The sequence below is a fragment of the Strix uralensis genome, chromosome 7, assembly GCF_047716275.1.
Source record: "Strix uralensis isolate ZFMK-TIS-50842 chromosome 7, bStrUra1, whole genome shotgun sequence".
Taxonomy (NCBI): Eukaryota; Metazoa; Chordata; class Aves; order Strigiformes; family Strigidae; genus Strix; species Strix uralensis.
In genome coordinates this window covers 14,985,834-15,201,050 of record NC_133978.1, presented here as the reverse complement: position 1 = coordinate 15,201,050, position 215,217 = coordinate 14,985,834, and the positions used below count along the sequence as shown (strand labels likewise).

At 40.3% G+C, this 215,217-nt stretch overlaps 3 protein-coding genes across 4 annotated transcripts; 1 reads left to right on the top strand and 2 right to left on the bottom strand.

The window, feature by feature from the left end:
* Positions 1-630: 630 nt before the first annotated feature.
* On the bottom strand, positions 631-123,072 carry ZCCHC24 (zinc finger CCHC-type containing 24). 2 transcript variants are annotated; one of them, XM_074874520.1, is made up of 5 exons: positions 122,457-123,072; positions 105,151-105,351; positions 54,496-54,576; positions 17,674-17,838; positions 631-7,293 (listed from the first exon to the last, which is right to left on the bottom strand). In XM_074874520.1, exons 1-5 carry the CDS (start codon positions 122,694-122,696, stop codon positions 7,180-7,182), a joined length of 801 nt encoding a protein of 266 aa, XP_074730621.1. In that variant the 5' UTR covers positions 122,697-123,072; the 3' UTR covers positions 631-7,179. The 2 variants fall into 2 exon arrangements, with proteins under 2 accessions (XP_074730621.1, XP_074730623.1); XM_074874522.1 differs by lacking the exon at positions 54,496-54,576 and having other exon boundaries at positions 122,457-123,071.
* A 44,567-nt stretch (positions 123,073-167,639) lies between these two features.
* ANXA11 (annexin A11) lies at positions 167,640-195,477 on the top strand. Its single transcript, XM_074874518.1, has 15 exons — positions 167,640-167,800; positions 181,099-181,159; positions 182,335-182,459; positions 183,825-184,202; positions 184,732-184,819; positions 185,261-185,355; positions 185,803-185,916; positions 187,064-187,154; positions 187,268-187,347; positions 187,475-187,531; positions 188,446-188,539; positions 189,281-189,376; positions 191,948-192,006; positions 192,603-192,725; positions 194,736-195,477. The coding sequence occupies exons 2-15, from the start codon at positions 181,108-181,110 to the stop codon at positions 194,793-194,795; spliced, it is 1,512 nt and encodes a 503-aa protein (XP_074730619.1). The 5' UTR covers positions 167,640-167,800; positions 181,099-181,107; the 3' UTR covers positions 194,796-195,477.
* Positions 195,478-196,430: 953 nt separating this feature from the next.
* PLAC9 (placenta associated 9) lies at positions 196,431-210,342 on the bottom strand. The gene is made up of 4 exons (XM_074874519.1): positions 209,969-210,342; positions 199,100-199,200; positions 198,045-198,165; positions 196,431-196,621 (listed from the first exon to the last, which is right to left on the bottom strand). Exons 1-4 carry the CDS (start codon positions 210,024-210,026, stop codon positions 196,611-196,613), a joined length of 291 nt encoding a protein of 96 aa, XP_074730620.1. The 5' UTR covers positions 210,027-210,342; the 3' UTR covers positions 196,431-196,610.
* Between the last annotated feature and the right edge of the window lie 4,875 nt (positions 210,343-215,217).

Sequence of the window (215,217 nt, the reverse complement as noted above, 5' to 3'; positions counted from 1 at the left end):
GACATCCTTATTTTAATTTCCAATCACAACACCATTGGCAGTCTCAGTAGAAAAATTGCTTGCCATTGAATTTGGATTGAGGATGTGAGAGGAGCATTGCTAATAAACAACAAACATTCAGTAGGCCTGGTTCTTGGCAATTTCTAGTGGTCACTAAGAATGAACTAGATCCAATTCCCTAAATTTTAAGTGGTATACCTTGATGACCTTTAAAAATGATGAAACTTGTTTTTCATTATAGGAACTTTCTGACATCTAAACTTTCCTATCCAGCTATGAAGGATAGAAGTGTACTTTGATTCTAGGAGGTTTTCCCTTCAGAATAATGCTAGACAATACCAGGCTGTTAAAAATGAAAAGCTGGCACTGTTAACCCACTGTTGTTCCATCAGCAGAGGAGACTTTGGGTAAAGCTCTCTCACCCAGGATGCAACTAGGCTTGTTGCAGCTTCAGGACTTGGCTGCAGTGGAGAAACTTTTCCTCATGTGGTCTGGGTCAAGTTATGCTGGGGCAAGTTTGCACTGTGAACACCAGGCTGCAGCTGGCCAGTCCGTAACCAGGAACCCAATGCAGCTGGTAGTAAAACTTCAAAGGAAGGAACGTTCAAGAAAACCATACCACTCTCTTGCTGTTTTTTTGCAGTACTTTAATACAGCATTAAAATGCTAGAATACTAGAGGAAAGCTGTATACTATCCAGCAAATAAGGCACATGTCGGAATGCCATTTTATGGACAATCCACAACAGAGGTTTTACAGTCTCTTTAGCAACATAGTCACCAGATGAGCAAGCTGTCATCTTGATTGCTGAAGCAGAACTGGTACCTCTGAGGCCTTTGTCCATAGGTTTTGTTTGTTTTAGCTGTACAAATTTATTAACAGTTACAGAAAAAGAAATTATACAAATCACCAACTGAATCTGACAAGGTCAGTGGGTACAGCTAAACAAATGTAATAATAATTAGGTTAATTTTTTTTAAAGCTGAAGAAATTCATAAGATACAGTGTTAGTTTTAGCACTAGTACACAACACAGTGGGTGCTGTACTAAACAACCTTTTAAAGGAATCAAGAATCCAGTACAGGGTTGGGTAGACTTCCCATTTTAGCATGGTAAAATATCAAACTAAAAACCCAATCCTTCATAATATAATCAAACTACATGAAATGTAAAGTGTAAAAATGCTTCAAATACGTGCACATGCATATTCTATATTGCTATGAGTTCTAATTAAAATAAACATAAACCCCTACAATAATCTACTTCAATCCTTTTCTCTTACATCCTTTGATTGATATTATTGCTGTAGCCGATACTGCATAGCTGAGCTCACAGTCTGCAGAGTTGTGAAAGTCAAGTTGTCAAACAGCGTCCCAACCAACTCTCTTCCCCTCTGGTTATGGGAAAGGAAAGAACCACCATTTGAAACCCAACGCTTGTGCTTCGGAGTTTCTGAAAGCCGAGTCTCTATGGTGCTTTCAGCATCTTCTGTGTCTCTCACAAGGCCATAAAGTGACAATATACTGTTATTTGCTCCTCACTTGCTATATGTCTAGTGATAGCTTTTTCTAGCAATCCTTCCCCAAATACACATAAATAAACTGTATAAGCAATTTCATATAAGTCTAAGCACTTGAATAATATATTGGTTACTTAATACTGATATTTTCATCCAAGGATAAGAAAAACAATATGGCTTAAAGAATTGCAAGGTTTTTTGTCAGAATTATGTACCAACTTTCATATAATATTTTATGTAGACAATATTTCCTTCTTAATGTAGTTCTGTTGCATACTTTATACAGACAAAAGCATTGTAAAAAAAAAAGTAAATTACTTCCATAAATATTTTCTTGAGGATACATCCTTAGTTCTGTAAAATACTTAAGAAAACTCTTACCTCTGTTAGTATCCTAGTTGAGAGGAAGGCCCTTCTGAAAGCTTCCAAATTGTAAAAACTTTTCCCAAAAAAACAAACTTTTTAAAAAGGCCCTCAAATATATACAAAAAAGTTACTGCAAAGAATTTCCAGATAAGATAACAATTCAGTATTATAAGAAATATTTGTAACCATTCAAAAATTTTAACATCTAAAACGGTTTCCAAAATACACACATAGTATTAAAAAAAAAAACTGAAAGAAACTCTATGTCAAGTATAACTCAAGATAAATACACATCTGCAAGTAAAACTGTAAAATACTTCATACAGGGGTAAACATTTATATCAATCATCTATAGCTAGTAACTGCACACGATTGTCCCTTTGAAATTCATCCTAGAAACACAAACCATCGTCCCTATATCTAAGATCTCAAACAGCTCTCTGAGCACTTCAGCAATATAGCAAACTGAATGGACAGCAGTGGTTTTGCAGATAGGAAAGAGATATGGGTTGAAGCCCAATCGGGAGTGGAGTGATATCTTAAAGAATGATTTTTATATGGGAATAGTTCCATCACATTTTAAAATATGTTGGCAGAGGCAAGTGGAAAATATATGTCAATTCACTTAACTTGAAAAACATGTTGATGATTTATTGCATACTGTTCAGTGGACAACTCTTAGGATCCATACTAGGAAAAAAAAATAATCTATGACTGCAGGACAAAGAGAACTAATATGTGAAGTCTGACACTTCCAAAAGCTCTTAACTTTTAGTGTTTTACATAGTTTTATTTCTGGAATAACTGCTAGAGCATCACAGGTATGCAACCCATGTATAATCTAAATTTCACCTTATACAAAAAGGTAAAATGTAGAGAATACTTCTCGGTATAAGGCTTCTCTCAGACATATGTAACTTCACATTTTTAGTTTACAAACTAAGTCCCATATAATGGGGAACTTCAAAATACACCTATTTTCAGAAATAATATATACTCTTGTGTATTTATCTGAAATTAAAAAGCAACTTTGAGACAAAAAGGCCTCAAACTTTGCTTGTGTGGTATCATTTTATGTCCATGGTAGCAGCAGTAGAAACTGGCTAAAATGGGGCCATCCTTTAAACTACAGGGATTTTTCTTCATCACTGTTAAATGAAGTATTTGTAACTACTTCACTGGAGCCACATCAAGTTAAAGCAGCTAAAAACCTACACCACCCATTTCAAATCACTGATACTTTTCTCCAGAGCAGTGCCAATGCCAAGGACAAATTCCATGTGAAATGTTCTGACCGACTGAGGAAACAAATTGTGTTTGGTTGTTTGGGGTTTTTTTAAAGAAATAAATGAAAGCTTAAAAATCTCCAAAGAGGGGAAAAAGGAGGAAAAAAAAAAGGTGTGTGCTGGATGGATTGGTAAGCAGGCAACAGCAAGCATCTGAGGTTAAAAATCCAGTTTGCCAAATAAATGCACAGAGCCAAATTTCTCTCAGGTACACCCCTAAAGAATACCCAATTTTAGGGCTGTATTTATTTAAAACTCTTCTTACTGATGCTTGCTTTGTAAGACTGTCTAAAAATGCCTTCAAGAATTACTAGCTGATGTTCTAAATGCAGAGCTGGTTATAGAGAACATTAGAAAGCATTCAGAAAAATCTAAGAGCTAAATCAACTCATCTTCTTTCCAGTCAAAAATCTGAATTTTTAAGGTTTTTCCAATCTGGAAAGAGTGAGTTAGGTCTATAGGTGAATTACCTTTTGGGGGGGGGCGGGGGGAGGGGAGAAGTCGTCTACATTTTGTAATCAATGTGTTTTTTTTTTTCTTTTTTTGAAATCAAAATTCAGATGGCTTCTATGCCATCAACTAAAAGCCAGTGGTCATAAGCTATTGTACATTACTCTTGTGGATGTGTTTTGCCAGCAACCACAAACTCCAGACGGATGAGCATGGAGCAAATGCCCAGGGCCAAATGCTATAATGCTATGAGCAAACCTCATTCAGGGAGGGACAGGGCAACACTCCCCTCGTGTGAGCTTGGTGCTGCCACCTTCCCCAGGCACCAGCTCGTCAGGGAGATAAGGTTTCAGCCCTGCTTAGTGAGGACAGAAAACAAGGGGATATCCCCCCAGCTGGGGGAAAGCTGGAGTTCAGCTCCATGGCTGCAGGGGAGGGAGGATTGTGGTCGCTCCCCAGGGAGCCCCCGTCACTCTCCCTCCTCACATCACTTTTGGCAGGGATGGCAAGGAAAGCAGGCTGCTTCCAGCCCTGGGGTGCCCAGGGCCTGATTGCACCCGCATCCTGCACTGGGATGGATTTGCGGTCTCTGAGTTAGGCAGTACAAACTACGGCAGTGTTGCTTCTTTGCCTCGCATTTTGGTCTTTATCTGCTTTTCCCCAGCATAAGTGCAGGGGAAAATCTGTTCTCCTCTTTATTTCAAATATGCAAATATTGCTTAAATACTTTATATGTCTGCTGCCTAGAAAAATATCAATGATATAAATATTGAACTCTCATAAGTATGCTCTTAATTAACACAGTTAATGTCTATAGGTGTAGAATAATAAAGTTGATCATGTGTAGTTTTAGTACAGCCTAAAAATTCATAAGCTAAAGGCATTGCCATGCAGTTTTGAATCTGGATAAACAATTTTTAACAGGACGCTGTCATGAAAATAGCAACAACTGCGTATAATGGTATCTTTTAGTTGGTTTTTGTTCAGAACTGGGTGGTGTGCTGTATATTGATGTAGCTGTATCAAGGGATGTGCTATTTTACTGACCTAGTGGTTATCCAAGAGGGAAATTATTTCAACACAGAAAAAAAATGGTTGATAGCAACATCTCAGTTTCAGGGAGAAAATAACATTTTCCCTTACCTTCATCTAGGGGGGTTTCTCTACATGTAGTTGGATGTGAAGCATCAAGGTGATTGTTTTTGTTCATGTACTATTAAGTGCTCAAGAGGAAAAGTAGATCTTGTTTAGTATGTGGCTCTTTCAAAATTACTCATGCTTGAAACAAACTATTGATATTAATACCAGAGATCAGGCTTTGAAAATCCACTCCTAGATTTGCCTGTGTATTTTCTTATTCTTATTTGTATGGGCAGATTAGTTTCTTTGTTTAGAGAATTTGTCTCTAAGGTAGTTTCTGAGTCTGTGCAAAAGAATGTGTTTCCATTTGAAAATGCTAAAGCTGCGTATCTCACTGAGGCAACTGAACTGTTAATTACTGTTAACTTCCAATAATATTATTTTCAGCTATTTTAGTTGATGGAATTGCCAGCTGGTCAAAACTAGTTTAGAAGTGATTAATTTAGTTAATACTATTTTAACATTACATAGCACTTTTCATCCAGTGATGTCAAAACACAGATACTAAGTAAGCCTCACAACTCTCCTGTGAGGTAGGTATACTAAGGTATTATTATCCCCATTTTGCAGTAGGGGAAACTGAGGTCCAGAAGGATCTTGTGACTTGCCCAAAATCAGGAAGCTAATGGAGAGCTGTGGTCAGAAGCCAGGAGTCCCAATGTTTATCCATTGCTCCGACCAGTAGGCTGGGTCACTTGGGCTACCCATAAATAATGGTTTGTGAGATAGGTACATGACACTACCACCAGAATAAGCGGAAACAATTTTGCCCTGCTTATAGCAAAGCAGGGAAATGGCAAAAGTTTGACCCTAGAGCAAATCTGTAAAGCTTCACATTTCCTATATGAATGTTCACTGTAAGATTTCGATTTGCTTTACAAGAGCTTGACTGTACATACTGGTAACATCCTGCTATCACTTGGCATAAAACCCCTTCTGTCTTAGCATTATGGAATTCTCAAAATAAATTTAATTCACATCAAGTTATTTAGGATTTAAAGTATTTTCACTATGTATCATTCACACAAATCCATTTCTCTAAAGGAAACTTCATATAAGTAGAAATTGTTGATTAAAAAAACCCCAAACAAACATTATCCCTGTAATTTTTTGTGAATGCTGCAAGTGAATTGCTTGTTGTTTCCTTTTGCCAATGTATTTTTCTGTAGAGATACAAACAGGATACTGTCTCGAGGTACTTTGAGTTCATGATATTTCCCAATCCCTGATGAGATACTTCTTTGCAGCAGGATGCCCCTGCACAAAGTTCTACCTGAAATGGGACAATGAAATATAACTCCTACATTTCTTGTCACGTACGTAGGTGCTTCAGGAAGACACAAAGAGGGAAGGTTATACAGAGCGTTCTCCATGCCTCAAAACACCCCTATGGCTAACAACTTTTATATTATAACAAATTTGTACAGTAGAAAACAGGACATAAAAATATTTCCAGAAAGTGGCTTTAAAACTATTATAAATAGTAAGTTTGGCTAATCTTTCAATTAAGGGTTTTGGGGACAGTTTTAAGTATTCTTATCCCCCCTTATTCACAGTAAATTTAGTGTGCTTGTGGCCTAATGAACAACCCATACACATACAGGGACCATTTCAGTGGGATTATATGACAAGAGAAGGATCTGTTAGTCGCACAAGCAAGCCAATTTTGTCTCCTCCAAAAACCTCTTGGAATCCTTCCTGATGCTCTGGGTCCCATTATGGCATTCCCTTTCTACTGAACGCACACCCTCAAACAATTATTCACTTTTTTTTGCCACATCCTGCAAAAATGATTCTGCCTAAGCCCTGCCCAAGCGATCGTAACAAATAGAAAAAGTCCAAGAAATCAGCACAAAACTCTCGGACTTTCCAAAACTGGGAAAACAATAATTTACCTTCTTTTATGCTGTGGCTTGTTTTATCTTCGTCTTGTCATATAATAGGAATAACGTTCATGTTGTGGGCAAGTGCTTGCAATTAGTGGCCCCACAGTTATTTAACCTCTGCAAAAGCCATACATGTAAAATATATTCCTTGTGAATATTATACCTTGCCTATTGAATAGTACTTCATTTCACCGGGCCATGATATAGGGTCTGTGTAAACAATCAGCAGAACCTGTAACCATGGTTCTGTTGTGAACGCTATCAGCAATGCTTTCTGTATGTGTGTGTACATATATATATAAAAATTTACATATATATGTATGTATACAAATCATAGTCCTGTAAATACCCATTGCATGTGTGTGCATGCACAGGAGAAATATTACATTCTATTAATGGTAAGGCATATTATTAGATAGGCAATATTGGCAATTATTTTAGCTTTTATCTTAATTTGCTGTGTTGCTGTTGATCGCATGCTGCCAGAGGATCTTTAAGGATGATGGGGACGGGAAGAGGCCACTTCGAAGGTTTATTGCACACGGCGGCAGTAGTAGCCCAAAACTTTGCACTTCTCACACAGATGCTGGGGATGTTCTTTGCTCTGATCCGAAACATCCAGGCCGTCCGGCTTTTCCAGGGGTCTCTGCGGTGCAGGGAAGGAAATCGGATTAGATCCTAGGTTTTGTCATTGTTACTCTTTATTATGCATGTGAAGCCTACTTTTATGCTTAACTGAGCTTCCTCCTAGTAGTTATAAAGGTACTGTAATTCTTTTCTGAAGGGACGAAATATTTTTTCAGCTCTTCAGCTCTGCACTGGTTCAGTGGCCTAACAACTTAATGTCATTCTTCTTCATAAAGGTGGTGGTAACTTTGTTGTAGACAAATTACCAAAAGACTGAACTGGGGACTGTATTTATAAAAGCAGTAACATAGAAGAGTTTATTCTCTTGGCTCCAGTAACTGAGATGTCCCAAAGTCATTAGCACCTCAAGCATGGGAATCCCATTACCCAGCAGTGCCAGCAGGGTTACCAATGTTAGATTTAGCCGCTATGACAAGAAAACTGTCTTAACCATACACAGATATTACATAGCTAAATGAGGTTTTCCCAATACTCAGCCCCATATTTCTGAGGCTGAAATTTTTGAAGTAGAGCAACTGCAGAAAAAAATCTCAAAACAAACAAAATCCCAAAACCCAAACAAAAACCCCAACCTCACAACACAACCCTTTGCCCTGAACCTGAGTAACAAATTGACTATGTATTTTTAGTAATATTTGTGAAATCAGAGTTGGAGGTATATTAGTCTAAACAAGGGAATGAGACGGCTTTGTTTTTAGTAGATCTTTGTTCTTTTAATTTTCTATGACATGTAAAGGATTTCACAATCATTCTGAAAATAAAATACCTGTGTTAAATATTGCAGTAAGGTTAAGTGTTTGGGAAGTCTAATAGGTAGAGAGGTGATAGAGATATGAGGTAGAGCATAGTAAAGTGCACCATTTGTTTGAAAAAAACAAAATTCCCTAACCCATAATTTCTCTGTTTTTGTGAAATGTACCTCAAAGACTATTTCATTGTACAGTGCCTTCCCATGAAGACAGCAGTTGTTATATGGGACTGTAGTAGAGACATTGTGTGGTGTGAAATCTGAAAATAAGCCATAAGCTTCTCGCTGTTCTCACAGGGATACTAGACTCTTGCTTATCTTTTCAAAATATGATTCTTGGAGCAGGGGGTGGATAAATATAAATTACAAAATTATGGCCATTTATCTTTTTACACCTTTCCTAAATCCTAGACTTTCCTTTATCTGTAAAATCTTAAAGTACACCCGATCATTTAAGATTTCATTTGTAAGTTCTTCATTCCAAAGCCACCCATCTGAAACCCTGTGGACAGGAAGAACAGAGACATTCAAAGCTTTTTTTTTTGACTATATAACACTACAAGAACAGCTCATAATCCACAGAACAGAAGGGTTTCTCAGCTCTCTGAACAGCTAAAATGAGACGAAATATATTCTATTATCCTGAACAAGGGATGTCTGCAAATTCTTGCTTGAATGTATTGGATTATAAGTACAACACTCTCATGATATTGCACAACTAGTCAAAACAATATATAACAGTAATTCAGTGGTGATTGCCAGTGGTTTGTTACTGAGTCAATGTTCTTATCCATGGTATTGCCTGAAGTTTCATCTGTCCTGGGCCACATATTATATGTCTTCGAGTTTAACTTCATTTACAATTTAATTGCAAATTGGATTCCTTGTATCAGGTAGGGAATAAGGAAGGTAGTTGCATCCCTCATCTCCTCTAAATCCTTTAATCTCCCCCTGCAACACCACTGAGCTTTGAATGACTTGTTGGAAGTCAGTATGTTAGGATCTGAGATCAGAACCAGCAGTTCTGTTTCTAGGCTTACAACCCAGCCACTGGTGCAAACAGTGCTTTTTCCACAACACCAACAAGTTGTATAAGTTCATTTGGTCAGAAAAACTGCCCTTCTGCCTTTTCTGCCACTTATTCCATCAACATCTGCCCACAAATTTTCTTCATGAATTTGCATTACATAAAAGTAGTCAAAGATGATGCTCAGATTCAGGAGTCCCAGGAGTTAATTTATGTTCCTCAATGGAGAATCTGAGAGTTTGAAATGCTACACTTAAAACAGGCTAGTCGACTCAGTTCTGATTGCTTCTACATGCTAGCTGTGCTCTGATTAAAGAGAAAAAGTACAGCAGTTACCATGTTTATTGATATAAGCCAGATTTTTTTTTAATACGCAAGGCCTTGGGAATCATTTTTCCTGGAAATAGTGCAAAGGACATTGGGAATGCCTTGAAGTGCCAAGAGTTTTTGGACGGTTTTCAGAAACAATAGCTCTCCACAGTTTGCTTTCCCCCTGCGTTGATTGAGCTCAGCTTTTTGGCCTGCAAAGCATTTTGATTTCAGAAATGTTATTGTTACCAGCATGTTACGACACGGAGGCTGGGGAGAGAGGGGTTACGAATGCAGGAAAGCAGGTTGCCAAGGGCCAGCTGGAAGGAGTGGAGCCGAGCAGAGCCCAGGCTACGTTTCTGGTGAGGCAGTGGAGGGCTGAGGCTTTGAAACTGGTAGTGTGCTTGTGTGGTTTGTGTCCCAAAACCACTTCAATCTAACTTTTGCATAAAATGAAATCCCAGCTTATCTCCATTTGTTGTTTTCTCTTCATGGGTTTCTTGTAAGGCAAAAAACCCCCTTCAAGCACCCTGAGAAGCAACAGTTCTCCTACTGTTATTTGTCTGTTACTAATTATGGAGGACTTTAAAGTAATAACCTTACACCCTTGCGACCTTTCTTACACCATGCTAAAAGGGTAGGACGTTAGACAGCCAAAGGGCTGTGTCCATCAAGATTTGACTTCCTTGGCACCAGCTGACCTTGGACAATTCCCACCAGCTTTGGTGTGGTGGAAGCAGAAGATGCCGGTGCAAGAGGGGTGTGGCAGGATCGGGCTGCTGCACGCTGTGTATTAGTTTTGGGGATTGCCTGAATTATGCAGAAGATCCAAATAGCTGAGGATGCTGCAAAAGTTCTGTGCTGCTGCTGAGAGGACGGTAGCATGAAAACTCAGCCATGCATTTGGAGAGGGTGTGGATAAGGGGACAGGCTATTTGGCTGAAAAAATAATTCTTTTCCTTAGAAAGAGGTGAAATGGAGCTTGTAACACAACAGAAAATCCTGCTATGTTTCTCTGGGAAAGGTATGCTTTTTTCCATTAAATGGAGAGTTTAAATATAATACTTCAATTTTCATTGTTTTTTTAAATGCAAGCATCCAGGATTTGGCAGTCCATATTTTCAGTGAAAACAACAGGGATGGGCACTCTTGCATTCTTCATTTTTGTGTGTCTTCCTTTAATTTTCTCCTGGTAGTTGCTGGGTGAAAATAGTCTTGTGCAGCTCCACCAGGAAAGCATTTGGTGGTAGTGAATAAAGCTGTTGCCTCAAGGGAATGAAGCTGAAATAAATTTAAACTTATATAGCAATTCCTGTCCTGAAAATTAACTTTTGATTGTGAACTATAACTGTCCCAGTCTGCATGTACTGAATGAACTCTGCATTCTCCACAAGTCAGTTAAAAACCCCAAACCCTCAAAACAAAAAGTTCACCCTTATGACATGTTAGGTGTCAGAAAAAATGTTGCTAGGACATCCTTGAGGAAAATTGCTTCCACTGAGAGGCAGAATGGAATCATGTGGCTGCTTATGTTTGAATTTAGATTGAATTTTTTCTTGATGTAGAATGGAACAATTTGCACCACTGATAGATAGAGGATCTCATCAAAATTCAAATGTAAGAAAACACTTATAAATAATTTTCCAGACTCATTACCTCAAGTCTCAATGGAGCAAATGAGATGGTTAAATGACAGATTAGATATGTGAATAGAAACGGATTCTACAACTATAGTTGGCAGGAAAATTGTTAGGCTAACAGTCTTAGGGAGCCATAGGTAGTCATGCTTTCCTCAAGACACACATACTATCGTGAATTTCTAAATTTTTAGTCCAATAAAAAATTACGCACTGGGTAAAAAGCATGAAATGCAATGTGTGTTCTTGAGCAGTAGACCCTCTGCTTTTCTCTCTGCCTGGGGGGAACAGGGACATTAATGAGGCCCTCAGTTGTCACTGTGGATCTGAGAGGCAGTGATAAAGAAGGCTGTGGATCAGAAGCATGATGCTCAGAGAGAGCAGGCAGCCTCTGTCAGCAGCATGCCTCTGGGACCAGGCTAGCTAGAAATGAATGATAACTGCATGAGTTAAATGGTGAAAATCACTTTTTAGAGTTGAGAGAAGCTGCAGTCTGGTATTCCCACTGCTGGAGTACACAAGTATGGGCATGCTGGGGAGGGTTTGTTAAATCTAAAGAGTCAAAAGATCATACTTGTAGGCCTGAAACTGTTGAAAAGGCTTGAGTGATCAGACCCATCCCTCCCCATACTGAGAGAAGAGAGGTGGCTGTGGATGCACCCAGGTACGGGAATTGTGATGGGACCACTGCATTGCCCATGGAAGTAATAGCTTGGATATCATGAAGAATGTATTTACATACCAAATTATTTCCAGTCCAACAGTAAATTCCTGACAGCTGGAAGAAAATTGTGTCCAAGAGGACAAGTCGGTCACCAGATGGCTGGTTCTGCACCAGTGGAACAGCTGTCATCACAAACAGCACTGGAGTTAGCCACAAAGTCAGAGAAGAAGCCTTGATAAGAGGCCAGCCAGGAAGCAACCACAGGTGCAGATGTTGCCGCTATAGCGGACAGGGGAAGAAAATGAGAATTCAAAGCTTGGCATCTGGGCTGTTACAGTGCCAAGAATGCTGGTGAATGGCTATAAGGACTGGCTCTATTGCTGGAGCAGGGTAAGAAGAAGCATAAACAACTGCAGAATCCAAATTCCTTGGAAGAATAAGAGGTAGGTTTAAGTCCCATCTGAGATGTCTGTTTACGTTTAGAATAGCTAAAATAACTACTCAGGAAACTACTTTTGGAATAGCCACAGAGCAGCTTTGTCAGAGTAGTTCCTTGGTCTCCTACTTCTCAATAAAGCTTGAGCTCAACGGGGCTCCAATTTTTGTCCCATGTCCTGTGAATTCTTGTAAGCACTTCCACAGGGAGGTTCACCACTTGAGGGACATGGTGGAAATGCAAAAGGAGGGACACAATTGGCACAATTCAGTCATGACAACAGAAAAGCATGCAGAGCTTCCTTGGGATGAGGAGCAGTTTTGCAGCTCAGGTGCAAGAGCCACCTGATTCCCTGCTCTGTGGATGAATTGGGGAATGAATGGCAGCAGCCTTGCTATCAGACTCTCGTGTTATTTCTTGTAATACATGTTCCACCATCTCTCTTAAACACAAAGATTTAGAGCTGTATTTATAGAGCACTCCGAAGTATATACACAGCTGTAAAATTGCTGAGAAGACTTTTCCTGCCTCACAGATTAAAAGCTCATTCTCACAGATAGGGTATGTGGAGTAAGAGCACAGGGCTGAATTGAGACATTCCTTGTGGGGAATTGGCACGGGATAGTTTCCTGGAGTGAAACGAACCTCCAGGAACAAAGAGCAGGTGGCAGGGAAGTGTGGCTGCTCTCCTCTCCAGGGACCCACTAACAAAAGGTATGCATAGAAATCAAGATTTGAGCATAGCTGTACAAGCCATTCACAGACCCAGCATATGTTCTTGAATGGCTACCCCAGAGCTATCCAGAGTGGAGATTATTATCTTCAGTACTCTGATATTATTGCCTGAGCCAGTTACATGGGAGTACTCAGGCATGAACCATCCCTTGTGAGACAATGTAGACAAGACCTACAGGACTGTAAAGTCCATAGATTGAGGAAAGCAGCTGGGGAAGATGAAATACAGAGGTGGAGATGAGGACTGGAGAAAAGGGAAAGCCTGGCAATTGAGAACAAACTTCTAATTCACTGCAATGAGTATCAAGGAATCCTGAAATAGGGATTTCAATTTTTTTCTCTCCTAAATTGGACAAAAGCATCCTAATCTCCAATATTCAGGGTGATGTAGCAAGGCTTGATGGCCCATGTGGTTATATTTCAGCTGTTGAATAGACTCTATAGGGGCTGATCTATTTGGTTAGAAACTGGGGGAATGCAGAGATACTCACTTGGCCATACCAAAGGATGGGAAAGTATCCTTGGAGGTGGTTGCTGTGTCTTGTACAGGACACTTTCCTGTAAGTGTCCTCTGCTGTCCAGGATCAGATGTGGAACAGAGGAGGTTGATCTGATCTGACCTGGTATGAGTTTTCATGCTGCATATACTATTGTGAATGGAGACTTTTTAGAATGTGCCCTCACCAGGGAAATGTGCTACCTGACTGGTTTTAGACATGGTCTGAGTTGTTTGCAGTTAAGTAATTTTTGTAGTTTTGGAGGCTCTTGTAACTTGATGTAAGGATAGCTAATGTTGAGGAACCAACAGTCATTTTTACCTGCTGATAAAAGGACCATTAATTTTTTTAAAATAATGTTCAAGATACCATTTTATCTGTTAGGTCACAATGATACGTTTACCAAATAGTAGGGCAAGGAGTAAGAAAAGCAGATGATGAATTCCAACATATTGCGGAGGAGAAATATTGACAAGATTGTTTGGAAGTAGAATTGATTTATTTCACTAGAGGTAAATACTGTCTGAGCTTGAATGGAGGTCAAACTTCTTCTGTCTGGCCAGTTCATATGGGTTTTGTTAAATTGGGGGAAAAAAACCCAAACATTAATGGTTTACTTGTACCATGATCACATCAAATAGTGTGGTGACTTTGCAGTGAAACAATAGACACTACAAACCAGCAACATTGATTTCTTTTTCTTGAATGCAGTTAAAATGGCACAAAAGAAAGAAGGCTTCTAGGGAGAGGCAGCATCTTTTCTTAGATGAGTTGTTTAAGTTGGAAAAACTGTCTAATGGAAGATTCAGGTAAGAGTGAAAATACTCTGATCCCATGTAATAAAGGTGATAGGAGTACATAATTAGCTGAGGGCATCCACTAAAGCACTGCTGGGGGGAAGTGACTGCTAAAAAATTCTAGAAAAGTGCATAAGAACTCAGACATGAATGAGGACTCTCCTATGGTAGGTGCCAACAAAGTAATCGAAGTCTCAAGAACAAAGAGGAAATATATACAGAAAATGTTAAGGTGGTGTAGCAGTGCTAATTAAAAAAAAAAAAAAAACAAACCTACTAAAACAATCTTATGTGCACAATAAGATTTTTTTTTTGTGCTTTAACTCTCAAACTAGAAATTAATTAAATATCTTTCACTGTGCTTTTACAAAATATAGTCATTAGTGTAAGAGTACTGGTGACTGGGTAGAGCATATTTTCCAAAATTGTGCAGAATAACACCACACAGATAAATGTTTAGAGAGAGTCTGGCGTGGAGCTGGATGCTTGGACAAAAAACATGTATGGGTTAGCAAACACTAGGCTCTGTCAAGAAGTAGTGCTGACCTCATGCAGCCTGTTAGCTCTTCTTTGCTTCTGGCTCTGTGCATGAACTGATGCTGTTTTCTTTACTGTCTGGCTATTGCTGGTATGTTTAATCAGAAGCAGCACAGGGCACCTCTGGAAGAATGAAAAAGACTAGAAAGAATGAAGATAGTAACACTGAGAAATAGAAGCAGATGGAGGTGAGGCAGCAACAATAGGATGTAAAATCTTTCAACTCAAGGTTGTAAATTCGAATTTTGGGAAAGAGCACTAGTGAGTGGCTGCAAGTTATTTATATCTGGAAGCCTAATTGAAATGCACTCTTGTCTTGAAGAACTCAAATAGCTGCCATACCTACTGGTGAGACATGAACACATGGATAGATAAGAAGAGCAAAGCTCTTCCACATCCTGAGTTATGGTGTCCTTAGGGGATGGCATGGAAACATAGTGATGGGGATCAGCTGTGGAAACCTGCACTGCACATGCTGTGATTATTCCCCAGAAAACAGCATGTATATGGCTCCAAGGCAAGCACATCTTACGGAAGCACTGTAGACTGCAACCCTTCCACAGTCTGTCTCTTGACTTCAGTACTAGTATGCAGATGAGACTCCTCTAGCCTGGCCATGAGAGGCAACTCTGCCCAAGAGGACCACTTGTAAACCTTCTTTACTACAAAATGTACATATTCCCAAGTCTATAATGCCTCTTGAATAGTGTGGATGGGATATCTCTTGAGCGATTTCTTGTGACCTGTTGAACGGTAACATAAATGATGGAAAGAATTTAGAAGAACAAGGTAAATATTTATAAACTTGTGTTATAAATCAATAGTCTTGTAGTTTCTCTCACCCTCAAGACTGTACTTCCGTGCATGTGAAAAATTACTTCGTTGCTCGGCCTGGATTTTGGTGCAGTTGTCTACACAAGCTATCTAAACAGAGACAAGGAACCAGAGACCTTGGAAGCTTTGAGATTTGTCTCATGTAAGTTAGTGAAAGAAAATTGCTCCACCTTCCTTCCATATATATGCTTCCACAGAAAAAGAGGTCCTTGCTTTTTCTCACGTGTAATATAGTTTGTAGTCACAGTTTTCTCAGGGAAATTAGACTGCAGTTTCTAAAGATGAGCTCTTGTTTTCAGGTTTGGAATCAGAGTGCCATTGGCCCAGAAAAAGGGGACTGGATCACATAATCTCAACTGGCCAACAGAGATAAAGATTTTCACTGGCTCAGACAGGGAATTATAAAAGTTTATTGTAAAGTAGAAAAATTCCCATGATAGAAAGAAGGGATGATCATGTAGTGAAGTATGTCAAGTTTAAAACAAGGCTTCTGCCACAAGCGTGGCAGACTTCAAACATTATGTTTTAACTGTAATTCATATTGCTTCGAGGTACTAGCAATTCTAAATCAGTATTTTGGCTGCATATTGGAATGCAATGTTGCCGTAGAGACTGAGCCAAGTCTTGCCTTTACAATTAGATGAATATGCACATATATACAAGAGGAGGAAAGACAGTTGATTTGATATTCCTGTGTGGGATAAAGCTTAATAGACTTATTTGTATCTCCTCTTCCTGCTTGTTGCAATGAATTTCAGTATTCCTCTGTCTTTTCATCATAATAAAGTCACAGTATCCTTCTTCAGGATTTTTCTTCCTGACACTCTCCCCTTCAAGATCTCATGAAATGGTATGAGGTGTTCCTTATGAGCCCATGGAAAGAGCTTTTTACAGGAATTTTGCAAGTGCTTAGGTAACTAATGAGACACCTAAGGCTCCTAGTGGAATTTCCTTTGCACCTACTGCAAGTACATCCAAATGATCTGTCTATGGTTTGAGCAGTCTCTGAGTGGGTAGCAGGTAACCTGACCCATGCAGAGCTCTATTTATTACTGAGATTCAGCTAGGATGAATTACACCTGAGGCAAATCACACCTCCCAAATTCTTTTAAAATAATTCTCACCTTTTCAAGCCACAAAAATTTTCTGCAATGTTGTGAAGTCGCCCTTAAAATTTTTCCATGATGGACAGATTTTTCATGGACTTTCTGCATGAAAATTCAGCTTTGACAGCCAGTCTGCAGCCTTGTTTGTCAGAGAAGCAAGGGGTATGAGCTCACACAGTTGGTCTGTCTGTCTCCCACTAAAGACTGTTGAACTGGTTGACTGCTTGTGACCAGTTCTAGTGTGACACAAGCAGAAACTGACAGTCAGTTTTCCCATTGTGAGCTGGAAATGCAGGAAATTACCTCAAGGGATAAAGGCAACTGCAGTCTGCAGGGAGCAGGAAAGAAGCCTGTGTATACCATGTGAGCTGTGCCTGACAGAATGGCAGATAGAGCTTTCCTAGCAGAGCTACTTCTTAGATTTGACCCTTTCAGCTTAACAAAAGGTTTTCTCTTGAAGTTCTTTGCTTGGGCATCACTTGGTATTATGGAAACCAAGAAACTCCTCTTTAACCAGGCTGTATTGCTTTACTGTCATTAACCAAGGAATTCTGTAGGCAGGAGTCATCTTAATATTGTTCTCTTTTATCACTAATCTTTATAAATAGACATAGCCCCTTAACCAAATCCAATCTTATTTCAACAGGTGAAAAAAGTAGTATACATGGGAAATAACTCCACTGATACCAGTGGATTGAAACATTAAATCGGTGTAAATATGAAGAGAATCAGAAGAACTAGGAGGCCCATTGCTAGTGCTGCATTTGATTTACTCCATCTCAGATTATAATATCTCACAGCCTGTTTCTATAATAAAGTCAGGCAGAGATTTTGCTTTGGAGGTATTTTTACTGAAAGATAAAACATTCAAATTTTGCAAGTCTGATGACACCAGTGCAGGTTTCCAGGACTGAGAACTCATCTGGGAAACAATTTTTTGTGGTGTTTTGTAGTCCATATCAAGTCCCATTTAAGTCTTACCAACACTTCACAAAGTCAAGAGCATTCCTAGTTCCAAGCCCGTATGCCAGTAGGTCTGCACTTCTCCTACCTGTTTGTGAGGATAAACATTAATGTGGCACTTGATACATTCTTGTCCCATGTTGGCCCAGGAGTTTCCACTCATCCATTTTCTCTTGCATTTGGGGCACTTATATTCACCAAAGCAGCGTTTCTTGCCCTGGTATGGAGTCAGGCCTTCTCCTTTTGGACGAGCCTACAAAACAAAGGGAAGTAGCAATGAATGACCAAAAAGAGGTGTGTGGGAGTAGTAGAAAAGTAACGTGTTATATTTAATTTGAAAACTTTGGGCAAAAGATACTGAAGGCTGACATGAAGGTCATATCCCCTTAATGGAGAGTTCACATGTCAAAGCTAGAGTTTAACAGTTCTGAGAGTTACTTCTGTAAGAAGTATTCCAAAGTTAAAGACGACTTGTAACACTTGTAAATGACAGGGAACATAGTATTTAGAAATATGCCCATGTGCTTTTTGCAATTAATAGTTTTAATATCCATTTCATTATGATAACATCATCTCTATTGAGTACATATTGCTAGTATTATATATAGCATCTGGAGAAGTAGCTCACTAGTAAAAGACTACATTTCTTAACTAGATCCTTGTCTGTTCCTCACTAGAGCCTATCATTAAGAAAACTTTTTATAATTCAGCTTTGCACAGCCTCTAAACAATGAAATAATGGCAATTCATTAGTATGTGGATACACATTATTACATGGGAGTGCACAGACTGGGATTGAGTATGAAGAAAAGATGGCTTTGATTAGTGGAAATCATTAATTTAATGATCTTCATTTGGTTTCTTGCTCTTTGTAAACACTTTCAGTTATTACTACATTTTGAAGGAAATAGGAATGTATTCTTAAATGGATCATTGTTATGTCTAAACGTTAGATGTCCCCTAAAGAAAGACTTTTTGTCTAGGGAACCTAGTAGAGTAGACAATGACCTTATGCAAATACTGGTTTTATTTTTTTAAATACACTCACTTAAACTGTGTGTTGTACTTAACAAAAATATAGTAAGGTACATAATATGCTAATATGTTAAGGTGAAGATGAGAGTATTGCATACAGCTGTCCTGAAGACAGCTGTAAAAATGAAGACATTTTCCCAGAGTCTCTAGCAGGTGTTGAAATACTGCCCATGTATTCACTGTATTTTGTTTTATTGTTGCCTAGAGGGAGATACTTCACCTGTATAGTGGCAGAATGATATGATCACCTATCAAAGGCTTCTTTGTCATTTATTTATATGTCACGCCTCTGTGGCTTTTTTTTTTTAATAAGGTTTCCAGATGAAGTTTACAAAAGTTAAATGACCCAACATGCTAGGAAATGGTTTGGTTTTGTTTCAGGAGCTTGTAGGATTTCTTAGCGTGTAGGTCCAAATTGCTTCCTATGTGAAAACATGGGGTGAAATAGCAGGTGGTTGGCAAAAGACTTGAGATTGGCAGCAGCTCTGAGACTTGAGCTCCCGTGGCTGATAGAGATGGTGTACACTGTGTTACCTCCAGGGTTGCATGTGGGAGCAAGAGGGAAAGAAACTCTGATTGCATTCCCCCCCTGCATGCTGGTGGGTGGAAGAGAAGCAGGGGAACCCCAAACCTACTCTGTCTTCTTTTTTTTTTTTCTTCTGTAGTGTCAGTAAAAAACATTCTCTATTTTTCATGTTTATTCCTCAGCACAGCAATATTCTTGGAAAGATCAGATGCAGTAGCAACCTCTGTTACAAATAGGCAAACTTCTATAATAATTTGCTTTATGATGCTCAATCTGACAAACCACTGTAAATATTCTGGCTTATAGCAAAGATGAAGCTGACACTAGGACACGTACATTTATACAAGTATTGCACAGAAGAAAAAAAAAAAGTTCATTGGTATAATGAGAAACACTTGGAGTTCCATGACTAAATGAGTGCTGGCAAGCACCCAGAGCATAATCCTCTGATCCATGGTCCCTTGATAAGGATGAGAGATTGTCAGTGAATGTAGGGCAGGAAGGTGTCAATTTATGGAGACATCCTTATTCTGGACACTTAATTTGGCACTGTCTCTGAGGAATTTATGGCACAACTCAAGTCAGTGTAAGGAGCCACTTGCTCTCTTCATTTAGAATTTTTCATGGAATTGAATAGGAACCCTGTGTACAGAGAGCTCCCATGACTGAGAGATGTTTCCCCTCCTCCTGAGGTGTCAGGGATTGCTTTATTTGTGGTTTCAATTGGGGCTATGTTATTGAACAGAAGACGAGTTATTTCTGATTCTCAGTTTCAGTCACACGCTACTTAAACTCTTCCTGCAGTCAGACCTGGAAATGCAGCTTCATTACCCCTACTAAGAAGCAGTCCTTTCAGAAAATGTGCAGGTCACTGAGTGCATTATTTCCAAAAGTAATAGCACTGACTTAGGAGACACAGCGAGTCTGAGAAGTCTTGTAAATGTTTGCAAACAGTATTTAAACATAACACTCCCACTGCAATATGTTATGCCAGCCATAAAGAGCATTTAAACATCAGACTCCCACAGCAATATGTTGTGCTAGCCACAATTCACAGACGGGAAACTTTCAGAGATGGCCACTTTGAGCAGGCTGGTAACTGTAGGTTTCTCCAGGTCAGGTAGCTGACTTCAGAGATGCCAATGCCCTGAAATGCTCTGCCCTCACAAATGCACAGGAGGGCACTGAAGATGCTAGTTGGTGAAGTCCTCAGTTTGTACAGCTGGGCATCAGAAACGGAGGCTTTCCAAATTACTTTTAAAATTTGGCTTCTCTAACTTGCTCAGTAAATCGGAAGCATAACCAGGAAAAGAACATAGGAGCCCCAACTCCGGTGGTAATTTCCTGTTATAATTGCTAGACTAAACTTCTGATTTATTTTTATTTTAACTTTTCAGCTGTTATAGTTTCCCTCCTCAGTCAGTGACTTTAGTTTGCTGGCAAAGCTACAACATCCTCTGTAGGTGTTTCGCTATTCTGCTTTATGGATGTTTATACTTTGCCTTGACAGATATTATTTTCCTTACCATATCTTCAGTTTCCCAAACTGTGCCCCACAGGGAATTTGGACTCTCAAACAGGCAAGCTCATTTTCTGCAGTGAGAAACATCGTTAGGAAGCACTGACAGCAGTGAAGGCAACTCTCCAACTCCCTCCACCCTTCAGGTCCAAATAAAACATAAATTTTGACAGTATTTGGTGGAAGGCAAAACCTGAGTGAGATAAACTACACTAATGGCCTGAGAGGTCTGAGGCTGACTGTTTCCTTTTTTCTTTTTTTTTTTTTTTTTGGTTGTTGTTTTGTTTTGTTTTTTTGTGTCTGTGGCTTCAGCAGCAGCACAGTTGAATTGCATAAACATTTCCAAGAAACAGCCTGCTCCTTGGCACAGAAGCAGCCAGCCCTGCCTGGCAGGGTGCTCGAGCACCCGGTCGCTCTCTGACAGAGGTGTCTCAGTGCTCATCCAGCTGGAGGGCAAGAACTGTTTTCACCAAAGGTTTTTTTTAACTAAGTGCCAAAAAGAGCAAGAAGACATATTTTGCCTTTTGGTATTAACCTAAAGACTTATTTTACAAAATGTGGGATTCACCTTGCTTAAACCATTAACCTCCTAATTCCTCCCCACCCTGGATTGATTTGAATGGTGTTTAATAATAAACTTTAGTTGGTGTTTAGGTCATGCAATTCCCTCACTGAGCATTATCTTTTCTTACTCTTTCTGCAGATGAGGATTTACTTATGTTCTGAGTTAACCTGGTGTGCTGGTTTTGTCTGGGATAGAGTTAATTTTATTTCTAGTAGCTAGTATGGGGCTATGTTTTGGATTTGTGCTGAAAACAGTGCTGGTAAGACAGAGATGTTTTGGTTACTGCTGAGCAGAGCTTACACAGAGTTGAGACCTTTTCTGCCTCTCACCCCACCAGCGAGGAGGCTGGGGGTGCACAAGAAGCTGGGAGGGGACACAGCCAAGACAGCTGACCCCAACTGAGCACAGGGATATCCCAGACCATATGGCGTCATGCTCAGCAGATAAAGCTGGGGGAAGAAGGAGGGGAACATTCGGAGTGATGGCATTTGTCTTCCCAAGTGACTGTTAGTTGTGATGGAGCCCGGCTTTCCTGGAGATGGCTGAACCCCTGCCTGCAGATGGGAAGTGGTGAATGAATTCCTTGTTTTGCTTTGCTTGTGTGTGTGGCTTTTGCTTTCCCTATTAGACTGTCTTTATTGCAACCCACAAGTTATCTCGCTTTTACCCTTTTGATTCTCTCTTCCCCCATCCCACTGGGAGGGGGGGAGTGAGCAAGCAGCTGGGTAGTGCTTAGTTGCCAGCTGGGGTTAAACCACAACACCTGGCAAAGTTACGCCCCTATTCACAGTGGCAAAATATTTTGTTGTTACCATGTTAACATATATTGTCCTGTTGCCTTTAGGCCCAGGTAGTCTTTGGCCTGGTTTCTACCCTTGGCTGCAAAAGCTTGGTGGAACTTCCATCTTACCATGTTTGAAATAATAGTCAAATTAGGTTACAAACTGTAATGTGAACAAGGTTTTTACATTTTCAGCATTCTTTGTGTCTGGGGAGTTGACAATTATATGCTTTAAATGCTGATTTGACAGACTGACTCTGTAAAACCAAACCTCCCAGCATTTCTCCTGCTATGTGATGGTACTGCTCTCCAACAGCTTCATTCAGACATTTTAAAGATTATTTAATGCAGCCAGGACAGGTAGGCCTTCAGGGGTGATCAAAACCAAAGAGGTTTTGCTAGAAGGGCTAGAAACTAGCCATTACTTGAAGTATGTCTCAATGTCCAGACCTAGGCCTATGCAACAGATTCTTGTGCTGATCTGACTTTGGAAATCAGCAGGGGATTTGCAGAAAGGAGTGCCTTCCTTCCCTGAGGTAACCCTGGGGTGGGAGCTGTGGCAGCCCAGAGTCCCTTCCCTCCTCGTGGCCCTCAGATACAAACTTAAGTCAGTCTTGGACGCATGGTGTTAGTGCTGAGGCTGAAGGGGACTCCTTCTGGCCTTGAATTCGGGAAGCAGCAAGGATTCTGCAAAAGCCCTTCCTGGGCCCTCTGTCTGCTAGCAGTTAGTCAAATGAAATGACCTCGCCCTCTGATTCATGAGACAGAGATACATCACCTTGGTCTTTAAGACAAACACTAAGACAAATAAAATCATCTTTGCAGGATTACCTAGCCAGTGCACTTGTTTGCCTTAGCTAGATCCAATGTATGTACAAAGCCAGTATTTTTTTTGTGTGGCACAGCAATGAAAATGACATGGATATTCCACCCTTCACTGACACCCAGCTGCCTCTATTTTTCATTCTCTTCCTTTCTTCAGCCAAAACCACAAATTGGCCATAGTAAGATTTTAAAAGTGTTTAAGTTGAGCTTTTCTGCTGGTAACTGGCCAGACAAGCTCTCTCTCAACCTATCAGATGGTGCATCTCATGGAGGAATCTGCCAAATCACTTGGCAGTGACAGACATAATAAAGGACTCTTTGCTTTCCCTAGAGAATTCTCTTAAAGTATCAGTTTGCAGAGTCAGCAAAACCAAAACCCCCCCTCCACATGGCCTGCTTAAAACTAGATTCATTATAAACAAGGGGCAGAGAGTTTCCTCAAAGTGAAATGCACAGGAACAAGTTATTTAACACTCTTTCTTACCCTCATCTTCCCCTGAGTTTGTGTTACACAGCTGAAAGGCATACAGCACAGGGAAGATGAAGCCAGAATTATACCAGTAGGTAAATCCCCTTCCTAGAAGTCTGTAAGGGTCTGCTTATAAGGATGCTTCATCAAATAAAGCAGAAAAGCAATAATAGCAAACAACAGCTTGATGCACTGACTGGCTCCCAAGAGGTTTGTGGGAGTGGGAGGGCCAGAGTTGTATTTTGAAATGTGGGTACTCCAACACTCTCAACTATAAGTCAGCACAACTAGGAGATGGCATTAAAAAAACCTAGCATTCTTATTTTGCACTACTGTACATGCAAAGCTTTGAGAAAGGTGAAATGAGGATGATAAAGTATACACAAAATGTTAAATTAGAAAAGGAAAAAGAGTATTAGAAGTGATTTGGTGTACTAGATGTCCTGGCATTCAAGTCCTGACTCTGGAGCAAGTTCTAGAGTGTTGGGAAATACACTGAAGTCCTCTGATCTTTCTCAGCTTTGTGTAGGCTGTGTAGAGAATGACACACTTGTGTGGTTATGCCAAATGGCACATAAAGGGAATCCTTAGGTCAACTTTTTTTTCTCTGTCCTTTATGCCTTTTGTATTAATTTAAATCTGAGTATCAACAGAATACATAGATATAGAGGTTCTATGTTTAAGCAATGACTTCTATCATAGAACCATAGAATGATTTGGGTTGGAAGGGACCTTAAAGATCATCTCGTTCCAACCCCCCTGCCATGGGCAGGGACACCATCCACTAGACCGTGTTGCTCAAAGCCCCGTCCAACCTGGCCTTGAACACTGCCAGGGAGGGGGCAGCCACAACTTCTCTGGGCAACCTGTTCCAGTGTCTCACTACTCTCACAGTAAAGAATTTCTTTCTTATGTCTAATCGAAATCTACCCTGTTTGAATTTAAAACTGTTACCCCTCATCCTATCACTACACTCCCTGATGAAGAGTCCCTCCCCACCTTTCCTGTAGCCCCCTTTAAGTACTGGAAGGCTGCTACAAGGTCTCCCTGCAGCCTTTTCTCCAGGCTGAACAACCCCGACTCTCTCAGCCTGTCCTCATAAGGGAGGTGCTCCAGCCGCCTGATCATCTTTGTGCCCTCCTCTGGACCTGCTTGAGCAGGTCCATGTCCTTCTTGTGTTGGGAGCCCCAGAGCTGGAAGCAGTACTGCAGGTGGGGTCTTATGAGAACAACGTAGAGGGGGAGAATCCCCTCCCTCAACCTGCTGGCCACACTTCTCTTGATGCTGGGAGATGGTTGGCTTTCTGAGCTGCGAGTGCACATTGCTGGCTCATAGTCAATTTTCTATCTGCTACTACCCCCCATTCCTTCTCTGCAGGGCTGCTCTCAATCCACTTCTCACCCATCCTGTATCTGTGCTTGGGATTGCCCTGACCCATGTGCAGGTCCTTGCACTTGGCCTTGTTGAACTTCATGAGGTTTGCAGGGGCCCACCTCTCCAGCCTGTCCAGGTCTCTCTGGAGGGCACATCCCTTCCCTCCAGTGTATTGACCGTGTCACACAGCTTGGTGTCATTGGTGAGCTTGCTGAGAGTGCGCTCAATCCCACTGTCCATGTCTCCAACAGAGATGTTAAACAGTGCTGGTCCCAACACTGACCCCTGAGGAACGCCACTCGTCACTGCTCTCCACTTGGACATTGAGCTATTGACCACAACTCTTTGAGTGCGACCATCCAGCCAATTCCTTACCCACCGAGTGGTCCATCCATCAAATCCATGTCTCTCCGATTTAGAGGCAAGGATGTTGTGTGGGACAGTGTCAAATGCTTTGCACGAGTCCAGGTGGATGGCATCAGTTTCTCTTCCCTTATCCACCAGTGCTGTAATCCTGTCATAGAAGGCCACCAAATTTATCAAGCATGATTTGTCCTTAGTGAAGCCCTGTTGGCTGTCACCAATCACCTCCTTATTTTGTACCTCTACTGAGCATAAATATAGTCCTCTACTTTCTTGGCCATGTAGTCAGTGTCTTTCTAGCACGGTGGTGTTCAGAATGCAATGCAATTCTCCAGGAGCCATTAAAGAAGACATGAAAGTTTGTGTAGCATGCAATCCAAAGTAACACTAGTCTTTTTATTTTGCTTGAACAAATACCCTATTTCTGCTGTTACAAACATTTTCATTCCCAAGTCTTACTCTCTGGGAAACATTTAAAAGTACATTGATGAAGCTGTGTCAGTGAACTTTTATAGGTAAATTTTGAAATGGCAGAAGACCAATTTTATGTTTGTCATTTTAATATATGAATATGTATCTCTTGGTTGCTTTGAAAAATCAGTGTTGTCAACATATTATATGTTAACTGTAATTTTGATCTCCTTTCCACAATGGTAAACCAAGAGTAAGATTTGGCAGTATTTGTTACTAATAACATGCACATGGTTTCTGATGATGATTAAAGCAATAGGCATGGTTGTCATGGACATGTTGATCAAAGTCTAGAAATCCAAGAAGTTGGCTTGGCAAACATTTTAACATTTAAACCAAAATCTGGTTTTGCAGATTTTTCAGAATCCTAGCCACGCTTTTTGGAACAAAGGCTTTTCTTCTGCTACAAAATGTTTAGTTGATCTCATCATTAGAACCACCCTTGGGCCAAAGATATATATAATACTAACTTTTGTGCTAAGTCAGTTTGAAGCATCATATTTGCAAAATTGCCAAATATTAGTTACTATCTGATGTGTCAATTACTTAACACTGAATGCTCTGAGAAGCTGATACTGTAGGTTTCCTTCTTTGCGAATCCTAGTCATCACTCCACAGCTAGTATAGAGATAGAAAACATGTAAAAGCTTAGTATAGTACAGTCTGAGAAAACTACTGTATTAATTAAAAAATAGTATACTGTTTTCATAGGCTTCTATCTTAATAAAAAAAAAAGACTTGGAGGTATTGACACAAGCAAGCAGTGTAACAGAAAAGTATTTGGGAAGAATGGTAATGTGGTGATAGGACTGGTGTTGCACTTTTAACACCTGGATTGAGTATGTAGCCCTAACAGATTTTCTGTCTGATCTCGGTCAGATCATGTAATCAGACTATACCTCAGCTCTTCATCTGTAGTGAGTAGAGGTCCTTTTGCTATTGCCTGCCATTTCTGTGGTTCTTGTGGCATTGTACTATCACTTCAGGCTATATGTATGGTGATGTAGCTTGTGTAGCGTGATGAAACCTTGAACTTGATCTGGGCCAACTAAGCACTATTATAACATACCAAGCATATAACAGAAAATTTTCAGTCAATCCTTCTCATAGAAGACAATTTGGGTGCATAGTGTATTGCACAGAAACATGTTCTCTCTAGATGAAGCTTCTTAGTGGAGTCTTAACAGAAAGTGAAATTCTGCTTGCATTCACAATTCTAACTAACCTCAGACTTAATTTTTTTGCTGATTGTTCATGTGAATTTTCCAGGTTTTAGAATTTCAAACAGTATGTTTATATATTCAGTTATATCACATGTTATATACAGAGCAACAGGCAGTGAACAAGTGTTTAATATGTTTGGTAGAACCACAGAGTTCAACTAACCCTACCCAAATCTTCTGTTAAGGAAAGCTGTAAATAATTGTTCTGGTTAACTGTACTTCAAGGACTTATTTTACCTGTGCATGCTACCCTTTACTCGTTGAATGACTGTGAAAGAACTCCCAAACTGACTATCTATACTTGCGGCCAATCACAGATTTAATACATTTGTTCTTGCGGGACCTTGAAAACAATAGAATTACTTGAGCATATAAATAGCTGCCTAATGAATCTTCTTTTGAAAACATTGCATAACTCAGCCTAACTCAGAACCTAAAATTTCAAGGACAGAGAAAGAATAGGTTTATGGTCGTTATGCATGTGAAGATAACCATCAAAATATGAACCAAATATTAACTCACACAACGAAGCCAGCCTACAGAAAAAATTCTCTTAGGGAATTGTGTAGTGAAAACTGTTTTCAGTGTATTGTTTAATGCAATATGAAGTAAAAAAGGGGATGGGGCTAGAATGTGGGGATGGGTAGTGCCTAAATGAACCTGGGTCTCTGCTGTATAATTTAAGTATTGTATGTCATACAGAAAATAGGGATTTGCATATCAAATTAGGCATGTGGAAGAGTTAAAATTACACTCGCCTGCTGGGATGCAGTAAGGCACTTCTTTTCAGTGTTACAAGATCATATTCTTCCAAACAGCTTGAGATAAAAGGAAGTGGTTGAAATCTTTCTTTCCCCTTCTCTGATACAAAATTGGCCATGCTGAATTAATTATGAAGAAACTAGGAATGCATTCTTTTTAATAGTTTCCTGATGTGTGGACTCTTTTGTCCCTGTTCATCTGTTGCTTGAAAACATACAATGGCAATACCCTTCTCCTCTCTCCCTCCCCCTTCTCTGGTAGCACACTATATTAAACGTGTTGGCATTCTTTTGAGTAGCTGGAATCAGAGTTTGGGAGCAGTGAGGATCAAATCCTTGTTATAATCAGGCATTGTCTCTTCCAAGCTGAGGTCAAGACTCATACTGGTCCACCTCAGATAGCTTCATGTGGGTTTCAGATTTCTTATAGGGCTAATATGGCACAGCTGGGGCACTGCTCTAGTGATGAGCTGACAGGTCTAAAGATGATGATCTTGTCCTTTAAAAAGCAGTGGAGTAGCTCTGGTAGACCCTTTGCCTCCCCGTAGGTCATGGGACCCTTCCAGAGACAAAACAGGAAGGCAGATATCACTGGAGGTCATTTTATTCCAAATCTAAGTGAGTGGCAGGTGCTTTTGAAGACCCATTCAAAATGTGGGATGTTGCCTCTGCTTCATTTCTGTTCTGAGATGTGCTTATGTAAAGTCTCCAACTGAAGAGATTTGGACTGAATTATGGTGTTGAGATGCAGCTGCAGATCTCCAATAGATCCTGTGATGGTATTCCTTTCCTTATTATTTCTTTCCTTATTCCTGCTTGATAAACCTGATCTCCTTCTACAACAGGGTGACCTGCTTATTGGATGAGGGAAAGGCTGTGGATGTTGTTTACCTTGACTTTAGTAAGACCCTTGACACTGTTTCCCACAGCATTCTCCTGGCAAAACTGGCTGCTTGCGGCTTGGATGGGCACACGCTTCGCTGGGTAAAAAACTGGCTGGATGGCTGGGCCCAAAGAGTTGTGGTGAACGGAGTTAAATCCGGTTGGCAGCCGGTCACAAGTGGTGTCCCCCAGGGCTTGGTTTTGGGGCCACTCCTGTTTAACATCTTTATTGATGATCTAGACGAGGGGATCAAGTGCACCCTCAGTAAGTTTGCAGACGACAGCAAGTTGGGTGGGAGTGTTGATCTGCTCGAGGGTAGGGAGGCTCTGCAGAGAGATCTGGCCAGGCTGGAGCGATGGGCTAAGGCCAACTGTAGGAGCTTCAATAAGGCCAAATGCCGGGTGCTGCACTTGGGCCACAACAACCCCCAGCAGCGCCCAAGGCTTGGGGAGGAGTGGCTGGAGAGCTGCCAGTCAGAGAGGGACCTGGGGGTGTTGATTGACAGCCGGCTGAACATGAGCCAGCAGTGTGCCCAGGTGGCCAAGAAGGCCAATGGCATCCTGGCTTGTATCAGAAATAGCATGGCCAGCAGGGACAGGGAAGGGATCTTCCCCCTGTACTCGGCACTGGTGAGGCTGCACCTTGATGACTGTGTTCAGTTCTGGGCCCCTCACTACAAAAAGGACATTGAATTACTCGAGCGTGTCCAGAGAAGGGCAACGAAGCTGGTGAAGGGTCTGGAGCACATGTCGTACGAGGAGCGGCTGAGGGACCTGGGGTTGTTTAGTCTGGAGAAGAGGAGGCTGAGGGGAGACCTCATCGCCCTCTACAACTACCTGAAAGGAGGTTGCGGAGAGCTGGGGATGAGTCTGTTTAACAAAGTAATAAGCGATAGGACAAGAAGTAATGGCCTGAAGTTGCACCAGGGAAGATTTAGACTGGATATTAGGAAGTATTTATTTCCAAAACGGGTTGTTAGGCGTTGGAATGGGCTGCCCAGGGAGGTGGTGGAGTCCCCATCCCTGGAGGTGTTTAAGAGTAGAGTCGACATAGCGCTGAGGGATATGGTGTAGTTGGGAACGCTCAGTGTTAGGTTGATGGTTGGACTGGATGATCTTCAAGGTCTTTTCCAACCTTGATGATTCTGTGAAGTGTCCAGGTAAAGAAACTGTGTGAGAAGACTCTGTCCAGACTAGATTGGATGTGCCACTATTTGGTCAAAGCAAATTTTCAAAAGAGGATTTGGATCAGGGGATTTTCCAATTTATGCAATGACCATAGAGCTTGCATTGCTTTTTGGGTTATGTTTCAGCTGAGAATCTGAGACTTTTTTCACATCAAACTACATGCAGAATAGTGTTGTCCCTACTACTTGAACTGTTTGTGAAAGATGTATAAGAACTTTAATTGCAGACATGGTAATTTGCAAAATATGGCAATTTGCAAAATGAACTATGGTAGTTTAATCTTATACTGGGTGCAGCTTGATATAAGTTTGGTGTGAATTTACACAGAGGAGTAGAGAAAGGGCCTGTATTAAATACAAAGAGGACTGATGGGAGATAGCTTCCTCTGCTGCTCAGGTGGCTTTGTAAAATCCTGCTGTATGACTATATCTTTTGGTGCCTTTACCCTTTTGTAAATCTGGACCTGTTGTGGCTTTCCTCTATGCCATACATCTGCTGGGCTACACTTGCTGAAAGTACTTTGGGAGAGACTTTAATACCTCAGTGATCTTAAGAAGAAACCTCAACTTGCAAATCTGCTACTTCTGTTCATTCATTAGAAACACAGTCTGTTGATGTCCAGGGATGTCAGGAGAGACCACTGCTTTAGTTACTTCTTCCTCTGAGGCAGCGTGGTTTGTAGGACTTAGATTACATTAATGAGGCAATTACAATAAATAATGATTTTATTTCAGTTAGAATCTTTGACATCATTCATATGTCTAAAAATAACATTAATTTCTTTGCCTAGTTTCCAAATGAAACTACATCACCCCAAAGCATTATCTGTTTTTCTTCTATCCTAACAATTTGTAGCCCACAGCAAGGTCAACCTGATACAATGGATATCTTAATATCCTTAATTAAGAAAGAAATTTTTAAGAAACTTATCATGTTCCTATGCAGTTTCCTGAATAGTCTCTGTCCTGGGCTCTGACAGTGGCCAAAGGATGAGTGTTTTGCTCTCTGCAGGCTGGGCAAGGGGGTATGCAGGGGAAGGTATTGCACTGGGACGTTGAGAATATGTGGGGTGGGGAGGAGGAAAAGGTGGCAAAGCAGAGAATATTTTAATTCAATGCAATTGCACAATGCAATATGAAATGCAACTTTAGCAGTGTTGCCACTCAGGAAATGTCTTGTTTTGCTCTGATTTGACTGTACGCTGCTTGTTGCACCCTCTGGACTGACATAGTCTTTTCTTGTTCCCTTCAGATGTGTATGAATCATCATAACGATGGATTTCTTTTAGCCCGAATTAGAAATGCTTTTGCTCTTGTAAAGGTTTTATCTCTTCAGAACAACTCTTGGAAAGCAAAGGAAATATTGTTAAGATGATAAGGACGAGTTTCATGGGGAAGGATGTTTCTAGAAGAACTCAGCCTTCTTCCTTCCTTCTGCTCTGAAAGGGACAGGATCTCTTTTAACTACCTACTAAATACTTAAGGATTCAAGACCTGGTTCTTGGCATATCCTGTGCACTGCTTAAGAATATGTATATGTACACTAAGAAAAATCCAACAGGAGAGTTCACGTCATGAGAAGAATGTGGTCTTGTGGTTAAAGCACTGGACTGGGCCTCCGCAAGCCTGGGCTTCATTTCTGGCTTGCCTAGAGCCTCTTTCTGTGAGTTTGTGGACAAGTTACTTGATCGCTCTGTGCTTCAGTTTTTCATCTGCAGTGCGGGCAGTACTAGTGTCCCTCATGTTATAAGAGTATAATCGATGTTTGTTACTACAAAAGTGAGCGGTAAGCATGAATCTGGAGTTATACAATTCTCAGATAAGGGTTTTGAACAAGGACTGCTATAGGCCTGTCACCAGCGACCCTGACCCGCTTTTGAGCCAATTTTTTTAAAGGCTCTGCTTAACAGATGTTTTCTCTTTCACAGATTTTATGTTTTCCCTACAACCTGGTTGGTTGAAGTAGTCAGAAATGTCATTTGCCATTAACTGCTTGTGACACCTCCACTGATACATCATCAAAAAAAATAAACAAAAACCACACGGCAGAAAGTAAGGCAAGTACATATACAGTTGTTATAAGGATTTCTAGCTAGTAAATACTTTAGACAAAAGATAAAGCATGAGCCCTCTTTAGAAATCTTCCCACTGTAACAAAAGCAATGCAAAGACTGCCCACACCCTCTCTCACCTCCCCACCCCAAAGCAGCATAGTGGTGGAGGCTCCCGGGACACTAGCACACAGAGCAGACTGTAGCCTGTCCTCCTCCAAGATGAAATACCACAGCAACAGTGTCATTGCTTCTAGCTGGAATGGGCCCTTTGCTCGAACTATTAAGAAACAGGGAAAGGAAATAAAGACCAGATGAGCAACCACCCTCCCTTTCTCCACCTCAGCCTCTGTCCCTCCACCTTCTCCCCCTCCCTGCTGTCTCCAAGATGAGATACAAAAACACCGCTTGAGTCAGTCAGCCTGCTTTAAATTACAGCATTCTTTTTGAGCCTGGAAAAAGACATGCTATGCATAGCCCAAAAATGAAACATGACTTCAGCTGCTGATATCTAAAGTGCATAAATGCTTATTATGTTTAATAATGTCAAAGTGACTTTTCTTTTTCTGGTCCCAGTATTCTTTCCTCTAGAAATATTCTGCCAGTTTACACATGAGCATAATGTGTAGAAGAAAGTTTTAGAGACCCACCCCTTCTGTCCAGAGCAGCCTTGTGTAAGTCCATCTACCTCAAGAGCCCTCAAATCCCAGCTAACTGACTTAGTTCATGTTCATGACATCACTTGAGAGCTCCTTGCTAGAGTTATCTATTGTAGGGTCAGTCTTTCTATTATCAAAGACCAAGTTTTTAACATCTTAATTGCAGTGCATCAGAAAAAGTCTCACTGTTTTAAACATTGGTTTGCAGTGAAAACTTATAGGCATACACACCTACATGTTAGCTAACCCAAAGACAACCATCCTTTGGTGTGAAGTTTGTGACAATACATTATGAATCCACACCTCTAATCTCTTCCATCTTTCCTTCCCTCTCAGTCCATCCTGTTCCTGCAGTTACACTTACATTCTCCATTGTGCTCCTTCACTGTTTTTTTTCACTATGTGCAAAGCTAGCTTGAATCATCTAAAGAATCACTTGTGTCATGCTACCAAAACAGCATCAGCAGCTGCCAAACTTTGTTAACCATTCTGTGACATCCATGGTTGATGTTTGTAGCGCTACAAGAATTTTGAGCATTTTACTGAAACTCTTATGAAAAGGAGCTGAAGCAAACTAGTTCCCTCTAATATCTTTCTTGATCACATGCAGAAATATGCAGTGCCTTGAAGGTGAGGAGGGATGGACTGCAATCAATACATACAGAGTGAGAATGCTAATAGGTATGTGAAAGGTGAGAGCACAACATAGTCAAAGTGTTGGGTGAAGAGGACTCCTCACATCAGAGTTCTGGCTAGACTGAGAGAAGTGGCATTTAGGAGATGACTGATGGACAGAAAAGATATAAAATAAAATTTATAGCCTTTTCAGTAATTCAGATTCTGTCAAAAAGTTAGTTAACTGACTATCTCTTCACTACTAATTATTTTGTTCTTCTAATCTGTCACAAAACAAGCCAGAAGAAGGATTGTTATCTGAAACTTTTTGGGAAACAGAAAGGTTATAGGTTGAATCAGGCCATGGATGTTGTATGTCTTGGTTCATAACTGTGGCTTTTGAGAGAAATAAAATCTCTTATGTGTCGAAATAGGAAACTCATGTCTGACTCATCAGGCTGCCTGGCTGTAGTGTAAGAAATTAAGTCTTTTGGACACCTATGTTTTAGGTTTGTTCTGTGCAGCTGTGTAGCAGGAACTTTGAGATTAAGATAATAATTGCTGTTAAAAATTTTGAATGGAAACTTTGTTTTGACCAGAATGTAGTCAGAAAAGTGAAACAAAATGGTAACTGTCTACACAAGTGAGTCGTAATCATCATTTCTTTTAATGCAAGTAGATGACATTTTTTTTCCAGTTTTTTTCATTACCTCTTTGCCTATTCCTTCTTTAAAAAGCAAAACTATTCAACTGTTTGCAACCTTCACAATATGTTTGTACAGTGGCCCCGGACAGCATTTCCTTATATTTAAGCTTTTTATTGTCAAAGACACTCACGCAGCATTTCCTTATCATGGATACCTAAAATCTCACTTCCTGAAAGTCACTACTTTCCTGCCTGTGTACAGTAGCTGCCACCATAGCAGTCTCACGCTGGACTGCTCTGAGCACATGATGTTGGCAGTACCCCAGATCTATTGCTAGCAGCTGACCCAAAATGGGGGAGTAGCCTGGGACCAACTGGTAGTTCCATATTCTTTGACACATACTGACTCTTAAGCAATGTCAAGAGAGGGACTGGGAGACGAACAGGCCTTACAGAGTAAATAACTTTTCTCCTCAAAGGGAGATTTTTTTTTTTCAAGAAAAAAACCAAACCAACACCAAAACCCACCACCAAGTTAGGTATCTCTTTTAGTAGGGAAGAACACGTTGCACCAGAAAGCGCATGTAAAGGGCAGCGGCAGTGTTCAGCTACTGTACGTGTTCTAGGAGCACTTTTTTCCAAAGGTGCTAGTCCTATTTTAGAGATTATGCCCATCACCCTGTTGAAAATATCCGATTCCACTTCTGTCTTAGCAGACGGTTTCAATACCCACAGGCAAGTAAAGTGAAAAGCTCATTATCAAACAATAGAAAGGATGAATACATGTTCTAATAGAAACCTCATGAGACCAGAGGATCCACCAAGGGGCTGTAGGGCACAGAAGGCATGACAAGGCTTTGTGCTATGTTCAGTACTTTTCATGGGAACATGTTTGTAACCAAGGACATCTTCAACTTTTCCAAAGTCTAAGGCAGTCTTCCTGACACAGACAGTGAACAGGCCACTGCAAAATGTCTTTACTAGATCCTGTCTCTCTCTTTGCTCAAGGCTAAGAAACTATTCATTTTGAAAGGGTATTGTGCAAGAAGTGTCTGGTATAAAATGCTTGCCATAGTGTTGGAGAGGTGGAATGAAGATGTGGGGGAGGTGTGGAGTTCTTTATCCCTTTTGCTACTGTTTCCACTTTCCCTGATGCTCTTTCCATCGTGAGATGCTAGTCTAAGGGTAGATTCATGCCTGTTCTGCTTGCAGAGATGCAGTAGGAGTGAACTTGCCTTAATCTTGGAGGGGAAGAAAAAATTCCAAACCATTGAGAAAACCTTATCAGGTTTTGGTTTTTGTATTAAGGTACTCCTCTCTGTTGCATGGGAGTATTTCAGCAGTGTTATTCACTTAAGAAAAAAATGAAAAAAATCAGTATGTAAAGATAAAATAGAAGATGAACAGAAACAAGTATATCCCAACTGACTTGCTATAAGGTCTCCGAGTCTAAGGGTGTTATTTTCCCAAATCAAGGAGTACTATCAAGAGTGTGATGTTCTGGCAAGCCACAGATTCAGACTGCTGTGCAGAGGTTGGCACAGCAGCAAACGTCTTCTAGCCCCTTGATTTATCTTTTTTTCAGTCTTTCCAAGGACCAGTTAACTTTATCTGCTCTGCATTTCAGGGGGATGTGCAGTTCAGTGTGTGCCTGGTGAGAGGCTCATTATCCTCCACAGGCTCAACACAAACCCTTGATTTTTAAAAGGCGACAAAAGAGGTGACCAGTCCCTGTTTCCGGTCTCTGTGGCTGAGCCAGCACGACTGGCTCCTCATCCCGGGTGCAGCTGCCTCTTTGTGCCCTCAGGCATAATGAGAGCTCGGGAGGAAGCTGACACAGGTGTGCCATGGGGCTGGGGACTTGGCTGGGGACGCTGCCTCGAGCGCACGCGCACGTCTCCCCACACACAGGTCTTGTGTTCGGTCTTGGCTGCGGCCTTCAAGGGCCTCCTTGCCGCGGCACAAACAACATCGTTGCACAGCCTCCCTTGTGCGCTGCCTCCCAGCCGGTGCCGACCAGAATAATCCCCTTTCTCAGCCCTAATACCACAGCAGAAATGTCATCCTTATTCTGCAACGCTGGCATTTGTCAACTTGATGGGAACAAAGAGAGCATTCATTGAGCGGGAGACAGGCAGAGGGCCTCAGGAAAAGCCCTTTGAGGGGACATAAAACATTCTTCTGTCAAACTTTGAACTCCACCGGAGCTGCCATTTGTCTTCAGGTCTGACCGGACTGGAGACAGAGGGCTGCCTTGCACTGACCACGTCTTCAGCTGGGGTTGCAGGGCAAATTCAGGTTTATTTTTTAGGACAGCTGACTAGCAACAAATGGCCTTTCTTCTGGGACAGCCTCATCTTTAATAATTGTAGAGCTCTACTGTTCAGCTGGGTTCACTCTTGCTTGGCAAAATTAAGCCTATAAGAAATGGATTTATCTTCATGCTTACTTTATACACAGATGCAGTTATTCTAATATCAGAGACTAGTATCTCCTGTCCAACACTTAGCAATACAAGGCCCTTGCTAGCAGCGATGGACAGCTTGAGCTCTGTCAAAGGTACCAGTGAAAGGAAGCAAGATGAAGCAGGGGAAGCCTGCTCTTCCTAAGACATCCAAGTAAGCCCTGAAGGATGCTGAGGGACAGTAGACATTTCCACTGGAGACAAATATGTCAACAACAACCTATGGAAGAGATCGAGCCCTTTTGATAGTTTGCTCAATGAGTCATCAGACTCCTTCACACAAACATCATTGGCTCCTCATGCCCTTGCTGTTGAATTAAATTAATTTAAATTAATATTATTGAATTAAATTTATTGCATTACCTACTAGCTGAGCACGAGTACTGAGCTCACTTAGAAATCTCCCTACTCAGAGCAATGCACAAAGGTGGTTAAGCCTGGGGTATTTGTGTTATGAAGACTGCTGCAATGGAGATCTGGCAAGGCTTAATAATTTCAGACAATCTTATCTTTCTATTTTAAATTGTCCTCTAATGAGGCTGTGTTAAAGTATTATTATACCTCACTGCAGAGGTTGCTATGTTTTAGTGAAAAGTTAAATGAATTTTGTGGGCCATTAATAACATACCCTGGGCTATTTCCCACTTGCTTCCATTCTAGAGTACTCACCAAATTATACAGAGTATATCTGCTGGTATGGAAATGCAGCTACCTTTGGGGTGGAGAAGAGTACCAGTCTGTGCTTTGCATCTAGGTAACTTTTCACAGTAATAAATCTTTTGTCTAGAAATGTAGTGGGGTATGCTCAGTATGTATGGCCTTCAGGAAGAAAAGCTCTTTCTAATAGCTACCAAATGCAAGGCTGTGTTAATGACAAAATGACAATGGGATGTGAATCAGTTTTGAGAAGCTGAAACAATTTTATCATAATACATAATTAATCTAAATATAAGATTAATAACAGCAGCAATAATGATATAGAAAGATAAGAATGTATTCGTTAGACTTTTAACTTCCATGCATAAATGGAAATAAGAGTATGTGTTATGTACATTTAGTGTGAGCTATACAATTTACTTGGCAAATGTAGTGAACTTTCCTTAATTCCCCAATTTGATATAACGTTATTGCTAGATGGCTCATTAGTGAAACTGTAGTTAAATAGCTCCATAATACATTTTGAGAGCTGATGGAAACTGACAGAGAAGATTCTGGGAAGGTGGGATGGTGCCTCAGGTGACCCCTTCCTAAAGGCTGGCCTAGCCGAAACAGCTTGGGAGGAGGAATTGTGTTCTAAACCATTCCAGTTCCTTCTTGAAGATAAAAGGAATAAATATGTGTCAAGTATGTCACTACTAATCTGTTCTGATGGTTGTGGGGAGTGCTTTGGTTGTAGAACAAGATGCTACAGCTGTCAGACTGGCCTGTAGGCAGCACACTCTGTGTTGCCAGGATGAGTTCAGGGAAACACGTGCAAGAAATCATTTTAGAGACAGCCCATCAACCACTTCTTTTTAAGGACATGGTTCTGCACATGAAATCAGGGTATAAACAGGAAAGGCCTACTTCTTCATCTTGTTATCTGCATATGCAGTAGAAGGGGAATCCAGAGTGTCTTCACTTCTCGAAAGCATCCACAGTTAAGTGTCTTATTCCTAAATCATCGTTTAAGATTTGGGTTTAAACAGAATGAACTGAAGTCACAGCTTCAACATCAGGCAACAAAGTACTTGAAAATCCCTTCCCTTGCCTGTCCTGTATTCCCTACTGGATATCAAACAGTGGAGTAGATATTTTCTTTTTTTTTGCTTAGAAATACATAAAGAATGAGTAAGGAGAACTCTTAAGAGTGCACAGACAGGGAATTTAAGAACTAGAAACATAATCTGTAGTGAAGTCAATAGAAAGAGTGGATTAAAATAGAAACATAACAATGTGTTATGAAGGAGAGAGGTAAGAAAAAAGTGTGGAATCACATATTCACTGTAATTTGCAGCATAGCAAGGAAGTGGAGAGTTAATACCTAACAAAACTGCACAGAGATAGATGTGCCCATCAGTCAGAAGTGCGTATCTGTGCTCTGTCGGCAGCTTCACCAACATTCAGCAGTGTTTCCTGCTCTTTCACTGATTTTTTTTCAGTGGGTTCTATTCTTAAAATATTACATGTTAAAATAGTGCTCTTCTCTAGAACGGGGGGTGGGAAGATGACTGTCCAGTGTTTTAAAGTGAAAACAGTAGTTGTGACGTCTATGTATGTAGTTTTAATTCTTTGCTTTTTCTGTACTTCGGTTTGATTTGTGAAATGGCAAAAAAAATTCACTGTTCTGTATCATATGATATTAGCAGTCTTAAATGCATTAAAACTTCTGAATTTACTTAATTTGCCATCATTGATAATAGAACCATCAGTTCTTCCTTCTTGTAGATGTTTGAAAACATCCCGGGGCCATTAAACAGTGAATCCTTGTTACTCTATTTAGGTTTATGATCTAATAGCTTATTCAGGATATTAGCATAGATGTGTGTGATCTGGGTTGGGATAGAGCCAATTTCTTATTACACCTGTCTTTGTGCTGTTTTTCTCAGGCTTTATCCAGGTTATTTAAAACATTATTCTTTTATATAAAACTTGTAAAGCTTAAAACATATAAATATTTCCTGTAAGTAGAATTAGGTAGGGAAATACAAAAGAACTTAACTGAACCTTTTAATAAAAAGTTGAATCTCTAATTAGGTTGGTATTGTCCCCCAATTAGTTTATATTTATGACACCTTGCAGTTAGTGCCAGTTGAGTGATCTATTATGACTAAACCAGAGGTGTTTTAAAAAAAAAAAGGCTTTTGATGCCAGAAGACTGTAACCACACAAGGACTATCAGTTCTCTTATGAAACAGATGTTTCATTGCTTCATATAGAGGAAATGGAGATCAGCTGATTACCTCACAGGTTGGCCTGAAAGAGTGAGCCTGTTGCTTCCAGTCAATGACTGCGAGAAGTGTTTTAGAAATGCACAATTTGACTTGGGAAAGGGGCAGCGGTGAATAACTAGCTTGGAGTGGTACTTGGCAAGAAGGTTGTGATGACAGCGTATTTTTGAAGGCACCCTGAAACAAAGAAGTGTTCCAAAAAAGGAGATATGCACAACAAATTCCAGGGCAGGAGAACAGCTGCAAAAATCTTTTCTGCCTTTGTTTGATCTCTGATTTTAAACTGAACCGCTTTGTTTCACAGTGCCTGCAAACAACTGGAGCACTTCTAATGCCCCTATTCATACCTGTTTGTAGAAAAGTTGGAGCTATTTGCATCCATTTTGGTGTGTAGATGGATCTGCATTTAACAGGTTTTTGTTAACCAAGGAGGAGTATTTAAAGTTATTAGTTCAAATTTTACAGTTGTGACCTCTGTAGGCTGCACAGCCACTGTCGGTGGGCAGCACTGCTCTGCAGGGAGGGTGCAGAAGGGCTCACCTGGGTTGGGCGTAGTTCTGCTTGGTGTGTAAGGAAGCGTGGAGGGGACAAGATTAGGAGTGCTGCTGTTTGGTGTCCATTCACGTTTGTCAGTGGGATAACTTACAGATATCTGTCTGCGTAGACTGCAGGTCCTGTCACATCACTGTGTGATAAGCACCCATGACACACGGGGAGCAGACAGACACCCCTGCTTTGGTGCTGTTGTTGTGCCACCAGACCAGGCGTGCACACAGCAGGAGTCACGCTGCTTGTGATGCAGCTGTCTGCAGCTTCTGCTCAGGTGACTGGGGTGGGCCATGGCAGCCCTCAAGTGCTCTCATAAAATCTGGGTGGTCTGTCCCAGCTAACATGTACACAACTTTGCAGCTTTTTGCATAGGATGCTTTGGAAAACATTCTCTCTGTCCATACTCACTGGAAACTGTTTTGGGACCTTGTTGAAGGATACATTCAACATTGTATAAGTAGAACTGTGCCGAAAATTTAAGGCAGCCCTGTTACAGTAAAGTCAGTTTTGTAAACTTGCAAAAGAAATTGCTTTCAACCACAATTTAGCAATAATCTGTTGAAGCGTATGGGGCCAATTTAGGATTTGCATTCCCCTTTCAGATAATTAGCTCAGCTAAAAGTGAGTTATATTACAAGTGCTTAACCAAGAGAAAAGAAATAGTGTCTCTTCTGCTAACCAGGATTAACGAAGACCAGAAGTAAAACTGCATATGAAGCTCCTGCCTGGAAGTTAAGAGCTTTTCAAACCAGTTCAAAATTTCTCCCTAGAAAAGCAGTGCTCAAGATTGCCTGGATTTGAGCCTGTGTTGTGCACAGTAACAGCTGCAGCTTCCTGGCTGGGAACAGGACTGGCAGGGGGATGGGGACAGTGTGGGGCTTCCAGCAGCTGGGAGTAGGTCATTTTAGTATTTGCACTGGTGAATAGGAAGGACAAAAGGAAAGAGTTGGACCTTGCCAGTAAAAGGGCATATAAACAAAGAATAGAGAATTTTTATTCTGTCCAGGAAATAGAAACTACTCAAAAACCTGTTTACTACAATAAATAAATAAAAGCCTTAGAGCACAGAGTTTTGCATTCATTTGAATATGGTAATTATCTTTAAGCCATTCAGATAGAGATTAATATACCCACAAGCAAAGGATATATTCATTCCATTAAACGGAGACTTCCGAACAGCACCTTACACTGAAGACAAGATAGAATTTGCAGAAGGAATTAAGCACCCAAGGCACACTGACTTCCTACGGCTGCCCTAAAATTCCTAGACTAATGATGTACTAGCATAGCAAGGGACTAATGATGTACTATCATGGCAAGGTATATAATAGGAGGACAGGGCCTGTGATCATTTTGGCCAGTGTGAAGATGAACTTCCCTTTGCAGCATCGGCACTGTTTGCACATTTGCTTTCCATAAACCAAGTGCTTAGTCATGTAAACATGTTTCCAAAACCAAACAAGCCAGGATGCTAGCTGAACCAGAGTTAAACAAAGGTCGTTCAGGTGGCACTAAACCAAGGCCCTAAATCCCGGTACCTGACTACAGAAGCAGCAAACTGAACACTGTTTTCTCCAATAGTATATGTAATGTGTTATTCCCCCACTGTTTCTTTGGTCCTTTCCTCATAGAAATTGCAGTGTACAATATCGGATTTTGAAGGGAATATTCTGAAACCTTGTGTTGCAGACTAAATGTCACAAAATAGACACAAAATATACACTTGTAGATGGTGGGAAATTTGGTCAGTTAAATGGAAATAAAAAAGTTTGTGCATTACATCTGAGGAAGAAACAGAGCTGTCCAAAATGCTGACTAGTGTTAAAGGCAGGTATGACTTTGGTGCCCCTGTCTGCCCTTGGCAGAAACTGAGCAATACAATTGGTTCTTTCAGCCTTGACTACATGCACATCCTCCTTGATGATCAGCTGCCTGAAATAAGTTCTCTTCCAGAAAACAGAAGAGTAAATGAGGTGAAATGACCATCAGATAGTCTGCACTTAGTAGTAGTTAATTAACAGAGTTCTCTACTCTCTTAGTTTTTTTTTTTTCTTTCTTGCTATGACTTCCATGCTCATCCTTATTCTTTTCTTCTTTCCTTCTCTTTTCAGGATCAGTGTTCTTAATGTTTAGAAACTTCAACAGTGGAGGGAAAAAGAACTATGTGTAAAATCTCCTCTAAGTCATTCTTCTCTGCAGAAAAGCAGGGCTCTGTGTCATCTACAAATGAAGCTTTCTTTCCAGTTACACTTGTCCCCCTTCAGCACTGTCCTCTACCCTGACTACTTGCTCCTTTTAGTCACATTATGATAAACAGACTTTTTTCTGTGAGGCTCAGTAGATAGTAATAACTCAGCCCCATGAGGCAGAAATATAACTTTATAGTGTATGTGATCTGTCAGAAGTGGTGATATGTAGGACTGTACAGTAAGTAGTTGCAGGAAACACAGCTTATGGACCTATTTATTAAAATCTGTTGTAGAAACAGACATACAAACTGTAGCAATTAATGAAAAAAGTCACAAAAATCTGACTGTGTATAACTTGCAAATTATTTTTAAACACAAAGTCACAGTAGTAAACTGTTTTCAATTCATGATTTACTGGTTCCATTCAAAATTGAGCAGGAGATCCCAGCTGAGTGTAGAAACTGTAGCAGATGGGAAAATATTGCACATTGGTTTTGGGTTCTTCTGAATTTCAAACCAAAAATGAGTGTAGATGATGGTTTTGTTTATAATACTAACAACTTGCTGGGAACTTGAAAATTTGCCTTTTTACCTCTTATAACATCAGAATTGCAATCACTTTCCCAGACTTGACTGGAAATGTTCCTGACTGATGGAAGAAGAGGTTCTCTCAAACAGGGATCAATCATAGACAAACATTAACTCATATTAAACATATTACTAATACATGTAAAGAGATCACAGAAGCTGAAGCGTTCTGCATGCCATGCTGATTTAAAACCAGCAAGAAGATATGCATCCTTTAGATGCATAGAAAGATGGAAGAAAATATCCTAGAAAGTTTGTAATCTCACAATAATCAGCATTAAAACCAAAGAAAGCACTTCCACGCAGTATGTTATGTCATAACATCATTCAGCAATCTCTCCCAGCCTTCTTCAGTGCAGTGGAAATCTTGTTCTAAACAGGACTTTTCATTTTCAAATAAATTGTAAACATACCAACTTCAATACTTATTTACTTGAAGACAAGCTCAAAATGTGCACACCTTGTACTCAGGGAGGCTTGTGGTAATCCTTAACTCCTGAGTGCCCTTATTCCTGAAGACTTCCCCTTTAAAAAGGTTGCTCCCCTCAGGGACAAGTGCTAGTGAAACTGATGATGATTCTAGTAAGGGAACTGTAGGTACCCTTAGGTAATATGGCCCAGTTCATGAAACAACTTGAAGATGAGGATTTTATGGACCACCTAGTCAAAGGCATTTAGAATATACCATGAACTCAGTGAAAGTGTCTGTAGGATCTCAGCATGTGATCCAGACTGTACTTCTGTTTTCTGGAAAGCTGTAGAAGACAAGCTGACTCTTGAATTGCTAGGGACACATGTGGCACTGCACTTGAATACCCTTAGCTTCCTAAGAGGTGTTGGCATCATATTCAAGTACACAGTATTGGACTCACACAGAGAAGTGAGGAAGATAGGAGTAAAGCAGGCTAGATCATTTCCTGTAGAGAGGGACTGAACTGCAGTATTTGGAGAGAGGAAGAAAAACGTTGCTTGATAATTATGACAAGTTAGTCTCAGGGAGGAATACTATAATAGCCCTAAAAGAGTGACTAAATTTGACCGGTCTTGAGATTCCACTAGTCCTAAAACATTTCCAAACGCTCTCTCCCTTGGCTGCCAGCATCAGCTCTTGTTCCTGTTCAGCTTCAAGCAGCTGTTTTTCATCCGTGAAGTCAATTCACTCCTGAATGTGGGCTCACTACGTAGAAGTGATTGCAGGCAGTGAAAACTAGCTAGTGCTATGTGTGTGACATACATACGTATTGCTGGCATTTAAATGCAACAATCTTGTCTAGTAAATGCAACCATGCAGATACTGTAAGAGACCAGAGGGAAAACTGATTCTTATGGGATGCCACAAAACTCAGTCAAGGAAGGCGAACAACTATTGGACGTGCTGTTCCTGTTGAAAAAGGCTGAAGCCACGTTAACACATCACTCTGGTTGTCTGCCACCTCTTCTTGGTGCAACAGCTGTATCTCATGGCCAGTAGTATAAAACGCTAAAGAGGTGCAGGATGAAGCGAATGGATGTGTTCTCTCTTCATTGCCAGAACGAGGTTGTCCATCAGTTCCATAACAGCGGTTTCATTTGTGTTCTGGCTTGCATCCAAGCTGTGCTGGGACTGCTTCAGTTAGCTAAGGCAGACTCAACTCTTGTAAGACATATATTTCCTATCACAGGCAGAGCATTCCTTCAAAGAACTGTATTTTTATCTATACTTTTATGAATATCTGTCAGCCAGACAAGAAGCTGTCCAAGATGTTCATATAGGATAGTAGTAGATTGATTTGAATTTATGCAATACTATTAACCAGACCTTTCATAAATATTAAAAGATTAAGTATGCACTGTGCTGTTTAAGCTGCTACTGCATTGTCTTAACCCTCCCCTTCCCCCTACCTGCTTCCGCCCTTTCAGTATCATGCTAATCAATTCTGCAGATATTTGGGATCAAAAAATACTGGCAGAAAAGGGGAAAAAGCTTCCCTGGTATTACTGCTGAGCTATAGGCTGGATCTGGGTTTAAAAAAAAAATATATTTATACTACTGGCCACAAAATGGCTTAATGCCTAGATCCTGCAGTAGGAGTTCCTCCAGCAAACCCATTTAACGATTCATCATTATCTCTCTTAAAAGAAATATAACTATACAATTGTATGCAAAATACACATTGCACTTCACTAAAAGGGGAGGAACAAGATTCCACCAATTCCAGGCATCCGTCTCATTAGTCTTAGACTCAGTGGCATATCTTTAACAAGCCTGCAGGTAACATTTTAAAGCATTCCCTGCTTATTCAGCGTACCCCAAGCAGTCTCCTGGTTTGTTTGCCTTTTAAGTTTAAACTTGTCAACTTTTGTGATTCTGGTTGGTGTCTGCAGCTCACAGCAGATACCAATATATTATTATTTTCTTTCATTTTGTTTGTATTATTTGCGTTGTGTTTTAATGTGAGGTCATTACAGTGAAAAAGTTTTATGTATAAATGCAAAGAGGGTCAAAAAAACCAAATCTCCACTACTCACTGGAAATGCAAATAAATTGGCAGGGTCCTAAATTTCTACGGATTTCTGTAATCTTAATAGAAATTGGGTGGTATAGTTTAATATAGCACCCTGGAAATAAGTAAAGTGTGCTTATAGCTCAGTGCTTAGTCAAGATGTCAGGGCTTGAACAGCTAACCCCCAGAAAGACCCTCATGTAGTCAGAGGCAAGGCCAGCCTTACCAGTCAACCTGTGGACATAGGTTGGGCCAGTCGAGTGTGATAGCCCCTTCACACTGGGACACAGATTTAATCAAAATAGCTAGCACTGTGAATCTAGTTGCCCTGAACAAGTCTCCTGACTATAGTAGTGCCAAATCCCTAACCTTTACAAACTGATATAACTGTCTTTGCTCAGCAGATAAACAATCACGTTTGAGGTCAAAACTGATGAAGTTGAGTGCCAAAAAGCATGTAACACCACATCTCTGGGTGCACTGCTAGCTAGGATTCAAATGCGTGGCATGTCCTTGTTTTTATTCCTGTCTTCTAACTGTAGCATTACATACGTACCTATCTTTCTCCCAGAAATAAAATCTGTGAATCTGGGAGCATGTATGATTACACATGAAATGTCAGTTGCTTTTCTTCAGCGTGTGCTGGGAATGTTCAGCAACTTTAAAGGTGATTTAAAGATGAAGCCCTAAATCTCTCACACAATTCCATTCCATTCAGCATCCAAGTTCTTTGGAGAAAGTTAATGAAAGTAAAACAGAATAAGATGATGCATCTAAATGTAGTACAGAAGTCTCGGCTTGTATGCGGTCACTAACACTGGACTGTTTCACACAATTCAAAGACTGTCTTTTGAAACAGAAGCCTGGAAAGAAAAGGACTTGTCATCCCTCTGACCACCCATTTCTGTCCTGGACCTAGCACGGTTAATCCAGAGCAAAGTTTATTCCACAGCACTGAAAAGGGCAGGCTCCCTCAACAGTCTTTGGTTTTGAGGTGACTTTAGCTCTTTGTAATTGCCAACATAGCACCTGCACTGGGAACAAATTTTTAAAAGTAGGTCACAACTGCACATGCAATTATTGATTGCACAAAACAGGCAGGCTGTAAAAGTGTCCTGGTGTATCTGCTTTAAGTGCTGGCACGCAATGTCAGGAAACCCAGGACCACCTGTGGAGTCGTCACTGCGGTATGATCCTGTTAAGTTAATACTCTCGAGCCTCTCTGCTGACTAATACAGGCAAACATTACAGCCAGCCAGGATTTTAATAAGCAGGACACTTTTACCTAGGGCACATGCCAACCCTAAATGTACTGTGGAAAGCAAGCACAAAAGTAAGCAAGGGGTTAAAAAAGAAAATGTCTGGCTTTTTCAACAGCTGGGTTCCATTGTGAAAGGGTCATGTGGTGCCAAGGAAAACAGAAAATAGGAAGGCACACAGATTTGTTAGTTTGAAGTAATTGACCACATGGTGTCCAATGGTTTGTGTTCTCATGTTCTCCAGAGCAAGGTCCCATGAGAGCTGAGGCAGGGGTTCCAGTTCCTAGCACACTATTGTTTACCCTGATGGTTTCCAGATGCTGGAGACAAGGACAGTGAAATCTTTGGGATGCTGCCAAAGAATGAAAAAGACTAAAGAAAACACAGAGGGTATTCTTTTCATTTTAGTTTTAAAGAGACAGTACTTCTTTTCACTAAGAGCACCTTCCTTTACCGTTCCCCTGCTCCCTCAAATACACATGCACACACTGGTTCTCTCTCTTTCTGCCCTTTCCCCCCCCTCTCTGTTTCTCTATCTTTTTGTATTTAAACAGCTCTGTAATGCAACCAACCAAGGGAAAGCAATGTAAGTGTTTTGGGTTTTTTCCCCTTGGCATCTGTAGCTTATTTAGCTGTAACACAGTGGATGTGCAAAAATGGTCAGAAAACCCCAGCAAAAACTTTGTAGCAGGCAGATCACCAAGACAGTGTCAGCAGTGATGGGAAAGCCTCAGAGGCTGTGAGTTCAAGTTTGCTTTGGCACGGCTGGAAGAAGTTTGCAGAATTCTACAAAGCTTTTCCAAACATTTGAACTCACGAAAATCAGGGAAGGGGAGCAAGAACAGGAGAGCAGTAGGCACTTTCACTGGCAAAGCCAGAAAGCAGAGAAGACCAAGGGAATGTAAAATAATGAAAAAAAAACCTAAACACCTTCTGGTAATTATTTCTCAACTTCCAGAAGGATAAGGTCTAAGAGCAGGGCTTCAGTGTTTGGAGACCTGTATTCTAGTCAAGTTTGGCTGCCAGTGCAACATCAAGCTACATCTATACTTAAAACCTCAGGCAAACCGCTGGACAGATTTCAGACCCTCTGATACTACCATCCTCTGCTTATTCAGTCTTTTCTAAAGAACCTCTTACAAAACTCAGACATGCTGAAACCTGATGTTCTGGGCCTCAGGTATGATAAAAGGGCACAAGTGCCTCTCCTTTTTCTTCTTCCTGTCTCCTGGACAGGCTGAAAGGGCCTTTACATCTCTTCCCTTTGTGATTTGGTAGTCCTTGCGTATAGGGCTGATAAAAATGCATCATTCAGAGAGGGGTATTGGTTTGTTTCTCGCGTACATTTCACAGTTTTTTAATGTTACATGTACTCCTTTCTTTTTCTTACTGTATGTGTTAACATTAACACAGAGGAGCTGGATACTGACAGCACTGAGATCAAAAAGGGTTTAAGAAAGCGACTTCTCGACAGATGCTGTAAACAGGACTTTCAAGTTTCACTGTGAGCCAGTACTTCAGAAACCGAGAGTGGGCTCTGTTTGTACATTGACCTGTACGTGTCCAGTTGTTCTGTGTCAGACAAGTAACGGACCGTGCTGATACACATCTCAGTGCACACACTTGCACACACTTTAGGCACATGATGTGTAAGTTTACATATCTGTTTGATGACATGCCTAAAAACATTGACTGTCTTATTTTGTAACAGAATTGTGCTACTTTTCCAACTCTAAAACCAGATCTGATCTGAATGCTAAAATAATGCAGCCTTTTTATTGCCCCTGATGCAACGAAGTACAGACTCAACCTTCATTTTGATGCAATGAAGTACAGTCTCAACCTTCATTTTTCCCTTTTAAAAAAAAATAATAAAATTGAAACTGTATTTGAAAATAAAAGGTTACCTGTGATTTTCTAATTAACCTCTTTCCTTGTTCCCAAACAGTATGTAATAAATGAGCTACAAGCCTATTTCCGTCTCTACAAAGTGTAAAGAATTTCAAATGTTTTTATTACCTAGTATTTGAATCACATCTTGAACGGTGCCTGTTATCCACAACCAGTCAGGTAGTTCTGTGTCAAGATTTTTGTTTTACAGTATAGGATGCTTAATACCTTAATTTTTCCTTAATGTAGATCATTAAGGTAGCTCTGGTAACTATATCACATTCTCTGGAGTTGGACTTTTTAATTTTTATTGTAACTAAAGGCAGTTATTTCCTTCATTAAATAGCTTCATTTTGTACAGGCACGTACACATCAGAATTGCTGTACTGGGCCAGACAAAGGTGCTAGTCCAGTTCCTGGTAGGGCCAGCAGTGGATGTCAGAGGAGAGTACAAAACCAAGCTAAGCATAAACCAGTATTTACCCCAGGATGCTCTCCACCAATTTGCAATTGAGGGATGTTTGGAGCCAGAGGTGGTATGTTTTTCCAAACTCCATTCTGACCTTGCTTGTTAGAAATATAATCTGAGAGTACTATATCTGATAGAGCACAGCTGACAAAAGAATGAATGAATAACTGTGTCGTGAATGTGCTAACCAAGTGGAGCGTTAGGTCATAACTCACTTCACTGAAAAAATCACAAGTGACTAAACACTCTGTATTTCTTACTTTGGGTGGAGATAATGAACAACATGACTGATAAACTCTATGTGAAAATCCTTATGTTCCCCATGCTTTGCCTTCTAACTTGAAAGATGCAGATAGAATCAAAATAATTTACAGTCAGCATAGGGAAGATAATTTTGTTCTCAGACTTGCACTTTTTGGAGGCTCAAATGGTATCAAGTAGATTAGCAAGAATGTTTTTATAAAAGGTTCCGTTTTCTCTGTTGAGGTATCTTGGTTTAAACATGCTGCCTGTGTTGGTGACTTATCAAGACATGCTTTTCAATCCAGTTCCTGAAAGACAAACTCCTGCAGACAAAAGCCATTACCAGGGCCCGTGCTCTTCCTGTGCACTGATCTTACAAGGGCAGAGAGAGGACTGCAGGCAAGGCTGGGCAGCTTGCACTGGCTCCCCTGGACCTGGGCTCAGCCATGGGGAAGAAATACAGCTGCAGTACTGCCACAGAGATTGTACACTCTCTGCAGACAAGCAGAAGAGCTATTCCTAGGGCTGTCAAATGAAAACTTAAACCTCAGCCAAATTTTGATCTTGATGTAAACAGAATAAAATATAGGGAAAATGCTTTGAAATAGAAAACATAATTCTTGCTAAAATTAATGCGCTAAATCTGTTTTTTTTATTTCATATTCTTACTTTTCTTTTAAGACTCTGTTTACTGTAAAAGCATAGAGACAGACTTACAGTCCTGTAGAGAGACTGCATCAGTTTCTGAGTGTACCATGCCTCCTTAATGTTTTCTGTCTTAGCAGACTTGAAATGAATAGGTGCGTAACTGAAATTAGTTCTTAGTATATGTGGAAGGAATAATGTGTATTGGATGACAGAGGATAAAGTGGACAGAGCTTAAAAGGGCATTTAATATATGATGATTTTTTCATATTTATTTTCATAACACTAGATTTGGTGAAGATGGTTCAGGACTGATCCTAAACTAGTCTAAACAGCTCTATATGGGTAAATGCAGCTTGATGGCTTTATGGTGTCTGTGAATGTAGCTCCTAGAATTTTCCTCTTAAACTCTATTATAGAGATGAACTGTATGGAAGGATATTTACTGCAATCCCCTAAATACAGGTACTGCAATTTTGACTGGCTTTCAAGTACTCCTTGAGGGGTAAGTTACCAATTCCCTTGTACCTTCTGCTTTTTCAGGCACCTGAATGAGAGTTTCAAAAGCTTGACAGAAATTAGTACACTTGGGGCTGCAGGTCTGTGCCAAAGCAGTATGAATATCTAACACACTATGTTAAAGCTTAGCGGCAAGATGGAAACCTTTCAATTCCATTACACTTTCAACCGCTGCCAACCTGGCACTCCAGTGTGCAAGTTTTGAATCAAGCCTGGTGTATTTTTTTCCAGGCAGATTTTTTCCTTACTGTAAAAACTGACTGCTCTATTTTAGAATAACATTTCATTTATGGTATGTAAAAGGTGGCTTGAAGGAGCTCTAGGACAAGCCTTTGATGGCTTAAAAAGAAGAAATGATTTCTTACTAAATATATTCCTCCTCTCATCTGTATACACATTTTTGTAATTGGAGAGATGAGCATGAATCCTGGGTATCTATTTGCCTTTTTCTTATGTGTGCTACTGAAACAACTAAAATGTTTTAAATAATGAATATAAGAAGAGGGACCAAGTGCTTCATAAGCTGTGCTTTGGAGAATCTCTAGATTTGCATCTTCAGTTTCAGATATCAAGGTGGGGTTTTGTTTTCACAAAGTACAGCTCACTTATCTATTTTTCAGGGGTTCAACACATTAAATTAGTATTTTATTTTTTTGTATCTTTACTTGTATGATTTTTCAGAAAATTAGAAGGAATACGGTATGGAGCAAATTCAGTACGTAGTGCCAAAAGTGAGGGTAGTATTTTGTTTTGTAATTTTTTTCTATAATTACTATATCTTAAAATTCAAACATTTAAGAGTTTGGACTCTTAATCTAATGCTGTGCATTGGCATTGGATATAGAGCTCTGATCAAGACAAGAAATTTTAAGTGGGATATATGGATATATGTATTTGTTAGAAAGAGGGAGACACCTTCAACATTTGTCTGTGACTCCAGTGTACTAATAATGTGCTTGCTGCAAGCAGCTGATTCTCTTCAAGTACATCTGACCTAGCAGATGTCTTAAAGTTAGGGAGCTATGACCTCAAGCACTGGCTTATAGAGAGATTGGCTCCCAAAGAGGAGCTCCCAAAGAGACAGGCAGAGAGAGAAAATAAGAAAGAAAAATGGTTTTATTTGTTGCATCTGGTTAACCGGTAACAAAACAAACAGAAAAACATACACAATTATATTCTGGATTTCAAGAGCTTCAATTCCAAACTTTCTTTGACCTGGTTACTCTGGGCTGGCTTTAGAAAATGAAATGCTGTGTCTTTCCTCATAGGCTTGAAAACTGTTTCCTGCCTGGGATTTATGGCTAATGGTGGACCTCAAAGGACTGCATAATATTCAGTATCATAGGAAGTGAAGTAGGTTTAGCTGCGAACACAAACTGAAAAGGGGATTATCAGCAGATTTCTGTAGTGCTTGTGTCTATCGTGTAGCGGACTCCAAGGAATTTTTTCCCCTCTTCTTTTGGCTTGTTTATACTCAGTAAATTGCATGTCTGGGGATTGTATGCTTTGGTCAAAATGTCAGCAGTTAAAATGTGAGCACTTTTAAGCTGGTTACATTGCTCTAAAATATTCTACATTAAGATACTATCTTGTTCCCATACAAAATATGGATGTTGCCTTTTTCTGCTGCAACTCGTTTTTTTTGAGGTTTGGGCCTAAAATAGTGGTTTATGTTATATGTCTTTTGAGCTGTGCATTTTCTTGTCAGAATGCGTGAACGGATTACTGTCCAGGCAAACCATGCTGCTCATAATCCATGAGGAAATCAGATAGCAGAGCACTGAATGACCCGTGTGGTTTCAAATTGGGTTTCACCGATGACAGCAGAAATTGTGCTGTAGAAGTTGGTGGGAATAAGATACAGCTCCCATTGGGATGAACATAAATAGAGGGGCAGTAACATTTTCTCACTTGCAATTGGTATCTGGTTTCAGGACAATTGAATATAAAGTGCTAAGAGATTAGGAATTTTAAAATTCCTTCTAGTGAGAGCCTCAAAACTGGTGCAGAACTTACAACTACCAGTAATATTTTGCATTTGTTGTTGTTGTGCTTTCCTTGGAGTACTGTGCAAATATTACCTTGAATTCCCAGTTCTCCTGTGGGAATAAGCCTGCATGGCAGCACCCTTATCTCCTAGGCACTGTGTTGTCAGCCCCTCCAAAAAGCCTTGGAAGTCACTGAACATCCTCCCCCAGGCCATCTTAAAAATGTATAAATCAGGTTACTTCAGAAAGAAGTGATAATCAGTGGGAAATCTTGGTCCCTGTACATTTTTAAGACAATGGCTGCTGCCAGGAGGAAGAGGACACAGCTGCTTCATTGCATGGATCTACACTGCAGCTGCTTGGGTGGCACCAGTGCAAGGGTGGTTCAAGTCTTGTAGCCTCTCCAGAAAAGTCATGCCTGTGGTCTTGTTACATCTTTAGTACTTTGGCTGCCTCTTTCTTTCTTCCTCTTGTATGTATTCATCTTTTCTAGCTAGCCACTATTGTTTCTCAGGTTTTATCACAAAACAATAGCCAAAACTTCTACTCAGGAAATATGCAAAATACTATTTTCTGCTTGTCACAGTAGGCCTCTGCCTACCTGTATTTTTTGGATATAAAGCACAAAATATGGCTGAAAGAGAACCTGCGTTAAGGGAAACAACCTTTCCAGAGCTAGAACAAGACCTGAAGGGAAAAGGGTTTAATTCCACTATGGCACTTGGGACATGTCATTGCCTTTCCTATTCCTCACACTTCCCCAGGGATTACTAGTTACTTTTGGCTTAATAGGAAAGTAGAAAGGCAAAGTTAATAATTTTAGACTCTTCTTATAGCAATGTGGGTCAAACAGAATTAAAAGAGAGTGTAAGAACACAAATAAGAGGAAAAATTGATTAAGTTCTGTTACTGAACAAGGAAAGCTCTCTTTGAATTTAAGGATTAAGGACTGCAGAATATGGCAAAATATTTGAGAATGTCTTTGGCTCTAGGCATGATAGCTGAGATCTAGGTGTTTGTGGGTATCTTCTGTCACAAGCCTACTCACCCAAGCAAGCAAGTTCTTAAATACGTATTTAACTTTGAAAGCATATGAAAAATTATACTGAAATCAGGTAAGTTTTGCTGGATCATGGTTTTATGACTCCAGTAGTAAACTTAATTTGAAGGAACCTGAACTTAAACTGTTTTTTTCTTAAAGAAAAAAAAAGTGTTCTTATCTCAACCCATTTTCATTCCTCTGAGTTGTGTATGCGGGGAAAAGTTCAGTGCTTATTACTCCTCCTAACACTTAGACTATTTTAGAGCAGACAAAAGAGAAAAGAACCATTGCTGAATGAGACTCTGTTTCCATTGCTTAAGATGGCTCTCATCTTGCTGTAGAAATACGTGTGAAAGCAAAAGAGGCAGCTGCGCCAAAGAGCCCAGTAACTCAGAAATTTCCTGTCCCATTCTTTCCTATGGAGAATGTGGGGATTTGGGAGCTCTCAAGACAAACATGCATCTATATTCCCATATAAGACAACAGTACAGCTGCCAAGATTGCAAGATGCCACAGAATCTGTAATTGTTTCTGAGACAAACTGCTAGGAACGGATAATCCTGCCTTTTATTTATACATCAAAATATATTTAAAAAACTGTCACTGTTAAGGTTATCCATTAAAGTCAAATGGATGCTAGGGTAAACAAACATGAAAATGGCTAATTCCTAGACTCTATATCTGTTTCATTGAGACTAAGATTTTGTGACAGTTTTTGCTGTAGTGCTTTATAATGCTTGCTCACATGCACCAGAAACATCATGAGAAAATACTGATTGGTGAGGGTGGGTGTCATCATCTTCTTGTGATGTGCATATAGTGTTACATAAAACTGTAAGTAAACAGCTGTCCATCACTCAGGACAAAGATGTTTTCCTGCCGAGTTCACTTCAGATGCAATTAAAATCAGAGCTCTAATACTGACTGGGATGAACAGTCGTAGGAGACCTATAATGTTACTGATTTAACACAGACTTTCCCAGCAGCCGTGGAAGTTAAAGACTGAATACCTATGGCTTTGCTCTCATTTGGTTTGAGAACTGGCAGGCACTCCTTTTTTTGCCTGTACAGCACCCTGATGCCAACTGTGGGTTGTCCTTTGCTGCAGCTGCTGCTTCTCCTTGGGAGCACTGCTCCCCAGAAACAGTGCCTGTGCACAACCTGACCAATCTACCTATGAAAAAGCTGTGAAAAAATAACAGCAAGTACAGAAAGCCTGTTCAGAGTGACATTTCCTCTTTTCCTGTGGAGCACTAGGACAGTGCTCTCTGGATCCTGACTAGAGATAAAACATTTTATGCAAGATTGACCAGAAGAACTCTGAATGTTTCTGAATTGGACTAGCCAAGGAAATCTTGTTGCTTGCTTCTTTTTCTTTCTCTCCCTCCTCTCCCTGCACCTTTTTCCATTGTATGATAATGGTGGAAAGAAGGAAAATAAAGGAATAAAAATAAAAGATCAAGGAAGTCGATATGACCAGACTAAGTGACCACTTTTTCCCATTGTATTTAAAATCCATGCATTAAAAAATATTGAAAGTGTAGGTCTGCGAACATGCTTGCTGGCTGCATTGATGTAAACTGAGCTGCTTTGTTGTGACCTGCTGGTGGTATTTCTGCATGAGAATACTCCATCACTAGCAGGGACCAGTTCAGCAACCAGTTCTGATCAAAGTGTTTTAAATATCACCTTATTAATACCTTGTGCTTGTCTTCATAGTTTTGGGGGTTTTTTTCCTTTCCTTTTCTTTCCTTGGCAATAGATCTGCAGTGTTCTGATTTCTGAAAACATACATGTTTTTGTTAAAGAGTACTTAGATTCTGCACTCTCTCTTTCAGAAGTTAAAACCAGTTAGCTAGAGTTATTGTGGGAAAAAACCAATAATCTTAGGTTCCAGTCTTGCAATTGGATTCATGCAGGATGACCTGTAGTACAGTTGGAAATTTCTCTGAAGTTTAGGGAAAAACTTAATAGACACGAAGATCTGACTGTAAATTCATGACCTTGAAAACGTATGTTTTGTCACTTACTGTAAGACCAGAGCTGTAGACACGTCTTGATATTTGAAAGGGAATGTGCTAAAAGCAGTCATTTTCCTTTAATGGAAATAATTGTTTATTTGGAATTAAACATTAGCTTTTCCTCGTGTAAATACCGAGGCAAACACATGCAGTCAGAAAGACCTGATCTTACAGTACAAGGCAAAGGGGATAAAGAAATTTTCTTTATATTGGCCTGGGATCATTTGTATTAGTTGAAGTACAACAAAAAAAATCCCTTCTACCACGTCTCCAAGACCAGGCATGAATCCGAGAGAGACATCTGTGACTGAAAAATGTGCTACATTCTGGCCAAGTTGTCTCTGCAGAGTGAAATAAGGGGTAAGTGAAAGTACTGCCCTGGAAAAGCAAGTAGTAGTAAAGCTATACAGACATGAGGGAGAGGCTTCTCTTCTGCTCAGTGATACCTCCTGCCAATGTAGTCCAGTGGAAGAGAGGAGAGGAGAAGAAATGCTCAGGGATGAAAGGAAAATAAGGAGGAAAGAAGAAAATCAAGCGAGGGACTGCAGAAAACACTATGAAAACAATACCAAAAATAATGCTTCTTCAGCATTCAGGTTTTTTTCTTACATTTCGCACTTAGAATACATTGTTAACTCGCCCTGATATGTCAGCCAGCCAGTTAGCACCCTGTCCTGGAGTAAGCTAGCTGACAAAAAGGAGAAGAACAATGCATTTTAGGAATGGCTGAACTGAGCATGGTATCTCTACACAAAACTATAAGGCCACCTCCAAGAGCTCATTTAGTCTACAAGTTAAACAAATGTGACTAATATTTCTTCAGATTTATGACTGCATGAGTTGCCCAGCACAGTTGTCCTCCAATTTGGCTATATATTTCTGGCCAGTTCCTCCTGAGAGGGCTAAAATCTGCATTGGTTATTCTGCCTGTTGTAGATTAGGTCTGTAGAGACCCTGCTATATCTTTTGATTTGGGCTGTGATGAGGCCAAAAGGATGATCTGGGAAAATAAAGGCTGGTCATCCTCCCTTCGGTCCCTGGCAAAATCATGGGGCACATCCTCTTGGAGGCCACTTCTGTGTACATGAAGGAGGTCACCAGGAAGAGTCAGCATGGATTTACCAAGGATAAATCATACCTGATTGCCTTCTATGATAGAATAACTGGATTTGTAGGTGAAGGGAGAGCAGTGGGTGTCAGTAACTTGACTTGAAGCAATCTGTAGACAGATAGCAATAAAGTGTAAAGATTCAGAAGACTGTTATGAAGGCTAAAGAAACACTGGGATTGTTTAGGCACAGTAAGTGAATGAGTATGTGACAGAAGTGCAGAGTGGGTAAACTGGAAGTTCTCCTAGCTCTGTTGCAGAGGAAGATGTTCAACTGAATTAGAAAATAACACACTGAAAAGGTTTAAAGGAAATAGGCATCATATAATGCATAGTTTCAATCTTTGGCACTCACTGAGACCGAGAACCGGATAGGATTCAAAACCAGAATCAGGGATTTATAAAGAGTGAGAACAATGTGTTAGGCATGGTAAAAACTCTTCTGCAATTAATAAAAACCATTATTCTGCAGGACATGTGGCAACTACAACTCATAAAGTGTATCTTTGTCACATTGTTTTAAGATTTTACACCCACTAGAGGATTTTTAAACTTCCTGAAGTATCTGTTCAGTCATTGTTCTTTACTAAGAGTGATTTCTCTTTGGAGGCTGTTCCTGTCTAATAGTCTGAGAAAAGGTGCTGAGTATCTCCAGGCTTTCGGCAATGTTGGCAGTACTTACACAGCAGTTGTGAATCTGATGGTGGAAGATGATGACTCTAAGGAAAGGGTTGGAAGAATGAATCAAGCAACGCAGGATGCAGGACGCCATGAGAGTATAGTTGCAAGCAAAGATGGGTCTGTAGGAAGAGGACACTGACAAAGATGCTAGTGTTGGGGGAGGGACAGAAGAGGATGTAATCAGAATAATAGAGAGAGATCTGAACTTAACTAAAGTGGCACTGAGCTGCACGCATGCTGCTATTTTAGTCCATCTCCTGGAACTGCAGGGTTATTTACTGGAAATCTAGCCTGAAAATGCATTCTTTGTGCAATGCTCTAAGTAGGAAGCCACCCCAAGGGATGTGAATTACCAAATACTGTGATGGGCTGGTGTAGAATATAAACCCAAACAAATGAGGACTCTCAAAGGCTTATAGCTAAATATTTATTTCAGAGTCAATTTAAAAACAGAGTTTTTGTCCAGCAAGAGCACACAGTAATCCTGCAGGTCTAACTTGGCTCTGCTATTTGCTCATGCTGCATTTCCAGTCTGGAGAGATTTTAATGTTCAAAGATTTGGGGTCTGCAGTGGGGTCAGTCCTGTCTGCATCAGGTAACAGAAAGGGCGCTTTTCACAGTACTTAAGTGCAACACCTATTCAGCACACACTATGGAAATTAACAGTAACTATAACCCAAGTCTTATTAGAATATATACACAGAACAGACAGGATTTATGATTTACACCAGATTTACATAGATGTTTAATAATTAAAATACCATTTAATTCTTCGACCAGCCTCAAATTAAGATTCCCTGGCATTCATCCAGTAGTAATGTGGCAAACTTACCTTTCATGAATTTGAAAGAGACTCTTATCACAAATCAATCTGTTGCTGACAAACAAATTTTTAAACATTTGTATTTCTTTAGGGAAGTTTTGTAAATGTTCATTCCTCTCGCTGAATGCTTTTTCATCATGAATAACCACAAGGACGCAAATGTGATTATTTTTTGAGCATGTGGTCCTCCAGAATGAATAAATGTGTCATCATTTATCTTCATCTGTGGGCACCAGTAAAACTGTGGTTTCTCCATTATTTTTTTTAATACCTCACAGAAACTCTGTGTGTTAGATAAAATGCTATGACAACCTAACAGATGAATTAAAGTCCTTGGGTACCAAAGTAAGGAACAGTAGAGCACACTTCTATTTGTGTAATTTGTATTTACACATGCAGCATTTTTGCTATAAAAGGCTGAAGTTTTTGCGTAGCAGTTCAAGGATTAGCAGATTCAGATTTTATGAATTTAACTGTGGAAGTCTGTTATCAATTTTTTACATTAAAAAAAAAAAAAAGGAATAGAATCACAGTGAGTTCCCTGAGACTGGCTATGAGGTTTTGGTCACATGCTTAATGTGTTTAACTGGTTGCCAAGGAAAGTCAGCTATAGGTGGCACGGTTGGTAGTTTTCAACAATTTTGATTCTAAAGAAAGGCTTAAAAAAGGTGTGGCTGATAGGATAGTGCACGGAAAAGTTTTTTTGATTAGTCTTATTATAATGACCTTACACAGACCCAGAGGCTGCTTTATAGAGGTCAATGTCATGATCCCCATTTTACAGGGGAGAAACTGAGGCATGGATGGATGGAAAAGATGTACAGGGCAGGAGCAGAGCTGGGAGGAGAATCCAGGTGTCCTGGCTCTCAACTCAGATCCTGATTTCAGGCACTGTATGTTTCCTTTTAACAGACATACAAATGTCTGCCCTTACAAATTGCTTCTTATGCATATATTGTCATTACTAAAGCAACCCCAAGGCAGGACAATTTAGTGCAAAACCGATGCTTCTCTAAGTTATCTAGATTTAGGGCCTCATTTATTTGCTATTGAAGCAATCACTTTTGTCTTCCTGTTAGGACTGCTGCCATGTGGCCCCTCACATTCATACACACTGGTAATATTTATTAAATGAAACACTTATGTCAACAATCAATGCTTGGCAGTGAAGAAAACATGACAGGAGATATCTTTAGTATCAAAAGGGTTGTTACACAGCAGGATATATGCACTGCTTGAAAGTAGAAGTTTATGTCTGTTGAGCTGGGTCTTTACTGATATGCATCTAGAGAAAAGACCTAGATTATAGATAAAAGGCCAATTGGTGTATTAACATCCCAATCTACCCTAATTCTTTAAAGCTCTGCAGATTGTTGTAATACTCTCTGGAACTACAAGTTTCAGATATAAAAGCAGCAGCAACTGCAAAAACAAAAGTACCTTTTTGCTTATTAATAAGTATTAGAGCAGTACAAGAAAATGGAGATGTATTGCTTGAACACAAAGTGTAAGACACGGATGTGGCATGCCTATAAATCAAAAGAATTGCAAGCTGAAAGCAAGACAAGAGTTGTGGGAAATACTGGGACTCAAGTGTCCAGTTCTCTAAGGTTCCTTTGGAAATTTTAGCAATGTATGGGAAGTTTATTGCACGTAGAATCATGAGATTCATGAGACCCAGCATCTCTTGGAGGCTTTGTGGGGAATAAGGAGTGCTTAGATGTCTAAAAACTAAGAGCTACAGGATTTGGATCAGGATCTGGTTTTCAGTCTTGTTCTCTAGGGAAGAAAGAAAGGGCTACAAACCACCTCATTACCAACCTTAAAAATGGCTGTAGGTGGATTTTCCTCTGGAAGCTCTGCCCTGTGCCATTAACCAACATGACTTCCTGCTTAAAAATCCTTCTTTCCAAGAAGCCATGAAGCACAGACCAACTGCAGAGAGAAAAGGCTATTTTAGCTACTTTAGGGCTTGGGTTTCCACTAAGGAAGTGGACTTTTCCAGAGAAATGCTTTGTTTGAAGGGGAAAAAAACAACAACAACAAAACCCCCAACTCATTTGGAGTCTCACCCCTTGGATGTGAAACTATTCTGTTCCCATTCTGTCATGCTGAAGTTCAGTTTCTCTTTTGCAGTCCCTGACTCACCAAGTGACCAGACTGCAAGCTCTTCCACACATACTCACATACTCTTCTGCTCTGTTTGCCTCCCACTTTGTTCCACTGGGATAAAGAATTATTATTTTGCTGAGAGGGAAGAATGTCAATGATTATGTGCAAGATGAATTCAGAACCTGCTTACTGGAGGTGCACACCTTAAAGATAAACATCCTGTAATTGTAAATCCCAGAACTGCCTTTTTTTTTCTTGAGCCTGTGCTTGGAATTTGTGGAAGAAATAAATCTCTTGGTGCTCTGATCCAGACTCACTATCCAGGGATTTGCTTAGTAAGCTTTACAAATATCTAATAGCATCCTGACATTGTAAGTGAGTGCACGTGAGGAAAAACCCAAACCAAAAGATTCAGAGATGTCTTGTATGAAAAATTAGGAGGGGGGTCAGGATAAAAAAAATTGAATGCAGAAATATTGAAAGCCCAGGAACTTATAAGCATCCAGGCCCATGGTTTGGATTCTGTCCTTTTTATAACTGCAAATCCAGAGTTGGGCTGGGCTCAGACACTGAACAGTTTGCTCAGGAAGGTTCAAAGATTCTCTGGTCTGGAGCTCAGGATCCAAATTATTTCCAAGAATAACTTAATTTACATTTTTTCCCCTTGTCCTCCAAGGCCCTAACTATATTGCTCTTGGCATATAAAATGTGTGTGGACATCAAAGGGGATCTTCTATAGTAAGACAGTGTGTATCAGAACCTACACAAAAACAGAGAAGAAAAAAGTCCTTTGTATGATTTGAAATATTGATCTAAATTTTAGAGTGAATTCTCTGGATATCACAGGCTGGTGCTGCTTGCTGCTCCACACTGCAGTGAGAAGTGAACGAATATCGGGTTATGTTATCCCTATCCTTATTTACTATATTTCATGGGTTTCAAACACTATTTCTTAAAGCTAGAAATCTAGCATAAAGGATGGGACAAAATCCAGAAACAACAGTGAAGTTATTGGCCATAGGTTTCTCTCAACATACCTACACTACTTTGTTCTTTATTCTAATTTTTAGCTCAGCCAGCTGAGGTGATAGTGGTGAAGTGTAGTGAGACCACAGAATTATTTTTCTTAGCTGCTAAGATATGGTGGATATGTGTTAGGCAGAATATATATTCTTCCAGGCATGTCTCACAGGGCCTGATCATAGAAGTGTTTACGTGGAAACCACAACTCCCTGAGGAAAACAAAATTAGGGAGGAAAATTTCTGTCCACTTGCTAGAATTTGCTATAACCTTTGGCATGAGATTGTGTTCCAAAAAGAGCTGTTTTTTGGGGGGGTTCTGGTGGTGGTTCTTTGTTTTTTTTTTTTTTTTTTTTTTTTAAATGATACATTAGAAGCTGGGGGAAGCCATGCATTGAAAGTACATAGTCCTGCGCTAACCAGGTTTTCAGCTTGGCTGCAGGAGGAGAGTGTCTTCTGTTGAAAGATATATAACATATCTGTACTCATTTGGAGTGTATCAAGCTGAAAGAAGATACATAATGGGGGCATAAAAAAAAAGACTCCTGTGAAGATACATTTTAGCCAAAGATGCTTGCCACCCCACTGACATAAGTCAGAGCTGTGCAGCTGCTAAGGATGGTTTGCTTAGGTATCTTTGCACAACAGAGACCTGACAAGTTATCCATCCCAGTTAGTGTTTTTTTCATGCTGTGGAAACAAAGAAAGAAAGAGAGGAAATCTCTTTTCTTTTTTGCTTCTCTCTCTAGATGATGTGTGTGGGATGAAACAGTTCTCTCTGGAACCAGTAGGAAAGCACAGGCAGGAGCAGATGTTTCTGGGAAGTTTATGGATTTTAGAGAAGCAACAAGTTAGAGAAGTTAGAAAGGCCTGGGGCATCTAATGCCTCCCCATCTCTACCACTGAAATGGCCAACAGAAGAGGAAATAAGAGATCATGGAGTGGATCCTCCTGGAAACTATGCTAGGGCACATGGAAAATAAGGAGGTGATTGGTGACAGCCAACAGGGCTTCACTAAGGACAAATTGTGCCTGACAAATTTGGTGGCCTTCAACGACAGGGTTACAGTGCTGGTGGATAGGGAAGAGAAACTGACGCCATCCACCTGGACTTGTGCAGAGCATTTGACACTGTCCCACACAACATCCTTGCCTCTAAATTGGAGACATGGATTTGATGGATGGACCACTCAGTGGACAAGGAATCGGCTGGATGGTCGCACTCAAAGAGTTGCAGTCAACGGCTCAATGTCCGAGTGGAGAGCAGTGATGAGTGGCGTTCCTCAGGGGCCAGTGTTGGGACCAGCACTGTTTAACATCTCTGTTGGAGACATGGACAGTGGGATCGAGTGCATCCTCAGCAAGTTCACCAATGACACCAAGCTGTGTGGTGCAGTCGACACGCTGGAGGGAAGGGATGTGCCATCCAGAGGGACCTGGACAGGCTGGAGAGGTGGGGCCCTGCAAACCTCATGGAGTTCAACAAGGCCAAGTGCAAGGTCCTGCACATGGGTCAGGGCAATCCCAAGCACAAATACAGGTTCAGCACAGATTGGATTAAGAGCAGCCCTGTGGAGAAGGACTTTGAATGGATCCATTATTAGATGGAAAACTGACAATGAGCCAGCAATATGCATTTGCAGCCCAGAAAGCCTACTGACTCCTGGGCTGCATCAAAAGAAGTGTGGCCCCCTCCTCTATTCTGCTCTTGTGAGACCCCACCTGCAGTACTGCATCCAGCTCTGGGGTCCCCAGTATAAGAAGGACATAGACCTGCTTGAATGGGTCCAGAGGAGGCCCCAAAGATGATCAGGAGCAGGAACACCTTCCTTATGAGCACAGACTGGGAGAGTTGGGGTTGTTCAGCCTGGAGAAAAGGCTGAAGGGAGCCCCTGTAGCAGCCTTCCAGTACTTAAAGGGGGCTACAGGGAAGATGGGGAGGGACTCTTCATCAGGGAGTGTAGGGATAGGATGAGGGGTAGAGGTGAAAGAGGGTAGATTTCAATTAGATATAAGGAAGAAATTCTTTCCTGTGAGGGTGGTGAGACACTGGCACAGGTTGCCCAGAGAAGCTGTGGCTGCCCCCTCCCTGGCAGTGTTCAAGGCCAGGTTGGATGGGGCTTTGAGCAACCTGGGCTAGTGGAAGGTGTCCCTGCCCACAGCAGGGGGGTAGGAACTAGGCCAACCCAAACCATTCTATGATTGAGCAAAGCTGCGTACTGGTAGAACAACACTGGCATTATTGTAGTGATAGTAATTTCAAACAGTGAGCAGCAACTGGCTTGACTGCAGTTACAAGAGGGTTACACACAATGTAACAGCTGGCATTTTGGAACATGGCCTACAAAATACACTAAAATGGTGAGTCACTGCAAATTTCACCCGGACATTTTACGTGTCTATGTGCACTCATGGCTGTTTTTTTGCTGTCTTTCATTTCCCCCTCTGCTATAAAAACAGAGCCCCGTTCAATTTACCTTAGTAATAAATTTACATACTTTCACATCCAAAGTGATGGAAAAAAGCTAAAAGTCTACTACAAAAACAGAACTAAACTGAGATTTCTCTCCTGAGGGCCCAACGAACACGCTGTGAACAGTACAGCTCACCACTGCTTAGCCTGCTAATCTTCCAGGGCTCTGAAACCTGAGACTTGGTAAGCTACAGCGAGATTTAGAGCTTGTGCATTGAACATGCCTTAGCTCCGGTAGAATGACCTGCTCTCCTGAAGCTGATTTCCTCTCCTGGTTTTAATATGTTCTCAGTTCTAATCACAATTAGAGCCCCTTTTTCTTCCTGTCAGGTTCTCCCCCTTGACACACACAGATTAGTTTTACTACTTAAAGCCGGGGAATACACAGGCATATCTCTATACAGATGGGAAAGAAAAGGCCCAAGTAATAAAGCCCAAATCCAGCTTGAAAGCTCAATTTCAACCAAAACAGCCATTTAGCCTTTTATAATGAGACCCTTAAGTTAGAAAATTTAAATCAAGATGAGAGCCATTGTTCTTATTTTGTAAGAACTCATATAAATAACTTGAGTGGAGGTTCCATGCTTGCAGATAGCTTTAAAAAATTTCAAGACAGTATCCTTCCTTCAGGTCATGGCACACAAGATAAATGAGTCTAACCAAAATATTGCTAGGAGAGCAATCTTTAGAGGGAGATGGATAAACTTGCTTTCAGCGTGTAGAGCTGGGTCCTGATTCTTTATCTGGCTGCTAGAATCATTATAATGAAAAAGAGAACCCATAGAAGTTCTCATTATATGAAAGAAACATTGAAGAGTGCTGTTTCCTGGAGCTGGCTTTAAACCAGAATCTCTTGTGTGGGTGAGACTTTAAGAATTCCTTTAAACATGACTTGGATCGTGAGGCATCTGCAGAGCATTACTGCTCAGATCCCTGGATCACCACTTCTGCGTATGGATAGCTTCAATGAATATATTGGCTTTTTGAGGGTTTTCTTTTCCCCTGATTTAAAGTTGTACCATCCTCTCTTCACCAAGGGAGTGGTTTCCTCATTTGTGATGTGGTAGCTTTTGCCAGTTTTGGAAATTCCAGCTTGAAAAAAGCATCAGCGTCTACAACATGTTGTTATAATTACGTCTGAACCAAAAATCGTTTGCATTATCTAGTCAGAGGGAAGTTCCTACTCTGATCTGCAATTGAACTTTGCAACTTGACTGGCCTGCTTTTTGCATTGCTTTTTTATCCTAAGAGCTTCTAGGGGAAAACAAAAGCTATCTGACATGGGATAAATGTTGATGGAGCTAGCTACATATAAATGGTTATTAGCAATTTATTTAAATGCATTTTCAGACCTGACTCAGTCCCAGAAAAAGAAGGCATTAAGCTGCCGACACCACCACGTTCATCTGCATGTTTGCAAGCAGGCTTCCTTTCCCAGGGCAGCCGCATGAGCTATGGAAAGAATTCCCTGGCTGGCAGCAGCCTGGAAGGCGGCAGGAAAACACAGACCAGAGCCGCTCTCTGCCGCGCGGCCCATTCGGCACACAGATAAAGTTCAGTGCCGTGCGGTTTCGCAACTGGGTTCACAGTGGGGACTGCCGTTGTTTACTTTAGGGGAAGATGGAGGCGTGCAAGGGAGAAGGGAGTCACTCCACCATGTGCTGCCAACCGCTCGACACCATGCTGCAGTCCTGTTCGTAATGATTTATGCAGCTGCTGGATGGGGTCTGGTTTCAGGGGATGTGAGCTGCAGGAGCAGGTGGGACTCCTAGGTAAGGACTCCAGACCCAGGACAAAACAGAAAGAGAAATCTGTCCTCTTCCCAGGGTGGTGAGGGGTCTGACAAGGAAGTATTTTGTGAGCTTAACTTTCCCCCATAACACCAGCCCCAAGGATCCCTGCAAAGCCACCTGCCACTTCCAGAGTAATAGGAGCCTGTGTAAAAATGCAGGAGAACTAGTCCAAAGTATAAGAGCAAATGTTGTTGCGTTGCTCAACGTCTAAGGTAATTATTGCAGTCATTTTTCTGTGTGCTAGAAGTTCTTTGTTTGGGTCTGTGTACATGCACATCGTTTCAACTCATCAACTCTGACATGCAGCACTTGCCAAGCTAGGATTTTATATCACCTCCCACATTAACTGTGGCATAAAGAGGGACAGGATGCTCTTTATTTACTGCCATTCTGGGGATTCTCCTCCAAGGTTTGCTATTGATGTTTTTACAATTTAAAGTAATTTGTAACTTAAAGCCACAATACCCAGGCCAATGATAACAACAGTTCTCCTATTGAGCTCTGCGGAAGTTCACATCCTCTGCTTTGTATTCCCCCTCTCCCCTGCCTGCACTTGATGTGTTTTGCCAGTAGGCTGATATCAGATGTAATTTTCAAAGAACAGAAGCTTCGGTGATATTAATTTCAAATGCTTTTTTTACACTGAAGTGTGTGCACAGGGGAGATCATTCTGGGGCAAAAGCTTTGTGGTTGAGGACAGGGCTGGGAGATGCCTTCCAAGGAGATGCCTGGGACTAAACCTGGCTTCTCAGTTCATGCCTTACTCCTCTGAGTGCTACTTAATAGTCTGTGGCAGGGACAATGCACTGCCCCTCTCAGGCAGGGGCTATGATGAAGGTTAACGCAGATGGAAACCCCTTTGCCTCAGTTTGGTTGGAGTTAGTGGGACCCTTGAACGTATTTTGGGCTTTGTGACCCTAGGCTTATAATTAAAGATTTGTTGGTATCAAGTTAATATTATTTTAAAAAAAAGTCATTATTCATTTTCCAATTGGGCTACAGACCTTCACGTATGATATAGTACTTTAAACCTGGAGGTTTTGACTGTTTCTTTTGGAAGGTGAAATGTTATTGGAAGGAAGTCTGGGCTCAGAAGGACAAAGAGGGGAAAAAAGCTTTTAGACCATAATTTCAAAGTGACCTTATTAGCCCCTCTAAGTGAATAGCTCTCCAAGTCATGGCAGTGATAGACCATAGGACACTACTATGTCAGGCCTTCCTGGCCTCCTGCGTGCTGTATGTATTTTTCCCATAGCCTTCTTTGCACTCTGGCCAAGCAAAGATTTGTGTTTGGGAAAAGTTCTCAGGACAATTGGAGTCTCCTTTAGTCCAGCTCTGAGCTCCTCTTTGCTCTGTTAGTTTTGATGACTCAGACTCTGGAGAAAAGCTGGCATGAAGGATACTGAATGAAACTTGTGAAAGGAGCAGGGGACACTGAGCCATCTTCATCTGTGTACAAACACAAGTTGTAGCTCCTTTGTCTGCACTTATGCTGAGGACATAAAGAAAACTGTCAGCTTTATGCATTCATCTTTCTCACCTATATGCACAGGTACGGTTGATTTCACTCTTAACCACTTCAAAGAACTGAAATTCCTTTTTTCTCATGGGTGATGCATACCCGGTGGCTGGTCCCTATCAGTCTTTAAGAATTGTAACAAGAGTTTTGAATAGAATTTACCATGTGTACGTGTTATTCTGTTTGCTCACTCCCTGCTGCACCCTGTCCTCTTAGCTGCTCTCTAGCAAAAGGGATAGGATGTTTGTAGCACAGCCTGCAAAGCTGTACACAGCCTTGAGTTGTCTGCAGGCATCTACATACCCTCATCTACAGGTTTCCCTGTTCAGACGGGGAAATAACTAGCACATGGAGGCCACAAAAAACATCCCTCTGCCTCCAAATATCTCATGTTTGTATCATATCAGTTTTTGAAAAATAAAAATCCACCCTGCACTAGTTATTTTTAGGATTGCAACCTAAAGGATGGGATTTTCGGTTTCTTTTTGTACAAGTGTACTGAACTCCTGGCTCTTCTGGGTGATATCTCAATGAACTTAGTGCCTAAGAAGACTTGGAGGAATGTGTCTGGGCTTTGTTTTCCAAAATAAGAAACTCCTTTTGGAAACTTAGGTCTGTGTTTGCACACATCCAGATCACGAATTCTTGCCCTTCACCATCCTTCCAAAGTCAGGCAATTCCACAATAAACAGAAGCCTGAAATTCTTTGCAGGCATCTTCTGTGTGATAGGTGATTGGGTTGATGGCTTTTAAATCAGTTCTCTGGATACATCTGGATTTCCTAGTAGAACACTGATTTTCAGGTCATGTATTTTGGTAAGGGGATATATATCAACAGTCACTTGATAGTTAGTTCAGTGAGCTAAGCACCTAACTATTGAAAATTTAAGCTACAGGGTGTATAAGTTTTGAGATGCTATTTCTAAACAGGCTCAGCAACACATAGCCTGTCCACTGAAATTGTTCTTGGTCTAGTTTAATGACCCTCAACAGCAGTTTTTCTTATACTGGTCTGTATGGTGATTATGTATTCCTCCATACTTTGTAGTCCTTAGCATTCAGTTTGAAAAGGATAGAAATGTCTGTTTATAGGACAGCCTCATCAAAAACAGAAATGAAAGGAAATAGAGAAGAGTTGCGAGTATCTGAAGGCTTTATGTACTGGGCCTTTTTCATTACTTGTTTGATTCCCATTTCTAAATATGCACTGTAGAAACACCATTTGAAAATTTAAAAATTTTGCCTCATGGGAATTTCAAGCATAATATCCTCACTGAGCACCTTGGAAAATGAGGACTTGCTTTATAGCTTACTGTTCCTAGCAAGAAATGTGCAAATCTGTTTGCCAGGAAGAAAACAAAAGTCTACTTCCTCACCTTTCTAGAAAATTCCTTACTACTCATCTCCTTCCATGTACCACAAGCCATTTGAACCCCCCTCTGATCAGTAATATAAAATATGTGCTAGATTCATCCAGAAGCATCATCCCCTGGATTAATGCATACTTTCCATTTTGTGTCCATCCAATGGCTGACCTGCTGCCTCCCTGCCTGCTCTACACATCAAATGGTGCATACCACCACCAGTCACTGGCTGTGTCAGCTTGGCATGGCACTGACCTGGAAAGGCAGGGAGGAAACTACTACTGGAGAATAAAGCTGGATGTCTTTTTTTAAATTGTTTTTTAGTACATTGAAAGCTAGGATTAATAAGGGTTTAATTCTCCCTTTTGCTATGATCTGCATATAGCAGTGAACTTGAACCTTTCTGGTGATCTTTGCTTTCTGCCTCTTGACATATACTTGATCTCTGCAGTTAGATCACCAGCACATCTTCTCTTGAGACCTCTTCATGCTAACTGTGTATTTCAGGATTTTCTCAAAGGAAAAAGCAAAAAGCAGTGACTATCTCCTGCTTCTGTGTATTTTAGTTCTGCAGCTAAACTTGTTGCCACCATTACTTGCTTAAACCAAGATGAAAAGCACAGCCAATACTTTTTGCTGTAGCTGAAGCCAAAGTATAGGCAGAATGTGACTACTTCCAAGCTTCCTAAGACTGGGATAAACAATATGACCAATCAGGTCATTTTCAAATGGGTTATTTCCCATTTTTATTGCGTTTCAGTATTTTCCTTTCCTAACATGACATGCTCTTGTTTGCGAGGCCAAGCTTCAAACAAATGCAGAGAGATAAAAATGAACCTAAATGTTCTTAACCCAAAATTTCCCTCTTGTTATTGTTAGCAGAAAAGTCCAGCTGTGATGAAGAGACTGTGCCCTGGTGCTAGCAGGGGAACCACAACAGCCGACACTCATCAGCTTTAGTTCTAGCAAGCAACACTGTAGTTCTCCTTTAAATTTCCTTTGAAATGTAGTGATCAGGTCTGTTAGGACACACAAATAGTATGAACATGAATAATACCAATAGCAGTAAACATGAAGCGTTTTAGCTGAGGACCTAACTCAAATCTCACATGACAAACATAGCCTCAGAAGCATAAGCCAAGGTTCAGTAATAATGTCTTACCCCATATAACATCTCTTCAGTCAGCTGAGGCTTGAGATCTATCCCATTCTGAATTGAAAACATTTAGCTCTGATATTTATACATGAGCAATGAGGCTGACACATGTCAACAGAAAGAGCTGGTACAGTTGTTCTTCACTATGCTGGCAAAAGTGTATTTCATTCTGGATCACTGAGACTCACAGCCTTCCGTAAGTGTTTTTAGGAAATGTGGATTGTGGCTCTTTCAGTTCATCAGAAATGCTTGCAAGCAGCTTTGTGTACATTTAGGGGGAGAAACAGGGAGCAAGGCGGGCCTGGAGATTCACTGTTACAAAGGCAGCTGCCACTTTATCATATGCTTTATGCTAATTGATTTTATTTGCATAAAAACTAATGTTAGACTCAGGGATGATATCAAGGTCATGGCATTCAAAGAGAAGGAAAATACTTCTAACCCACATCAAGCTCCTTAATTCCTGTTGACAATGGCAGCATAACCCTATATTCATCTAGCATCATTCAGATAGTATAGTTAAATAATATTATATTACTTAACATTAAGAGGTGAACTCTTTCTAAATTATTAAGTGTTGAAGATGATGCACTTTATTTACATGAAGGTAATTTCTCCCATCTTTTAGTAAGCTTTGTGGTTTGTCTGTGATATCTGATCTGAACATTTAGAACATTCAAGTCTTAAGGATATTGATTCTTTTTTAATGTGGCTAAAACAATAGATTTTCAAGTGCAAACATGATTAATAGAAGAAATTTATTTTATGTACATAGCTTAGAGTATTTGAAAATAATATTTTAATTCTTGCAATGCTGTCCATTAAAGTCTGATTATATTATAATGATAACATATGTAAAAATTGTATCTATTCAGTATATCTGATCTATCCAGGCTCACTTCAAAGCTTGCTGGAAGCCAGTGGAATTTCCATTGCCCTCAGTCAGGCTTTAGATTGTTCCTTACTGGTCATTCAGCAGAGAATATGACTACCTTTGTACAAGCAGTAAGAAGTAACCTCCATGGGTCTTGTTTTTTAATGATGAACCAACACATGTAGGATACAGGGATCTGGATTACATCCTTGCTGGCAAATCAACAATACTGATCCTGATTTATATGTTCCCTTGGAGTGGGTCTTTGGCTAAAAACATAAATAGTCTCAATCCTTCTAGGTGGCACATGGTAATTAAGTGCAATTTTCCTTTCTTCCAAGAAAGCCTGATAGCTAACTCTTTCCTGCCCAACCTTGGTTGTGTACTATTGTATTCCTGAGGCCCAACTGGGGCTACCGTAGGCATATTTGGCAGTCCATGCAATGCTGTCAGTGCTAACCAGAATGGTTTCTGCAGACATGGCCTCTAACAAACCCTGAAGGTCTGTCTTGGAGCAGCCTCCCCCCATATAAACATCTCCTGATGGGTTCTCACATGTGCAGAGCCAGCAAAGCCCAGTGGTCAGCCAACCCCCTTCTGTTTGCAGCAAAAGAAAATGGGGAAGCCTCTACATGTGCTTTCAGGTCACTCTTTTATAACTTGCCAGATCAGTATCAGCAACTGAGGAAATAGGGGTCAGATCCATGATTCAGAGACAGGTCTTGTACACTACTAACACTGTCCCTGAAGTGGAATTACAGCTAAGGTGGAGACAGGGGTGGAAACAAAGATGCTCCTAAGAACCGTACCACTGTCTGATCATCAAAAGTTGAAATTGCAAGTTCCTCACAGACTCTGTTTTTCACTTGTGGTTTGTTCTGTATACAAATGAAAGAAGAAATACTCATACACAATGCTGAGGCTTGCAGTGTCTGCATTAATGATTCAAGGACTTGCTTTGCCTGATCATGCTAGGAGAGGAAGTTCTCTCTCACTCTCCAGCTTTGATGTCACAAGTCACATCACTAGATTTAGAAGATAATTTGTTGAGCTATATGCAAGAAAGGACTACAATGTAAGAACTACAAGTGGCTGCTTTGGACTTCATGGCTTTGGGAGCTCTGTAGATTTGTGGGATAGTGTAAGAAAGCCCATCCAGTTTGCTGGCAACAGCTCTCTCAGCAGAAGTAGCCGCTCCCCAGACCTCTGGCAAATTGAAAGACCAGACTTAGCCATGCTATTCCTTAAAAGTGACATAGCCACAGGAATGGATTTGTGACAAGATGGCAAAAGAACAAATCCCACCATAAAAGAACAACAATGAAAGGCCATAAGGGGAAAAAAAAAAAAAAAATTCCAGAGTGGGCTGATGTGCTTACGCAAGACAATTTACACAATCACAGCATTGTACAAAGAAACAAAGATATGGCCTTGGGGAAGCCACTGCCATTTTGTAAGTAATAGTTAAAAAATGCTTGCACTGACTGTACCAAGAAATGCCTGTAGAGGCAGGGGCCCTAATAAGGAGCAGCAGGCAGCACCCCAGTGGGTAAACAATAAGACATGGCTCCCTGAGCAAAAGCCTGGCCCCTCGTAAACACAAAAGGCTTTATGTGGAGCTGCATGCTCTGGCTGTATCTCTGAGCTGTGCAGCCTCGCACTGGCCTTCGTGTAAATACTTCTAGGCTGGCTATAGTCTTAGAGATGCACGGGGACAAGAGGTTTCACAGCAAGAGCTTCCATCCTCACTTTATATTATTGTTTGCGTCTCCGGTGCGTTGGGAACTCGGCATGCTCAGCTGTGTTTTTAGAGCAAGTTCCTCCAGCATGGCTTCTTTGTTCCTGTTCTGCTCCAATCTGCTTGTATTTAGGCTTCCCCAGCAGGGTGGAAAAGCTCCACAAGTGTCAGTAAAATATTAGGTTTTGTTTTCTTCTTTCAAGCTAAGAATCTAGCAAATGATAAAAAGCACTTTGGCAATCAAGTGTTGTGGGAAAAAGGTGTTTCTGCAGCTAGGAATATAAATTATTGGTGACTGATTTGGGAATTTGGTAGCTGACATTTAAAACAAGCATTTACTCCCCAAGGTCATCCAAGCAGAATACCTGACTGGATGAGATGGCCTTAAAGTGCTGCACTAGGTTTCCAAAAGGCCAGTGATTAGGATTTCAGACCGTGGGAATCCTAGTTTAATGAGGCAACTTATGGCAAGATCTGTTGTTGCTCAGAATTTATTTTCTTTCTGTGTTAGCACAGACTAAGATATAGGCAGAAAGGGATTTTTATAAAGTAACAAATAAAACTCAGGAAAATGATCCATTAGGAAAAACCAGTCATCAGGTTTTCTAAGGGAGCCTTAATGTATAAAGTACTTCATTTCATGGAACTGCAGTTGGATTTGGTGGCAAAATCCCAGTCTAGATGATGTTTTGCTAATAAATAAGTAAATATTCTGTAAATTTCAGAAGTAGAATGATACTTCTGTAGATATACCAAACACAAATTCCAAGGGAGTAAAGAATTACTGTAGGCAGTTGTAAGAGAAGAGTGTCAGGCTACTATAAAGTAAGTGGTGATGGGTATTGTTGTTCTTACTACTATTACATGTGAGACTTCAGTTTAAATGTCTATGAAGAAAATTTATAACAGTAAGGTATAGCTGTCAGGGTAGGAAATGGCAGACATGCCACTCAGCTATTTGAAGTCAGACTGCATAGAGCATTTCAGAATATACTGCCTGAAATGCAGCAGCATCGGTCAAGGAAACAGCAACGCTAACTCAACAGGACTGTTCCATTTCGGGTTGTGACTGTCGTTTCCTTCAAGCCTCCAACAGTATCTTTCCTCTCCATCTTGCTCAGACTTTCACTTGCAGATAGAACTGTGGAAATATCTACTCCAGTTAGTGTGAAATTTCATGTGTCTCTATGTTTTGATTTCCTCACCTTCTAGTCAAAAAGAGACAAAGACTTGCCTAAGATGAGATGACAATCCTTCTCATGCCCTTAGCTGGACAAGATGTACAGTTATGCTTCAGTTTCCAAGTCAGTAGGTTCAGCATCAGAGAGGAGCAAACCATCTTGGCATGGATATATATGTGCAGGTTAGGTGAGATTTAGGTCTATGTGACAACATAAAAGGAACCATTACTTTAATGCTACCAACAGCATTTAAGATACCTATACTCATGTAGTCTTAGATGCCTGTGTAGATCTCCAACAGCTCTCAATTGAGCAAATATCTAACTTTAAGCCGCTGCTTTGTCACCGTGTCATCTTAAGTTGGCACAGCACACCACATAAGGAAGAGCGCTGCTCTCCTGATGCTCCAATCTCCACCATCTTCAGATTCTTCTGCACTAACAGGAAAACACTCTCTTTCAAATACACAATGCAGCCAAAACCTTGGAAATGTTTCTTTGCCTCCACTGTGTTTTTTAAATAATTTGGTGGACAGATATTCCTGTATGTGTCTCTGTGAGGTGACCAGTGATTACACATGGTTGTTTTGTTTCAGTTTTTGTTTTTCACTTGAATGTAAATCTTCTAGGATCAAAGGGCTCTATAATCAGAAAAAGGTTATGAAAGAAATGTTTCCATCTCTTCCTGCCATGTGCCTTAAGGCTACAAAAGCAGTTGTCTTTCAACCCTGAAAAGAAATAATAATAAAAAAAGCAAACCATTAATTAGAATGTGGTATTGACTTCAGTGTGAAGCATGAAAGCTTCATTGCAGAGTCATTTAAAATGGGACAGCAAGAGGGGGAAAATCCTGCATTAGGGGAAGACTGTGTTAGCCTAGATGACTGAGCAGGCATTCTCTGGCACAATTTCTAGGGGTCTGCTGCAGAGCATATCAGCAATAAACCCAGGAGGCTGTTGTACCAGCTGAAACATTAATGAGGACCATGAATATGTTGAAACAGGCTATGTCCTCTGAAAAGAGTCTTTTTTGGGGAGTTGTAATTGTTTATGTTTGTAAGTCTGTAATGGGAATTTCAGGTTTGTGTATAAACAATAGGAAAAGTGAACTAAACAACACCAACTAGTATTTTACTTTGGAGAAATCTTTTGCAGAACTTGATGTTTACATGACAGTTAGCACTGTCCTCCTGACAGAAGATATTGAAAAGAAAGAAAATTAACTGTGCCGTCATTTACACGCCATGAAAAGACATTTGATAGCTTAGAAAGATTTCTTGGTTTCTCTAGCGACTTGTTTCTAACGTAAGCTTGCTGTCTTTATATGCTGGTCACGTCCAGAGCCAAGCAAAAGCAGCACTGAAAAAAAAAAAGATAAACTGTAGGGCCAAATCCATTCCAATGTAGCTTCATTGCAGTCGGTGAAATTAAGCCAGGAGAGAATTTGTCCCGAAGACTTTGGAACAACAACGAGGTATTAAAATGGAGCCTAATAGAGCATTAGAGCTGACAGGAGTAACAGGAATTTATTTGCAATTAACTTCCACTCAGAATATAAAGAAAAATGATAACAGAAAAACTTTCCAAAGCTGTAATAAGCATGCACAACCTCTGTCTTCTCTGAAAAGGAAGCTGGCCTTTCCCATAAGTTTCCATAAACGTATCTCCCTATAAATATACACTGTTATCTCCTGGTTTTGATCAGCTCACTTGTCCAGTTAGGTCCATGCAACTGTTAACTTTTAAAGCTGAGTCCTTGCCAAAGCTGTCTGTGCTCTCAAAGTAAAACAAAACATTGCACATGTAAAGAGAAAAAAAAAAAGTGTGTCGCTGATCAAGACAATGATAGGAATGACCTACTAGGACAGATGCACACCATATCACATAATAAATATATCGTTACTGCATATGGTATGACATCACAGACGTGCCTGAACACACTTGATGATTTAGCACCTTTTGCTGTGAGATAAAGCTGTGCCAGATTAAGGCAGAAAGCAATCCAGGCAGCTGAACTATGAAATGCTTTCACAAAGACCATAAGTAAATAATTTAATAAAGTGTTCCGTTCTTTTCAATATTGCATGTTCAATACTAAAGGACAACAGGTGCTTCATGATCAAAGATCTCCAGTTACAGAGATGTGTAGGATATAGAAGCAACACTCTTGGGGGGTGGGGGGTGGGGTTTTTTTCCCTGTTTTTCTTTTTTCTTATGTATCCTATCAGAAGGCTCTGGGCATTTAGTATAACTCCTTTTCACACAATCCAAGTAACTAGCTCTTCTAGAGTAAGGATTCAAGAAACTTTTGTTTAAGTCCATCTAGGTCTAGTAGTTAACTTGATATTATTTATTTTGATCTGGGCTATGTTATTTCTCTTTTCTGATCCTATTTGATTATGGCAGAATTCACAGAGGTTCAGATAAACATTCCCAGGTTTAGATTCCTACCAAAAACTTTCTAGGCTTGCTAAAGTGAATTGGATATATCTAGATGAAAGACTTTTAATATCACCTGTACCCTAGTTGTATGGAATAAATCAATCATAACTTTTCCTGTACTACTCAGCATGCCTGTTTCCCATCCCTCTGCAATTCAGCTTAGCAAAAGTCTACAAACATGCAACAGGATGAGGCAAAGCCAAATATCCATACTCTTTCAGAGCTCCATAAAAGGTTACCTGGTATCTAGTTCAGTACCGACTTTTGCAAATAGTAATATTTTATCTGGCTCAATTAAATCAACTGTTTCTAATTCTTGATGAGCATTCTCACTCCTGTGACTGAAAACAGTAACCTCTTGTGTTGCTTCCACAGTCAGCGCCTAACAATATATGAAAACAGCACAAGCTGCTGATTAGGTCACTAGTCAAGTCTGAGACATGTAACCGCAAGATTACTTGCGCCTCCCTAGCTGGCCTCATGTTCTTTCCTAAATTCTGATTGCTGCTGTTGTCCTGCATCACTGTAATGAGCTCTAAAGAGAGTAACACCTATATTAGCTATAGATATTTGAGACCAAGTACAGTATTGTCACTGAAACTAAAAGTCACCTGAAATCTTAGTTTCAACATCTTCCTTTGAAGATACTACTGCAGGGTTTCTAAAACAGTACAAGAAGTCTTATAAGGATGATTTCTGTAGAAAGGAAATTCAACAGTACTGGAACTAACAGGGCATTCTGCAGAGAATTTGCCTCTCTCTGCTCTGAGGTTAGATGATGTACACATTCTTCAGACTGAGTTCATCACCTTCTGCCCAGGCTTACCACTCCTGTTACAGTATAAAGTTTGCCAGTACCAAACTATGGAACTTCTCTCTATCCTACTCCTTTCCAGGTCTACCCATTATGAACCTGGCTCTGAATGTGTGGAAGTTCTTTTGCTCTTGCTTGGTAGATAATGTGAGACAAGCACAGACCTTGAAAATACCACCACTTGGAACAGAATAGTGCCATGTAAGTGACTGCTTCACTGAGTCCATCTGAAGCCTGACACAGCAATCACTGTTTTGTGGTAACTGCTGCCCAGGCTGATGCCAGACCTGACTCCAGTCCTTAACTACTCCTTTGGCATATTGACAGTGATGCAGAAGTAAGCAGTGCTATTTTGTGCTTGTCATAGGGTCAAGCAAGGATCAACTGCTGGCTTCCCCTTGGGCTAATAGTCATGGCACGTACCTTTCTTCTATGGATATATACTTAACAAATTGAGGTACTGAGACAACTGTAGTGTAGTGTTGTACCCACTGCAATTTGCAAACTGTAGGAAAGACTCTAAAAAGGCTTGAAGGTTTCAGAATTAACTGTTTCTTGCTTGTTTGTTTTCCCCCCATTTCCCAATAATTTGCTAGAAAGAAAACTTTGTTTCACCCTTCCCTTATTCTAGATCATATGGATCAGAACAGCATCTAGTTGTGCATCTTGTTTTAATCAAAATAGGCAGAGATAGCACCAGCACAGGAGCCTATTTTTATCATCCGAAAAACAGCTGTCATTAAAACAAGAAATAAATTGCAGACTAAATGAAATTTCAGTGGTCCAGAGTATGGTTATCACCTGTCTCCAGAACACAGTCCGAGAACATATGCAATAGGCCCTAATATACATACATGTGTTCTGGGGTGAGAATGATTAGGTGAGGACAACACTCTGAAGAAAGACTGAAAGGCTCAGTCCGTTCAGCTCCTACTCCCTCCTACTTCCCACTCCATAAAAAACCACAAGGTTTCTTACTACAAGTCCTCCAAACTTCAACTTCTGGTTTTGGCAGATGAGTGCACTGAACAAGTGCTTGCAGATAAACAGGGTGAGAGAGAAATCAGGCAGGCATGCTGGCACAATTGTCACTGTATTTAGAGTAATGCTGTAAATAGCCATAACCAAGTTAGATAATAAGTTCATGGGAACAGTGTCATCAGAAAAATTGTGGGGAGGGAAAGTGTGATCTTAACTTTTTTTCTGATTGATAGCTGTTGTCAAGATCACCTCTGTCAAAGGGGAAATGCAGAGATTCTGTTCATCTGGGTAGAAGCAAAGCTTCCTGGTAAGAGAGCCCAAGATCCTTTCCTGTTAAACCTGGTGTGTTTCATGATTCGCCACATTACATGGAGGGTAAAAGCTCCAAAAGAGAAAGACCTGGTATTATTAACATTATTGTTCACCATTTGTGAGAAGCTGCCTGCCACACTAGACCTGGTAGAAACTCATCAATAGAGGCAATCCCTGCCCCAATGAGTTTATCCTCTAGATGATGACATAGACTAAGGATCGAAAAACCATGTAGGATTACTTTTGTTTTGAGGGTCTGTGGAGTACACAGTATCAGCTCTTGCAGTCTTGTTACTGACCACAGTGGCTACATCAAGTCCACACTCAAGTCAGGCACACTGTACTGGCATCAAGTGGGGAAGTTCTGGGGTAGACAGTGGTGTTAAGGTAGTTTCAGGGTTGGCTTTATGGACAGCACATTTTTCTCCTTAATTCAAATTCATCTCTTTTAAGATTGAGACTTCATTTTATGCCTTCAGTTTCTTCCTGTGAAGAAGGATTAAGCTGTATGTGAGGCTGCAAGTTTACAACAGCAAAGGAAGGAGGCATGAGTTGAAAAACATTTAGACCTGCAAATAACAGCTGGGCATAGATAAAGTATGACAAAGAACATTAATCTTTCAGGCTCTAGCTGAAGATCAAACACACTGAGAGAAGTTGCTTTTTCCACTAGTGTTTTCACATGGCTCTGCCTCCAGGCTTCAGGCAAGACCAGAAGCAAAAGTTCCAAAATGTCATGAGAAAAGCTGCTTTTGCAAAATTTCTGGCCTGACCAGAAGTAGGAAAATCTCATGAAAGACCGTTCTCGTCAGCTTTCCAGTCCCACTTGGCACATCCAGGAGGCTAAACCAGGTTTCACTTGAAAGTTTTGAATGATATTTGAATTCTTCTTTGGTTTCTCATGCCTTTTGTAAATAGTACTCTGTAAACCTGTGGTATGTCAGCTGCGCTAACTTGATACACTTATACCCAGATCTGTGCAGACCGTCAGTGATGAACGGTTTTTCAACCCTTCTCTAAAAATGATTTATCATTTACTACTAAGCAGAGATCCAGAGCCTGTATCAGTAGAAACTGTACAAAATGATAGAAAAACACTTTGGCCACAAGAGCTTAGAGTCTAATAGGTAAAATTGGATTTTGCCGCAGTTCCTCATCTATAAAACACGGATAGACAGTATCACTAACCCAAGTGCATACAACTAGTCAGCATTCAACCTAGATTTTCTGAATCCCAGTCCAGAGCTTAAACCACAAGACCATTCTCTCACATCCAAATGAATGTGCTACACATTACAAGGAGTCTAAATGCAAACAAAAATATCTGAAAAGCCTGTTGTGCAGGAAACTGGCTGGGATTCAGTCTGTCTCCTCAGTGAGTTCACAGTCAGCCTAACTCACTCCGACCACATAAGTTTGTATGTTCTATTGTTGTGCCTGTGGTAGACAGTAAGCAGAACTGATTTTAAAGTCAATATGCACAATGTCTGATTATTCAAAGAAAGAAAATATCGAACTCCCAGGTTCTGCAACTAGTAAAACTAATGATGACCTGAAGAAGAAAAAGATGTGTTTTTGAGAGTACATGACTGCAAAGTTGAGTGCTGGAACTACCAAAGAAAGGGAAGACGGTTGGAAGAGCTTGCTGATTCAGTGAGCCTCCATGGAAGTCAAGCTCTCCAGTAACTTCTCCCTGACTTCAGTGTCAGTCACTGAAAGCCATGTTACTTTGTTCACTTTAGAGCTCCTCGCTATTTTAGTTGCTATAATGTAACTGAAGTAGTAACATGATTCCCCTTAAACAACCCCCTTCTTCAATGCAATAAGCAATAATGATTGACTTCAGTGAACTACAGACACATAGTTCAGTCACTCTTTATATTAAAGAAATAACACAAAACCCCCATGCTGTTTCCAACCTATATTTTACAGTTACAACACGTAGCCAGTAGCAACATGCTAGACTGAAGTTCCAGGGACACATGGATTTACCAAGGAAGACCTGGCTATGATTTTGAAAAGCATGAATTCCCAGGGGAGAATGTGTGGGGTACTGCAGTGCCTCGGGGCAAACTGGTAGAGCCAAGGAATATATTTCTGACTGTGCTAGAAAGATGCCCCATGCAAAGTCCATTAGGCAGAACAAACACAGCTCTGTTTTACGTGATGCGAATGGATTCTAAGGGCACATTACCGCCTTCTTGTAAAAAAGGATCTTCTTTGTGACCAAAATTCCTGAGCATACTGCACACTGTAGTTAAACTGGGGAGGTCCACACACAATCTCTCTGTTGTATTTCTGTGGTGAATATGTGGTACTGCAAATGACAATAGCAGATGGGACAGCCCTCACAGAACAGTGAATGGGATCATCTTTCTTTAGGCTTATAATATTTTCCTAACTTACTGAGCAGAATCGAACTGTCTAGGCTCTAATACATGAGGCAGTATCAAAGAGCAGCTTCTGGACCAGAAGTATTTAAAAGTGGTCCACAATTTGGACTAAAGATGCTGTGATGCAGTGCTACACACTGATGCAGTACAGAGGCAAAGCCTGAGTACTGGATCTTGTATGGAGGATGTCATGAGAAAGACCAGAGTCTGTCACAGAAAACCTAAGATATTTTAGGAAGGTTTCTAACCTTTATTTTCCTTATTTCTTTTGTAGAAAGTAGCTGTCTCTTCCACTGCTGACATTTCCCATCCCTGTGGGACTAGGGACCTTTGTGACTATGTAGAAGAACAATGCCTAGCAGAATGAATCTAAGACAAGTGACCACACTATAAATTACTAATAGTTTTGCTCTTGCTCCACTTCTAGATAAAAGAGGACAGTGACTGCAACTTGTTAAAAAAAAAGTGTGATATTAGCTTTTGTTAGCTGACCAATGCATTCCTCAGGGTACCACTATGTTCTTTATTTCATCTGATTCCTGAGAATTACAACTTTCCTCCAAAGTAACAAATTAAGATCTAACTTTGATGGCAAAATAGCAAACCGCTGCCTTCCAGAATCTCTCTTCTCTGTTGGTCAACCATGCCCAAGTGCTTTAAGCACTCTTCTCTGAACTAGCTGGGTTTTGATTGAAGAATATTTTCCATAGACCCACCATAGTTATCTGACAGCTGTGCTGATTTTCTTTCCAGAAATATGCCATTAATTAAAATGACAAGATCAGTACCAAAACAAACTACTATTTGAACACTTACTGCCATCCCAAAGAATGTAATCAATTCCTTAATGGGCAGGACTGCTGCTAGTTTGAATGTCACTGCTGCATTTCAACATAAGATGGGGAGCTTTGGACTGGACCTCTTAGAAGAGTGGGACAGCATTCATCTCACATTTCAGCTTGCAACTATGCCATGTAAAAGCCAAGCATGCTATCAAAGGGACAGGCACACATGGACTTAGTTGGCTGAGACTGATTAAATCACAAAAAGTTGTCAGGCATCTTGCAAAACTCTTCTGTTTGGATACATACAGAAACACTACAGTAGATTGTATCTTGCAGATAGCTTTTGCAATACACAGCTTTTAGGTTTCAAACTCCTGTCTTTAATGACATGAATGGTACTGTTTGTTACAGGCAAGGCTTTCTGCATTGCTCTTACCACAGCACAAGGAAAGGCAACAAGTCTGAAAGCCACATCTTGGTTGAGCTAGAGTTATTTTCAGAGACTATGCCAGTAGATGTATCATCCCCATTTTGTGCACAGGACATCTTTAGAAGAGCTTGTGGGGGACAGTGTTGTTTCCATTCTTGGCCCTTCTACTGAAGGTGTGAGTAATTGTGCCACAGCTATTACAACAGCCTTTATGTAATGGATGCCTGTCCACAAATAAATTAACTGATAGTATCCATATATATATTTCAAAGGCCATCAGAGAAAGTGCTTGAATGCTAGTGACCCTCTTTCAAATCTGAACAATAACTTCATAGCTCTTTCATATTCGCTGAGATTTTCAAAGATGTGTTTTAGTATTTTCTGGTAAGATAGGCATTTATAGGAGTTCATTTTTGGCTGCCAACTGACAGCAAAGGGAAGTTCCCTGTTAGATCAGCAAATGAGAAGGAAGACTGCATCCCTCTGCACAGCTCCATGCAGCTGGCAGGAAGCCCCTCTCTGGCTCTCTACGTTTGATTTCCTTTTTGGGGCAGCTGGGTGAGTGTGCTCTCTCTCCAAGCCTGCCTTCCCTCAGCACTCCCTGTCCCCTCCACGGGGAGAACTTGTGAACAGACCACAACATCATAATTTTCCTGTTTCATCACGGCTTCAAGCTCCTCCTGTTTGTTACCCATGCTGTGTGCATTAGTATACATGCGCTTCAGATGGGCTGATGTTTTGCCCCCTTCCCCCTGAAAAGGTACAACGATCATCACCGTGGCAGTACCTGGGGTGGCTATTACAGAAACATGGTGGGATGTCTCCCATGACTGGAGTGCACACGGACTTTCTCTGGGTATCACCTGTTTTCTTAATTCAGATTTCAACCACTTTGGCCTGTCAATAGAAGCATGAACAGAGCTGGGCTGTAAGGCAGTGCATTTGCAGGTTAAAGTTGGATGTCATGCAGCCACTGAAGTTTGTGTTTACTTGAACCGTGACAGATCCAGATCCTACTGGTCAGAATCATACAAGATTTATGGTGATTTGTGCTAGAGACAATTATATATTCCTGGGGGTTATGTACCTTAAGGGAAAAGCACACTTTTTGCTGTTTCTAAGTAACAAAACATGTAATATGTAATTTGATGTGGGTAATCAGGGTATGATCTTTCTTTTTATTTTGTTTTCTTGTGACAATATAAGCATAATACTCATTAAATAGAAATTATAGTTGGATTTGAGCTCCAGATTTGCCAAATGCTATGAACTGCTACATTACGCAGAGTACTGAAGATTAAAAAAGAAAAATATCATTAATGCAGCTGGTGAAACTAGTACTGAGATTCTTGCCTCCAGAGCTGTAGTTCCTTCTTTCATGTATCAGAGTTATGGGGGAATTTATAAGAACAAAGTCTGAGAACAGGGCATGCAGGGATCTCTTCAAAGATGTAAGAAGACCAGTGGCTATTTTTAAACTCAACCAATTCATTGATAACTCTAAAAGACTTAGCGCTCTACTACTACTAACAGCAAAACAAAATAACAAATGAGGCATATTGTACACAGGGGATTGTTCGCCAGGAGGAACGCAGAGAGAGGGTGCTTTAGAAAGATGGCTGATAAAGCCATGTAGCACCAAAAGTGAAACTTGTCAGTGCAGCTTTTCAAAGCGTCCCTAGCAGAGGAGTACAACAAAACCTGCTTCCACCTCTTCCTCTATAGCAAGCTATTGAGGTATTTCAGACCATGTTTCACTAGAGATATATAGTTATTTTCTCCATGCAGACAAGGTACTTACTTTTGATTTTTCTTCCTGTTGACTTCCCTCCTCCATCTTCTTGTTCATTGAGAAGCATTACTTTGGCTCCTCCTTCCAGGAAGCACAAGATCGGTCAGTCGCTCATGTTTGCATGAGGTCACACTGCAATCAGTGCTCCACACAGACCATGCTTGCCCTGATTAATATGGTGTCAGGAAAAGATCTAAATAAAAAATACTACTTTTATGACATCTCCTTGTGTACGGGAGGAATTGAGTTGGAACAGAAAATTATACAAGAGGAAGATGTCTATTGTACCCAACTTTGCATGACATATCTGGCAAATGCTATTCCAGTGAGGTCGAGGTTTTGATGAGAAACAGAATTTTAAAGCAAATGAGAATACTGCTGCTTTGTAACAATGTCCTATTTGTTCATTCTTCAACCAGCATCCACTGCATGGCATTGCTAAGATTGTCGTGTATAACTAAGATGCAGTACAGAAAAATGGATTATTATTATGTGCTTTGTCAAATGTTAACATACCCTACTCACTTTCCAGAAAGATGGAAGGAACTTGCCCAGTCTCCTGGGCAGAAGCACATTGATACCTGTTCTTTTGTTGACACATCGAAGGATATGATCTTGTAATATGATATCCAAAAGGTGAATGAATGTCTGCCAGAGGTGAATGGGGGAAATGTACTTTGACACTGAATAGCATCTCTAGGCTGGAATTTTTCAGAAGTGGACTTCCATCTTGAGAGTAGTATCTTTAGTGACACTCTAGAGAATAATAATCCGCAAGTGCATGCTGAACTTTTCTTTTGAAGGTGTCCCCTCACAGTTGATGATTATGGTGGTGGAAAGTGTCTTCTAAAGAGGCAAGATTGTGAGAATCAGACTCATGGTAAAATAAGCAAGGTTGTGAGGTTGACTTGAATGAAAAGTAAGTAAAAGATCCAAGATCAAAAGGGCACAAGAAAGCAGCATTTATTCAGACTGTTGTTCAAAGGCACCTGCATCTGTAGCCTGTAATAAGTTTGTTCCAGTCCTGCAGTCCATCAAGTTATTTGCTTTCCCTCAAACTTTGGCAGAACATCAGTGTATTTGCTACATATTTAACTTCTTCTCTTTCTGAGGTAGTATTCTCCAGAGTGAAACAGTGTTAGTTAAAGATGAAGATAAGATAAAGACAAAAATACTCTCATAAACAGCTCTAGAAGGAATCACCACCATACTATAACTCTCTCACCAAAATGATGTGCCAAAAATATGGATGTTCAGTGTAACTGCTTCTTATTCCTCCCTGGTCCTTAGTTCCTGTATGTCTTGATGAGCTTAAGCCACAGCTATTGAAAATACAAAGTTGAAAGGGAAATCATAACTGGGTTGATTTAACAGTGAGAGAGAAATTAGAACAGTGACAACAACTTTTGTTGGCATTTAGAAACCACTAGTTTGAGTGATGATATATACTTATGGGTGTAAAAGGTGTTCAAGATTGATTTGTAGGACTTAAAAATGAGATGTTTGCCTAAGTGTAAGCCCGCAAAGTGTGACTGAAAGTGTAAGAAGCAAATGGGGAGGGAGAAAAAAGATTTCAGAGAAACTTCTGTACCAGAATAGCAAAACGACTAACATAACAATTTCAAACATCATTAGGTGATCATAAAAGCCAGTGAAATAACTTTTTATTCAAATAATTTTGGAGAAAAAACTGTTCAGAAAATGATATTTGGGTTTATTTCGAAGTGTTCCATTAGTCTGATAAAACAGAAACTATGTTGTTTCAACTCTTAACTTAGTTTTTTATTAGTTTTACCATTTTCACCAAAGCATAAAAATTCCGTGATTTTTCATCAAATGCAACTTCGAAGTGCTTTTTATCTAGAACCTTTTTTGCAGAGGTTTTCTAGGAATTTTATTTATTAGTCTTCAGTTTAACCTTTAAGACATTATATTACCTGCTTGTGATTATGTCATTTTCCTATAGGACAAAGGACCATAAGCAGAATTTTAACTACACTAATACAAACGATTATATAGATATGGTTCAAAGCCAAACACTGAACATTAGAAAGGCTTTTATATTTTGGAAAAATACTAGAACAGCTTTGACTCTTACTCATAGTGATGACTAGTAATTCAGTCTCACAAATGCACCATTCCCTGAATCATCCCCATAGTTGAATTAGTTGTAATAAGGTGCTTTTCACACTGTCGAAAGCAGTTTAAGGGTGAGCTGAATCTGAAAATAAAAATTTATCATTTTTAACATGTGGCTGCTGAAGCAACACCTTTCTTTTGTTTCAGTTTGATAATATTACTTTGAGTTATAGCCAAAAAGAGGAACAAAGGTAAAATAAGGACTAATAAAGTCTGCAGAGGACAGAATGTTTTGGGTGTGGTAAATAATGATGAGGTCAACTAACTGATACAGTGATCTCAATCACTGGGTAAGTTGCACATGACCGTGTTTTAGCATGGCCAAATGTAAAATTAGAGGGGTATAACTTGTTACCAAAAGTACAGGTTTCCTCTCGTAAGAGTGATTCTGAAAATGACCTCAGACCACTGCTGTTAATCAGCTAAACTTGAGTTTCCAGTGTGACGCTATGAAAAAAATTAAAGTTTTTCTTCATCGCTGATGATCTTGTGTGCTACAACAGTGTCGTTTGGTTTTTAATCAAGACTAGTGATTAAAAAGAAAAAAAAAGTACTCCAATTCTCTGAGCAATTAGGTTAGCTGTGCAGAAACAAGTAAAAAGTTTACTACGTCTGAGGACCTAAGTGGGCAGTAAAGTGCTGGAAACAGAGTGTGCATCCACCACAGCCCAGCTCTGTAGCACTGCCGGTACATCTGACTCAAGGGCCTCAGTGTCAGCTGCGATGCAGGTTTTCAAAACTTGTATCTTCAGCCTTGAATCAGAAAGAAACAGCTTTATAACAAGGGGCATTGTACAGAATGAGAAATGTCTGGTTTATGTGGAAATGCATAGAAAAGTATGAGGTACAATAAATGGTCAAGGGAGTTGCCTTGCCACTTCTGACTCAAGATTCACATACTCATTGCGCAATTTAAGTTCTTTCTACCACATAAATGCAACAGCTAAATAAAGTCAGAATGCCATGCCAGCTGAAATTCTCAGCTAACAGTATTACCTGGCTTTTCCTGTTTGTTATTGTAGGCCAGATCATCCAATATTACAAACAGATGCATCCCCACAGACTTGAACAGAATCATGCTTATTCGTCTTTGAGCGCTGACCCTGTTAGGCTTGCCTGCCTTCAGCCTTAAGGCCTAACACACAAAACACTGCTGAAAATTTAGGAGAGGTTGTGAGGTAAAATCCAACAAGGACAGAGAAGAGGGAGTAAAGATTTTGAAAATCCTAGTCCTGTAATTCTGTTTAAAATGGAGAACTAATTGCAAACTGTCTAACTGCAACACAAAATCTGCGGTGCAAAGAACGTTCTCTGTCAAGAAGTTGATGAAAATACTAAAGCCAGTGCAGATATTCTAAAACGGAGTTCTGGTTTGAGTTTCTCTTTCTTTTCCCTCTCTCCAATTCGGACAGAGAAAGTGGAATTTGAGGTGGTCAGAATGTTACTTCAGTCACTATTTCACTCTAGATCATTACTTCCACATGTTTTAATCCAATGTATTCAGACCTTCAACACCCCTGGCATTTGAAATGTAGTGCCCGCCTCGAGAAGTTTCCATATCAACTATTTAGATGGTCAAAATTTTATCAATTCATTGACTTGACTGATGTGCTCTTTTCCCAGAGAGTGTACTCAGCATTTGAGAGAAAAAATTGTCTTCCACCTGGTAATCTGTCATGACTATACCTCTTATTTTCTATCTTATGACACTTGTAGGGTATATTTGTAACACGGTAGCTCTGAAGGAGCTACTTCTAGAAGTGGAAATCACATGCTGCAATGAATGCAACCCTAATTCTCTATGTGGCAGTGCACCGTGTCGTGTAAGGTATAACTGTTTAGAGCCCAGCCAGAGTTTGGATCCAAGTGACTCCTAACATTCTATGAATCAGATACTTTAGCATCAACCCTGTTTGACTTTGGATCAGAGGTGGCAAAATGGTACCACATGGTCATCCTGGCTTCCCACACACTGAAAACCTGTTCAGCATGACTCATATTTAATTTAAAAGGCTCCCCAGATTCTGCTTTGTGTAGCTGGTATCTAGCATGTGAGAGATTAAAGAAGAGCTAGATTCTTCAAACTGGTATCCAGTGGCAGAGGAGATGCAATCCAGAAGGAAACAGGCACAAACTGAAATACCAGAAATTCCCTTTAAATATAAGAAAAGCGATTTTACTGTGAGGGTGACTGAGCACTGGCACAGGTTGCCCAGAGAGGTTGTGGTGTCTCCATCCTTGGAGATATTCAACACCCAAGGGGTGCTGAGCAGGTGGTTGGACTAGCTGATCTCCCCAGATCCCTGTCAGCCTCAGCAGTTTTGCTCATTCTGTGATTTCATATTCCAGAGTCACATGGAAGGTTTCCTGTAAAGTACCTGCATTCTGAAGAGTAATGGGTAGAATAAAAGTGGCATTTAGTATAAACAGTGGGGGTTTGCAAACACTAAGGGTTTTTCAACTCTAAAAGTTTCATATGGAGGTGCTGAAGACCCCATTTCTTGATTTATTTATGACTGCAAAAGTACATAAGACTAGATTTTGAAGAGGAGTGAGTGCACAACAAATTATTTTTTAAATATCTGCTGATTTTTAGTGAACTGTCTTCAATCATCTTCACTTTTTACAAAAATTTAAGCAAACACATTTCCTGGTACAATATTTCTGGAAAACCAATGTTGCTATTTTTGTTGAAGGAACAATATCATGTGAGTTTAGTAACCAGTCATAGTTAAGCAACAAACCTGAATGTTAGAATATTGGTAATCTAGTTGCATGTTAAAACTATGTCAGACTGTTCAAATTCAACTAAAACCAAACTCCTTTTGCCCAAATTCATCATATGAAATGAAAATAGACTGATGTCCTACATTGTGTTCTGTAGGATAGTTGTCTAGTTCTACCTGTACAAAATTAGGCCACGCTAGCAGAAAAGGCTCAACTGTATGTGGTGGAACACTAGTTCTGTAATCTGTGGGATGTTTATCTGATTAGTCCATGTAATATACTTCAACAGAAAAGCCAGGGATGGCTTAAAAGAAAAAAACATCTCCAAGAAGATTCGTCTCCTGGAAGTGTACAGTATGGTATTTCTAACAGTGTCCACATTCAGTTATTCATCCCAGATAGAACTGCCTTAAGTGAGAAGGAATCAGGAATTGAGGGTTTTTTTAAGAAGCACAATGGATTACATCAATTCTACAAGGAGACAGTGAATATTTACTGCTGGATATTCAACTGCTGGCTGACAGGCTGACTTATGGAGTCCTACTAAAACTGACTATGGGCTTTTTCAAGAACTTTAAGTTGTTCTTCCACAGATCTAAATCTATAGATTTAACTCTTGAGGCTCACTGCACTTTGGCTATGTTCCTTGTAACATAACCACCCAAAGTATGCTAAAACTATCCAGAGATGAAACCACTGTGTATTAACTTGCAAGATGTGCTAAGCAGATAAACAACATGTTTTCTAGAATGATTAATAAAATGACAGTGATGAATGAAACGACAACCACTGGAGATTAAAAGAGAAAAATATCTGAAAAAAGGTTCAGTTTGGAAAAGCTAGATAAGGCTTGTGTCTCTGGGAACTGTATACAAGGAATTCAAGAGCTGTGCTTTCCATTCCCCATTACATCTGTTTCAGTATGCCAAATATCCATTCTTCAGCCTTAATTCTCCTACATCAATGGAAGGCATCTTGGAAAGGAGACTGAATGGGACAAAATATTGATCTTAGATATGCTGGAAAAGGAATGAGGGATTTACTGTAGCAGCTGGTGGATAAGGAGGGGAATTGGTTGGGAAAGAATCTCAAGAATGGAGGTGAGATAAAGAGAAGGTATGACAGGATGCAGAACATGGGGTCAGCAGGGTCAGACCTTCTGTACGTGCTTCAATAATTCTGCTGGAGCAAGACAACTGCCTGTCTCTGAAGGCTGACCATCCAAAGTTGCTTATGTCTGTCTCCAGCTCCTACTGAAACAAGTAGGTCTTTTCCGCAGATATAGATGGGAGTTAGACTAAGTCCTTATTTAACTAACCTTGGGGTGATGCTGTACAATGCCCTCTCTAGTTATTTTTCAACAGCTGGTAGTCTTCAGGCAACAGCTGTCTTCTCACACTTCCCTGGATCTTATCTCTACTAGCTTCTGCTTTTGGCCCTTATCAGCCATCAGATGTATTAGGGGCTTGCAAGAGAGAAGACTATGTGGTAGAGAGAAAAGACATGATAAGAAATGTTTGTGAAAAGTGATGCTTTCATAAGATACTGCTCTTCCTCCTGAGAAAGATGGGCAACGTCCAAGGGATTACATCCTTCACGGAAAGGATCGCTAGGTCTGCCCTCCCCAAGAGCAGTGACTGATTACAGCTCTGCCACCGGTCCCCGCTGTGGTTTCGGTGCACACTGATCCTGTTGAATCTCTGTGTACAACTACCAGATGAACCAGTTAAAACAACACAGACTCTAATGCAAAGTATGCAGACGGCACCCAGCTCTAACCATCCATCATCACAAGTAATCACCGATGTGAACCAGGGTTCAGATAAAACCAGCTCATGAATAATGAACAGCTTGATAATCTGGGCCAAACACATAGTAGTGAACAAGTACTTTGAAGTGCCTGTAGCTACAAAGCAGTTCCCTTCACAGGAGGCACAAACGTTCAATAGCTCTGTTCAGTCTGACAGCAGAGTGTTCTGGAGTCTCTGCAAATGCTAAACTACCAATAGCAGCATCCATGAGTAATTCTGTCATTTCCTGATGGCTGGAAGATTTATCTCCATCATAATAGGTATAACCACAGTCCTCCACGGAAAACAGTACAACATTCACAGGTGTGAAGCTGTGGCATTTGAAGACACCAAATCTACAGAACACTATTATGTCTCAACAAGTATGGTTACAGGACTTTTGCATCAGAAGTAGCCTGGGCCAGCTGGCCCGCAGCAGAGGCAGAACTTGCCCAGGTGTGCAGGCACCATGGTCAGACACGTCTGGGTGAGGTGCATCGCTGAGAGAAGGCCACTTCTGTCAACCGCTCTGCTTTCTGGCATAATGGAAACTTCTTCCAGCAGAGTGGTGCTCATTAGTAGGCAAAGGGGAGATTTCCTGGGTTACAAGCTGAGCTGAGACAATCTTACATGCTCTCACAGGAACTAAAGCTCACCAGGAACCTTCTCCCATTCCAAGTGCAAGGTACATATATCTGACCTCATTTTTCTGATGTTTAAAGAAAAGAGTTACTAAACAGAAACACTACATTATATGCACAAGACAGACCCTGGGAAGAGACTGGGAGAGCAAACCACAAGTGTACATCTTGAGAATGCTCAGATGCCAAATTACATGAAAGGGGAATGGAGCTGAACAGAACAGACCGGAGTGACTGAGAGGGAGCTTTCCTTCACGGTGAGGCCAGCAGCCCACCATCCACAGATCAGGGAAATGCCTGTGTAGAAGAGAAGTCTGCTGTTGCAACACAGTTGGCAGAGCAACCTGTAAAACTTTTCTCTCTATCTTGCCAATCTAGAGGAGCACGGCTGTGGAAATGTAGATGCAAAAGTAGCACAAAAGCAACTTTGTAGCTTCTTTTAAGTCAAATACAGTTAAAGTGAGGTAAGCTCGCAATGCCTCACAATCTGTGCCTATCGAAACACGCCTCTTGGAGTCAAAGCAAACCCTGATGCATCCTAATGTTATTGGAATTACAGAAGACACCATTTTTATTTCAATTATTCACTTGTCTGAAAATTACTGGGAACATTCATTTGAATTAGTCACATAAAAAGCTTGAGTAAAATTGATTTTTGTTAAGTATTTCCTCTAAAAATGAAGCAAATTTTCTTTTTCCAATTGGCTACTTGGCCCAAGTCTTTTGGTACAGAAATTTCTGACCCCTTCTTCTCAGGCCTAAGGTGTAATAAATTTCAAGGATTATGACACATGCCAGAAAGGAAAAATAGTAGAAAGAAAAATTGCAAAGCTTCAGTTGTAGGAAGGACTGGACTGCTCTGTCTGAAGCTTAGATTTATGGTCAAGGTTGGGGTTGAGAGAAAGAGAAAGCCTAAATCTTTGGATTTGAACTGGAAAGAGGCTGCCAAAGAGGATGAATACTGTGAAAAACTTGTTCCCTGTGGACAAGTCTTGGTCTTGGAAAGGGCTTGGGCACCTTGTGTACAGCTTGACCTAGGACTAAGGTTAGGTTTAATGTGAGGGTTGAAAGAGAGGAAGCGCAGAGTCACAGCTGTGAGTTCCTGCAAATAATTCTCCAAAGTAAACTGGGGGCTGATGTTATAATTTATTCTCCTAGGTTTATTGAATCTCTGGAGGGATTGGAACCCTGAAACAGCAAAGCCAAGGAATAAAATAAATAATTTACATCACATTACTCTTTTTATTTCTGACTCAGAACTGCTATTTGTGATGCCAAATGTAATTTTTCAGTAGCGGCACTGAATTTGGGATATACGAGGTCTGTTTAGGGCTCAGAGTAACTCAGATAACATAACCACTCAATTTTTTCTCATTTTTCCACCAAGAATCTTGATTTGCTATCAATTTTACCCCCAAACCATCCCCCTGCTGCCCTCTGCTTTCTGAAAGCACACTGAAATCTAAAGTTTCAGACGTTCTAGGAATCTTCCCTGATTCTTTTTTTTCCAATCTCTGAGAAACCTGATCCACCAGATGGGTGGGAAAGCTTATTGTTTTTTCGTCTGACATCTGGATTTCATTAGCAGACTCATGCATGCTGAATCAGGAATGGGAGCTCAGAAGAAAGCAGATGAGAGTTAAAATTATGTTAACACTAAAAAAAATTGCCCCGTTCTCCACTCTAACTTTACAAACAAACACAAAATGTGAGTCATGTTGTTGTGAGCTCAGCATAAACAGTACAGCTCATATTAGGTGTACCCAATTACACTAATATTGGATATATTGTGCCTCAAGCAGCTATAGAGGAGAACATTGTATTATTTACTTATTTATGTCAACATTATTTTAAAAAAAGCCTTTCCAACAGTTTCACATTAATACCATCACTGTTCAGATTTATAGTAAGTGTCTCCTGCCTTCTATTTAAATAGATTCAGTACAGTATGCAAGGAAATAATTTATCACAAACCAACCATAAAATTACAGTTAAGACTTGGTGCTCAGGAGACTGCTGTAAATGATACCAGCAAGAAAGACAATTTTTTAAAAAATTTAACAGGAGTGTAAGCAGTGGCCTAAAAGCCAGACTGTTTTTAATTACCATAGCTTTCATTACTGAACAACAGAAATAGTAATACAAGCAGTTACCATCTGTCAGTTCTGTACATGGTGCTATGCTAACCTCTGGATGACTGTTAGATCTCATTTTGTTTGCTAAGAGTGATGACTGCAGGCATACAACATCCATCTTTACAGCCCACCTTATCCTTCCTCTCCTTCCCCAGCGCACAAGGACCTGTGGTTCACGAGTACCATGCTATCTAGTCAGAGTCTCCTGTCTTCTAAGGACACTAAGCAGAGATGAGGACACTCAAAGTATCATTTGTGACTAGGTCACACAGAAGAAAAGGGATCGACAAGAAGCTTTTGGTTATGTTTTAGAAGATCAGATGGGTCTAGCATAAGGAACCAAGCAAAATTACAAAATGGTGAAAAGCTGAGAGGGCATAGTGATTACAGATAGGCTGAATGTGGAAGTCAGGCCTTCATACTCCTCTGCAAGTCAGCTCAAGAAAACTTCATATGTCACTGAAACAGGCCTCTGTCCCCTCTTCACAGCTTCAGCCTATACATTTGATGTCCACATTACATCATGTAGGATACAACTGTGTAACATACATAGGTCAGCAGAAAACTGATGGAAAATTTCAGTCACTAATGCAAAAATGACTAGTACGCTCTAAAATCTAAAATATGGTTAGTTTTATATGTGTAACAGCACTCTACACTATCTCAAGAGATAGGGATATCACCTATCCTGAGAAAGTTATATGCCTGTGACAGGTGAAATGCAGGTGGATATGTATTTCACCTGTCACAGCCATTCAGGATAGGAGTGAACCCCTAAATTTACACAAGTAACCATTTCCAAGGAAACCTGAAAAATCCCGGTCTTGATTCTCCACTTTCTCATGTTTTGTGTAAACACTTTGACAAGTGGCAAGCACAGCACAGAATCCAGTGCAACCATTTTGGTGGTGGTTTGCCTTCATATAAAGTATACAGATAACCTGGCCCAGGGACACCGGACATTACAGGAGGAATTTTTCATATGGTAAAAATGATGAAGACAGCAAGGCAGTTTTGTCATTTAGCTCTGATCTATTAAACCTTCTTAACTAGAGTTCACAGAAATCTCTTTTAAGTAGCAGAGCTCTAACTTGCATTAAGAAATATAAACGTGTATTAAGAAATAATAAAGCAATAAGAAATGACTACTATTAGGTTTTGTTTTTTAAAAGTATTTCAACCAAAGCCACCTTTCTACTTTAATGATGAATCTCCTTTGATCTCATAGCAAAGCCTTTTTGTTTGCCATTTGTTTGAAAGGAGTTTTTCTCTCCCCCACTTTTTTCTCTTCTAATTTCCTCAACTGTGGAATCAGGTGTTGAGGAGTAAGTTTTATATAGCAGTCATGTTACTCTATCTCAGAGGTTATCTCTGCTCTTGTGAAGCCTTCTGAGGGCCTCCTTTCCTTGCCCACGTAAGACCCATGGGGTAGTGTTTGGGAGGGCTGAGTGTGCACTTGGGCGGGTGTTCTTGGCTGCCAGGTGGTGTGGGTAGGCTGGCTCAGGTGGAAGTATTGATCTGTCTGGGCTGTTGCAGAGTTTTATCTATAGTTGCACACCTGCAACTTGGGTTAAAATTAGAAGTGGCCTTGAAACCAGTATTTTGTATATGAAACCCTTGAAACTGGGAAATGTTCAGTGTTACTCTGAACTCATGTCCAAAATTACAGCTTGAGATCATGTCTAAGCCTAGTTGAAATGTGCTCTTTCTTTGCAGAATGAAAAAGCAGTTGTTTACAGGGTTCAGTAACACAAAAGATCTCAAAAGGTGCTGCTGTACTACTGTGCACATTTCTGCACAGTCAGAGAATAAGTTAGAAACAAAGAGTAGCAAGTATCTTGTGGAAAATCAGATGCAAATCTGAGGATGAGCTAGTAACCAAGATTATGTCGTTTTCAAAACATCTGCTGTTCCTGCTAAAATCCTGAAATGTTTCAACTTAAGTGCCTATGGGCTTTATTGCCTTAGCTAATAATTTGGCACTGACCAGGCTCTGAAATGAAAGGTTTATTCTTTGTTTTCTCTAATTACTATACAAACATTTTTAGCTTTTCTGCCCCATAAAGGAAATTTGGAAGAAAAAGCTTGTTTTTTAAGAAAAAAACAAGCTTCTACAAACCTGGGAAATGTCTCCTTAAATAACATGAGAATGTCAGTAACATGACAGATAATTTCTAGTGGAAAATATAAAATGTTAAGGAACAAAGTTTACAGTAAGGTTATCCTGAGCTTGATGTCCATGAGGCTGATATCCATGCATCAGTATAGCACAAAGACCTGTGTCCCTGATCCATGCAGTGCTGCCTTCTCTCCTGCTTCTGATCCAACTTACTCAACCAGTCTAAAGGATGTATAAAATCCCACAAGGCATAGATGGGCATTTGCTACCTGAGAAACTCTGTTCACATCTCATAGTAGACCTTTTTATAGCTTTAAAATGGGCCATATCAAAATATATAAGCCTCCTTTTACATTTATTCACATAAGCCAGATAGAGCAGAATAACACCAATACTTGTGCTATACCAGGGAAATGGAAGAGGGATTAATTTCCATTTAGTATCTTAATTTCTTGAGGGAAGTGACATAACAGGAGGGAAAGACAGGACTGACTGGTACATCTGGACAGCAGGAAAATGAGAGGGGTCCCCTAGGTTGGATTTGTGTCCTCACAACCTACAGACTGTCCTGGGACAATCAGAAAAGCAAGGAGAAGCTGAGCTGCTGCTGCTAGCTGTTGCCAGCAGAAACTGTTACTCTGCCTTTAGTGATTTGTTCTCATTCTTCACTGCTTTTGCTATCTGTTTGCCATCTTCCTCCTCCATATAGTAAGTTAAAAGGAAAAGGGAGGGAGAGACACGGCAGTTCACACCCCTGACAGTCACTTTCTCCTCAACAGCCAGAGCGTGCCCTGTTTATCTGACACCACCCCAGCCTCTGCTCAGACCTTGTAGGCCTTCTTTAATTGGGCATGGGGATTATCAGAACACACATTTTCATTTTTGAGAAACAAGGAAATGAGGTTCTGTTAAAACTGGGAAGGAAAGTTGAAATATCAATACATTTGGCAGATGTGAAAATTTTCAGAATTTCAAACCAGAAGTGCCAAGACATAAATGTTCATTTGGGTAAATGAGGCTTATGAAACACTGCAAAACAAATTCAAACCATTGCAAAGTGGTTTCTTCCACTTCAGATGTCCGTTTCAACCTCTCTTGCTGTTTCAGCTGAACACCTTGTTGAAACAGACATTTTCCTAGAGAAGATTCTTTTTGAAAAACAGTTACTTGATTGACTTTCTAAATATGGATTAAATGAAGGTACATTTTTACAGGAAGTGTTTGTGTATGGACATTTTGACAGGTGTTATTTCCAAGGTTTAGGGTCTTTTGTTTTCTGTATTTGTTGTTGTAATAAATGCCTGTTTGCTTCAACTTTTATGTTTTAGCAGTATTGTATTTTGCAAGACTATTTTATTTAAAAGCACAGTAAGGAAGGATTGTGGTAGACATTAGAGCTGGGAGATACAGAGATCCTGAAGAACAATCAATGATCTCTTATTGCAGAGCATGAAAATTTAGTTAATTATCATAGAATCACAGTATCATTAAATTGGGAAGGGATGTTGAGAGGTGACCAAGTCCAATCTCCTGCTCAAAGCAGGACAAACATCGAGTTCAGGTCACGTTTCCTAGGGCTTTGTCCAGTCAGATCTCGAACACTTCCAAGCACAGATGAAAATTTCACAATCTATATTTCACACTAAACCAAAGCAGTTTTACAAAGTGAGAAAACATGATTCACTTAATCTTCCATTACTCCTTTCTTATCAGTGCAAATGAGGAATTGATAAACCAGTGTGGTTTTGACCTGGTAGTTCTCTCTCTAACTTATCTATCAATCAGCTTATAGAGGGCTGGAGACCAAGCCTTAGTTTCCCTCTCAAGAGGAATGCTTGCAGTATTTATTTCCAAGCTAAGCACTCAATTATGGTTTATCAGGAGTTTTACTGCAAACTAAGCAAATACCAAATTGTTAGTAAACAGAGTTCAGATTTAGACCAATGCAATAGCTATGTTCAGTCTACTTCAAAGGAGTTTATAAGTGTCTCAGTGACTTGTACAGGATTTGGCTCTGGTCTGTTGCTCATGGTTTTTAAATATAAATTATGCATGTTTAAGATAATGAGTTGTATTATTAGTACACAGATATACAACAGTACAAACATAAGGCTGAGAGATGCTTTGGGATGTACTCTCATTTGTCCCTGACAGGATCACCCATGAAATCCTGATGTATGTTTATCCATACTGTTCTGAAAGTCTTCCAATGACCAAGAGCTTTCCCAGGCACTCTTTTTCAATGCCTCACATTTAGAAAGAGCAGCCTAGTTGAAGTCCAGTGCTCTGGACTCACTAGCTGTGGATCTGGAAAACAAACTGTGCCCTTCATGCAAGGTTTTCTATATTTGCAAATTATTAATGTGTCTTTTTGTGGGAGCAAACAAGACCAGTTCTTCAGTCTTTCAACAGAAGTCATGTTTCAGAGACCTCAAATTAATTTTTCTCCTCTCCAGTCTTCCCTGAATTACTGTGCTCAACCTGGACCCTGATGAGGCTTTACCAGTGCTGAGACCTTATTCAATTTGATTGCCAGGTATCCATAAGGGTTTACATTTAAACAGTATTCTTTTCCTGATATCCACCTTGTTGCCAGTGGGCAACCAGCTTGAAATTGTCTAGATAGTGAATATGCAGATGAGATTCAAAAGTAACTAAAAAGAAGTTGGAAAACCTCAATGAAATGAAATAAGATTCTGTAGTGGGTGATCCTCCAACACCTGTCACACAATCACGTAGGACCTGAGACTCCACACCAAGGTCGCTGCAAAGACCAAGCAAGCAAGCCCTCTTACAGTATTTGCCTTTATCACATCTATTTACATTGCATTTCCCACAGGAAGAAAAAAAGTTTCAGTAATAAAGACTGAACCACAGTAATAATAGGCTTAGTGATGGTGCTGAAGGAGGAGTTTGGTTTTGGCTGGTCTTCCAGACTTTGGGGAATGTAATATTGAGTAGTATGCTAGACAGGAAAGGGGCACAGACACAGTTCGCTAGGTATTTCTGTTTGGTTTTTTTTTTTCACTAACTGCTCTTATTCTGGTATGTTAGGGTTCATGTTAGTATCTTCTTTCCAAGTATCCAGTTTACCAAACAACTGGACATAAATGCCACATATTATAGCCACAGTTTTAAAACTAGTACTTTGGGAGCATGCTCTCAAAGCAGGGCTGTTTGGATCCCCTCTACTCATAGAGCTGTCTGAATTACTTGCCTCTGTGATAAATGGTTTAAATCAATTTTATGCACAGCTTATTCAGAATTTCCAAAACAGAGTGCAAGGGGTATTTTCTGATGTTTCAGACTGTTAAACAGCTTACATTTCCAGAAGTAAAATGGATGTAACAAAATTACAGCCCACCATACTTTTGTTACAAAATTTCTGCAAGTCTTCATAACAAAAGTAGAAATTATTTGAGAAAATATATCTAGCTAATCTCAGAAACTCTGAGAAAATTTGGCAGGACTAAGTTCAAGCATATGAGGAAAAAAAACCCTGCAATAAATTCTGTAGTATATTTAGTATCGTGGAGTTGTCAAAGTGGCTGCATGTGGTAAAAAATAATTTAAAAATCTTAGCCAAGTCCAAATCCTCTAAAATAATTTTATGCAGGTTCTGAGTAGAAAAATATGAATAAATGAAAATAGTGTGTTGTGCATAAACAAGACTTTTGAGAGCCTCAAATTGTTCCAGTATGTCGTAATGTGGAAGTTTAGTATGTGCACAGGTATTTACAGAATAAACACCTAAGAATTACAATTTCTTACAGAGATATATTTAGGTGAAGAAATATGCACTATACCAAATGGGTTAATGTATCAAAATGTATTTCAAAGCTAGAGAACCAAGGGGCTGGATATATATAGATTTGTTTCCTGGAGTGCCACATGCAGTTTGAAAACAATTACATATAGCGGAGATTAACAGCTTTTCCCTCCTTGCAATACAGGAATACAGGTTTTCTCTCAGTACTGGTCTTATTCAAATCAGTGCTACTGCACCAGAGATGAGTTTAGCTGTTGTTTTCTTTTATTATGTATCCCATATTTTCATCTTTACCTCTGTAAGAGGAATACTAATTTTGGTGATTCAAATCAGGGATTCCACTGTCAGGCCTGTAATAACTCTCTAAGCCAATAGAATTGAAGCATAAACAGGAGAGACCTGTACAGCACCAGATCAAATGCTAGTAGTATACTCTGATCAAACACTAAGGTGGAACCAGCAAAATTGAGCCATACAGGGTTTTAGATTCCTGAGAGACTGGGGAGATTGACCCCTCATCCTATAACTTAATAACAATACCGATATTTCACTCAGTTCAATGGAGAAAAGATGTGTTTATTTGGAAACCATCACCTGATATCCAAAAGACTGCTGTAAAATGTAGCAACTGTCAAAAATTATTATTTTCAGAGTGGATTTTAAGATTTTTCAAAGTCTATGATCTCCTTTAATTCCAGAGGTCTCTGAAACATCATCTTCCACTTAAAAAGAAAAATAAACTTCAAGACATTTTTGTTTGTTTTGCTTTTTAAAAAAAATTAAGATCTCTAAGCTAAAAACCAGAAAGGTAAAATCTTTCTGTCTTTGTACAGATGGCAGCTTGTTCTTCATTGCCATCTTAGCCAGCCTTTGGTACCTGGAGAAAGCACAACTGTGGACTCCTTGAATATTGTGGACATTTGAGATCTTTGCACAACTATAAGACACAAGGCAAATCAGATTAATGTTTCAGGCCTGAGAGTCACTGCAATCTTGCAGGCAAATAGCTGCCTGCTGAGCCAGCTCCATGCCAAAGATCCACTATATCTGACCACAGGGAGGGACAGCTTCAGGGCAGCATGATCTGGCAGACCAAGCTATGGACTAAGAAGAAAGGACTAAACTCAGCTTGACACTGATTTCTTCCACATCCTGCATGAAACCACAAAAGCAAATCTATGAAAACTCAAGCAGCCACAGTAATTACCTACTACTCCCATTGACTTGAATATGTGTTCTTAAGGTACTTGAGTTTTACAGGATCTGCTTCAATGATCACTGTTGGCAATGGAAAGACTCCCACTGTTGGTCTCATTAATATGGACCATGCTATACATTTCATTCACAGATTTAAAAATGCACTGCAAAATAAGGCTAATATTGTTTCCCATTACATATATGTCTGTGGCAGTATGTCTGTACTTCTTTGAGCACGCACACGTGTTTTCCTCTATAAGTATAATGTAAAATTGGGAAAGACACTGTGTTAACAGGTCTGTGTCTCCCAGGGACTGGACTAAATAGTTGCAATGCACCAAGGATCTGACTGCAGAACAGTGATATTTGCCCATTTTGGTTTGGTTTTTCCCACTAAGTCTGCATGATGTGAGAGTTCCTTGCCTGTGTAGAAATTTACAGGAATTGTCAGGAAGATTTTTTCAAGAGCTTGGCACTGGCACAGGGATCAGAGCAGTCTTCTTGTTCAGCATTCAGAAAAACATGGCTGGAGCCATGTATTTTCTGAGTGACTAGGTCTGCACATATTTTCACAAAAGGATTTGACAGCACTTGAATAAAGTTAAGACAGAGAGACCAGTAGATGGGACTGGTGCTTGGCAGAAACACAAGGTAGAGCAGTTTGGAGACTCTGAATACAGAGATGCTATGCTGGAGCTCTGAGCTGGGACCTCTACAAGTACAAACTTTGTTGCTGTCTTTGCTGTTAATCCATTACTGCCCAAATTAACAAGAGGAAAGACATATGCAATAAGTGAGGTCTAGGATCCGTGTCAACATATTTCCTTCCCAAAGAAGATTTTGAACTATGGCAAAGGTTCAATCACTCAGCAACTTCTTAGAACCTGAAGGAGGTGTTTTATTCATAAATGTCCATATATACTGTATCTAATACCATACCCCATTATCCTGTACTTCCTGCATATTGAACCTATATGATAGGTCTGAGTTTAGGGCCACAACATCATGGAAGGGTAGTAATGTCAATAACATCCCTATACTGTAAAGGAGCAAGATTCATTCCGTATAGGCCATGCACAGTACAAACGAACCCACTGTTTATATTTTGTAGGATTTAAAAATATAGACTACAGTGATAATGGGTGAAAAGAGACAAAAGTAACTTTTTTAAAAAGGTTTTCTATGAGTTTCTATATCTGCTAGATAAATAAATGTCATAAAGAATCATATATCTTAACTAGAGCTCATCATTATTTGTCCTGGCAAGGAAAAGAAAACGTATGGTTATCATGCATATGTAAGATATACACTGGCACAGTACCTTCAAGTACACAAATAAGTAAACAAAGTTTTAACAAATCTATATTCATATATATTTATAAATCATGCAACTAACCACCAGTAAACCAGATAGGAAAAGTACTCTCATCCCTCACCTTCCTCGCTCTTTAAAGAGAAATATTTTGTATATTTGATGACACTGTCAATGATAATTTAAGAATGCCACTCTATTAAGTTTAAGAGCACTGCTTTTAACCTTTATTCTCTAGACATTCTTCATTCAAGTCAGTGAGAGTTCTGTATGTGAAAGAACATCAGAGAGGTATGAGTAAGATGTTACCGTCTAAGCCACTGAGACTCAAAAATTAATTCAGAGAAAACATAGGTATGCTACAAAGATGACACTAAAGATAAAAAGCACTGGTTTCTATAGATGTAATAATTGCAACAAACTTTTTGCAAATGTAGGTAAATTGGAAATGATGAACTGCAATCATAACATTGCTCTCATTTCTGGTAGTTTCTAAACCAGAAAACACACTTTCTATCACTATGGATCACACAAACTATGTGTTAAAATAATAGAAGTTTACTAAATCCCTTTTCAATTTCCAAACAGATAATTTTGGACAGGATATTGGACAAACTGCAGATACCTAAGGTACTCAAATACTAAAGCTGGCCTTTTTTATAATTATTTAACCTCCTAGAATATGATCATCACTTAAGATATAGATCTCAATCAATACATGTATTTTCATCAGTATGGTATACCACCAACTTTTACAGCAAGAGGACGAGAATCACAGAAAAAGAACACACGCCCTTACAGTGTTTGTAACAAGCAGAATTAAGGGAGGATATAAAGTCTCAAAGTTGTTACACAATTTCTTTGTTATGAAGGAAAAACTCCATAAAATACCCCATTTCAAAATCTGTTTCTTATTAGGCAGTTACATAAAAAGAAAATAAAAATACTGTATGATTTACTGATATGCATCTTGTCCAAATCAGATTAGTTTATCTCTTTTCTCTATCCAAATTTAAGTACTTTAAAAATGCATAGCTACAGCCCTTTTTTGGTAGGATTTGCAAAACAACTTTCATTTTTGACAGCACTTGCAAAACTAAGCATCAAAATCTAAGTTATTAAGTAGTGCATATAATGTACAAATTAAGAAAGCAGTTATTGTCAAAAGCAGTGGTAACAAATGGGGTCTTTCTGACAAAGGCCTGATCCTGCCATTGGTGCTCCCTTCTTGTGCACAATGCTTTCAGTGTTTTGAACAGAACTCATGCACACAGGGTCATCCCCTGTAGATCTGTCCTCAGATTTAGATAACATAAGGGAAGTAAGTTTCTGTGAATGCCTGTCTGCTCTTTTTCAAGAAAGCACTTACATGCTGCCTAGACCATATAACACTTGCTTGTGTTAGAAAACTCCAATAAAGAACTAATTTTATATCACCTGTTCCTTAAGTAACATAAACTCTGATCTATACAAACAGATATATGCACACACAGCAAAAGGCACTGATAAGATCTGTTCTGCGGTGCCATACGTACAGGTAGTCGTGCACAGACAAGGAGATGAAAAGCACAAGAGGACAGCCATGAGGACTGGGGAATAGAGAGTCTGTCTACTTTTTGCAAGAAAACTGAGAAAACCTGGCTCAGTTAGTCCTACAGAATGAATGCTGAGGGACGATATGATTCCAGTCTATTAATACATCCTGAGATAAACACCAGGGACGGAGAAGAGCTATTTCAGTGGAGGACAATGTTGGCAGGAGAACGAATGACTATAAAGTGGCCATGGGTTACACTTATCCTGGAAACTGGGCGATTTCTAATTAGGAGAGGATTGAGGTTCTGCTGCAGCTTCCCACATCAGCAGTAGTGAGGGCAAAATGCTGAAATACTTCCCAACTAAAACTTGATCAGTTTACAAAAGAGGCTTTATGATATGGCTGCCTGTAACTGTAGAAGGCCGTGTGCAGTGAGCAAGCAGATGCCTCCTGGTCCGGTGTTCCTTCAATCATTACTCACTAGCTCATAGGCCAGCCACAGTCTTTTCATTTCCTGGTTCACAGAGATAATAAAGACGTTACAAGTGAAATCTTAAAAAGAAAACACATAGGATGTGCAATTTAAGTGAATTAATCTTCCTACAGGACCCTTAATTTGTTTGCATCTCCTGGATTTCTATGGGTATGTCAGTTTTCATTAACTGTTCTTTAATCCCTAGTGCCTCAAACTGTAAAAATACCTATGAAATAAACAACACATTACTGCTCCAACACTGACATGTTCACTTGGGACCATCTGTGCGAGCTGCAGCTTGCACTTATTGATCGTCCAGAGACCTGCTGCATTCATTTGGTTTCACAGAATCACAGAATCATCTAGGTTGAAAAGGACCTTGAAGATCATCCAGTCCAACAGTTAACCTAGCACTGACAGTTCCCAACTACACCATATCCCTCAGCGCTGGGTCAGCCCGACTCTTAAACACCTCCAGGGATGGGGACTCCACCACTGCCCTGGGCAGCCCATTCCAACACCTAACAACCCGTTTTGGAAATAAATACTTCCTAATATCCAGTCTAAACCTTCCCTGGTGCAACTTCAGGCCATTACCTCTTGTCTTATCGCTCATTACTTGGTTAAAGAGACTCATCCCCAGCTCTCCGCAACCTCCTTTCAGGTAGTTGTAGAGGGCGATGAGGTCTCCCCTCAGCCTCCTCTTCTCCAGACTAAACAACCCCAGTTCCCTCAGCTGCTCCTCGTACGACATGTGCTCCAGACCCTTCACCAGCTTCGTTGCCCTTCTCTGGACACGCTCGAGTAATTCAATGTCCTTTTTGTAGTGAGGGGCCCAAAACTGAACACAGTCATCTAGGTGCAGCCTCACCAGTGCCAAGTACGGGGGGAAGATCCCTTCCCTGTCCCTGCTGGCCACGCTATTTCTGATACAAGCCAGGATACCATTGGCCTTCTTGGCCACCTGGGCACACTGCTGGCTCATGTTCAGCCGGCTGTCAATCAACACCCCCAGGTCCCTCTCTGACTGGCAGCTCTCCAGCCACTCCTCCCCAAGCCTGTAGCACTGCTGGGGGTTGTTGTGGCCCAAGTGCAGCACCCGGCATTTGGCCTTATTGAAGCTCCTACAGTTGGCCTTAGCCCATCGCTCCAGCCTGTCCAGGTCTCTCTGCAGAGCCTCCCTACCCTCGAGCAGATCAACACTCCCACCCAACTTGGTGTTGTCTGCAAACTTACTGAGGGTGCACTTGATCCCCTCGTCTAGATCATCAATAAAGATGTTAAACAGGAGTGGCCCCAAAACCGAGCCCTTACATAGCATAGCACAGCCATCTCCCCCTGTTCAGAACACTCTTGCGCTGCCGCATATTTAGTAGTTGTAGTTTTAATCCTCTTGTTAAGTAATGTATGCTATTACATGGTCCTATCTCTGTTTTGCAGTAACATGCTATACGAAGTACATTAAACACAGAACTATACAAACCAGAGTATTTTTGATCTCCTAGCAAAGAAAATGTCATAGTTTTTTTCTTAAAGAAAACTGCCTTACTCAACGTATATTGAAATAATATGAAGTAAAAATGTTTTTGAGTGCCACACCCAAGACTGCAAATGTACTTCGATTCCACATCTTTCATTAGAATTAATGAAAGATATACAGCTAAAGTCCATGAAGAGAACAGTTTAGTCTACACATAATAGCAGGAGGAATATACTTAGTTAAAGCTCATCTGATATTAGAACTGATTTCATGCTGACCTTGCTCAGCTGGCAGATGCTTTTCTGCCTGTGTTTTGGCTTATGTATGTCTGACATCCTCAACTGCAAATTAACTGTAGTTCATTTTACGCAGATCAGTTCTGCTGAAAGTCACATATTAAGAGGGTAGGAAGTTAAGTTGTAGTGAAATGGATGCCTGTAATGTCCACATCTGTATTTCTAGAACATTGGCAGCATTTTAATTTCCTTGGGACTCTACACAGAATATTGTTGGAGTTGTGAAAAGTTTAAGCCAGCAACACGACTGCATCCAGCTGAAACTTGAGAGGATGGAGAAACCTCGCACACTGTGGCTTGGGGCCTCAGGAAAAAAAATTGCCCATTGGTGAGTGGTTTTAGTGCACACTGGTTTATACCTCTTTTCTAAGGAAATAAATATTGCCAGCTTTGCCAGTACAAAAAAGTTCTAGGAGTCCAAAACCACCACATCTTGCCAAGTACAGCAAACCTCTTCTGTGAAACAAAAGACATAAATACTTGGAGCTTGTGTTACTGCAACACTGATTTGAAGTTCTCATCCAGTGTAACGCTTTCTTCTCCTTTAGCATATGTAACTTGTTACATTTTTATTAAGTGCCATTGCCAAACTGACTGTACAGTGCACTGCTTGAAAACGTATTTTACACAATCTCTGTGATGGAAAATGACATAGTAGCCATTTTTAAAGTTTCCAAAATCTACTTATTCGTGTGCTAGATTAATATCTTTTGTAATGCTTATTAGGTAAATGAAATAGCATATTTCTTCCGTCAGTATTGTGATAAAGAATAGATTAAAAGAACACATGGCTAGCTTGTCACTTTCAAGATATTTCTTCAGTGCTACTCACTCTAAAGAAGTATTTCAGTCAAATGCTGTGTTACTAAATCAAGGAATGGTGAAGATTTCCACAAAGATTTTTCCAGAATATTGTATATTCCTTACCTGTGGGCAGTCTTTGATGTAGTGTCCCTTGTTAAAGCAGAGGTGGCACAGGTAGTTAGGAGGTGGCCTCTTGCTGGGTTTTCTGGCTTCTGAAGAAAGGGACAGGTCAGAGAAATGCTCAGTGAGGGAGCTTAACCCATCCACAATGTTATTGAGAGAGCCATAAGGCGATGCACTCTTGTACAGACTGCTGCTCAGAGCCTGCAAAAGCAAAGAAAAAAGTCACATGAAACACAGTACTGTATTAAGGATTGTTCTGAGACTGATTTGAGTAGAGGAAGGATAAAAACAGCAGAAAAAATGTGTTGGGTTTTTTTTTTTCATTAAGAACATGGCTACATATTTGAGGAGAGCCATTAATAAAGAGGTTTCATGAAGGCAGGGCAATGGAGCTGGTCACACCACTGCTGAGGAAACTACTGAGCTTGCCATGGTTCACTTAGTCCAACCTTTCCACTAAGCCTTCTTGTGTTTGATCATACCGCATTCATGGTATGGCTAGAATATGCAGGCAAAAAGCTTAAAGAACAACCCATAAAAGGGAACGTTTTTGTGTCCAAAACTATTTACACAAACAGTACTGAAGTCAGGGAAAGGAAAAGAACACCAAGAAAAATTTAAATTCTTAATTTCCAATCTGGTTAATGAGACAATCAACATAGAGTGCCATATTCAAACAATAATAAGAAACATTCAGATCTACATCTGTCTTGGATTTTCTAAGGGGAAACCTGCTGTGGTTTAAACATTTCCTGATAAACAGTAAACACCTAGTTTTTGTACTTCACCTCAATGGAATCTTCACTCTCTCAATCTGCAAATCAAAATCAGGAGCTCCTAATTTGCCATTCAGTAGTTTTAGAACAGCAGGAAACCCATAATCACCTAAATAGCTAATCTCCCTAATGGAGATAACAAGGATTCATTCACAATGTGTTAAGGCTCAAAAGAAACAGTGTAGTAGGAGTTTAAAAAGCAAATAATAACTTTAAAAAAAAATAACATGGTAATGAATCACTGTAGAAACAGGACCAACTATTGACAGTCCTCTCCACCCTGAAATGATGATACATATTTCACAGGGTGTTGCTATGTTAGGTCTGATACACCTCACAGTAATGCTCTGCTCATGTAATTCTGGCATCAGAGAATAACTGCTGGTTTATGGGACAGTGAGGTAAGAAGAGGTCCAATCTGTGCCTCTGTGGAGACCTTGTTTTTCAGTGCTGTTAAATCTGAATATTTCAACAGTCTTTATATATGTCATATATGTTTATATATGTTAGATACATATAGTAGATATGCACTGAAATTCATTTAGAGTTTGTGAAATAAATCTGAAATGGAATTACATTTATCTCAGAGATCTCAAACATTCAGGATGTCTGTACAGTGAGTGCATTTTCTGGGTGACAGTCACCGATCGAAAGAATCATTCTGAAGCTCTAGGCACAATTACCTGGATGAGTCCCAACTATCACTGAATCCCATCCCACTGCAGATGGTGTATACTGTAAATAAAAATTCAGCCTAAGTGGCAGGCCACCGCCATACAGATAATCTGCTTCACCTACCCCTTGCTATAGTCAAACAGAACATGCTGAGCTCCACTGACCCCTCTTACAAATCTGAAGCTGGTGCATGGCAGCAGGATCAATTCAAAGGGCCACAGAGCAGAGTCTGGTCTCACGATGGACTTCACACATGTCCTGGCACTGAAGCACCCATCATTTTACCTGCAGCACAGCATAGTTCTGTGCTGGTGCAAAATGTTCTGGCTGCTGAGAGGAGAATCAGCCACATTGTTTCAGGTGTTAAACCTGTACTTTTTAAAAGGAAAAGCTATTTCAAAAACTAACAAAAAGGTTTTAGCTGCTTTAGCCATCAAGCAACCAAAGATACCTCCAACGGTCACTGGAGTTTATTTTCTAGGATTTATTGGACACTACTGGAATGAGAAATTCTTGGCATCAAATTGTTAAAAGGAAGGGGAAGTGCTATGGATGCCAAAATAGTATTAATTAAGGGTCTTCAAGAAGTTCTTGTCTCCCTAGGAGCCACTTTCTCTTACATACACTTGGAATAATACAAAATCTTTCTTTGTAAGAGCCCTTCTTGCCAAGAGATTCTTAAGTACTTCACATGCATTACACCCGTCAGTAACTTTGCAAATTCCCTATTATCAGATTTTTATAGAAGCATGGGTGTATAGACACACAATGTGTGAAATCCCAAATTCTCTACCCATTGCTGAAATCTGGTACATCCCCTGGGGATGTAGAATATATAACTCCTGCCCATCAGGAGGCTGCTATTTCTGTCCCCAGGGCCAACCCAGTTACAAAACTAAGCATATCTATCTGCTGCCTTCAGCAGGCTTTGAATTGGACATAAGCTCGCAGTGGTGACTATCTTCTTTTCTACATATCCTTTACATTGAGCTATTATCCCCATTATAAGGGAGCAATTTGACACCATGACTGGATATTAGGTAATTCACTCTTCCACCAACCCTTGGCATGTTTCAGGTCAAAACAGATATGTAACGGTTGCAATGACCACAGTTTTGCCCACTCTGTCAGCAAACATTTACAAACTTTCGATTGTTTCAACCATGGCAGCCAGAAGCCTTGTTGAAGGCCAGGATCCCATCAAACTACAGTCTGTACTGACAGTGTATCATAATCTTAGCAGCCACCAATGGCTCTGTGGCCAAAGCATGATACATGGCTCTGAAAGTGGCCACCTGGTTCAGCTGGCAGGGCATTTGTGTGATCTGTGCCAAAGCTGGGCATGCCAAAACATCCAGTCTACACATGCCACCATGAAATACTGCCCTATATTCATCTTGAGGCCCAGTGTTGAAAAAGGAAAAGACACAAATATAACATCCCAGAAGATGACAGTAAAGGAGAAGATGGACATTGCTGATGTCACTGGTGCTTCAAAGAGACAATTAATTCATTAAAGAAAATTCCTAGACTATCACAAGATGCAGCCCATCCCTCCTGGTATAGAGTCAGGCAAACCACTTCAGCAGTTCCTGCCAATCTGACCTGGAAAATGATCTTAAATCAGTTTAACTCTGACTCAATGTGAAAAACACATCAATCTGGCACTTGAAAGATGCTATAAAGAGCACCAGCACAAACGGTGCTACATCCTGTTGCTAGATGTGGAAATCTCCAGTTCTTCAGAAGATGATGAGGAAAAAAGCCGTTCCAAAAACCAAGTTATATAATAAGGGTGGTGGTGGGAAAGTTCATCCTGGCCCCTGGAATCAAATAGTAGAAGCTCAGGAACATGTGATGAATGTGCAAATGGTGATTTAGTCCATTTTGTCTTTGTAGAATACAAGAGGTGAATTAATATTGCTGAGATACATAAAGCGGGATGGTTTTTTTGTCTGGGACACTTAATTGAGCAAATCGGCAATTCAGCCCTTACTAGGTGTTTGTACTGCTGCAAGGGGGTTTTTAAGAAGGGATTTGAACAAAAACTTTGAATTAGCTTCACACTCAAAGGGGATGTCCAGGGGATGATCAGAGTGACAGGGAGAATATTGATGGTCTCAGACAGATGACAGTAAAAAGGAAAATAGAGAAGAAGAGGGAAATGCATTCTGACTCATTTTGGTCTCAAGTGTATTGGTACCCATCTGGGAGGTGGCAGGGAGATGAGCTCTGATGAATTCTACCAAAAGCAGTGACTGCTTTGTGTTCATAGAGTGCTATTAGCAAAGACAACGTATTTCTTTAAAAAGCATACATCAAATAATACCTCTCAAATGGAGTCTCATTTTAAGCCATAGCAGGAAACGATTTGGCAGTGAAAGGGTTAGTGCTCTCAAGAAGCCAGAAGACCACACTGCATGTCCTAATTACAAGGCTCATCAGGCCAGCTGCAATGAATTCAGGATTCCCTTATCTTGCAGAACTGGGAGGATGGGGGACCTCATGGTAAAACTTAGAAACTGGCTTGGTGGGTAGTTTGAGCTGATAATTTAAGTTTCTTTGTTTGTTTTTTTCTTCCTATGAAACTTGTTGACTTAGTTGAATGTGAACCAAACTGAAAATCTGGTGTTGTACTTTCCAAAGGTAACCTCTCAGTAGATCTTTAAACTGTATCTGTTGGTGGTGTTGGGAAGTAAGGCTTCATTTGTTATTTGTTTGCTAAGTGTTTCCAGTTAAAGGGCAAGTAATCATAAGGTTGTAGTGTAGTCCTCTGTGAAAGAGGCAGCTATTGTCTTCTATAGCTTCCTTACTCTGATTTCCAGTTGGGTAACATATGCGAGTGACTCAAGAGTTCCATCATCTAACTAATTCTAAGAAATTCCTAGCTAAGTGAATGATCTGGCAAATGCTCTTGATTCCCTTGGCTGGTCCCTGCCTTTCAGAGACAGCTTTTGGGACTGATGTGCCAAGATGTGGATGAGGAACCACTGAAACAGAATTTATCTCTTCAGCTTCTTTTTTAGCAATGGTTTAATGTTGAAAATAAAGATGATGGTACTGTTAGGAATATCATAGAATCGTAGAATGGTTTGGGTTGGAAGGGACCTTAAAGTTCCAACCCCCCTGCCATGGGCAGGGACACCTTTCCCTAGACCAGGTTGCTCAAAGCCCCATCCAGCCTGGCCTTGAACACTTCCAAGGAGGGGACAACCACAACTTCTCTGGGCAACCTGTTTCAGTGCCTCACCACCCTCACAGTAAAAACCAAAACATTTCAACAAATAGGTGGCAAGTCTTACTTTTCAAATTTCCCACTGGTATGTCTTCTGCTTTAACTGTGAAGATATTTTTTAATGGGGACCAGAAAGCACAGATGGCATGATAGTATCTCAGTTATGACAACATTTAATTCTGCCCAAAGGCGATAGGATTACCTATCTTTCAGAACAGCTGATGTTAGTAAGTGATGGCAACCTGTTTATGTGGGAATGGCACCTTGTTATTAGGACTTGTAGGAGTTAAGAAGCAAAGCTTTTAGGCATGGGACTGCAAATGTAGAGGCGTATCTGGAAAATTCAGTTTCTGCCCTAAATTCAGTTTGTGGCTGCTGGACCCTTAAGGCAGTGATTAAGGGGTACTAATTCATCAGTTACCTGAAGCTAGAATGACCTGTGCTCGTTGAAGCAGTTGACGGGCTGCATCTGGCCAGTATATTTTTTTGGTGCTCTTGGGGTTGTTTGGGGCTTTTTGAATTTAAAATCTATACTTTGAAAAAAAACACTTCCCCCTTAACCCTCCCTGTGCAAAAAAAACCCCACTACACTGGTACCCCTACACAATATCTCACCAGTTAAAATGGAAGAGAGAAAGCAATATTTAAACTGGCCAAATAAGCATGAAGAAAATGCAACATCTTGCCCCTTTGAAGACACCTGCTGTTTAAGTGCAATAGCTAAAACTGGAAAGGAGAAGCCATATAATGCTCCCAAACAGCTGGATTGTGTGCATAGTATCCCTTGTAGATGCCCTTCTTTGTTTCTGCTAGTTAAGGGATTTAACATGGAAGTTGACAGAGGTAATTCACCTTCGCAGGAAAATTTCCTTTGGATGTGGCATCATTATTTTGACTATTCCACCTGAAATCCAGTGGGTTAACATTAAAAAAAGCAAAACCAAACAAAAACCCCACAGCTGTCTCATACTAAAAAATTCTTCTCTATTTATAGCTGTTTAAAAGTCTCTCTAAAGAACTTGTGAAAGAACCTGCTCAAACTATAACTTAGTATGATTTGTGTTAGTGGTTCTCTCCATGTTTGTTTAATTGTACATTCTGAAGTGAGGTCCTGCAGCATTTCAATATTCCTGTAACATAGTCATCAATTCTTCCACTGCATGAAATAGTCTATAATTGAAAAGCAGCAAGCAAAGAATTTTTGATGACTTATTTTTGTTTTAGTATGTTGCCAACCTAATAAAGCAAACAAAAATAAGGCAGTCTTACTTCCAGAGTTAAGTTTAAGTCAGCAGGCACCATGGCTGTTTGAAGTTTGTTGGAAAAAGCTGTTGTGTTGCCCTATCATCAGTGTGGGAAAAGTAAGGTTTTCATATACTGTAAATTATAAACATTCTCCAGTCTGTGAAGCGTGTATGATAGTAACCAGACTAGCCATGCTAATTATTAGCCCTGCATTGAAATGTCAAAAGGTGCTTAAGTTATCAGCTTGGTTTTTCATGAAGATAGGAACTGAGTACATCCCCGTGCTGTGTCATGGATAAAACAGTAGGCTAGATAAGTCATTGCTCTCACTCAATTGCTATTTTCATGTTGGAGAGGAAAATCTGAACCCACCCAAACAGTAATTCAGTGGCTTGTAACCTAAGGGCCTATATCTGTCTTCTCTGCTAGTGCCCCAAGGCTTGCTTCTGACATGTGATTTATCTGTGGGGCCATGCAATATGTGTGAAAGCCAAGTTGCACCTGAAGACGATCATGTGTGGAGAAGAGCACTTCAAATCTGTGACTCTTCTGTGTTTCACCTCTTTATAAGTAGTCAAAACAGTTCCCTGATTTTGTCCCCAAAGAAAATGTCCAATGCAGAATCAATGTTTATGGCCAGCCTCAAAGCCTTCTGAAAATAGAGGGATTAAATGAAAATACTGTCATAAATTTAGTTGTATTAATTTGAGCCAGAAGAAATACAGAAGTTTAATTACCAAGGCTGAACTGGAAAACCTCAAAAACTGCTCCTGTATGGCTTATGTCTGCTTTAGCTCCTCTGATAAATCATAGTTTTACAGCAAACAGTTTAAGAGTTTACTCAGTAACATTTTATCATCGGACAACGGCAGTCAAAACTCATCACTCAGTAAAGAAAATGTTTGCCTGGAGGAAGGAAAAAAGACTTGGGCTTCTGTTTCCTTCTGAACTCAATGTTTAAGCTAGCTGTCAAAAAATCTGGTCTTTGGGCTGACTTTAGTAAAATGTGAATTACCTAAGCTCCTCATCTAAAAACACAGATAAATGTAGATTACCCAAGTAAACCTTAATTAATACATTCCTGGCTAGTTAGATTACCTTAATTCATCCTTCTGCAGGGGGTTTTAGATAAATACATGCTTATATTAAGCTGCTAACACTAATGCCTACTTCTAAATATTTTCAGATAGATGGCACTAGGACTTTCCTTTTGCAGAAACAGTATCTTAAGGAGACAACTACGAATGCAGCATGACTTGTCAGTTGTCATGAAGTGAGTCAATGGTAGGGCAATGAATCTTTAATCCAGTGGATACATCTTCTAATCTAGTTATTCCAGATCTGACAGCTCAGCTGGTTATGGCTTCTCAGGTTGTAATTGCTCATCACTGCTGGGACTCTGCAGAACAGCAAGTGGGTGCAACACTCCTCTGTGCATGACTGGTGTATCTTCAACTCATGGCAAGGTTGAAGAGCAGTGCATGCCATCATCTCGCCTTGATTTAACATCTTGATCCAAAGCCTCCAATGAGTTTCACACCTCTTTAGATCTTAAAAAAATGCTGGTCCCCATCTACTATACAGTGGTATAGAAGTAACAAAACAGTGACAGTGAAGAAGTCGCTCAGTCACCATCTTCAGGCTTACTGAATCTCAGATAGGCCTTTTAGCTCTCCGCTAGTAGTGTGATCCTCCTTATTTCAGCCTCAGGGAAAGGTTTGCTGTGGATATCTGTGAGGACCCTTGTTTTACACAATGTATGGGGACCTCACAAAAAGCCCTTAATGGCATATGTGGAAAGGTAGGAAAGGAGAGCACAGAGATTTCCTCTGGTCAGAGGTGCACAATCTTGGAGGAACTTTCTAAATCTTGCACCAAGCTCTGTAGGGATCCTTTTCATCTGCTGAACACTAAACAACTGCCCACTTATGTTAGAAGCTCTAACACATGAGCACTATACTAGGGACAACGGAGACCATTCACGTTGCAAATTACTTTAACACATCCCCACAGGAGCTTTCATTTCTTGGCCCGTCCCTTGACCGCCTGCAGCTGAGTCTCCCCCTGGCTGCAGATCGCCAACCTCCCTGACCTTTCTGAGAGAGGGCCACAGGGAGGGCCTCTTCCAGACACCTCAATCCCACTGCCTCCTCACATTGTCAAAAAACAAGCCTATTTTGTTGAGACAGGGTTCTTGGACTAGGAGGAGGTTATGAAGGTTGTATAGCATAAAGTGAGGGGAGAAACGGACGGACATGTTTTGACCCCTGCACTTTCTGTTAACATCTCTGTTTCCTGCAGGAAATCTTGTCTCAATCTGACCTGCAGTTTGAAAAACAAGAGTCGGGTTTCCTCTCATTTGGTGGGTCTTTTGACACTCCAAACATAAGAAAAATAACACCCAGAAATAGATATGTGCCTGTTCAAGACATACTTAGAAAAGCATTTGCCTCCTGTGCAGCTCTTGCGTGATGAAAGGTTTTGCTAAGAAATGTCCATTTTGGGTTAAATAGAACTTTAAGTCTGAGACAGATTTGTTTATATCATTTACATTCAGTAATGCCTTCTTGGCACAGAAACCTCTGTGATGGCTGCCAAAGTTTAAAAGAGGCAAAGCTAAGGTCGCTGTCAGAGGTAGAAACAATACATCATCTGCCCAGAATGGGCCCCTCGCAATGCGCTCAGGGCCTCAGTTCCTGCACTCATGGGAAGACAAAAACTTTTATTAAATTGAATATAGTGAGGAAAATAAATTATTTCCATGTACTAAATGACAGGCTGGAATTTCATTTTGTGGCTCCAGCTTTTAGATAGCTTTATCTACATTTAAAACCACCCTCTTAATCAGTTGTGATACAGCACAGCTTGAAGTGCAATCTGAGTGAATAAACCTAAAACTTCACAATCTGCTTCAAATAAATTATAAAATAACAATTGAGTAATCTGATTTCCAAGTAGACTTAAGGATTTCTTTTTCCAGGTTTGGTCTGTTAGAGGAATGAATTTATTACTCTATTAATTTCAGTTGCAATGTATGTTGGAGAAAGATGGTTGTAAGAACACCTTTGTATTTCAAGGGCCACTGATGTTCAAACCCTCTTAAGAGCTCTTTTTCAGGATGCAATGCTGTACAATATTTCCTTTGCTTTCTGTTCAACCACAGGTATCCACAACCCTAATGATTATACACAAATAGCTGTCTTGCAGGCTGGCTTAGTGTGAAGAAATACAGGCTCTGACTCCCCTGCTACAATCGCAACCAAATTTAGAAACCTGGAACCCCTAGGTTGGCAGGAGAAATCTATGGGAGCAAGATGATCCTTTTAGAATGTTTAGTTGGTTGGCAGTTAGCTGGATGAGATGCAAATATAGATTTCCAGATTCCTGTGATCCTTCTAGGGTATTGCACTTGTGTTCATTCAAAAGAGACACCAAATCCTGCCATGTGCAGGGACTAGGTGTGGGTGGTCGTTTAATACAGCAGGAACATATTTCTGCTTTGGATATGAGAGCAAGAGTCCTGGACCATGAGGGGCATTTGCTTATCTTCAAACTAAATCTGTAGAAAAATAAAATGTATTTCCTAAGATACAGGTTTGGAAGACCATGCAACAGCTCTCCTATCAGCAGCCGTTGAAAGAGCTAAGCAAAGGGGTCTACAAGAGTCTCCTTAAAATTTCTCTTAGTCGAGGTATTGGACTTGTTAGTATTTGCTTACACCAAAACACATTACAGAAAGTAATGGGCTGGGCTTGTGATATGTTAAAATTTAAAAACCACCAAAACTCTCAACAGCTGCACTGGTCTGGCTAGACAATGAGGGACACAGACAAAGCCCAGGCCTCGTAACCCTGCATTTATTCTGCTTTCCTCAAGTGAATCTGTCTATAATTTCAGGTACTACTTTTAGTAGATCACAGATTGTTTGTAACGTTTCTGAGAATAAAAACCTGCAGGAAAAAAGAAGTGATCTAAGTTGTGACTTAGAATACTGTCTGTCTGAATTATGTCAGCATTGCTGTAAGATTTGAACAGCTTTGTAAAACTTAATTGGTTCCTTTGATCCATTATAACTTCTCTGGAACCCAGACAGAATCTAAGTAAACTGCCATGAAGCAAAGACTTATATTCTTCCCATGTAATTTAATCATTTCATTGTGGCTTTCTAGAAGAGGAAGAAGGGCATTTCAGGAGAGTGGCAAAATGAGCATCAGGTTGCTTGAAATTTTCCTGGGGAAAATAAACCAACTGTTACATTTCATGAAACCATTCAGAAGCTTTAAGGTATCACTTCTGAGGCAGCATTTGTATGTATGCATCTAGTTTAGATAACAGAGCACATTTGCTTTTGTTTCTATGCAAACACATATTATCAGTATTGTATGATTTAGCTTTGTAATATCTGTGCTTGAACCTTCCTGCAACTGCACTGTGTCATTCTTTTTCATCCTTCTTGAAGTAGCATGGAAAAGATCCTCTGGTCTTAGGTTTAAATATTGCTTAAATCCCTTTTACGGCACACTTAAACTCTGAACTAGAAAACTTTTCTTTGCGTTAAGCCTCACCTAGTGACTGTCAATAATGTGATCTTTTCTTCTAATTGTTTATAACCAAAGTAACAGGACCATTGATAAAAGTTGTTTGCTATCTATCTTGTGCAACTCCACAAAATCCCTGAAATAAATAACAAAAGGGGTGCGTGTGTGTGTGTGTGATGGGAAAGACGGATTGGCTTTTGAATAAAAGCAGTTTCCTACACCTTTTGGTTATCCATTCATTCCATACAGTTCATCAGTGAATATATTGGTTCAAGTCAGACTTGTTCGTCTGATCATTTGTGCAGTTCATTGGAGAAGGATCTTCCTTTTCTATTCTGACTAACCGAGTGCGTGTCTGCAGAGCAAAAGAAGGGATGAAAAATCATTACCCAACACACAGTTACATCACCCCTTTGTTTGGATGCCTTGGGATGGAAGACACCGTAAACGTATAAAATAACTGTAACTGAAAGCTGTGTCTATAAAATAGAATTGTAACAAGAATTCTACCTGCTTTTGCCTCTAATTATGGGTTGGGATTTTTCTTCTATGTATTGCCTAGCAAGTTTTTTGAGACATGGATGCATCTGTGAGACAGAAAGTGAATGCTAGTGCTCCTCTCACCCAGGAGTTTGCATAAAAACAAAGTCCCACATGATTTAAAAGAGTTAGCAATAGTTTTCAACTAATTAGGAGGAATACAGACAATTGGTCAATCTTCTATTTTACCTATCAGAAAGAAATCAACAGTAAAGCAGAAAGCCCATATCCCTCTTCTAGAAGACTTTGATTTAGGTTCAGCAATTAATATTTTAGCTCTTGCCAGCTTTCCAAACATGGTTCAGCCTTTGATGTGATACTAAGTAGCTGCAGAAGACTATGGTGGATAATACTTTTGTCTCCATGATCTAAGACCCAGCTGTAAATCATGTTTGAACTAGTTAAAGCTAGAGGTAGCACAGGTGCACTGCAGAGCTACAGCAGCATTTGCTTCAGGTGTGGGGAGGGTAAGAAAGCAACAAAGGAGTCTCTGGCTATTGGAGTAACTTCAACACACCTTCACTTCTTAATTCTGGGAGCTTTCTGCTGTTCTTAGGTAAGGAAGCCTGAGTAAAAGCAATATAACTGTATTTAGAGTACTTGCTTAAGAGAACCAAATCTGGCTCTTGTGTATTCCCTTCTGCAATCAAATTCCTATTAGGTAATTCAGCCTCAGTGTGAAGAATAAGATTATCTATCATATGCAGTACAGTGCACTTTTTTTTAATCATAGAGAGAAGTCTAAAGCCATACCTAGGGAATACAAATGGAAGAGTGTAATTTGTATGATAACTTGAGTTTCCCACTTATACAAAATATAGATCTTATTTTCAGAATCCACTTCCTATAGTACATTCACATATGGTTTTTTTGCTCCCTGGCAAAAGAGGGTGTTTTCCAAAGACAGAAGTAGCTAAGCAGGAGGCCATGGCTACAGAAGTAAGAACAGGGAGCAAAAAAGAATGCTTCTAGACTTAAACTGAATTTTAAAGCATATATCTAACTGGAAATGGAAAGAGAGGAGTTGTTAGCTCAAATACCTGTAACAGGATCTGAGACTTTGAGTCCAGAATAGAGTGGGCTGTGAAAGCTGCGCTTCTTGTGCTGAGGCATTATCATCAAAAGGGCTCTAGAGCTGGCTGTGTGGGAGGGCAGAGGAGGCTGATGCCACCAAGATCCCCAAAAGCATACTGTCTCCTGACAACAGAGATTCAGCTCCCTGAAATCTCTTACAAGAACCAATGTGAGAATTGACATTTAACTTCTTGAAAAAAGGTCTGAAAGGAGTTGACTGGCACTTTAAGTAGCCACAAAATATCTGTAATGTACAATCATCCTGAGGTAGAGAACAAGTTCCTCTAGTACAGGAATTGTTGAGCTATTCCCTTTCCAATAAAATTTGCAGCATGATAAGGGCCCTGAAATGTTAGGACTTACATGCAAAATAGTGAGAAAAATGAAGATGAAGAAATCAAACCAAATAATCACTATTTTTGAAGGATACCTTCACGTACTGCAGGCAAGCTGTATACTGTATTACCCTGTCCGTAATTATGCTTAAATAAGAGGAGATAATACTGTGGTTGTTTAGTCTGCAAGTGAGAAGCAAGAAGTCCTGACAGCAGTGCTGAGCACATTAAGCACTCTGTGGATCAGAAATATGCTCTGTGTTAGAATAACCAACAATATTACACAAAGTGAAGGGAATGAGAAATGTTTTGGAGCATGTGGCAATTTCTGCTAATCCACGTCTCTGTTGTATTTGCCCTAAGACTGTACTGGTTGTTAGCAGCCTCTTACAAGGTGTCTTTTTCTTGCTTTTAAATATTTTAATCATGGCTGTTCTCAGAGATATGACACTTAATTTAGTGGGTCAGTGGCCTGATCTTGTATGGCAATCCCTGTATTCTTTTGGTACTATGAGAATGGTGAAACACTTTGGGGTTTTTTTAAATCTTATAATCATCCTCCAAATTAATTCATCTAGGCTAAATAACAGATCTTTCTTTGTCAAGTATCAGGCTAGTGTGTATTCCTCTAATTCCATGAAAGACAGATGAAAAACAAGTTTGATATAAAATGTATTTACTGCAGAAACGCCAACTTCCTTCCATACATTTTTGTTCCTGACAGTGTTTCATGGGATTTTGTTGTTGTTATTAATATATGAATGTCACAGTCATATTAACTTTTCTTCTTTGGGAAGCTGCCTGATAAGCAGTATCTATCCCAGTATTTCAGACCTGCTTCTGTTTTACAGGGGTTTGAATGTTATTTTCCACAGTACACTGTCTAAACTTTTTTTAATTCCACAAATTTTCTTTCCGAGTGATCTGCACCTTACTGTAGCTCATGTTCTCTCATTCCCAATTAGTTCTTGCTTTGCCTATAAGGATTGGATCTGGAAGTCCCTGAGTCAGAAACATGAACTACTTTTTGAAAAGAGTGATTATTTTCTAATCTTGTATATGCAGTTATATTTGTGCTTAAATAAGATCTGGTTTAGGTCTGGAAAGTGGCTACCATAGAGGTTTCTGGAAGGAATTCCCATCTTGGAAAGACACGTACACTATTGTACACGGGCAAAGAATTCATTAGGACACAGGCTCCTTCTTGTGTGTAAATATTGGCTTGCACCAGAATTAGCACTCTACGTCCAAAGAAACAAGTCTGAGGATTATAGTGTGGTAATTTCTAGTTACTGGTTGCTGACTCTTCTTGACCAAAGTCAGCATTGATCTGGTAGGATGCCTATTGTGAGTACAGAAAAATACCATATGACTCTCTTACACTCCTATTCTAGGCTACTCAATTATACCACTCAATGACACGAAGCCACAGTTACCTGGCTGTGTCTCAAACACATTAAATCCCATGTAACCAGCCCCACAACAAAACCTCAAATACTTGGCTCTGACGGATGGTGTTATAATGAGGGTGGAGCTCAATTCAATAGCCAATTTAATGCATCTTAATGTTCTAACATGCCTTCATTTCATATCTAGGACAATAAACGCTGCAGTAAAGTTTTATTTAAAGCAGGTCTGTTTTGCAAAATGAGTCTTGCATATGGAACAAAACACTCATTGTCGCTTTACTGTTTAAACCTTTATTATTGCTTTTTTTCCTGGTACAATGGGCTTTTATGCACCAAACAGCTGTGTTCATCATGTTTATTTAGAAGGCATCCATTGTAGTGGAAAAAGTCTGGAGGACAAAAATCTTGGTGAAGTGCAAGACTACTCTGTGGGTGCTGGCACTTTTTTTTTTTCTGTCCTGTTCCTTTGGTCAGCATGCAAGTCACATACACAGGCACTGCCATGCAGACTTGCAAACCCTGTATAATAGCAACTTTTCACAAGTACTGTCTCTTATTCCAAGCATTCTTCTCCAGAAATTTTCAATTGGAAGGCAACATACAGGACGCGCGACTATTTTGCACCCTATGATCCTATGGTTTCTCAATCTGTTGCTATTTTGGCCCCTCATTAGGTCACTTTCCAAATATTGTGTACAGCTATGTGTCAATCATTGTCACAGCTCGGCTCCAGGCTAAGCCACCCCAGGACAAAACTGGGAGGGAAAAAAAATGCCAACGAAAGCAAGCACTGTGTAGAAAACAGTCAACAGTTTAACTGTGGAAAGCTATGTGTTGTTCCAAAGATAGCATAAGTCCACTTGATGCAAAAGCAGCATACAGTACTAATGCTCCCCAAAATAATTTTACGTAGTGTATACCCAATGGCATCTGCAAATAAACAGATGTTAGAATCTCAAGAATTGAGAGCATGACATTGTAGGAAACTCTCGGGTGACTCCTGCCAAAAAAGCAGTCTAGATTCCAGTTTCTGGGAAGAACAGAGCATCTAACATATTGACAGAACTTTTTTTGAGCAACAATATCTCCAATGCTTTCTAAACCTTTGAATGAAAGCTGCTGTATAAGCAGGCAGCGTTAGCCTGGGGAGCTAAAGGGTTCTCTACTTTCTTCGGGGTACATCCAGGAGGGCAGATGCATTCCCATGCTGTATGAGGTGGCTATAACCCTTCCCTCTCTTTAGGTTACCCTGTATTAACACACAGTTCAGGTAAAAACTGGAAACACAGAAGTGTCTCTATCAGTCACACAGTCAATGCTATTGTCGTCACAGGCTGGAAAACCAACTGGAAGAAACTAACATGCTTGATCTTTTAAAAATATTAAAATATTTGTACAGAATGAAATGGCTCCTTATTTCCCGAACGGTGAATGCTCTAGGCTTTCTAGACAGCTGGCATTCTTGGTTGTTGTCATTCATGTGCCTCAGGAAACCGTAATGAGGTTAAAAAGAGCAGAATAAAGTTCATCCATCCAGCCCATGGATGACAGGAATCCATGCAGAAATGCAGCTAAGGTGATGGCTGGGATCCGAAAGCAGTGTGGCCAGGGGGAAGCAGCAAAGGGGCTGACTGCTCGGAGCTGGGGCTGAAGCAGGAGCTTGGGGAAGGCCTGGTATACTGGGGAAATGCTTTTCCAGAAGAAAGGAGAGAACAGTTTTTTGGGGAAAAAAACTGGGAAGAAATGTGAGCCATGTGGAAAGGGAGAGTGTGTGACAAAAGGATTAGCCCCTACTTGCAAACAGTATAGTAGAAGCAGAAAATTAACTCGGGGGGAAACTAGAAGACTGTTTCTCAGAGACTGTTCAAAGGCTTCCTGGATGCAGCCTCCATTTACTTGCTTTTTTCCTTTTCCTCCAAAGAAGAAAAAGGACCCTTTGTGAGCAGAATGCATCCCGATTTGAACAAATGCAGACCTGAATGCAGTCCCAGTCTGGAGAGAGTCCATGTAGGCCAAACTCCCGGAGTCTTACCGCTACCTGGGCACCACAAAGCTTGTAAGCCAAGCAGAGAAGGGCAAAATCTACAATTTGTAATCAACAGGTAGGTACCTGGAGGTTGCAATTCTACTGCCTCTTTGTCCTTTAGCAAAACCAATGTGCTCGTTAAATCTGCGTATTTTTAAACTGGGTTTGTTTTGTTGTGCTTAATGAGGTTGCGTACATAATTTTGAATGGATTTTGAACTATATACTTTCAAAAATAGTGCCTGTTTTGAGACTGGATGTGCTCTGTGAAATTCTTAAGGAAGAATTTCTAATTAAAGAAAAAAATGTGTATATATAACACTGGCTCTTAACTGTTAACAGCTATAACACCAGAGCAGCTGGGGAATTTGATTTGTTTTTAATTAACTACCCCATACCTTTGCTGACAGAACATAAATATGTATTTTGACTGAGAATGCATTTTAAACCTATGCTTTAACGTAAATGGCACTGGGAGGACTCTGAAATGTCATTCTCTGGGAAGTGCCACAGCGGGTCAGATGCACATCCCGTCTAACCCTCGTCGAATGGAGCCACTGTTGAACGCCTGTGACAAAAGCCCCATGGTAGGGACCAAACCGTTGTTGGATCTTTTCTGGAAAGGCTGCGAGCTGTGGTGTGCGAGGTGCCACCTTGCTGTATCCCCACGCATGTGAAATCCCTCCAATGCAGAAGTGCTTGACCTCAACAACTTCCTGTGACAGGGAGTTCCACGGTGAATTGTCTTTGCATACCCCAGTTTTTTAGCTTCCTTCCCTTTGGATTCATTTAGTCTTGTTCTTGCGTTATGAAACATGCGCAAAACTTTTTTCACTGTTTTTGTCATGTTCCTCTTTATGTCTCTTCCTTTGAAATAACGCCGGCCTCTAATCTCTCTTAAACTACACATATTCTCTATATTAAGGTTCTTAAATACCACTTAAAAAAAAAAAAAAAGTGGGGTGGGATTTTTGCACGTTGTTACGATGTAGCACTGCTTTTGTGCGTCGCCCCCGCCACCCCCCGCACCTCTGGCACCGTCCCGGCCGCGCAAGGGAAATCGGTGTAACCATTGACCCGACTGTCAACACGGGCGCCCCTCGCCGCTGGCGGGAGGCGGCGGCGGCGGCTTCGCCAATGCCGCTCCGGCGGCGGCGCCTCGCCCCGGCCGGCGGCCCGTTAGCGGGGGAGGGCGGGGGGAGCGGCGGGCCCGGCGCTCCCTCCGCTAACGGGCCGGGCTCCGGCGGGGCAGGAGGGGGCCGGAGCCTGCGCGGCCGGCAGGGCCCCCCCCCGCGCCCTGCGGGGCGCGGAGCGGGGCTGCCCCGTCCCGCCGGCGGGCTCGGTCCCGGCTCGAGGCGGGGGGAGGCGGGGAGGCATCATGGCGGTTGCGGCCCGGAGGGGGCCGGGGGCGGCGGGCCGGGGGCTGGGTGGCGGCGACGGCGGCGCGGACTCACCTCGCTCCGCTGGAGCTGGAAGAAGCTGTTGAGATAGCTGGAGCTGAGCGAGGAGCCCAGCTCCGGGGTGCTCTTGGTGTAGCCGAGGTCGGGGTGCTGGGACGAGGAGGGCTCGGGTCTGAAGGCATCGAAGGCGCTGGCCTGGTGCGTGTCTTGCAGCGAGAGATAGACCCAGTTGAGGAGCTGGGCGGGCTGGTAGACGGACGCGGCGCTGGTGTCGATGGCTGACAACAAGCTCATCTTTCCCCCGGGCTCTGCCGGCGGCGGCGGCTGTCCCCGCCGTGCCGCTCCCCCTCCCCGCGCTCCGGCCGCGCCGCTTTCCCGTCCCTGCCCGGGGCGCTTCCTCCTTGCTGCCCGGAGGAGAGAAGAAGGGGAGGGGAGGACGGGCCGGGCCGGGGGCTCGCTGCCGGGCCCCGCGCCGCTCTCGCTCCCCCTAAGGCCGGCGGCGCCCGCCCAGCCCCAGCGCTCCGCGCAGCACGGGCATCGCCGCCGCCGCCCGCGGGCTCCGCAGGAAACTTTCCGCGCTCTCCCTCCCCGCCCGGCCGGTGCCTGCCCCGCTATCTGTCTTTATTCCCAGTCCGGCAGGCAGCGGCGGGGAGGGGCTCCCAGCGCTCCGGCAGCGGCGCCGCGCCCCCATAGGCCTCCCGCCCGCCGCGGGGGTGCGGGGGGCGGGCGGCGGCCGCGCTGCTGGGGGCCCGGCGCCGCTCCGCCCCCCGCCCTGCCCGGCGACTAGTGTGTGTGTGTGTGATGTATGTCTGCGTGTGAGTGTGTGCGAGTGTGAGCGCGTACCGGCGGAGGTCCCCGGGCCGCCGGCCGGGGGGGTCCCCGGGCCGCTGGCGACTTGCCCGCCTGGTTTGCGCCGGCTCGCTCGCTCGCTCCCGGCCTTCCTTTTCCTCCTTCCTGAAGATCTTTACGCCAAACACTCGCAAAGCCCTTCCGAGGGCTCCTCGTCGGGCCGCTTCGGGGTTGTTTTTGACTCTGCAAGCTTCGCTCGGTGCCTCGTCAGCCCGCCCTCCCTTTTCGCTCCCATTCCTGTTTCTCGCCGGCGCTAGGAGCCCATCGTAATCTGCGGTTCCTGCCCATTAAATCTCTGTCAGAGCTCCAGGTTTAGGAGGGCTTGCTCGGTCACTGAGGTTGTGCCAAGCCTCACGGAGTTCGGGTTTCCCAAATAAGGCCGGCGAGCGGCGCGATGCGCCCTGTGAAATCCATCGAGGTAGCCCTGGCGCGGGCTCTTGGGGAGCCCGGCTGCGGTGGGGTACGCTGGAGTTAAAGCCGAGTAGGCCTTTTAAGGAGTCGGTAGCACAAAAGAGGATGATGAATGACTCTCCTTTTAGGAAGGAGCCTGAGTGGGTAAGCTGGTAATTACAGTTCATAAACTCTTCCCCGCTGCCTTCCCTGCAATGAGTGGAGTGGAGCAGGGCAGCTGTTCTCTTGCTTTGCTACCAACGCTGTAGCAATCAAACTAGTTTTCTTTTTAAAACCAAAGGAACTCCCAGGAGATAACTTAAAAACTCGAGCAAAGCTCCTTGTGCTCTTTCCAGAGTGACAGGAGGCTAAAAATTAATGTGTCTTCCCAGTACGGTCTTGGGAAAAAAAGTGCCTTCCTCACTTAGATAACAGAAAAAGTCTGACCTTTGAAACATCAAAGTTGGCATCTAGATTTGCTGTAATGAAGCATATGATGTCTCTCCTAAGACTGAAGAAAAATCGCTGTTCTGAAAATACGTGGTTATAAGCAATAGAAAATGCAGGTCAGCATACACACAGTAGAAAAATTATTAAGTTGTCAGCTGCAAACACCAAAGATAGATGCATTTTACTTTTGAGAGCAGATAGTTAAGGCAGCACAGCTATCTGTTTGCAGGAATTTAAGTGAAGGTGAAGATTCTAACTTTCCAGAACTGCAAGGTGAGGTAAAGTTTGGAACAGCTGAACCAAACCAAACTCCTTTAGCGGTGCTAATACCTTTTTAAAATCACCGAGTCCTTGCAGCATGGATGGATTTTGCTTATTTATAAGCTGTCTTGGTTTACAAGCCCTTTGGAGCAAATCTAAACATGTGCGTATCAGCATGAGAAGGAACAAACTACACCAGCGTGAACGGTCTCTGTAACTCTAACTGCCCGCAGCACAGATCATAACAACAGAAGACTTAAACCAAATTGCATCCCAAACTCAAACGGTTACATAGTGTTGTAAAGAAACAAAAAGGTGAATGAGGCTTAGTGACTTAACGAGTTGTGGAGAAGGATCTTCCAGGATTTGCTGGTAAATGGAAAAAGAACAAGAAATACAGATCACATCTGAGGAACTTGCCTTTCTGGCACATGGTGATAGTAAAGTCAGGATATGGTAGAAAGTCTAGGAAAGGGGAACTAGGCTGAAGCTGCTTGTTTTGTTGTTGTGGAGTTTTTTGTAGGCATGCTAATTCTTTCCTTAAAGATAATTTCTGTTCTTATCGCTTCCCTCTTTTACTTGATAAAACAAAATACATGTATTCTTATTTGACAGCTCCACTGCTCACTCTTTACCAAGACACTGTGAAGCAAATGGGAGTTCTGAACAAGCAGAAAAAATAACAGGGTTCTTGTAGTAATAGAGGTCAAAATATAGAGTGGCTGAGGTGATACAATGTTTTAGATTAAGAGTTTTTGGTATATTTTGATACTTTTTTTTTTTTTTCCAAACTAAATATAGCCCTCATTGTAGTTGGTTGGTTGGTTTGACTGCTTTTAGTTAGGCAACAGAATACAGATTGCAATGGGTCAAGGGAAGGCAGAGTTAGAGTGCATTTAATGCAGCAGCGGCATTCAGAGGTGCAGAACCCCCTATGATGTTAGGGACACCATGCGTTCCACCAGATGCATTTGGATGTTGAAAGTTTTTTGGTGGTAATTTCCCCTTGATAGTCCAAGTGGCTTCTAGTAACCATGTAGCGGAATAAGTGAATTGAACGGATGCTTTAACACATCAAGAAAGTGAAAGGCTGCAAATGCCTCCACTATTAAAAGCTTAACCAAAGAGCACTCAAAGATTCAGCTGCCATCCTGGTCTCCTGCTGCAATTTCTTCTGGAAAACAGTTTCAAGGCAATTCTCTTTTTCTGGACTTAATACTGCTCTTAGCTTAGCAAAATGCTGCTACCACATTTGCTACAGTCCAGTTATGTTCAAGGCAGTGCTTTTTTTCATTGTAAGTCCCCTCTTTCTTCACCTCTGGAAGTCATAGATTAGTGAGGACACTGGTCCAAATGAGACGTTTAGCAGATACAACAGAGAAAAAAAAAAAAAGTTGTCAAGGTCAATTTTGTCTCTTGTCCTCTAAAATATTTGACACAAAACTGTCCAATGAGACAGTCCAATGGCTGCAATATGTCTTCAGGACATGTGCACCATTTCTATTGATTATGTTGGGGTGGAGTATAAGTGACATCAACTATATGGACTATGCATCAACCTTACGCTGGCAAAACATTTATTTATCATCCTGGTTTTGCCCATGAGCAGTGCCAATGAAGTGAAAAACAACTGGAACTGTAACATGAAACTTCAAATGATCTAAATGGCCTGACTGACTTGCAAAAAGGAAGTCTTGAAACAGGGCAAAGGCAAACATAGGGGTAGGATCCAGCTCACATACGTAGTGGGTGACCATGTAATTTATTCAAAATGCCTTATAACTGCTCGCTCAGCCTGTCCCCTTAGTGAGTTGGACTTCTTGCAGCTGCTGTCTTCCCAAGGCATCTTTGCAAGAGCAAGGAACAAAATTTTCTGTTTCTGGCCAGGACTTGTTTCATTAATCTAATGTAGTCATGTTCCTGCTTTCAGTCTTCATCCCTTTAGATGATGTCAGCCTTTAAACTCCACTGTCCTCCATATGTGATTTTTTTTTTAATTTTATTTTTAATGGTACTCCATATTTTAAAAATGAATGTGGCCTAATAGCAAATATCCTGGGCTCTCATGCTTTTAGAGATCTTGGTCTGAATTGCTGTCAGTCTGCTTCTAGATTAGATTGGGCTCCAAAAGGAAAACAGAATGAATACCCCAAACTGCCAATAAGATTAGAGAAACCAGGTAACTTGAATTCACCACTGGATTCTCTGGTTCCTGTAATCGGTATACACGTAATGCAACGGGCCATTCTGCTGCAGTGTAGCTGGAATATTCCAAGCGAATGTTTTTCATGTGTTGCAGCAGATATTATGAAATAATTTAGCTATGCAGTAGAAACAGCATGTAAGCACTCTTCAAATTACGAGAAGGCATTTCAACAGAGTTGTAAACTGTAAAAGTACATCTGCATGTGGCATTTCTGAGTTATGGACATTACAGCCACTTGCGCTTGCTATGTAGGTACAACTGTTCTGCTGCCAGCAATGAAACATAGCATAAACCAAAGCTTATGAAAGCGAGTCTAGGAAACGCATGTGCTTGGGTATGTTACACCACGTATTTTTGCACCTATCTAAAGGCTCAGCTGCAACCTAACGCTCAGGTACAAAAGACAAAATTCCTGTTTTCTTCCTCTAAGCTACTCTTCTTCCTATAGCTTTGACATAGAAGGGTCTGGAAATGCATGAATATGAATTTATAGCTCATTCATATGTAGAATTTTGGTAAATATATACTAAACACAGTAACGATTTGCTGTGGGTAGTGTGTGAAGCACAATTCCTGCAAGACTGCCTCAAACCGCTAAGTGTGTAATTGGTGTAGCAGATCCTCTTGGAGCACACAGGTTTTGCACCTGGCCAGTTTATGGTTTCAAATCTTGGGGCCTTCCCACTTGCTCTACATTAAGATATCAGTGCGTTGCTGAGTAATTGCATGAAAGATGCCCTGGGTAGTAGTAGCTGTGTGAGAAATACTGGTTTGATTTTTGCATTGCTTTGTAAAGCTTCCTGCAGACTGTTCAGATGCAGCACAGGCTTCTGAAGTGTTCTGATATTTCAGTTTTAAGAGGCAATAACTGCTTGTTTCAGGTACTGATCTAAAAGTTCAGTCAGCTTGGGTCTGGAAGCAGTAATTTATTCATGGTATGGGAATCTGCTTGCATCATACTTGTCACAGAGAAAATCGCTACTGCCTGCTTCAACATTGCACTCTCACTGATTCCTTCTTAATACCTTCTTTACATAGCCAGGATTATCTGCGGGTTTGCTTTTTCTGTTCTATCCCCGCTTTCCATTAGGCTGGGTAACAGAATGGGTATTTCATTTGTTCAGGAGTATATGCATCTTATCCATGCTAAGTTGCCACGTTGATTCTGGAGCGGTCATTTCTCTTAATTAGCACTAACCCTGTTGCAGGAAAGTTTGTTTCCTAGTTACTTTGAGTTGACACATTATTTGTATTGGAACTGGAAACTCTCCAAGGAGGTTTTAGGTAGTTCTTTACATGAAAGGAATGAACTGCACATGCCTGAAGACAAGAGACTTTTATTTTATGTCCCAAAACTTGGATCTCTGTTCTTGCCTTGGTCAGCACACCTCACATGCCTATGAAATTCTCCAGGGTCATCTAGAACTTGTCTTGTGTATCGTCTGGTTTTGAGTTGTCTGACGCAGGCAATGTGGTGGGTGACAGTAAGTACTGATCCATTTACAGCTCTGGAGAGAAGTAGCTGTCACCTAGTACCATCCTATAAAGTGCCTAAAGTCATCAGCTTTTATAACAGATACATGGTGTACAGGTTTTGGATCAGATTTACTACATCAGTATATGGTTTTATGAGAGCAATGATGTTGGTGCAGGCATAAATATGGACCAAACTATGGTAGTGAAAAAAAATTTCCATATATGTACATTTATCAATTATAGATAAAAATCACAGGGATATTATATAAGTTAGCACTGTTGATGGAACACCAACATCTCTACTTAAAAACGTTAAAATCTGTCCTCTTCCTTTTTAAGCCAGGCTGTTTTTTCACCCCAGTTAATACAATTGACAAACATCATTCTTTCTCACATGTATGTCTTGTTAGTAACAGCACTATAGTCCAACCTCTATGTCCAATCACTCACCAAGAAAAAGATTCACAAAGAAAAACAGTGCTATTTCAAAGGCTGTATAAAACCAGAGTTCTCAGTATAGAGTTGCTTGTCTCTGACCAAATTCACATTCACTTTAGCCCTGTTTAATTCATCCAAAGGCAAAACATGAACTTCTAGCAAGACACGTTTTCTTTGTTTCTTCAATACAATCTTTAATAAGAAAGATGAAGTTATAGTGGAGGTTACAGTAATTAAATGAGCCAGAATGGTATAGGTACTCGTGCTTTAGGGAAAAATATACCCAAATCTTTGGTGTAAAACTGGAATATTTTGAGCCATAGCATTCTTCTGGAAATTTTTCTTGCCTGCTAACCTGAAACTTTATTTTTACTCTCCATGTTGGTCTAGACACTACTGCAGACCCTTACAATGAATCTCTTAAGATTGGTACCAGCCCACAAGTACTGACCTGACCCTTTCCCATTTAGTGAGGAAAGTAGCTTCTTCTCATATAGAGGGCTGAACAACCCTACTAGTGTCTCTATCTTAAACATAGCTGTTAATTTGAAGGTGTTAACATGTACCACCTGGTCCTGTGAGGATGGGATTAGCCAAGGGTATCATTAACACTAATAACTTGTTGAATGAAAAGTAAAAATGAAAGCTGAGGAAGTCTGCAAGGGTGTAATTGCTCCAGAATTAACTTTCCAGTGTTTCTACCTTATGGAATGTCATATTTGCTAGGAAATGTGAAGAGCCAATGAACAGATTATATATTTTTTTGATGAACTAGTGAAAAAAGTGTGGAGTTTATTTCTCTGCTTTTAATATTGATTGCACTGTGGTTTTTTTCACTTGTCTCAGCCCAAGCTGTAGGCCAGGGCCAGCTACAGAGCATGTATGTGACTGTGTAGCTACAGAAACGCATTCTCCAGCTGACATGTGTCCACCTTGCTGTTTCTGCCACAATATCCCTGTGAAACCTCAGTGAAAAACACTCATAACCATCAACACTGTCAGAGACACTCCTTAGAAGTACATCAAAACTGCATTGCTAGGTAAATAAGGACATCAAGAAATGGGTGGATGTCCCAGTATAATCCTAACACTCACCTTACAAATCACAGCAAAAGGTCTTACACGTTTTTACACTAGGAAAATATAGATGATAAGCATAGAAAATCACAGTTTAGATCTTTTTGTGATGTCTTCCCTCTACACTGGTTGCCTTTTATGCCTCCAGGTGGAACATCTTTCAGGAAAGTAGTTTCAGCTCACCAGCACAAATACCATACCACTGATGTCAAAGGTACCATGTGTTCCTGCTATTGCCAAATTCCAACTTAGCTAATGGCACAGTTATGTATTGTGTTCACCAAAAATATTTTTCCCATCCCTCAGCAAAGATTTTAATAAATGAATGCCACAGTGAAATTTTATTCAGCAAAAACTTATCCAGTTCTAGAGAGAAATACAACAGTACTTGAGCAAACAGAACTATTTTTGTTAAATCCTTTTTGAATTGATGAAAATTCACATGCAAAATACTCTGTCTTCACTGACAGTATTTGCACAGAAAAACCTAAATAAAAATCAAACCTGTTGAGTCTCTGGGTCCCCAAAACCAGCTAGATTTTGCAAAAAGCAAAAAAGTTGGAAGTTTTAGTTAGTATTTATTTATTTTTACATGTGTAGAATATACAATTTCTTTACTACCACTTCTAGTACATATGACATTATTGAACCTCTCTGTATGTGTAGTTTGTTTTCACTTAATCACTAATGTATTTTGAATGAAGGATATGGTGGTGAGTGCACTGCATTCATCTCCCATTTCTTGGGTTCAGAGAAAAGGAGAATTAATTTAAAAACAAAACAAAAGCTTAAAATGTTAGAAATGGGTTATTATCTACTGCTTTAAGAATTAGGACACTGCAAGTACAGATTAATTCTGAAGAAACAGATGCAAATTCTTTTTTTTCTGGTCTGAAAGTAGGGGTGCAGGGTGTTGTTCCTTGTTAGTGAGAACCAGAAGGGTCCAGAGTAACCAGAGGCTCTGCAGAAAAAAGTTCATGTTCTGCTTCATCACTGGTGTAATGTTATACATGCTAGTCATTTTGTCTCTGGTATAAGCATGTGTATTTTGACTATATCAAAATACAGCAAAGTGGGGATGACAAATGGTAACATCCACACTAAGGCACAGCACAAGAATGGATCATGCTTTTCAGTCAGATTCTTTCTAGGTCATGAGTGACTCGAAGGAAGATGTCAGTATCCTGCATCTGTTTTCCTATCTTGCCAGATGTCTTGAGGTGAGATAAGAGGATTCACGCAGCTAGAAAAAAAAACACTTATCTGTGTTGTGTTTTTTGTGTGTCAGCAGGAAAATATCAGGCATCCCTTGGCAAACCGGGTGCTACCAAAAAGTTTCACTTGGCTTAAACTTACCTATATTTAGTAAAGAATATAACAATATATTAGAAATAATATCCTTTGTTTAACTTCTTTTAAACTTTTCCCCTTGGTGAACTGCAAATATGCCTGTGCTGCAAATACTGCCAAAATTACGATTCTCTTAAAAATCTTTTGAGAAGAACTGACAGTGACAACTAATATCCCCAGTAAAATGTTGTGGTTTGGCTTTGATTTGTGGTTAACTGTGGCTGGGGTGTCAGCTGGAGGTGCAATTTGCAGAAGTACTTCCAAAATAATAATTCATTTTCAGTTGTAGTTGGACAGTTTGAACTGGATTCAGATTTCGTTCAGTTCTCTCTTTTAAAATACCTTTATCTTGTACTGTTTCTGTACTTCAAAGATTGTCCTGTTCTCTCCACCATCGTAGTTATGTGATTATAATTCTTTTACAAAGAATGGCTCTAGAAGGCAAATAAATAAATAATTCATGCTATAGCCCCTAAAGACCTGTTTTCTGGATAGCTTGGAGACTGTATGTTAGCAGGAGGCTTGGCTTACATTGGGACATTTTTAAACTGACAGTCACACTTTAAACATGAATAATTGCTTTTGATCATAATAGCAGCCAGTCTGCAAGGACTAATAAATTCCAGTGAGTTACCCAGAGATATAGCTTAGTCTCCCTGGAATCTATAATGCATTTTTAATCAGACTGTTATGGCTCCGTGGTACTTGCATATTCCATTGAAAGCTTGAAAACCATTCAGTTATAACTCAGTAGAAATTGAAAGTCATATACCCTGCCTGGGTTGCTTAAAGTTATATTTTTGGCTTGTAGTAATTCCCAGAGATTGGGGAAAAGGCATCACTCTTTTCAACTTGCTTCTCTAATCATCCACTTTCCTTTACTGAATTCTTCCTTATCAGTAAACTCTTTATTCCCTTGCTTGGCCTGTAACAGTTTGGGTGCTTATTGTTTTGAAAGTCTATTTGGAGAAGTAACAGTCCAACCCAAGTGGTGGATAGCATATAGGGTTATATCTGCATTAGTTAGTACTGTGGCCTGATAGCAGTGACTTTTTATTTTTTTATTTTTAAAGAGGCTCAGTGGACCTGGCATCCACACTCTGCTCATTTCAGGTTTTTTCTCCTTAGGGCAAGATCTAGTCTTGCCATCTAGACCAAATGCCCTTCAGCTGTCAGAGGACGTTTTGTGTTTAGAGCATGTTGTGTGTGATCTGAGATGTGAATAAAAACAGGGAGGGAGAACAACCACAAGATTTATGACAGAAGCATGTTCCTGACCTGGACTAAAACATCGACATAGATGTTCTCTAGGTGAACATATCTGAGAACAGAGCATGAATTAGGCTGTTCCACTGGCTTTCCTCCTTGCCCTGGAGAGAATATGAAGTATGCTTCTGTTTCTCCTGTGCTGGTCCTGGGACTGAAGGCAGATTCCTGCCTTTCCCCTCCCATCCATTTAGGATGGATTGTAGCAGTTCTCCCTCTTTTGTGTTTATTGGGGTTTTTTTTCCCAGTTACATAGCTTTTTATGCTTTCTTCTCTGCGGAGGTATGAAAGAAGGCTCTCAAGTGAGCACTGCTGTTAGCAAGAGTTTCAGAATAGTAAGATGTCTATCCTGTGTTTTTGAAGGGCACAGAATATTATACTAATGCTTGCCATATTGGCATTTCAGTAATCATAAAATGTTTTCATGCTGTGATACCCTGAATAGTTTGTCTTCACTTATACTTCTATGTTTCTTCCATTATGTAGCCTAATTATCCTTTCCGTGAGGCTTCCAGAAGGATCAATTCCATGAATAGCGTCTCAATGTACTTGTGATGATCACTTATTTGCTTGGAATGGGATCAAAGCTATGTATTATTTGACACAGGACACTAAACAGCCATCAGGTCAGGATTTTATCAGTGGCGTGGGCCAAATTTCAACCAGGAAAGGAAGAAGAAAATGTCCCTATGTCTTCAGGCTCTAAAAATAATGTTTTTCTTTAATGACCCTCATCTGAACGCTATTCTAGAATTACTAAGTATTTTATCGATATTAGATAAGGGTGACTGCATCCATTTGATACATGTTCTTAAAACCAGCTCTGTAAGTATATAAACTTAGACCAACTAAACACCTTGACTGTGGATAAACATGAACCCCTGGCGGGCAGAGCCAGTCAAAGCTGTGACCTTGAATTTCTTACTCTTACTAACCCACATAGCAGGGATTTGATGCGTGTGCTTTAACAGTGGGTACTCTGCAAATACATCTCCTCTCTTGAAAAAAATGTTCTGCATTTGGGATGCAAAGTTCTATCCTGCCTTTTCCTCTGAAACAAGAACAATTTTCAATAAAAAAAAAAAAATCCTAGTCACCTAGCCCACTTCTGAAGTTTATTGTCCTCCTGAATTTCGTCCTCTTTAAAGGGCTGACTAAAAGCTGGACACATGAAGAGCATTTCTTCTTTATTTCATCGTCTTGTTTACCTTTGAGCTAGTTTCTGCTTTTTTTTAATGAGCTGACTTGGCTGCTAAAGCTGCTGGCATCCCCCGGGGCCCAGGAGCAAGGCGGTGGTCTGAACCCTTCCCTTTACCCTGCTTTGCAACATGAATTTCAGGGGGATGGTTTCCACTGTTTATTGGAACTGGGATTAAGAGTGGCTGTGTTTTGAGTGACAGACACTACTGGGGAACTGTAAAAGCCTTCATTTCACTTATTCCTTTCTTTTCACACTGCTCAGACAGCTTTGTAAAGTTGCACCACTGTTAAGAGTGAGAAACAACCCCACTGCAAAGCAGCAACTTTACAGAACCCGGCTGCCTTTTGACACCTAGGCATTTGGGCTGGGATAGGATAAAAACCTTAAGCCTACTTGCTGCCTGTGGAATAATTGTGGAAAGCAAAAATAATGCTTTTCCTGTTCTTACCAGGACCAGCTATGTCTGTTACAGTCACCTCACTGCACAATGTCATCCAACACTGATATCCCTTCAACCTAAACTGATCACCAAGTGAAGGCAACAAAAACCCAAACTTTCGGCGGTGGCTTTGGATCTCTGCAGTAATCTGGGTTTGCTTGGCCACATGTGTGTTTGTGGCTTTTAAGTGTCTGCCCAGACCCTGAAATTTCAAGCGTAAGCTAGTAATTTATTACAAGCTTTGCACTTTAAACATTTTTTTCACTTAAAGTTCTACTGTTACTGTCCAACTTTTGCTCATGCAGCAGTGTAGGTACAGGCTAAACTGGGATACTTGGTATTTCTGGAGAATATTGTTTAGAATTAAAACAAAAAACAACCAAAAAAACCGAGCTTGTGGAGAGTGCTTTGTTTGCAAACCATTTTTGCTACATCTTACCTGGAATATCTCCAGCTCCCTTTTTTCCACTGGCTGGCTGTGACAGATTCCCAGAACTAATAAGCCACCCTTTCTTCTAACAAGAGGAAGGCTCTGGGTCTGCCATAATTGCTCCTAGCATCCTGGCTCTACCTGGAGTGCTTCCATCTCCTGGAGGGAGTCCAGTGTCTGCTCTGCAAACCACAGTGCATAGCTTTGGTTGTTAAAAATACTAAAGATTTACTTTCTCAAATATACCTGTATAAGAGTTCAAGGCTTAACAGTTCTTACTGGCACATAAAGCAGAGTTATTTGGTTTTGACTTTACACTTGATGCCCAGTAACATTGTGATTAAGAAATTATATTTGACAATAATTTCTTTAATAACCCTAAGCTCTGTCTTTTTGCATAATAGCATTTTAAGTATTTATAGTATATTTCAATACAAGACCACACAGAATGTACTTTTCCTCTTGATCGCCCTCATTCTTCTACTTCTCTTTAGATGACAGATTTGGTATAAGTATTTCCAGATTTGTATTTGCAATTTTTTTTGTTTTGTTTTTTAAGAACAATAGCATCTTTGAAATCCCAGGCAAAAAGTGCTGTGTGGTTGAAAAGCTTGTTATAATTTTATAGCAGAGAAAAAATGCCAGCTTTTGTCTCAAACCAGGAGTTGGAAAAATGTGAATGTCTGAGTTACAAAAGGTATTAGATTTATTGCCTCCACAACCAGCGTACTTCTCTGTGTCTGAAGAAGGCACAGCAGTATCTGCCTGTAGTTCTGAGGGGTCCCTGCTGATGAGGCTGCTCTCTTCTTCATCTCATCTCTGCTTATCCTTACTTTTGGTAAACTCACTGGACTTCTGATAACACTGTACATCCAAGCATGGGAAACAGTTTCAGGCACTTTGTCTCAAAATTTCCTTCTCTGAAAGATAATCGGTAACTCTGAGCACATAATATATCATTACCACCAGTTACAGGCTGGATGTGACCCAATAACCTGGCTCACAAGTTCAGAGGCACTGGTTCCATTTAACATTGTTGTGTTTTGCTTTGTTTTTTTTAAATGGTACATCCCAAAATGAAAACAAAATTTAGTATGTCATTGCTTATATGCCATTTCACTAAAGCGCTGAATTTGTTTAATTTTCCTATTTGCTCTTCTTCATTTAACTGCTGCCTGCTATGTTGCCATCAGCATCTTCATCGTTGTAGGAGAGTTTTGGCTGCGCAGCATATGCACTTTAGCTGATGAAGGCCTGGTCATGCAGGGCACTTGTGTAGTGTGAGCCATGGCCATGCAGGATGCCTGCTGTTTTTCCTTCAGCTGGATGTAAGTCATTGTTTACATGTAGTTTCTTCTGAGAAGCCTTGGAAAGGAGAGAATGGAACTGAAATGCGCTTGTTGTCAATATTCTGCATATTTGTATGAACTCCTATACATCTGCGTACTCAGAAGAACACCCAGTGATTTACATTGCCAACAGAGCCAGCTGTATATAATGAGTAGCCAATCCTTGTACTGCTCTCAGGTGATCTACAGCATTAAAATTATTTGTAGGAAGGACTTGGCAAATAATTTTTGAGAAATTAATACACCTGCAAAAAACTATGATAAAACTTAACAAAAAATTAAGATTGGAGTAAATGACTGAGTTTTACTTTGGAAATCCTTTCCTTCAGAACGCCTTCACGTCATGACTCTCTTGTGTTGCTTTCCAATCTTTAATAAATACATCAATAATATAATTCATAAATGGAGATTTGGTTATTCCAGTATTCATTTTCCTTCATCTGTGGAAGAATAGATTTTGGTTTTATATTATTTCTCCCCTAGCAGGAATATGCATGTATGTCTCTGGTTACATTCATGTGTGCTCACAGCTATTTATTTGCCTTATTAATATTTGTGAGACAACTCTTCACAATGCCTTGTGAAAAAAGTAACTCTATTGTTGCCTATTCTGTTAACTTATTAGTATAGTCAAGTTGTTAAGGGAGGGAACAGATTTGCTTTAAAGAAGCCACATTGCTTTGACTGAGCAGTTGATGCTTTTTATTTCAACATTGGACTATGCTGTTGTTAATTAATTTTCATTATATAGGAATTACTTATTATATACTACAGTTAACTAGAATTTTTCAAGTATTGTACACTATAAATCTTTGAACTGACTGAAGCTATATATTCTCACAAACTTTCTCCATGTAGACTTTTTCCTACATTTATCTGACCTTTTTTTTTTTTTTTACAGCACAGATCAAGAAAGCCTTGGAAGAAACATTGAGAAAGAAGACTCAGGGGTAAAAATAAAAATGTTTGAATCACCATTAGATAAAAACTGGTCTCGGTTATTTTAAAAGTAATAAAACAAAAATTATAGGATGCCAGCATTTATTTCATGATGCTCCATGAAAGAGTTACAAATGAAAAATTTAAAACAGCTGCTAAATTTTAATGTGCATTTGTATGATAGATTTTTTTTAAAAATTGTTATTTTCTTTCTCTGAAAACTTACAAAGTATATTTTGAAATACCTGAATTTGCTGCGTCCTACTTCAGGCTATACCTGGCTTAATGATAAAGTAAGAATTGATTGGATTTTATCCAGCAACCATTATTATAATTAGCAATTGCCACTTTCTTTGTTTTCAGGCTTAAAAAGTGGCTTTTGGAATGGTGCCTCACAGTTGTTTGTTTTGACCACTGGTTACTTAAGACCTAGTGATTCTGTTGCTTGCTCTACATGGACAGTGAGTTAGTTTCCTGGAAGGCTTTTGATGATCTGTCAGCAGTTAATGCAGCTATTCCTTCTAGTTTTCACCCAACACAAACTGTGGTATAAGTGTAACAGGCTGTGGGGTTTTTTCCATCTTTTCAGTAACTTATGATTAGGTCAGATTTTGTAGAAAAATGATGTACAAATATGATCAGAGAAAAAAATCGGTTTCAAATTTTTACAGAAAAATAGTTTTTTACTACAGAAAAATTTCTCTCATATTATTATTCTTTGACTGTCTTGTCCAATATCTGACACATCATATTAGATTTTTGTGATTCAGCTCAAGCTAGATTGTCTTGCAGAATTTGTCCAAAACCCCTTGCATTTGCTGTTAACTTGGGGATCTTTAGGGATATATAAGGGAATTCATTATTCAGATGACTCTGTGCATGACCTAATTTTTTTTTTTTGCATGTCTTGCTCTACTGTCTTGAAAATAGTCATGGTTAAATCTCCTCAGTGCTATAAAAGCCTGAAATTTTAGCTACATATTTGACACACTGCTAAATTGCATAGCTGTTGAAATGAAGGGGGTTAGTTTAGTTTAGCCTCCATGTCAATGGAGGCTATATATTGGTAGAATAGTAAACCATATATATTTATCCTTTGGCCAAGGATTGGCCACAATGCAGTTTATATACACAGCAACACGGCAGTTTTTTCCAATCAATAAACCGCAAATCTTAGTCTTACTTTTATAGGACCACATTTCTACAGTGTAAAGAGAAAACCATGTCATTCTAACAGTGTTTGTTACACAGCATCTCTACAGCCATATGACTGTACTGAATGAATGCATGGGCACTTGTGTTTTGGAGTTCTGACCACTTACTTTTCTTAAAATATAAATTCTTAACCTTAGCTACGGTAGCAAATAGTCAACGAATATCTACATTTAGTTTGGCCAAAAATACTGCATCTATTTCTATGCACTATTAAACACACACTGTAAAATATTTGGTACTGCAGTGTAATCCTCTTCTAATTACCTATTAGGACTTGCTGATGTGTTCTCTCTCTAAGAAAGAAGTAATTTCTTTCTTACTTTTTACTTTGCTGTAGAAATACAGATTACTTACATTCATAAACAAAAGCAGGGTAAGTGTAGATTAATAGTTATATGATGTGGACAACTGAATTTTGGTGTCAGTACTATGTACAATGGGCCTCTGATAAATGATTGATACTGTTCCTGTACTGCTGCATTAAAAAAAAAAAATAAAATGCCTTTGCTGCTCTGCAGGATGTTTAAAACATTGTGTGTTAGTAAAGCCTGCTATTTTGAATGAGTTTCATATCAGCACCAGAAAATATTTGACCTGACTTTGTTAGTTTTGCAGCAAAAGTCAGGCTTTGGGAATGTTATCTTCTTTGCACCTTGGATAACTAATCTGCAGGGAAAGTGCTATCTTTACCTATCTCAGAAGACTGTTATAACTCTAAATGTGTTACTATCTGTAAAGAAATATGTGATCTTGTAGGAACACTCTGGAAGATTGAGTTTTCACAACTCATGTTTTGGCCATTTTTCCACCTTCTATTCAGTGCTCAAAATTCTCCCCTTCCTTGGGGAATTTGTTTTCACTGCTGCATCTGCCAATCTTTTATTTTTCCCCCAAAGAGCTTGATAAACTAAGAAATTTTAAACCTTTTAGCTGATAAAGTATCTTATTGAAAATGAATCTTTGAAAAGTATGTTGCTGCTTGGATTAAGAAGGGCTGCATTGTTGCTTAGAGAGCTCCCATAGCAAACAGTGGATACTGGGAAGGAAATTAACAGTGATCCATTGATTTCTTAGGACACTTCTGAACTGTTTGTCTGTTTTCAGCTTCTAAATAGTGAAGCAATCCACAGTAAGGTCTTGATCTTGAAGAATAATTGCTGGTATGCAGCAGCACCTCTTGTGGTCAGGGCAATAGACGGCACTTGGGAAGAGCTGTATTCCTATTACTTGTTCAGTCACTGAACTACTCTATGGCCTTAGGAAAATCCCTTCACTTTTCACTTCCTTTGTCCATTTTTTTTAGTTAGATTGTCTGGCCTTTTTATCAAGGGACTATCCCTTGTTCTCTGTTTTGCCAAGCTCAGCACAAGGCCTGGCTGAATAGTCCAGTCACATCTATGTAGATCCATCCACTGTGTCCTTTACTGTAGTCCTATAGGTCAGTTTCTAAGATCAGAAATAATCATATAATGTAATTTCATGTTGATAGGATATATAAAGTTCACCATTCTCCTTCTTACCTTGAACTGTAGCTATTTCACTCTCTTGCACTTTGCTTTAGGATGAACAGTAAAGTTATTAAGTGCCTTTACAGTTTAAATTTTCTTCCCTACCTTGAGGCTGGACACAGGGGGTTCAAGTATCAGATGTTTGGGAAGACTAAGCATAAAACCTGCCACTGAGAACATTCCAGTTTTAAATCAACTTCATATCTATTGTGCCTAAAAGTCATATGCAAAATACTGTTGTGCATTATTTGATACACTGATAACAGTCCAACTGGACAGGTTTGGGGTGAAATAGGGTGGCTTTGTGGTACTCCCTTTCTGGTCAGAGTACTTGTCAGTGAGCTGTAGCTATGCCTTGTGGATTGCAAATACTTCATTTTAAAAAGACCCAATTTAACTGGTGGGGGGTCTTCTCATCAGCAGTTCGTGCAGCAGATATTTCCTAGTGTGATCATGATTAGGAAAAAATGTGACATGAAAAGCAGGGCAATAGATTTCCTTCACTGGTTGAAGTGCAGAGAAATAGGGGGGAAAAATTAATTGCTCTTTTAAATATTTTCAGATTAATTCCTTGGCTTGACAAATGTTGCTGAAGTATTTTTGTGGTGTTTGAAAAACACAGTCTATGGTGAAGAACACAAAAAAGTAAAAGGTGATCCTTGTAAAAAATAAATAAATAACCAAATGAAAAGCCCTAAACTGATCAGGTCTTCATCACATTTCAAATTATCAAGAGCACAGAGTATAAATTTGCATCTGACCTGGAATGCGCCAGGGTTTGCCCTGGCTGATCTCTCTGAAACAAATAGTAGAATCAAGGTCAGAAATAACCAAGTGAAAAAATATGGTGATCAAAAGAAAAAGGGAATGCTATATATTGTACTCAGAAAATACAGACTGTTTGCTTTTTGGTAGTCAAATGTAGGTGTTCAGGAGGTTGCCCTCATGCATATACCTCTTTTTTGCCACTCATTTGGCTCTTAAATTGCTTAGAGGAGAACTTTTAAACATATAAAGAGGTTTCATGATGGGATCCTGGGTATTTCCAAGCTCAAATACTTCCCCCTCCACCATCCACGTCTACAGTAGCATGTAGCTGTGTGCAGGCATAGAAGACTTGTTGATCAAGGATATGATAGTGTGTTTTCTCATCAGTGTTTTCTGATGTATTTTATTGATGTGTGGGTTTATTCCCTTTCAATATACTCAGTATTTTTTCTTGGGAAGGAATAGAAAAAAAAAATCCCTGTTATATGACACTCTCAGTTGTCTACAAAGACTTACCTAATTGGTTGACCACTCAGCCCTGCAGACATGGTTGGAATATGGTTCAGTTCCCTCGGGCTTGCATTTTAGTACTGGGTTTAACCGTTTTGTTGTGTGTGCTCATATTTCTTCCCTTCTACTGCTGTGAAGTAGCAACCTTATTAAAATACAGTTGATCCTACTAGATACCTTAGTGGAGAATAGGATTTTGTGTAGAAAAGTGAATCAAAAACTTCACCTCAGAATGCTATGAGAAAGGTCTAACTCTTCACAGAATTTAAAGCTGACAGAGACTATGGAAATGTTTATTCTGTCCAACTCTAGTATGCAAGCTATTGAATTTTGCCAAGAATTGTATCATCTTTCTAGTGTATCTTTGGCTAAAAGTATTTTCTTTATCTGAAAAACATCCCTGCAACAGGTAGGGCATCAACTCCAGTGATTAATCACTCTCTGCATTAAAAGTGGCCTCAGCCACTAGTTACCAGTTTGAATATTTTCTTTTTTTCTTCCCTCCCTCCCAGGTAAAGAAGGTTTTTTAATTACACGGTGCTTTCTTACTATGGAGGTTCTTTCTTCCTATGATCACATTGCCTTTTCATTTTGCTAGTTTAAATAGTTTGAGGCCTTTTACTACTGAGTAAAAAATTAGTTCAAAAGCTTTTTTATTTTAATGTCATAAGTGTTTCCTGCTACCCTGCTCTCCAAACTTCAGCTGGTCTCATTAAAATGTGGATGTCAGCTGTACATGGTATTCTAGTTCACATCACCAATACCATATATAGAGATAAATCACTTTCCCACTAATAATCAGCACATCTACTCTTGTTTGTATATCCAAGAAATTGGATTGCCTATGGAAGGATCATGCTGGTTCCAAATTCCTTTTAATAAGAATTTGTCAGTCCAACTGTGTTCGTTGCTTTTGGATATCAAAACTTTGCATACCTTTTTGGACTTGCAGGAATGATTTTTTTTTTTTAAAAAAACAGGTAATTAAGTGGATTGGGGGAAATGGGGATTTTTATCATCTGCCTTCTCAAAAAAACATCTTGAAGTAAAACTTGAAGTTAAAGTCTCTAGAACCTGAATCCTTTAATGACTTCCATATACTTCTCTTCCCTGCCTCTCTGTACCATTAGTCTCAAAGCTGAGGGCAGACCTTCTCCATGTTACCAGTTTAAAGACAGATTAAAATAATATGTGTTGCATACCACACCTTCAAGAAGTGCGTGGAAAGATAGGAAGATGAATGATGTACTTCAGCACACGCAGTTGTTAACTTTTAACTTTGTTATGTTTATGTTGAATCAAGGAAACTGTTAGAGAATAAATTGACCAGATTAGCAGATACATGGGTAAACTTCCTCCACTCCGGATTGAAGCCAGCAGTTAGAAAGCGATAATGAAAGGCTCTCACAGGCTAGAGGAGTGACATTCTACACCTTACGAGAAGATGCTATCAAACATGCTCTCACTTTTCAAGATGCCTCCCCTTCACACTACCTACTGCATTCCTCTCTGCATATTATATTTCATGACAATTTATCTTATGATCAATATGATTAGCTTCGTTCTTGTTCATATTTTGAGGTGGCTTCAGTTTCCATACTTCTCCAATAAGACAGTTCTTACAAACTTACATTTGAAAGAAGGAAAGGGGCTAGACTTTCCAAGCCTCACTGTGTTGTTCTGTCCCATTTGGAAAGTTCATCTATGCAATAATTACACTGCTAAAACCTATAAATGGAAAGAAAAGCAAGACTGGAGATATCAAGTAACTAATTTGGATATAGTGTCTTAGTGTCTTTAGGCTACAGGAAAGTGATAGAATAATGAAGACTGATTTTTGGGTTTTTGTTTTTTAAATCAGTTTACTTGCTCCAGAAATTCCATTTTATCAGCTGAAAAAAGCAGGAACATCTTTTTGAACAGTAAACAAACTAGAAAGTCCTGGCTCATATTGCAGTGCAGAAATTTAGGCTTTTAGCACTGTACTCTCATGATTTTGGTAAAAAAGCTGTTTTAGTCACAATAGCAAGCTAGATACTATAAAGCTGCATTTAAGGAGAAATTAAGATAAATTATCAAGTTGCGCTTAAACTTTTTCAAGCATTTTTATTCTTTTTGATATAAACTTTGATACTGCTTACACACAGAATGAAACTATTTGATGTATATGAAGAAAATTATAAAGCAAAACCTGCCTGAAAACATTCCTGCTGCAACAGCATTCACTGCTGCTGACTGCCATAGGGTAACTATGGAAGCGTGTCCTGAGGTACCAGGGTGTGAGTTCCTACTGTACATCCTAGCAGCCCTACAGGTGAGGTGGTGTTCAGGAAAAACCCTAGTGAGAGACTAGTTCAAATTTCTCTAAGCTGTCTGAGTGGATATTCATAGAAGCAGGACTTTGTCTAGCTCTTCTAATGATTGGCTCTTAATAAATTATCAGTGGTAATTTGTTGAATTTTGCTTGGGACAGGAACACTGGAAAATATAATGCAAGGGGAAAAAATGATACCACAGCTCTGCAAACAATGCTAAGATGTTCTTCATACCCTCTCCTCATTCATTTGTGTCCCTCCTCCATGTGGTCAGAGAACACAGCAAGTTGTATATACTTGATGTGCAGAAAACACATACACTTCTAATGTGGATTATTAGGGGCATAACTTATTAATGATCATTAAAGATCACTGAGACTCATTCTGTTACAGCCCCTAGGGCATCTGCAGTAGTCTGAGGGTCCAAGAGGACTCTAAACTATGATCAGCATGACACATACCAGTAGGTGTATCTTCAACAGAGGAACTGCCATAGGGCTATTTTTAGTGTAGCTATCAGATGTCTTAGGGTGGAAAATTGCAGAGCTCTGTTCCAAAAGATCCTACAAACCCAGACACGATGACCTCAGAAATATAAGTAGATTTTTAAGACTGTACCAAGTACTAATACGTTCTCAGAAAGATGAAGGGCAATTTTTTCTAGCTGTGCAGGAGAGGAGATGCTTTCCCTCAATTGTGGTAAATCATAAATTCTTCACATTTGTTTCAGGGTTTGTTTCTTTTCCTCAAAGTTCATGGGGACCAGTCCTAATACCAATTTACACCTGCATCATGTAATCCCCTACCTATTTTAAGCCTTGGCTGTACAGACTGAGTTGGTACATTACTGCCATGTAGAGTTCAGTGCCAGCTACTGTTATGTTTTTTATAATAATTTATACATTCAGTGGTAATCAAGAGATCCTTGCGCAGGACTTCTTTCACTAATCATGCAAATAAATGGATGCCATTTATCTTATTCTCTTATATGCGCATTCCAACCAATAAACCAGGATACTATTATTCACATGCAGCTAAGGCTAAAATGAAAACTCCAATAGCAGATATATAACTGCCACATTTATTTGGAATATAGAATGCATGTGCATATACAAATGCATAGACACATACTCCATGTAACTACAGTGAATTGCATGCTACTGAAGAAGCATATGCTGAAGATTGTAACAAGAGAAGTAACTATGCTACAAAGCATGGCATGTGGCTCCATGTTCTTAATTTTAGTAGTATCTAATCTCTCTGTGGCAGCAATGCAGCAGCTCAGTTTCCACAGTCAGGTGTAACTTCTTGTTAAAGTCAGGCCTGATTACATGACAGTAGAAAAAAACTAAAGATATTTCTTCAAAATTCCTTCCCAAGCTCATATAAAAGCATATGTGAGAATGTGTGCTTAGAATGAAGAAAAATGACAGTTTATTTGAGGACAGAACTTAAATATTCTCTTGCTTCACCAGTACTATATCATTGGCAGTAATTTCTGGAAACTTTCTGGAATATGCTGGCATTAATTTTCTGAGGTTTTTTACCTATCTTGGATATGGGGGGGAAAAAAAAGGTTTTACTTTTGTAGTCATAGTCCTAACAATTGAGTGGCTGCATAATTGTAGTTCTGCATAGGAATTTTCATGCAACAATTGATACAAATTTTATTTGAATCCAGGAAATAACTGAACAAAGCCCAGATATTCGTGACTGGCAGCAAAACATTACCTGAAAGTGTCTGTAGTCTGATATGTGTGCATCACACTTTCCCAAGTGTAGTCTGAGACTCTATTTCCTCCAGTTTACAGGTGGTAATCCTGTGCTTGCAGGTTAGACTGTGGAGCATCTTAACTCCAGTGCATATGTTACATTTTTTACTACTCATAGTATTAAAAGTGGTTATAGGATTGTAACTGTTTGTTTTATTGTCTATCTGGGCCCTCTCTGAAAATCAACATTTTGAACGATGGTAATGTGATCTCCCTATTTCCTGTTCAAAGTCTTTTACTGTGCTCCCCAGCTGGAATTTCTGGCTCTTTCCTGTTTCAGAGTGTTCTGTGTATGGTGACTGTCAGTATTTGTAAGTTTGCCGTTCCCTACCCTAAAGATTTTGTTGATAAAATGTTAGCGCTTTTTTGTTGCTTCATTTTCTTCCTTTTTCTTTGGCAGCTTTCCTCAGCTCTTGGCAGTTTCAGTTCTTTGTTCAAGCTGTCTAGCAGGAGATATTCTCATTCTGGGTACATTTCTCAGAAAGGACAACTTTTGTTGCCTTTCACAGAAGCCTCATAGAAATCCACACAATGTTTTCTTTTCAACCAACAGCCTATGTAAGTCTGTAGGATCCAAAGGAGTCTTCCTGCTATCAAACTGTAACAGAGGTGAAAGTCATCTCTTTCACTTTACCCTTGACCTTTCATTACACACCATATTAAGCAGTTAATTATCAATTTATTGCAATTACACTGAGGACTGAGATTTTTTAAATTTTTTTTTCCCTGCCAAAAGTGCTGTGACCCAGTCTTGAACTGCAGACATTAGATGGCCTGTTGAATGGAAACCTCAATGCTTGTGGAATTATTACACATATAAAGTGGCTTTTGTACCTAACCAGTAATCGGATCAGTAGCCATGTCAATTTAAATGATAGTTTATTAAGGATAGGATTAGTAAGAGCTCAATTGACTTTGGGAGTGGAGTTAGAACCCTGCTCAAAATCCCAACCTAAATCACCTGTGACTTCTCTTTAGCTTGTCCTTGTTTCATTGTGTTCAGCTGGTCATTCTGCAGTTAAAATTACACACACTGCATTAGGTACTGAGTTAGAGGTTTTACTTTTTTTTTTTAAGTTAGTAGTGTTTACCACTCCTTTGCAACTTTCAAGCAGTCTTACAAGCAGGAATGCATTGCAGTTAGAATATCAGCTGCTATTTTCTCTTGTTCTAAGCATGCATTCTCTGATGCTCTATTCCTATCCCTCTGCATATCCAGTTTCCAAGGGAGAGCTGTTCAAGGGTTATCTTGAGGAGAGATCTCCCCTACTTCACTGGGTCTTTCCTGACTAGAAATCCAAGTGGATTTTGAATGTAAACTTTCTTTAAAAACATCAGGAATTGTTTTGAGGAATATTCTGAAGTAAGTCCTCTTACCCACATAACTCAGCTTGGGTTCTGTGTGACTTGGTCATGTTAATCTAGTATTACCTATTAGACACTAGTATCTAATATGAATGCTAGATTGCTTTGAAAATAAATAGTGTCTTACTCCTTATATATCTATAAAGAAGGTAAGTAATTCCTGTTAATAACTTGTACCTAGTAACCTGGCTGCACTAGTAAAACCTTTTTCCACCCCACGCAGATCCTGGAAAAAAGATTTGAAAAAAAAAAAAAAGTTGTTCAACTCTTCTATTTCTGATCATACAGATAGAAGTGAGAGTCTAATTTGACACAGATGGTAAGTAAACGGTTTCTTAAGCTTCCACTACTAGGGCTGTAGAGTTTCAATTGATAAGCTTCAAACAAATTTTAAAAGCCTGGAGTATAATAAATTTAGAGTTGAACTCAAGGTTAGAAGCAATAGATTGCAAATGCAAGTTATAGTGGCAGATAACACTGAACAAATGTTTATTCTATTTTTTAATCTTGTGTACATAGATGAATCACTGATTTCTAAAAAAGTACATCATTAACCTACTGTAAAAAAAACCAGGAGTAGACTATTAGTAAAATATTCAGATAATACCAGACTGAGAGGAAGCCTTAAGTGTTAAAATGCACTGAGAAATAACTATGGAAATAAAATGCTTGAGTAAGTTCAAAACTAAAAAATACAGGAGGGTGGCAGTAATGTCATAGCTTAGATATGTTTTTTCAATGTGTTGGCAATGAAACACATATGATGCAAGCTTGGGGTTGTAGGTGTAGAAGGTAGTGATCAAAACTGGTCATTGAATTCATATTCAGTACCTGGTTATTATATTTAAATGATATGGACAGACTAGAAAATAGATGCAGAAGAAAGATTAAGCACCCAATTAGTACTTCATATAGTACATTAGTAGAGGCATGAACAGGGAATTTCGTTTTTTCAAACCCTCGAAGAGTTGAAGTCTCCCTGCAGAGAATTCAAGGTAAGTGCTGGCAAATACTTGATGTACACAAACATTGCTGAGTGAAGTGAGTAATTAAACAGTGGTATAACAGAGTCTAACAGGTTGTAGTCAGGAAAGGGAAACTTTTCTACTCTGCTGATAGTGGACTCTGTTAGACTGCAAGGACTGAGGCGGTGGAACCACTTTTTCAGATACAACAGTAGCTTGGCTGGAGCATGAGTAAATGCACAATTGAGATCAGTCTTGTTTTGGCATAGAATACAACTAGATGAATTAATTATGTTTCTTCCCCATTTCTAGCATCTATGCTGTCACTCCCATAAAAATATTTCATTATAGAAAACCAGATAAAAATCTGATGTATTTCTTCAGTGTACTGCAGGGGTGGAAAGTCATCACGCTGAGCCGTCAAAATCCTGGGGAGTAAAACCTTCCTTTACTATGCATCACAGGCAATGGCAGGCCATGATGTGGGCTGCAATGGTAATTAGATTTTATAGCATGTGTATCTGTGGTCTTTTTACAATCTATTACCAGAATGTACTATTTAAAGAGGTGACCATGTGCCTGTTGAGGATTGATCTGAGCTCACCAGCTAGGGTCTTGCACGCTACCAAACAGCTGTCAGAACAGAGAATTCAGCTCCAGTCCTGTACTGAATTTCATGCAAGCAACTCCTGCACCCTGTTTATGGGTCTGCCTGCACAGAGCTCGCTGAGGGATTCAAGCAGCCCTCAGGTTATTCCCTGTAGCTGTTTTTCACTGTGTGTGAAATGAGATGGTCCATATTTGAAGCTGGTGGCTTACTGATGAAATACTCTGTTGCCAGGATCCTTGGAAGTGCCAGAAAAAAAAAATTATGATGTTTCTATATATTTTCTTAAATTCTTGTTTTGAATCGATTTCCCAGATTTTAAGTTTAGAGAGCAATGATCTGCAGGACGATGCACTCTTTCTGGCTCAGATTTGTCTTCGTCCTCCTTTCCCGATCCCAGGAGCAGGCAAGCCAGGCGCCTCTGATGCAGTTTCCTCTGGGGCGATAATAACGCCGAAAAGCACCGGGAGGGAGGAGAGAGGAGTGAGCAGCCTTTGAGCCAGCCAGTCTACGGCTGGGACTCCCCGCTGGCTGCAGGGGCTGCAGCTCCCACAAACGAAGGCTGCCTTCACCCCCTCCTGCTGTCCTGTCCTACGTACTGCAAGAGTTTTCTCATAGGAAAGAGTTTTTTAAATTATGCATAGCGATCCCAATTTGGGGGACTATCAGATTCTATCAGTACTGAGCCTCTGGTAACTTCATATTACCAGACTTGACAAGTGCTGGTGGAGCTACTCTGACACAGTGAAAATCACCTTGACTAAGCAATGGAGAAAAGACAAAACTAAAATGCTGTATCTGATCACTTTACATATAGGGATTTGAAAACCCAGTTTCAAGCCTGAGGTGGTCGCTCTTTGAATTCAACTTGTTTCAGCTGTGAGCCTGAGTTCAGGTTCTGAAGGATTCAATAGAAAGATGACAAAGGTTTCAGTCAATAGTGCTTTCCTTCGGCTTTGTACTGTCTGACTCTGTTGCAAAAGTACAGTAGCAAATCAGCTCAGAAGGCTTATACGTACAGCTTGTGTCTTTGAACAAGCTTACTGTGTTGTCATGTGCAAAACAGGAAACGTGTAACGGTATGAACCCCAGAGGAGCCGATCCAGGGCAAATTCTCCTGACCTTGCGGAAAGCACATCCATCCAAACCTCACAGTGAAATGGAAACGGACAAGTTCACCACAGAAGTTAAGAAATATCCTCATCTGCATTGTATAGCTTTAACACGAAAAGTTTTACATGAGAAGTTGAGCGATGAATAACACAGCCTGCAAGCTAATACCACCACGAAACTCTCTTCATGTTGTTTTTCTTCTTCTTAGAAGCAATATCATACCCCAGTTTGTTTTCATTTTGTAAGCAAAGTGGTATTTTGAAGTGAATGGCATACTTCAGATTTACACACTATTAGATATTGTTGCTGTTCCCAAAGAGTAAGAAAAATATAAATACCTAGGAGGGAGAGACATGATTCAAATTAACCTGAGCAAGCAAAAGCTAGATCATTAGTTAAAACTGAGTAGAGATTTGATTGAAAACAGATATTTAGCTCCAGAAATTATCTCTTCTGGACCAAACCAGTTCACCACTCTGTAATTTTGCACCTGTCAGAATGAACACAAGGCATTCTTAAAACCAAGTGACATTTCACTCTTGTCCTGCACAGGTATAACAATAGGATCCAAATCCTGTTCCTAGTGATAACTCAGGCCACATTCCTTAAAATACAAGGCCAAGGTTTTATTTCATATTAAACTAGAATTAGGTGTGGAATACACTATTTGAAACCCAAAAAGCTACATTCTAGTTTTCATGTAAGGTAATAGTTATAATTAATTCTTTTCAAAAGGCCTTGGAATAGATTTAAAGTTAGAAACCATGTAAACTTTGGAAGTTTTATATATTCCAACTATAAAGCCTACTACGTAGAGATGTGCTAAATATTTAGAGACAGACTAGTATTAATAACTTTCTTTAAAACTGTGGTTGTTTCAGTAGTGTGTGTCTTCACCTACTGATTGAAACAATATTACTTTAGCAGTCTTTCTGTTAAATACAATGCTGAAGTTATTCAGTGCAACATAAACATTTAGCTCTGCAGTTCAGTCTGTAAACACTTAAAAGGTTGGAATGTTTATCTAAAATGGCCAGACGTCCAAAACTTGCAAAGCTGATCTGTTTGCAGTGTTAACAAGGAGTAGAAAATGAAGAGTTTTACTCATTTGAAAGCAAAGAAGAAAAAAAATCTCATATTTGGCTCCCATCAACAATTAGATTCAGTTTTGTTTCCACCCTAAGTTTCCTTGGCACTGGTTTGTCCATCATGATCTGATTTCAGAAGAGAATTGGTTGGGATTAGGACTGCTGCTGGAATCTCAGTGAAAACCTGGGTCCCAGTGAAAGGAGGAAAGGGGACTGATGCAGGTAATACTGCTTTTCTATTTTTATTTTTTTAAAAGTCTTGCTGTGCTACGTCAAGCTGAAAAAAACCCCAGAGGTTTAAGAGTTGCTTCATAAGCACTTAAGTCTTAACTGCCATAAAAATGGCAATTTCTGTGAGAAGGGAGGAGCTACTGTCACACAGATGTGACTGTAACCTCATATTTTTGTCCTTATGATACTGCTAGTAAGTCACTATACCTCTAGGCAAGTAAAGATGATTGCTCCTCAGTTCTTGGTTTGGTTACATAATATTCCCACAGAACTCTGCTAGCCCTGTCAATATATTGTAGTTGTAGAGTTTACTTTTGTGTAGTAAGTATAAATGTTATTTCTGTTTATTTCTTGTCTTCCTTCAATACACTAAGATGCTGAGTCTAAGCTAATCTGGAACATGATTCATATCATCATTGGATCAGCTGTTGAAATCCTCCTATCAAGTCAAAAGGGAACTGGCCACTTCATGTAGAGGGTAAGCAGCAGAAACAGTAACGATTCAAACGGCGGCTCCAAAATACTAAATTAACATTTTCACAGTTCAAAAGAAAGTTTGGTTCATGTTGTGATGAAAGAGCAAGTGAAGTTGGGAAGGTCTTGCTGTATACAAGTTAGTTTGGCTGTGATTAAAACTGCACAATATTTTAATGAAATTCCAATGTAGAAGAAAGATGATTTCCCCTCCCGCCCCAAATCACAGCAGGGGTTAACTGAATAGCTGCTCTTTGACAAGCTCTGACTATAACATCAGGAAAGAACCCAAATGAGTTTAACAGTTAAACATTGATTTGCCAACAGAGGGGAACTATAGAGTTATCTGACATAATTCTTCTCAATGTGTTTAAAAGTAATTACTCTCATAGATGTTTCATAGCTGTGCCCATAGATATAATTGCTGTAATGACACAAACGGCCGCTGGAATTCTCCAGTGCACTTCTAGTGATTGGATGGCTGATATTACCTAATGTTTTGATCTGTTAAATACCCTGAGGTAACTTTATTTTGCAAACCTTTTTCATTCTTGCTATTAGTGCATTGATAGTTGCACAGCAGGGACACAGTCATTATTTGAAACCTCTGTGAATAGTCACTTGGATAAAGTTTTGGTAGACAGTAAAAGGACTCCCTCTATTGGCAGATCTATGTGTAACTGTAAGATAAAACAAGAATTACTGTGTGCATATATCTTCCTGGGATACTTGAATTTTGTGATATCTCAGCGATTTGATTAACGCAGTTGAGATTAAACAAACAAACTCAACTAGCTACAATATGCAACTGAACTGCAAACTTTGAAACATCCGTAATTCTGGTCTATTTACATCTGAGCATCATATACAATATTTTCTCTTAACACATTCTTCATTCCCTGCTGTAGGATTAAACTAAAATTGAAGGAAGCAGGAACGTCAGTGCCTCATGTTTGTGGGTGTTAAGATTTGTGGAGGTGAAATAGCACAACTATTTAAAGAAAAGACAAAATGCCTTTCCTTGTTTCCAGGAGAGGGCTCTGAATCACCATATAATGTATTTTAATAGACTGAAGGTCTGAATCTTACATGTTAGCATTGAGCTGTCATTCCTTTGTACTTTGAGCCACCTCAGGTAACAGGTTTTGCTGATGGCAGCTGCTTTGTAAAAATCAACAAAGTTTTTTTTTTTTTCATATTCCTTCTACATATGAAAATACAAGTCTAGTTCATGATATAATGAGGTTCCCTCCCTTACAACTTCAACCAAAGGAGGTTTGCAAGGCTTAAAGTAAGGCTGAGGTGTACAAAACAGGCAAACGAAAAAAGCATTTGAGGACAGCTGTAACCATCTAGGACTGGCTGAGTTGGAGAGAGAAGGAAAGAGAGAAGAATTCCTTGGCAAGGGTGAACCACCATCACACCTGAGCCTGTGTTTTACACACATTCCCCTGGCTCTGTGCACAGAGCTGTGGTGAAAGGATGCTGCTGGAATCCTGGGTGAAGCCGCAGAACGGACCGGTGCAATGCGGCATGGCATCTGATGCTGTACACCTCTGCTGCTCCCTCGCCACCAGGACACTTGCTCCCTGCAATTTAAAGGGAATGAGGTATGTACTGATTCAAAGTATCTGCTAAGTAGGCAATGTTTGTTGGAAAAACTCTCTAACTTTAGATCTGAATTAATGTTCTTCCCATTATACAACTACTGCCTCATTGCTGTCAATACTGAGAACATAAACCCGATTTTATTCAGTTTCAGTTAAATAGTGTGTCGTCCAGCTCTCTAAGGATCTGGTCCCTAGTCCGTGGTTAGGGTGCTTACCTGGGATGCTCGGACACATATGAAAGGCAGCCTTTCAGTGCTTGCTTTTCTTAATGGTTGCAGAATATTTTGAGCAATCTTGGATAAAAGATCATCTCTGTTAAAGATGGCTTGAATTACATGGTTTTCCCTGAATGTGGGAAAGGCTTCTGAGTGAGTCAGGGCTGAGTCATGGGAAGAATATGCCACTTTATGTACGAGACCTAGTTTATTACGTTTCAGGAGTTATACCCCAAAGAAGTGTTTTGCCACAGCAGGACACTGCTGCAGTTGGAGGCACGGTTTGAGGAGGTGCTGACCTGTATCATTACTGAGGTGAAGGAGCCCCTCAGAGCTTGCTGTGCACAGATGACCCCTGCAGGCTTTAGATTCAATGATCAGAAGGTCTGACAAGTTACACTTTAACTACAGTTTGAACTGTGTTTTGGTAGTTGTCGGAGTCACCATTAGCCGGGGTCCTTATTTCTCCGTGCGGGAACAGAAACGATGCAACACCAATGTGATGATCAGGTCGTCCATCTTTTATTATAGTTATTGTTCTAGTTTTTTTCTATTCCTTTTCTGGTTACATTTATACTCTACTAAGTTCCGTACACGCACTCATCTATCTTCTAATAGGCTACAGGTCATCTACACGCGCTGTTCACGCGCCTCTACAAGCATTTGCATTGGTTAATTGCAATTAGCACGTAAAGCCCAAAACTTGCCAAAACTCCCTTATCTCATACCCTGTTTTGCTCAGACTTGTGTGCTTTTGCTGACCACAGGTGTTTCTCACTTATCTGCTATCTTGTGTGTTTTTGCCAGCCTTATTTTGCTGGCCTTGTCTTCGTCCTTGCATTCTTCTGTCTGCACTAACTTTCTCCCAGCACGGCCCAGACTCCTACAGGTAGTCTTGGGAATTTTTTTATTAAGCCTTTCAATTTTGACTAATAGTTCCAAAGAAGATTTGTATATGTAGGATATTTATCTTTATGTAGTCCTCTTGGATTTTATCCTCACACTGACGATAGAGGACTGATATTTATCTCCAATTTTCATGGAAGAAATCTGAAGCACAAACAGGCTAAAGTCACATACTAGGCCTATAGTGAGCTAAAATTACCCAGATCTTCATGTTCACCAAGTAGTCATTTTCAGCTCCATGTTTTGACGTACTTGAGAAGTTGTGGCAGTCCAGTGAAGTTCCTGATGACTGGAAAAGGGGAAACACAACCCACATTTTTAAAAAGGGGAAAAAAAAGAAGACCTGGGGAACTATAGGCCAGTCAGTCTCACCTCTGTGCCCAGCAAGATCATGGAGCAGATCCTTCTGGAAGCTATGCTAGGGCACATGGAAAATAAGGAGGTGATTGGTGACAGCCAACATGGCTTTGCTAAGGGCAAATTGTGTCTGACAAATCTGGTCGCCTTCTACGACAGGGTTACAGTGCTGGTGGATAGGGAAGAGAAACTGATGCCATCCACCTGGACTTGTGCAGAGCATTTGACACTGTCCCACACAACATCCTTGCCTCTAAATTGGAGAGACATGGATTTGATGGATGGACCACTCGGTGGATAAGGAACGGGCTGGATGGTCACACTCAAAGAGTTGCAGTCAACAGCTCAATGTCCGAGTGGAGAGCAGTGATGAGTGGCGTTCCTCAGGGGTCAGTGTTGGGATCAGCGCTGTTTAACATCTTTGTTGGAGACATGGACAGTGGGATTGAGTGCACCCTCAGCAAGTTCACCAATGACACCAAGTTGTGTCAACACGCTGGAGGGAAGGGATGTGCCCTCCAGAGGGACCTGGACAGGCTGGAGAGGTGGGGCCCTGCAAACCTCATGAAGTTCAACAAGGCCAAGTGCAAGGTCCTGCACATGGGTCAGGGCAATCCCAAGCACAAATACAGGCTGGGCGATGAGTGGATTGAGAGCAGCCCTGTGGAGAAGGACTTGGGGTTAGTGGATGGAAAACTGACAATGAGACAGAAATGTGCACTCACAGCCCAGAAAGCCAACTGTGTCCTGGGCTGCATCAAAATAACTGTGGCCAGCAGGTCAAGGGAGGTGATTCTGCACCTCTACTCTGCTCTTGTAAGACCCCACCTGCAGTGCTGCATCCAGCTCTGGGGCCCCCAACATAAGAAGGACATGGACCTGCTCGAGCAGGTCCAGAGGAGGCCACGAAGATGATCAGGGGGCTGGAGCACCTCCCTTATGAGGACAGGCTGAGAGAGTTGGGGTTGCTCAGCCTGGAGAAGAGAAGGCTGCAGGGAGATCTTCTTATAGTGGCCTTCCAGTACTTAAAGGGGCCTACAGGGAAGACAGGGACTCTTTATCAGGGAATGTAGGGATAGGGTGAGGGGTAATGGTTTTAAACTGAAAGAGGGTAGATTTCAATTAGATATAAGGAAGAAATTCTTTACTGTGATGGTGGTGAGACATTGGAACAGGTTGCCTAGGGAAGCTGTGGCTGCCCCTTCCCTGGAAGTGTTCAAGGTTGGACTGGGCTTTGAGCAACTTGGTCTAGTGGAAGGTGTTCTTGCCCATGGCAGGGGGGTTGGAACTAGATAATCTTTAAGGTCCCTTCCAACCCAAACCATTCTATGATTCTCTGAATCTATGATCCTATGATACTGAATATATGAATAAGCTATAGGCACTCCTTTCCCCACAAAATTACCAGACAAATAAGAAAGAGGGGCATATAGTAAACGAGGGAATAGAAGGATAGTTCAGTATGGTGTATCGTAACATAGGATTTAAAGGTGAGGAGAGAAGAACAGAATATATGGGAGAGGGTTCAGGTCTGATGAATAGCACAGTAAAAGTGAAAAGCTCTGGATGCATGACCTGACTGGAGGAGCTCTAAGGTGTCAAAACCAGAATCAAGGCAAAACAGCTTTGTGAGTGACTCCAAATTCCATGTTCTTTTTCTATTAGAAGTTCAAACTGATGAAAAAGTAAGGAGGAGGTAATCATAGAAACATTGCTGTTAAGACAAGACTATGGAATAGTTACATAGGAGACATGGGAATATAAGAGCTGAGATATTCGTTTTCCAAAATCTTTTCCCAAATGGTACAGTATGACTGGTGCACTCACTCTTGAGTTAATGGTACTTTTATTCGGGCATCACTGACAAATAGGCCTGGCTGAAGCCAGCCTTCCTGTGCAAACCTTGAGAAATTGCACTAAGCCATATCTTCTAGGAACCTAAGGAATTTAAGTCATGCCTTATCAGGAGTTAACAGGATGTGACGGATGCACTTGACCCCCCTTAACCAAACTAGCAGTAATTTGGTACAGGTGACAAAGCAGGTAAAGGCCTGAGCCATAGCCAGGCCAAGAACTCCTCTAGAAAACCCACAAAGGAGCAGAGCGACACAGTGAACACCGTTCCTGCAATTAACACATGAATAGTAGGAGGTTTTTCCAAGACTCATTTATCGAGGAACAAAGAAAGTTGTGGGTACAAGGTGTCTCGTGCATACCTCTCCCATTGTATGCAATGTGACTAGGAGTCAATCACTTTACCCTGTAAATATGACAGCCTAAGTGAGACTTCTTGGAGCTCTCCCTGCTAGGCAGCATGGCTGCATGGTGGTGATCTCTCCTTGAGCTGGGATGCTTCTCAAGGTTGCTCCTCCAAGCAACAAGATCTTTTACCAATGACAGATCATTGGATGAGCCTGATTTGAGTTCATTCTCCCTGGATGGTAACTGGACTGTATGCCAGGCAACTCTTCCCTTGAGCAGGGATGCCTCTCAATGTTAAGAGATATTAGTCATTTAGCTTAAATAACTAAGTTTTAAATAGGATGAATCACTTAAAGTTATAATGTTGTGTGATTCAGTATGCTGTTTGCTTAGTTTTACATACTTAGCATGAGTAGCTAGACTTGCTGAAGCCTTAGGCCACAAGCTGTAAACTTTTACCTAGATTTACTGAACATGTACCTACTTAAGCAAAACAGGGACTCCAGAGCCAGCGCAAACTAGAAGATAAGGAGGCTTCAAGGCTACAACCATCAACAGCAGCTGCAACTTGACAAGATAACAGCCTGCCTGGAGACAGGGAAGGAATCCAATAAGGGGTCAGAAGGTGTCAGAATTGCTCAGACCAGAATCCCTATTGGGCCAAAGGGTGCGTGAAGACTGCGTGAGGGGTGAGTGAGTAGTCTGTAAGGGTATAATTGCCCAGGGATTTCTTTGTTAGGGGTCACTCTCCGGAGGCACTCAGCTCAAGCTAATCCTGCTGCTGTAATTAAATTATTCATTTTTATAAGATTTGATGCCTGAGACTCTGCTTTGGAGAAACCTAGGGTTCAAACTTCAGAGCTAACACCGGATGCCCAGATAAAACGCGCTTCTTTAACATCAAGGTTTGAGATTTCTTACCTGAGACTAAGAGATCCTTCCTTAACCAAGGCGAAGGGATCCCTTATTCACAACAGATCATTGGTAAGTGACTGATACATATGGGCAGAAGCCTGGCAAGAGTGAGACTGAATATCTGTGGCATGTCTCCTTAACTGGAGGAGACCGCATTATGTTAGATCAAGGCATAGTGGCTGGCTTTTGGGGACCAGGAATGTTCTTGAATGAGGGACTGGACCTTAACACCCTACTGCACGCTATCACGCGATGAGTGGCATATTGGGCAGGGGGATAGACCCTTGGGATGGGGGGGGGAGCCCACTGCTATACCAGTAAGATCATTAAGCAAAGTTTCTACTGCCGTTACAAAAGGAGCCTGCCTTCAGGCTATGAACGACAGGGGTGCACATGGTAATTACTCTATCACTGTCCCTGTAGACTCCCAAGCCATGAGACCACCGATAAAGGGAGCCCCTGCTGTCTTAAAACTGTAACTCATTGCAAAAAGGGACAAAATAAGACAAAAAGGAGAGCATAATGCTCAGGAGGGTCAGGATGGTCAACTCTATCTCCAACTCATCCTGGCCTGGGCATAACTGATGGATGGCATTGTCAGGCATAGTCAAGAGGTTGGGTGGGACAAACCGAGACCAGCTGGGCGATCCCAAGCTGAAGAAGAGAGCAGACAGACCTGACTCCCCAGAACCCATGACACCTTCCCCAACCTCATAAACCCCTTGATGAGGTAGTGGACCCCCAAAAAAGGCACAATGAACTGTAGAGAAAAGCACTTAGTGCTAGCCATAACTCAGGTAGCCATACAGGGCCAACCTACTGGATTATACTTAGTCTGATCCAGGCTTTTGGAAAAAAAAAAGGATATCAGGGAATCTGGAACAAACCCCTAAAGATCCCATGAATAACCTTTTCAGACCTCTTAAAAAGGGATTGGAAATCTTGAAGCCAAAAAATGAGTAAGCCCTGGATGGCAACTTGGGCTTCTTGTCGGGAGGATTGAAGCTTATAAATGGGATAACACAGACAGTTCTCACACTTATGTCCCAAGTGGCCCCCAAAGACAGCTAGTAAATTTTTAAATTGACCCAGGAGCTCAAATTTCAATAATCTCAAGTTTAGGTTCCCAAAGAACTTACGTTAAGCCCAGCCACCAGAGGGTTAAAATAACAGGATTTACCAGCAAAACTAAAACATGCTCTGCAGAAAAAGTCAACTTCTTGCCAAGGGAGAAAAGGATATCAAGACACCAATTAGCAGTAGTTTCAAGAAAGTAAAATGTGTTAGGCTTTGATGTATTACACAATGAGTTTGGAAATTGCTGGACAGTAGTGTTTGGTTTTTTGGCCGTCCAGAGTGTCTTTGGTTAGTTGAGCAAAAATTGGCAGCTACCCATGGGCATCTGTGAATTGGGGTGGTTCACTTGCTGAGAGCTGCACCCATGCTGCTCGATTCCCAAATGACCCATGTCCCTCAGCATCCCATCTTTGCCACCTGGACAGGTATTGCAGCAGTCATCGCTGACCTAGAAAAAAGACATTATTTCCTGAATGCACTTCCCATATAATTCCCCAGTGTGGCCGGCTAAAAAAAAAAACAAACAGACGGGAGATGGCGCCTAACCATAGACTATAGAAAGTTAACTGCAAACACCACTCTTATGGTTGCTGTCCGGACCATTGCTGCATTAACTGGCTCCCTCCAGGCTGCTGCTCCTCCCTGAATGGCAGTGCTAGATGTAAAAGGTATGTTCTTTCTGGTGCTGCTGCAGGAGCAGGATAAAAGAAAATTTGCTTTTACCTAGGATGGGATACAATTTACTTTTAATAGACTTCCTCAGGGCTTTAAGCATTCACCCATGATAGCTCAGTGGAGCTAAACATCATATTAGTGCTAGGTGGATATATTCTAGCTACTAACTAAAAGGGGTAACCCATCCAGAAACACCCTGCTAAGACTTGTATTGTCTTTTCTTTCAGGAACAATACTCAGGGCAACACCAGCATGACTCCCTTGGAGATTAGACTGATCATCGGAGGAATATTGATCCTTCTTGCAGGAGTAATCATCATCAACAAGAACCCAATCCGGTTTACATCTCAGCAAGCCCAATGAACAGGATGGAGGCCCTCACTTCTTTTATTTGTGCTAATTGATACAGTAACTGCAGTACATCTTGCATCATATATGTTTAAGATTGATGGAAGTACAGGAATAGTGGGAAACCCAACACAAAAGTTAACGGTAACAATCAACAGGACAGTAATGAGCAAAAAGTTGGAAGGGTGAAAAGAAGTACCACTTTATAGGTAGAGACATCTTTATTAGATGTGCTGGGTTAAACTACCCAAACGGAACCACCCTTCTGACTTAAAATGCCAAATCAATCAGAAACAAAAAATAAAACTACCTCTTGGCAGCACCTTAAAGAAGCAACTGACTCTGTGATAGTTTATATAGGGAATGGATGTGTATATATAAGAAGACTTTGCGAAAACTTAACTATTGATGGAAATAATACCCATAATGTGTCCAATCAATCCAATGTATGTGTTTGTAGCTTTGTAAACATTACTGGATGTGACTTTAATTACACAGCCCCAGTGATTCCCATACACACTGTTAAAGGAAAATTACACACTATATCAAGACCTTTTACCTTCCTCCATTGGAATGAATGACGTTACTTCACAAGCTACTGGAACATAAAGACATACAAGTCTTATTACAAAAGACACTACAACAAAGGAAAAACACATTAATAACTGTACATCACTATAGAGAAGAAGTACATTGTATACTAGAAAGAGTGAAGAAGGATGAGGAACGTTACTGGTGGGAAACCATATCAGGATGGTCTCCAATGGCAGCAGGTGTATTGAACACCATGTTACATCCTGTGAAAATGATGTTCACTGTTGTGCTGATTTGTATTGGTTTTACTGTCTTTCTATACATTCGAGTTTGGTTTTTGGCCCAATCAGTATATCTCATTGCAAATTGCACAGAACATCTTGCTACTGATTATGTGTGTATAACTATCTTTTAATTAACCCTTTTAAATTTTGTATTTATCACTTAATCCTCCAGTAAAGAACATGATGTCATTACCACCTTGTATTTGTAGCACAGAGGCAAGAAGTGACCATACCACCACTCTGTGAAGTGACTTGCCTGTAATCATGGGGTGGTGTGTGACAGGTGTACCCACTCTGAATTAATGGTGCTTTGGTTTGGGCATCACTGACAGATAAGCCTGGCTGAAGCCAGCCCTGCTGTGCAAGTCTCCAGAAATTGTGCTAAGCTGAATATTCTCAGGAACCTAAAGAATTTAGGTCTTGTCTTATCAGGAGCTAACAGTACCAGCCTGAGCTGGGACTAGATGAAGCTAAAACTGCTACAGCTGCACACCTGCATGTACACCAAAGTGGGGTTTCACTACAAGTCAATCACTTTACGCTACAAATATCCATAGCCCCCAGAGCCCATTGAGCTCTCCTGCATGGCAGTGGGCTGCATGGTGGTGATCCCCCTTAAGCAGGGATGTCTCTCAGGGCTAATCCTTGAGGTTGAGAGATCCCTTGCCTGGCACCTGATATCTACAACAAGGTAAGCGATGTTTTATATTAGATCTAAAGCATACTGTATACAAGTTAGCTTAATTATTAGAAGTGTGTAAGTAGTAGAGTGTTTGACCACTGTTTAATTATAATTTAATAATGGTTTAATCATCATTCTATCGTTGTTTAATAAAACCTTTTGGCTAACCCCACAATGATGACTTCTCTTAATAATTCACCTGCAACATATGGAAATCAGGGTCAGTTAAGAGGACAAAATGTCACTTGCGTGACATTAGCACTTTTGTTAATAATTTGTTAATATTTGTGGGATAATAACCTTTTTCATCTAAACCTCTAGAAATATGGAGAGTGGTGTCTGTAAACAGGAGGATTGTCAAGTCTCTGATATCATAGATGTAGGTACTTGTAATAGCTCACACTTTCTCAGTTTACATACAAGTTATAATGAAAGTCTTTCTTTAATATCTTAACCTGCATTTGCAGTATGGAAAATCCCAAAGAAACTCGTAGTGCTTGAGTAATAGGAAAAGCAGTGCAATACCTTGCTATTGAAAATAACTGAAAAATCGGGAGTAAACAGTATGAATCTAAAACAGCTTACAGGGATTCATAGCTGTTATAATCACTGGAGCTACCCGCTGCCAGCTTAGTACAAACCCCCTGCCTTGTGCAGACTATAATGGAGTACAGGAAGTGCTAGAAAAACTGTCTTCATTTGTATTTGGTTTATATTTTCTCAGAAATTCTGCTGCAAATATCCTTCAATTGAAAATACAAAGGTAATTTTTTGAAATGTGCTGTTGAAATACAGTATATGGTTGGGTAAGTCTTTTCAGCTTCCTGTGAATTTATCAGAGGCCCTTGCTTTCCTCCTGCCCAAGAGGAGGAAATCCTCTGCTCAACTACTGACCTGCTTTGAAAACTGTCTGTGATACTGCTGAGTGTCGGATTACCCAAGTTGATTCACTCTCTGTTTCCTGGAGACGGGGGAGGGGAAAAAAAGGTAGGTATCTGTGTTTATGTCATATTAAGTTCCACCTAGAAACTTTGTGGGGCTGGAAAGTCATTTACAATGATGAAGCGAAGAGTTCAAAATGGTATTGCAAACTGCCACAGCTGACACATAGGGACAAATGGCTGATCTAGAACCCATTCAGATGGATTTCCCAGCACCCAATTGAACTGCATTCATAAGAACTTAAAAATACTAGCAAATATTTATCTGTTTTCCCATATTGGGACCTTAAACTTTGCAGATGTAGGTGGGGTGTGTGTGCCAGGGCCAGTTCAGTCTGCTTCTCAGAGCTCCTTTTCCTGTTACCTAACTCAGAAGTAGATGTTAATTGGAGTTCAGAACTCAGTTTTGCACAAGATACAACACAAAGCAGAAGATCTAAACAAACTATAGAAAATCTGACCTGCAAGGGGCCGAACCAGTGACTTCTATGAGTGCGTGTTGCAAGGTGTCAGCCCACCAAAGTAAGTCAGATTATTTCCACCAAGCAGTAAAACACAGAGCTATCCAATTGTAACACTTTAAGAGTATAATGACAAGTTTGTGTTAATATGAAATGGAAACTAAAGCACTTCCATCTGTTACTCCTTGATGAAATTGTTTATTTCAAGACTTTATTCTGCTGCATGTGAAGGGTAATGGTTTACATACAAATGCACACTCAACACTCCATAACTTGTATAGCCTGGGGCATAGAATTAGCTCTTTTCTAAATTTGAATAAATTTAGTAACACTAGAAAGTGTTCAAATTGACAGCCCAACAGATCAAAGCTCACGACATGATTGTTTCAGGAAAAAAGCAAAATATGTGAAAGAAAATTGTTTCAGCAAAAATCCTGTGTACTACAGACCTACACAGGTCTAAGGCAGGTGCCCTTTGATAACACGGCTTGTACAGTCAGTCACAAACTCTGGTTCAGTTTATGAAATGGCTGTATTACTGCATTCCTCAGCATACGTCAAGTCAAGCCATAGGCTCTATCACCTGTATTCCAGACCAGGAGCAGTGCAGAGTCGTTCAACATTACTGTCTCCCATTGCAACACAAATGCATTGGGAAAGTGAAGCTGGACTGCAGAAAACAGTTCAGCTAAGTTTGCCTCCAAGCAATGGATTTTAAGCAGTAAAATTTTTTCAGGAGTGTAACACCACCTCTTAAATATCATTAAGCCTAAGACGCTAGGGGGTACAAAGAACCTGCAGGGGCGAGGAATACAAGTACATGACATTGTCTCTCAGAGATCGAGTTTAACTGATAGTCCAGTTATGAAGAAGGAAAACATGCATAGAAGAGTTGCAAACTGCATGATTTGGAAGCCACGTGCAAAAAGTAAGTCTAAAACCTAAGAAATGCTGCGGAGTAATAACAAAACTGAGGAAGGAAAATGAATGCCTTTTGTTGGCTAAAATACAGTGAAAGTATTTAGAAGGCTATCTTTCCAAAATCTCCATCAGCTAACGAGACTGTAAAGAAGTGAACTATAACTCAGAATGACTGTGAGAGAACTCCCTTTCTCATAAGGGAGAATTGGAAAATTATGTATATCAGCTCCTCAAGACTCAACATCAACATAGGCTGTATGTACATGTATCTTTACAAGATCTGAACCTGATCAAGTTCATGCAGGAAGCCTGTGGGGTAACTTGGACTGCTCAGATTCCAGGCTAGCACTCCCAAAATTGTACCACAGGGTGGCTGATACTCTAGGTCCTAGGCTGCCTGAGAGACAGTGTTGTAATACTTGCAGAAATCTTTTGTTGTAGTTTCTGCCTGCTTTTAGTGTGTAAACTCTCAGTTATTTTATCTTTGAGTTTTCAGCAATGGAACATTTTGGTGATGGAAATAAAATACTGAAAAATTGTTATGGAAAAAGGAAGAAGACAGCACCTGTCAAATCAAGGGTGTGGATGTTGTATTGAATTAAACATATTAGTTTCCATTACTCGGTTCTGGTTTGTCTGCTGTAACGGCACAAATCCCCTTGGAAAAGAGTGAGGTGGAGGATGCACTAGGAAAATTCAGTGCCTGCAGGAAATGCTGCTGTGATTTTGTGGGTTCTCCCAGAAAGACTTCTCTGAATTGGTACTGAGTCAATACTGGCACAATGTCAGAAAGCAGTATGACCATGCTTGAGATGATATGCAAACTCTCACCTATCCTGATGCCAAGGATTCTAGGCCTCATTTGCTGCTGACTTATCCTGGCTGTGACATCACTGTCCATATGCATTTGGTTTGAAATCCTTATACAGAATGACAGTTGTTAATATGAGTAAAAGTAAACCTCTGTTCAAAGTGCATAGCACATGAGGTTTGGAGGTTCTATCCTGGCTAAATACCAGTTTAAGTATTAAAACCCTAAAGACTGAAAAAAAAAAAAAAGATATTAAAACTTGCTGGTAGGCTTCCTGTAATTTTAACTGGAGAAAATATCCTTGTTTTCCTCTCTGTATCAGCTGCACAGCATGGCTTCTGTGGTTACCTTAGGAACTGTGTGCCAGAGCAGTTCCACTTCCAGGCTTGGCTTAGGTTTCCTCAACTGGGCTGATTGAAACTCAGTCTTAAAAGGTATGTATATAATATAACATACATATAATAAATACATGTAATATAGTACACTATACTGCATGTTTCTGCAGACTCTTCCTCTTGTAAACTGTTAAGGAAAATGGCTGCAGTTACATTCTGCTCTAGAGAAATAATCAATCCAATTGGGACCTAGTATTTACTTCACTGGTAAACCGTTCTAATGTACTTTTGAGATGAAAGGTCCTACAAAGATACAGAGGTGAGACCTAGTCAGAAATCTTAAGGCGCTTAGATCTACCTACCCTTCTGGTAGGAATCCATGATACAGCTAAGCTGATCTAACAAGAATCAAAGAAAGCCTGTCTGGAAGTGAAGGGTGGAGAGGAGAGAGTGGTCTTGTCCCTTTTTGGCAGCAACTATACTGTGAATGTCTCTGTGGAAGTATCACATATAATGTTGCTTGAAGGTGAACAGAAGTGGGCTTTATGTGGATTTCCTGTTAACATCTCTTTTTATTTTAATAAACTCGAAGGGAAGCAATAATCTAATGTGCAAGTTACATCTAGCTCCATAACTTTGAAGTTCACATATCTTCCTTTTGAAAATGCTTTCCACATTTTATGTAACTGTATATTTTTATATGTTTGGGGTGACCAAAATTGGCACTTTTCAGATTACACTTTGTCACTTGTTTGAACCAATGTATACCAGAATTAAAGGGAAGAAATAGTGGGTTAAGGAATTACATAAATGCATTGCTGGATCTAGATCTTCATCCTTGCATAAAATACAAGAGAATGACTTGTTAGCATTTAATGTCCCAAATGTTCACTTCTATGACTTATGACTACATAATTGTACATATCCATAGAAAAAGGAACATAGTAATATACCAAAACAAGTGATCTCCATGTTTGTTTTTTTAAATAATGAGCCACTTCTTTATTAGGGACCTATCAAAAGCCTGACAAATACTTAATATTGCACATGGGCATCCGGTTTTGATATTTCAGAAACTGTTATATCTGTGCTATATAATTCCTTCATGCACCTGTCTAAAATACATGACCCACATGAAATCATTATTATTTCTCCATGTACTTGTTCTTGTGATTCTCATCTCAGATTTTTGCCAAGGAATGTTGTGAAATTCAGAGAGTTTAATAATTTTGTTGGGTTGAACAAGGTTCACTGCTCTACTCCGAAAATAAGGGCCTTGCTGTCATCTGCTTTTTCTTCCAAGAATGGAGACGTGTCTTCCTCCAAAAGGGGAGACATGGGTGTCCCTCTCTCCAAGAGGAACATGAATCCCTTTACATGAATCCCTTTCCCCTGTGGAGGTGTGAGAAAAACAGAGCAGGCAAGAAACCTGACAGCTAGAGAAAGTGGTGTTGAACGACCAGTGAAGCCTTAGTCATAACATTCCTGTCACTAACAAAATTTCCCCCAGTACTTACTTTTTGCCTCAGAGGCAGTTTGGGAATTCAGACTCCATCAAGATGTCTATGGAAGTTAAAGCTATTGTTCTGGGCTGCCTATGTTTCCAAGTAAGCTACACTATATTGCTTACACATGGATCACTTTTCACAGGTTTTCATAATTTTGATGAATTTCTACTGATAAAACATGCTGCCAAAGCTACTGCATGATGATATCTTTTTCTCTTGCTGACAAGACCATTTGCTTGCCTGTAACAGCTCTTGCAGGAAGAGGGATTTGCTCCAGTCAAAGTTCCCAAAGAGTGTGGGCTCTGAGGTTATCATTCCTGTGGAAAACTTTCCAGAAATGAAATATGTTAAGCAAATGCCTCACTCCCTGACTGTCTGAAAATGGCAGCTAGTGAGGTTTCCATACAACGGTTTCCTTGTCAAAAAAATATTCCATATGCTGCCATAGCTAGCCCAGTTTTCTGTTTATGAATGCAGCGTCAAAAGTGTGGGACTTCAGCCACGGAGGCTGGATAAATAGCAGGATTCATAGAAGTGAGCCAAACCTGGACGTTAGTTAAATCCATGGAACATTGCAATTGACTTCAAAACGAGCACCACCAGGTCTGGAATAAATACTGGGCTAGTTGCAGCAGTACAAGCTTCCTCATGCATCCCTTCCAGCCTAGGCATGATATTCAAGGGGCTCTTCTACATGAGAAAACAGCAGTACTTATGTTGCAGAAATATGTTATTTTCCAGATCCTGCTGGAAGAAGTAGTAACCCTTTGTAGAGATCACTGTGTCTTCATCAGATGGGAGTAGCAGCTCCTCTGAATAGCTCCTAAACTGTTTCAGTCAAAATTACCCTGGTTGACAAAGCTGTCCTGTTAAAGCTAATGTGGCCTGCTTCGGCTGGCACAAGTCAGATGAGTTAACTCCCAAGAGGAGCTCCACCGGCATACTGAGAGCACAATGATCCCTGGCCTTCTTTGCATGTGAGCACTATGTGGGCACATCTTGATTTTTCCATCTGCCTGCATAGTGAAAGTCAGACTACACTCTGCATCAAAACCTGTGTTGATGTTTAGCTTTGCCTGTTAACTAGAAATGTCTTTATCAGTGAGGTTTAAGATCAGCTGGGAATAAATTTATAATTTATACTAAACCACAATAAGCCATTCTTAAATTGGAATATATGTGTTCGTGTGTTTTGGACTACTGTAAGTTTAGCTTTCTCCCATGGGTGCAGCCTTGGCCTCTGTGGTGCCAGTTAAAATTTTGATGAGGGGAAAAGAAAAAAAGGATTTTTTTAGTTCCATCACAGCTGTTGTATTTCAATGCTTGGCCATGATGATATGTTGGAGCTGTATTGAGGAGAAAAAAACAGCCCCTGCCCTGAAAGGAGTTGGTGGGTAAACAGGAGGTATGCTTTAAGAGGCATGAACACATCCATCCAAGTTGAGTTCTAAATGAAATTGTCTGTTGCAAAGCATATGTATGAGGGAAGCAAGTGTTAGAAAGGAGGTTCTGAGCCCTGTTCACAAAAATCCCAGCTGCAAAGAATTTATTCCCTGCCCAAGTTGTACAACGCTGTGATTCAGTCAGCAGTGTTATTTTGATGAGTGTCTTGGCAAAAGAAATTTAATTGGAAAATGCTAGGCCTTTTTATTTTTTTTTGTTTTGTCTCTCTAAATGCTTCCATGTGAGCAATTTCACTCATCTTTAAAGAATGCATGTAGGAAAAATGATGTTTATTGAAGCACTTAGCTAGTACTGCTTGTACTAGGACAGGTCAACATAAAAAACCTCCTTCCTCTGAAAGTTTTTTAGAATTTTACTGAAGGAAATGTGTATTACATGCAACAAAATGGGAGTTTTTGTCCCACCTTGGCTGGAAAACATGTTTACTGAAAGTTTTATGAACTCCTGGTGAAAGCCGTCAGTTTCTGGGTTTAAATCCGGTGTTATGCTGAGCGGTGACAACCCTGACTTGGACTGTAACTTCTTTGACTTGGTTTTGCTGCGCCCATGTCACCCAGTCTGGGGACGTGACGTACCGCAGGGGAAAGCCCAGGCTGCCCATGTGATGGGTGGGGTTACTTTTTTTCCTGTTTGTTTTTTTCCGAAACGGACCTCTCACTGGAAATGGCCTTTTTTGTCAAACCAGTCTTGTGGAACCCGCGAGCCTGTCCCCTGCCAGCCGCCGCCCTGCCCCGGCCCCCGCGGCAGGCGCAGGCCGCTGACAGCCGCCCGCCGGGCCCTGCCGGGACGGGTGGCGGAGGCACACCGCCCCGCCCTCGGCCTCGCCTCCGGGACTGGGCCGCGGCGCCGCCTCCCCCCGGGCCACGGCGGGTGGGACGGCCCGGGCCGGGCACCGCCGCAGCCGTCAGTCTTTCCCCCCGCCCGGGCTCGGCCGGCGTCTCCCCGCCCCCGGCCCTCCCTCGCACCGAGGCCAGCGGCGGGGCGGGCGGAAGGAGCCGCGGCCGCAGCGGCTCCTCCTCCTGCCGCTCCCCGCCAGCGCGTCGCAGCGCCACCGGGCCGTCTGGAGGGGCGGCGGCCGCAGCGGCTCCTGAGGACCCACGGTAGGCGCGACCTCCGCGGCGGAACGGGACGGGACGGGAGGGGCGAGTGCTAGCCTGGGCCGCGGGGCCGGGACGGTGTCCTCGGGGTGGCGGGGGAATTCGCGTCGGCTGGACGGGGCGGCGGGAACTGTGGCGCGCCCGGAGTGACAGACAGCGGCCAGGGGGTCCGGGGTGACGGACAGACAGACACAGCGGCCAGGGGGTCCGGGGTGACGGACGGACAGCGGTCAGGGGGTCCGGGGTGACGGACAGACAGACACAGCGGCCAGGGGGTCCGGGGTGACGGACAGAGAGCGGCCCGGGGGCTGGCGTAGGGGGTGGTCGGGGCCCGCGGCGGCTCCGCGGTTCGTAGAAAGCTGCTCTTGTTTCATAGGCAAATGAGGTGGTTTCGGAGAAAAAGGAGCGTCCTGCTCTTGCAGTTGCAGTTTGGTATTTTCCCTGTATCCTCAGCTTATCTTGAACTTTTGGTTTTAATGTGTATGATTAACAAGAGAAAGAAGCCTAAGATGGAAGTCTTGTCAGAGGCGTTACACAACGCTCTTTTTTAACCAAACATCCCTTTCTACAAACTGCTTGTAATGTGTTTTTCTTACGCTACATGTGCTTAAAGTGTCTTAAAATAGAAGCTCTTAAACTCTTGTTATAGCTTCTGTAAGAGAGAAAACAGGATAAACATCTCCATGAGGTATTCAGGAAAGCAGAGATTCTTCCCTGTCCCCATCCTGTTTGTGGAGAAGAGAGGCTTGGCAGTGGGGAGTATCTTCTTGGGATATTTTTTAATTGTTTATCAGATTAACGGGACTTCTGGAAGTTTCTTCCTGATAAGGGGGAATAGCTGAGGGAGAAATCTTCTGAGGGGAGTGACAGAAGCGTGGAAAGCAGCTCAGCCAAAAATGGGGACAGATGCATTGGGGCAGAAAGACTGAGGTGAAGGTGTGGAGAGAAAACAGATTGACAAGAGGGAAAAGTGCTGGTGCAATGTGTTTTCATGAAGGAGTTAATTAGTAGGTTTTTATGTCTCTAAAAGCCTGGCTGCTGTAGGAGCTGGAGGTTTGTTCCCTGACACCCCCCCAGCACATAGTATTTTCTGTTGAAGGGGTCAGTGCTCTGCTGGAGCACGGGTGGTAATGTCAGAAACGGTACAAAACCAGCGCTAGTGTATGGCTGCTGTGAAGCTTGAGTGCGTGAATGTTTTCCCCATAGCTTGGCTATTTCGATAGCTTCCTGGTTTTAGAGCTGCTGTAAGAGTCATGCGGACCGCTCTCCTCCCACTATTGCAGCAAGTAACTTGCACTGGACATGGCTTCCAGTTTTGCCTGTGGCCTGATCCCCGCTGCGTTTCTGCTGAAATCTTTTTTCCTGGAAGTGCGTCTGCCCCCACTCTTGTGAATTCTTCTCCCCTCTGTCCCGAATGCACCATATATAATAGTGTAGCATATGTAGTACAGACTCAGCAAGATTTTGAAGGACCTAATGATTTTATGTCTCTGTCAACAATAATATTTATGTACCTTTCTCTAGTCTGACCTCAGTATGAGGTTAGGAGCCAAAACATCTCTGTGAATCTGAACTTAAAATCGCTGGAGTAGTCATCACACTCATTCATAAGCTATGTCACTTCTTCAGCTTGTTCTTTATAGTCCCCAGAAGTTTCAAGTTGTCAGACTGGAAATTCTACGAAATGTCAAAAATCACTAATATAACAAAGCCATAGTGGGATGGAGCTGTTTTATGGAGGTATTTATGTAGTCAATACAATATATTAAAGAAAAAACATTGTAAAGACTGTAGTGTTAGATAGCAATTTAAAATACAATCCAGTCAAGCCACGAAGTCTGTCTGGTTTGAAGGTTACAAGAGATGTTGTTTCCTAGACTTCTAGTAAGATTCTGAACATGGACCATCCAGAGGGTCTGTTCAATAACATTGCATTAATCGGAGCTAAGATAGAGCCTATCTTAGTTCTGTGATAGCAATCTAGGGATGAAAAAAGGAAGCTATTCTTAAAGCAGACATGGTTTAAAGGTGGCTACAGAAATAGCAGCACTTTTTAACAAATCGAAAGTTTCTTTTATTTTTAGCCAAGGCTGTGTATAATCATGTGTAGAAACTTCTCTGCCAGCTTCAAATTGCAGTTAGGGGCTTTCCTTGAATTAAGTATACAACTGTATATAACAATACCAATGTAGTTTCTTTTGTCATACATTTGTCTGCCACATTGAAACATGTTTCTTATTGGATATATTCTAAAATTGTATTATATAAACTGTTGGAAATAAGGATGGAGACTTGTCAGCTGTATGTAGTGACTTTTGGTTTGGGTTGCTTTTGAAGAAGGTAGAAAAAGCCTTTCTTGAAAAAAAAGAAAAGGCTGTATGTTCACATTCCTGTGAGCAACACTTTTTCACCCCTTTGAAACTTGAATTGTTGTCATGCACTGAAGCTGAGGTGGTCCCTTCGTTTTTGCTGGTCCCAGCTTATTTGAAAGCAGGTATGTTTGACATAAATGCTGAATTTCCTTCAGGCAGTTCCCCAAGCTGGGAAGAATATGATGCAGTACCGCGGGTGGTAGATAAGTAACCCAAAGGGTAGCAGTAAGTATTTACAGTGTATGACTTCTGTTGTTGCTCCGTGTTTGTTCTAGATTTTATCAGAGCTCACTACAAAATCTTGATAGGTGGTTAGATCCTGGCTGGGGCAAGCCTGGAGTCAGTTATGAGTCAGAGAGGGGACTTGGCTGCCATCCTTCTAAGAGGTGATTTTATTACATGCTTGCGATGACCGGGCAGCCAATCCTGCCTACACTTAGCAGCTGGTTTTTTGTGTGTATGTGTGAAATTGTATCCATACTATTCAGCTGTCACAGAAGCTGAGCGTGGACCAGTGCTAATCATTAGATTATAGGAATTTAGACTGAATAGGCTTCATGTATTTTTTTTTTTAAAACAAACACAAACCCACGCAGTCCCACCACCTGGCTGTTCCCTCTACAGTGCAAAGCATCTATGTGCTGTTTGTAGGATATACAAAGAAATGGAAAGAAGTCCTTCCCAGACATTGCTTCCTTTTTTTCCTTATGTCTTTTCTGTTTGAGAGAGAAGATACTAGATACTGACTTATATGGTAATAGGGAAGGTTAAAAGCTTTTTTTTTTTTTTTTCCCTACACAGTATGGGTGTTTTTTTTCTGAGGGCATTGGAAAAGTGTTACCAGTAGGTTTCTCTGTTGTAGTTTTAGCTCAGTTGTTGTCTTGAGGAAGCACTGGACTTCACAGTTTCCTTCCTTCTTTGGAGCCATTAATTAGTATTCATTTCATCATTAGGAGAGGTGGGCCTCCGATTCAGGCTTTTGGATTCCAGCTTCTGCCAGGTTTAAGAACTGTCAACCAAATTAATCCCATATTAAAGATCCAAATGAGTTTTAAATCTTTGCAAGACCTCTGTTTGCTGAACCTTACAATAGCCATTCAACGATACTTGATGTGATTAATTTATGCATCTGATTCACTTTCCCAAAGACCTCTCATTGGGTAAAAAAAGCATGTTAGATTTCTAACTTTGGCCTAGCAAGTTGCTCTGAATTAGGTGCATAAGTTGCCTAAAGCAGACAGTGTGAATATCCCTTTTATTGTTGCTAGAGAGAACAACTTTAAGTTTTGAAAATTGCACTCATTCTGTAAGCTTTGCACCTGTCTGTAGTCCAAATAACTGGTTGTTGGCTGTACTTGACAGTGCTTTGAAAATACTCAGTTTTCCATTAGCTGGGAGAATAAATGTATTTTACAAACATTAGGCTTTAGGGGGAAAAAAATACTTCTTTTTCAGTAGTAAGTTTTAAGGACTAAAATTTGCTGATGCCATGCGCAGACTAGATTTGAAGGCCATAGTCTTGCTTTCAACTCTGCTTTTTTATAGTTGTTGTGAAATACCTGGCTCTCTGGTTTACTATACTAAATTGTTTTTTTTCTTGAGTAAGTCAATTCCTGTAAAGAAGTAATCAATCAGCTCAAAATTGGTATTTCTTTATGGTCAGGAATGAACAAAGCATGTCCATTTGCTCATGGATGAGTAATAACTTAGTATTCCTGGACAGCTGTTTGTTTATGCCCTTCAGTGTCTAGAAAGTGTGAAGGCTGTCACCTTTAAGAAAAAGTTAACATATTTGCAAGGTCGTATTTACCTGTTTTTCTGCTGCTGAGTCCCAAGGCTGTGAGACTGGTGCAGAGCACAGACGTTTTGTGTGCAGTGTAGGATACGTCCATACGTTCCGTGCAGGTCCTGTAAGTGTGCCTTTCTTTGTGGAGTTTCAGCTGAACAGCTTGGTGTTATTTGGCTGCTTCTACAGCAGGAACAATGTCAATGTGGGAAGCACTGGCAGAGGACCTAGTGGAATACTTCTGTCATCCTTTTGTTCCTGTTGCGTGGCAGGGCTGGGGAACTCTGGAGCCCTCCACTTTTGCAGCAGGGCCACTCCCTGGCCCTGCGCTTCAGGCTTGAGCACAGCAGCTACTTAAAAATCGGTGGTGTGAAATGCACAATTAGGTATTTTTCTAGTAACGGTTTTAGAGTACTGAACGTTAACGCTATTGCTTTAGTTCTGTAGGATTTCCCACACAGAGTGTACTTTGTGAAATAGAGTAATTGGTATTTACCTATTCTGGCTTGCACTGATGATGTAAGAGTTTGTGCTTGCGTGGTGGAACTTAAAATAGATGAGTATAAATCCCCGAGGCGTTAGTCAGTTGAGAACATAATTCAGACTATTTATAGCATGACTGGTTTTTGAAACAAATTATTTTATATGACAAGTTATGAGTCTGAAATAGAACAACCTCAATCTATTATTTCTTCAAACATCTCATAAACCTATTTTGGTATTGTTTCTTGCTTGTTATGTTGTTAGGTAAGTGTCTGTCTGTGTTGTCATGTATGTCATGTATGTTGTGACTGTCTGCATGGTAAATATTCTAAAGAGAACATTGCAAGAGTCTGCTACAAAAGGAAACAGTTGGATCAGGGCAGAGTAGGAGGCCAAAGTGAAGTTGACTTCCTGAAATTAACTCATGTTTTTGTTGCATGTGGATCTCAAGAGTCCATGCAACTCACTTCAGTTCTTTGGGTTTTGTTGCCTTGAGTGTATCTGTAGGGACAGATGTGTAAACTCAAAGAGGACTGTGATCTTCCCAGAAGTCACGTATGCTAAATGAAACTGTATGCTGGGGGAATAAATGTTTAGCTACATAAGCAGGATCTTCACAACAATGAAATGCTGCCACTGATCGGTAATGTTATAGTACCTTTTTCCCTCTCCCCTGCTGTCTGCTATTTGGATCCCTAAGACAAAGGTCCATAAAACCAAGCCCAGAAATTTCTTTCTGTTCAACCACTTGCTGTTTCTGTGGTTCAGTGCTGGTGAATGGTGTTACATTGCCATCTCCAGCAGACTCGGTTCTGCTGGCAGCTAGAATATGAGGTTGGCCTACTTGCTCTTTCAAATTTTGACCGTCTGTGAAGGATGCGGGTCTTGAGTTGTCAAGGAGATGTACCAGTGAGAGGAGAGCATGGTCAAGCTGAATTGAGCTGTCTCATGGAGACAAGGGGGCTGGTTATTGGAGCTTTTGGTCCCTATTTGCTCCTGTGGCACGGCAGATGCTGGCTATTGTTACTAGGTGTTTAAAGAACTTTGTCATGAAGTAGCTGAGTTGCCTGTTACATCAGAATTATCCTTTGCAGGCTTCTGAGGTCTTAGTTGAATGTGGTGTCATTTTTGTTTTCTCACTAGTCAGTAAAAGCAAGCAATGAGAGGTACTAGTTGTAGGTCAGAGTCAGTCATCTGGGAAGTTCCTTGTGGACTAGATGATCTTAGAGATCCCTTCTAACTTAAGTTATTCTGTGAAATACAAAGTTTGTACTGGGGCAGATACTATCAAAGCGGTTGTTTCACTATCTTGGAGGATCTTGTTTTGGTTATATATTCTCATGCATTTCTCTGTTGTGTGGAGTGTTTCTAATGCTGTTCAAATTACTCTTCAAGTAGTGTTTAACAGTATAAAATATTTGAAGTGGGGTAATCTTATATGTAATTTAAATTACGAGCAGTGTTTTTGAAATTTAACTTCTTGTTCCTAGAGGTTTGAGAATTGCAGTGCAAATACTTGCACTTTTGTCTAGAATCCATGACACAAGCACCTTGGGTTAGCATCTCCTGCAGTGGTATGGCTGTAACATCATGGTTTATGCTTCTGTCACTGAAAGCTATCAGTTACATGAATGTTCTTATTTAACGTTTTTACAGCTCAGTTGTGGCTTATGGGTCTGTCCTCCCATTCAGCTGTTCTTTGTTGGACATAGCATCTCTCTTCTGCTCTACCTTATTTTGACTAAGGCTTGTCAGTGCTACCTTGCTGATGCTTCCCCACCTCCTGCTTAACCCAGCAGGTCAAAAAATGATAGATTATCTTTCAGTAAAGTATTTCTGTAATAATAATGATGATGATGATATTGAATTAGAAGGATCATCAAAACTGGCAGTGATCCTAATTTGTAACACCAGAACGAAGTTTAAATTTTTAAAGTTCAGGTTTTAAAAAGCCATATTTTAATTTCTTTCTGTTTTGCCATCTATTCAGAGCTGTGGGTTGTTTTTTTTTTTTTTAAGGAAACATCTTTTTGTAGGAAATGGATGATGTGTTAGTACTCTTCAAATATACATTTTTGGATTAAGACCAGTAAAGGTTCCTAAAGGCAAACTATGAGTGGTAAATTCTGTGTAAAAGAGGTTTCCTGAGTTTTGGCTGGCATTTCATCAGAAATAGCGTGGCCAGCAGGGACAGGGAAGCGATCTTACCCCTGTACTCGGCACTGGTGAGGCCGCACCTCGATTACCGTGTTCAGTTCTGGGCCCCTCACTACCAAAAGGACAATGAATTACTCGAGCATGTCCAGAGAAGGGCAACGAAGGTGGTGCAGGGTCTGGAGCACATGTCGTACGAGGAGCGGCTGAGGGACCTGGGGTTGTTTAGTCTGGAGAAGAGGAGGCTGAGGGGAGACCTCATCGCCCTCTACAACTACCTGAAAGGAGGTTGCAGAGAGCTGGGGATGAGTCTCTTTAACCAAGTAATGAGCGATAAGACAAGAGGTAATGGCCTCAAGTTGCGCCAGGGAAGGTTTAGACTGGATATTAGGAAGCATTTCTTTACAGAATGGGTTGTTAGGTGTTGGAATGGGCTGCCCAGGGCAGTGGTGGAGTCCCCATCCCTGGAGGTGTTTAAGAGTAGAGTCGACATAGCGCTGAGGGATATGGTGTAGTTGGGAACTGTTAATGTTGGGTTGATGATTGGACTGGATGATCTTCGGGGCTTTTCCAACCTAGACAAATCTGTGATCCTGTGAACTCAGTCAGCTACATTAAGCCCTGTTGGAAGGGGAACCCATCCTACTAAATTATTTTTTTCATGGTGAAAGGAAGGCTAGACAGGGAGTCAGATACATAGAAGACTTAATGGAAAACCAAATTGCAGGGCTTTTTATCTGTCAGGATGAAAAATACTACACCTGGTACAAGAGAGAACAACTTCTATGCTTCAGTGCATAAGTCAAAGATAAATCTTGCTCAGGCTGGTAAAATGACAGTTAGCTAGTATGATGCTGACTGGCTTGTCCTTGTCTTGCAAAACCACAGTGGTGGATGCCTCAGTTCACCTCTGATGAAAATCTGCAGCATACTGGGAGGTGATAAATTCTGTTCTGCTTGTTTCACAATCAGGGATCAGTCTCAGAGCAGGTTCTGCAATTTATAGCTTTGGGCAGCCTTTTTTACTACATCCTGGTAATTAACGTGGAGGAGAAGTAAAGGCCAAAGGTTTAACTTTACTCGGTGTTCCCTGGGAAGCAGGCATAATTAAACAAATTATTTTGAACAAATATAGGTCATGGTGTATTCATCCTTTATTTGCACTCAGATTTTTGGACCTTGACATAGCTGGGGCCTGAACAGCAGCCACCAAATAAATTTCAGGAATGGGTGTGAATGCAGTTGCTGAGCTTATTTAGATTGCACCTTGAAACAGAAGTTTTCTGGCAGCCTTAAAATGTTATTCTCCTGCCATCATTGTGTAATCTGTATTTTTGTTACAAATATCTCCAGTTGTAGTCCTTTTCTGCTGTGCTGTGGCTTAGAGGAGAGTATTTTCAGGATTCCCACTGAAAGTATATCACAGTTTTAGTCTCTTATGAACAGGTCTGTTCCCACTTAGCTTTGCTAAAGCAGCAGGAAAATGCTCAAGAGCCTGAGTGGTTCATGGCTTGCAGCGTGAAGCGAGATAGCAATGTCCACTGCGGGAGTAAAACCTCAGATTTTATTTAGAGTTTTGAGGTGGACCTCCAGGGTGAACATTGGGAACGGGAAACGGGGAGAAGACCTTAACAGTATTCTGTATTTTCTTCAAGGCACTCCCTCTTTCTGTGTGTGGTTTGGTGGTTTGGATTTTTTTCCTCCTCTTATGCACTACTTCTTTTATGGCTGAGCAAACACAGACCTTACTGTTCCTGCATCATCCCACGCAGTATTTGTATAGCAGGGTGGACTTCAGCATCTTCTGTTCCCTGGCCTATGTCACCACTTTATTGTCAGCAGGCAGGTGCTGCTCATCACTAACAATTTTAGTAAGATGATGTGGAAGTAGCAAAAGAAATTTGGGAAGATGGGCTTAGAAGATGAAATGGAGACAAGGTTGTGGGAATGGATGGGAAAGTTAAAGGGGTAGATACTTGCTAAGTTAGAGAAATAGCCAGCAGAGACTTGATGAAATACAGAAAAGATGGTGATCAGGGAAGTTTTTAAGCATGAGGAGTCGGTGTGTTTGTGGATCTAGTTTGCCTAGAATCAGACCAGTGTGGGAAAAATTCCCCTTGGAAAAGTCCTGGATAAATGCATTGTTCAAAAGAAGCAAGTGGAACACTTCTATATAGAGAGAGTAACATTTTTTTCAGATTGCTAGTGAAGTTAGCATTATTTCTCAACCTCAGCTTTAATTGCCAAAAGGCTCTTTTAGTTTTCTTTCAATTTGAAAGGAACATTCCACATAGGATTAAAAGCTAGCAAACAACCCTGCTAGGAAGAACAACACCTCTCCCATTGCTCCCCACCCTCTACCACAAAAAAATACCCAAGCCTAAAGCTTTATTGAAAAGACATCTTATCATTTTTTGGGAGTATCCTGTCATTATTGTATTTACATGTGAAGCTAAAGATAAATTAACAAAAAGTAAATGGTTGCACATGAAGAAAAAAATTCAGTGCTGTAGTAGTTTGTATATAAAAAATGTACATGTTGACTAATAAGCAATTTGCATGCTAAGAATCTGGGTTGTGGGTTTTTTGTTTGTTTTTTGAGCGACTTGAGTAATAATTGTTCTTTTCCATTTTAGTACCATGGCTATGGTTTATTACGTAAAGCCAATTAGTGATGTAGCAAGGCTCTGAAGTGCCAGGCTTTGATTTTGGGTTTTTGGTTTTTTTTTTTTTGGGGGGGGGGGGGGGGGGCCTTTCTCCACTTCCATGCACCTGTAGCTGCCCAGAGGTGGAGCAGAGCTGGCAGTGTGGGCACGGTGGGGAACAGGAATCAAACATGCCTGTGTGCAGGCTGTCAGGAGCATGGCGAAGCACCAGGAGGAAGAAAGCTATGTGTTCTTTCTCCAGCAGAGGAGGAGAATATGTGTTTTGCTTTCAGCTTTAATCAGAAATGTTGAATTTTTGCTTTCTGGCCTCACGGGCTTGGGGTCTTAACAGTCCTCCTATGGGTAACAGAAGGTGTTGCCTCCAGCAGTTATGGTTCCCTCAGGATAGCAATATTTTGCAAGTGCTTTTTGGATGGGTTTTATAACCTGAATTTGCATCTACTTTATTAAAGTGTTTGGCTTTATCCAGTTCTGTAAAGTTGCAGTGAAGCACACCGGCATTTTGAAGATGTTCAGGCTGTAACACAGTCTCTCAAGGACCCCATGTAGCTGCTGCCATACCTTTATGATCTTTATTTAGCATCAGTGAATATTCAAAAGTAAAAATCCATTATCTTGCTGAACTGCAGGGATGACCGCGAGAGACCTTTTTTCAAGATTTAGCTTCTAGCATTGAGAAGGAACACAGTAATCAAATCTTAACGTAGGATAAGCATTGAATACACCTGGAAAAATAAACTTTATCTCCCTGATGACTGCTGTGTGTGGAGTTTGTGCCCCCTTGTGTATATTGCACAGTAATTGTATGCCAGGTTTGCTGCTGTAGGTGTTACATACTGTGTTTGCATATGAAATGAAAAATTACATAGAGTTTAGTCATGTAAAGAAGTGCTTGTATAATCAAAAGCTTGTTGTCTTTTCAGCTGTAGCAGCCTTGATACTTAAGTTATTCCAAAACTCCCAGGTAGCACTGCAGTGAAAGATCTCACTGGGAACCAAGGCTGAAGGGAATGGAGGAAAAACATTTACCATGTTATGGAGAGCATATTGTAAGAATCCGACACAATGTAAAAATTTATGTGAGCCTTTGCCCTTCAGATATAATCTGGTTATGAACTGTTGCATTTAAGGTGAGAATAAATTTGGTAAGAGATCAATCCCCTTGCGTTCTAGCTGGTCCTCAGAGATTAGAGGGGCTAGGGGTGACTAGACTTACCCCTTAGTAAGTATGCCAATTGGGACCGTAACTATAGGTCTGACCTGGACACACAAACAGCCTGTATGCTGTAGGTCCAGTTGTGTTCAAAAGAAGCCATCAGATTCACGAATAGTGCAGATTAGTGGCTGTCACTATAGGTCCAAACAGCCCATACACTCTAAGTCTGGTTGCATTCAAGAGAAGCAGCCAGATTCACAAATAGTATGGTTTATTTTTGTGCAACATCTACAGATTCTTTAAGATTGCCTACGATAAATGCACAGACAGGTTGGCTATGTAGCACTACACAAAAGAAAAAGGGTTGCAATCACACACAGAAACATAAAGTTCCCGGGCATACACTCGGCATAGCTGAGGAAATCTTACCAAAAGGCGTCCCTTCTGGGGGAGGGCGAGAGCACAAACCCATTGATCTGTCCCTCCGATTTGGTGTCGGATTATCGGCCCTCCAAGTTAGATAAAAACTTGGGGTAGTATTTATCTTAGTTTGTATGTGTGAGTGGGTGGGACTGTAGTCAAGCCATTATCTTTTGAGTAAGGACACAGTATGTTCTTTGGTGCCGGGGTACAGCTGGTTTTTGTGGGAGAAAAGGGAGGATGAGAAACAAGGTTGGCTCGATGTGAGGGGTGCAGCTGGGTTTTGTGAGGGGAAAAAAAAGGGAGGATGGGGAACAAGGCCGGCAGGCTACTGCAAAGAGCAGGAGATAAATCTGTCCTTGAAATAAAAGAATGGGACCGTGCGGCCTACGCCCTGCTTCGCATTCCTCCTTGGCGCCACGACAAACACAAATCACTGGACCTTCATCCTGTTCTGTGCTTGCTCTGGGCACCCTGTGTCAAGGAAAATGTATGTTTTACAGATTTCTCACTGGTTTGCTTTCCTCACGCTTCCAAAACCTAACATGAACGGAACGGTGTCATGTTAGCTAACCTATAGTCTGTTCTTACAATTGAATATGTAGAACTGGGCCATGATGGTTGTGGGTGGCTTTGACTTCCCTGGACCTTTCTTGAGGTTTAAACCTAGTCATTTGTGATTGATAGTTTACTGATTTAAAACCTGTTTCTGTAAAATGTCATCAAGTTTCCCAGCTGTGCACCCTGCTTGGTTTCTTCATGTGTGGAGCTGGCTGAATTGTTAAGTCTTATATCCATCAGCAGAGGAAAAGGGGGTAATGGGGGGCTAATGGTTGTAGCCCTGGCTGACCCCACCTTGCACTTGAGTTTGTAGGGGGAATGGAGAATGAATAAATGGCACAAATGGAAGGGCGGTACTTAAATTTGCATGCATGGAAATATTTTTTTTCCAGTTAAAGGCATCTGTTATAGATTTACTGGTAAACAGGCTTTTTCTAATGCTGAGAAACTACATTCTCTTATTTGTTGAGTCTGTTAGACACTTTACTCATTGGAGTAGAGGTAAGGTAGGGTTATAACTTCTAGGCTGCTCTTCTCATTGTGATTTCTGCTAGTTCATTTCTCTAAATTTAAATGAGTACATGAAGTCCAGTTTTTAAGTAAAGTGAAGATTTGCTAATTGTATTTTCCTTTTTAAAAAAAGAGTGTTTTTCCTTTGCACTGTTTCTGTGCAAAAGAGCCGTGCAAACCAGAAAGGGAAGTTATCATGATTATGCAAGATGAAAACAATCCCACAAAAACAGCACCCTCCCCAAGCCAAACAAAACTCAGAATAAAACTCCACAGTTGAAATTCAAAACACAGCAAAACAAGCCAGATGCAAAAGGCAGTGCTTTAGGGGAAAGAAGGGAAAGGGATATTGCTTGCACAGCAGTTTAAAAATACACTGGGAATTGTCACTAAAAATACCCTTGAAAAAGTTAAGACTGATTGTGGATGTTTTCTTCACCTGAACAAGCTCCTTGAGTTACTTTTACCATTCTTCCTGATAGCTGTTCTGTTTAAAATAAGGCTTTCTGTATTCTGGAAAATCACATTCATTTTGTCCTTTAACTGTCTTTCCTTTTTGACCTCCACTTCTATTTTGGATAGCTGGTGAGTTTGTGCACTTCTGTGCTGACAGAGGCATTATCAGCTTTGAGAGCTCCAATTTGTTCTAGTGATCTTATCCTTTCAGTAAACCCTTCGTATTTTATGGCAATGCTGTAAGCATGAAGTGTATCCCTTCCACTTCTTACCCTGACCTTGTACTTCTGCAGACGTTAGCATTTAAATGCCTTCTAAGATTTCTCATAAAATTACTCATTTGAAGATGTGGCTTGTTTGTCAGATGATTTTCTACTTTTGATTAGTAAAACTGTTCTGTATAGGTTGCAAACTTTTGGATACTTTAATAGCACAATAAAGTAAGCATTTTCAATTAGTACATCCTTAACAACATAATAGACAAAGTGAGCAGTAAGTAGTAACTGAAGCAAGAAAAATAGTCTGAGGAATGGCTCTACCACTGCTTAGGTATCTGAACATGTTTATTGGCCTAGCAAAAGGAAACGGGAACAGGTTTCCCAGGAAAAAGCCTGTGTGACTTCTGCAGTTCGTGTCTAAGTATTGGTAACTGGCTACTGCGAACATGTTGCTTGTTAATTTTAAGTGGTGTGATTAATGAGGCATTACAGAAAATAACTATCATGCATACTTTTCAGATCTTTGCAATGAGTTACCCTGGCTATCCCACAGCAGGCGGATATCCACCAGCAGCCCCAGGTAAGTTGTTTAGATGAAGTAAACATTAAATGGCAGTGGTGGTCCTATCTGAAGTGGAAAGGTGGCATGGACAAAGAACAAGACTGCAGAGGGTTTTCCGAACTCACTGAAGCTTTCTGTGCTCTCTTGTTAAAGTCCTGTTTTATCTTGGCTGGGACTTCTGATTTATATAATACGGGTGCTCTACCATGTGCTCATATACGGTCTATTTTTATTCATCTCGAAGCACACAGCACTAGGAGGTGGTCATAATTTGACCAAAATCAATAAATGTCAAGGAACACTGTCCAGTCAGTACTGAGTCCTGAAGGCAGCTGGTGAGAAAGTTGAGTACAGGGAGAAATCAATCACACAATTTAAAACCATATCCCACAAAAAATTAGGGCTTTAATTATGACATTATCCCTGATTTACTGTTCTTAGGCAGGTAGTTGTATATGGAAGGGAGAGGGCTCTTAAAAAGGATATAAATTATAATAATATAAAGCTGATGAAATATGTAACTACTGCTTGGTATCAGGGTGAACTTTATAGTTGTTGGTAATGAATTTTACCGTTGTTAGTACTGTTGGTAGAAAGAAAGGACTGGAGTCATATGGGTATGGTGAAACATGGAGGTAGGCAAGCTGACTTGGGAAGGGGAAGCAGTGTACAGTGAGAAGCCAAACTAGTCTGGGAGGATAAATCTTACTTCTCAGCAGAATATTCCGGCTTAGACTGCTATGCAGACAAGACTCTACTGCTATGTGCAGCCAAGTTTTGTGACTTGGGTATCTGTGAGTGTACTGTGTCATGCTCTGTAGACATCTCTCAGATTAGCAGCCTAAAGGGAATTAGTAGTATCTTCCTAGTGGAATACCCAGTCAGCTTTGTAGTTTAGGAGAAACTACTGTCTAGTCAAAATATGGTGTTTACAGTATTAACTCTTGAGTGTTAACTTTCAAATATGTTTAGAGTTGTTTTAAATGAGAACTTATAGATTCAATGATAACTAACATGATTAGAAATATCCAGTGTGGCTTCTCTTTATATTGCACTGCTACCCTGCACCTCTTCCATTGATCTTCCTTCTCCCAAATGGCTCGTGGTGGAACAGACATTGCATTAGAAATATAATTAGTAAGGAATAAGTTTAAAGTGGTTTCTTGTTTCAGCACAGCTGTATTTGATTTCAGGTAGCAGTCCTTGGGGTGGTGCTGCCTATCCACCTTCAAATCCACCTTCAAATCCACCTCCAATTGGCCTAGAAAACGTGGCTGGCTATGCTAGTCAGTTCAATCCCAACTACATGGCTGGAATGGTAAGTTTGCTTTCGTTCAGTGTGTTTTACTGTGACTTCCTTAAGTGCAAAGATGTGTTTCTGGCATTGCCACTGAGAAGTTTTATTCCTTGAGTTCTGTGCCTTTATGCCTAGTCTGTTCAGGTGTTGAGCATTCAGTATCATCTGTTGAAGAAAATGATTACTGCAAGCTACTCCTTATTTTGGGAGAGCACACCACTAGTTAAATGGTGATTTAAGAACCTAACTTCAGAAGTCGTGGGCATGAAAGTAATATAACTTGGGTTTTGCTGTGCAGAGGAATAGAGAAACAGGCTATTAACACTGAGTATCCACTGTTAATATATTCACATTGGCAAACACCGTCCAGATTTTGCCTATTACCTGGATTTTGGCCAGTCTGAATAAGGAACAAGGCTGTGAAATTTGATGTATCAGTGACTTATCTTGGAAGATACTATGGGATCAGCTGTCTCTTATAAGCACTGATGTTTAACAGATGGCAGTAAAATCCTTTTACATTGATTGAAGAAGATGCAGACGTTTCCAGTGTGGATTTTTTTTTTTTTTTTTTTTGCATAGAGCAGAAGTGAGTGACACTTCTGACAACTTAGTCTTCAGAAATCTGTTATGCTGCATAACAAATGCGCAGTTTGCAGGAAGATATTTGCGTTATAAATGCCTTGCTCAGGCAGTGATTAAAATGAAGTGATTTGGCAGCCAGCAGTCAAAATGAGCAACAAACTATCTAGGGTGCACATAGCAATATCCACAGCAACTAGCTTCTAAGAACAGTGCAGTCATCAAATGTCAGTTCTGATTCCTTTGCAGAAGAGGGTCCAAGTGTGTCATGTGGGAAGGTGATATTGCATGTGGAGTGAAGTATCTTTGTGGCAGTTTCTGCAGATGTCTTTCCAAACGTAGTCCAGGAACTCTTGCTAGTTGTAAACTACTAATGCATCTAGTACATTATAAAACAGCCAGAGGTTGCTCATAGTAAATCCCTCCACTTTACATGCTGTGGTCATGTAAAGCAGCCATGGACAGAGAGGGGATAAGCATAGTTTTATGTTGCTGGGATTAATTGGTGCAAGCTTTTAGAATAAGAGGTGTGTGGCTATTGGTGCTCTTCCATGTGAGGGGTGTGTAATGCTGGATGCAGTGGCACGTATGCGTCTGGTCCTTCTTGATGTATGGCAGCTGATGATTACAGTAAAGAGTCAACTGAATACAGTTATTTTTTCATCTTGGTTGCTAGTTCTTTTGCGGATGCAGAACTGTGTATCTGTGTTGGTGGGGAGGGAGGTTGTATTGTATTAAGCACATTACTGAAACTCAACAGTTTGTACACCTTCCCTTCTCTTGCTTTATTGGCTGTCATTGCAGGCATCCAGCCTGGCAGGGACCTTTGGAGGAACAAATGTACCACAAGGCACATATCCTCCAACACCTGGGGGTTATCCCCCAGTCCCTCCAGGTGGCTTTGGGCAACCTCCATCAGGACAACAGCCCTCTTATGGAGGGTATCCTCCACCTGGAGGAAATCCACCATCAGGAATGCCAGCTTACCCAGGATACCCAGGCGGCCCCATGCCAGGCCAGCCCATGCCACCACCTGGTCAGCAGCCTATGAACTATCCAGGACAACCAGCAGCAACTTACCCAGGGCAGCAGCCCATGCCAAATTATCCACCAGGCCCAGCCGTGAATCCATCTATGCCCTCTTACCCAGGAACTACAGGGCCTATGGTCTCTCCTGTAACAGTAAGAGCATTCAGTGTTTTTGTTTTGAGATGTGACCGTGTATATGTTTCTTTACATTTTCTTTGTGTATATAACTGTAAATCGACCCTAAAATTGTAAAGAAAGTCATGAAAATAAGTTTGACTGAAGAGAGAGATGGAGCCTTTCCAAATGCAAGCAATGTAGGCGCATACGACTTGAAACAAATGTTAATTTGCCACGTTATCCAAGAAGAAATATTTGACGTGAATTCAAATTTAATGAAATTTGCCTTTCCTAGCTTAACAAAGTCTGTCAGTTGTACATACGTTTCATCAAACCTTAACTGATTGGACAGCAGATTCAATATCAGTGAACCTTCTTGACCTTGCATTGTCTCATAATTTGGGTATAGAAGTGAACAAATGGTTTGAGATGGGGTTTTTTTGAGTTCTCTCTTTTACTTTTCTAACAAAAAGAAAATTGGTAACAGTGGTCATCTTTCCTAAGTAGTAAAACACAGTCTTTTACTGATTAACACTACTAGTAATTCAACTTGGTCTGATTTTAGCATGGAAACAGAGGTACAGTCACTGATGCACCGGGATTTGACCCTCTGAAGGATGCAGAAGTCTTAAGGAAGGCCATGAAGGGATTCGGTGAGCAGTCTGGATTTACATTTCAGTTAAAAGTAGAATTGCAGCTTTGATTCAGCGCTGATCTTTCTCCATTGTTTGTACTTTCTCCATTGTTTGTACTTTCTCCATTGTTTGTACTTTCTCCATTGTGTGTACTGAGTGGGCCAGTTCACATGTGATTGTCCTTGGTTATCAGAAGAATTATTGGAAGTTCATGTAGGTGTAAACAACATCATGAGTTTGGTCTTCGGTTTGGGTTTTTTTGTTGTATTCTTACTGTGTTTGTGATTGGGAGTAGAGCTTGAAGTTCTGTGGTCATGCACAAGAGAAGATACTGTAGATAAATTAAAGGCATGCATGTCCTTTGGTTGGGGTTAGAAGAGATAAGATCAAATGGAAACAGAAAGCTGAGTCCTCACATAACGTGCATGCTCATTCTGTGGTGTCTGTGTGCATGTACAGGAACGGATGAGCAGGCTATTATTGATTGTCTTGGAAGTCGTTCAAACAAGCAACGGCAGAAGATCATCCTGTCCTTCAAAACAGCTTATGGAAAGGTAAATATATCGTGAGGACAGAAGGAAGAAGAAATAAGAGCCTATGTTACTTTACTGGAAGTCAAATGACTAGTGTTGGGGAAAAAAAGGTTGAAAGTTGCTTAAGGGGAAGATGGTTCACAAGTCATAACCTGTTGGGGGGTCTGCTTTCACCCACTCTTGTCTTTTTCATGCAGTGTTTCAGATGAAACATACAAAGCAGATTCTCTGCTGAATGGTTACTTTGACTCTTTGGTCTGTGCAGTCTATTTAGTTGGACCTTAACCACCTAGATGTGGTTGTTAAATTATGCTGGTTTTAGTGTTATTAAGAGGAATAACTTTGCTTTGAAGATACATTATTGATGCATATGCATAAAGAATTCCAATTAAACTCCACAGTTTTGGTGCTTACATTTGTCAATTGTGGTCTTTACGCATTTTTTCCTTGTTTTTTTCTTCTCATTAGGATTTGATCAAAGATCTCAAGTCTGAGCTATCAGGTAACTTTGAGAGGACAATCTTAGCAATGATGAAGACACCTGTCATGTTTGATGCTTATGAAATTAAAGAAGCTATAAAGGTTTGTGTAGGAAATACAACTTTATAAGATAGAGGAAATATTTGAGCTGATAAAAATTTTGGTATTCATTTAAAAGGTTGAACTTGCATTCCTTCTCCATCCAGATATTCAACCCACCATTCGACTGATCTGTACCCCGTTTCTTGGAGGTACATGACAGTAAAATTGATAAATGTTACTCCCATAGGTTAAATGTAGAGACTATTTAATAGGTTTGTCTTGTAACAAAAATATGCTAATGAATACACAAAAAAAGGCAGAAACTGAGTTCTGACAGTCTCTGCAGTTGATTTATTATGTAGTCTTGAATAAACCACTGAGGTGGCTCTCTTCTAAGCTAGCTACTACATGGGACACCTTTGTTTCTGGGTTTTTGCTTTGAGCTGTGATGGAACTGATGATAAAACCGCTCAACTTAGAGTTTCCCGTGACTTTACACTGAGCGCTCAAAAACAGTTCAGAAAATTAGGTTCATAAAGTTTTTAGGCAGGGTGTACCTTCTTTTTATCTTTTCCTCCATCTCAAAAATGTATATTCCTAGCCCATGCTGAACCTTTTCTAAAATATTATGGGAGTATTGTGTACTTTCTCTCCAAAGCAATCAGACTATTTTATAAACATTTAGGTTTTAAAAATAAAAACAGGTCAAACATTTGTATGTCAAGACAATGTTTAAATCAAGGTGTAATAAATACATCCATTACTGAGTCAGTATGTATATTTATGTGTGCTTTGGCTGCAATTTTTAAGTAGCTAGGGAGGATGAAATAATACTAGCTATATTGTAATTGCAACTGCTATCCATTAGCTAGTGAAAGTTACCTGTTAGATTTAACAAATTCATCTTTAATGGTGGAAAAAACTCATTCTTAAAATGCCTAAAATCTGGTGTGAAGGATGACATTTTAAAAGGAAATTTTGTTTTCGTAATTATTTTAATCATTAGTTCAATTTGTATGTTTAATACATATCTGTGTCTTGGAAACATGTTATACATAGCATTTAAACTACTTGCTTTGACTTCTATAACAAGATTATATTCTGAACTGTATTTTGTTGTATAGTTTTATTGCATTTCTTTTATACTAGGTTGTAGAAGTAAGATGAGAATCTGAAGAGTGTGTTTTCTCCTTGTGCTTTGTTTTAGGGCGTTGGCACAGATGAAAATTGTCTCATTGAAATCTTAGCTTCTCGCAGCAATGAGCATATTCAGGAACTCAACAGGCTCTATAAAGCAGGTTAGATTTGTTACAGTTCCATCAAAATTGTCTTCCTTAATCACTGGCTGACAATGTGAATTTAGGAAATGAGCAGGGGTGTATGATGTTTTAGGATTGTGTCTCCCTTCCAGAATTTAAGAAAACTCTGGAGGAAGCAATAAAAAGTGACACGTCTGGACACTTTCAGAGGCTCTTAATTTCACTTGCTCAGGTACTTGCATGCCTGGATTTTGGAGTTTGGGGTTTTTGTGTGTGTGTGTAGGGTTTGGGTTTTTTTAAAAAAAAAAAAAAAAAAAAAAGCCCACCAGTAACACTTTTGTATCTTCAAATTCTTTCAGGGAAACAGAGATGAAAGTACAACTGTTGACATGTCTCTTGTTCAAAAAGATGTGCAGGTCAGTAGAAATTCTTCATCGTTTCTAAGTATAGTCAATTCAGTACTCTGAAATTTGACTGTGTGGTTTCTGCTTACAAGGTTTTGGACACCTTGTGACTTCTCCTGAGGTAGTGCTTATGTTTCAGTGGATGGAAGTGGTATGAAAAGCCTTGATAGAGTGTTAGAGCCATGTAGCTTCATTACAGAGATGAAACTCTTGGGAGTAGAGTCCACAGGGATTTTTTAACCTCGCATTCTGTCAGCTCTCTGGCTTTTCCATGTGTTGGGTGACTCTGTGGTGCTGCTTATTAAGGGAATGGTCCAAAGAGATTTGAGGTGATAGGTGTGTGGATTAAATTTTAGTCTATTTAACACCTGCATTGGCCTTTGCCTGTTATTGAAGGAACTCTGGATTTTTGCAGCAAATAAGGCAGTTGGACCTAGTAACTCCTGCCCTGGTACTTTTTTTGTGTGTTCCATTTCACCACACAGCAAAGAGAAAACCATGGATTGTTTCAGCACACTACTGTCATATAAATAGTAATGTAATTAGCTTTCTACGTAGTATGCCTTAGCCAAAAGACAAGAACATCCCAGAACATACCCAGATGCGTAGGAAAAAAGCTAGACATAAACCGTTCTAGGAAGAACAGTTTTCAGGTACTTTTTAAACAATTTTCCCCCCTTTAGTAATCTGGAACTCTTCTGTTTGAGCACTTATGCATTAGTAAGCTAGGAAGACTGCAAGCATAGCATATTGTACGCAGGTTAGAATTAGTTGCTGTTTATTGCTTGCTCCTGTTTTCCAGCAGTACATAGACTAAGAAATAAGTATAAAAGGAGGAGAGGCTGTAAGGAAGTAGATCTGTAACTCAGCTTTTCAGCTTGACTGCTTTTCTGAGTAATGAAATGTGAATTCCCTTCTGCATTTAGGAGCTATATGCAGCTGGAGAGAACCGTCTAGGAACTGATGAATCCAAATTCAATGCCATTCTCTGTGCAAGAAGCAGGGCCCACCTCAGAGCAGGTAATGGTGTCCTCTACATAAACAGTAACTTGATTCTGTTGTCTTTAATGATAAAAATGTACAACACCGTTCTGTGCCTCAATTTCCCCCATCTGTAAAATGAGTGTAATGATACCAATGAAAAGCAGGATGAATTCTGCTGAGGGAAAGGGTACACAAGAGCTGCACATTATGATCATCTTCCTTAAATGTCAGAGCAGGTAGAGGTCATACTTGTTCAAATGTTTCTCTGATGAAAGAATTGAAAACCTAGAATTGTTTCAATTTTGTATGCTTGTGTGTGCTCAAGACACTTGCAGTCCTTCCTTTCCCTTCTTACTTGCTAGTGATTAGGTGTTACATCAGTCTATAGTGGTGGAAATGTTTTAGTAACTACATAGAACTTTTGAAATGTGCACTTATATGGAGAGGAAAGGGATGGGTGTGTGTGTGAGAACCTGAATGTTTTCTTAATTTTATTGACACCCCAAGCTCTCCTAGAAGAATTTTCACTATTTCCCTTACAGTGGTTTCTTGGTCTAGCCCTTTAAAAATAAGGACAGAACTAGACAATCTAGAAGGAGCATGATGACATGTAAATGGAACAGTATGGTTGATAACATAGTATTAGTCGTTGAGACATTAAAACTTGTGTAAGTATACTGTAGTATCAGGTTGAGAAGTGTGATTGAAATGAAGCCATCCAGCATGCCACTTCTTTTTGTGAGGCTGACTCCTGAAATCTTTCTCTTCCTTTAACAGTCTTCAGTGAGTACCAGAGGATGTGTAACCGGGACATTGAAAAAAGCATATGTCGTGAAATGTCTGGAGACCTGGAAAAGGGCATGCTGGCAGTAGGTATGTGTTGTCTTAGCAAGTTCATTTCTGATACTCCACTACAACTGGCTGAGATGGTGCCATCTGTGACTCCAGCTAAGAATTTCTTCTTAGTAATAATTCCAGTTTTCTGGTTTTTATGTTGAACTTTCTGTGAAGTCACTTACGGTAAGTAAAGCAGGGCACTTAATTGACCTAAAAATGACAGATGAAGCTTTTGCTTCAGGCAGCTGCAGAATTTAAATTTCACATATTGAAGTGGGGAGAGAATTATTAACTGTACTGGACATTGCTTTAAGAAGTGATGAGAACTTGTACCAGCTGCTGAGTCAGTCAGAATGGACTGTGTGGGACAGCTTTGGAAATCAAGTAAAATATAGGCATTAACCCTCTGATTAGTTACCTCTGTCTCTTCTTAGTAGAAGGGTTAGTTGCAAAGGGGTTATTTTTTCCACATTCCCTGTGGTTACAGGTTTGTGAAATCTTTTAAGTGCCTCCAGTACCTCTGAAGAGTAAGACTCTTACCTCAAGTTTCCTAGTGCTCCTTGGGAGGTAGACTTTAGTTTCCATGAGGTTGGGACAAGACCTTAAGTTGTTGTGCAGTAGTTTTATTTGGAATGTTTTATTTTAGACGAAATTGTGGACCTCTTTCTCTCTCTTGTCTTTTGTCTCTCGTCTTTTAGACAAGACTGCTTCTTTACATCTCCATTTCTTTTTCTGTTTATTACTGTGAATTTACTGTGGTATCTAGAGCTGCCGCTTTAAAAGTGTTGTTCTTTGGTTTTGAATATGGTAATGACTAGAAAAGTGATGTAACAAAAAAAAAAAAAAAGCCCAAACAACCTCCTACTGAAATAAATAGGAAAAATGTAGTTTGTATCACTTGGAAACAAGATGGGAGAGGGCATTTGGCTCAACTGCAAGAGATTTTTTTTCTTTGTGAAAGTTTCGAACAAAACCTTGCAAAATGGGGATCAGTTTTAAAAGCTTCATTTTTTCACGTGTGTCTTGTGCATACATGGATTATGTAACTGTTTTTCTTACTTTACTTGGCCAGGCTATAGTGGCCTTTTAATGACCTAAACTGGTCCAGCTCTGTTGGTGTTATACATTTGCAGACCTTTTCTAGGATTCAGAATTTGTCACCTTAAAAAGTATTGTTAGAAATCCAAACTTAGGGAAAAGAAATATTTCCTGGAGTTTGTAGAAAAAGATCACCTTGGTAAAGAAAATGTACTGTCAGAGTTTGGAAGTCCTTTGACTTCATGGAACTTTGCAATCTCCATGTAGATACAGATTCAGAATTGGGACTGTAGCTTGCAAACAAGTCAATAGCCTTTTGAGCAAGAATTGGCTTTATTCACTGAATAACTCCTTTATTGACTAGATTTTGGATTGGGTTTTTTATTTCTATGTATATATATCTGTATACACACATATATCTCTATAGCAGTCAATGATGTTAGCATCATTTGTTCTGTGAACCTTATTTTCAGAAAAAAAGGTTTTCTAATTGAAAATATTTAATTTTGCTTTCTTTAAAGCTTTCTGGATTGTACAACTGGTAACTTACAATAACATCTTAAAGTACAAGTGTGTTGTTTTACCTAATACAGTGATAAAGAAAGATGCATTTCATTTGTCATTTGTTTTTGAATTGTATTATACGTATCATTGACAATTGTGTGTGGTGAGCTATCTCTCATCTACATTTTTCTATTGAGAAAAGTAGTTTTTCCTATGTAGAATGTGTGTTGCTGTGAAATACGTATTTAGGTTTACCCCTTTTGTTCTGTATTGATTTTACATGATTGCTTTTGACACATTATGGTGCTGTAAAATATAAGTCAGGTGTGGTTTGTTTTCTGTGTAGTTTGCCACAGATTGCATGATTGTTTACTGGCAACCAGCATAGGATCAGTATATAGATTTTAATTCTTATGAGTGATGGAGGATTCTTTCATTATCCTGATTAACGTGACAGTAATTTGATAGAGATTTTGCTCTTTCAGATTTCTGATGAACTGTGCTAATTAAATATAAAATCCAGTCATTACTAAATAAGCATATCGAGAATTTTTCAGGAAGCCTGGTGGACTTTGTGGCTAAAAAAAAAGTGTAGCTAAAATAAGGGTGGGGTTTCTGTCATAGGTGGCTTCCCAACTTGTATTAGGGCAGGACTTGCAGATGCATGGCCTAAAAATTCTGATATTAGGAAAAAGCCAGGAGCACCAATATGTGTTCCTTCAAGCCTTTTGCCCAATCCCTATCCCCTCTTTTCCCTTCATAAGCAAGAATCTGATCATTAGACTTTAACGATTCATTATGGCTGCTTCACGCTAGATGGTGTCTAGTGATGGAAAAGTTTGCTTTGAGCCATGAAGTGAAGTAAGTTTTTTTTTAACTTTATTGCAGCTACTGTTTGGCTTAAAAATCATTTCCATGACTAACTAAAGGAGTGGAAGCTGTATTGTATGAACTGTATGTTTATGTATAATTGAAGCATGTGACTATCTAGGGTAAGCTTCAAAAATGACTGATTTCTGATTGAGGAGGAATACCTGATTTCTGCAATACGGTTTCTTTTTGCAGTTAAGTGCCTCAAGAACACACCGGCTTTTTTTGCAGAGAGATTACAGAAGGCTATGAAGGTAAGTGCCTGTGACAAGATACATAAGCTTATAGTGTGTTTTTTTTTAAAAAATGCTTGTACAGCTCACTAGAATTAATTGTTCAGCTGATGGTATTGCATTTTTCAGTGGGTAGATGACTAACAAAATGCAGTCATTATTATGAAAGGCTGGAAAAATCTAGCTAATTTGATCCACGTAACAAAGAGATGCATACAACTGTACCTTAAACAAGGAAGGTCTTCACTTGGTAAAACACAAATGTGCTTAAGACTTATCAAAATTGATGTCTCTTAAGTAGGGAGGTCTGCTGAAATAAATAATTAGGCCATCAAACTCATAAAACTTTCCTGACCTTATGTCCCTCTGACACCCCCCTCCTTTTTTTTTCCTAGCTGTTCTTGTGCAGAGAAGTGATATTAGTTTCCTACCAGTAAATTTAATTTATTAAAGCATGATAGGCAAAATTCTGTTCAAGCTTATTGAAGTCAGTGGGGTTATGCTAGTAAACAGCCATTGGTGCGGTGATGATTTATTTTATTTTTTTTGCTAGTGCTGTATCATCCAGGATTTCCACTCATTATTAATATGTTATATTGTTGTTTTGTTTGTTTCAGGGAGCGGGAACTAAAGACAGAACTCTGATTCGAATCATGGTATCACGCAGTGAGGTTGACCTGCTGGACATACGTGCAGAATACAAGCGAATGTATGGCAAATCCCTCTACACGGATATCACTGTAAGACTTGGAGATTTTATCTTCCCTGCCATGACATCCTTTCTGCTAGTAGAACATGGATCCTTATGCTGAATAGCTGTTAACTGCACTGAATGTAGCTGGTTGTGTTTGGTTTGCTGCATTTGTTAGGAGAGTAGAGGCTGAAGTGCCAGAGAACAGACAGCACTTGCTTTTGTGTGGGGGCTAGATGAGCTAGAGATGGGAGGGAAATCAACAGTCAGGGAAGGAAAGGGAAATTGGTCCAGAGGGGTTTCAGAGACCTGGTTTTAAGTTCTCCAAGTAAGTAATGATGGTGCTCTACCTCATGTGTGTGTTGAAAGAGTATAAAGCTCCTAATATGCCTTTGAAACTTGGTGCCTCTTTCTCTTGAAAGCACAAGATTTGGGAAATAGACAAAACTTCAGATTCTTTATCAGTAGATCCATTCTACTACTGCTATTAACAGCTGTAACAACAGTCTTAAGAGGATGCCTGGCCAATAGGGATGGTAATAAGAGCTGGAGGAGAGTGAGTGGTGCCACCTTCATTTACCTTGTAATGAAGGTGCCAAATCTGTTGAGGCCCTATTTATTCCTTCTGCTGTTGACACTGAGGGACTGCAACTTGGTGGTGTTTGGAAGGAATCCTGCCAAGATAGTGAAGGATGGTGTGCACCGAAAAGTCTTGATCTGAGTCTTCTGCCAGTAATTATATGGTCTTTCTGCCCATGCACCAGAGGATCACCTAGCAGAAGCTTTTTCCAATTATCTAACTCTAGAGTGAAGATGTGCATCTACTACAGTAGTTATATGCCCTGTAACCACCAGTGTGTGAGTAAAAATCAGTGAGATGTTGGTGGAAAAGCTGTATGTCTTCTTGGTTTTTATTTTTTGTTGTTTTCCCTTCTCTTTTGATCTGGCATGAAAATAGTTTTAGCATCAGAAACAGGAACAGGCCATACCTATTTAACGGGCCGAACTTACTCAAGGCTTGTTTTCAGTAAATACAGGGCATGCACGTGCACAGTTATGTGTATGTAAACTCTACTACTTATTTCTGTAAAAGTAGAGCCTAAAACATCCTTGGGAAGAAAGTTCTTAAATCTCGCTTGTTTTTTCTAAGTGGACGGTTCTTTCCTTTCAGAGCATATTTAAACAGGAATGTTTCATGTTTTGTGGATTGTGCTTTACATATGCATAGGATTTATCCTGATCTTTGAAGTGTCTCTTTGTCACTATTTTAATAATTTTGATCTGAACAAAACAGTTTTCAGTCATACCTGAAGGATGAGTTAAATGCACTAGCTGAAACTGTTCTGTGAAAAGGATTGGCAAGTCTCATCAACCAAAACCAGTTAATGAGCAGCTCCCAGGGAACGCTTTTACAAATAAGAACACCAGGCAAAACTCAGCTAGCACGCAGGGCCTTTTGTGATTAATTGCATGTTTGCATGTGCATCCATACTGACTTTCACTGCCCACAACATGAAAGAGATGTTCTCTAAATGTGGAAGAAAACCTTTTAGATCTTTTGGTATCAGGGCATTGTTTTTAATGTTTGAACATAATAAAGAGTAAACTTTCACTCACTGCTCCTGAAAAAATATCCACACTGATTGCAAGGAAGAGGACTTCTGTATTAATTCTTCCATATTTTCATACCTTTTGCTGGAAGACAGCTTTTCAGTGAGATTTTTTAATGAATTATTACCAGGTAAGTAGTTGAACCTGTATACCAGATTCAGCTTGCTAAAGAAATATATTCTCTATGGACACCTTTGGTTCCAGTTATGGAAGGAGCAGATTTTACTGTGTGCTTGTATTAGTGATTTCTAATTAACAGGCTTTTTAATTTTTTCTTCTTTTTTTTTTTTTTTTTTTTTTTTTTTATTAAGAGGTTAACACATGCTTTCTTTCTGCCCTGGCTTCATCTCTTGTGGTCATTAATGTCATGTTTAGGATGCTTATGCTTCTTTTTCCTCTATTTCAAAGCACAATTCTTCAACTTTTCTTTTTCTGGATTTCTTTCCAGGGTGATACTTCAGGAGACTACCGGAAAATTCTTCTCAAGTTGTGTGGTGGAAATGACTAAATGGAGCATTGAGCTTTTCTTAAAGAAGCTGCTATTTTCATGTTTTGCTTTAAAGCATCTTTTTTTCTGCAAAAGTAAATATGTAATGACCTGTTTCTCCTAAAGCAATTACATTTTAAAAGATAATATTGCATATATCTTCTCTCCAGTTCAAAATAGTAGGTAATAAATGCCAAAAAACCCCAATCAAACTTATGTACCATCTGCTCAGGATTCTGTATAGTACTCTCAGCAATCCATGAATGACAGGTCATTATTTCTTTTCTGCTTATATTATGCTGAAATAATATGTTTGTTTTATGGAACAAAAATCACAGTTGTATGATTTGAGGTTTTATTTTGTATAAACATTATGTGCCATTTTAATGCAAGTTTTATATATATTTTATGTAGAGTTGGTTTCATGCTAGCCTACTCCCTGATATGTGGAGAGAACAGCCTTGAGTTTTTGTGTCTAGTTAAGACTGCTTTAAAGAAGTTTTGTCAAGTTCCATTTTCTTTCCTTGATTGTTTTTAAGGAAGATATGTTCCACATTTCATTCCTGCTAGGGCAACTGTCACAAGGCAGTAGTAAAGTTGACAGTAGTGAAGATTCTATGGTTAATGTTTTAAGGTTTTGGATTGTGCCTTAAATATATGTATGTAAGAAGAGATTATGAAATTAAAGCTGTCTATCTTCTAACTCTTTGCAGACTATGCTTTTTGGTGTTCATGTTGATTTACATGTGAGTGGTGACTCAGTTTATGTACCTTAGTTTTTCCATAGAATTTCTCTGGTTGTATCCACAGAATTATTCAGAAATTGTTGTGTTGACAAGAGTTTGGGACTTGTGTGCTGTTGAACAATTGCCTGTACATGATATCTGTAGTTATTGCTCAGTATTTTAATTTTGCATGTTGTAATTTCTCTGACTCTTGGAACTCTGAATTTTTATTCCCTGCTAGCATGGATGACATCTCTTCAGTTTGTTCTCAAAATAGAAACATGAAGGAAAAAAGAAGTGCAAGGAGGGGGGGAAGAGATTTGGAGCTAGGTCAGTAAAACAGACTGCTTTTTAATCAAGAATGTGCAAACTCCTCTTATTTCCCATGCATATGCACGCTTTCTCTCCATTCTGGAAAAGTCAGGCAGGTCCTTTTTTCTAGAAGAAGTTATGTTGCTGTTTGTCGTGGAAGAAAATGGGGGTGTCATGGGGGTGGATGCTGGAATTAATTCTGGGTTGCATTGTCACTACAGCAAGGGAGAAGAGTGTTAAGATTACAGAATAAGGTGGCTGTGGGTCCAGATTACAAATTCTGACTAGGATGTGCATATAGGACTCCTGTTTCAGTCGATGGCAGCAATGTGACTGCATCCAAAGCTGGACCACTCCATACACCCATTTTGGTCAGACAATCGAAGCATATCTTGAGAGGAAATTGCAGCTGGAAGTGTATCTTCATTGATTTACACTGATGACAAGAGTTCACTTCTTTGCCAGGGAAGGAGAAGGCTTTTTGATTAAGGGAAGTTTGTTAGCTGTGCTTTACTCCCAGACCCACCTGATCCTGTTTTCTTACTGAGAGTGCTGTATTTGGAATGCAGTTTTGATAAAGTAGGGCTGCTGAAAGATTTAAAAGATAAAAGATTTGAAATAGTGTCTAAAAGCAAATGCCTGTTTATTATAAAGCACAAGAATGCAGAAGGCAAACTACAATTGAGGATTATTCAACCCTGCTCAAATTCTGGAAATACAAGCTTATTTAATGAACAAAAGTGCAACTGTTTATGACAAGCATAGTGTTACATTCAGCTGTCTTCTGTCTTCGCAGTGCTCAGCTGGTATCTGTATAGAGAAGAGCTGATGTAATTATTTTTGTTTATAAGATCAGGATCAACCTTTGTGGATAAACATCACTTAAAACATGAATCCTGCTACTTTGAAGTGGGGAATTGTCACACTGATTCACCACATCACAGAAGGAAAGTCTATCTGCAATTCTTAAGCCATTTGGCAGTTGTTGCAAGCTCCATCTGAGTAGTACTCACTATAGATGTGCTACTGATATACTGAGGTTGATTTAGGATTTCCATTTTAAATTCACTGTAACACTTTACTGGAATACTTTTTTAAAAAAGAAATTGTTGCAGGGGAGTAACTTAATTGCCTATTAACTGCCCCTCACAGAAAACTAGAAATTTTAATGAATAACAGAGTGGGTGAGGACATACCAGTCATGGTAACCAGATCCATACAGCCAACTGCAAGAACTAAAAGCCAAAATAAACTCTACTGCTGTCTACTTCAAGCCCACCTTCTATCATGTAAGTGCACTACGATATGCATGTGTGTAGGTACCCATGTACAGCTATCTTAAAAAAAAACCCCAACACTGACATAACTGACTTCATAAGCATGTCTGTGGATGCTCATACCTTTCCACAAGAGGTTTATTTTCCACCAGGAGTGTCTCTCACCTTGTTAAATACACTATTGATACAGAGAATGAGGAGGACAGAGCGTTATAAGACGCTCTGTAGAACAGGTGATCTCATCCAAACAATTTCTGTTGTGGTTTAATTTATTCCAGAAACATTTATCCAGGAGCATATTTTGTGTGAGAAGCTTGCATGTCAAAATTGGATTTAAGATATCAAAATGGTAATACTTGTAATAACTTTTTTTGTATTTTTTACCTTCCTTTGTTTCATTTGTCACACATGGAACTAAAGAATCACAGGATCTTAAAACTGAAAGACCTTGAGATTGCGTAGTCCATTCTGCTGTTCTACAGTTCTACACTATCATTTCTGTAGTTCACTGGCCTTGTAAGAAAGCTTTGCATTACGTTTTGCTTGAGTCTTTCTTGATATGTTATTTCTTGTTTTATTCACTTTTGCAGTGGGGAAGAAAACACAGTTTTCAACTTTGTGGCAGCCTTACTCGTTCTGGTGGGCCACTTTGATACTCTTCAGACTAAATATCCCCAATTTAACAACCTTTGGGTATAGCTCATGTATCTAGCTCCTTGGCTGGGTTTTTCCTTGTTTGGTGTTTGGGGTTTTTTTTTCCCCTTTACTTCCCCCCTGCCTCTTTAGTGGTTGTTGAAACCTGGTGTTCAAAACTGGACCCAGTATTTCAGGTGAGGCCTTAGCTGCACTGAATTGAAAGAAGGAATTACTTCACATCTTGGGGGGAGAAAAGATTACATGTTTGGTAACACTTAAACACTGTTTTCAGCTTAGGTTATATCCCACGAGATACGTACCATCAAAAATGTCTGTAAATGGGGTTCCTGGAGCAATGGGGATATTCGATGTTGTCTCACTGATGATGTTGAGGAGCGATTTGACTTCTGATTCTAGATGCTCCACTGTTTTTAGTACCTTCTAATGAAAACAAGGGAGACAAATGGAGAAAGGGGGTGGTCAAAGGGTCAAGTGGAAGGAATTGTACCAAATATGTTAGCGGAAGTGCAAATCGAATGTCCCATAATGCTAACAGCTAATTTAATTCATATTGCGCATTGCAGATTTAAATATTTCTTGTGTTATGCTGGCCTCTAGCGGCGTGAAGTATTAAAGCTTTGTTTTGCGACAGTTAAATTACAGCACCTCTTCATAAAGAATCACCCATAATTTGACCTTTTAGAGAGACCTTTGCATTCATTTGTTTTTAATTCTCTCTCACTTCATCATATCCAAGAAAATCTGCAGGGAAGATGAGAGGACCTGATGGGGTGGAAAGAAGAGGGCTGGGACTAGAGCAGGAGAGAAGTAACTGTTCCATTTGAGAAGCAACAGCATGCAGTTTGGCAGCTACCCAGCTGGGAATAGTTAGCACTGGACATGTAGCTTGTGAGTGCTTAAGGCACCAAGGGAAAAAATTTAGAACTTTTGCAGCTTTCCTAGAATCCCAGTCATAGAGTTCATTTAGCTCTTGAGAGTCTGCAGGAGCAAGCAGAAACTCCTCTGTCAGTCTTGGAGTCACCTTCAGAATTCACATCTAGCCATGAACAGATGTGAAACTTCACAAGTATCAGTTCTGAGATTGTTATATTAATGGCATGTTTATAAACATTTTAGAAAAAGCTGATGTGTAATAGTGATTGGTCAATCAGTTGTTTGGAATTCATCAATATATGTTTCTGGTAATAATGGCTTTACAGATAGTTACAAACCATGACATCTGAAAAAAAGTCAGACCTTGAATAGACTAAACTCAAGAAAGGACAGTATCTAGAAACATCATTCTTCTTTAATTTGGTCAAAAGGATGGGGCAGCAGTCTGGTAAGGTCCAGGAGCCAGCACAATAGCTCTTACCTCTTCAATAATGTCTAAGCGTTTGTGGATCGTATCATGTTCGTTACACCAGCTTCCTCTGCCCAAACTTCCAGGTAATACACTGACAGGGTCTGCAGCAGCTGGAAAAATGGCCACAGTTAATTAGCAGGAGCTTTTTAATAGCAGTCCTTTCTGACTTCTGAAGTGGTATTTTGCATGCTAAACAGCATTGCTTATGAAACTAATATAGGAGTCCCAGGTAGAAATGGACCTCTCTCCCAGTAACTACAGCTGTACCCCAGTGCTGTGAATGTCCCCTTGCCTGTACATCTTTCTCTTGCCAGGGGTATTTTGTTTTGTTTTGTGTGTATGTTTGTTTTATAAAATCTATTTTTTCCTATTTGTGTAGGGTAAGTTTATAGACTGTAACTCTGTCTACAAGTATAAAACTAAGCATTGGGAACATTAGCCTTACACATCAGTTCCTCTTAGACTTTCTTCAGAAGCAGCTGGTATGGTACAGCTTTGAAGAGTAGCTACGTTTGTCCACTTATGCCCCAAATGGATCCAAGCTGGTGATTCCACTGTGCCAGAAACTTGTCTGTAACACTGATTTTGCAATGGGAAGGGAAACGATAAAAGTGTGTTCAGCTGATGCCATTTGCTGACCAAGTCACTTATATATGGTGCTACATACAAAGTCACTTATCTCTTACAGTTATCTGTTTTTACCTCTCAGTACTCATGAGCTCTTGCTCTTTGAATCTTCATTCTGCTGGCTCTACTCCATGAAAAGTCAGTACCTGCTGCTGTCCATGCTTTAATGGACCCAGTTTCCTTTTCAGAACTTTTGTGTAACATTCAGTAACATTTAGATTTTAGTAAGTGTGCAGATAACTGTAGCAGAGTATTTTAAACCCCACTAAAGTCATAACATATCTTGTGCCATGTAAAGTTAGGTCTTATTCTTGTTTGAGGCCTGAAGAAGCTATGATAATGAGAAAGCAGCAGTAACTCATTCTGTTGTTGTTTGTAACAAAAAGGAAACTGTGAGCTTGTGTTATAATGAACAGTAAGAAATGTAAGAGCAACTAGTTCTGTCCAGTACTGTTGTGCAAGAGCAGTGATTTAGAACTGCTTCATCGCAAGTCTGTGCCAAGATTTATGGAGCGTAGGTATCAGATGATGGCAAACATGTCAGTAAGGATTGTAGCTGTTGCAGTTTGATGGGATGAGAGATGTACTCTGAGTTGGAATCGTATCCTTGAAATCGGCGGCACAGGGCGGGGAGGAGGAGAGAATTAAAATGTTATCTGAAGTACTAGGCATTATTTAGAAATTGGTTTGGTGGAGCTTAAGAGAGAAATTTTTTGTTGTCTATTTGTTACGAGATTCTAATTTGGGGTTTTTTGGTGCATTCACCCACCAGGAGGTGGTGCTGTTAGGGCAGAATCCCAAATAATTTACCTGTTTACAGAAGATTGCTGAAATATGGCAGATACTTAAACACTAGCTGCTTTGCAGTTGCCCTTTTTTCCCCCCTTTGTTGCTGCTGGTGGTGTTTCGGGAGTGTGGTTACCTTGTAACTTAGTGGCCAAGTGAACCATGATACTTCTCAAAATTTTTGCTTATCTACGTGTTTTTTCCATCATGGGTGGAACAATATGGAGATACTGAAATTCTGTGTTAGAAATGGAGGTTACAAAGCAGTGGCCAGTCTTGGTCTACAACCCTTGGCTTTCCTAATAATAGCACAATAGCAAGGGAAGCTCCACTTAACTGTCAGAGAATAATAAAATTTCCACCTTTCCAATATTTCCAGCTCTAGCTTTCCGCGTCAAGCGTGATGGCCCCATTCAGCTGTACACTGAATTGCCAGCCATTATGTTGGAGAGAGAACCGAGGGCAAGCAGAAGGCATGGGGATGAGGTAACTGCGGATCAGTTGTTGACTGCTGGGAACATTCCCAGATCTAACTACAAATGAACTGTGAAAAGAGGCGGCAGAAGTCATTAGGTGGAGTAAGAGCAAATGGAAGAATTAAAGAATCCCCCAGGAGGTTATTTTTCACTTTATTAACCTAGCTGTAGATGACTGATCACAAGGTTGGATGGAAAGTTTGGGTGAAGGCCAGCACCAGTGGTATGCAGTTGTTAAAGGAGCTTTTAGCCAGCTGTAGTTACATGCCAGGCTTGTTTAGTTTTGTGTGTTCCATAGAAATGGAAATGCAAGAAGGTTAGTGTTGGCTAGCTCAAGTTAGTGTTGGCCACTTCTTTTTCTCTGATCATGCATCTTATATCATGGTGATCCATTAAAGAAAGCCCAGAGCTTTGCTGTAGGAGAAGCAGAAGTAGCTGTCTGTCCTGCCCAGATGGGACTCTGACCCAGTGACTGTCTGGCCTTTCCAAACTGCCTAAAGGCCTGGTGGCATGCCTGTTGGCACTGTGCAGGGGCTCCTTTCACCTTTTTCCCAATACAGGACCTCAGATCTGCAAAGTGACTTTTTGAAGCAGAAATTATATAAGGTCTTACCCAAAATGCCACTTTGATCATTCCTTTAGCTTAGCCCTTCTGTGTGGAAGAGCATTCTGTTCAGCACAAACCTCAGCATTGTGCTGACTGCCACATGGGGAGATTAGATATGATGGATGACTGTGTCATTTGTTCAAAGCAGGGGGTGCCATGATAGGTATGCATAGCCAGCGTAAGGTTGTTGCATCTCACTGTGAGGTTAGCAAAACACTGCGCAGCTTTGTGTGCACATGCATGCCTAGAGAACTAGGTAAAGGGGTTGCTGTGAAATGCAGGACTCAGTAGTGTTTGGTTGCTTGGGGTGGCTGGTTCCTTTCTTCTGACACGGAGACAGACAACTTTCTGGCACTCAGAGCACATTGCTGTGTTATAAACTGTAATGCAGTTATCGAAGGAGGAGGAAGTGTCTTGTCCTAGTTTGATAGGACTGTAAGCTGTTACCCAGAACCACAGGACTAGTGCAGTACCTAAAAAATCTGACAAATAATCCAAGCCAAAGTGTCTCATGAAACACCTGATAGCTGTTGTTGGAGAGTGGTAAGTTAGTAGAAACCAAAGCGTATCTAGTTCCCGGACCTCACAGTATGGAGTTGGCTGAGGGCTGACCCAGCAGAAACCCTCGCAGCCAGGGCCTGCATGTCTGTGTCTGGGTAGCGACCCTCACACCGGAGCAGAGGTGCTCTTGCACTTGCAATTGCCCCTTCACCACCATGACAGAACAGGGTACTTGAGGTGGGTGATTTCTGCTGCTGTCTGGGCAGCCAGTGCTTTGATCAATATAGTTGTCTTCTGTTTTCTGAGCCTTGGCTTGAGGCTTTGTCTGCCAAAACCCCTGATTGTTATTTTGTTGTCTGACTTTAGCTCTTAACCCACAGCCTTTATCTCTTGGATGGGCTGTTCACAGGACACATCCGGTCCCTTGTAAATATGGCATGTATCTGGGTCACAGCGGTCAGACAATTCTGCTGAAGCAATAATTTCCATGTGCTCAAGGAGAATCACATGTTGCTTATGAGTGATGCCCATCTCTGTATTGCAGTTGGTGAAGGAAAATGACACAGTCTGCCTTTGGCACTGACCTTCTCCAGCAGCATCTCTACCTCATGTAATAACAGCAGTCACCTTGTAAAGGAAGTGCAGAATGGAAGGCTGCAAACCATGTAAGCAAAAGACTAATGGCCTTTTAGGATACTTCCATGTATTTGCTCTCTTGTTGCTGAAGAAATATTTTTATAATGTAAATGAGAATTTTTACTTGCCTATGTGTCAAAGCACATGCATAAATGCAGAAAACTTTGATAGTAAAATTTAAAGCTAAGCTTTAAATATGCAGCTTCTTTGTTTGCTGTATAAATTACATATTTAAAATGTGTGGGTATGTGCGACTTCTGACAGCTTAAGCAAGTGTGTAGGAGGCATATTTCAATGTCTTAAATATCTCATTTGAAACCTAATGGATTACTTCAGGCAGATATTTGTTGTTCTCTCTGCTATATTGAAGCATTACATTACCTTTCAGTTAATTTCCCATCAGCAAATTCCCACCTGATGCTTCCTGCAAGTGAGATGCTTAGTTCAATTCTTGAAGTCTGTCCTATTTGATATATAGGTGGTTATTTTTCATCAAGAATCAGAAGTCTTTTGTTCAAGATAAGAAAACAACCCATGCCTTTTTTTCCTCCGATTAAGTCATCCATGCTACGTTGGTTGTGCCCGTAAAGCCAGGTGGTTACAATTGCCCTGTGCTGTGATACAGTCAGACACCAGGAGATGGAGCAGGAAAATGAAGAATCTCTGTGTTGGTTCCTAATAAGTATATGTTTAATAGAAGAGTATGCTTAATGTTTGAAAGCAGCATGATAAAGAATATGATGATGATCTGTGTATCATGGTCAGCCTGACTGTAGAAAACTTGATCTTATAGCAGGGGATAGAAAGAGCAATGAGGTAAGAGCTAAACCAAGCTTAGCAAACAGAGTAAAGGCCTTAGTTCTAGAATACCTCTGCTAAGCTCCTCTGCCCCCTGTACATTTGATATATTCCCCAGTCCCCCAAGATGTTGCTTCTACACAATCCCTGAAGAAGTCGTCTTCTAGGACCCTCAGGATTCTGTCTATCCAGATGCTGTTAAATGGTTCATTTTGATCATTCAAGTAGATGCTAATGTTAAGCATCAGAATAAACCCAAGCAACTGGCTCTTAGCTGTCATTTGGCACTGTTACCAAGTGCCACTGTTGGCAGAACTGAAGTATGCGATCACACAGATCTGGTAGGTCTTTGTAAGTAACCTTCCTAAAGATGCATTGCTGGTCAAACTGAAGTTACAGGCTTGATACAGAAATTACGGGGTTGGGTTCTTTGGTCTGTGTTACGGAGAAGGTCAAGCTCAGTGACCATAATGTTCCCTATTGGTCTTAAAGTCTATAAAATTCCTTCTGCATCATTCTATGATCAGTGTGGTTTTGAAAGTTAACTGAGAGTTCATGTTGTGCTCAGTAGGGAGGGGAGGGGTAAAACAAAGCAGGCCACAAGCCAAATGAAAGACAAGCGAGATTGAAACAGGAACCAGATGGCAAATAAGAAAGCTTGAAATAATGTGAAAGACCAAAGGGAATAAAGGAGAACATGTGTAACTCTTCAAGAAAACATACTTTGCTGTGTGTTCTTGTTTGCATTGCCTTAGGTTTAGCAGTATCATTTTATACCTGGAGCATATAGCATAAGGTGGCCAAATAGCTTTCAATAAGAAAATGAAGGAGGGGTAGTAATGGATTTATGTTCCAATAGGAAAAAGGTCATGAACTTAAGTATCAGATTCAAATGGTGAACCCCCCTAACCAATTTGGGAAGAATTCAACAGACCTCTGAAGGGATTTGCTGATCCTTGCTTAAATTATTCCTTCTCTAAATATAAGTGTTGGACTCCACTTTAACATGTGTATATAACTTTGAAGTGTTAGCTCAAGAAATTATACACTTTACAAAAGTGGTTGGTGAAGTTAACTTGCAGCTGAATACAGGAAAGGTTCAATTGCTTTGAACCTGAACTGATACTAATACTATCAGTATTAGAGCTTTCAGACCTAAAACCATGTTAAGCCAAGACTTTTAGTCATATTTAATTTTGGGGGCAGTTCTTAAAGGCATCCAACTTAGTTTCCAGTTATGTCAACGCTTAATTACATTGGCATCCTTAGATATGGAAGTACTGGAATAACTTTCTGTACCACTACCGGTTTCATTATCACCAGTGTGCCCAAATTAATTTTAAACTGTATTATATATAACTTAATCCATATCAAATTTTCTTGTTAGTACATGTTGTATTGGAAATGTTTTTTAATGTGCAGATTGTCTTCAAATTCTTACATGCTCAAGAGCATATCTTTAACTGGACATAGAGTATCTTCCAGGCTGTAATCCATAAAACACTGCCTAATGCTTAGCTGTGATTTAGGCAACTCTGAACCTCTTTCAAGATTCTAGTTGCTTAAAAATAAGGGAATTCTTGCCTTCAGTGATTGCAATAAAGACTACAGGAATTGTAATTAATACGTAAAATTTCTTAGCTTCTTATATACTGTCATAGGTTACTATGCTTTACACTGGAGGCAACTGCAGGGTTTTGCTTATATATACATGCAAATATATATATATACACACACATGTAAATATATATATGTACACACACCTTTATTAGGCTCTAGCTTTTATGGCAGAACAACATTGCAGATTCCATACGGGGCAAATGTGGAATATCCAAAGTGAGAGATGGAAGGTAGGCATTGTATATTAGATGGGAATTGACAGTAGAAAGCTCTTCAGGAACTTGGGGTGTGCGGGAGGATTGGTTTGGGGTTTTTTAAAATCATTTCGAGAAGGTACATTGAAAGTTTTAAATGCCTAATTAGGGATTAATCTGTAACCTATACATTCACTGTATACTTCAATTGCTACCTGAATGCCAGTGAAGCCTTGGAAAGATTTCAGACATGGAACAAAACCCAAGGGATTCCTCTGGTATCCAAGATTCATGAGCATCTGATAATGGAAACACCCTGAGATAAGGTTCTTCCATGAAATTAATTATTTTTAATATTTATTTTAGATGCTAAATAACCATATCAGAAAGTGAAGTTCCAAACTTGCAGACCTGGTTTATACTCTGCTTATCATATGCTGCTATGAATAGTATTTCAGATCCTAGATCAGTTAAGATTGAACTTATTTTAATTCTTCTTTCCCTGAAAGAGGACCAAAGAGGACATATCATGCATTGTGGGATGTACTGCATTAGTGAAGGTGGGTCAGGGTATCAGCATACCAGTTCTCACTTCTCTAACTTGTCTGTCCTATCGATCGGCATCTGAGATGCCGTGTTGTGATGTGTTCTGGTCCTGCCATGCCTCACTGGTGCTTGTGAAATACGTAAAATCCGAAATGGGATTTGATAGAAATTGTTCCTGACTAGGAGATGGCTGCCATGTATTTCTGTGTAAAACTACTTTGTTTGGAGGAGGTTTTTGCTATTGTGATCCATGTCATTCTTCTTTCACAAGGGAGCTTCAGCTCTTGCTTACCCAGCAGTGAAGTCCGAGGGGGGTCTGTACAAGGCCAGGGATAGTTTGTGCTGCCAGTGCGCACTCTTTTTTTCAGACACAGCAAAATCTGGGGCCCCTGCTATCGCTCTCTGCCAGAAGAAAAATTACTACTTGAAAAACCACTATTCTGCTGCTGCTGTGTTACCATATTTGTGATTGTAAGAAGCACTTAAGTTTTGTATATTTTCATTCAAAAGAAGCAGCATAACAATAAGATGTTCCTATGAGGGAGCTGTTGGCTTGGAATGTGTTTCCAGCATGCTGGTCTTCTGAACAAGCAGCCAGGGAATATCCTCTTGTGCTTGTTGCTTCAATGGAAAATAACCACAGGGAACTGGACTGATGTGAGCTGCGTAATTTGCAGGTAGGTTACTCTAATTCGTGAATGGGATGCCTTGATGCTTTGGGCTGCAAACAAAAGTTTCCCTTTATTATGTATTTATTTATGTGTGAACATATATTTGTTTTGGAAACTAAGACAGTGTTAGGAGGATTATAGCTAGTAGCTGTATAGGACATGCTTCTGTGTGGAGAAGGGCATGAGCAATTTTAGGAAGAAGCGGAGCTGTGTTGTAGCACATGTAAAGAATGTAAATTGTGTAGAATGAGTGAGCATAAGGCTGGTTTGAGAATGGAGGAGGTGAGATAACATGACTATTTGATGCCACCATCAATTTGAGGTTGACCACTGGTATATGGGGATAAAGAGTTTTTCAATTTTATGAGGACATGGCTTTTGGTCTGTGTTTAGCAATAGGAGTTAGGTCATGGGGAGTGGGCAAGGTGAGTCTGTGACTTACTAGTCAGCTCTGTGGTTGTGTAGTTTGCATATGAGTAAGTCATGGCAGTAGAAAGAAATGTGATTGTACAATGAAAGAATATCCTTGAAGATTTTTCTGATGCTTAAACAAGCCTAAGAACTTGCTTGAAGATGTATTTTCCTCTGGCAGACAGTTCGTGTGTTCTGCAACAACTCAGGAAGTAATATAGATACACACACACATGCACATACGTACATACATACTAGATCTTGTCATTCATGGCCAAGACTCACAACTGCTTCAACCAGAGCAGATCAGCTGCATTTATAAATACAGTTGCACCCTGCAGATGAACAGCAGGAGTCCTATATTTCTAAACTCCTGACTTCTTTGGAGTTTGATATTAATCTTTACACATGGAGGTTACAAAGCCTACAGAACTTAGTAAATTCCTTTTAACTAAATATAACAAAACATAGAGTTTTACATATGTATAGAAACTGTAAAAAGGCTCACGTCTGTACAGAACCCCTCTCTTCAGATGCGTCATGGTCTTAAGAAACACACCTACATCTGGGTACACTTTGTTGTGACTAACTTTTTCTCCTTCCTTGTTGGAGCTCTGAGATGAGTGTTTGCAAAGACTGTAATCCTTGCATTGGAGACAATAATGCTGGTAGGTTTCTATAATGACAGAAAATACCTATAACATGGGGTATAGGTTAAACCACTACCAGTTTATTAGCAAAGAAATGTGAGTCCAAGTCTGGTTTAAGATAGGATATCTCTCATAAATTTTTATTGTGGATTTTATTCTACAGTGCAGTAATTTAACCTCCTGGAAGCAAAACGCTGTTCTGTGAGAATGCAAATGGTCAATTTTGGGCAAAAGTAAGCTGTTCTGAAGGGATTTTTTTCTCTCCGGTTTCTAGGCAATGGTCTAGCTTATGGATCTTCTCAGCTTTGATATCGCATGTGTGTATCAGAGGATCCAAAATATTCTGAGAAGTCATATTACGTTAGATGAATGAAGAAAAACATTCTTACACTTGGTTTACTTTAACTTGTAGTTAAAACCGAAGGAAACTTCTGTTTAAAAAATCATGCCATAGTGTGGAGTTTTGAGCAGCAATGCCTCCACTGGAGCTCTCCTGTTGCTGTCTACTTAGTAGCATGCTCAGTATTTGGTTTGCTCAGCTAAATGGAGCATGTCAGCAGAGCCAGCCTGCTTGCCAGGTACTTGTGTACCTGAGGACTCCAGGTCACCTCTCCGCCATGTATAAACATGCAGCAAAGATTTCACTGTTGGGGTGCTGCATCCCTCAGAACAATTTGCCTGGAGGTTTTTGTAAGGATGGAAACACATTTACATGGGGCAGGTACTGAATGCTCTGGTGCCCCAGGCTACATCGTATGCTACATTTGTGAGCCCCCCACAAACTAACCCAGCAACAACAGCAAAAAACTAGAAACTGTGGCCATTAGGCAGGAGCACGTGGTTGCATCCAGGAGGGCTCCTGCACCAGCTTCTCCTCCTGATCTGTTTGAAGGCTGAGCTCTATGAATATGAGATTGGTCATATTAATGGCTGAATTGAAACATAAATTCTACTTTGGCCAATTCCAAACCATTTTTAAGAGGAACCCATGGGCGTTGGGAGGGAGGATCTGTAGGGAAATCAAAAGTTAGATTCCCTGACTCAAAGGTAGCAAACGGAATGTGGGGATGACTGTTTTAAGCCTGTCAGCCAGCCAGGGTACTCCCCTGGTCATAGCAGACACAAAATTGCCCATCTTACATAAAGCACATAGCACATGATTGAGACAGTGAAAATGATTCCCTGACTGAGTAGCTACCACCTGGCATGATACTGGGTACTGGTCTCCACTGCACTTGCTATTCAAGTACTGTTCTATTTAGCTGGATTTTATCTGAATTTGTTAATGATTTCAGCTTAAAACCATACTTTTAGGGGAATAAACAAAAGCATTCTTCCATCCTTTTATTTTTTCTTCTTTAATTTCACAATTTTTTTTTTGAAGCTCGCAAAACTCACAAGATGCTAGTGAGTACTTGTGGAGTTAGAGTGCCCTTGCTGGAGTATTAATATTTCAGTTCATCACTGATAAACATTACAAGGCCAGTTGGGTGGAAGGGAGTCAGGGCAAGGAAAAGTAACTAGGAGTTGGGGGCAGAAGGAACTAACATTTTTTCAGCAAATGTTTTGATTGTAATGGAAACTTACTACCCTGCTGTGAAATACAAACACTGTGTTGTTGAGAAGTAAGAGCAGAGGGAAAAGAAAGCTGGGCCTCAGCTAGCAGAAAACACGTCATACAAACAGGCTGGGAAGCCAGGTTTGTGGTTACACAGGGACTATAAACTCTCAGACTAGCCAAACTGAATAGCTTTCAGTCACACTGTCAGCTACGATGTGATTATAGGTTATTCCAGCACAAATCTGTTGTTAATGAAATAAAATTCAGATGCAAGTTTATCAGATGTTCTGTGTTTATACTTTGTACTCCCAAGGCATTTGGACAAGGCATTATGTGCCTCAAAATCTCAGGAATAAGTAATCCAAAGCAGAAGAGAAAATAATGTGGTGCTGTTACCAGTAAATCTAAAAAGAAGGATTTGAATAAAGGAAAATCTTTCTCTAGTCACCTTTGATCTCATTTCTGAGTGGATTACTGCGTATGTTAATAAGGCTGCCTGAACAGTAATTATGGAGATGCAGGGCACTGGCTGCAGCACTTGAATGTGGTTCTAAATTTCTGAAAATAGTGATAGCATGTCCCTTGAAGTGAAAAATCTCTACCAAAGAAATATGCCACCAGGACAGACTTTAATAGCACAAAAATGGAGTTTTTCCTGTTAAAACCAGTATTCCCACAGAATTTTGACATGTACCTATGTCACCTTCATATAAACCCCATAGAGTAAGCACTTCTTTACCTCCCCCTCCTACCCCACACAAAGGCTTTGACCATGCAAGCTCGGAATCACTTACCTAAGAGATCTTGCTCCTGCAGGACTAAAATAAATGCCAGCACCCAAAGGAAAAGCATGGTTTCAGCCTCTCCAAGCTCTGCTGTAGTCCTGGTGGAGAGCCCTGCAGCCTCTCTCCCCGACTTCGCATCAACTCCTCCGTCCAGCCGTTTGTGCTGAGGTTTAGCCAGAGTTAGGAGGAAATATGCCCAGGCTGAGCCAAGATTCTTGAGCTGTTCTCTTCTGCTTCCCTCCTTTTAAAAAACACCCTTCCAGCTCCACACAAAGTCCAGTTACCCAGGAAGGCTGGCAGTGATCCAATCTCCCCAAAGTTATTTTTTCTACCCTTGTATTTATTTATGCAGACTACAGCTGGAATGTGCTGAAGAGCTTTGGATCCTGTAAATACAGCAAGTGGGGCAAGAAAAGGAAGGGAGAAAGGAGGAGGAAGGGGTGCTGGATGTTTCTTTCCCTGTAGGATTTCTTCTAGGGCGGGGAAAGCAGGAACACTGGAAAACAGAGTATCTTCAGATCTTGTGAGCTTACAGGGCTTTTTCCACTATTTTTTCATTTTGAAGATTGCAGAAACATTCTTTTGTGGGCAGTATGAAGCATGACAGTGTTGTGGGAGGTGGCAACTGTCTGTGGTGCTTTAAGTTTGGACGGTATCATAGGAGCTCCTGAGGAGCCATCTGAGCTCTTTTCAGTTTGGCAGGTTTTTGAGATAGGTTAGACTTGGTAACATCATGTGCAAAAATAGCGCCATTAATGGTATTCTGACAAGATGTGTGATTTTTAGCAGGATCTTAATTGTTAATTGTTTGTCTTGAGAGTTCATGGGTGCTGACTGGGTAAGTGCCAGTCTTTGACTCCATTAGACTGGTGTTCAAAGACTTAAGGTATCTCCTTCCTGGTATTGTTCCTCATATTCATTTAAGTTTAGTTACCTTTTTTCAAACTACTGCAAGTGAAAGGTCAAAGGCCATTAAGGTTTCCTACTTAATCCTAAAGGCCATTGTCCAGGATAAACAGTGTTCTAACTGTTGAAAATAAAAACCTGCAAACTAGAACAGATTTCCTTAGTCTTTACCACCTCTCTAGTAGTCAGAAAATCAAGTTATTCAAATAAGATATCTGAAAGTGAGCCTGTAGAGATGCTCTCATGGAGTTCAAAGTATAATCACCCTCAGTGATTTCCGAATCAAGTTAGATTGTAAGTGCAATTACAAGCCAAAATAGCCTCAGTAATAAAGACTCTGTGATTTGAATTTAGCTCGTAACTGCCTTGAAGCACTGAGCAAAACAGGGCACAGAACAACCTCGGTATGTATTGAGCTCTCAGGGCTGGTTCTAGTAAGCTAACATTTTTATGAAATAAAAATGAAATTGGCTATGAGAATTAGAGTGGCAGTGTTTTTCTGGGTGTCTTGGCTTAAATCACTATGTAGCAATACTGCAATTTTTACAAATTCTTGTTTTGTGAATAAATCTGATCATTCCTGCTGAAAAATTACATAAATTTTAATTTTGTTATGAATGGGTCTTTAAAGAGGAATTGTGACAGGTAACAGTGAGTCCACTCTGTTTTATTCTGTGTTTGAATATGAGAGACTGATGTGGTAGGCTGTGATTTTTAAAGTGAGAGATTATGTGAGTGTTGTCTGCGCTTCGGAGAGAGGAGAGAATATTTATGAATAGTTGGCTGCTGTTTTCTGAATGTGTTTGTCCTTTGCCTTTGTCCTTCCTTAAGTAGAATCACCCAATGCAGTCTCTGTATTGCAAAGGGAGCCTGTTCGTGGATGCTTCTTTGAATGATCTCTGCAGTCCTCTGTACCATACTATTAAAAAGCGATGAACATTCATTGAATCAGTTTTCAACACACTATAAAAAATAATACAATTTCCATTCCAGACCACCTTTGCTGAGGTCACTTATCCCCTTTTTACAGCACATTTCCTTGAGACTCCTCCTAAATTGCTCTCAGGCTCCTGGAACAGTTCAGTCCTTACCAAGGCACTTGCTTCTTATTTTTACATATTTTTACATATTGTGTTATGTTTGACCATAGTGAGGTGGAGAACTAAACAAAATAGTGAGGGTTTTCTCTAGTTTCATACTCCAGGGGTTGTTTCTGTAATGAGAGAGAAGCTCTTTTCACTACAGGGAAATGCAGCCAGAAAGAATACTTCTGCCCAGTGGGATTTTGGTTTTCAGTAGGACTACCTGTCCTGAGAACTTTGATGACCTTGGTTAATTACCTAAGATTACTTCTGGCATTTATAAATACTCAGAATGAAATTACAGATTAAGACAATTTAACTAGCAACATGCGGTACAAAAGATTTAGGGTGTGTGACAGAAATCATTAAATTGCAAAGTAGATTTTTTCAGTGCAAGACAGAATATTTGAGAGCAGCAGAAAGACTACGATACAAACCTATTTGTCTTCTGAAAAGTTAGTCAGTAACTGATCACCATCAGAGAAAGCATTCTTCAGCACATTCATCTTGGAAATGTCCATATATGAGAATATAATGAGATCATATGAATATACGTTTGCACAAAATCCAGCTGTTGAGATGTTCCCAAGATACCAGCAGCCAAAAAAAGCATACCAGCAAATAGGGATGTGAATTTTTGCCAGCAGGCAGTCTGGTGAAAGCGAGAGCAAACATAAGAATTAAGTCTATTTTGGGAGTGGGTTTTTTGTACAGCCTTTCTATATCTCTTGAACTAGTCAAATGCTTGGCAAAAGCAACAAATAAGTGTACAGTGATCCCACTGAGTGCATAGGGAGAAGGAACAGAATTAAAAAAGGATATTTGTTGGCAGAGGACATGTGCCATGTGAAAAAGATCATACTGTTAATGGGCATGAAATCCTGCAGCATGGGCTGACAGAAGATATAGCTGAGCATACACTTGGCAAAAATTGGAGTGTGCTATAGTGCAGTCCCTTGGGACTTTAAGTGAGACAGAGAAAATGGAGATTACTTCAGGGAACAAAACTATGGTAGAAAACCCATCCTTGTAGGGAGAGGAAAGTGCCTTATGCTGAAGAGAAGGAAATGAAAGAGAATAATTTCTGTTCTGGATTTAACACTGGTAGATGATGAAATCAGTGTAAGGTTCGTGTGTCCTGCCTACCTGCCCCTGGGAGAAGATTGGTGTCCATTAGGGACTGTCGATATTCTTTGGGCTCTCATCACAAGCTTAGTATCTGCTAGCTGCTCATGACCAAAAGTTCTTGCTACTTGGAGGCTGTTGAACACCTTATGTAAAATGAGGCTTGGTTCGTGATCCTTTTAGAAGAGGTCAGTTATTTTGTCTCAGTTTACTCAGTTTCCAGCTGCTGGGTTGAAACAGTAGTTGGATAGATGTGAAAGCAGAATTTTGTTACTTGGAGAGGTTGATTTCCACAGAGCAGGTAAGCAGCTTGTGGGCTGCTTCTAAGGGAAGTAGAAGCTGCTCTGCAACTAGTGCATCTGTTAGGTGAACAGATGAAAGGCCTCACCAGAATGAAGTAGTCATTGCCGTTTAAAACTTTTGATAGTAGTGACTCTTAGCACCACATCCTTGACAATCTCCACTGAGCCTCCATGTCTCTCTTGTTCATGGGGCAGCCTCAGCTGGTGTTACAGGTCTTGTGGGCCGCAGCCTTCAATGTGTCAATACCTTCAGGTTCTGTGCCAGTGCAATCCCCTCTCCAGTCTGTTATATACCAAGCTGTACTAGTGTTTATTATCTTGATTTGCAAGGGACATTAAAAAGTGTGAAGTTCTCCTGCTATTGTCATAAAGGCATAGTCTTTGACACTGTTAAAAAAAATATATCACATGGTTGATGGTATGAGGTACTGTCAAGATCAGCTCTGTCTCTAATTGTACCCTCCCTGGAGAAGTTAACAAATGTATGTGTCATGGAGCAGACAACTCTGATCCAGCCTTCTTCAAAACAATACGTTTTGTACTACGCCTAAAGCCAACAGTGAGTCAGCTACAGGAATTGACTCTCCTGTGTCATCTTGGTGCCAACACACTAGGCTGGATTCTGTTTGCCAGCATTAGGTAAGCATCCGATGGCTTCAGGCTGTTTTGCATCTGTGGCTTCAGCTTCCTGAGTAATCATCTGTGAGGAAACTGAATCAGAAAGCTGAAGGAATGGGTGGGTCACATGGAATATTAGTGAACAATGTTGTCGGTTTTGTATTTTTAATCAGTTGTTAGACCCTTTCATTTGACAGATTTCATGCATTTTATGAAGCCTGGCCATGCCTCATGAAATATGGTATGTGATGTGCCTGCCCATTTTAGAGAAAGGAAAACTTTGTCCTAACAAAGCTGGATTAACTGTATTCTCAGCTAAATTAGTGACTCAGGAATAGACTCTTGACTCCCAGTCCTGTATTGCACAGATGGTGATCTGATAATATGTGCTGTATTTTCTATTACAGAAGGCTGCATCCCTTTGCTATTGTAACTTTATGTCCACCCATTTGAGTCACATAAAAATGTGAAATAGATCTGTGAGTGCATGGCAGATAATATTCTAGAAAATAATGCTCATGGCGGAAGTACTTGATTATTCCTAAATTAGAATTACTCACCTAGTGCCTTTCGCAGATCAATATGGCAAACCACACCAGTTAAATGAGATAATTACTTGAAACTGGGCCAACATTTTCATTCTGTGAAGAGGCAACTAATATCTGAGAAGCTATTCATCTGTTGAATAGCACCTTGCTGAACACGAGTCATGACCAACAGCATTAAAGCAGGGGTCTGTGTTACTTAACATCTGTGTACCTTTCTCCATTAGGCAATGCATCAGCCATGTATACAAAGCCTTAGAATATAGGTAATATTTACCATATGAGGGACTTGTGAAGTGGAGATATCTAATAAAACAGAGAAACAGCTGGAAATAAATCCCATTTTCAATTACTAGTCATCATATTCCCCTTTCCTCTTAATTACCACAAGGTCATGGACAGATGCAAAGCAAAGAATGACTTGCCAGAGAGAGAAGCCAAGCTAATCACTCCACTGCCATTCCTCTGAAAATTTACAGTACATGTATTATTTTACAGCCAATGTAGTAAAAGTCCCAGGTTAAGACTCCTTTTAAAATACATTTGTTGGAGGAAATATAATACTGTAGCAGGATGGTAGTAGTTCCTTTGTTATTACAGACACCTCACATCTTTAACTGCAATTTTGCTTTAAGCATGCTTCCAGCACATGCTTCTAGGCAGAGACTGAACAAGAATGT

Coding starts and splice junctions, on each gene's coding strand:
- ZCCHC24 (XM_074874520.1), bottom strand. CDS start 122,696: ATGAGCTTGTTGTCAGCCATCGACACCAGCGCCGCGTCCGTCTACCAG. Junction 105,352..122,456: donor TCCAGCTCCAGCGGAGCGAG/GTGAGTCCGCGC, acceptor TTGCTTTTGCAG/GCTCTGAGCAGCAGTCTGTA. Junction 7,294..17,673: donor ATGTTTATCCTCACAAACAG/GTAGGAGAAGTG, acceptor CCTGCACCGCAG/AGACCCCTGGAAAAGCCGGA.
- ANXA11 (XM_074874518.1), top strand. CDS start 181,108: ATGAGTTACCCTGGCTATCCCACAGCAGGCGGATATCCACCAGCAGCC. Junction 184,203..184,731: donor CTATGGTCTCTCCTGTAACA/GTAAGAGCATTC, acceptor GTCTGATTTTAG/CATGGAAACAGAGGTACAGT. Junction 187,532..188,445: donor TTGTTCAAAAAGATGTGCAG/GTCAGTAGAAAT, acceptor TTCTGCATTTAG/GAGCTATATGCAGCTGGAGA.
- PLAC9 (XM_074874519.1), bottom strand. CDS start 210,026: ATGCTTTTCCTTTGGGTGCTGGCATTTATTTTAGTCCTGCAGGAGCAA. Junction 199,201..209,968: donor GCAGGAGCAAGATCTCTTAG/GTAAGTGATTCC, acceptor CCATTTTTCCAG/CTGCTGCAGACCCTGTCAGT. Junction 198,166..199,099: donor GCTTAGACATTATTGAAGAG/GTAAGAGCTATT, acceptor TGTTTTCATTAG/AAGGTACTAAAAACAGTGGA.